This window comes from Centruroides vittatus, unplaced genomic scaffold (genome assembly GCF_030686945.1).
Source record: "Centruroides vittatus isolate TY-2023 unplaced genomic scaffold, ASM3068694v2 scaffold_2569, whole genome shotgun sequence".
NCBI lineage: Eukaryota > Metazoa > Arthropoda > Arachnida > Scorpiones > Buthidae > Centruroides > Centruroides vittatus.
In genome coordinates this window covers 1,090,154-1,297,844 of record NW_027122690.1, presented here as the reverse complement: position 1 = coordinate 1,297,844, position 207,691 = coordinate 1,090,154, and the positions used below count along the sequence as shown (strand labels likewise).

Here is a 207,691-nt window from a genome sequence, read left to right as displayed (position 1 = left end):
CCTCCAGTAATTCAGAAAGGAGATAGTTTTAACATGTGTATTGATGTATATGGATCATCTTTACTTGGTTTAAAGTACAGTAAAATGAAAACTAATAATTACAAAAATATATCTGTATTTTTTAGTAATTATGATTGAATATAAATATAGTTAAGATTTTGTATTTCTCGTTTTAAATGGTTATTGGAGGATTCACTAAAAATTCAGAAAAATGTACAAAATTATTTAACATTTTAAATGAATACAATTTTGCAAAAGCATTCAAACCATTAGCTGTAATTAAATATAAATAGCTTACTTAATAATAGAAAAATCTCTAAAAAAATTGCTAAATTTAATATTCTGTTTCAAATTCTAAAATGTGTGATATGCAAATTAATTACAAAATTTTAGAAGATAATTTTTGATCTATTTTTAATTTTTGTTTTATTTCTGGAGTTAAGTGTAATTTAATTTCTTTCGTTGAAAACTCAAATACTGTTATTTTTTTTCCACTTGATCTATTTTCAATGATATTTTTAGAATAAATAACATAATTTGACATATTAATCAATTTCCTATACCAAGAATGCATAAGTATTATTTTACCACTCATTAAACCATTATATTACCCAATGGCAGCTGTGCTTCATAAATTTTTCAAGTACACCCTTGAAATTTAATATCAATTTAATTTTTTATTCTTCAATGTTAATCAATAAGCTGATCAAATTTAAATCTATTTTTAATTATTTTGATCTGCAGATGCACTTTTTCAAAATGTGTTTTCATTTCTTTTTTTTTTAAATTCAATTAATATTAAATATATTTATTTTTTTGCTTTAAAAATAAAATTTAATTAAATCAATATTTATTTATTTATTTATTTATTTCATTTTATTACAATTTAATATAATTATAAATTTTTAAAATATTTCTATCGTCAGTGTATAATATTTTTCCAAAATTCAAAATATCTTAAATAATTTTCATTCGTATCAATAGTAACAATAACTATATACAAAATTAATTATTATTTATATTAAATATAAACATAATTACATTTAATAATAAATAATACAAAATAATATCTGAAAATATAAGAATTTTTTATATTAGAGAACAATTTTTACTAATTAAAAGTATATTTTATAAACATGAATAGGAGCTTCCTCGGTATATACAAAATGTTGTTCCCTCGGATTTGCTTCTTTAATATAATGAAGACCCGCTTCTTCTGAAATAAAAAAACAAATTAACAAAATTAGAAAACAATACATTAATAAATAAACAAATAATAGTATGTTTTGATATAAATTAATTTATCCTTAATTACCGTATTTTCCGGCGTATAAGACAGCCCTGACTTTTACAGTTAAAATATAGAGTTTGGGATATACTCGCCCTATAAGACGACCCCCGACTTTTGAGAAGATTTTCCTGGGTTAAAAAGTCATCTTATACACCGGAAAATATAGTAATTAAAAGATCAATTTTTAATTTTTTGTAGAATGAAATCTAAAATGTGTTCAAAGAAAACATTAAAAAATTTCCATACATAACACAGAAATCGTACTTACTTGTTTTATGTAGAAATAATGTTAAAGTTGTTTTATTTCTTTCAGTCATAGATAAATACGCTTTTCTATTTTTTGAGCATTTTAAAAATATACATAATACATGAATCAAATCGTCAAATATATCAGGATCGTATGTTATATCTGGAATTAAGTATATTTTTTTTAGATTAAAAATAATTTGATTTAGACATTAAATATTGAAATAATCTACATCATTCTTGTATGTTGATTTTCATTAAAAATTTTAAATTGTATTGAAATTTTAACAATTTTAAAAAATTCAGTTGTTTACATTTTCTCTATAGCATTCAATATCTTCTCGGGAAAACAATTATTTTTGTAAGAAGTAATTGTTAAAGTTTCAACTAACTTTTAAAATCTATTCCTTACGCAGCTAGCAAAAAGATTAATAATCTGAGACAGTATAGAAAATACAAAAACACTTACAGAAATACTTAAGAATATACATGTACAGGATGTCTGAAAAGTTACTGTGTAGTAAGAAATTTATAATAATAGTAACAAGTGCATCTCAAAAAACATAATTATCAATAAAATGTCAAAAAAAGCCATGGTAATATAGTTCTAGATGTAATGTTGCAGATGGAAGGTTCAAATGTGACTTAGGATGAATCAAACATTGTTAAAACGATACACTTTGGAGCCTGCTATGAACATGGAAAAAATAGAAAAATATAAAAGTAAAATCAAAGACCATTGCCTGAATGCCAGGGATGCAAAAGCTTTACCTTCAGCCTGGAAATACATCATTGAAAAAAAATTGGGACATAAAAGCGAGATTGAGGCCGAAGTTTTAAACATGAAAACGTGTATGTCGGACGTTCAGCGCCGCTTTCTTGTAAGCCTAGAAGTTTGACAATGGTGTTTGGAAAGTCAGTGGAATCATGCTCGACATTCCAAACACCATTGTCAAACTTCTAGGCTTACAAGAAAGCGGCGCTGAACGTCTGACGTACATGTTTTCGCGTTTAAAACTTCAGCCTCAACCTTGCTAAAAACCCTTGATTTATGTATCCCCTGGAATCAACATTATTCTTTTTATTTTAATTTATTTTATTTATAATTTTTATTTTTGTTAAATTTTATATCTTGTCCATTATTTATTTATTTACTTCATTCACCTTCAATTCTGTATTTTAAAATATTAAGTTTAAATGTAAAATTCGAAAATTCAAGTGTTCTATTTTTATAATGATTATATTTTAGTTCCAAGCCTGAAGATGGCCTATAAAAATAAATACAATTGTTAATGACATTATACGCACAGCATTGTATATGAGACCTGTAAGTTGTATGTCCCACATTTCATTTTGTGGTAGATGGTGTTACTACTTGCTCACAGATGGACCAGAACAGAAATCTTACAGTTTTTGGAAGACTTCTTTGTTGATTTTATAACATCCCATGGAATCCGACCTGCTAGGTTTCTGGATCTCATCCCTGGATTTTGGGGCTTCCGGGGGACATTTCCAGCATTTGCTGTAGGAGAAAGTGCAATATTGTATGTAAAACTTCACTTTTATTAAAATTAAAACACAGTAACTTTTCACATACCCTGTAGACTTAAAACTTCCTTTATAAGTATATGAATTCATAATATGTTTAAATACAAGAGACTATAACTTTATATTCTTTTGGTTTATCTTATAAAACAAAATCTATAATAGAAGAATTTGTATTTGTACAAGACTGTAGAATAGAGAATATAAATGAACTGAAAACACTCTCGTGACATCCAAAGATAAATAAAGAAAAAACAAAAATAACAAATACAAACACTATATATTTATACGATCAGTTAAAAGAAATAATCATGAAATAAAATTAGTTAATTCATTATATATATAACCTGCCTAAAATAAATACAAGATAATCAGAAAAAAGACACAGAAAACAAAAGAAGAATTCAACTTTGCTGGATTGCATTTAGAAAAATAATCATCATCATCAAAAATAACAATCCAATAAGTTTAAAGAGAAAAAAAATATAAAAATTGCATTCTTCGTGTATTAGTTTATGAAAGAGAGACATGGAGCTTGACTCGCTATAAAATGAAAATCATACATTGATGAATAGAAAAAAGCAAGTTGAGAATAATACTCAAAGACAAAAAACCATTTAATGGGTGAGATTAAAGATAGAAGTCATAAACACGACAGAATTGTTATACTGAATTTTTATATAAAAAATACAAAACTTTCCTTGATTTACTCAGTTTACCATAGAATAAAGGTTTTTATTATTATTATTTTTATTTTTCCATACTAATTTGTCTCTATGCACTTGTTATCATTATACTTATATTAGTTTAAGTTTATTTAACATTATATTCCAAAATATGTTTTCCATTTTAAATATGTAATGTTCCTTTTTTTAAAACTGAATTGTTCTTTACCTGAAAATGACATTAATAAAAGTGTTGAAAGTGCTTGTGTTAATAAAAAGTGTTTTAATGCCAACAGGCAGTAGTTTTTTTTTAGTATTTTAATGGAAATTTCAATACTTTTATATAAAAAAAATATACTTTAGCACTCATAGCTCATACAACAATATATATATACATCTTAATATGAAGCAAAGTGATGTAAACAATGCAAAGCAATCTGCTGTAATAAGTGATACAATATACTGTACTATATCTAATTTATCAGGGATATATTTGATAATGTATAATTACATTCTAGGAACTGGAATTAAATTTTTAAAATTGATATTTATTAAGCATAAAGGATAAAAATACCAAATATCAGTGTCTAGTCAATATCCATTCATCTATCAACCAAATTTCATTTTTGATATAACTTATAATATTGAGTAGTAAATTCTTAATTTTTAATATGCTTTTTAAACAATACTTCTATCTAAAAATATACTTTTTTCCTTACGTGATAACTTCATTTGATTTAAATTAATGGTTATTCATTACAGATCATTTTATTCATTCATTGAATATAAAATTTCATTATTTTAAGTATTACTAGTTTTCTTTTCTTGATGTTTTGATAGATATGAGCTTCTTATAAATGTTAATAAAATATATATCTAAAAGCAATTTTGTTAAATTTTACTGAAAAATAACTTGATATATATTTTTAAAATAGCTGTTAATTTGAAATTTTTATATATCACTCATCTTTAACAGAATGCAATAAAATAATCAAATTTATTTTTCTTACCTGATCCAAGTATAATATCTGGGTTATATTTATTAATCTCTCCACAAGTAGCACTTTTCCATTCCATTGGCAGTACAGTTAGATTACTAACTTCTGGCTTGTTTACATCATTGCCATCATCAAAATTTGCAAAATTATTAAACTTCTCTTTCTGTTTTTGGATGACGTTCAATTTATTATATTCGGAATGATAAAAGTTTAAATCGATATTCTTTTTTAATATTCTTAGAACATCTTGACTGTTATCACTAAAGATGTATTTCGAAAATTTAACTAACTGACAAAGTGCAATGCCTAATAATCCTAGACCAGAACCCAATTCTAGAATTGTTCTGAAATAATAATAATATAAATACTGTAAATAAAACATTATAATTATTATTAAAAAGTAGAAAAATTAATTACAGAAATATTTTACTGAATTAAAATTTAAGTAAAATTTGTCATGTAGATAAATTACTGATTAAGTTCGATTTTCAACACTTTTAATAAGAGTTAACATTCTCATTTAAAAACAACTTCATTGAAAAATTATTAACAAAGTAAAACCTTTTTTATATCCCTGTACAAACAGATTTAGACGAAACTAACATTTTCGACCATTATCGTGGTCTTCATCAGGCTATTGACAAGTATAAATTCAAAACTGGAATTCAAACATGTTTAAAATTATTTTAAACACATTTAAATCTGTTTGTACTGAGATATAAAAAAGGTTTTTACTGTGTTGATTTATCCTTTCCAAGGATTGTGCAAGAAGTTGTTTTAAAAAATTATTTTCATTAACTGAGGTTTTTTATGGAAAAAGATATCTAACTTAAAAGTTTGATGTTTTCAGGAATTCTCAAAAAACTGTGCTTTTTGCATTGTGTTTGTTATGAAATGTGTAAAGTATAAATGGTAAATATGCTTAAGTAAAGTGCTTATTACAGTAATGGGAATATCCGTGTCTATAAAATCCTATTCAACATGCATAACAAAAAGAGATCTAAGTGTACTTAGATGCCTTTTTCTACAGGACTCCTCAATTATAATTAATTCTTCAAGCTTTAAATTACAACAAATTTAAAAATAAAAATTAAAAATCTTTCATTAAAGTAATCTCTGCACACAAAGCTAGAACTAATTTAAAATCATAATCACAAAAAACCTTTCACACGTTTCTAGCAAACAAATTAGTGAGCACAAACGTTTTCGGCCGTTTTAAAAGGCCTTCTTCAGGTGCACTGAGGACGGTTGGAAAGTCGGATAGCAAATGTTTTCGTGACGTCATTGTTTACGAGGGGTTTCCTCTTACAAGTGACGTCTTAGCAGAGAAGGTTTAAACAAAATTGACCATGGAAAATATTTTAAGATTAGCCAAGCTGCGTGAACTATTGTCGAAGATATGCGAATTGTGAAAGGCGGAAAAAAGGAAAAAAGGAAATAGAAAGAAAAAGGGAAAAAGAAACCTGATAAATTTAGAAACTGCACGAGAGAACGAAACGGACAAGGAGAGGGTGGACCGGCCTATTTAATTAAGGGGGTTATCGAGGAGTGACCGCCAGGCAGGGGAGAGCGAATCTGCATCCCTGCTGTTAATGCAGTTTCCTTTGAGGGACTCAGTAAAGATTTCTATAGCTTCGATTGTTCTAAGTTTGCTAGAGTCAAGAATAGGAACAGTAATCCTAGCATCTTCCCATTCGGCCGTTATACTGGGTTCGCTTGCAAACTGGGCTAGGGTGGAATTAAATTTTTTGTTGCGCGCGTCGTACCTATGCTCAGCTATCCTTTTGGTAAGCGATCTGTTGGTTGAGTCTATGTAGGTTAATTTATTGCTTGGCTTAACTCTATTGTCCACCAGCAAAACAGAGTAAACCCCTGGAATCCTGGCTTCGCTGCATTTATCCTTGTTATTTGTTAGAAGCTTATAAATCGTAGGGCTGCGCTTGTACGTAAGACCAACTTTGGCTTTTTTGGATAAGATTTTATACGCTTGGCTCAACCTAGGGTCGAAATCAACAACAAATCGCTTACTTCGCAGGTTACGAGGACTGGAACTAACAGCTTTGTTAACAACGAGATCATGCATTCTCTGGGCCAGCACATCTATAAATTTACCGTTGTAACCATGGGCTACTGCGATGCGTTTGATGTGCTGGATTTCACGAAACGCGTCATTAATGTTAGAGCAATGGGTATAGGCCCTACGGATCAGGGCCCTGTAGGCGGAAATTTTATAGGTAAAGGGGTCGTTCGAGGTTGAGGGGATGATGAAAGGTTGAAGATTAGGCTTATGGAATACACTAGTGGTTATACAACCGCGGTCTAGGAAAATACTGAGGTCAAGGAAATGGGCCAACTTATCTTCCTGCTGATCAAGCTTTAACTTAAGCCCAAACAGATTGTTATTAACAGTCTGCAGCAGCTTACCAACGTCCGGTTCGGATCTCCAAATAATAAGAATATCATCAACATACCGCGTGTAGAGTACAATGTCTGCATTGAAGGTTTGTAGGACATCACTATCTAATTTTCTAACCACTAACTCACAGAGGTCTCCAGACAGGGGGCTACTCATTGGGACCCCTCTTCTTTGTAGGTAGATTCGCTGGTTGAAGGTGAAAAAGGAGTTGTAGCATACTAGGTGGGCCAGCTCCAAAATCTGCTTGTGGTGCTTAGGTCTGGGTAGAACTGCTTGGAAGAGGAAGTCTTTAAGGGCACAGAAGCATGGCTCCAATTTAATGGACGGATACATAGCTTCATAGTCCAACACTGTGATAAATTCTTGCCCGGTTAAAGCAATGCCTTGTAATTTAGAGACGAGTTCACCCGCGTTTGAAACGGTGCGGTTGTATTCTTTCAAATTAGCTCTCACCAACACCAAAATTCAGAAAATAGAAAAATTTTACTGTAAACTAATGTTTTCATTTGACAAACATCTTCAGGTTTAATTCCACAGAATAGTTAAATTAAGCATTTAAAATTCTCAGAATGTTTCAAAATGAGCTAAATGTTTAATTTAATTCTGAATATAATTTAAATTTATTTATTTATTTTAATAAACATTAGGAAATGTCTTTCTGACAAACAATTTCCTCCCTCATTAACAATAAAAAACCCAAAACATAAGAATTTAAGAATAATACAAAACACGTTTAAATTGACATTTAAAACATAAAATCTTGGTATTAAAAGTGTTCAAAACTGTATACATTATTTAGTATAGAATAAAAATAAGAATGGTGAGATAGAGTCTAGAAGAGGGGTGCAAAAATAGATGATGTACAACATTATGACGAGTGGGTACTCTCTCAAATGGAACCAGGAAAGCCAAATATTTCCATTAAATCTGAACATGTCTGTCATATATGGATGAAAATGTTATTTTACAGTAAAAGTTTTCTATTTTGCTGGATTTTGGTGTTAGTGAGTGTTATCTTTGAATATCTATCCAGTGTTTTGAAGATTGTATTCTCTAATTCAAACATATTTCAATTTCAATTATAAATTTAATTTAATTTATTACATAAAGATTCTAATATTTATTATTTTACTTAAAGAATGTTTTTGTTTAATTTTTAAAAATGACAACATTTTATTAAATTTTGTTTTAAAAAATTTGTATGTTTGAATTTATCTTTTTAAAATTAAAAATATTTTCAAAATTAAATAGAATTAAAATCACATCTTTCAATATAATTTATATTTTATATTATACTTTGAGACACCACGAAGTGTTGATACTAGACACTTCATGATATTCATATTGGCATTTGAGACAATTGGTTTATACACTGTAAAGTACAGTACATCAGAAAATAAAGTGGATATGAAAAAGTCCAGTGTCTAGTATAAAAACTGGTGTCTCAAAATATAATTTAAAGAAGGACATAGTTTCAATACAGTGAAAATAATTCATATTCACTTACTTTTCCTTTAATAATGCAGCATTTTCAATTCCCCAATCTACTAAAAATTTTGAAGCCTGTTATAATAAATTATTGGTTATAATAATAAGACATTTGCTCAATAAATAAAATTATTTGTGGAAATAATTTGATTAAATTTAAATAACGGATCTCAAAGTTTCCCAGAGAACAGAGTTTAATCTATGGTCTAGCTTTCAATCAAGATAGTTCTCAAGATCTGCAAGAATGAAGCCAGAGTTTATTCTACACTTTTATGTATTTTTTGCGAATTATAGACCGAAAAGCGGATGTCACGCCAATTATTTTACTGATACAAGAGAAACGTTCACATAAAGAGGCGTTAAAAGAACATTATTTTAATGTTCTTTAACGCCTCTTCATGTGAATGTTTCTCTTGTATCAGAAAAGGAGTATATTTTTATATACTTAAGATGCATTTTATAATAAAACACACAAAAGTATAAGAATAAGTTCTGTTCTGTGTGAAACTTTGGTATTGGAAAAATTTGTCCATAATTTAAATTTATAACATTTGCATTTGAATATTAAGAAAAATATTATATATTCACCTCCCAAACAATTAAACCAGTAGTGGAATGATTCACAATATTTTGTGTTGCTTCTAATGTCACTGTCAGCTGAGGATTCTACTTAAAATGAATACAGAAAATAATATAAACATATCAAAAGTAATTTAATTATTATTATAAATAAATGATTAGTAAGTTATATTATTTTAAATTATAAACATGTAATCATTTATATTTTTACAGTAATTCACAAATTTCTTTACTTATGAGAATTATTAAAATTAAACATTTTTCTAATTTTATAACTTTTTAAATAAAAATGCAATTTTATTAGTTTAATATAGAATTCATCAACATTCTACTTAACTAAAAATACATAATATTTTGTATAAAAAAAATCCAGCGATGAGCCATAAGATTTTTATTTTAAAACATTTTTCCCTAAGGTAAAATTTTTACATTAGAGAAAAATGTTTTATATCAATTTATTTGACTGTGATTTGTAAATAATGCTTTATCGGAAAATAATACTTGTAAAAATACTTGTCATTCTTTTGTATTCATTGTTCTGCCCAATGACAAAAGTTCAAACAATTTTGAAAGACATCGCTGTGGAGTTCTTGGTGCAATAAAACATGGTAAGGATGAAATGTGCGGTTTAAGAACAAAATATGTGCTGTTTCAACTTTTTCTGCAACTGTAAAACATAGACTACCGTTTTCAATTAATTCAGTACTTTAGATAACTTGAAACAGTGTCGTATTTCTATTGTTGTTTTTAACACATGATGCAGTGTAATCCAGCAACCACCTGGCTTCTGTTCATCTTTATTTCAGTTAATACGCATATACATTCTGTGTTTCGGGCCTAATATGCCCCTCTTCATATACAAGAAACCTCATACAGTTTAAAGAATTCAAGATAAAGAAAGGTATGCCTGTAAGATGATCAATTTGTGTATCTTTTTTGTAAAGTATATTAAGTAAAATAATCAATTCGAATACCTTTTTAAAGTATATTATGTGTAATAGTTTAAATGTATTGTATGCAACAATCTATTATTTTTAACAATTTTAGTTGACTGAAGAGGGCATATTAGGCCCAAAACGCAGAATGTATACACGTATCAACTGAAATAAAGATGAAAAGAAGCCAGGTGGTTGCTGGATTACACTGCATCGTGTATTAGAAACAAATAATTCAATACTACTAAAACAACATCTACAAACAGTGCCTAGAAACCAAACTCTTATCTTCAAATGTTTATGACTTGTGACAATTACATTTCTTGAAAAAAATGTTTTAGATAAGAGTTTATTAGTTTTTTTTATAAAGAACTAGCTGACCCGGCCACGCGTTGTTGTGGCTCAAAATATATCTATTATAAATGTGTAACACTTCTCCCGTGGGGGGAATTTCAAAAAATCCCTTTTTAGTGTATATTCTGTTGACGTCACCTATTAAAACGCAATTAAAAACGCAAAAAACCGCATGTAAAACAGTATAAATAGAAGCCGAGTTCTTCACAGTAAGCCTTAATCCTGTCCCTTTCCTCGCTGGGGAATATCGAAAAATCCCTTTTTAGTGTATATTCTGTTGACGTCACCTATTAAAACGCAATTAAAAACGCAAAAAACCGCATGTAAAACAGTATAAATAGAAGCCGAGTTCTTCACAGTAAGCCTTAATCCTGTCCCTTTCCTCGCTGGGGAATATCGAAAAATCCCTTTTTAGTGTATATTCTGTTGACGTCACCTATTAAAACGCAATTAAAAACGCAAAAAACCGCATGTAAAACAGTATAAATAGAAGCCGAGTTCTTCACAGTAAGCCTTAATCCTGTCCCTTTCCTCGCTGGGGAATATCGAAAAATCCCTTTTTAGTGTATATTCTGTTGACGTCACCTATTAAAACGCAATTAAAAACGCAAAAAACCGCATGTAAAATAGTATAAATAGAAGCCGAGTTCTTCACGGTAAGCCTTAATCCCTTCCATCTCCCCCCCGTAGGGAGAATTTCGACATGTATATTATATAAAAACACGTGCATATTCGAATGCAACGTTGTGTCAAAATTTCAAAGGAATCGGTAGGAACAAACAAACGTTGTATTTTATTTATATAGATAGGTAGAAAATGATCTGCTTAGGTCCATTCTCACAGAAAAGCATAATGCCTCACAAAAAAGCAAACTTAGGTCGTCTGAAGTTAGCGCCATCTGTTGGACATAAAAGCCTTAATCCATATATAAATATATTTTTGAAAGGGGGGAAATGGTGATCTTCACATATGCCACAAACCTTCGCGGGAATGTATTAAACAACTTCCCAAAGTTTCATGGCAATCGGATAAATGGTGTGGTAATGCATAAAGGACAAACACACACACACACACACACACACACAGACATACATTCGTTTTTATATATATAGATTAGAATATGCAATAAAAATTAGAGTTCCCATTTAAAAAAATGAAGTTGGCCTCATTTTCACTAACTGGTAGTGCCATCTTGCATCCATCTTGACACCAAACAAATTTGATCTGAAACATTTTTTGTAGAATGCATATTTTTCAGGATATTTCTTGATAACATTATAAATAGACCATCCTCGATATGAATGTGTACAGTATATTTATTCTGATAACATCATAACACAAATATTAAGAAACATTCAAGAAGTCAAGTGGCTCCTTGAACATATATTAACATTTTGGTCTTGTAAATATTATGAATATGTTATTTTGAAATTAATTTTTTAAAATTATAATTAAATAAAAAAATATATATATTATTTCATTAAATTCATTTCTGTAAACAGGTACATACTATTATATAACTTTGATAGAATGTTTGTTTTTCTCCAGTTAATGTATCAGCGTATGCAAGATATAAATTTTCAGAAAATTCAAAACCAGTTTCTTCTATCTAAAAATAAATTATTATTATTATTATTATTATATATTCTATAATAAAAAATTGAAAATTATGATGCTTTATAATAATTACTTAAATAAGGAAAAAACAACGTAAATTGAAAATACACCTTTTGCATTAGACATTTCAAATATTTTCTTGAATACGAACGTGACGGAGGATATTTCACTGCTAACGGATGAAATACAGTTGCAGATAAAAGAGAATCTTGAGTTTTCTCATCTAACTGCCATTTAAATAAAATAAAATTATATTTTATAATAAATATAAAAATATAGTTTGTAAATTCAATTGCTTTTTCTGGAATCAAAAATATACTTATTAAAATAGAAACACTTTTGACCCACTTTAAGTTATCTTCAGTTTTACTTAAACTTCAAAAATGAAAAAACTACATCATCATATTCTAAACTGATAATATAGTATAATCCACTTATTTTAATCAGAGATTAATATTAGTTCTATAGTGTTATCAGCTGTGGCACACCCAGGGGGGTGGTAAAAGGGGCTTGGGACCCCGAAAGAAAAAGGATAAGAAACACTAGTATATTTTCCAAAAATCTTTTCCTAATTAAAATTCATTTTTTTATTTATATTGTGTCAGGTGTTCTATTTCTATATTACTTATAAATTAGTGGTCACATAAGGTGGAAATTTTACTGGGTTTTCATTAAACATTTTTTTATCTGTCCAACTTGGCTCCCACAAGATTAAATCTTGAATGTGACACTGGTTATCAGAATTAACAGATCCTAAAATATATAAGTTAAAATCCTTTCCTTATTGTAATCAGATTCTTAAGTTACAGTTATCATTTTTTTTAGGTAAATTGTAATGGCGCATTTTTTTATGCAGCACTTGAAAAGCGCTTTACAGCTAATCCTCTGAAACCCGTTTCTATATGGCCAACGCTGCTCATGACATCATTTCGCTACACTTTCGCTGCATAAAAAAATGCGCCCAATTTTTAAGCTGTATTTTTGCACTATAAACAACAGGTGGCAGATATTTAACCAGGAATTTAAATATTGTTGCATCCTATAACAGCATTATATATATGGGTTAAAGTCTACCTAGGTAGTCCCAATGGCGCGCTTCCAACTGTTCGTGCTCCCGATGGACTGGGAGCCGCCGAGTGTTTAACGTCACTAATTATTGATTCACCTTAGTTCTTGAACAAAAGAAAAAAGAAAACGGCTGATAAAAATATACTTAATCTAACCTAACCTAACCTAACCTAAGTACCACCATTGGGACTACCTAGGTAGAATTTAACCTAAAATATGAGTATTTTACTAACAAATTACTGCAAAAAAATTACTGCACATTAAAATAGTAATAATTATAAATCTTCCAAATCTTTTTTAATTGTTTAACATCTCTTTATAATGTCAGATTCAATGAAATCAGAATTTCCACTAACTAGTTTTATTGCCTTGCTTCTCTTAATGTTATCAGTTGATTATTGCTATAAATAATTCCAAAAGGGATACATTAGATGGATTATACTGTATTTTCAACAAATAAAACTGTTCTATAAGCAATATTAAAGCATTTAGTGATAATTATTATAAATCTGGTGGACTAAAACTTACCGAAAATGTAAGTAATTTGATTAAATTTTTGAGGGATGACATGCAGAGATAATGCTGAGTAATTCGTGAAAATAAAATTTCGCTAGACATATTATCAAAGGATATTTATTTTGTAAATCAATGCAATGTTGGTTAAGTTTTTTTTTATACCGTATTCTTATGATTACAAGGAAATCATTCTCTGGAAGCAATACCTTCTACACGTGTCGAAACGATAACAATCCGAAACGCCCTCTGCTTCTGCCACTTTCTTAAAAATTTACATTTTGACTTAAATATTTCTATTTTATTATATAAATAGAAATTTACGTACTTTATAAATTAATCGTGTGTATTTTTATTTTATTATTTATATATATTTTTAAAATATATAATATTTCTAAAATTACAGAGGTAGGCCGGATGGCCGAGCGGTCAAGGTAACAGCCTACCGCTCTGGGATACCCGGGATCGAATCCGAACGGGTTGGATAATCCCCAGGAATTTTTCGGGGGTGGTCCGTTCGGATATGTCGAGCCCCGTCCCTCACCACCCGGTCGCCCCATTGTGGGCCTGGCCGAACCCATAATGAACCTTCTAAAAGAGGCCCTCTTAGTGCCCACAGGGCGGAAAAAGTTAAAAAAAAAAAAATTACAGAGGTTGCAGCCAAAGTTTTCATCTCTAAAACGTTAACGCGCCGCCATCTTGTAAGTCTAGAAGTTAGACAATGGCGTTTGGAACGTCGAACATGATTCCACTGACCATTGCCAAACTTCTAGGCTTACCGGAAAGCGGCGCCGAACGCCCGACGTACACGTTTCGCGTTGAAAACGTCGGCCGCAACCTCTTTATTAAATAGATCACAATTGATGCATTATGTACTTTTTTTACGAAGATTAGTTTATCCTAATAGACTTGATGATATTTCTGTTTACTTGGAGAGAACATAAACTTTCACGATTTGTACATGAAATACTAAATATCATTTACAATAGCCATTCCAAAGTGTTATTGAATATCGACGAAATAAAACTAACAAGAGAAAAATTAAAATTATTTAGCCAAGTAATAATAGCAAAAGGTGCTTCTTCGACAAATTGTTGGGGGTTCATACATTAAACGGCACGTCCTATTTGTCGACCAAAAAACATCAAAGGATGGCATTCGCTGGTCGTAAACGTACTGTACATTGTTTGAAATTTCAATCAGTGGTTACATCCGATGGTATGATTGCTAATTTATTTGGACCAATAGAAGGAAGACGTCACGACAGTGGAATGTTAAGAGAATCTAATTTGTTAGAGAATTTGGCTGCAATTCCTTGTTCCGATAACAAGATTCAATTTGTTTTATATGGTGATTCTGGTTATCCTTTGCGTCAACACCTCATTACACCATTTCGAGGATCTAGTTTAACACCCGAGCAACAATTCAATTCGAAGATGAGTTCAGTAAAAGAGTGTGTGGAATGGGTATTTGTAAAAATGATTAAAATATTTGCTTTTCTAGATTCAAAAAAAAAAAAAAAAATTGAAATTGTTTCTTCAGCCTGTTGGTAAACTTTATATATTGAAATGAACTCACTCAGCAATATGTAAATCAGAAACAACCAAACACCTTATGTTGCCGAGAAAAAATTTAATAACGTAGCAAACGTTTTCAGCCAAACCTGTTGGCCATCATCAGGCTAAGCATACTCGAATGCAAACAAAATCGAACAAAAATTTAAATACAAATAAACTAACGGATGAAATATACATATAATAAAAATAAATAACAAAGAAATATAAAAATATGTACAGGTTAAATAAATAAATATTAAGCCATTACATAATAATAAATTATATGAAATTCCAATAAATGCAAGATATGCAATGAAAACAAAATCAAGGCATTAAATTAAGAGCTCTCAAATCTTTTAATTAAATACTTCCAGGCTGAAGGCAATACCTGCATAATACCTGCATTAATGCCAGGGATGCTGAAGGGTTGCCTTCAGCCTGGAAGTATTTAATTAAAAGATTTGAGAGCTCTTAATTTAATGCCTTGATTTTGTTTTCATTGCATATCTTGCATTTATTGGAATTTCATATAATTTATTATTATGTAATGGCTTAATATTTATTTATTTAACCTATACATATTTTTATATTTCTTTGTTATTTATTTTTATTATATGTATATTTCATCCGTTATTTTATTTGTATTTAAATTTTTGTTCGATTTTGTTTGCATTCGAATATGCTTAGCCTGATGATGGCCAACAGGTTTGGCTGAAAACGTTTGCTACGTTATTAAATTTTTTCTCGGCAACATAAGGTGTTTGATTGTTTCTGATTTACATATTGCTGAGTGAGTTCATTTCAATATTAATATGGCGGCACCGGTGGAATATTACAAGAAATATAGGAAGATCGCGTTAAGACTTGTCAAGGCAGAATGCAAGTTTGAATTTTTGAAAGAATGTTTGAAAAGCAGGGTATTTCCGATGCCGATATTTAGGATCAGCATCCCCAAGGAATGTGCTTCATTGAAATTCAAGTTTTGTCTAATGTGCCTTCGTAAATCCATTAGAATGGCAAGGAACAAAAAGTATGGCATCTTGCATGAGCTCATCACTCTAGAGAATATTATATACAATGAAGATCCTGAAATGTTGGTAGAAATTAACCGAGGCATAGTTAAGTTAACGGATACGGTACATATGAATTTAAAGAATAAGTACATTAAGAAAATGAAATGGATCCTTAAAAAACAACCATCAAGAGTAGCTAAGGGTAATCCTTCGACATTCATATTATGGGACCAGGTAGAAGTCCCGGTTAAGATCAGGGAATTTCTAAAATGGGAACAGAACTTTGTCCCTGAAAGTTCAAAATCTTGGGAAACGTCAATTCAAGAAATAGAAAGAGGTATATCTGGGCTAGATTCTTTAGAAAAAGAAGATCTCCGATGGAAAACTGTCATTAAAGACCAGACGGCTTGGAAAAAAGGATGTGATGCCAGTAAATACATCAAACTTACTAAATGTTGGCTTAGAGAAAACGATTTGGTCACTACTAGAGCAGACAAGAGCAAAGCATTAGTCATCATGAAAAGACAAACGTATAATAACGCTTTGGAGGAATATATTCAGAAAACCGAATGCGAGCAGGTTGACGAAAAGATTATCGATAGCGTCGACAGAAGAGTTAAGAAGCTTGAAAAAGCTAAACTCACTAATTTATTACCTTTCCTCAAAAATTGTCGGAATCCTAGGCCAGGTATGCCGAGATTATTTGCGTTTGCCAAAACCCATAAAGAGGGCAAGGAAGTAAGACCCATAGTTGAAAGATGCAGAGGACCAACCTTTTTTCTTGAAAAGAGATTAAATAAGTTTCTCACCTCTCAACTCAAAAATAACATATATGTGGCACAGGATCCTAGGGATGTGGTTAATGAGATACAGGATCTAATTTTAATGGAGGAGGAGGTTGGAACTGTAATGGACTACGAGAGCTTATACCCCTCTATAAAAATTGAGTCATGCAAAGTAGCGCTTTTAGATTTCATGCATAGCAAGAGCCCAGATTTGGCAAATTACAGTAGTGATTTGATAGAGCTAGCTAACCTTGTCTGCTATGAATCTTTTTTCGCCTTTAATGGCCGTCAATACAAACAAAAAAAAAGAGGAGTCCCTATGGGAAGTCCTATGTCAGAATTGTTGTGTGAACTTGTATTGAGAAGGTTGGAAAAAAGTGTTCTTTGTGGCTTCATGAATGACATTGTATATTTTAAAAGGTACGTGGACGATGTCCTGGTAATATGGAAGAATGACCAAAAAGTCGAGGAATTTATTAATAAGATCAACAACAACGATGACGGCCTCAAGCTAAAGATTGAACAGACGTGTTCCTCACGGATACATTTTTTAGACATTGACATTGAATTCAAAGAAGGACATTTCATCACTAAAGTGTATGTAAAACCGACGCATAGCCCTCTTTACATTCCGTCGCGTTCTAATGATCCTTACCAATACAAAATGGCTGCTTTCCGTGCTCTCATTCACAGGGCTTATCTCTATTGCAGTAGTGTGGTTGATAGACAAAAAGAAATCTACAGAATATCACATATCGCTAGAACTCTAGGGTACAGGGCGGATACGATTACAGCACTAATCAAAAACTACAAGATTAACAAAACAAAAGCTCAGAGAGGTGATTTCGGCAAATTCACAAAGTTCACGTATGACAGAAAGAAAGAAGCTATCATGAAGGAAATCTCTGCCCGCAAAAATTCTAAATTGATTTTCAAGAGAGCTCCCAACCTGTACAAGTTATTAAAAAACGACAAAGACAACATTGATAAAGAAAGAATGGCTGGAGTGTACAAAATTCCTTATGAAAACCAAGAACTAGGCATTTATAAAAACTACATTGGGGTCACTAATAGAAACCTAGGGATTAGATTAAAGGAACACAGGTACAACATCAGCAAAAGATCTAACGCCACAGTTCTATCTCAGATGGCGCAGGTTGAAGGCTCGATAGTCAAATGGGGCGAAGCAGGCATTATTAGACCTGTACATTCACCGACTTTAGCATATAGCGCCGAGAAAATTGAAATATTTAAGAGCAGATTGCATAATACCTGCATTAATGCCAGGGATGCTGAAGGGTTGCCTTCAGCCTGGAAGTATTTAATTAAAAGATTTGAGAGCTCTTAATTTAATGCCTTGATTTTGTTTTCATTGCATATCTTGCATTTATTGGAATTTCATATAATTTATTATTATGTAATGGCTTAATATTTATTTATTTAACCTATACATATTTTTATATTTCTTTGTTATTTATTATTATTTTTTATTATATGTATATTTCATCCGTTATTTTATTTGTATTTATATTTTTATATTTCTTTGTTATTTATTTTTATTATATGTATATTTCATCCGTTAGTTTATTTGTATTTAAATTTTTGTTCGATTTTGTTTGCATTCGAATATGCTTAGCCTGATGATGGCCAACAGGTTTGGCTGAAAACGTTTGCTACGTTATTAAATTTTTTCTCGGCAACATAAGGTGTTTGGTTGTTTCTGATAAACTATATAATTGGTGCACTACTTACTAACTGTCACACTTCCTTAAAATAATTTAAAAATAGGGTAGGTCTATATCTGGGAGGCAAGATGACCGTCTACTACCAAAAAGTAGATACTTGTCATAATACTGTAGAAGTAAATTTGTCCTTTCACGGCATCTTCTACCATTGCCAGCGTAATACGTTTGTAAATTTTCAGATATATTTTTCCAAGCAACTTTCGAATTTTCATCCTCATTCACAGCCACTACTTCCCTCAACAAAAGTATGTCGTGACAACAGGAAAAACACATTGGAATCTTCCTATTGTATCTTACTGCAGGAAACACGACGCTAATTAAAGTCAAAAATAATTATTTAGTATTATTAAATATCCTCTATTTTAAAATAGTTTAATTTGTTTATTCACCTTCGATGGTAACATTTGTCGTTCTTAAAAGTTTCCGCCATTTTTGAACAATATTTCATGAAGCGAATTTTCGTTGAAGTTCTGTTACTGATTTAAAAGGCTTTGTTTATATTTAATTACTCCAGTAATTTGAGAATATAATTATAATCCCATGAGTCATTGCTCGACGTGAACGTCTGGCGCAACGTGTTTCGCTCAAGTTGAAACGTCAAACGTGTACTTCTACTTGCCGTACAAGTTTAAAGTTTTGAATTTCGGTCGCAACCTCTCTATTCATTATAATTTTTTAAAACTCCATCCTATAGACACTAAGAGGCCCTTTTTAGCAAGCCTATTATGGGTTAGGTGGCTTCAGCCAGGCCCACAATGGGGTGGCCGACATATCTGGATGGACCACCCCCCCGAAAAATTCTTAGAGATTTTTCGACCCGTCTGGATTCGATCCCGGGTCCCTCAAGCGGTGCACCTTGACCGCTCGGCCATCCGGCCATCAATCATTCAGTCCTGTAAAGCGACAACTGAGAATGTGCGCCATCAAGTGATCAACATAATGATTCGCGTCGAAAAAGGTACATGTAATAGTGGTCACATTAAACCCTTCATTCATGTAAATCAAGTGTTCAATAAGGCTACTATTACGCGTGGCCTTAAGTGCCATGCCATCCGTCCTACTTCAAGATCTATAAACACAAGTTCTAGACACGATACTGTGATGCATCGCGGCAATCGCCATATTGAGTCTTTTGGGGTGTGTACGGTGTTTTTAGAGCGAATCTGGTTGGTTGTTTCTTTCGATCTCAATTAGTTAATTACTTATTTATATATTTTAAAGATGGTTTCGTGTTTAGCACCGAATTGTAAAAATTCGATAGCCAAGTGTATAAAATGGTTTCGTTTTCCCTCTAACAGACCCAGGAGAGTGATGATTTAAGAGTTAATAAATAATAATAATAAATATAGTTTATTATTGTGAAGATTTCTGCTGTGTGAGATTTGTAATATAATAAATGTTTTAACAATTAATTACTTGCTTAGAAGACTACAGAAAATTATTTTCCTCTTCTAGTTGACATTTTCTTTTATCAGGAACAACAGCCATACAAGATTGCTTGAATGTATTCAATAAGAAAAATTCAACTGGAATTTAGTGTATATCTTATACTTATTATTGCTTTTATAAATACATATTTTGATACAAATAATGCTATTTGCTGCATATAAGTTAAATTCAATCTCTTTGTGTTAACAATATCTTCTACTTTTATATAGTATATATCTAGTCAAATATAGTCTATGATCCTCACTGAATGAACTCTCTTAAGAAATGAATGGTTCTGCCTCTTACCAGTGAGGGCACTAAGAACACTTTTCAAGAGTTGGCTATCTGGTCTTTAGTCTGTGGGCTGGATCGGGTTGTGAGGGGAGGAACTAGACATATCTGGACAGACCGTTATCAAAAAATTCCTGGGATTGTTTGCCCAGATTTGATCCCAGTTCCTAAAATTGTAGGCTGATGTCAACTGCTTTGGCCATCCGGTCGGCATTATCACTGATTATTCTTCAGAAAATATTTTAAAATGCAGACAAAGCAGGATTGCTTTTGTGCTGTAAGGATGAGTCATGTTCTGGTATCAAAATAGCAAAAGAACAACTAACAATTCTGTTAAGCACAAGTATGAGTGGAGATTGCAAGAAACTCCTGAATTGAAAAAATTGTCAAACCAAGACATTACAGGAATATATAGACATTACAAAATTTAAAATTGAATGAAAATCAAACAGGAGATGGTGAGAAATAACAGTGACTCGGTCATGTTTTCTGTCACCATTTAGTCCTTTCTGTTTGATTTGAAATGTTGCAACAAAACAAAAAAGCGCTTGTTTCTTAACAATTCTGCATCACATACAGACCTTCGGCCAGTAGAGGATCCGGAAGAACCCAAAGAGATCTAACTCAAAAATTTAAAATATTTGAATAATTATAAGTACTTTTTTATTAACATGTGCAAGATGATTGTATTACAGATGATCAAATAAATGATATTTTTTTTTCCTACTCTCACTCAGACTCTATTTAACTGTAAGACACACACACCTTTATGCTGAGAACTATAAATTTAAATTTAATCATAAAAAAACAAACGTTTTCGGCCACTCCACTGGCCATCATCAGGTTAACTATATTCGAATACTATTTCGAACAACCCGTTCAAAATTGAAATAGATTACAATAGAACTCACGCGCTCAACTACGTAAACCAAATGTAATATAAATAACATAGAAAAATAAATAAAACAAAATAAATAAAATAAAACATGCCAATGGTACATGTAAACATAGCAATATCTATATATCTATAGGCAATCATTTGCGCCTAGTTAATGTGTTCTTGCGACTTTTTTAATTAGAAACTTCCAAGCTGATGGTAAAATGGTCGCATCTTTGTAATTTAAGCACTTTTTGGTTAAGCTGGACTTATAAATTTCACATTTTTCGGTTGTCGCTGCAAGTGTCGGCGAATGGACAGGTGTTATGATTTTGGCTTCTTCCCATTTAACAACGGATCCCTCCGTCTGCGCCATTTTTGCTAACGTTGTTGTGCATTTACTTTTCGTCACATCATATCTGTGCTCCTTAAGTCTTTTAGTTAGGCTTCTCGTCGTAACCCCGATGTATTCTTTCTCTATCCCTAGTTGGTCGTTGCTGTACGGTATCGAGTACACCCCCGGCTGCTCACTCCGTTTAATTTCTTCCTTGTCGTTTCTTAGTAATTTATATATCGAGGGAGCTCTTTTGTACACAATATTGCTGTTCCTGTGGCTCGCAATACACTCCATAACAGAGGATAGACGTTTATTATACGTGAATTTCGTGAGGCCGTTTGTAAGATCTCGTTTTTTCTTGTTTTTCTTAGGATTCTTGTACGCTGCAATCAAACGTTCAACTGTTCTTGGACCATATCCCAGCATTTTGGCCACTTGCCTGATTCTCTCCAGTTCCCGCATCGTATCCATTATGTTAGAGCAATATTGAAACGCTCTTCTAATTAACGCTCTAAATGCTGAGAGTTTATAGGTAATAGGATCATTGGATGTTGACGGTATATATAGCGGGTCGTGTGTAGGCTTTATATAAACTTTCGTGTTTATTGCTCCGTTCTTAAATGTAATACCAATGTCCAAAAAATGTAATTCGTCGCCACTAAGTTGCTCCAAGTTTAGCCGTAGGCCATGATCGTTGGAATTCATGGCATTTAAGAATTGGTGTATCCTTGCGTGGTTCTTCCATATGACAAGCACATCATCCACATATCTTCTGTACAAGATTATGTCTTCCTTGAAGTTGATCAGTGTGATGCGCTCCATTCTTCTTACCACCAATTCACACAGCAGACCAGACATTGGGCTGCCCATCGGGACACCTTTTAACTGCTTATAGATTTTACTCTCGAACACGAACAATAATGGAAACTGGCGAGGCATGATAGCTGAAATTGAAAGGGGACTCCTAGGTATGGATGAGATCGAAAAAGAGTATTTTAGATGGAAAGCGGCGTTCAGAAGTGAGAAATGTGCAGGGAAACGTAATGAAGGGACAGATGTTAAAAGCGCGAAGAAATGGTTGACGGACAATAGTTTGGTAATCACCAGAGCGGATAAAAGCAAGCATTTGGTGGTAATGAAAAAGCAACGCTATGTGGAGGCACTAGAAGAGTATATAAGAAAAACGGAATGCGAAAGGGTAGAACATGACATAGTAAGAAAAATTGAAGGAAAAGTTAAAAGGTTGGAGAGATCTCCTTTAACATCAATCTTCCCTTTCCTGAAAGGTGCACACGTCACGAACCCAGGAGTACCCAGGTTGTTTGGTTTCGCGAAGACCCATAAAACCAACAAAGAAATTAGACCTGTGGTGGAGAAATGTAAGGGCCCCACGTATAAACTGGAGAAACGTATGCATTCGTATTTGTCGGAGTTGATTGGGGATTACCAATTTGTTACAAAGAGCCCGATGAGTGTAGTAAAGGATTTGCAGGAGTTAGCCTTAATGGATAACGAAGTTGGGTCGGTAATGGACTTCGAGAGTATGTATCCGTCAATCAAACCATCCTCATGTTTTGATGCACTAATGGAATTGTTATATGGCTTGCATCCGACGGCGGCAGCGTACCGTAAGGACCTGGAGATGATGGCAGATCTGGTATGCGGGCAATCGTTTTTCGTGTTCGAGAGTAAAATCTATAAGCAGTTAAAAGGTGTCCCGATGGGCAGCCCAATGTCTGGTCTGCTGTGTGAATTGGTGGTAAGAAGAATGGAGCGCATCACACTGATCAACTTCAAGGAAGACATAATCTTGTACAGAAGATATGTGGATGATGTGCTTGTCATATGGAAGAACCACGCAAGGATACACCAATTCTTAAATGCCATGAATTCCAACGATCATGGCCTACGGCTAAACTTGGAGCAACTTAGTGGCGACGAATTACATTTTTTGGACATTGGTATTACATTTAAGAACGGAGCAATAAACACGAAAGTTTATATAAAGCCTACACACGACCCGCTATATATACCGTCAACATCCAATGATCCTATTACCTATAAACTCTCAGCATTTAGAGCGTTAATTAGAAGAGCGTTTCAATATTGCTCTAACATAATGGATACGATGCGGGAACTGGAGAGAATCAGGCAAGTGGCCAAAATGCTGGGATATGGTCCAAGAACAGTTGAACGTTTGATTGCAGCGTACAAGAATCCTAAGAAAAACAAGAAAAAACGAGATCTTACAAACGGCCTCACGAAATTCACGTATAATAAACGTCTATCCTCTGTTATGGAGTGTATTGCGAGCCACAGGAACAGCAATATTGTGTACAAAAGAGCTCCCTCGATATATAAATTACTAAGAAACGACAAGGAAGAAATTAAACGGAGTGAGCAGCCGGGGGTGTACTCGATACCGTACAGCAACGACCAACTAGGGATAGAGAAAGAATACATCGGGGTTACGACGAGAAGCCTAACTAAAAGACTTAAGGAGCACAGATATGATGTGACGAAAAGTAAATGCACAACAACGTTAGCAAAAATGGCGCAGACGGAGGGATCCGTTGTTAAATGGGAAGAAGCCAAAATCATAACACCTGTCCATTCGCCGACACTTGCAGCGACAACCGAAAAATGTGAAATTTATAAGTCCAGCTTAACCAAAAAGTGCTTAAATTACAAAGATGCGACCATTTTACCATCAGCTTGGAAGTTTCTAATTAAAAAAGTCGCAAGAACACATTAACTAGGCGCAAATGATTGCCTATAGATATATAGATATTGCTATGTTTACATGTACCATTGGCATGTTTTATTTTATTTATTTTGTTTTATTTATTTTTCTATGTTATTTATATTACATTTGGTTTACGTAGTTGAGCGCGTGAGTTCTATTGTAATCTATTTCAATTTTGAACGGGTTGTTCGAAATAGTATTCGAATATAGTTAACCTGATGATGGCCAGTGGAGTGGCCGAAAACGTTTGTTTTTTTATGATTAAATTTAAATTTATAGTTCTCAGCATAAAGGTGTGTGTGTCTTACAGTTAAATGATATTTGCCATCAAAAATGTTTTAAAGCAATGTTTTGAATTTCGAGCAAATTAATTTTTTCTTTATTTCAATGGGATGCTTAAATAATTAAATAAAAATTTATTGATGTAATTATTTGTCTTCAAGCTTTGCTCCCCTGGAAAATTTTCTGCAGATGTCCATGTCTGTCCATATTGGTTAGTGGAGTTTCAGAGATAAATAATAGCTTCTAAAAGTTACATGACTCGCAACTTTTTGATGTTTTTGCAGCAAGATCAAAAGCAGGTAGCTTCATCACATGATTTTGCTCAACTGTGCCCACGATGCCTGCACCCTAAAGTGAAATTTTTCCTCTGGATTGTCAAAAGCTATTATTATTTGGATATGCATTGCACCTGCAGTAAAACTAATTAGGGGAACTTGTTTCAATTTTTAGGGGAAATTTCAGGTATGTTTAGAGAGTTTTCACAACAGAAGGCTAGCAAAACTGCTTTTAGCATGTTCATATCAGTTACTGCTACCAAATCTCGCTCAATTAGAACTGTTGAGTTTGCTGAATGCAGCCATTATTTTAGATTACATTATTATACATTACAAATTCTCTGGTAAAACTCATCCAGTAATTGATCCTTCAACAATATGAAATCTGTTCAGTCGTAATTAAATTATTAAAGATTTAATAATAGTAAAATTCAGATTTGCGTGTGAACCATAAAAAAAATTACCACATTCTATTTGTGAAATATAAAAAATTTAATATGAGTAATATGTAATGACGTGAATTAGAGAGTTGTTGATAAAACATATAATCTAGTTTTGATATTTTTATAACTTTGTTAATGTTCTAATTATTTTCATACATAGATCCTGTTACTACATTTTGTATAATTTTTACGTTCTAGATCTAGCATCTTTCAAAATTGACAGTTGCCTTCTACACTGTAATTTTCTGAGTTATTATGTAAAGTATTAAAATTACTGGAAATTTATCAGTTCTTCAGATAAAAATTCGTAATATCAATTAAAACATGGATTAGCATACAGAAAATGGAAGAGAACTACAATGGTGATAGCAGATAAATGTCGTGCATACATTTTTACATTTTTACAGATGCTCTTAGTAGGTTTAGGGTAAAGGAAAAGCTTTTGGATTTCATAATTGCAAGTGAAAATTGTTAGATAACCATCACTTGTTTCTTAACTGAGTTAAACATAAATAACACATGGATTGTTTGCAAAAAATTAGAATAAGAAGTAATTGAAATCATAGCATGTCTCCAAATTGTAATGCATACTTACAACTTGGAAACAATTATCCTTGTTTTTTATAAGAAAAATTTTTAAATGCAAAATTCTTATTTCAAACCTAATGTATTTCTTTCAAAAACAAAACTTTATCAACAGTTATACTTAAAAAATAAAATTAAAAATACCTGAAATAGTATATTAGTCTGTATAATTTTAATGCATTTTTGTTATAAATCCTCTAAAAAAACCAAAATAAAATATCTTACGTACTAGTATTTTTTAAAAATATACCGTATTTTACGGACTATAAGACACATTTTTTTCTTCGAAAAATTGCCTCCAAAATTCAGGTGCGTCTTATAGTCCGTAGCATCTTATATGTATTTTATATGTATTAAAAAAAAAAAAAAATGCTTAAAAATTAAAGTGCGTCTTATAGTCTGTAGCGTCTTATAGTCCGTAAAATACGGTAATTATAAAAGTCAAGTAAATTAGCCAAATTATCAACAACTTCTATATTTTTTGTCTAATTTTCATTATATTAATTAATTAATTTGGATGACAATTTATGTAACACATTATTAATTGTAGTAGAGATGTTAATTATCTTAGTTTTCAAAAATATTTCAATAAAGAGATATTCTAATTGGAGATTTCTATTTGTCAACTTTAATATTTTTTTTTGTTTTGTAATAAATGTTTATTTTTTCATTAAGATGCATTCAAATGAAGTGTAACTAATATTTATTTTTTGCAATAAATTTCTTAACATCAAAAAACGGGATGTATGAAGGTGACTAGACAACATTTTACAAAAATGATGTTAATTTAATAATACATCAATTCATTTTTAAATTGAAAAACAATGGCAAGATATTGGGAAAAGACTTTGTTATTCCTTACACATAAACCCGCAAGAGGTATAATTGCCACTTAAAATTACACTTTTCAAAATGTAAAAAGTTAGCAAGATAAAGAAAGATATAGCCTTAATTAAAGAATCTTTTCTTCCATTGGCCCCGATCCTCAAAAACTATGTCTTTCTTTATATTTAATGATTATATCATGAAAAAAGTCTTATTGCTACCAAATTAAACAACATACATGATTACATTTACCAAATGCTCCCAAATATGATGACAAATGTCAAATTTGATTTATCCCTAATAGCAACTATTTGCATAAAGACACACAAAAATCTATTTAAAAGAGGAACAGAAGTGGAAATTTTTTTCATCACAATAATGAAAGAAAGTCCCACATATGAATAACACAAAATACTGTTCCATTATACACATTATATACAACACACAACAGTATGCATATAGAACACACTGCACATACATTGGCAGAGTGGTATCTTTATCTACAACATCAAATTACTTTTAATAGACGTTTACAACATAATATTACGAAAAAAACTGCCATGTACACTGTATACAATTGTTTTGTTTCAAAGTAACTTTCATTAATAACAATGTTTACAAAATAATAATAATAATAATAATAATAATAAATAACTGAATTAGTTTTAACTAAATTTATTTTTGAACAATGTATCACAAAACTATTGTATATGTATGGAACATTAAGAAATATTTTAAGTAATGGCATCTGTATACAGGTATACTATGTACATTTTTTCTTACAATGCTGTAAGTAAATGATGTTTTAATAAATTGTTGGCAAACTGCAAAATATTAACACATTACTCATAAGGATGGATTGATTGTATTAGGTGATACTTTGAGAATGTCAATGCTTCTATACAGGTACAATCATTTGAAGTGGGCAATATATGATGTGTAGATGAATGCAAAATTATCCTCAGATAAATACTAATTTCAGAAAGTTCTGAATATATATATATATATTTTTTATTATTTATTTTTCATATAAATGCCACTTGAAGTATGGAATCATAATAACAGTATTTTCAGTTTTATAAAACTGATATATTTTATAAATGAGATAGGACTAATTAATAAATCAACTGAAAACATTGGGAATGATTCCATGTTAATAGGAATGTTCTAAAATACTTTTTTCTGCATCAAGATGGGATGATGTACAAAGATGTTCAGATGTTTATGGTTTGAGAAAACAATTTGTGATAAACTAATCTAAACATCACATTTATGCTATATTCAAACAAAACAGTAATAAATTGCAAAAGAAGACATGATGTAAGATTACACATGTGGGTGCTGGACTAGTACTGATGGGTTGCAGTAATTGTTGACTATATTTGTTTGTTTTGGAATTACCCATCAATATCACAGATGCCTGCACAAATTGTAGCAACCTTGTATATTTTAAAATTTTTACATACGAACATTCTTTTGTTGTAAAACCTATAAAACATTAATAAAAAAAAATTTATTAAATAGATTGTCATCAGCAAATCTTATTTTATATACTAAAATTTAAAAAATACACAGTTAATTCTTTCTATCATTACTTTGAATGTAACATATTAATGTATGATAAGAATTATAATTAAATTTTATTATTAATCATTATTTAAATTTCTAAATATTTGGTTACAAGTGTTAAAATCAAAATAATAATAAATTTTAATTCTGCAGCCGCAGAAGACTAGTAGTATACTAATCAAAGAATATTTGCAAAGAATTAATTAAAATAAAATTTCTTAAGTTATCAAGATAAGTTGTATGTTATGGATTATTATTCTTTTACCTGTGTATTAAATAAATGCATTATGCTATAAAAATTAATAAATCAATGCTATACCTTAGCTCGATCGGTCGGTTCAAACTCACGTTCCGATGCAAGTGAACTAGAACCTGAATATTCACGAGAAACTACGCACAAAAATTCTGCATGATTTTCATTTCCATAGTTATATGATGAACCAATATTAATTACCTGAAATAAATTAATTTTATTAATATTTTATTGAGATATGTCACTAAATTTATACTGTACAGAAATTTCAATTAAAATGAACTAGATTTTACTTTACTTATTTTTACATTTATAGAATTCATCAATATAGTAACTTCTAACTTTAATTTGTGTCTAATCAAAATAAATAAATACATTAAAAATAAGGCAGACTTTTTTTCAGTAATTCTGCTAAATACGACTACAACACACTCCTGATACTCCAAACCATTTTTATTCATTTTTCTATTAAATGTTCCATCCAAACACAAAAAAAAATAACAATTATTTTTTAAAACATAATAAATTTGTAAAATTATTATGTAGGATATGATACATTTTAACATAAATATTTTTAAAAACTTATTTTAAATACACGTGTTTGTCTGTAGTCCTTTTCTTTATCCTTTACATGTCATCCTGTTAACTTGAATTTTTCACTAATCCAAAAAACCCTTTACAATAATTCAAATGAGCAATCAATTAATTGAGAAAATTAAAATTATGTTGTTCACTTTCTTTGCAAACCATGAAAATTAATACCAAGAATATAAATTTAGTATATCTTCATTATAGATTAGCAACTTTTCATCAATTTACAAAAATAAATGTTTCAATATTTTCCATTTCAAGTTCTATTTATATAAAATTTCATAAGCTATTTACTTAGAAAAATTTTATGGATATGTTCAACAGTTTTAATCAATAATCAATTTTATACAACAACTAATTTCTGATATTTATTCTCTAAAATCCAAGAAATATCTTATTATTTATTATATTAATTTTAAAATTAAATTATCACTTTTGTTTGAATTCTTTTAAAACACTTGTTTCAGTCTGAAGGCAAATATAAATTGATATATAACCTCTTAATACAGTTAAGTTTCAAGATATAAATCCTAAGTAAAATTTAAATGTTTTTAATTACAATGCAGATTAATTGAAATAATGTTAAAAAGATAATTACTGAAACAAAATTGAAAGTTGATATAATCAAATAATGTAAGCATATAAATCACATCATTTATAAGTATGAATTATTATATCTATAATTCTAAATTTAATTAACATACTTGTTCAAACTTCCAACCATCTGACATGGTGGATACCATTTGAGTAAGTTCATTTTCACGGCATTGTAATACTCTGTATACATGTTTCTTAGAATCCTAAATCAAAATAAATATAAAAACTTTATTTATCAAATTTTCAACTAATACTTATTATAAATTATATTTCACAATTATCATAGTAGAGTTAAAATGCAATAATTAAAACAAAATCTAATAACTAAATATGTATTATCTTAAATATCAAAGGCTTATTACGATTATTATTACACGTTGTTTAATATAACATTAAAAGGTATATGTTTATGCAAAAACCTATAGGCTTTTGCACTAGAATGACTATACAACATTTAATTTGACTGTTAGTAAGTTCCATGTTCATAATTTTTGCAGTGTAAGATATGATCTTAAGCATTTTTCACCATCTTTTTGAATACAGTGCCAATTCATGAATTCATGGATATATACACTCTTACAAAAAAATTAAGTACATAGATTCAACATTAACACCAATAGGCCATTATTGTTTAATTTTACCATTTATTTTTCTGTAATTCTCAGTTGGAAACTGATCATTACTGACAAGCTGTAACATGTTTATTCATAGCAATAGTATGGGTATCTGTCATATTCAGTGCATCTCAGCTATTGATGTCTGTTAAAGCAGGGGTCGCAAACTGGCAGCCCGCGGACCGGATACAGCCTGTTAAGACTTCATAGTCTGGTCCGTGGTCTTAATGATTTATTTTCTAAAAATCAACGTTTCCTAACATCTTGGTGATTAAACCAGAAAAAATTCAAGCGTCTAACTGTTTATATAAGTCGTAAAGACCTGGAAACAAAATGGCCTTTGTTACTGCCTTTTTTAAAATTATAGTATATTTTGGTTTATCAAATAATATTGAATATGGCCCACATCTGATATAATGTATTTGACTGGCCCTTTGCTGCGTATGAGTTTGAAACCCCTAACATCTCCTATAGCCCAATCCATAACAATAGCTTGCTATCCTATTCCCAAGCAATTATTAGAAGAATTTGAAAATATAAAGCAGAAAACTCTGACTGTATTGAAGTAATAAAAAAAAAAATTGTTTTAAGAATTGCACCCAAACATTTAAATACATGAAGATGACTAGAAACTGCCTAAAAACATATACTTCTGTTTGCAGATTTTGGAACAGATCTTTTGAAATAGATTGTGAATAAATGCTCTGATCTGTCTCTCAAAGATGGCCAGCTTCTCATCTAACTTGAGTTTCTATGATCTATTTTATTAAGTTTAGTTTGATTGTTTTTATTTGTATCTTCCAAACAAAAATTAATTTTTGAAAGTATAATTGATTAAGATAATTTTTATCTTAATAAAGAAGGTTCAAATTCCAAAGAGAAGGCGAGAAAAAGAAAAGTATACAGAAAATTAACTTCTTAGGTTAAAACATTTTTTTAAACAATATCCATCACAACTTTCATTATCTTTTGGTTTGAAGTAAATACAATAGAAACTTCTATACATATATATACTGTTGTATATAAAAGACAAGAAAAATAGTTAATTCTGGAAACCAAATTAAATTTTATTCAGAAACATTTTTGTTATTTTATAAGAACATCATCAGCTGTGAAAATTATCAAATGCATTAGAATGTATACAGTCAAATGAGAGAACTTTCCTATATTTTAACTTTTTCAAAATTAAAATTACAGCAAAGTTATAATTATACAAAAAATTAATAAAATGAAATAAAATCAAAATAAATTAAAACAAACTGATTTAAACATAATAGTGCAATGTTAAATGCAGACTGGTGGCCACCCACACTACATGACCTTCAACAAACACACCTCCACTTATTGATGCTGTTTCTAGATATACTGTAGTTGGAAAGTACTTTTTTAACAAAAATTTCATTTTGTTTCCAAAATTAAGCATTTTTCACCATCTTTTTGAATACGGTGCCAAGTTCAAATGTTATTTTTGTTGATAAAAATATAATAATTCTATTTTTTTTTTTTTAATTTTGCTATTGTTTCACAATTTCAATCAAGGGTACTATAAATGCTTACTTTGTTTTAATTGATATATGAATACTTATAAGATGAAATAACAGAAACAGTTTATTCTGTTCTTAAAGTACAAACAAGCTTTTGAAGTAGAATTTTAGACTTTAAAATTATTCATGTAATGATTTTATCTTAAAGTAAACTTATTTATCATTTATATTAAGAAATGAGGGTATCCAAATATTACTTTTGGAATTTTATATTTAACATAGGATTCATCTGAATTTATAAATGTTAATTATTTTCACTTAATTTGTATATATTCAAAAAAATGTAAAACTAAATTTAATTTAATTTAATTTAATAATACTAAATGCAATTTTTAGTTATTCTTTATTTTGATATATTGTTTGAAATTCTTTTACATATACCTTGTATGCTAATAAGTTCTGGTATAAAATTTACTTTAGTTTTTTGTGCCTTTGACACATACATAATTTAAATTTTTATACAAAAATTCCATTTGCTGTTCAAATGTTTTTTGAATTCTATGTAAGGTAAGTTATAGTCTTTGTTCTGTTAGCTTTGAAGGAACCACAAAGAAAATGTGAGACAATTCTGTAGCTTTTTCTTCAAAAGAATAAAGAAATGTGAAATTTGTCATCTGATAAAATGTGGAAATGTCACAAAAAACATAGTGTATCATATCATGAAGAGGTATGAAGAAACAACAGTATTGAGGACTGATCAAAAAATGATCATCTGAGGGATAAAAGAACTCCAGGAATGGTTAATGCTTTGAAGAACGTAATAAGAAATCCTTACCAATTTCAAAGAAAGTTGACCTTATTAATAAACATCTCAAGACAAACTGTTCATCTATCACTGAAAAAGAACCTGTGGTACCTACCAAATGTTGGTACAGCCTCAAAAGAAGAAAAGGCTGATTTGTTGATGTTGTCTTTTGCAAATTTTTTTATCTGTAAAAATTGCTATTTTCACAGATAAAAAAATTTTTATTGTAGAGGAAAATTTAACAAGCAAAATGACTGTGTCTATGCCAAATCAGTGAAAGTCATTCCCAAAATGTCAAGAAGTCTCAAAGAGACTATCATCCTAGATATGTGATGGTCTGTCTAGTTGACAAGGAAAAGCAGAACTTCATTTTTTATCAACAGAGGTTAAAACGACAAGTGTCAGGAACTACAGGAGAGATTCTCTAAGCGGTGATAGAACTGTTCAAAAATCATACTTGGACTTTCAGCAAGACTCAGCTCCAGCTCACAATGTCAAAACCACATAAGATTGATTAAAAGAAAAAGTTCCAGATTTCATTTCAAAGGAAGAATGGCCTACCACATCATCTGACCTGAACCCATTAGATTTCTTACAGGATCAAAGTTTGGGCTGAAAGTCTTTGCTAAATCCTGCACAACTGTAGAAGTTCTCAAAAAATCCTATCTGTGAGAATTAGCTGCTTTTTCTTTGAAAAGCATCTATACTGCCATAAAAGAGTGGAAACCATGGATAAAAACCTGTATTAATGCTTGTGAGGACACTTTGAACATTAGAAATGGAAATTATGTATCTTAAGGACTTTAACAATAGAAATCTGTAAATAAACCAACCAATGCCTAAATAATCGGGCTAATAAATGGCTATAATTAAATAATAAATATAAACAAATTTGGTATAGAATTGTAATAGATTCATTCATTGTTTAAAGCTCCATCAAAGACCAAAAGAAAGACTATGATTTTGTGTTTTGCATCAATCTTGTTTATCAGTCTTACTTGATCAAGAAGACTGATGAATATACCAAATAGAATTTGGTATAGAATTTGAAATCTGTAAAATTTAAAAGAATTAGTTTTTTGTTTATTATTTATAATTCTGTTTGTTGCCATAGCAACTATTTCAAATAATTATTAGAATAAGTATTCCATTATCAATTTTATTAAAATAACTGTTCTATTGCTTTAAACAATGAATGAAATAGACTGTCAAAAAGCAACTGTTGACAAATCCAGAAAGACCAAGACATTTCATAGCAAAGCAGCTACAAATTTCCTGAAGTACCATACATGGAGTGTTAAACCAACATTGTAAGACATTTTCTATTTCTCAAAAGCCAGATTCCAGTGGAAATTATGGTGCTTGTAGCTACAATTCAACCAGAAGAAAATCAAAGTCATTTCCAAAAATTTCAATATGTCAGTGAGAGATGTTGCATAAAAAAAAAAAATATGAAATTAAACAAACAACGGTTCAAAGGACTAAGCACTGTGCAAGTATGAGATCGTATAAAAAACAAAAAATACCTGAAGTAACTGAAAAACAAAAGAGGGTAATTAAAACTAGAGTTCGAAACTTATATTCTTTAATTGGCAAAAAGATTGCTTGTCTGATTTTAAATGACGAAACAAAGATGAAAGATGACTTCTCAACACTTTCAGGCTCTTGCTATTATACAGTGTTAGAAGTTCTTCCAGAATCTCAGACATCTCAATTAATGTTAAAAAGTTTGCATCAAAATATCTGGTATGGCAAGCAATTTCCCCAAACGGATTGAAAAGTTTGTCGTTTGTGACAAAAGGAAATATCAGTGCTGAAATTTATATTAATATATGTTTAATACAAATAAAGAAGTTGTTACCTTTTGAATTTTACAGATTTCTATTGTTACATTCCTTACTACCTACTTATAAAAAATGTTTGTTATAATATTACCTTTTAATAAACTTGAACTTAAAGACATTTATATTTGTACCAAAGCTTAATAGCATACTAAGTACATGTATCATACTTTATGAGATACTATCATAATATTGTAAAGTAAAATTTCTTAAGTAATTAAAAAAAACTTATTTTATTGTAATAGTTCTTGAACTTGCTTCATTTAAAAAAAGTTGTACATTTTACTTTTAAAACAACTACCGATTAGCTAAAAATATCTGAATTTTGAAAATTTGTTTATAAAAAATATTCCAATTTTATATTTGATTGTATTATTATTTAATATGAAATTATTCTTATTTCAATTTGTTGAAAATAAATTAAGCAACAAACTGAAATCAGAATTATTTACTTAACTGAATTTTGTAAATTTTATTTGTAATAAAATATTTTAGTGTTTATCAAAATAATTTAATTTATTATATATTTTACAAATCCTCCAGTGAACTTTAATATTAAACCAAATATCTAATTGGGCAGTGCAGCGAATGTCTCATGGGAAGCAATAGTCCTTCTTATGGGAATGTCTTATATTGTTATTTCTGGAGTTAATAGTATAAATAATTTTCAGTATATAAATTATTCTTGCCCATATATAAATAATAAAGGCAGTCTTGTCTTAATTCACATAAGTTTTTATGAGAGAATCTTCCTCTCTTGGGTAACCATTCTTGAGACCATCTTAAGAATGTGCAACTTCTTTTTTCAATTTCACCAATCACAATGAAATAATTGTCAACAGCAGTTTTCCATCCATGATATCTCTGGAAAAGACCGAAAGAAAGACTATAATCTTGTGTTTTGCATCAATCTTGTTTATCAGTCTTACTTGATCAAGAAGACTGATGATAAAATGTTACATGTAGACCAGTCTTTATGGCTATGCTCCGCCCAATCTTCACTTTCAGATTTAAATTAATTAGTTATATAGCATATATGTTAAATTTTAGAGTAAAGTTCAAGTTGGCTAAGATACATAGAGAGCCTTGGGTGTAAGATATTCTCAATCAACAAGACAATCACTCTTTATGGCTATATGGCTTTAATTAATATAGGCATAGAAGCAAAGATCAAATGGAGTTCCATGCAGTTTAACTAGTAATGCATCTGCACAATGTACAGAAGATGCAAGTTCAAGCCCCAATCTGGTTGGATGTTCCTTTCCAGATTATTCTAAATTGTTTACGCCTAACTGCTCACCTTAAGACAAATTAAATTACATGGGTGTATCAAAAATTAACTTTCTCAATTTTTTATTTATTGACATGAACATTGTGGCAATTAGATGACATGGTAGTTTCAAATGGCTGGTGGTTTCTTTTTCAACGTATTCCATTCTTGCAAAGGCTTTTATCCCAGTGCCCTATCAGTTGTTCCATGCCTGGCAAAAATTACCCAGTCCTGATAATTGGTATAGCTATTCCCAGACTTCAGCTTGCACCTCGTCATCAGATTGGTAACATTTCCCTTAGAAGTGTTTCTTGAGTTATGGGAAAAAATGAAAGTCTGAAAGAGCTAAGTATAAGAAGTTGAGCCAAAACCTACCACTTCCACTTCTGTATTAATACAAATGTCTTTTGCATTATGTGCCAAATATATTATTATGGAGAAGCACAACATGACAAAACAGAAAACCTGACCACTTGTGATAAATGGTCTCCTTGAAATGAGCAAGTGTTTCCCAATAAATTTTGGCATTCACTGTTTTTTGGTGAAACTCTACATGCCAGATACTCACGAATGTCTCAAACAGTTTACATAAGTTTCCAGCTTTATTCTTCATTAACAGGAAGTTCAAGATGTCACGTTGCTGATGTTTTGAACTTTCTGTTAATACTTTCTGGTTAAGATATGGGAATGACCTTTGACCCAGAAATGTAGCCGTAATTTCTTGTAACCTTTGGTTTAAACGTGTCTACTTGCATTTCCTATGGCAATTGTCCTTTTGTAAGTAGTATGCTTCTAGTTTCATTTATTGACAAAATTTTAAGATCAAAATTTGAAATCAATATCATCATTTTGCAACGTTAATCAAATTTTTTTCAGAACAAAAAATTTTCCTGCAATTTCTTTTTTTGTTGAAGTTATTACCATTATTATTAAATAATTTGATGTTTTGTTCTTTTAAAATGTAAATACAGATAAATAAATAAGTATAAACATCAAATTATTGCAGATTAATGCACTTTTTTTACAGTATGCAAATTTGCATATTTACCAAAATGGCTTATAAATGAAACAAAAACTAAAATTTCGTTGTACAAATCATCATAAATCTTTGTCAAAAGACAGAAAACACTAAATAAAATGAAAATAAACAATTATCCGATCAGAATTGAGCGCACATTTTTCAAATGATGCAATTATAAATAAAGACTAAAAAATTTGGTTTTTATGTTTGTATACATTATATTTATATTATGAACAATCAAATCTGTATCAACAAATACTTACTTACTTGTATATGAAATTAAAAGGAAAATAATCGATCTTTAATATAGACTAGTTATAAAAACTGTAAAGTTATTCATTTTCATAATTAATTAATTAATATCCAGTTAGATCAGGGGTCGATATTGACCACTTTAGGGGTCGATATAAGATATAAGATTATTGGGGAGGTTGATGAAAAGACTAAAACTTACAAATTTTGAACCGAATATTGCTAAGGATCATCAAGCTTATCCATCTCATTGATTGCCAGTTATAAAAATTATTATTTACATATATACAATAAATGTAAAAAATGTAAAATTAAAAGAAATGTATTAAAATAGTAAGTGCTTTTTTTATTTGTAATACAAAGTTTTTGGTGGAGTCGATGTGAGATTTTGAAAAGTTGTAGGGGGTCGACGATAAAAAAGTTTGGCGACCCCTGAGCTAGATGTTTCTTAATTATTCATTTTCAAATGCACAAGATTTTAAAAGGTCAACAAAGGTCAGTCTACAGAATCACGACACCTAACAGGTAAGACTTGAAAGTGTTAACAAAGAATGAAAAATGCTTCCATGTCATGGATTCCAAATTCCTTTTGGTTTCAGGTTGGAAATAATAAAACCAAGTTTCACTACCAGTAACAACAGAACTCAAAAATTCTTCCATCTTCTGCATAACAACACAGGTATTGTATTGTTGATCCACAAAAGCTGTCCAATTAGTATTGATTCAAGACTTGTGGAAACCTAATGGTTATGGACAATGTCTTGGTCTCATATGAACAACTGAACATGTCCTTCAGTTTGTCTATCATGACTCACCTGTTTACCCAAACAACTTTGCTGACACAAGGAATGAGCTCATTTGAATTTGATGGATGACTATATCCTTTCTGATCACACAACAAAAACCTTCTAGAATCAAACTGTTGGCAATAAAATTGAATTTTCTGCACAGATAATACAGCATTTCCATACATAGTTGCCAGCTCCTGATGAATCTCACCTTGGTGAAGTCCCTTTTGGCCATAAAAATTGAATCATGCCATACACTTTGTTTTTCAAATATTCATTAAATCATGCATGCTTCTCAAAACATGAATAAATCTGATGTCCAGGCCAAGTGTCAGATTCCATGACTGGCATGTGTAGCGGCCACACAGAGACTTGTATCTGTCAAAACCTTTAAATAATTTCTTTGCGTCACCCCACTTAAAAAATTAGAGAAAGTTAATTTTTGATACATTCACATAGTAGCCCAAACTTAGTCTCATAATTTCAGAAATTAGATATTTGGTTTAATGTACATATTTTATAAAAATTACGTACCCAGAACCTTTTATGGCGTGGTAACTCCTAAATATTGTCACACAAACGTTTTAGAACCCCTTCTGGGCTCTGCTTCAGGTTCCAAATTGTTTCTAGATGGATGTTCAATTGCCGGTAAAAATTCGTTCCTGGAACGAATTTTTACCGGCAATTGAACATCCACCTAGAAACAATTTGGAACCTGAAGCAGAGCCCAGAAGGGGTTCTAAAACGTTTGTGTGACGATATTTACGAGTTACCACACTGTAAAAGGTTCTAGGTACGTACTTTTTTGGAAGTAATTCCAGTGTGGTGAGTAGTGAGTTATACATATTTTATACATTTTTATCAGAAAATTATTAATAAATAATTTTAAATTAGTGAGATATAAAAACTTTATATGAACTAATTTACTTTTGTCATTTTGGCATTTCTCTCTAGGATTCTTTCTTTAACTAGTTTAATCAGATCTGTTATATTGTAAAACTCAGCTTCTTCTAATACTCCTATATAAAAATAACTAAAATTTAATAACTAAAATAATAAAGATAGAATTATTATGATGTTTTATATAAAACCATTACTTACCTTCTTCTGCAAGATCTTTATTAATTATTAATTTACCGTGGCGAAGATAATTTAGTATAGGACCAAAATAAGTTGGATCTCGATCTATTAAATAAGCACCAGTATCATCCTGTACAAAAATATTTAAATTTATAACATGCTATGTGCGACACTTACAAAATAATATACAATTTAAAAACATGTTAATTATGGTATTTACATTTTTTATTTGATTAAAAAAAAAAGTAAACAAATTCAATGCTGAAATAGTTATTGATTTAGCACTAATAATTTTTTACTTAGTCAAATATACTAAAAAATCAACGGTTTGATTCAAATTCTGAACATTACTATATCATTTAACAGCTGCAATCAATTTATTTGTTGTTATTTTTTAATATTGAAAATTTCATTAGCAAAAAAATAAAATATAAGAGCTTCCCTACTTATGAATGTTCAACTTACAAACAATTTGACAAAGTGCCTAAAATTTAAATTTTGTGTGAATTTTGAAGTTCTCTTGCTGGTTGTGGGATGGTATTGCAGTCAGTCTTCAGCCAGTAATAAATAAAAAATTTTTGATAAATAATTAATGTGGGTTTATTTCTAGTCATGTTTCATTTTTGTTTGGATTCTGACATTACATCACCACCGATGATGTGGCATTGAAGTTGGTAACATTGGAGTAACAGCATTTTTCCTTTTGTTTGCAAATTTAAAACTGCATTTGAAGTAGTAATGGACAATTAATTGAAATCGAGAAAGTCTTATCTTAATTTCCAATTCTTAAAACGATTCTTTCACATTTAATAAGAAAATTAATTATTTGTTTTAGTCAAAGATTAAAATTTTCTATAATTAGCATTATTAATAATTAATTACTTGTTTATTGGAAACTTTCATGTCGACAAAGCAGAGACATGCAACATCCCATAAACGAAGTGGTCTGTCATGGCAGATTTTTTTTTCGTGTAGTCAGAGTGACAACAGAATGCACTTAGTCAGTGCTAACTGTCCCCGTTTTAGGCGAGATAGGGTGACAGAGTTTTCATTTGGCTGGCATTGAGCTGACTTGACAGGCAATCTGTATTCAGTATATCTATCTATATAAATATTAAGAGTAAAATGTTCCCTTACCTGAAACTGAAACTAACACTTCACAAAGTGCTATAAATAGAGACTCAACTTTGACTGCCTGGATGAAATATAACCAAATCAATCAAGACCGACAACAAGTATTTTATCCACACTTTCTGAAATATTATGTTTATAATAAAAAACAATGTGGATATCTGTATATATATACATATATACAGGGTGCATAGGAAAGTCCCTTTAATCGAAAAATTCTTGTGAACAAAGAGAGCTACAGCTATGCAAGTGAGGTAACGGTATAGAGGTATAGTAAAGTGACTACGCCTGATCTAATGCAAACAACAGCAGCGTCCCTAGTGGCAAAATTTGGAAGATAGGCAGTGCAAATCGAAAACAAAAACAGATAGAGCAAACTTTCCAATTAGAAAGTTTTAGAACATCAATTAATTAGTACAAAACGACATGTGGTTCACACGGATAAGATAAATTGTCGCCTGTATAAATTGTTGGAGGTTAAATGTCAACAGGATGGGGAAATAAAGGGAGTCATGTCATATCTTGAGTACGATCTGACTTAATGACAATTTTACTCATTGTCAAAATTTACAATTTTTATAAAACCAATCCCTACCCTCAAAATTACATTTTTTGTCATTTTATAATAATTAAAAATATGAAAAATTCTTTTTAATAAAACATCATAACAGACGATGCTACTAAATGTTGCTGGGAAAGTTAAACAACTTATTGCTAGATTTTTTCTTTTGTCATGTAACTATAGAAGTTGCATTAGTGTTGTTTTGCACAAAAGATAATCAAATTTAAATTTATTTTAATTTTTTTTAGAAATTTCATTAATTTTTGTTTTATAAATTTGCCTGTCTTTTAAAAATTTTAAATTGTAAGTGAGTTAACATTGAACTATTAAGCTACCTAGTTCTAAATCAAGGCCAGCAGTTGGAAAAAATATTTAAGTGTCGACAAAACGGTTTAAAATATAAATGAATTGAAATTTAATTGCATGAGCAATTATTTATTGTGACATCGTCACAATGCCAGACTGCACTTTTTAATTGTATTTTTTAAATTAATTTAAAATACATGATCTCCACCTCAAATTAGTAGTGTCTTGCCCGTGTACATCTTACTTTTCCTGTTAGCAACAAGGCTATGCTGGTCATCTATCTAACTTCTTTCAGGGAAACTTTTTTAATTGAAATAACCTGACTTCCAGTTTGCATCAGAAGTCAGAAGTTCGTATATAATTAATTGGGGCCCCCTGTTCATAGTTTTTCTATATCTGGTCTTGACTTTCATCTATCTAACTGTTCTTGAAGTTCAGGAAAGACAGACAGACAGACAACAGTGAGAATTTATAGGTCTGCAATTTTTTCAAATTGCAACCCAAAAAATATATTAAATTTTTAAAATATTTAGTATGTTTACTTATAATGATAAAATTACTTTCAATGTCGGTACGACAATATTCACACCAAAGACTGTATAAACGTTGTGAAAAGTTCACTGAGTTCAGCGTTATATCCACGTTTGCTTGTCGCAAGTACTTTCGACGAACCTTACTGTTGTCGTCTTCAGGCGAGTTCGTAAATTTGCCGAAAAACTTTAAAAAGAAACAAAACCGATGCAGAATGGAACGCATAAAGCTTTACCAAAGCCGTTACGAACGTAAATTAAAAATTCAAAAAACATTCGAAAGCCGATCGAGCATCTAGCTCCACGACTAGCGAGGCCGCGCATGCGCAGACCCGCGCTTACGCTAATCGTATATTAGATAACGCTAAAGCACGTTTAAACACTTGAATAACGTGATCCAGATATTGGGCAGCTCAAGAGTGGGAGTGTTGCATGCTTCTAACGTGGTGGTAAGGAGGGATTCCCAGATGAAAACTGTTTTTCTATCATTGCAGCACTTGAGCATATGCGCTTGCGACCATAGCGGATTGAAACCCTGTTCGAGAGCCTTTTTTGCTAGCTCTGTGGTGTGCCTACCCCTCACCACATCGTCCTGGTGCTCGGCGAGGCGGCTGACAAGCATTCTGGTGGTGGCCCCGATATATCGTGTGCTTATTCCCGTTGCTAGATTTTCCAGTGGAACAGCATAGACCCCCGATTTCTCGAGCGTGGAGAGCTTGTCTCTGTCGTTACACAGAAGCTTGCACAAGTTTGGAAGTGGAGCTAATGGCAGTACCAGGTTGCGCTTCCTAAATATTCTGCAGATACGTATAGAGAGGGGTCCGAGGTATGGCAACGATCATCCCAGCAGAGGCCTTTCAGCCTTCTCGATATGTCAACGCAGCCATCGCCTCCCTCATAAGAAGGGCATTTTTGCTTTCCTCTACACAGGAGCTGGCCAACATCGAGTTAGATAACATCAGTTTGGCAGTACGCACGGCTGGCTTCTCGCGTGCAAAATTTACACATGTGCTCAGTAGGGTAAAGAAATCATTGTTTCCTAGCACCACGCTAAGCAGCAAGAGGGAGGTTTCGATGATGCAAGCATCATTGCCATACCTCGGACCCCTCTCTATACGTATCTGCAGAATATTTAGGAAGCGCAACCTGGTACTGCCATTAGCTCCACTTCCAAACTTGCGCAAGCTTCTGTGTAACGACAGAGACAAGCTCTCCACGCTCGAGAAATCGGGGGTCTATGCTGTTCCACTGGAAAATCTAGCAACGGGAATAAGCACACGATATATCGGGGCCACCACCAGAATGCTTGTCAGCCGCCTCGCCGAGCACCAGGACGATGTGGTGAGGGGTAGGCACACCACAGAGCTAGCAAAAAAGGCTCTCGAACAGGGTTTCAATCCGCTATGGTCGCAAGCGCATATGCTCAAGTGCTGCAATGATAGAAAAACAGTTTTCATCTGGGAATCCCTCCTTACCACCACGTTAGAAGCATGCAACACTCCCACTCTTGAGCTGCCCAATATCTGGATCACGTTATTCAAGTGTTTAAACGTGCTTTAGCGTTATCTAATATACGATTAGCGTAAGCGCGGGTCTGCGCATGCGCGGCCTCGCTAGTCGTGGAGCTAGATGCTCGATCGGCTTTCGAATGTTTTTTGAATTTTTAATTTACGTTCGTAACGGCTTTGGTAAAGCTTTATGCGTTCCATTCTGCATCGGTTTTGTTTCTTTTTAAAGTTTTTCGGCAAATTTACGAACTCGCCTGAAGACGACGACAGTAAGGTTCGTCGAAAGTACTTGCGACAAGCAAACGTGGATATAACGCTGAACTCAGTGAACTTTTCGCAACGTTTAAAATTACCTTCTTGTTATAATTACGAAAATTTTTATTATGCTCTAATTAGGGTTGCCACCTATCCGGGTTTGACCCGGAGACTCCAGGATTCAGCGAGTTATCTCCGGGGTTAATTAATATTTCTCCAGGTTGTGCAAGTTGAAATGAATATGTACAAAATTATATGCAAACCGTCGCGTATATTTCTTTCCCCGTGTACTGAATTACTAGTGTGGTGGTCGTTGGCTTAAATACATAATGTCTATAACTGGCATAGGCGCAATGCTGCCACATGCTATGTAGTTGTACTCTCTCTTGTGACTGTTCTGTCAAGAGATGTCTATTGAAAGTGACATGACATAGGGGACAGTTTGATAATCAGTGTTCGTGTTGGTTGATGATTAATGGTAAGTTATAGAATATAGTTACTCCTATCGTCCCATGCTCTAGTCCAGTGTTTCTCAAACTTTTTGGTCCGCGACCCCCATTTTGCACTTAAAAATTTCAAAGGCCCCCTGAAAAATGCATATGTGTGGAAAAACATCCCGGAGAGGGGATTAATTTAAATTTAGGAGGAGTTAATTTTTTTTTGTTTAATTGCATTGAAACACTCATAATTTTAATAGCAGATTTGTTTTTAGTATTATTAAAAATTAATAACTTACCTCTGGTACATATTTGAACAAAATATTCTATGTACATGTTTCGACATTAGTAAACTGAATTAGTTAAATTAAACATATTTTAAATTTAATGTGATGGGTGAGGCTGCTCATTTTGGCACAATAAATTAAACCTGGGTTTAATATCAGTCAGTGCAGGTCTCATAGCGATTTCCCTCTGGCGATGTCTATGTTGCTAAGATGAGAGCGCTGCTTTGTTTTGATGTTGGTCATTACTGAAAATGCCATTTCGCATAAATAAGTAGTTGCAAATAGTAAGAGAACTACCATTGCTAACTCAGCGAGTAATGGATACTCTGTTTTCACACTAAGTCAAAAAGAATTCAATGTTTGCTTACTAACCTCAGTTCCAAACGTTGTTCTATCATAGTTCAGGCGGGGAGTGGAAGCTCGGGAGATTCCCGAATAGTGCACAAATTTTTGAATGTTATATTCAGTCTCATATTAAAATATTCATATTATTTATATGTGCAATTTATTTAAGTAAAAATTATTTTATACATTTTTTATTTCTACTATTTCTAAACATGAATCCACGGTAAGTTTATAAAATATTTGAAAAAATTTATCTGTCATGAATTTTTCTGCGACCCCCCGAAATATTTTTCACGACCCCAACTTTGAGAATCACTGCTCTAGTCAGTCTCAAGCAGGCTAAATAATGTTATATAACAAACACTTCTGTTGATCCTCAATATATATATACAGTCAAACCTGTTTTTATGCGCTCTTTTTATGTGCGATTTTTATTTGTGCGATTTTTTTAATGCGAATTTTTAATTTGTGCGGTATAGTTGGCGACTAGTCTCGTGCGATTCGTCATGTCTCACGTTGACTTATTATAGCTAAATAAACTTATTATAGCATAAATGCACTTATTATAGTAATATTATTGCATGAATATGCGAAAAATGAAATAATTTACTTTTTAAGTCAACAAAACACCACCTGGACAAAAATATGTAAAACAGACGATATACCAGACGATGCAGTCAAGTGCTGACATCTGTTGTCAATAAATTCTATTTCGTACGGTTTTCAGTTATTTTCTATGTGAGACTTTTTTTATGCGGTCCCTGTTGACCGCATAAAAAAAATATTTTTTAATTGTGTCGCGAAAACTATTATTTACAGCCATTCGTGAAGTTTCGTGAGATTTTTTTTAATGCGTTTTTTTTAATGTGGTCCCTATCCCCCGCATAAAAACAGGTTTGACTGTATTTTTTGATTTTCAGATGTTTTTTGTTTCCAAATTTTTCCAAAAATTTTTACCCGTGTGAAAAAATTTTATCGCGATTTTAATCAACCTTTAATGATGCACGTTATTTAAAGCTACTTTCTGATGTCAAAAATGACATCCAATAGTTTTTTAATTTTTTTTATTAATAAATTTTATTATGTATATGTTTAATTAAGTTGGGGGGTCGAAAATCGCAATAAAAAGTGTAATTTTTGAAAAATATTACAGCTAGCTAGTATTCACCCTACTTTAGACCCTTCACCTGCAGAGACTTATATGGAAACGTCCCCAGGTTTTTTCGGTTTCTTTAATCATCATCTCCGGGCAAGACTACGTTATGAGGTGGCAACCCTAGCTCTAATACATTAAATTTTCAAATGCAATTTGTGCAATTCTGAGTAAAAACACTTGCTCGTGCTAAGTTTACTGCTGGTTTGAGTTTTAAAAATTGAATTTTCAAGATGAGTCAGTCTAGAAATTCATAGTTCAAATGAATGAATTCAAAAATTGTGATGATGATGATATTTGTTCAACTCGTTGCATCATTTATTGAAACTCATTTAGTGTTAAATATGATGGAATTAAAGCATTTATGAAGTATGCCAACCGCAAGAAGCACGAAAAAAGAAGTGAATCTTCTTTGGCCAATGAAGTAATTCCCAAAGATGGCAATCCTAGATGACACGAATTTATTTTGTAGTACACAATAAAAGCATGCATATCCACATATAAATAGAAAATTTTCAGGTTGCTTCAAAAGATTGATTCTGGATTTCCCAATCCTTTTCCATTCTTAAGCTTGACGTTTATTAATTAATGAATGGACTGTGCTTGTAATGTAAATCATTAATTTTTATAAAAAACCTTCTTACTTAAACCAAATAACCGAAGTATATTGTTTCTTAGATGCAAACGTTTTCGACGCCCCTTCAACGCCAAAAATGTTTGCACCTAAGAAACAATTTACTTGTTATTTGGTTCAAGTAAGAAGGTTTTTTATATATACAACCCAGTGTATTCAGTAGTCAAATTTTTCTAAATTAAAATAAACTTTAGAAGTATTCAAAAGAATTGAGAATTGTATTGAAATTGGGAGTTTTCAGCAGAATCAGAATCAAAATTGGAATAGGGAGAAATTTTGGTATCATTCCAATGTTTACAATCATTCTATAATCAAACCAATATTCGTTCAATTATAGAACAATTGTAAACGTTCCAGTAAATTGATGGCCTGTTGATCATGTTGAAAATGTTAGTTTAAAGCAGTAAAATGATTCTCAGCAATAAGGTGTATATGTTATATAATATTCAATGAGTCTCAGTGTATGTTGAAGGATAAGACTTTAATTACATTAATTAATATAACAAGAATTAATATTCAGTAGACCCCCCTATAACACGGGTTCATATAACACGACGAAAAAATTGTGATCGTGTTCGTATAATGTGCTAAAAGAGACTCGTATAACACGGTAAAACATCATTGCCAACTCGTGTCATGACAGGATTGGTTGAATCTAGACCAATAGCGGATATTGTACAAACCATTGAGTTTAAACGAGCACTAGACCTACTAAAAAACATTTATTATTCAACAGCCATAAAAATTATATTTTTATTAATGATGTCTCCAAAGTTCAATGAATTTTTCATAGAAAAATAACTTATCAGGAAACACGCACCCACCGTTCAACGACGAAAACAAGCTTAAGCAATGGCGTCGTCGAACGATGCACTCTCGGTAAGTAATTCTACAATTTTTTGTTTGTAGCATAGTTTATATGGATTATTCCCAAAAAATTATACGTGTTTTGGAAATGTTGAGACAAATTAGACTAGAATTGATTAATTTTATAGAAGAAAACCTTTCAAACAGCCATAGCCCCTAAACTGCACAAGTGCCAGGCTGTGATTGGCTCATGTATTTAAGTGACTCGTACAACACAGATTCATATAACATGGAACGTATCTACTGTGTTGTGGGGGGGTCTACTGTACATCTTAAAATAAAAGATACAAGGGCATCACATTACTATAAATTAGTTCTCAAAAATTTTTAGTCAAAATTTTTGAGAACTAACAGTAATATTTAAATATACTGTATAAATATTCATGAATAGTTTTTATAAGTACGTAAAAATGAGTAAGATTTAATTCAAAATTATATCCATTAGATAAGCTAATATACTGTATATCACAAAAATATTATATTTAAAAATAAAAATATAGAAAACAACAAAATTTCAAAAAATAAAGTTGCCATATTTTGCATTTAAGTAAAATTTGTAATTTCAATAATTATCTTTTATTCAACTCATTATTAACAAATTAAGTGGCATGTGTTGCATTTTTGCAATACATGTCAAATACAGTAGAGAGTCGTTAATCCGAACCTCGGTTATCCGAACGATTTTCAGTCAGACTCTGTCGTGCTGAATCGAACGTTTTTGATACTAGATTTACTTCTAAAGTATAATTTTCATGTTTTTATATTTTTCAATATATTTATTTTGTTTGTACAAAATAAGGAAATGATTTTTAACGATACAATAGCCTCGATTATTATTATAAAAATTTTTGTTAGGCTTAAAACCGACAAAAATTCAACACGAAGCGACATGCAACGGTCAGGTTAATATATTTTTCGTACATGATTGGTTATCCGAACAAATCACTAATCCGAATAACCCCAGTCCCCAATTGATTTGGATTAACAACTCTCTACTGTAGTTACAGCATGGCCTGTGGAAATGAAAATTGCACTTGGCCAAGTAAACTTTTTTATAACTAAATGTTAATAAAAATTTAATTTTCACTCCTATAAAATATGAAAAATATGCAAAATTTGCCTTTCCTAATGTTTTTCTTGCACAAAATAAGTTTTTCGTGCATGTTTTTCTTGAACATAAATAAGTACAACGTTGTGAAAATATAAAACACAAAAAAAAAAATATTCGAGAAATAATCTTTATTTTCTTTTAATGAGCAAAATCAGTAGGTATATCATTTTAGTGACTGTTCTACTTTTGTGGATATGTATCAATCCATTTATACAAACTAGAATTTATGCATTTATGCATAGTAGAAGTTCTGTTGAATTTAAAACCTAATGAGCATACAAGATGGCATAACATGATCAGAAAAAGATCATTCAGACCACGTGTTGCAATTCCACATGTCAAAAAATCAAGAAAAAATGTTTTTCAACAACAAAGACAAAATTATATAAAATGGCCATAATTTTTATGCTATTTTGCCCATAGAAAAAAGCATGGGCCAGTGCGATATTTTATGCACTTAATAATGTGTTTAACCAATTTATCAAAACTGAAAAATTGATAAATATTTATTTTAACATTAAATAAATAAAACTGTCTTTCTGTGTTAAAATTCTTTAACAATGTTGAAATTAAAATAGAACATTATTTTAATTACCGTTATGAGATTGCTTAACCAAATAAACCAATTTAAAGTCGTAAATGCTAAAATTTGAATGTAAATATAAATCAACATTTTCTCCAACCTATTAACCGGAGTAATACTTTTCGATATTTGCTAATGCTTTCGATGCCCCTCCTGGGCTCTTCCTCAGGCATTCGATAAACATTGTAGTGATTTGCTTGACGACCTACACACTTCCCCTTCCGATGGTGTTCGATTACGTAAGACTCCAAAGCGCATGCGTCCCCATGCCTAATAAAACTTCTAATTGTGAACTGCTTATCCTCCCTTCTACTATACACTCAAAATGCAAGAATAAACAAATAAATTTAATTTAAACGCTGTCGTCCATTAGGAATTGCCACGCTGTAGAAAGGGACATTTCTTCCTTAAAATTAATGCTCATGGCTTTGCACTCCACTCTAAAAATTTCAATAGCTTCCAAAATTTTTAGGTGATCATGATGTGAGGTGGTGAGAATGATACGTGCCTTGTTAAATACCGCCGTGATGTCCGGGTCTGTTGCATATGTTGCAAGGGTTGTCGTGTACTTATTTCATATAATGTCAGATTTATGCTCTTTCAGACGCACATGTAACAATCTTTTGGTTGCACTTACATAAACCATTTCTTTATTACACCTGCCATCTATTATAGGGACTCTGTAGATGCCCGGTAACCTATTGGGGTTCAGACGATCTTTTCCATTCCTTAGTAGGCTAAAAATGGTTCGACATCTCCTGTACGCAACCCTAATCTCCCATTTCTTGGCAATGTCAGTATATAATGTTTTTAGAATGGGGTTAAACGTGACAGAGATTACAAACTTGTCATCTTCCTTTACCTTAATATACCTACCTTCTACATCCTCTTTATTTTGATAGCAATGCTTGTATTTTTTAACGAGCGTATGTATAAGGTTGGTGTACCCATACTCCTTCGCCATCGCTTCTATATAATTGATCTCCTGTGTTAATGCCTGTGTTGTGGAAGAATGCGTGTACACTCTCATGACTAATAATCGGAAAGCCACTACTTTATAAGGAAAAGAATTGCAAGATCCTATCAGGATGTATGTTGCGGGATACTCCGCATCCCCTTGTGGATTGGGATATCCCGATCCACTTCTAATACCCCGGGATACATCCCGGGGTATTAGAAGTGGAGAATATTTATTAGTAAATATAAATTGAAGATGTTAAATATAATGACTTTTATAGGGGATAAAAGAATGAAAATATAATAAACTAAATTATGAAAAATTAGGAGTAAGATATAAGAATGATTTTTAAAACTAAAAATAAAATAAAATAAAATAAAATGAAATATAGATTTAAATTTTTGGTGTAAGTTATGATGCTACTCATTTAAAAGTTTAAATAGTGAGATCCACATGTTTGGGATTACTAAAGTAGGTTTGTTTCAGGGTTCTAATATAGATATGTATAATGCTTCCCAAATGTAGATAGATTTGCACTTAACACATTGTTTGATTAATGATGTTTCAGCCCATAAAAGAATAAGATCATGATCCAATAAATTTTTGGATAATTCTGTGATATGTCTGCTGTTCTTGATATCCCTCTGATGTTCTATAAATATAAATAACATCGCTAGACCCAATATACTATAAGCTAAACTCCAACCAAATGCTGAATTCTATCAGGGTAGATGTGGCTAAATACTAAATAAGTGTTAGGTGCCATCTCTTATTAAATTTAATAAGAGATGGCACCTAACGCTTCCCTCTAGTGCCAAATTGGTTACATAATTTATTTAGTATTTAGCCATATCAAGCCCAATAGAATTCAGCATTTGGTTGTAGTTTAGCTGATGTTATATAAGACGACATGAATGTTTTCTGTTTGTAGCACCTATATAATATTGCATTGTATCTGTGCTTGTTTGTTGTAAAGGAATCATATAAATGCCTGATTTCTCTAATGCTGAAAAAATATCCCTGTCATTACAAAATAATCTATATAATGGTGGCTGAGTCTATTATCATCAAAGTGCTAATTTCAATATCATTAAAGGATTTTAATGCCAAAAGACAGTTTTATTAATTTAATAAACAATTATTGGCATAAAGAGTATATTTTTATTTATTTTAACATGTTTTTACATATGGCAGATGAGAGTCTGAAGATAAAAGTTAACTCTGCCATAGACTATTAGGTTCTCGAGGTATAAAGGAAAAATATGAAGACACATTTAATTCATTTTAGTGTTTCTTCTATTTTTTTTGTGAATTTTTAAGTATATTTATCCTTCTGGCTTTTTATTAATCAAATCAAAATATTCACTCTTAATAAACAAGACAACTTCTTGTGAAATCACAGAAAGATATATGCTAGACAATGTTAGAGAGTCCAGTTTTTTAATGTGATTTAAATATTTTTCAGGACAATTGGTCCCATCTTCAGAATCTGAACAGAATGGAACATTAGAATCAATAATGCATTCTATCAGTTCTTTTGTCAATTTGAAATTCCAACTTTTCATTCTATAGTTCTACAGTTTAAATCAGTGATTCCCAAACTTTTTTGATCCACTGCCCCCTTTTTTCCATAAAGTTATATCCAACTCTCCCCAATCATACCCCAATGCCTCCTAACCCATTTTTCCTTGTGTGAGAAAGGCTTGGAAATATTTTTAGGAAAACTTTTCTACAAACATCACACTTTGTGTACTTACCACACATTGTTCTCAACATCTGAAAACCATTAAACGCAATGTTTCTTCCTACCTGTTTAACAGAGGAAAAGGAAAGGCTGTCAGTGACCTCAACCTTTGCCTATGGTCATCGTCCAGTACCCTGCCTCCAGTGCTCCCCACTTGCTTCTTTTCGCCCCCCTAGATTTACACACTGCCCACAGAGGGTTATTAGTGCCCACTTTGGGAGCCAATGGTTTAAATGTTGGAATACATTCTAAAAGAATTTTTGAATAATTAAGTATGGCACAGATGATCAAGTGCATCATTACCTGAGCAATAATTTTTTGAACAAAGCAGTAATAGTGCTGTTAGGAGAGTTTCAACATATGATATATATGATAAAAATATATCAAAATTATACATTAATTTAAAATAAAATAATAAAAATGACATTAAAATAAAATATTTTGAAGTTCAACTGAATGAAGGGATTATAAACCTAATGTAATATTTTGCCAAGTTAATTAACCACACCCATAGGTCTACATTTAATGTTTCTTTCTTTATGTTTATAATCAAGTTCAAGGCTGTTTCTATACAAGGTTCTTCAGCTGTTCTTCTGGGTAGGTTTTTGGCTGTTGGTATTGTGATCTCTGCTTCCCCTCAAAAAGGTGCAGATTTTCTGTTGTGGATCAACTCCTCTGCTAGGGCTGTTGACACCTTGGCTTTCTAAAGATCTTTTTTTGTATTCTGGCAGTCTAACCAACACATATAAGAACCTCTAAGTCTGATAGTTATATTAAAGCCAAACAATTGTCATATTTAAATCGGGCTACATTACCACTATTATTAATGACTGCTTATGACTGTCTACAGTATATAGGAAAGAGGAAGGGTCAAAAATGACAGAAATTATGATTATATAATATTTGAATACATTGTATAAATAAATTCAGCATGTTTGCTATGATTTACTTAAATACTTTTCAAGAATGCATTTTTTTCTTTTATTACACTAATTACACTCTGAAGCCACTCTAAGAATGCTGCAGAACAAATAAACAGTTAAAGCAATAAATTTCAAAATTTGTAAAAAACTAACAAAATATACTTCTAGGTGTTATAAACTATATTTTAGATGTTTGTACTAGTAAATTATCATAATAAAAGTATTAGAGAAAGCAACATGATCAATCTAGCTAGTCTACTAATATTTAATAATAAAGTGTGTGACAATCTCTGCAAGATTGTCTAAGTGGTGTAGGTCCAAAAAAGTTGGGTACTACTAAAATAGATTATAAAAATATAAACTTGTTTGGTATATAGCCTATTATGTTCTACTTCATAATGAACACAAAACTATTTTCCTTTACATATTCCAACTAATGAACATAAGTTTCATTCTTATTCTGGGAAAGATTAGTTCTAATTCATAAAATCAGTTGAAATATAATAATATGAGATAAATACAAATGAAGTTAAATGTTCTTTTAATATCATTCATTCTATAAATTTAAACAAAGTTTAGCTGAATCAGAGTATTCAATGAAAATAAAGTAATGACAATTTTAGTTAATGTTACCCTAGGTATCGAGATGGCGGCTCGTCTCCGATCCCAGCAATCAGAAGAAAGAAAACAGTGGAGATGCACGTTCTAAACCTAACCTAACCTAACCTATTCTAATAAATTACCATAATTATTAGAGTAGGTTAGGTTAGGTTAGAATGTGCGTCCCCACTGTTTTCTTTCTTCTGATTGCTGGGATCGGAGACGAGCTGCCATCTCAATACCTAGGGTAATACAAACCACAATTTTTTTTCCTCCTATATTTATTAAAATAATAACTAAAATTAATGTCAGTCATAATATAAATTAATAAAAATATATGAAAACTCAAAAATGAAATATATTGTTTACTCAATTCAAAAGCAGTACAATAATCTTTCATAAATATAACAGTTAACAGCAATTTGAATTCAATAATGGATGCATTCGTGCATTGCATGCATTGTCCAATTAGCACGTCGAACGTAGTAGCATAAATCTGTCACAATAAATGTGTTGAACGTATCACAAAACATTTTCAATAAACGTCCATCGTTAAAAATTACTTTTTACTTACAAAGAAACGAAAAATTATGAAACATAAAATTTCATTCAATTTTTCTAAATGTTATTTGTGTTAATGAAAAAATTAATTGTATCAACCATATTGGGTCAAACAATTATTATACTAAAAGACAACAGCTTGTATTTGCTACACATATTTCAAGAAATTATTTTGCGGGTAACTTCATTCGGGTCCAAAAAAGACCCCAAAGAAAGTCAAAACATCATGCACGATTACCCAACAATAGTTACCAGTAATATCACAAACGGAAGTCATCGTACATTTCATTCTAGTATATTTCTCGGGCGACTAAATGGTATAAACTTTATTTGACGGTAACATTTGTCACCGAAGGAACGAAGCCAGTGTTATAAACTGTAAATATCGGCCTTATTTGGCAGAGTCGACAGTCGTAACCAAGCAGAAGCGTTTCAATCTGTCGAACGACGTGTGACGTACACGTTGGAACAAAAAACAGCCATTGTCGATCGGTTTCGGGTAGCATAAACAGAAGATGCTACCAAACACTTTCCGAAATGGCACTACCGTAGAGGGTTTTTGGCAGAAAAATACTCAAAGGCAACCGGAACCGTCAAGTCTGCCGAACGCAGCCAACGAATTATTGTTTTAGCTACATACAGAACATTATTATTATTATTATTCAGATTTAGTATATACATACCATTCAACCTGAGTAAACTCATATAAATTAAGCTTATATATTTGGATTTTTAATTATATATTTCTTTTCTTTTATACAATATGAAAAACTGAGTAATTGAAAATGATATAAGACGGTAAAAACATATAAAATGAACTTATATATTTACAGTTTTTAGGAAAAGAGAAAGGCAACTTACCTTATCTGAGTTCAAATCAGGATCTTCTTGACACAAACGACACAAAAAAGACTTTGGATCTCTACCTAATGTCGTCCTAGTAGTTAGAAAATACGTTCCTCCTACATTTAACTTAACCCATTGATTGTTTTTGAAAGATTTGTCATCTCCACTGTTTTGTTTATCATGTTTGTCCGCCATTTTGAATTCGATTCGAGGAAGAAGAACTCTCGAGGCGGTGTACTCACGAGATTAAATTTTTATTACAATACTCGTATCGAGGACAAAATGGCTGCCAGGAGGATCGGTAGAAGTGCCATCGATTGGGCTGCTTTCGTAGAGAGAGTGCCGGAAAACCAAAAGTCCTTTTTTCAGGCTTTTAAAATACGTTCCGATGATTATATTCGTAGGTAAGGAAGGTGGTAAATGTAATAAAATTTTGAAATTGAAAAAATAAATAAATCGAGTCTCGCAGGTTTGCTCTTCGTTAGGTTAACTATTGGAAATATTCATTAAAAAATGAATAAATAAATAAGTTTCCTCATTTAACGGAAGTTTGCTGCTACCTATGTTATCTTTCATCCGGTTGCGCCTCTTGTTTTTTGGAATATTTTAATTAATAAATTGTTTATAATAATACACACTGGCTTAGACAATACATAGGTAAATTAACGGTACGGTGTCCTTTACTGTTCTGTCCTTTAGATTTTCTATGGAATATTGGCGCCCTCACGTGGCACCAATATTCAATTTGCCAAACCGTTGATTATTTAAATAGCTGGGATGGCTCTTTCTTAGAAACGAAAGTGTTTGTGTGTGTCCCATTACGAGAGAGCCCTCTGCGGGCTGGGAAGATCAACGAAACCGTTTTGTTCGTTTAGAGTCCCCGGAACTTAAATATAAATGACGGCAAACTATTTGCCGAAGTTTTGCGTGTTAAAAGTTACGTCTCCAGATCTAAGAATGTCGACGAAACAATAAGTCCTGCCGGCAGGGGCGGATCTATGTAGGGACTAATAGGGCTTAAGCACCAAGCCCACAAAAATTGAATTATCATCATAAATTTTTAATACTTTTTCATTAACAATGAGCACTTATTGTATAGTAAAAAATAGTTAATAAGTTAGGTTGATAAAAATGGGGCCCCATTCGACTTCAATAAACCCTAGGCCCCAAAAAACCTAGATCTGCCCCTGCGCGCTGGTGTAGATGAGTTGAAATTTTAAATATTTCACAGATAAACCTTGTATCTTTTAAAAAATTGTTTTAAAAATCGTCGAATTTTGCTAATGCTTCCACCAAATGAGTTTTTTCGTTAGTGAACGATATGTGGACCGGTGAAAAAACCCAGTTTAAAATCAAAACATTGGAAGCAAGTATTTATACCAATACAACTTTGATATAAATTATATGAATTTTTAAAACACAAACTTGATTTATTAAAAAAGACATTCATTGCTGTGAAGAGTATCAAAATTAAGATTATTTTTAAAAATATGATTGTTTAAAATGCTATGTATATGCTTATATTTTATAATAAATGTTATAAAGCTTTTTAGTTTTAGCGACATGCTTTTTTTTATTACGAAAATTTTTGATTTGTCTTGTATTTTCTCCAAACAAATATGGTCACTGTAATTATCAGTATCTTTTAAATCTAATAATTTGATTTGAAATGTATATGTTGTGTGAACAAATGCCTCAGTTTATCTTGGACAGTCCTGGAACAATGCAAGATTGCATTCTGATTAAAGTCTGCCTGGGATACTAAAAACTTTATTTTCATGAAAGATATTTTGGTTTTTTGTAGGAAAAAAATGTTATTGGGTAAACAATTTTTGAACTAGATCTTGTTGCAAAGACCAGAGTAAAACTAGATTCGCAGTCATACGAACCACTACGAAGGAACTAAATAGACAGTAATCTAAGTGAAGTTGTTTGTGTCATGCTACATGACAAGCTGTGTTAGAATATGCTTGTTTGAAAAAATTTCAAACACTAGTAGTGAGAAATTGGTCAAATGAACTAAAGTTTGGCAAAAGTTAAGGATATTTTCAACTTTTAATGAACTAGTTGAACAGTCACTGAAAGGCAATGAATCTGAAGTTTGTATCTACTTCATAGCAGTTCATATGCAAATGGGAACTTAACTTAGGATCCACAATTCTAAGTCCTGATTTATCAGTTTTTAAAATTGGTCATTAAACATACATGCATATATGTATCTGTTTCCTCTGGAATTTTCTTAATTTTTTCCAATCCTTTTGCCAAATGATTTCATTTGCCACTACATGTGACCTATGTTTGTAATTATTTCTATGTTAAGAATTTAATATTATAGGCTATGATTGCAGTAAGGTGCAATACATTTATCGGTTAATGTTACCTATTGTTCCAAAATGGCGGCTCATCTTTGATTCCAGCAAATAGAAGAAAGGAAATAGTGGGGACACGCATTCTAACCTAACCTTACCTATTCTGATAATTTTGTTGGTAATAATTATGGTCATTTATTAGAATAGGTTAGGTTAGGTTAGAACGTGCATCCCCACTATTTCCTTTCTTCTGTTTGCTGGAATCAGAGATGAGCCACCATTTTGGAACCATAGGTAACATTAACCCATTTATCTTTTTTCTTTATTATAATGTCCCAAGTTATTTGTACGGTAAAGTAAAAAAACAGACTATTTTTTGTGAATACAGTAGACTCCCCTATAACATGGTAGATACATTCTGTGTTATATAAATCTGTGTTGTACGAGTCACTTAAATACATGGGCCAATCAAATCACAGCCCGGCACTTGTGCAGTTTAGGGGCTATGGCTGTTTGAAAGGTTTTCTTCCATAAAATTAATCGATTCTAGACTAATTTGTCTCAACATTTCCAAATCACGTATAATTTTTTGGGAATAATTCAAATAAACTATGCTGTAAACAAAAAATTGTAGGATTACTTACTGAGTGTGCATCATTCGACGACGCCATTGCTTAAGCTTGTTTTTGCCATGGAGCGGCTTGTCGAACGGCAGGCGCGTTTCCTGATAAGTTATTTTTCTGCAAAAAATTTGCTGAACTTTGGAGACATTATTAATAAAAATATAATTTTTATGGCTGTTGAATAATAAATGTTTTTTAGCAGGCCCACTGCTCATTTAAACTCAACAGTTTGTGCAATGTCCGCTATTGGTCCAGATTCGACCAATCCTGTTGTGACATGAATCGGCGATATTTTACCGTGTTATACGAGTCTCTTTTAGTGTGTTATACGAATATGATCGCAATTTTTTCGCCATGTTATACAAATCCATCTTATATGAACCCATGTTATAGGGGGGGTCTACTGTATAATAAATAAGAACAACTTTATTTTATAATAATAGCAAGCATGCCCATAAGAGGCAATTTTGGCATTGTGGTGGCCATTTTTTTCTTAAAGCAGATGAAAGCATATTATAACATTAATTTGGCAATTTTGGAAAGAAGTAGAAATAGAGAACAAGGAATGGAGTCTATCAAATTTAGTTCCCTATTTTATATAAAGTTTTGCTCTAACGTGGTTGGAAAATTGGGGCCATCCCCTGTACGACATGACTTCTAGTTTCACTCTAACATGGTTTTGGAAATCCTCTGTACAAAATTTCACAATTTTCAAATGTAAACTTTGTTATTTGATAATTTTTTTTATTTAAGTAAGCAGGCATGTTGTCTCAGATTTGTCCATGGATTTTAGAAAATGAAATTTACAAATTATTTTGTGCTTTTTGTCAGGTTTACTTTAATGAAAACTGATAGTGCAATTTTTTTTCTTCCTTGTCCTAACTTTCCTTTCCTAACAACCAGGTGTCGTTGTCATTACTTTTAGACTTTAGCCTTTAAGACTGTCACCATGTCTTCTTTTTATAGATTAATCTTTGTATTTGGTAAAGTTTATTTAACCATAGGAACAAAATAAAGCAGTATTTTGGTATTCAAACACAAATTCTGGGAAAAAGTTGCTCAGTACTCAACTGAACAAATGCAACTCACTAGAACAAATTTTTGATTAATAACATATTTTTATTTTGTCATCCATAAAAAATTTGATAAAAATCAAAAAATTAAGATGTTACTGATATTTCTGATCAAGATCAAGAGAAAAGCTCAGATGAGGATACTTTCTATAAAGAAAATACCCTCATTTAATTAAAATTAATATTAATGTGTAATACAGTACTTTTCATTGTGATTGTTAATTAATTATTGATTAGAAATAAATTATTGATATCTTTAATAAACATATTTCTCTTAGTAATGAAAAATAGTATACTTTTGCTAACTTCTGGAATGCCCCTCCATGTTTTGCATTAGTCCTTTGTTTTGTATAACACAGATTTGCGTAACACAATACTTTTTTGAAATGTATCTGCTGTGTTATATGAAGATACCCCTGTATATATAAAATAGGGAACTAAATGTGACGACACTCCATCGATGTGTGTGTGTGTGTGAAAAGCATTGAAAATTTCTGTGAAATGCATTGAAGATGAATCATATGCAAGTTATAAAATAAAACTTTTAATTTACAATTGCGTGGATCAGTTGTAAAAGGAAGCATTGATAGTTTTTGCTGATTATGAGATATATATATATATATATAAAGAGGCTGTTAAAGCAAACAATAGCGAGGTTGCAGTCAAAGTTTTCAACATGCAAAAACTTCGGCCGCAACCCTATTAATGCTACACTCTGAGCCATAATTGTTCATTGTTGCTACATCTTGTAAAAGAGTATTTAGGTAAGTAAAGTGTTAATTGGTGGTTTGTAACACGCAATCAACATCTGTCATTGATAATGTCAGAAAGCTAGAAAATTGACAAACATCAGCTGGAATTGATCATGTAACTCATCTGACATCACGTTGAAACACCCAGCCTAACATCACGTTTTTTACATTTCAGGATCTGGCCACTTTAACTATGTATTTATGTAATTTGATGATTCTCTTTTTGTCAGTTTAAGTTGTTTGGAGCTGAAAGATCAAGTAAAATGGAAAAAAATTGAGAAACTTAATCAATATTATAGATTTAAATATTAATGAAGGTGAATTGTACTGTACAATGAATAGGTTGTCGTGAACTCGATTATAACTAATTGTAATTACTTTGTGAAAAAGTTACATAGAAAAGTTGTTGCAAATATTTATAGTTAATGATTGTTTAAATAAAATATTAAAAGTGTTATCTTACATTATGTCTGGTGTTGAAAATATTTTCTGTGAAAAAATCTTTAGTTTAATGTTATGCTGGACAAAGGAAAAAAATTGTCTTTTCATTGTCACAATTAAAAGCCGAAATTCAAGTAAAAATTAGTCTTAACTTGAAGTGTTTAGAATTTTGTGAAAAATGACAAGAAACTTTTAGAAATGGCAAGGTTCAAAAGAAATATAGATTTAAATAAATTTATGCATTCTTTTTTTTTTCATATTTGTCTAGGTATGTGGATATATTTTATAATAGTTTTTACTTTAAGTATTTTTTCTTATGATTTTGCATAAAATTATTTATTTCTAGGAATCAATTTCAAGTTGGGTGACATCTAGGTTGTGAAAATTATTGGCATTGTCAATACTGATAAATTATCAATAAAAATTCTTGAAATTACTGGTTTTTCACCAGTTTTTCTTCACTGGAAGGCACTGAGAGGGCACCTTTGTAGATACCATTTTTCGTTACAATACTCTTTTTACACAATATAATAGGTAATAATAATAATACATCAACATAAACCAAACAACAAATATAATACGTCAAAAGCTTACACTTAAGCACAAACTACTGCACAGGAACCACATTACAAATACGCACCTCAGATAGCCATAGAAAACAATGCACCACAACAAACCAGGCATCTCGTCTTTTACAAGCATTGCGCTATAATAATTAGTGATGGGATGATACCAAAATTTTTCTTCATTTTGTTTCTGATTCTGCTGTAAGCTTCCGATTCAGATTGTTTTGAATACTTTTTAAAGTTTTAGTTCAGGAAAATGAATGATTTACATTATGAGTATGGTACATTCATTAATTAATGAACATCAAATTTAAGAATGGAAAATGATTAGGAAATCCAGAATCAATCTTTTGAAAGAAGTCTGGAAATTCTCTATTTATATGTGGATATGCATGCTTTTATTGTGTACTACAAAATAAATTCATGTCATCTAGTGTTGCCATATTTGGGAATTGCTTCATTGGCTAAAGCAATGACCAGGGAGAGGGGAAAGTAAATGAGAAGATGCACTTCTTTTTTTTATGCTTCTTGCATTTGGCGTGCTTCGTAAATGCTTTAATTCTATTGTATTTAACATTAAATGAGGTTTGACAAATGATGCAACGAGTCAAACAGATATCATTATCATCTAAAGTTAAGCAAGTTTTGAATTTATTCACTTGAGCCAGTTTTTTTTTAAATGTACAATTGCATGATTTTTTTTGAGGAAAAGAAGAATCAAACAAATGCCCAGAATGACTCATTTTAAAAAATCAATTTCTAAAACTCAAAATGGTGTTAAACTTAGTGAGAACAATTATTTTTACTTTTAGTTGCATGAATCACATTTGAAAATTTAACATACTACAGCAGGATCTGTGAATCATAACAAAAACTTTCATAATTATAATGAGAAAGTTGTTTTATCTTTACAAAACACTTCTACCTGTATATAAACTGAAACTAATTTTGCTTGAACAATACCTTAAATCAGTGGTTTCCAACCTTTTTATACCTGTGCCCCCCTTTAAAAAAAATTGTTGCGCCCCCTTAATTTTTCTAACAATCTAATTTCATAAATACTCAAAGCGCGCTCGGCTCCAAACGCGAAAGCGAGATGTTCTCGTTCCAGCAAGAGTATGGATGGATGTTTTAGCATTTGTACCCGAAAAATTTGCGGCGAGGATTGTGGATTACGTATACCTATTTTGCTGATTCATTTTTTTGACACCTATTCGACTTTTTTGGTTTGTATTCGAAAATGGTATTTTGGAAACAGCTGCATGCCCCCCTTGCAACAGTCTTGTGCCTCCCTAGGGGGGCGCACCCCACAGGTTGGAAACCACTGCCTTAAATAGTTTTTTCCAGCAACACTTTAATTTATTTAACAAAAGTTTTTGACCCCTTTTAATATATCTGCATCAGGTTTAACAAGAAGATTTAAACTGTATTCTTTAACAGTTTGAATCTTAATAAGTACTCACTTTTTGAACCTTTGTATCTGGTACTTTTTTACTCTCCACAAAACAAACGTTTTCGGCCTCACTCGAGGTCTGCTTCAGGTTAAAAGAACAAAAGAAAACCAACTTCCCAATTATTTGAATTTTGTGGAGAGTAAAAAGATACTGAATACAAAGGTTCAAAAAGTTAGTACTTATTACATAAACTGGTATTCAGACTGGAAGATTTGGTAGTTTGAATCTTGTTAAACCTGACTCAGACTTATGAAAAGGGGTCAAAAACTTTTGTTTAAATAAATTAAAGTGTTGCTGGAAAAAAGTATTTAAGGTGTTGTTCAAGCATTTTATTATTATAAGTAAACATACCAAATATTAAAAATAATTTTGTTTATATTTTAAACTGTTTTGCTGACATTTAAATATTTTTATCGATTGCAGGTCTTGATTTGAAATTGCCAGTCAAGCTGACCCAATACCAACCAGGTGGCAACCTCAATGTCACCGTATCTTCCCTAAAATGGGGACAATTAGTACTGAACAAATGCAATCTCTCGTCACTCCGATTGTATGAAAATGAAAGAAACTGTGACACCATGACAGACATTACTTTGTGTATGGGGTCTGATGTACAGCCCGACCAACCCAGGAAGGCATTCCCCTTACATGATGGACTAGTTTACTGACTATTGGCAGGGGTAAAGGTGCATCGTGTGATAGGTCAGCATAGTTTAATTCCTCTACTCCTAAGGTATATCAACCAGATGCCAGCTGGCTCATGTTATACCTCACCCCTGTGAATGATTAGTAAAGTAGTCCAACGCCTAAGAGGAGTGCCTTCCTGGGTTGGTCAGATTGTACCCTCTGCTTTGTGGACAGGAAACTTTCCAATAAACTAATACTTAATTGTTAATATTGTAATTTAAAAACGTTTAATCTTCAACTGAAACCACTAATTAATTTTCTTATTAAATGTGGAAGAATCGGAAATCATGACACATGAATACTGAAAAATACTCAATTTTTTAATTTTAATTAAATGCCCCATCATTAATAATAATGATTATTAATTAATTTGATCTAGAAGTACTTTACATTAACTTGCACATTTCTTTTCCTTGTTTAAACAGATATGGCAATTTTGTATTTGTTGCTTATTTTTGAATATAGTATTCGTGTTAAAACAAAACACATTCTATCTTAGTTTATTTTGATATTGTGTATTTATTTTACTTGGAAGTTATTAATTTTGAACTACAATTCTAATATATTATATGTATGTAATTAAATGGTATATTAGCTATATATAATTAACTGTAGGTATCTGTCATACGAAACAGCATGTCTACGACATAGTTTCACTCTAATATGGTTTGAGAATTGGGAAATCCTCATTCAAAATGTCACAATTTTAAGTGCAAACACCATCATTCAAGTTTTTTTTATTCAAGCAAGTATGCGTGTCATATCATATGTGCCCTTAGTTTTAGAATATTGAACTTTTTCATGTTGTTTCATGCCATTCATCTGGTTTTCTTTAATGACAACTCGATAGTGTAATTTTTCTTCTTCGTCGTCCTGGTTTCTTATTCTAGCTTTCCTATAAACCAGGTGCCACCGACATTGGTGATAGTGTTCTAAATGAACCTGAAATAACGTTGCTGCGTTTTGTTTTTATAGATTAAATTAAAAGTTACTATATAAAAAGAATTAAATGTTTAAAGGTCTCTTAGACAAATGCGAGCAAATGAAAATATCAGATTTGAGGAAAGAAAATTAGAGAAAAATCAAGATATTGCTGATACTTCGAATTAAGCTTAACAGGAAATTTAATCTCATTTTTGAATTTGTATACATTAAAATCAAATATTAGTTAAAAATTATAGTTCAAAAATATATCAAAACATTAAATTTAAGAAAATTTGATATTTTAAATATTGAAAATTTTATATTAATAATTTTTCTATAAATTTTTATATAAATAAATTTTCTATAAATATATTTAAAATTGCATTTTTGCTTTAATCAATTTTATGAGATTATAAAAAAAATGTTTTTTATCTTTTAGAGTTAATTCGTATCCGGAAAATCCTCCGGCTATAGATTGGGAATTTTATCGTAAAAGAATAATAATGCCAGGGATTGTTAATGAGTTTGAAAAAGCGGTAAGCCTGCATTTCCCATATATGTTTAATAAAGGATTTATTAAATATTTTAAGATGATGCAAAAGTTATTGGAAGAATATAATGAAATTTGTATTTAATTATCGATTTAATTATTTTTCCCTAATAACAAACATTACATTATAAAATGTTTGTTATTAGGGAAAAATTTTAATAATAATTTATGACTTAAATTTAAAACATATTTTTAATATTCTATTTTATTGTATGTCTTAAGTCATATTTTTACATTCAAAGGTTATAGTTTAGTTCTGGTATTAAAATATTTGAAAAAATATCAAATAATATAAAATGGATTGACTTGTGTCCAAAAAATAAGCATAACCATTAATTTGGCCCGTGTCCTAGAAACTATTGATTAGAACAACGTAAAACGTAATATTCAAGCAGAACATTGTATTCTTTATATTGAAACAGTTAAAAAGTAAAAATTTAATCTAAGTCAAACTAAAAACAAGAACAAGTAGGAAACGTTGTTGTAAATCTTTTTGTACAGAAAATGATTAATTTGGTATTTGCATGCTAGTTATAAATCATACATGCTGCACAGCAATTGCTTATGCTAGTTGTAATGTTGTTTGTTAGCTCTGTTGGGAGTAAAATCCATTCTTGAACAAGATCATTTTGAAGCTTCTAGATTGCTCTTGGTGGAGCCTGGCAGGATATAATATCTTTCTAGAGCATCCCATGTGTGTTCTATGGGATTTAGGTCTGGAGATCTTGCTGATCTTTCCATGCAATGGATATCTTTACTGTCAAGAAAGCCATTGATGAGTACTGTCCTTTATGCATAGACATTATCATCCATGAAAGTGAAATCTGTGGTCACAGCATCCAGGAAAAGTCTCACATATGTCTATACTTTTTCAGTAATGGCACACTCTTGCAGAAATTAACCCCGACTGACGTGTGCCAAGTAGTAAAGCGCAATACTCAAAATTAAAGGAGAAAATTGAGGTTGAAAATTGCAAATCACTTAAAACCTTTAGAATTTCTTCCATTTGTTTGTGTAGCCAGTAGCTTGTTAGGGGTGCACTGGTTTCATAATCAGTGATATCAATGTATTTTTTTTTTTTTTTTATATATACAAAATTATAATTTTTAATTCTTGATATTTTTAAATTTATAATATTGTCAGAGAGAAAAACTGATTTATTTTTAGAAAACTACAAATGCACAATAAACAGGATAATAAAACAATAAAATCCATCTGTTTCAAGTAACAAGTCAACGTCAAAAGCAATTAACAAATGCTACCTAACAATATTTATTGAATATTTAAAAACAAATCATTTTCTGTATTCACATGTACAGTACAGTACTTAATTACTCTGGCAATGAAGTCATTGTTTAACTGAAACTTGTGTATAATTGCATCTTTCTTTGCTAAAAAATTAAAAAATGGCTTTGATATCTTGAGCTAACATTGATAGCAAAGAAATTTGTTCTGCAGAAGAATCACTGCACGACAATATTACGAAATTTACATATTGTGAAAGCAATTTTCAAAATCAAGACCTAATTGCAGCCAAGGGTTCTTCAACAATTACAGAAGTTGTGAAGGTGATAGAAAAAAAAAAAGTCAAGCGCTTTGATATTTTCCAATGTATGGATGTAAATACAGTATGAATGATTCTCCTCCAAATTAGTTGATGATGGAGGAGTGTTATTAAACATTAATCAAGTTTGTTTTTCCAGCGACATATGTAAATCTTTTTAGTGTAAAAATTACATTTATTCAATGTGCACACTGCAGAAATTGCTTCTATGACAATTATCATCCACAAAATGGTGCTCCCAGAAAGTAAACAGATTGAATAATGTTAATAAAAATGTCTTTTTTGGCCTATTGAAGGCCAAATGATTATGATAATTTTGTTTAAATCTAAACCTTTTCTCAAATAAATGTTAGTACAAGTTCCTTATGTACTGTACTTAATCAAAAATAACTTTTAAATAAATATAATAAATTTTAAAATACCGAGAATAAATAAAAAATTATAGTTTTGTATATATATATATAAAAAAAATACATACCACCAAGATTCAAAACACAAACATCATGATTAAGAAACTGCCATGCCTCAAGCCATTAGCCACTATACAAGTGACAGAAATTCTAAATGTTTTAAGTGATTTGCAATTTTCAAGCACAATTTTCTTCTTTAATTTTGAATATTGTGCCTTACCGCTTGGCACATATCTGTTGTTGGGGATGCACTATAACCTCACCAAGTTTGATCAAAATTGGTGACCTGACATCATGCCGATCCCTCGTGAGCTCAACTGTACCTGGACTTGTCAGTGTACAGAACAATTACCTCATTAAAGTCCAATGTGGATGTTCTTGACGTCATCTTAAATAAGTCATGTGCGTAGGGGTCAATAGAACTGAATATACTGGATGTCTGGTAAAAAGACAGTTTGCCTGAAGCTTTCAGTAAACAGTTTGTCCTGTTGTGAAATTCTAACTACTTTGCAAAGAGTTGCCTGTGGATGTCCATTTCCTGGTTGTTGAAATCTGACTCAAAGCCTAGATGTGATATTCTGCAGCATATGAGTCCTAGACACATCTGTCTATGACTAGCCTTGTTCTTGCCTTCTAATAATTCTTTCTTTCATAAAATTATTTATATGTCATTATCACTGTCAGCATCATACAATAAAACAGCAACAAAGTAATCTTAATGGTTAAACAGCAATAGAAACAATGCCATGTTATTACTGTATTTATGGAGCCAACATATTTTGCATATATTTATGTATAGTGGAAAATTTGATTACATCCTGGGTATTTTTATTGTCTGAAAATGTTTTCATAAATTTTCTACTCTATTTTTTGCTCTGTCTATGGATTGGATGATTATGCTTATTTTTTGGACAAGTTTCTGAAGATGAAGAGTGAAGTATTAGAGAATAGGGATTAAGCTCATCCTAATGCCAAGTATATGAACCATTCTAAAAAATGAATAATATATATATATTTTGTATCTTAGAAAATAACTCTTCATCTTAAAAATAAATGAACTTTATATAAAATAAAAAACAAAGTTAAAAATGAGAAAAACAGCTTATCTTAAATGAAACCATAAAAAACTACTAACTAATTTAATGTATATTTTCACATGTTAAGGGTGGATTTACACACAACAGTGACGTGCCGGCACAGTGACTGTTTGGTGCATAAGCATAAATAAATATCACACATAGCCAATCAGAGTTTCATCTACGACACGTGATCTGTATTCTGTCAATCATACAAGTGTCGCACGTGAAACTCTGATTGGCTATGTGTGATATTTATCGATGCTTACTGCACTGTGCCGGCACGTCACTGTTGCGTGTAAATCGACATTAATACTAATTAATGCCATATTTTTCTAATTGATTTTTGAATTTTAATCCTGTTAAAAAATATCAAAATTTTTACCATTTGATGGTTTTAGTTTTTTCCAATCTATAATAATTTCTTTCTTCATAAATAGCAAATGTCAAATAGGAACAAGTTTATGTTAAACAGTGTTAACAGAATATATAGTAAAAAAGAAATTGATGTAATTTGGAAAGGCTAAAATTATTCAGATAATGTAAGATCTAATCAAATACTTTGGATAGAGAGGAAATTTTGCACCAGAGCCCTTAAAATCAAAAATGTTTATTAAAACTTAGTTATTTGCTTATACTTTGTACACATCATAAAGACAAAAAATTACAATTATTAAATTTACAAAAATAGAAAATTAAAAAAAAGTATTTTAACCTGATTAGGGAGGGAGAAAAAATCTGACAGAAGAAAAAAAACTTAATTGGCATTCAAGATTTCTTAAACCGATTAGCATAGCTAAAAACTGATTAAAACTTCACTGTACCCACACAGTGAAGCATTTTACATATTTTATTTTAGCCAGTTTTTGTTTTATTTGTCAATTTTTCTATATTTTAGCAAGTTCTACATTTTCAGTTTTACAGTTTTATTTGTTCTACCCCTATATTTTTTAAATACTTAGTTATTCCTGTGGTCATCGTTAGACATTATTCCAGTTTTACCATTATTATACATTAAGGACTGATGGGGTGTAAATGGCTCGAAATGCATTTCCTTTCATGGAAAATAGAAAACAAAGCCTTCTTTTTCCATTAAAAAAAGTGTTTCTGTATGATATGTTTTCTATAGCAATTTTGTGCTTAATTCTAAAGAACATAAGATAGAACAAGAAGTAATCGAGTACTAGAAATAAATTAGTTGGACCCATGGATATGAGTTTTAAACCTTTGCACAAATTAAGATATTAATACTAAGGTTTGTATTTAAAGATTTAATAACATTTGTGTAATTTTTTATAAGATTGTCAAAAACTGTGTTACTAAGAAATGGAGGTTTAAAATATTGAATTGGTAACACAGGAATTTCAGTGGGTCAAAATTTAAGTCATTAGAAAAGTATAGTTATAATTAATCTTAGGATTGGAAAATCTTATATACGTTAAATTAATAAGTTGTTTTTTTTTATAGTTGTGTTAATGCTAAGCTATATTTTTTGTTTTTTATTATGTTTTTTAAGCATTTATTTCATAATTTTTTTTTTTTTAGTATAATAGTCTGAAAGTTCCATATCCCACTGAAAAAACAATACCTGAAATTGATGCACAAGAAAAAGCATCTGTAAGTTAAAGATTTTTCATATTCTCAATTTTGAAATATAGTTTGTAATCATGGATATTGTTATCAGTCACCTAATGTTATCAGAGTTAGCATGTTCCAAAACATATAAAATAAAATACACTTATGAAATTTTGCTTAATATTATTAGAATTTCAGTTGTTATTGTCATCATTACCTCTAGATAAAAAGGCATTTTAAAGTTTTTATCCTTCTAGCCTCAGTATAGCTGATTATGCTCAATTAGTCTTAACTAATGTTTTAAATGTTAATTGTTTTAATTGTTAAATATTTGTGTTACAATAGTATAAATTGCTGGCATTTCATAGAGTTAAGAAGTATATAAGAAATACCTTCATTTATGTGTTAGCTGTTGTTGAAGACAATACTGTAAAAAAAGAAAATACACAACAACATTGTGTGAATTACTGCTAATTAATAACAATAATTATGTTTACTAAGGGTACGTTCGTTAAGTCAAACGAGTTAAACGAGAATGACGTCATCGTTATTCTTGTTTCGTTAGACTTTTCGAACGATTCGTTATAACTAAATGGCTGTTTCTAAAATCAAAGATACGAATGTTGCTATTGCAGCCTTATCCAAAATATTTTTCTTAGGTTGCTTCAGACGGACAGTTATTTCAATCATTTCACCTTTTAATTCACAATTTAAACACTCGAATAGATCTAGAAACATCGATATCGTCGGGCGCCATTTTCTTAACGAAGGCCTAACTCTTTCCTTTGTGAGCTTCGTTAGAGTTTCATTCGATACGTCATCACCGCGGAGCATGCGCACTGAGCGACACTACTACTTTTCGAACGATTCGTTACTAACGCGTTTAACTCTAAGTGTACCCTAAGTGTTGAAGTTATACAATTTTTTAATTGTTTTAGTATGTCCTTAATGTCAAGAAAAAATGGAATTTCCATTAATTGCCATCTTATTTACTTACAACTGTTAACATTATGTTAGTTTTTATTGTTAATGTAGGCAAGTCCCAAAGTGATTACAGCAGACAGATTCTATTGTATCACTAAATTCTTTTTTTTTATGAAAATAATTGATGATATATGAACTGTTTATTTTGAAAGTGGCTTAAGTCCCATTTTGAGAGTTGCAAACGGATATGGAGTATATTATGCAGTAAAATTTTACGAGATAAGAGCTTTATATTTTATTATTAATGTAGTATTGCTTGATTAACTCAGATAATGATTTTTTAAATAATAATAATTTCATTGAATATATAATTTTAATATAATATATCAACTCAAACAAGCATCATGTATCCTGGAACATTTAAAAAATCTTAGGAATGAAAAGCACATTATAGCTTACAGCGACAAAACAGGAATATAAAAGTAGCTTTGACATGGTTAAAAATTGTCCAATCTGCCGAACATAATGTAGATGTTATTGACCATAAGTTCCTATTATCAGGGCATTCATTTCTTCCTAATGATAGAGACTTTGGAGTTGTAGAAATGGTGTTAAGAAAAAGCAATTTATTGTCTGTCCCTATGGAATTAAGAAGTCATAAAAAAGTGTCGAAAAAATAAGTTCATTCTAAATGAAATGGAACGAGAGGATTTCATTTCAACTAAGCGTCTAGACCAGGGGTGGCCAACAAGTCGATCGCGATTGACCGGTCGATCGCCAAGCCAATTTTGGTCGATCGCTAGCAATGTCTTGACTTAATGTATTATATTTGTAACCGAACGCAACTGTTTGCATGCAGTTATGACTCGACTCACAAGCAGTGAGTGCACTTCGACTGAAACAGTGTATAAACATAGTACGTATTTCACACTTCCCCCTCCCCACTTAGACTATGCCTATGACAACAAGTCGATCGCGACACATTTTTACAATAAAAAGTAGATCTTATGTGCACAAAAGTTGGCCACCCCTGGTCTAGACCAACGGTTCCCAACTGGGTCGCGACCCACAAGGGGGTTGCCTTAGCTTTTTTGGGAGTCGCCTTAATGTTAATAATTTATTTATGCTTGGCAACACACAAGATATGTGACATAATCAGGGGGCAGCTGGCACCGGCACCTCTCCTTATGCCTAGTGAAATTCGACTGTGGCAAACTAGCTGGGTATAGTTGAGACCTCCGTTAACAAGGCCATTTCGCGCGTCATACTTTTAGTGGTGCTTTGTAGCCCCGATTCTGTTACTTGGCGTCGCCGCTAGAGGTGCCTCAATCTAGTTTCGTTGTTCCTTCCACTAGCTCTATAGTCCGAAGTTAAGCAGATGCAGGCTCAATCATCATATTAATAATTAATATTTAATAAAAAATATCATCACCATTGTTAAGTTCTAAAATATATTTTGTCAAACCTTTTATTTTTTGTTTTATTGATCAAATATGATGGATGCAAAAGGGGGGACGCGAACATTTTTAAAAAACTAAAAAGGGTTGCGATTAAAAAAAGATTGGGGACCACTGCTCTAGACAATGCAATTTTTAGAAGGTTAAAAAATACTAACGGAGAAAGGGTAAATTGGTTAAAAATACATTGGATGCAATTTTTGAGAACTGAACTGTATAAAGTGTTCTATAAAACATCAATGAATAATGATACACTATTCAAAATGCTGTATTTACTACTGCATCGGGGGAGACCAAGAAACTTTAATAATATTGAGTTGACACCAACATAATATGAAAAAACAAGGCCAATTTCAATGCTAAAATACAATGATTTGATGGATCTATTATACTATATATCACCTGCACACCATAATTATTTTAAATCTCTACTGCATATGAAAATTTGAAAAGAATGAATAATTAGTTGCAAAATAATATTAATTTTAATGTAAAATTTTTTTAATAGTGAATAAAAGTTGAATATTTTTTAATTTGATAAAGAGAAATATATACTATTTTATGTTATTTCAAGGAAAATTTATTTTTTCATGGACTTATGCCTTTTTAAGAATTAGAAAAGTTATTTCATAGTGACTTAAGTCAATTTATAGCCATCAAAAACATATTATTTTTTAAACAATGTTAATAATGCTAATTGGGATGATAAATTTTACACCCTTAGAAACACAAAAACATTATACTACCATTTTATTAGTTACCAATATTTTTAAATTTATTAAAATGCAAATCCTTAAATATCTCGATTCTAACATAAATGGACTTAGGCCACTTTCAAAATAAATGGGTCATATGTTATATAAAATTTTATTTTATTTTTCACAATTTTGTTGTTGTGACAAACTCTCTTTAAACATCAAAATGAATGCATTAATAAATAGAAATTTTTTATAGAACATTGCAGTAATTTTTTTTATTACTGTTTTCTCTTTTTGAATAGATTAATAGATTGGTAGATTTTTAGTATTTGATATATTTTATTTTGAATTTATTTCCATTGAAATTAAATTTTTTAATTTAATTAGAATTTCCTCTTCAAATATTTAAAAAAGAATTTAGTCATAACATTTAAAAATGTCCTAAACATTCTTGATAACTGTTTTAGCTTAGAACAGAATACCGTATTTACTCAAGTATAAGATAACCTCAAATATAGGATGAGCTGTGACTTTAAAGATGAAAATAAAGAAAATTAGATTTATTAATGCAATTCTAATTTTATTTCGTTTAATAACAAATAAAATATCAAATGCATGTAAATGCACACATTGTTCCACAAAAATTACTGACATTTTAAACTTCAAGGAAAAATCTTGTAATATTGATAACATAATTTTTTCACGTAAAGCTGGACAATCTGGAACCTTCTTTGCTATTCTTAACAGTTGAATCCACTCTTTGTCGATTACACTTATGAGTTTCTTCGTTACACTTAATTCATTCCTGAAAATTACATTCTGCAAGAAAACATTAACTGGAAACCTAGTTCTCATTAGTTTAATTGTAAAAAATTATGTGTTACAATCTCAACCTGAAGCTCCCAGCTAATTTTCAAAAATATAATTAAAAACAATATAATATAATCATGTATAAGTTGCAAACTATTTAAAGATATAAAATGCTTAATACATTGTTTTCTGATCACCAAACAGTTAATATAGTTGTTAAAATACAGTTTGTTTGTATGCAATAATGTATACAATCTGCTTGCATGTTATATAAATGTATTTATATAACATGGCTAATAGTACACAGCAATAAAGTAGTTGAAAAATGGAGATAAAAATTTACAATAAAAAACAAGGAATAAATCACATCACATTTTTAGTAATGTTTCTGACATTTTAAAAATTGGAGAATTAATTGACTGCTATTAGTAATATCATAAAAGCATGTTTAAGTTTTCTGCTATAGGAGATATTTGTATGATATGACAGTAGGAGTGCCAGCATGAGTGTTCAGAAATTTTCTAGAAAGTGGTTATTATTCATAAACAGAATTACTATATTTATAATTAATTGATGCGAGTGTAAACTTGTTGAGACTTTCTTTATTAGGTATTAAGCTTTCCTGTTCTAATAAGGTTTAATACACTTTCTAATTTACAATGGCCTATCATCATCAGGTATTAGCATCTAGCCCATCTGACTTTTTTTATTTTCTTTTACTTATTTATTTACAGACTTTTTATCAGACAAATTTTAAAAAAAGACATTAAAGGCATTTTTTGCCAATTGATAGATCAAGTGAAATATTTTATAGTGCAGTGACTATAATCAAAGAGCACTGATTTCTACCAGAAGGGCTTAAAAGGTGGTGATGTCACTCCATACAGAAAAATGATTTAACTTAAATGGAATATATGTTGAAAGTAAAACACTAAATTCAATTTGCTGCTTTTATATTTTCTGGGAAATTTTTGAGTGTCCATTGTATTTGAAATGCATATTTCATTTCTTGACACTCACCGTTTTTAAAAACATGTATACTTGATTAATATTCTAACATCTGATTTGTATGTAGTTGGAATATAACTTCAGATTTTTCCTGCAATATTGCATTTCACTAAAAGATGTTGTATTGAAGTTTTGGAATATAAATTTTTTGTGAGCATTAGCCAAAAAATATTATATTGAGAGATGTATGTTCTATGAAGTTTGCAGACCTAAAATAATAATACTAGGGAAACATTAAGTGGAAGTTGTGTGTTTACATAGGATTGTTCCTTTAAACATTCTATATTTGATGGAAGAATCAAGATCAACATCTCTTTATCATAAGCTTGATGGCTTTAACACACAGTAGTTTTTATCAGTTCATTATTTGAAGAAAAAGAATGATTCCACCAAATAATAATAATTTTCTAATGATTTTTAAAAGCATTTTATTTTTCTTTCTTGTTTTATTGAACTTCAAAGATATCCACAGATTTATACAAGCACAGTATGGTGGGTCATGTAAGACTTTAAACACTCATAACTTCTGATCAGTATAACTTTCAAAAAGTTGTTTTAGATAAAAGTTTGTTTTTAATATAGAATCGTAATCAATAAAAAAAAAAGGGGTATTCCCATTTAAGAAAATGAAGTTGATTCCCATTTTCACTGAGTGTAGTGCCATCAGTGATGAAACTGATAGTCCACTCTTGTGCCCTTGAAGTCTAACACTTTTTGTTTAATGTAATTTGAGGTATTTTTGATGTAGAATGCAATGGCAGAAGTAAGCTAGATGAAACAGTTCAAATTTTTAAATTTGCATAATCAAATCATTTTGTTAACTAAAACTTATTTATTTTTTATTAAGTGTAAAACAGAAACAGTTTTACTTTGAGAACATTATAATAGTATTATATACTCAAAATATAAACTAGCACCCTGTTTGATATTAACCACATAGACTGAGTAAAAAGTTGTTTTATAGATTGATATATATTTACCACTTAAACAGTTATTGAAGTTTTGAATGAATAAATGCTAATTAATCACAAATCACACACAGAAAGAAAAATAATTTAGTTCTGTGTTGAACATTTTAACTTCTTAGGTTTTGAAATTAATTATCTAAATATAATGATGTGATACTAATAATGGAATGGATTAATATTATAAAGGGAAGAGTCCAGTATATATTGCAATTCCTTTTTAATTTTGTATGTAACTGTGAATTTAATTATTAATTTCTTAAGCATTGTAATACAGCTAAGATAGAAGTATTAAACTCCTACCTATCCATGTGACACAAAAATTTCATAGAGAGTCATAAACTTATAAACTTTTTTGAATATTTTATATATTCAAATAAAAATAATAATAGTTTTAATGAATGATTTATCATTAATAAATAACATAATTGTAATTTTAGTGCTTCCCCAATGTAATGATGATTCATCAATTTGTATTGGATAGCATAATTTGGATTTACCGAAATTTTAATGAGTTATTTCCATAAAGATGAAAAGGATTTATTTTAAAATAGTTAAGAATATGTATAAAATTGAATAAAATAGAACAATGTGACAATTCCAAACCAAAATACGTATAAAATGGAACATTTCAAAGTAAATGAAATTTCTGATAAATTATGAATTAAAAATTTTGTTTAAATACAATTTTAATTTGAAATGATACAGATTCATGATTACACTTGAGTTGTATGTATTCCAGGAATGTATATCTAAGCAGAGATTTGTAGAAATGTAAATCAATATTAAAATTTTAGAATATGTTCTATGAATATATAAATAATCATAATAAATTTTTGACTTACTTTATGTAGATAAATTAAAGGAAGTTTACAACAAAGATTTACATATATCATATATAAAAAAATTGTATAAATACTTATAATATAAAATAAAATAATAATAAAAACTTTATAGTACAGTATAGTAAAGAGAAAAAGAATAACTTGTAAAAATTGCCACTGTAACTTGATCTCTCTATCTCTCTCTCACTTTTTTCAATTGATTTTATTTATTACAGTAGAGCGTCGAAAATTGGCATCAATTGGGGACTGGGGTTGTTCCAATTAGTCATTTGTTCCAATTTCCGACTTTGTACGAAAAAATATATTAACCTGTCCGATGTTTAAATTTTTCTCCGTTGCGTATCGCTTTGCGTTGGATTTTCGTCGATTTTAAGCCTAACGAAAATTTTTATAATAATAATCGAGGCTATCGTATTGTTAAAAATTATTTCTGAATTTTGTACAAACAAAATAAATATATTGAAGAATATAAAAACATGAAAATTATACTTTAGAAGTAAATTTAGTATCAAAAATGTTCGATTCAGCACGACACAGTCCGACTGAAAATCGTTCCAATTTCTGGCCATTTCAATTACCGACGTTCCAATTTTCGATGCTCTACTGTATTACATAGATAAAAGCTTTAATGCTTTAGTTTATAAACCTAAAAATTTATTGCAAAGTATTTTAAGCTATTAATTTCAATATTGATCCAAATTTCTTTTGTTTATTAAAATGTCTTAAAATTAGAGGTATTTCATTAAGTAGAAGTTAGCGAGGCAAGATTTTTTGGTCCTTTGACTGTGTATTTCGTTTTGTTTAAAGAATTTAAAGCATTTCTCTAATTTTAAGAGATTTAATGGAATAATTGTCAGAACGTAGTGACGACTAATACTTGACTTTGTGCATTCCTTGTCAACAGAATAACTCTGGATTGAGTTGTCTGATCTTGATGAAATTTTCTTGGACGACTCATCATCACTCATGGATGAACTGATTAAAATTTCAACTTTCAAAAATGATCCGTTTTTGTAGAACTGTAGATAGGGGGTTTTTTTTTTAGTATGGATCATTTTTGAGAGTTGAAATTTTAATCAGTTTGTCCTTGAGCGATGGTGAGTCGTCTAGAAAATTTCATTAAGATCGGATAACTCATTCTAGAGTTATAATGTTGACAAGGAATGCATGAAGACAAGTGTTAGTTACTTCCTGCACGCACGTGTAGAAGCGTCATCTAGTGGTCAGAAAATATGACAAGCATTAAAACAGTAATTTTGAAAGGTAAATGTTATCGCTAACTAGATACACAACAATCTTAATATAAAGAATCTTTATAGAATAATAAGTTTTCTTTAACTTATTATTTTATAACATGGAGCAGCAGTGATCAATATTGACGGCTTTATGATCCATTCTCCCCTTTGTCTTCCTATCGTTAGTACGAAATTTCAATCTCTAAATGAAGAAGCTGCACAGAAATTCCAGATTGAGATGAAGTCGCTCAAATTTATCATCATCAATGAAATGTCAATGATTGGTGCAAGAATGCTTTACATGATCGAGAGAAGACTGAGGGAGATAAACCCCGAGAAAGATGAGCCATTTGGTGGATTCTTTATCTATTTGTTTGGTGATTTTCGTCAGCTTCCTCCTGTTAAAGATACTCCTCTCTACTCAAGTGTTTTTTACAATGTAATGTCCCAACAAGGTCCCGACCTTGTTGGGACATTACATTACATTCGCATTTGATTCTTTTGCGAAGTTCATTGAACTTAGTAATTCTCGTAGACAAAATAGCACAGATAGTTCCTTCACAGATGTCTTACAACATCTAGCTTCGGGTGATTTCTCTGATACAGATCTGAACATTCTGATGACAAGAAATCGAGCCTCTTTATCCAGAGATGAACTTGATCAGTTCCAAACGGCAGTAGAACTATATCCAACAAACAAGCAAGTTAAACAAAGCAACTGGATGCCCTCTTGCTTAACTGAAAACACTCCAGATATTGCCCTGCCTTCGTCCAAAGATGACTCAGCTCTTGGTCTCTCCAAGTATTTGTATCTCTCAGTTAATACCAGAATCATGCTGAGAGTCAACTTATGGGTACAAGGAGGTCTCGTCAATGGTTCACTAGGAACTATACGCTACATTATATATGCTCCTAATGCTCGCCCTCCAGCGCTTCCTCTGTTTATTTTAGTGGAATTCGATAGCTATCAGGGACCTTTCATCTATGGTAATCTGTTTCCAATAATCCTCATAATACGCTCTTCGAACGATGGCAGTATATTGCCATCTCGTAGACAGTCTCCCCTTACCTTAGCATACTCGATGACTATACATAAATCACAGGGATTAACTCTTCCAAAAATCAAAATAGATATAGGAAAAAAGAGAAAGGTATCGGTCTTACCTATGTTACATTGAGTCGAGTGAAAAAATAACTGACTCAGTATTTTTAGAGTTACAATAAAGATCGCTACGAGTCAATATGTAAGTCCAAGGCCCGTAGTGATAGACAGAATTTCATGAAACATTGGCATAGCAATTAATTAATGGCTTATTCTGAGCTTATATTTGTACCTTTAAATGATCCATTAGAAATCAAATATAATGTTGAGAACGAATGACTCTGTGTTTTTTTTTCCCCTCATAATTTAGAAAATAAAGGTGGGAGCAGCTTCGTTCCGATTACACGCTGATGCAGCATTACTTAACTAGTAATGAATAAAATTGCTTCAAGTTATGAAGATTAATCTAAATGTTTTTGAATTTTTTTTTGTTTACTTGGATAAGAGATTTTTAATTTTTAAATTATCAGTAGTGCTCTTTTCTTAATCAGCTTTCTTTTCTTAATCAGCTTAATATAAAATTATCTGATGCTCATTATGAAGAATACATTTACATTAAACAAAAATATTGCTGAGCATTTAAAAAATCAAAATCTGTGACAGACTTGAAGTTCGAAAGCATTTTAAATAAATATTAAGAGTCAAAACTTTTATCAATAGCTAAGTAAATTTAAATTTTTTAATTAAAATTATTTTTAACATGGATAATCTATTTATTATTCTAGGAGAAGAAAGTAGAAGAATTTATTAAAGCATCAAATGAAAGAATTGCTAAATATCAGAAAGAGGTAAATTTCTTTCCTGAAAATATATATTATTAAAATAAACAATTTATTTTACATTCTAAATAAAAAATTGTAAGATGAACTGAACTGAAAATTAAACACCCATATTGAACATTAATATTATTGAAATGGTATTAAAAAAAGTTTAGGTTATGAGTATTCAAATTTTGTTACTGTTGCGATTAGAAAAAATTTTATGCAATAACAAAGTTTTTATCATTGCTAAGACTTTTAATAGTAACGATATGTAACCGGTTCAAACACCATTATTCTCTAGGAATTATCACATCCACAACTTCAAAAATACTTGCCAATTAGCTTTCCTCATATGCATTTCGGAAATAATAATATTTCCCTCCTCCGTGGGTTTTCTTTCAAACTTTAATTTTTGGAATCTATGGAAGGGATAATTCATAGAGAATAATGGTGTTTGAACCGGTTACATATCGATATTTGAAAAATATAATATAAGCGGAAAGATAAATTATAGCTAAATTGGATAAACTTTTAATAATTTTGATCTTACCTGTTCTTGTTTGTTTACAAAAATTTTATAATTAACCATCTGATTACTAATTTTTATCAAATGATAAGTTAATTTTCATTAGCCATTTTTCATAGTTTTTGTTAGTTAGTCGAATATTTAATTTGTAAATTGAAACTTTTTGTTTTATTGAAATCTTTTTAATATATTTGCTATATCTTTAATAATTTATTTTTTTGAAATATTAAATTCAATATGCTACTACGTACATAAATTTTTAAAGAAATTATTGTACTTTTTTGGTATAATTATTTACTGAACATAAGTTACATGCTTCTGTAATATGTAATATATCAAAGAGAAAGAATTCCCCCAAAAAGCAGTGCATTAAAATATAGGTTTCAGAAAGTAATTTTATTAGGTTCATAAAATTTATTGAAAAAACATTATGGAAATAGCACAAAAGAGAACTTGTTTTCAATAACAATAGGAAAAAAAGTAATTTCAAAAGCTATCTCACAGCTGAAACAATACTTCACCTGAACATTTACCCGAACAAATTGAAAGGTATCTGATACAATTCCAATTGATGGCCTAGATTTATTGAGCTGTTTTTCCGGTTATTGAAATGTGAAATCAAGCCCTGCTTATTACTGTTTTATCGATATCTTTAAAGTATATTTATTAGGTCTTATACATATTGTATTTAGTTCTGAAATGTTAGCACATTACACTATATTAATGAGATTTTGCTACTTGTTACTGTAATGTTTAAACATGTTATATTTATTTCTGTTGCTGCTTGCTTTTAATGTTTTTTTTTTTTTTTTTGTAAATTCTATCATCTTTTGGAAAGAGAGTGAAATAAAGGATATTGTTTATGAAGAAGCAATTATAAATTCAACTATAAGCATTAATTAAATACAATGCCATTTAACTTATTTATTTTATGTGAGAATTCTAAAAAGTTTTGATTAAGGAGAGTATAAACATGTTATAGCAGTTACTGGGTTATATTTAAATATTTTTTAAATGTAACTTTAAATTTTTTGTCTTATTTGATCATTTAAAGTTGCCAGAGTGAGCAAAAAATGAGACTTTGTCTATTTTTTAATTTAGATTGTGGTTTATCATCAGAGTTAGTAATATGATGTACTTTTATTGTCAAAATAAATACATAATTGTAAGAATTATTTGTTATTGCATAAAGTTTAGAAGTATATACTACAGCTAAGGAGTACATATTTTTGTTTGTACCAGTTTCTTGTAAATACCAGGTCTACCTGTGTGTCAGACACCTTGCTCCACTTGCTTTTGCTTTTCATTTAAATTTAAATTTTCCAATTGAACATTTGTTGGTTTGATTTAGAGTTTGATACCACAATACTCAACAACAGTATTTGAGTATGTCACGGGCAGATTAACAATTGCAATACCAATGGCAAATCAAGTGGTAGGGATTTCAGCTTTGCAGGAAACCCAGTAATTTCTCCAAACAGTTATGCCAATACAAAAACTTTCAACTTAGATTTATTTATTTTTTGCCGCTAGATTCTTTATTTTGAAGTTCTTTCTTGTAATTCCACCTCAAATTCAAGATCTTTGGTATTGGACAGAGGAGCTTCGTGTGCAAGTTTGAATTTCACCAAGCATTCAGTGTAAGCTTGAACATTCTTTTTGTGCACTTCCTTCAAATAAAATGCAGATTTGAATTGTAGACACTTGTTTGCATTTAGCAATTGCTTCATGTCACTTGTCAACTCATTTGCAATTTGTTAAAGAATTGGATGAAGTTTGATAACAGGACAATTATTAAATGCTGTTGATGATGACTTTTTCATAGCCTTTCATCTTTGTTCTAATTCTAATTGCAAATGCTAGTTTAAAAAAAAAAAATCAAAGAAATGAAAATGTAAAGAAAAAGGAAGACTAGAAAACAAACAGATAATAGTAATGTTTTAACTGAAATTGTTAAAAAATGAAAAAAAGTCTTAGCTTAAAATTTAAATTAAATAGCATGTAATTTTGGTAAAAAAAAATTCCTTCTCAAAACCAAGGGATGCTCTGGTACAACCTATCAATTTAAATTTAGCCTAAATATTAATTTAGAAAGTTTATAGGGATGTTTAAATATATTACAAAATATAAATCAGAAAATTTTTAGATAATTTGTTTATTATAAATAAAAAAAGAAAAATCAATGTAATTGAAAAGATTGATTGAAGTTTGATGAGCACATACTTTGGCGTCAACTTCACCTATAAATGTAACACTGTGCACCTTGTATATCTCCAGACACAGGTTGAATTTTTTAAATTCTTGTTTGTGTCGTGACCTAGACTGAGACGAATTCTATTTGTATGCAAAAAAGTTATTTAAATCAGTTAAGCAGTCTCGGATGTCATGCAAATGTCAAAGACATTGTTAATAGAGCTGTACTTTATTCGACTAGGCTATTTTTTGGTGATTTTTCTGAAAAGATTTTCCTATGTTTTTTAAAAATCATCTCTCAATACTTTGAACATCACTTCATTAGGTGCAAAGAGATTTTTAGAGAATGATTTTTGCAGGGAAGAAACATCTTTAAATATAAGAAATATAGTATTTTAAAATTTAATTGAAAAATATTTGAATTATTATAAAAGTGATATTCCAAAAATCATTAAAGTGGATTCTAAAAACAACATTTTAAAATACAAGTAGTTGAAAAGAATACAAAAATTACTTAAAAATTTTAAGAAAAGAAATTATATTTTAGATTAGATAGTTATATGGTTATCTTTTGAGACCTTATTTTAAAATTTTGATAGAAATATTTAGAATTGTTTTAAGTAATAAAACAATTAAATTAAAAAATTAGGGTAACTGTATATCATAAATGGTGAATGTGAATAATCTTTCATAAATCAGGTAAATAGGAGAAAAATCTAGAAAACATTTTGCTGTCAGTTTTAACTGTAAGATAGATATCAGTGATCAATATTTTTAAGCATTGAAATATATCATTTCATTACACTTCTGTGTAATCCTGAAAATTTACATCATGTCTCATTCCTGAAAACATCTAAATCAAAATCTTATAAATAGAGAGAAGCTTATCCATTATTTCTTACAGTTGAATTTTGAACCTTATTTGACGATTCTATATCTGTTCCTTAAATAGCATTGAAGCGTTGCATAAAACTGTATTGTATAAGTATATGCCAGACATGGGCAAATGCGGCTCTTGCTGAAAGTGTTAATTTATGCTTTTTATTATTATTTTTACAATTTTATTTTCACAATTTTGTGAAAATATGTAATTATATATATGTAATATTTAATAATTTATTTCCAAGTTGGTGCAATAAATTAAATTGACATTTTAAATCTATTCTTTTAAAACAAGTTCTCGACCCAGATGGGGGACACCCTATCTTTCCCTGCCTTACCATGCTATCCGCCACGACAGTACAGAACTGCAGCTCCCTTGCATTTTGCAAAACCTACATTTCGGCTCCCGCTGAACTCTTGCTTTCCCACCTCTGGTATATGCTATAAAATGCTAGTAATGGGTTAGTAATTACTAACCCATTACTTAGCAGGTATAAATAAATAAATAAATAAAATGCCTATTTGCATATCAACTAATGATTTTAAATGAAACAAACTAAAATAGGTTAAATAAAATTGTTGATTGCATTACTCATCAATATGCAAGGAGTTCATACTATTTAATAAATAAGAAAAGCAAATACACGAGTTATCAGACACTTCTTAATTTTAATAGTAAGAAAACAAAATTTACTTGAGAGATGGTAAGCAAGTAAAATAGTAAAATAAAATTGGTTTTTAATTAATAAAGTTGTAATCACTGATAAAAAAAAAAAGGATCTGTAATATAGAAGTAGCATACCAATGTGCACAATCATGTTAGAATGAATGAAACTACATCTAACAAACAAATATACGTTGTGAATGAAATGAAGGAAATGAAGACTGGAATCATAAACCATCAAACAGGAGAATATGACAATTTCAATCTTGTTGTACTCTTGATTAGACTTTTCTTCTAAATCAATCTTTATGAAAACAAAATTTCATAAAGATTGATCAGTATTTGCATAGAATATTTCTTCTTGTATATCAGGAAAAGGGATAAAGTAAAGTAGCTTCTTATGCCAAATTATTGTACATATTAAATACTTATAAATCAGAATCATATTATTAGTTTATAAAGATGTAGCATATATATAATTAAAAAATATTTTAAAAAATTTTTTCAGCAAACTAAGATGGTTACATGAACCATCTTATTGGTTTGTAGTAGACAACACAAAACTCTAAACCAGTGGCGTAGCATAGTGGGGGCAGCACTTTAAGGGAGCTGCAAAATTTCACGATAAATAATAATAATACCTAAATAAGGGGGCGGCAAAATTTTCCTCTGCCCCGGGCGGCTGACACCCACGCTACGCCACTGCTCTAAACCAAACTCAAACAGCAAAGGGATTTTTGACTTTTCTTTTTTTTATTTATAATAAACAAATTATCCAAAATTATGTCAAATAGGTGTATATCAGATGGGCTGTATTCAATATTATTTGGTAAACCAAAACGTATTGTAATTATAAAAAAGGCTCTAACAATGGCCCTTTTGTTGCCAGGCCTTTATGACATATGTAAACAGTTGGATGTTTGAAAATTTTGTTTTAATTTCCCCTAAGATGTTAGAAACGTTGATTTCACACACACACACACATATATATATATATATATATATATATATATATATATGATTTAACTACACAGGAATTCTCATTTTTATATTAGATCATGTTCTCAAAAACTGTGACAAAAAGCAGATCATGTTTATTCATAGCTACAATATTTAACTGAGTTGGAGTAATGTCATGAAATGTTTCAAAACTTACTGTATTTACTCAAATGTAACATATACTTTTCAGGTATTAGTATCTTTGAAAATAAGGTGTGTCTTAGATTGAAGTAATATATCATAATTAGTGATCTTTAGTGTCATGTGCATTATTTCTCTGTCAATGGAGGTCACTGATTCCATTTTAATGATTTTATTTATCAATGATTTTAATGATTTACTTTAATGATTTTATTAAATCAATATTTGTAATACCGAGTATTTAAGAAATCAATTTAGCCCACTCTCATTAGTCTATTACAATAATGTTGTAACTTATTTGGATGAAAATCCCAGAAAAAGAAACGTTGCATTTCCAATGCCTTAAATGACACTAAGGGTAATTGCATATGGGAAGATGTGAACATCTTATCGAGTGTTGATTTATAAAGAGCAAACATGGAAGGTAGTTTCCAACTCCACTATCACAGAAGATAATGATATATAGCTTATTTTTCTGTGCAATAAATGCTGATTCTATTGACAAAATTTTTGAGCTGTCTATTTAAAAAAATCCATTAGAAATTAAGGTGTGTTGTAGATTCAGTGTTGTCTTCTATATGAATAAATATGGTATTCCAAAAATTTGTTTATTGATATTATTATTTGCTTAATTGCAACTTACATAATTGAATCTATAATACAGACCTAAGCAAACAAAAACTAATACACAAGAGGGGAAAAAATCGGATTCGTTACAGGACTTGATGGTTGTGTCTTACATCATGTGATTTCAAATACTGAAATCAGTCTTCATGCTTTCACACTCTAGTCTGTTTTTGTTGTTATTCTGAACTGACAAGTCCAAGCTATTAAAAATCCATTAAACAATAGCATAGTATATATTGTAAGTGGATCTCAGGAATGGAAGAATGAAACAATTATTCATTTACCTACAATTGAATTATAACAGAAAACTGGAATGATGTAAAGAATAAGCTGATCATGAAGACAGAAGAAGAAATCAATAGTATAGTATTGTTTCTGATATATAGTTCAAGTTAAGCAATCAAAAATTGGATTGCTTGTATGATAGTTTTTGTTACAGTAAGTTAGAAAATAATTCTACAAGATGACAGCATAAATAATCAGTGTTAAATTATACCAAAATATCAGTAGTTAAATCAAAAAGAATTGAGATACCAAATAAGTATCATGCCAGCTATCAATTAAAGATGGACAGTCAGCATTATTAATTTAATATTACCAATTGCCCTTTACATTGAATAATGCCCTGTTGAAACCACATTATGACTTAATGATTATCTTGAATTTCTGATCTAAAAAAACTGTACTCAAGCATCTAAATGAAAATAGAAATTTTTTGAAGAGCAGAAGTAAGGAGAGAGCAAAAAGCAATTTAGATTATTTGCAATAAAGATAATTTTTTCTTTAAAATTAATGTTTTATAATAAATATTACTTCAATATTAATATATTAAGTATAATTGTGTGTTAACTGTTAAAGTAAACAAAAAAAATGACATTGATTAATAGGTCAAGAACTACCTTGCTTTTAAGATATTTGTTTCTTATATATATATTATTTCTCTGTGAATTAATGTACAAGTAAAATTATTTATGTAATTGATAAAGTCATGGGATAATTTAGTGATAGCTGATTTTGATGTGATATATTTACTTGATCTGAAAGATTTAGACTTGTTCCCACGTGAATCGTAGAAATACGTATACTCAATAAGACAAAGGAAGCCATTATATACTGTATAATAGCAGAAGTTTTATATATTATGAAAATTTATTTGTAAATAAGATTATTGTGTTAGATTTTTAAATAATTTGGGTAAATTCAAGAGAAAAAATTTTTAGACAAATTCCAAATGATTTCGTCTCAAACATTCTTTCACAAATTTTAAGCAATACTTTCAAAAATATAGAAACTGTTTTGCAATTAGTAACATGAAAAAATTTTTGATATTTCAATAATATGGAATTACATAATTTAAATTTGTAAATACACCAAATTCCTGCTTGGAATTAAAACAATATTATGTCATGTTTTGCTTATTATTTTATAAAATATTTAATAATTAATATTTTTGAAAGACAAGTATTTTTAAAACAATAAAAGAAATATTTGTATATCTTATTATATTTCTATTATAATTAAAGATTGATATCAACTGTACTAAAATTTCCTGCAATTCTAGTACTATCTTTTAACTATAATATTACAAGGAAATTGAACAATATAATACTTTATTTTTTAAATAAAAATAGCAAAATTTTAATATGTATGACCGTTTAATTTGAGAAGTATTAGTATAAATTCCTTTCTTTATGACACTTCAAAATCGACATTTTTTCAAATGCATTTAAAGTAATATGCAGTGACGGGAAAAATTTTGTAATCATTTTCAATATTAGTATAATTATTATTAAATTAAAAATAATAATAATTTCAACAAAATTTGAATTAAAAGACATAATTAACTTAATAATTAACTACTTATAAAATGCTATGTACTTCCTTGAAGTAGACAGTTGTTTAGACGCGTATTTTATCACTAGCATTTGTTTAAATACTCGTTCAGAAATATAATCATAAATTTACGGAAATAACAGGTAAAATATGTTTTTTGGAAGAAAATATATGAATTTATTCTTCGGCAAAAGATATGTGCTTTCTTAACAGTAAAAAAAATAAATTAAAAAAAATAATAATGATTTACATCTTAATACTGTAATAACTTATCAAATTTTAAAATTTTATAAATAATAATAGTGATGAAATTTGATTTCTGATATGAGTTATCATTTGATATTAATTAACACATGTCAATGGAAGATCAAAACTTTAATAGCATAAACGTAGTTTTATCTGTACTGTTCTTGGACCGATAGATTTAATAATATAAAGTCTAAAATATAAATGGTATATTTACCGATGACCAAAAAGTCACGTGCACCTACATTGTATTATTTGCAATGTAGATGTGTTTGGCAACTTTTTGATTCCCCTATACCTAAAAACAGAAGAAAACCTGAAATATATTTGAGTCCAAGTGAGAGCGAAAGAGCTTTGCTTGTTAATTGATATTAATATAAAAATATATGATAAATTATATTTTGATTTATAATTATTAAAATATCAATATAAATTTATAATGAATTTTATAATAAACTCCAAGAATATAGGTATAGAGTTACAGTAATATTTCATAAGTTGTTCGTGGCCTTCAGTTCAAATAAACTTGCATAGCTATAGCAGGTGCTTAGCTAGACTCCATACTGTTTGCAAAAAATAGCTGTTTTGACAATGTCTTTAAGGTTTCACTGCCTGTTTTCAAACTTGTTCAGACATTAGCTAACCAGAAACCATTGTTCCTGGTTAGCTAATATCTGAACAAGAAGGGCATAACATTGCTTTTCCAATTTCTACTCTCTTGATTTTTCCCCCATTGACTTTCATTTGTTTTCCTAAAATGAAAAAGAAGTTGAAGAAATGCAGATTCTAATAAGCAACATAGTAAAAGCTGCTGTGATGAAAGCCATTTGATTAAATACATCACAAAAATGGCTTCCAGGATTGCTTTAAAAAGTGGTATAGATGCTGACAGAAGTCTTTAGGTAAAGGAGGAACTAGCTTTAGACATGATACGGTGTAAGAACATCTGTATGCTTTATAATAAGAATTGTGCCTGAAGTTTGGTTTAGTTTGGCTCTACTAAATATGTATCTTCTAACAATATTATTGGTTTATTGAATGATTATTCATTTATTTTTTAATAAAGTTAAAATTTTGAGAAGGATGATATTTGTAATTCATCATTCTTTAATTGTTTTAATTTAACATTATAGAATAGCCCCTTTTTATATTCCCCAATCAGATATATCAGGTCTTTTTGTTTTCTCCCAAATGTAAAGCTGCTTTAGCCAATAATAGATAGATACATCAGTTATATCTGTGCCACCTGATATATCATTTGCTTGGTTTGTCTCCCTATATGCTCCATATAATGGGACTATTGTACTTTCTTACTCTCTTACTCGGTAATTACAATAAAAATATTTGAAAAAGTTTACTTAAAGTATCATCAAATAATTCAAAATTGAGAGTGAAATAAGTAAATAAACTGAAAGTATTCACATTACATATTTTATGCTCATTGAGTATGTGTGTGTTGTAATTTAAAGTTTATAAAGATAGCTAATGATTTGTATTTTGGTTAATTGAAACAAAAATTCACTTATCGTATATTTTCGCAGATAAGACGATAGTCGAATCATAAAAAAAGGCTCCCAAAATCCGGGGTCGTCTTTTAGGACGGATACAAAAAAATTAGATTGAAATTTATATAAATTAAAACCATTATAAAAAACGGACAAACCGTAATTATTTACTAGTAGAGAGTAGGGCATGTCCACAAAATAGAATAACCCATACGACATTTTTGTGAATAGTCAAGGTCATTACCCGAATGCCCGAATCGGTGCGAACGTTTGCAACAATAGCGAGGCAGAAAATAAAATTTGTTCATTCAAAAAAATACGAATAGGACATAATTCCGTATATGCTATACAGTATTATTATCCAAATGATGATCACCGATCTAAACTAAATTCATAGGCCATTGATAGTTTGGGGGTCGTCTCATAGGACAGATATATGCTAAAACTATAAAACTTCGACAAAAATTTATACCTCGTCTTATCTGCAGAAATATACAGTATTTAAATAAGTGAATTTTTATTACTGTTAGTCAGATTCTTTTATCAAAAAAAATCTTCTTAATGACACTTTTTTAATAAAATATCATTGACTTATGAACATTTTATTTCAGCTTGATTCTCTGAAAGCAATAATACCATTTGAAGAGATGACCATGGAAGATTTTTATGATGCTTTCCCACAATACGTCTTAAATCCAAAGAATCCAACATTTTGGCCACATTCATTGGAAGATTTGGAGAAAGCAAATTCTCAAAAAGTGTAGAATAAAAGTAATAAATTGTAACTTGATAGTTATATATAATGGAATAGATTAAATTACATAATCTTATTGTAAATTGTTTAGAGATTAAGTTGTTTGAAATAAAAAGGAAGTTGCAAAATTCTATACATTGATGCTTTAATTCTTAATTGCATACCACAATTATTCTTTTGTATTTTTGTATTCAATTATTCCATAATTAATTTATAGTATAACAGTAAACACAGAAATTTATTTGATTTTGAGTTGTTTATATATATATATATAATTAATTAATGTATTAAAAATACAGAAGTTTGTATTGTAACTATAATTATAGTTTAACATTTGATAAGAGTTTATATGTGTCATCAAATAATCTTAGATGGAGAAAACATCTATATTGTGTTATTTTAACTCTAAGTGTTGAATTTCTTAAGTGTTCTAATTTTTAATAACTTTGGATTAGTTTAGCTATAATAAATTTAATCAATTTTCAGCTTGATTCATCCAAATAATAATAATAATATTAATAATAATAATTGATTTTGGCAGTATTAAGCTTAATATATTTGCATTGATTAATTTTAATACTTTGCTCTTAAAATTTTTAAAAATACAATGATATTTAAACAAAAATACATTACTAAAATGCCTTAAGTCCTTGAAATGTTTGAGGATCAGTTGAGGTAAACTTCAAGACAAACATCTGTTACCTTTTAATTTAATTCAAGGTCACCTTGTTTATAAAAAGATGTTTTTTTGTAAGGTATAAATAAGATTTTCTATGTATTTTTTTTTAATATGTTAAAAGAAATATTGTTTTCAGAGGAAATGTTATTGAGGAATAGCACTTTTAGTTTTCGTAAATCTGTATACCTTGGAGCGATATAAAATGAAAACAAATTAGACAAATTTGGAAGACATAATCATAAAAAATAATCTAAGGAAACAAATATTTTCCATCAGGAAATTTTAATGGAACAGCTGTCATTCTTAATGAACTGCATCCTGTATATAAACAAGTCTTCATAAGTATATTGTTAAGAGCTAGATTACTTTGAATACACTAATTTATGGTCGTTTAGTAGTGATTCATGCTTGCAAATAAAAATGGATTATTTAATTATTAATATAATAATGGAATTCAGTTTCAATAAGAAAATATGATACAGGACAAGAGTATCAAATAAAATTTTTTAACAATGAATTGAAGTCGTGTATCCTTGAAACAGCGATTAAAAATGAATTGGATTGAATATATCTATTCTGTAATTCGAAAATATGCATACAAGAAATACAATTATCATCATATTCTAGTTGAGAATTTTAATGTAAATAAATATATAGTTTAACAATTGATATATACAGTACGATCCAAAAATAATTTCGAAAGACCATTGGATAAAAAAGAAGCTTAGTCATCTTATTGCAAAATCTCTGATCCACCTGTGATTTTGACATCTTCCTTTTTGATGACAATACATAAAATAATAGTATTTTACACGAATTCATATTTTGAATGGGGATTGTTTTTATGCATTAAAAACATTGAAAAACTTTCAAAAAATATTTATACTTTTAATTGATATGAAATTACAAACTGACTTTAAATACATTTACCATTATAAGCAAAGAATTTCTTTTATGATAAGGTCTTATTTTTATAGTAATTAATATGAATTGATATTTGTAAACTAATGATTGTTATTTTTTGGTTATATACACACAAAATAATGACTGTTACAATTCGCTTGAAGCAGATAAAAGCATAAAAGAATATAAATTACGTACTACTACTACTATAAAAATTTAAATTAAGCCTTTAACAGCTATCTCAAATGTGTAATATATCGTATTGTTCCGGATGACAGAGCGGTTAATCTCTGTAAGATCTGAGATCGAATGAGGATCCGGTCTCTGCCCTGGTCAAATCCATAATGGGCTTGCTAAAAAAAGGGCCCTCTTAGTGCCCACAGGGCAGAAAGAGTTTTAAAAAAAGACCGTATTGTTCCGAATATACAACCCCAAGTTTCAAGGTGTGCTTCGTATAAAGGGACAACCGAATATAATGCAGCCTTTATTTTTACATCTGTAGAATCGCCTACAACAGGGATGGCGAACCTATGGCACGCGTGCACAAAGTGGCACGTAATGTATCATATGATTTCTGTCTTTTTCAATCATTCTTTCTGTTTATCACCTGATCATCTTTTTTTTTCAATCAGATTTTTTACATTTATTCGAATTAAAGCGTATTCATTTAATTTCTTTATTATCATTATTCGAAGTCTAAGACATTGGCACTCATTAACATCTTTAAAGCTAAGTATGCTTACAATATGGCACGCGGACTCAAAAAGGTTCGCCATCCCTGGCTTACAAAATAGTGCTGCATGTTTGCCTCCGTCGCCCGTCCCGAATTTTCGCGCTGCCTCACAATTATTGATTCTGGGCATCAGTGGCGTAGCGAGGGGGTGTATCATGCACCGGGCGCCACTCGCAGAGGGGCGCCCAAATGGTCTCCAAGACAAACTATATGTGTTTCTGGAGGGGGGAGAGGGGCGCCAGTTATGTTCGCTACGTCACTGCTGGACATATCGCAGAATCATGCTTTTGAAACTGAGTCGAATGATTTCTTATTCCCTTGTTTAGCTGCCGAGATGTTGAGCTTCGTTTTTCAACACGACCCATGTTTGCCAATTTTTCTTGTGTAAAAACTACGTAAAAGAAATACCGCAGAGTAAAACAGACTTTTAACGACGGTGTTGCAATAACACTACGTATAAGGGTAATTTTATATGCCAATTAGAACTTGCGCATAGTAGGCTACGACTCTTAGAAGTAGATATTTCGAAAAAAGGTGGTACTGTATTCGGAATAATATGGTATTTTTAAAATTATAGTCTATCAAAAATTGATTTGTAACGCATCGAGCTTTGTTTTATGAATTAATTTAACATTCATCAATGAAAGGTTCTTCGCCATCTAATGTAATTCCACGCTGATGTTGTTCAATGTTAGAAAGGCATCTTCTTATCGGTCTAGCCGAACTTGGACTTTGCAAGATTCTAGGAATATCATTAACCATTCTTTGGTATTCATAACACATTTTGGCACTGCAAAGAGGAGTCTCCACTTCTTGAGTACTATTGAATTTACTATAATCAACTAAGTATTCTCCTGTTTCTTTACGAAAACTTACAACCTGTTCGAAACGATGACCCCAGAGAATTTCGTTTGGGAGGTATGAAGATCTGGCTTGAATCGACTGACCGGTGGACTCAATGGTTCCTTCTAAAATGACTACAATTTCGTATCTCTCTCTCAACATGTCTTCCGCAGAGAGAGCGTAAAAAGGGCTGTTGCTGTCGATTTGATGTACAATAGTAGCCGGCCAAATCAGAAAGACACGATCTGCACCCTCGTCAAACTTCAAATCTAAACTTGTCTGATAATACGGTATGATTTCTCCCTCGGCTGTCGTTTTCCTTCGGATTAACTGAGCACTTACAGTTGCACCTATAATGTGTGATTTTCTCATGTCTCCAACTCTGAAAGTCAAGCAGAGTTTGCCATCTCTTAAACATATTGTCGCGTAACGACTGAACATTAATGTCTGGGAGCGTTTTTTAGGTCTGGATAATTTAGCAAACACAATACCTGCCATAAAACATTGGATCATAACACCAGTCACGGACTGTATAGCCATAATAAAGATAGCTTCGGGGCATTCTTCCGTAGTGTATCTGGAACCGTATCCAATAGTATGTTGTGTTTCGACTGAAAATAAGAAAGCGGACGTAAAAGAATTTAAACTTTCTACGCAAGGTTTCCAATTGTCATCCACGGGATCCAGATCACCGTGAGCCATACAGATGAGCCACCAGATGAGGGCAAAACTAAGCCAACTAAGAATAAAGCCCATTGCAAATACCAACAGATTCCATCTCCATTTGATATCTACTAAAGTAGTGAAGATATCTTGCAAGTAGCGTTGACTTCTCTTGGATAAATGAGCTTTAGATAAATTAACCACGCCATTTTTCAGCACCACACGTTTTCGTATTCTTCCCGGTATTATTTTTGTCTGTTGATATCTAACCATGGAGTTTTCATCTTTGCTTCCTAAAGATGGGGGATTGATCGATGTCGGAGATTGATCATCCAGTGGAGTGCAAGACGAGGCATCTACGTCACCAACATTACGAACACCATTTGGAAGAAGTTCTTGCCAAGGAGCTCCATTTTCCCCGCCAAAATACCTGTTTGTCGGTTTGCTGCTCATTTTTACTTCATAGTAAAAATGTGGAACAGTTCTCTGCACGGAAAAAAATACGTTTAAATAAATAAATTTCTGGAGAAAAAAAATTCATTCATTAAAAGTGTTATACAATACAAAGGCAGAATTATTCCGCTTTTATTAGCACGTTACATTCTAATGTACAGTACATCCTCATTTAACTCAATTGCTTTATGCATCATTCAATTTTCACATTAAAAATAAGGGGAGAAAGTGTGCAAAACCCTTTTTTCTTTCAAAATAAATATTAGTTTAACACATTTAAATCTGATAAAATTCATCTACATAAAAAAAAGGGGGTAAAGTAGCCGTAGGTGTTAGAATTTTAAGTAAATAACGTTATTTCGAAGGTTACATAATAATTAAAAACGTAGTTTCGAAACATAACCCCGTTCTTTAGCTGCCAACTTAAGATTTCTATTAACTATAAAATTTCATTAGATTTTTACGTGTAAAATCACAATACATTCTCCGAAGCGCACTTCTATCAAACAGTCTATTGTTTACGGAAAGGTAGGAAAAGAAAGGAAAGGAAGAAAAAAGAAAAAATTTAATGCCTTTTTTTCAAGGTCCCTTCCACGCAAAAAATGATGGGAAACAAGAATAATAGATTAACAATAATTTCGATTGTTGGAATTTGCACTTTTGTTTGAAACCTTGACACCTTTCTATACCAGCGTTTAATTTTGTGCATTGTATAGTGACTAAATGTTAAATCTACTAAATAGTTTTTAAACAGGAAGGCAGATGAGATGATTTATGCACTCATTGTTTAATTTCGTCCACTTCATTGTCCATTCAACTGCGATTTTTTTCAATGGAAGTCTTTTAAATGGGGTAAAAAACTCGACGTCGCGCTCAATTTCCAATTATGCAACTGTATGATTTCCCTCCCCCCTCCTTTTGAAAAATCCACATTTCTCCAGAGAATTTTTTTAAAACCACGAATTAATGTCTGTTGTTTAAATTAAACCAGATAATAATGTTGTTTTACTGCGTGCCTTTTGACCTCCCGAGCTATAATTCTTACTGACGTTTAAATAATTGGACGACAAACATATTAATGTTTCAACACAACTATCAGCTAGAAATTATCTTTAGGCAAGTGCGAATTTAAAGATTTGTTTTTACTGATGCCGTAGAATTAATATTTGTTAAACCCATGATGTAATTTTCCATGTCAAAATGTCTTATAACCTCGATGATAAATCACAAAAACGTTATTTAAAGGATAAATATTCCCGACGTCCAGTCATCATCTGATCTGGAATAAATTTATCATTCAATCACACGGAACCAATCTGTTACACTGACGTCAATTGTATGGAAACAATTTGTTCTGTCGAACCGATACCGATTAAAAATTACGGAAATGTCAACAAAATTCCAAGTTTTCGCGTGTAATCTTAGCCGTTTCGGTAGTGTGAAATTCGAATATTTTGCTTTGTTAATCATAATAGATGCAATTAAATTCTAGAAAAACGGGGGTAACAAAGTTTTAATTATAACGAATGAATCTGCAAATTTTAGTTTATTACATATGCAAATTGCGGGTTAGTTTGCAATATCCATATTTTATTTTACTTTTATTATTGTCGTTCGGGTTACAATATAGTATCTTCGGGCGGTTTTAAAATCACGAGTATTTCTAGAATAAAAGGATTTTATTCTAGAAATTTTCTATTACAAGTTTTATTTCTTCCGTTAAATAATTTAAACAATTCGAAAAATTACGATTTTGCACGCAGTTTAAAGTATTTTAATAGGGTATTAAGTTTAATTCCAGGTAAACTTAACGTTTCTTTTCCTTTAATTTACAATTATAAAACATTAAAAATTATAGTTTTATTATTATTATTATTCTAGAGAACCCTATAAACTAGTTCACGCACAGTAAAAATTTATAAGCAAGTAGTTTTAGATATTATCTTATCGAAAAGACGTTTGCTATAAAACACTAAAATATATATATATATAAAACAATTTAGATTATGTTTGCAGCATTTTGATAGGTTAATATATAGACTACAGGCATTTATATAATTTTTAAGAACATATAGAGAGGCCGGTATGCTAGTTATAGTGTATAGCAACAAGCGAAATTCAATATTTACTTACGGAGATTTCGGTGTTTGTAATGTCGTGAGAAAGGGTGATTGGTATATGAAGATCAGCCGGAGTCTTCCATAGCGATAGACGAGTGCGTAACGCCTCGCGTTCATTCTGCTATCTGATTGGTCATCTGAAAGGAGGGGGACAGAGAAAAATAATCAAAAATTCATTCATCGCTTCTCGAATTAACTTATCAAAGATACAATAAACCCGGTGGACGCGTAAATTGTAATGGAAAGTCCACCTGTTTGTCGAACAATGCGCGTGTTTGTTTTTTGTTTTGTTTTCTAACACCAGAACTGGTTACGTGTGTTGAAATGTATACAAAATACATAAAAATCGAACACGTGTATCTTCTATAGATCGGCTCTAATTGTAATTTTACGCTTTAAATATAAACACGTAACCAGTTTTATTGTTTAATATGAATTAAAGGAGAAGCAACAATACGTTTAAAGGGAAGAATGGGAAGATGGGGAGGAAAAACTAAAAGAGTTAAGTAGATATATTTAATTTCTCCTACCTGATTTTTTCTATAATTAATTCTTTGTTTGTAGTATTCATTATAATAAATTATTAATTTTTTTTTTTTTTTTGCTGTGGTGTTGTACCTCTTCACCCGAAAATTTCGACGCATGCTCGTCATACATCGTGTTTATCCGGTTTTCCACCTGACTCCCACCTCAAGCGCGTGACCTTGACAGACGGTCACGAGCCTTCTAGTAAAAGTATTTTTCATCCGCGTATCTGGCTCGACGTCACACGATGTTTTCGGACAAACTTTCTCGACGTCACGTGACACAATTCGGGATGGAAAACAGATGTTATCGATTCGCTTCGTCTTCCGATGGTGATAATTTTGGCGTCGAGCGCCATCTTTTGCCGTTTTTCGTTGATAGGAGAAAAAGGGAAGAGAGGAGCCACACACACATCCTTTCCAAAATAATAACAGCTCGTATATCATCATTACTACGTCACATCTTGACATCCTGTGCTCCCGTTTCTAATTATGCCCATAATTTAAATCAAAATAATTAAAGATAAATCTTTATTACTCGGTTGTTTTAAACGTCCCCCGCGGATATTAGCGCCATTTCTCCCGTTTAAAATGGCGTCTAACAATACGCAATATATTTTTTTAAAAGTACATAAAATATACACGTGTTATCTAATTATAAAATAAAGATTTTAAGTACGTTTTTTCCGCAAAATAAATCACTTACACGCAACGATGACGTCAAATCTGAGTAATAAATTATCAAAAAAAAAACGTAGCGCCATCTGTCGGTCGCCATATGAATTAAATATGATTATTTGTATAGTATTTATAATTTATAAAAATATTTATCACTTTTTAATCTTGAAATTATTTGTTGCAAATTAATCTAATATAAAATTTACAAATTTTTTTTTCTATATTATTCTATTGTGTTTTCCTTAAAGCAGTGTTAATTATTTTATTGTATGTTAATGATGCTAACATGTATATATATATATATATATATATATATATATACAAATATATTTAATTTAAATAAATAAAAAAGATAATAATCATTAATTTATTAACATCAATTATATTTAACAAGTATTTGAATTGATAATATTATGCAAACAAGTTAATATTAATAATAACAAGAGAAAATATAAATTTATGTCAAGGTTAAGATCAACAAGGTTAACTAAAGATGTAAGATTATCTCTTTATTAGTTTAATTTTTATTTTTAAAAAAATATTTTAAAATTCACTTATAAACATATCCTTATTATCTTTAGCTCAATCTTCCTCTCTAAAAAAAAAATTACAGTATGTATTTCCCTCCCCCCTTGAGTAATCTTGACATTTATCCAATTTAGATAAAGTCTTATCCTTCTTGAGTGATTTACTGGAAATTTATTAGTATACAGATAAGTAAACTGAATATTTGTCTTGTCAGTTGTTAAAGAGAATAATGGAATTTGGTTATTATATGTACAGTACTGTACACATTTTGCTTTTGGATTATCTTTTACATTTATAAGAATTACATAATTTCTAAATTATGTAAACAGTTTTTTTTTAAATATAATTAATGTTATTTTAATAATTGCCATATTAAGTCATTTATAACAATCCAGCAATTTGTAACTATACTCAATTTAGGGCAATAAGTAAAAAGAGAAGTAATTATTTTTGTTGAAATGTTTTGGATAGGATGGTTTTATTTATTTATTTTATTACTACATTTTTAAAATAATTTAAAAAAAAAAAAAACAATATAAAATAATAATAATAATAATAATGATGATTTCAGGACAAAAAATATATTAAAATTTTAAGCAGCTAATTTTTAAAAGTTATTATTTAATATTAAAAAAGAAAAACGACTAATTAAATTCAAAATTTTTCTGGTAATTTACTTTAAAAAATATATTAGATATAAGCTTTAATTATGATTTAATTTCATAATTTATAACAAAAATTCCCTTCCAGAATATTTTCCTTCTCTAATTTTAATCGTTGAATAAACAAAGAAGAATTTATTTTAAGAAATAACTTAAAGAAAATTTTATTATTATTATTTTTTTAAAATATTTTAAACATTTATTAACTGTGGTCATGTTTATTTTAATTAGGGTCATCTTAATTTAGAATTATTGCAAAACACGACCCGTCATAATGTAAATATTTGTAAATAACTCCTTTTACTATTTTTTTTCTAATTTTTTTTTCTTGTTTATTGTCTCGTTTTATATTGTTTATTGTATTTTCTGCATCCTTCTTTGTCTTAAAAAATTCTCTTATGTTTCTTCGGGTGTATCACGGGTATTTTCCCCTAATCTTATCACGGATGTAGTTTTTCGTTCATCTCGAAACCTTACCAGATATCATCTTTCTTTATCTTTTGCGATTATTTTACAGAATTTTCTGTAGGTTTAATCGGCCCACAAGTAAAGAAGCCCACACAGTCCAGTTTGTGGGCGTCCGAGACCTACAGAGAATCCTTACTAAACGTGATTTCTCATTGAATGCATCATACTACCTTTTTTGGGAACTGGTGTCATTTGCTAGAGAAGCCGACCAACTTAACTAATTTTTTTTTTTTTTCCTGTCTTTTTCTCGTTATTTCTTAGTCAGACGGCTTACTAATGTAAAAATTTGCATTTTCATTCGTTTAAATATATTTTTAAATAATTACTACGAGGTTAAATAATTTATTTCGCGTGTTTTATTGTAAAAAATTGACGTTGCGTAATGTCTCCATCTGGTGAGGAAATTTTAAAACTTGGATGATTTGTTTTTTTTTCTTTTTACGATCAGAAAAAAAAATATTTAGATTGAAAGTATTTGGAATTTTTATACATTTATAGCGGTTATAAAAATAAGAGAAAAAACTTTCCATATATTAACGGGTGAATGACTGGAAAAAATTTGCTTTATACGTAAAATTTCCGTATATAAATCGTATGGAGTGTTCCGTCACGTGATTAGTAATGCGTTTAATCACGTGACTATAATAAAAACTGCAAAATAAGCAAATAAATAAAAGAATTCATTCGACGAAACGTATAAAAAACGTTTATTTAAAATAATTTATAAAATTTAAAATCGGTCGAATTGCATAGATCAATTTTTTTATTTTATTTTTTTTTAGTACAAATTATAAAAATAAGTTTACGTAAAATTAGCATTTTGTTAAATATTAATTAATTTTTTAGAGTAATAAAATCATTAAAAAAATTAATTCAGGAAACATTTACGAACAATAGCTCTAATTTTTCTTTGTAGGGTAGCGTGCCATCTATCGTTTAAAATAACGTTATTATTTTCTTCTCAATTAGCAATAATTACTAATGCACATGAAATAAAGTAAAAGGAAAAAAAAATAAATAAAATATAATTAAAAAAAGATACATCGAAATAGGAGAAAATAGTGAAAGTGCTCTTGACACAATTACTAAACAATACTGAAGGAATTTTAACAAGGTGTTATTAGAAAGGAGAGAAAGAGAGAAAGAGAGAGACAGAGAGAGAGAGAGAGAGAGAGAGAGAGACAGAACTGCATCCTTGGGAAAAAGAAGGAATAGTTTTATTCCCATTATCTATACTCGTTTATCCTGAGGCCATTTACGTAACGCTGACCTGTTGTTGGGGTGAATGTCTCGAACGTTGGTTCCTACACTCACTTGTCCCACTTTACTCGAACCTCATTCTGAAAACCAACGGTTTGTTCATTAAAAAAAAAAAAGAAAAAGAAGAAAAAGAAACTCCGCGACTTATATATATATAAAAATAAAAAAATGCCGACACTAATTTAGTTTTATTAAAAAGATTTAAATGTTTTTAAAATTTTTATTAGTTACATAATGGTAATAACATTTTTGTAGGGTGTGGTTTAATAAATCGTAGTTCTGCTTCGCTTCGTAATTTTGATTAAATGACCTCAAAACCTTTCAATGGAAATACATTACGAGAGAGAGAGAGAGAAAAAAAAAACAATATATTGGATATGGTTATTATTAATAAAGCAAAAAACGACAGAAGTTTCGTATAGACTAATGCGTTATCTCCTAAAAGGGAAATCTCGCGCTTTTGCGAAACGTAATAGCCTGGTTTCGCCTTATCACATGTTTGCCCATCTCGAGATTATCTGCAGAGATGTAAATTTTTAAAAAAATAAAACGAAAAACATGTAAAATTTATCATTAAAAAACAATTTATGCCCATTTTTAAGTCTTGCAGCCGCTGTAAAAGAATGGCGGAGGTGTAATAAGTTCGCGTGTTACTCTCTCCGAAGCAGTTTCTCCCCCTAACAATATAGATATTGTTTTTAATAAAATGATGACGATGATGATGATGATTTTATCATCATAAACACGAACGCCATCTGTGGAGTAAATATGAAATTACGGGTGATCTTTTACAACTGTTTACCGGCCTCTTAAAAATATGCAACAAATTACAACTGGGGTTGAGATGTTACCCAGGGCTGTTTGAGAGGAACCACGAATATCTTTAACCACGTCACGTTTTTCACTGCATCTTCTCCATGGCTTATCTTGGTCACAGATCAGTAATTGATGCCTCCTCGTATAGTTAGTTACCTTAGCCATGTTGTAACATTAGGTTATTGAAATCCAATGATTATTTTAAAAGAAGAGAACGTGAGGTTTACATTCCAGACTGTCAAAACAGTTAAGCGATTTATAAAGTGAAAGGAGATAGTTAAGGAAGAGAAGCGGTTAAAATGCAATTCCCGTTGTCTTAACACGCTTGAGTAAGATCGGTTAAGTAAAAACGAAGGAAACGGTTGTAAATTAACCGATAAAAAGGCATTAATTTTATTAAATAAACCGGAAAATTAAATGCAAACCGAATTACACAATTAATGGCGTAGCGTCATACAATACGGTAACCGTAGTCCGAATTTATACCAAATGAAAGTCCGAATTTATACTTTAAATGCTGTATATTTTTTTATCATGACAACAATCAGTTTTTGTTTTAAACGATTATTTAAATAAAGACGTAGGTTAGTAACCCGATAATTTTGTTCGAGTATTGGTCATGATGACAGAGGGATGTTGGGGTGTGACAAAACAGGCAACACGAAAGAGATGACGACAGTGCAGGATGTTCGTGTTCTTCCATGTGGAAAATGATGAACAACAAAAACATTTGTTGCTTCTTAATGACGTTATATCGATGATTAGAATAAAGAACCACCGGTGTTGAAATTTAGATACGTTCGGATTTAGCGTGCAATTCAATAGTTTTGCCTTGATTAAAAACAGCTTTGGTCTATAACTCACGACTTTAAATAATGATCAAATTTTAAAAAATATATATATATAGTCACGTTGCTAAATTATTAAACAATTACACGACTAAACTGACTTTACGTTTCATCACCAATTACGTAATCTTTTTTCGCAAGATGAAGATAGGCCTACATTTTCCATTTAATTAAATTTTCGCCAGACTTCTCGAATTTCCTGAATATTACTTAACGAGATGAATTTTACAAGGAAAATTTTCATTCCCAAATCGTAACATCTTGAACTCCGGTTTTGACCCGCAACATTTTACCATCTGCTCTTTTCTCATCTCCCTTCTTTATGCATGATCTAGTATTTAGGATAAATTATTCCTTCGCTTATTAAGTAACAGTTAATTCTAGACAATAAAATCGTGAAAAATGCATACATGCAATGCTTTAACATTAGAAATGGAGTTGTATAAAATAAAATAAAAAAAAATTCAAAATTTCGTAAAGATTTATCACAGTTTTTCTTGGGAGGAAAGTTTTCCATTTATCACTTTCGGATATTTTTCAGATCGTTTGCCTTTTAAAGTTTAAGACTTCTTTCCTTTCGCTCAAATGTCGTAAATCACAGTCTGTCCTACAATTAGATTCAAAATTTAGGACATAGAAGATGAAAAAGAATAATTCTTCTAGGTCGAAAGCCTAACAAAATTACTTGAATAGATTCGTGGCGCTTTAGGGTCTTTCCTCTTAAGCAGGTGTTCATCACAGATGGTGGTGCATTAATTTTCAGTTTTAAAGATATCTTTGCCTTATATATATATGTATATATATATGTAATATACGTGTTTCCCTTTAATCTCGTACTTCTAATAATAGAAAGTAATAACATGAGTTTTATTTATAGAATAAAATTGAATTAATCACCTTTTATATTCCATTACTGAGACTATGTTTTATTGATTTACTGAATTAGAATCTAGAGCAAAAAGAAGAAAATATATATATAGAAAAGCAAATTAATATTTAACCATAAAAGATTGCTTAGAAGAAGTACAGGAAATATATCATTTAATTTTGTATTTATGATTACCAATCTTAAAGCGTTTTTAAGAAGTAAATATTATTTATTTAAATATTTATACTGTACTTAGAAAAAATTCGTGTTAATTAAAATTTATTATGCTTACTCAGGAAGAACTTTAATATTTTTCTAACCTACTTAACAAAATTTGCGACATTGCTAAAAATTGTTTTAAAGCATTAAAAATAGGGGAGTCTTTGCTTCTATCTATTGCAAAATATTCTAGATAAAACACTAGAGGAGATAATTTTATATATTTTGATATATTTCTCCTTACCAAAATTGCTATTTATTTATCTTTAGTTGGGAAGGGTTAAGATAGAAATGCAAACATCTGCTAGGATTAGCTCCTTACACGTATATATAGGCCTATATATATATACCGAGTCGGTTGTGAAGAATGATTTCCTGTCACTACACGTGTTTTCTGTGTAATTCTACTGAAAATAAACATTATTTTGTTTTCCCAAAATTTTTAAAAAAATCATCGCTTCTAATGATAATTCAGTTGAATTTTACGTTGTTGAACTTTAACACACGAGAAGCACGGGACTATCTGTGATAACTGGAATGAAGCACAATAGTTATCTATTTTTCTATTAAGTACAAAACGTTCTATTTATGTTCTTATCGTATACGATCTTCACTTCTCCATTTACACTTAATCCAATCGGTGTAGTGTATGTTTACACTGGGTACAAAGCTAGCATTATATACTATTTAAAGATAAATATTTTCTATATTATCAAGGACATATTGGAAAGCTACTTAGGTCATTCTTTTTCTCTATGGCCCGACAAATAAAAACTTACAATCAGAAAATGTTAACAGATGGTAATGTAAGTCGTCTCTTTATAGCAATAACATATATTTAGCATTCCTTACAGCAATATTTGATTGGGGGAGAAGTATTTTTCCTGGTTCGTCCGGTTGCCGTGCGTAAAAAGAGTTCAAGTCATCGAAACTTCTGTGTAACGATGAGGAAACGATTAATTTAATGACGAAGTAACGCGTCGGGCATTTTTTGAAAATTTGAATAAAATCACGCGTCATCGATCACGCTAAAGACGCCGGCGTTACGTAATAAAGGTCCCGTGACGTAAGGCCGTGCTCTGTTACGTGTCCGTGATGTCACCCGTAATGTCGCGCCGCGTGGTGACGTTCGGGATGATTTTTCTCATTGTTTTCGGCGGTGTTTTGGATATAAAGTTAAAAGATCGTAAAATTTTTAATTAATATCTTGTACAGATATTTAGTTGAAAGGTCACAGACCTTGTCCAACGTGTTTATGTTTGCCTTCTACGCTACATTTGGTCTAGTTTTTCATATTTGAAACCTGTTGTCACCAACACTGCCGTTGCAACGGAGACATGGTCCATCTTTCTGACCTTTTTTTTTTTTTTTTTTTTTTAAATGCTGAGAGTTTTTCTTCCCTTCTTTTTTCTGAAGATCTCGTTTGTAATGAATGCGGAGAAGGTCGTCTAACACTCCAACACCTTTTTAGTGTCATTGGAGATAATTAAAATGCAAATGCGATGTTCATACACACACACATTTTTATTTATAGGCCTATATTTTATAGGTTTAAATTTAAATTTGAAAAAAAAATCCTTTAAGTTAATTGGTCGAATTTTTACGGAAGTAAACTAAAATTTATTGTTATTTAATTATTTTGCGAGTACGTAAGAAAATATTATTTGAAATACGCTAATATTAAAAAAAAATAAATAAATAAAAAATTACGCAGACGATTTACGAAATTTATACTACGTCATCTTATTTAAGTAAATGTAACGCACGTATCGATTGGTAGATTTAAAATTTAAAAATTCGGAAGTAAGAACGCACGCGAGTCAAATCAAAAGAGAGGAGGAGTGCATTCGCCTTTCGCTAGGGGAAGAACGGAATAGGAACGATTTATTCTCTCCGCGAGTAATTATGAAATATAGAAAATTTTGCATGGCTTTTGTTTGTCTGTCGCACTTACAAATCGCTCCAACAGACCATAAAAACGAGCAAAAGAGAATTTAGAGGACGATGGTATGGCGCATGAGAGCGCATGCGCGGCAGACCTCGAGAGCGGAGTCGAGGCTACGACAGATCGGTAGCTTCAAAGCGGTGAAGGTGCGACTTTGTGCTGCAACTCTCTTCAAAACTGTATGTAAATGTGCTAAATACGATCGACCCCTTCGCTCTACCGTTTCAGGATTATCGCCGTGTGTTGTAAACATCGTTTCCGAATCATTTGGACTATGTAAAGAGCCGGAATACCATGGGGCCCGTCCAAGTTCGTACCTGTAGTTGGCTCGTCCCTCTTCTAGTCTACTAGAGTGCTTGCACGTGCGGGCTAGAAGCCCTCTACCAGGTTTATCCTTCGTCCCTCCTCCACTTTTTAAAGCCATGTACGGGAAAATTTTGCAGGTGGGGTGAGTTTTACGCTCTATCTCTCTCTTTCTTCCTCGCTAATTCTATCCGATAAGAAATGAGCGGATTGAAAACTGATTGCAAGAAGTTCTCGCCGAATATATTCAACAAGACCAAATGTCAGAATTGCTTCAGGACCAAAGATGCCCATTCCGCCGAAGCTTTGGAGTGCAATAGGGTGAGTTACCATCACGTGGTTGAGATTATTATTTTTCTTTTTACTAATAAGTAGGTAAATATAAAGATAAGGGTTGAATCGTAATACACCTGTATCTCCCGACATGCATTGCGACGACCCTCCTCCTCCTACAGCACGTGTGTAGGACAGGAAACTGGTTGACAACTCTGTTTGCGACATTGTCTACGACCTGTGAATATTATTGCTACCTTTTTTATATATATATACTCTACGATCTAAACTTTGCTATTTTTAACAAATAGCACGCTCCATTTTTAAATTTACACCTTAATTACTCGGTCAATCTATACGCAACTGGAGAAAACAGAGTGAATTTCATAGTTGTATCCATAGTGTTATTTAATAAATTTTGGCTATGGAAAAATTATTATTATTATTATTTTTTGAATTTTCTGAAAATATTATTAAACAATAGATGATATTTGATGATGTAAAATTTAAAATGGTTTCCCTTCTGTACTAGCATCCTGTTCGGATGCTAATTTGGTGATGGTGTGATTACACGCGTTGACAGATGGTTTTTAGAAATTTCCTTTCCTGTCCTTAAAAGGTCATGTTCTGTAGTCAGCTAAACTATCTGAATATAAAGTGGACTCCCGAAGGATATTTCTAGCCGTACGTCAAGGGCTTTTTTTAAAAAAAGAAGAAAGAAATGTGCAGATTTAAATAATGCAGAAAATCGATAATAAGCAAAGACGACGACATCCTTCAACTTACTGAACCATGGATCAATCTTGAACAATTTTTAGATATGAATTCTTTATTTTTGTATATCTAACAGCTTTCTATTGGTTGCATCTTTTAGTCAGAAACCTGTTTCATTGCAGGAAAAAATTCTGTTGATATGGCTTACATCTCACTGGTTTTGCTTCCTGTACTGACTTGTCATAAGCTCTAAGGCTTCGAGTTTACATCAATACTTCCTGGATGTGTTAGTGTACGTGTTTTCATATTTTTGAGTTACGGCTTTTAGCTAAATCGATCAGTCTAAAACACATTAATATTTATTACAATACAGAACGCATCTTATAAATCATTGCCGCGCAGAATGGTAAATGTGTGGTCGAATTCAATGGTTTCATTCAGAAAAAGATTCTCCAACATTTCCGCAATGATATTGCAGACATATTCAGAACACCATTAATGATCTTAAACGCCAAGGCGTTTAACTTCCGTAGATTTACAGAATTATCGATTTTATTTTATTTCTTTTCCTGGCGATCGATATTGAGAAACTCAAAAGGATCTAAATTTAGCTCACAAGAGGTGTTCTCCAAACAGGATTTAAGATTTTTGAAAGGAGCATTCATTTAATTTAAAATGAACTAAATATTTTTTTGTTCTGCCACTTAAAAGAAAAGGAAAGTTAAATAACGGGCCACACATTACACATTTTGAAGTACTTTTCAAGCAGTCGGTGTTTATAAAATCGATTCTATATTTATTCTCGTAGATGGCCTCTTATGTTTAGTGACCCGGGCTTACTTTCAATTACGTCAATTAGTTCTGATATGTATCGAGTGGTAAACTTAATTCGTAGTTAAAGAATTTCTGTTGTTCTATTCTGGTACAGACGCGCATCGTCTTTATACCTAGGAAAATGACTTTTCGATATCCGTACTACAGCGGTGTCAGGGATAACAACTTTGTCATCTGATTGACCTGGAGGTCAAACTCTTGGTGAATGATAAAAGGGGAAACTAGCTGTAACGATCCGGTTGGGTGATATGGGTCATTTTCGAACCTCAACATTTCTGAACTCGCTTCCAGTCTTGTAAACATCTTTTTCTCCAGTTTCAGCACAATGGTGCGAATAATTGATTTGTTCTGGAATTTAAAGGATTTTTTTTTAAATCTTAATTAGAAAGTCAATCTTAGTCATCGCTCTTAAAGTGGCTACGATATCATTTAATAATCGATCTATCGGTATGCTATACGTGTCGAAGAGTTCTTTCTTTTTGATGTTTAATTGTAATCTGATACATATCCGAGATGATAATTATGCTTAGTTTAGAAGACATAAAAGGAAAAAGTAGGCGATAAATTTAGATCGTAAGTGAAGGACGCGAAGGAAGGGTATTGAAAATGAAGATGAACTTGGGAACTTCTTGTGTTTACATTCTTTCTTAGCATAGAAGACATTTGTTTAGCGGACGAGTAACGACAGACATGGAACAGATCATGTTTCGGAGCAGTAACTGTTACGTCAGTTTCAGCAGAAAGCTTTCTTGGGTGGAAAGATGCGAAAAATTGTAGTCGTACGGGCGCCTCCATACTGCTTCCGAAAAACACCCTATTTTTGCGTTTAACTACCCACGTTTAAATATTTATACAATGGTATCCAATTAGACTTTACAGAAGAAGGGTGTCGTACGCTTCAATATTGTCTACTAGGCTGGCCTTTTTGTACCTACGGCAATTTTCTGCAATAAATGACGTCATTGTCCATCTATCTGCTTCCGATGCAGATAGCGCAAGGAGACGTCTACTTTCACTTAGTCGTCCTTGGAAATTGCAAAGGGTGAAGGAAATTTTATAACCATTACCTACTACGGCAAGGTATTCTCGAATAAACCTCTCGTTTCTCGAGATCGAACGTGAAGTGACTTCTGCGAAGTAACAAGAAAAAAAAAGTATCCCGAGGGCTTTCCTTTTTCCCTTTTCTTTTCTACCCCCCTCAGGTTCTATGGCCTGCAATTCTCTCCGTATTTGGTGGATGGTATGTAATCTATCCCGAAGCCGTCCTTGCTATGAGACGTTTCTTTTTCTTTTTTCTTGAACGACGTGGTGAAAAACGACGAACTGACTTGTAGCCCCTCTCCAGTCGAGTCAGGACCACTGTCAAGGTCACGTTTAGTAAATGCAATGCGCTCTACTCTCAACTTTTTACTCCCATGGGATTCGGTTCTTCCTGACTTTCAACGTAATTTTCTTAAATTTAACAATAGAATTTTTCCAACTTCCATTCTCTTTATTAAACATCGATATTTCGAAATTTCAATGGAATTCCGTCATCAATGCCACGGCATTATATCTTGTTAATATCAACAACGGATCTTTCTAACTGCATGAATCTATATTTACAGGTCACCTCACACCACTAATTTCATCCACTAAGCGCTTATCCAGTTGGCCTCTAGGTCGAAAGATCACTGACTCGATCATTTTTTTTAATACATAAAATGTTGGAATTGTCGTCGTCGTCGTCGTCATCGATATAATAGTTTATCGAACTGTATGCTTCAGATATATACGCGCGCACACTTTTCCTTTTCAATTCGAAAGCTAACCACGCGTATCGGAACTCTCGATATTGTACTTGGGACCGGGTTACATCTAATCAGATGTCAGACTAGATCTCATTTATGGTTATTGCTCAATTAGGATCGGGTATTTTATATCGAATGTCTTAAATTTGAAAAAAAAAACATATTTGTTTCTTTATGAAATGTCAAAGTTGTAAATTAAATAATGCAATTTTAGCCGTAACGGAACACAGCCATTAAATTCTTATAAAGCAGTTGATACTTTTAACTTTAACCCCTTATAATCTTGGGTAATTAACATTAGATATACTGCAGGTTATAACCCAAATTACTGCATTCAATGCTAATTATTCACGCAAGGAAATCGACAAGTTAAAATCTCAAATTATCAAAGATAATTTTTTTTTGTAAGGACTTTTTCCTATTCATTGAGGATTAAAGCAACCTAAATATTTGAAATGAAAGAGGATAAGCAAGCTGCAAAACAACTGACACCACAGTAAAACCCTAAACTATAATTATTATCAATTAATTCTTTAAGTTTTCTATTCCATATTTCATCAACTCGTCATCCAGGTCCAGAAGACAAGTAATTTATTATGTTTTTTAACTTTTATCGTGTGGTGTGTGTGTGTGGAGGAATAATTTTAATTTTTGAACTTTTTTTTCATTTTCACAAGCAAGACAAAAACAAAACAAAAACAAACAAAAAAAAAACCGGAAAATGTCATATACTTGGCCTTAATAGATAACGTCTGCAAAATTTCAGGAAGACATTTAAAAGATCCAAGTCGTTGAGCCGCCGGCTCTGGTTAAAATTAGTAGTTTAGTTTTGTTGTAGATAGTACGAACATTGGGTTAAATGTCTACCGAGAACACTCGGGTGTCGATTAAGCAGAGTTGGTAAACATGCAATTAATATGCCCCTAATGAATATTAAATTAACGTCATGTAGATGGGAGAATGAGGAACTAGCGTTTTTACGACTTTTGTTTTGTTGCTCTTTTAAGATTGGACCCTATAATACGCATAAGTTTTACATCGTTAGGCGTCCGAGGTATTCTCAGTCGTGATGGGTTGTTACGGGTTGAATCTTCTTCCGCGTATCTACTAAGGCCAAGAGGTCCAACGTGTGGGTGGAAGCTCGGAAGTTCTTATAACGAGTTTCCGTACGGAATTGTCGTCTGTGTGACATCTCGCATTCGGAATGCTGTTAACCTCGACCCATATCCTCACGTGATTCGCAAGGTGACTGTCAAGACTATCTCCATTTACGCTACGGAAGGTGTAAAGTATATAACTACTTATCTATACGAAATTCAGACTGTGCATCCCATTTTCCTCAAGGAAAACATTTTCTGGATCAGTTTTTGCGTTTATCGCGACCCATCTTAATTTTTTTCTCTATGGCACACTAGGAAATGTGTGTAGATTACGCTAGTTAATCAAAGCTGCAATTACTCTAACGTATAGAAATTTACGTAGCCAAAAAGATATAGGTGTAAATTATTAGTGATTTCGAGTAACTAAGAGAATATTTTATATAGTTTCATCAGCTATTGAATCTATGAATCAAAATTTCAGTACTATTTCGAAATTTTCAACACAATAACTTATCTCAAAAAAAGAAAAAATAGGCGGAACGTAGTTGTTTATTGTGATTACAGAGAACTATGACCGTTTAATTGCTGAATAAATACGTTAGATAAGATTATTTTCAGTTATAATTATACGTGTATATGTATATAAAGGAAATACATATTTTCCTCCCCTGTATCCTAACTTTTAACGTTTGAGAATGACGTCATAGCTGAGTGTTGTCTTGAGAACCCGTTAACGTTTCGGTGTAAAAATGGACAAGAATGGAGTCACTTACGTCGAAATTCATTATGCAATAAGTTCTGTGCAGAAAAAACGATCGGTTGGTTTTTAACCTCTTGCAAGGAAAGGCGTACTCGGTATCGGGTTAAAAGAGCGGGTTGTGCTTTGATCTGAGCGATTGTAAACAGGAAGTGGATTCGCCCTAAAGCTGAAATTTAAATACGGTTTTGTTAAATTGTTGATGAGACAAATGCGTTTAACTCTCCTTGAAGTACTTTCTCCTTGACGTTAATCCCGTACTGGCACGGTCGGTAGCCTTCTTTCCGATTGGCTATCGATTTTTGCTGTCCTCTCATCTGATAAGAAAGGAAAAAATAGGGACCGACCTCTTGACAAACTACTATTTTTTTTGCTTCGTCGTAAAATTCTCTTGAGCACTTACGCGCTAACTAATTCGATTTGTACTATTAATAACGCTTAAATAATTTTAATCGTTGTTTAAATTTCTCTAGTGTGACAGACAGACATGCGCGAATTTAAATTTCTATCGCCGGTGAACTAAAATAATCGAATTTTTAAACGTTCTTCAACTATTACTGTTTCGTGTTGTGTCTGTAGATGTCAGCGACCGATTTGGAAAGTTTTTTTTTTCTTTCTTTTAGTTGTCTTCCAAGATTAGTATCTTCTAGCAATTACAGATGGCTGTTGATTCTATCTGTTCACTTACCCTTCTAATGTGGGGTGAACATTATTGGTCTGCAAGGAAAGTCGAGTTTATATCAGCGTGGTTACATATGGCTAAAGAATGCGGCAGTCGAACTGAAATTTTTCTTTCTTCGTGTTTTGCAGTTAACACGATTTCAGCTCGGTACCAGTACGATTATGACAAATGATTCTCGTAATTGACCTTCAATAACAGATAACCTTTACTCGTTTCGAAGGTAGTTTTCCTCCTATAATACTTTCTATTACGGAATAATAAGACTATTCAAGATAATTCAGTAATAACATCTCGTTAAGAATCAATTTTAGAAAGTTCTAGCGAAGTTTCGAATTAAATTTTAAGAGTTAAATTATTTTAAAATTACGACAATGTTAACAAAAAAATCTTAAAATTCCCGTAATGAACTTTAGGACAATGCTGTGTCATTCATCTGTTTTGTAAATTAGGACATTCTGTTAAAAGTTAAAGCTGTGGGCTATGAAAATTTAGAACTATAACCTCTTTATTTGTTTACTTTTTCCATATTACTTTAGATCACTTCTATGTCTGTTAAATGGTATTCTTTTGTTCAGACATATAGCAATATAATTTAATAATAATAATGTAATATGAGAGTCAGTGGCGGATCCAGAAGAAACTAAATGGGGCTAATTCAAAAATTAACAATATTTTGAAGTTCGAAAACATTTTTTGTTTTTTTTTGTACTAATGGGAGGACTCAAGTCCCTGTGGATCCGCCTCTTGAGTTCATGGAATGGAATTAGTGCAGAATACTGTGCATTGTTGCTAGGAATTGCAACGTCATTAAGAGACGTGCGACTAATTTAGGAATCAAAGAATGGCGAACCTCGTGCCCTACGAATAAACAACGCTATTCACAAATCCATTGTTTCTATAGGTGCACGTTTTGTTTTCACAAAGGCGCATTGATCTAAACGAGCTCGTCTGTGAAGCATTATGAATCTGTCTAATGCAGAATGTCTAATTGTTCATGAAATTTGAACTATTAGTTAAATTTAGCCGGTCGAAACAACTGGATGCGGTCACTTAGTATGCCTAGAATGCATAGAAGCAATTATTGCATTCTTACTAATCATGCGCATAGACGAAATACCTAGATATTGAGCAAGGTATCTGTAGTAAGAAAAATATATAAACTTAGGTACGATCACGATTTGATCTGTCTATTATATCTAATGACCGCCATTAAGCGTCATAGTATACATAGACTATTGTCTACAGCCTCAGCTTTTTATTTATATACTGTTCATGTACATAGAAAGAGAGCCATCTGCAAACTTGAAACAATTGAATATTACATTTAAAAAGCATGATTCAAAAATCATTTTGTTTAAGTTGTAATTTAAAAATTTCGTTGACGTGTTTTTCTGTTTTTAAAGAGTACAAGCATCAATAGCTGTTAGATTTTCAGGATAGATAAGTTTTACGTAATTCTCAACAAAATTAAGATCATTTATTTGATAAGAATACCGCGCGTTTTATAAAAAGAGTTAAATGTGTTACTCTTATTTGGTATGACGAAGTTTAGAATAGAAATGCATGGCTTTTAAGGCGTGGCGTGGACCCTACTGAAACTGAATGAAAAGGATGTAAAGAATTCCTGGCAATAGAAAAGCCGACTGATTTCATGTCCTGTGAAAGCCGGAAATGCAACTGGGTTATAAAGCTGCTTTTTTTTTTTTACAAAAAATACACCTGTATGAAATATATGTAGTTTTAAAACTAAAAAATTCTGTGTTACGTGATTCCATAGCAATAAACTGTTCGAGAAAGTATCTGTGACATCTTTCCTCGTCTGCCTTCTGTTAGAATAAACTGTCAGTGACAAATTTAGTCTTTTGGTTTGTCCTGTCCAGTTGGGTTGGACCACAAAAGTAAATATAGAAATGACGTTCTGTTTATTTTTAGAACGTATATAGTGTCTTTCTCAGTAAATATGTTCACAGTATTCTTTATGTTATAAGATATAACGTGCGCGAATGTGTGTATGTATATATAATATATAACACGCACACACACACACACACACACACACATCTTCATTTATTATCAGTGTTACAAATGAAGCTACACAAAGTATTATCGAAAGAATTGTGTTTTCAACACTTAATACCTTATAAGCTTTCAACTAGTTTTTGAAGATCTCGGGCAGCTGCGAACTTTCTATTGTATAGATTTATTTACTGCATTGTATGGTTCATTCTCCTAAATGTTTTTATTGAACAGAATTAACGTAGTGCAAATCTGATTGACGATCCGAGAATGCGTTTATTCGATCTTCAAATTGAAAAGAAGAAAATTTAAGCAACGAAACGAACTTTACAGATCACATAGTTAATAGAAAACTTTCGCTTTGACTAAATATTTTCTTTTATATTCGTAAACTTATTTAAATATACTCGAGTTTAACGAAATTTCGAATACGAATAATTTGAGTATTATCGCGAATCTATCTAATTTCGTTCAGAAATATGGCCGTTACTCATGGATGCGCACATTTCAAACTGTGTTGTTTGTTTGTTTTATACTTATTCCTTGCCGGATTCACAGAGTTTCGAGTCAGTTGAAAGATTTTTCCAACTTATTTTCACAAAATTAATGACGACGGATATTAAAAAGCGAAATTCCTGCAATTATACAATGTTTGCTTTTAGTAATGACTACGATTAGTTCCATACGCTAATTACGGTACGTGCATCCGTTTGATCGACGGTGCGTATCATGCCGAATAGTTTTCCATTAAATATTTACGGAATTATATAATGATAAAGGATGTAGAAATAGGTAATAATTTAGAGTATTCGCACATGACGAAAAGAAATTAATTTGATAAGATATATCTTGCTAGAAGTTTTTTTTTTTTGTTTTTGATTAATGGGATAAATCGAAGTTGCGCAAACTTCAAAATGTAATTTTAAATTCGAAAAAAAAAATTTCTTTCCTTTCAATAAAATTAGCACTTTTGAATTTTTAGTCGTCGTACATTTTGGCATCTTGCCAGTGTCTCACTAGGGGTGCTCTCCCTTTCTGTCTGCAAGAAATTTAATTTTGAATAAAGATTAATAAGAATTAACATTAAAAAAAAATAAGAATAATTTTGACATTTAACAGTTGGAAGTAGGATTTTATAATCTAAGAGGATTAAGGGCAATTCCAAGAAAAGAATCGAAAATTATCCGTAATTATTAAAACATACGGCGTTATGCTAAGTAACAGGTTTGATCTAAAATGCATGGATGTGCTATAAAAATTCAGTTAACACCTGCACACGTTTGTAAATCGACCGGCTCATTTGTAAATTTTTTCCGTTGTAATCTGTAGTAAAATAGATTAGAATGAAAAAAATTAAATTAGGAAAACAAGGGAAAAAAAACTGGTTATGTATGTACCTTTTAGTATAATTAGTGCTTTATCTAGTTTTTGATATTTGTTTATTAAAAGTGTTAAATGCCCAGAAGCCGAGCGATTATTAAATATTTACAGAAAAGAAATATTTTCACAGCTGCAACAAATCCCTTATGCAAGAGTCGAACTTGTTATTGTTTCAAGGGAAATTTGATAGGATAGATGAAGGTGTGGTCCTTCTTGGCTCTCTGCCGATTTCCGAGAAACTTTTTTCTTTTCTTTTCTTTCTTTTTTTTTATGGAAAGGAAGTGGTTATTAAATAGATTCGAAAGAATTTTGTTATTTAACAAGCTTTTCCTCCTCCTCGACTTATTCGATAAAATTATCTTTACGCGATTTTCTAACGAAGTTCTTTTGCTAACTGTTAATATATATAATAGAAGAAACGACACACAAACGGATTTTTTTAAATAGAATAAAATATAGAGTACCGATAGTATCGTTCAAACGAAAGCTATAATTAACCTGAAAGCATTGCGACGGTTATCGATATATCAGAATTCGATATAAAGACAATCGCTTATATGCAAATAATAGTAATAATAATAAAAAAAAAGGAACAAGTTTTAACATATCCGTCAATTTTTATAGTATATTTAAGGAAATATACGAGATAAAAATATCAAATTTTGCAGCGTAAAAAGTGTACGTATCGATCGAATGTATTTTCTTCAGGAGAGATTGATTGATATACGAGAGTTTTCCTGTGTCGTGCGATTATTCTAAATAAGATTAATTTATTGTAATTTATTATTAATGTATAGATATTTAACTATATATGCGTTTTCTTCCGTGTTTTTTATAGTTTAAATTTTGTTTTTTTTTCTTTTAGGCAACAAGAAAGGTTTCAAAATGTGGATATTTATTCGTTGCCCCTGATTGGGACTTCACCGTTTCCATTAACAGAACAAAAGTAAGTTTTTTTCTTTACTTTTATCTAGAGTTCGGTAAGATTACATTGACCTGGAAAGCTAATTTCCCAGTTTAATTCTGGATGTTTAGTTTTGTTAAGTCTTTTCCTCCGATTTCAAGGGCATCGTCTGTGACAGTCGGACAAATGACGTGTTTGTCCACCAATTTTTTTTAACCACCTCGTTACTCGTTTGAAAAGAAGTTTGGTAATTTATCGAGACTTCTAATTATATGACCCAGAAAACTTTTTCAGTGAAAAATAACACTCGATTGATTATCTATAATTAATTCAGTAGTTAAGACACTTTTTTTTTTGTTTATTACACTCGCTTTAATTTTCTTCTGTCTTGGCGGTACCGCTGTCTACTTAAATAGGGCTTAGGGGATGTTTTCCACTTATTTTTTAATTACTTATTAGCTTTTAAATACTATGGACAAACGTTTATTTTAAATACTACCTGTTAATTGATCAGTTTTCTTATATACAGTAGTTTAGTTAGTAAATGAAATATATAATTTTCAAAAGTAAGTTTTTTAGAGAGAAATTCTTGGAAACAATATAAAGTATTGTATATATTGAAAAGTTAGAACACTTTACAGCACTTGAATAGGCATAAATTTACTTCTAATGTCATTCGCTGTAATTACATCTTAGAGATTGTGTATGAAGGATAAGAAGTAAAGTCACATGGTTTTTTGAAGATACAGCTGATCCTGATTAATTTAAATCACTTGACATCTGTCTTGCTTTTGAAAAGTTAAGATAAACAGTATTTAAGTACTTGATCTGCTTTAATTTCAGAAAGGAGGCATTGTGCGGAGAATTTTTGGAATGAAGCAAATAAAGCGAGGTCCGAATAATTAATTAATCGGACTTGGAATGAAATTTGTCTTTGCTACCACCTTGAAAAATGTCTTCAATGGTATTATTCATAAACTGTCATTATATCGAGCGATACATTTTCCTGTTATATAATCCAAAACAAAGATAGACATTCTAAATTTAGTATAAAAGTAACATTTGTTTTTGGAGTTCCATTTGCATTTATTTTTTCACAGTAGTACTTTGTTTTCTGCGGCTTGCTTAATTAAGGCAAATAAAAAAAAAAATATACCGATAAGAAAATATGCATAAGTATGTACATTAATCATTTATTTTTTTTTTGTTTTTAAGTGTAAATTTATACTACCTATTAGTTTGGAGCTAGTTGGATTTCCAAATATGTATTTGAAGTATACTAAGATCCTTCTTTGATAAGAATAATTTTTATAAACATCCTTTAAACTTACATTTTGTTTATTATTATAATAAATAATTTATTATTTCTTAACAGTTTTTATCTTGTGGCGAGTTCATTTTATACCGACGTTAATGTAAAGGGAATATTTGAATATACTAATTGTTTCGGAAATGATTTGTTTTAATCAATTAATTAGAAGAAGAAACGGTAATTAATATTCCAAAAATATATTGGTTACTTAAATTTCAGAAAAGTAAGCAATTTAATGAGTTTAAGAAAGTGTGAAAGAAAGAGAAAATTAAAGAATAATCACGAAATGAAACTCAAATTGTTTTCTGCATCAGAAAAATGTAACAAGGGTAGAAAATTAAATTATCAACTCGAAGGACATCTAAGGTTACGTTTTCTAAATAAATGTATTCTTTGGGAAACTACTTTGAGAATATTTTTACATGTTACACGTAGAAAAGTTAATTTTTTGAAGTTAGTATATTTAAAATATTTTGACAAGTATGAAAAATGTAATGGTTATAAAGTAAAGAAATTTTAATCAAAGTTCAAATTTCAATGTCTATCTCAATGCAGAAATAATGTGCAAATAATGGAATATTCCTTCTATAATTTAAACTCTTATGGAAGCTTTTATGGTTTTTCTCCCCTTGTATGAGTATTTTTCTAAGAAATTTTAATTTTCTGTCAAAAGATTTAATAAATTTCGTAATCTCAAAATCCGATTTATCGTGATTTTGACAAACTAAATAATTAAAATATGTCACAGAAAATATCGTCAAACGATAAGATAAACGTTAATAATACAAAGAAAATGACAAACTAATTTGATAAATTATGAAATTAGGTTTGCAAAAATTTTTCTTGGTTGTAATTTAATAGGTCATTTGATTATAATCAAATTAGTACATTGTATAAATGTAAAAATATTTAACAGTTGTATTTTAATCCATTTTTACATAAAATTTATTTAAATATCGCTTTAAAAAAATTAAGCAATGAATTATTAAAACTATTTTCGTATTATTTTTCTGTAATTATTCATTTATGATATACAATGTGCTTAATGTACATGACACTTTATCTAAGATGCAGGTGCAGGAGGCTGTAACGTTTACCTTGAGTAGGGATGTTTTGCAACATTTGAAAATAATTGAACAGAATGTTTTAAAATTAAAAATATTGGCTAGATAGAAACTTACATTTTTCAAACTGTTAATTAATTCAATTGAGCGTATTTAAAAAATTTTTTTATATTTATAATTTGTTAGATTTATTTCATTAATATAATGAAAATGAAAACCAATTAAATATTCCACTTTAATAATTAAATGCATTTGAATAATTTATTCTATTGAAATTGCTTTATTTGAAATTATAAGTTATTTTGCTGGTTAATAGCGAGGTTGAGGCCAAAGTTTTAAACGCAAAAACGTGTACATCGGACATTCGGCGCTGCTTTCCTGTAAGCCTAGAAGTTTGACAATGGTGTTTGGAAAGTCAGTGGAATCATGCTCAACATTCCAAACACCATTGTCAAACTTCTAGGCTTACAGGAAAGCGGCGCCGAACGTCCGACGTACACGTTTTTGCGTTTAAAACTTCGGCCTCAACCTCGCTATTGATACAGTAATTCCTAAGGATGGTTGTGTGTTTTTTTTTTTTTTTTTTCTTTTTTTAAATTATATATTATTTTACAAGTTATTTATTCTTTACATATTTTATACAGTATTTATTTTGCAGTTTATAAGCCTTAATTAAAAGCAAACTGAAAATTTCAGATTTTAAAGCACGTTTAAAACTTAAGTTTGTAACTTATTAAAACAATTTTAATAAAAAGATAATTTTACATCTTGATAATTTAATCTTGTTTTTTTAATGTTTCTATCACATTTAATAAAACACATTATGTTTTTATTTATTTTTTATGATATACAGGTATTAAGTTTGATTTAACAGACTGACAACATTCAAGGAAAAATTTCTTACCTTAAGGTTTTGATTTTGTATTAATATTTGAAATATTTGTCATTAGGCAATCATAAATTATACATGAATGTTCTGTAACAAATATTTTAAAACTCTGAGAAAAAATTGCTTTATAACTTTAAAATATTTGAAATTTAAAAGTTAAACAATTTTATATATTAAAACGAATAATTTAAATCAATAGATTTAATAGACCAGAATAAAAATTTATTAAAAACATTGGCGAATTATTATGACTATTAGGAAATACTTTTGTTTTTCTATAATAAACTACACCAGTTTTATTATTTCCTAGTAACGATTAGTGTGTGTAGTACGTACGTGTGCACTAACGCTAAAATTTAATATGGTATAATTTTTTTGTTCGTGCATAATCGGAATTAAAAGCAATATTTTAGTTGTTATTTAGTTTTTGGATTTATGTATAAACAATTCTTTGTAATAACTGTTTGCTAATAATTTATATACATTTCAGTTAAATAAAGAAAATTTCTTACATATTTCCTTAGCTTCAGTAATATCTAAAATGTCAGAAATTAGAGAAGTTTGAATTTTGAAACTTAAAAAAAAAAAAAAAAAGAATAGAATTTTCAAAATCATACATATCTATTGATTAGAATTAAATTTGAATCTAATCTTTCAGTATTTATTTTGATTAATCAAGCATAGTATAATGTTAACTTTTATTATAATAAATTAAGTGAAATTTGAGCTGAAAAATTTTTCACTTATTAGAACAATGCATCTTTTGATATAAAAATAAAACTTTAAATTAAAATCTATTTCGGAATATCGAATTTAAAATATACGAAAAAAAAGAAGCGTACTTAAAATTATATATGCCGTGTTGCATAAAAATTGCCCGAGGTTTAAAACCAGCACCATAAAAACATTAAATATTCTACCATATAAAAAAATAAACATTAATATAACTTGTTTAAACTATAAATAAATTGAAGGAAGAAAATATGTAGATTATCTTTAATCTAGTAAAAAATTTTCTATAAAAAGAGTTTATTTATTTATTTATTTTGAATTAGTTTCGTAAGTTGAAGAGTTTAAATATTTTAGCATTGTTTATGGATAAAATGAATTGTTTTTTTTACTTTTAGATTATTTTCATGCTATTTTTATATTAATGCAGTTGCCTATAACACTAAATATATACTAGCAATGCAAGAACAGTCATAGTCCGTATACTTCATTATGTTTATTTTTACGTTTTATTTATTTCTATTCCATAACATAATCTAAGCTGAAGATAGCTAAATGATTAGTTTGAAACATTTTTTATTAAAATACTTTACTAAATGACAAAACCTTTTTTAAGAATCTCTATTATTGCGTAAACTTTTTCTGTTAAACAATAGCTTTAAGACACGTTTTACATTTATCTAAGTATAATAAATACTTAAATTATAAAATATGTTTTTAATCTATGAAAAATAAATTATTAATAACTACTATAATAGTGTAAGTTGAATATTTATTCTTAATATTTAATAATCTTAATCTGAAGTCAGTAGCGTAGCGAGGAGGGTGCAAGGGGGTGTATCATGCACCGGGCACCACTTGCAGAGGAGCGCCCAAATGGTCTCCAGACAAATTGTGTGGGTTTCTGGAGGGGGAGAGAGGGGTGCCAATAAAGTGTCTGGCACCAGTTATGTTTGCTACGCCACTCTCTGAAGTACATAGTAATTTTATATTTAGTTTTATACAGTTCGTGAAACATACACGGGACAATTTATTACAATTACAAAAGTATTTCACTTTATCCAAAATTAATTTTGTATAGGTTATGATGTTGTAAACTTTATCCTAAGGTCTATTTTAAATGAAAACCAGGATTTTAATTTTTATTATGATTTTTTTTTTCACATAATTAAAACAATATGAAAAAGAACAATTGTTTTAATTTAAGTAGAAATACTTGACATTTCCATTTTCTTTTATTGGACTTATATTTTTACTTTACATCAAATCTTAAATTATTAAAATTGTATTTTGAATACATTTCAAAATTGTAGCAAATTGTATGGAACAGTTAAGTAGTTAGTTTTTGAGTAGTATGCTGCAGCAGATAAGAGGCACTTGTATCATAAGAAGAAAAAAGCTGCAAAACCAGGAGTTTTCCTATAGGCTACATGCAAGAACAATGACTCAACTCTTCCTTTTTTAATATTTTGTGCAAATGTTCAGACTTCGAGAATGTTACAAAATCATGGAAAGTGATCTGATCACTTTTAGGCTAGAATTTAGAAAACATAAATATTAGAAAGCATGATATGTTATGTATTAGTTATAATTGATAATGGATACATTCAGCTTTCTTCAGCATATAAAATTCTAATTTAATTATCTGTCCAATTAAGAAACGAACGTGTAAGACTGTAAATAAAATATGACTGTAATAAAAAAACTTCAGTTAGCATTGTAGGAAAGATGGTATGAATTTTAAGAATTAGTTTAAAAATGTAGTAACTATTGATGTCTTACTAAAACAAAACATTAATATTGTGTTATATTTTTGTATTTAGAGATGGGTGAATACTGAAATACTACAGGTATTCAAGATTTTGAATATGACATTGAAAAATATATTTGAATACCACGAATACCTTTAATATCGTGTCACGTGCAGACAGTGCCTCTTCGGCACTTTTGGTTTAATTTGCAACCAGAAAAGAAACGAACTAAATCCTGAAAGTGTTAGTTTCTTTTCATAAATAAGTCTGTAGTAGGCGAGAATTAGAGCAATTATTAATTTATTATAGTTAAGTTGTTAAAAAGGCATTTGTAAAAGTTAAAATAAAAAGATTGACATTTTATTTTTTAGAATTTATTAAATAATTTTTTTTTACTCTGTTTTACTTTATTAATTTATTAATATATAGAAATAAATAAAACGAGTCAAGTAATTATTATTTAACATTTATTTATTAACTAACTAAATTTAATAAATTAAATGAGTTCACTAAGTATTTGAGGTTTTCAAAATATTCAAGATTTGATTAATATTTGAATATCAAATTTGAGAAAAGTGATATTTGCCCATCTTTAATTTAAATTTTAAAATTTAAAATAAATATGAAATTATTTTATTTATCTAATATGTGATATATAATAGATATCAAAGCATTTTTTAACATTTGATTTAACAATTAACTTGATCAAACTGTTGCATTTGAGATTATAGTTAGGAATCAAAACAATCAAATGTGAAAATAAAATATTTATTTAAATGCAAGAATAAGTTTCCAGAAAAATCAAAAATAACATTTTAAACAAAACAAATACATTAACTGTAAAAGTATATTTTTTTGATGATTATTCAGGTTCGTATGCACGTTTAGTACTCCTGAATTGTCGACATTTTTGATTCTCGAGATATGAGAATTCTCTTTATCGCGATACTTTTTTGTTTTTGATAATTTGAGACGTTTTTCTATTGAGATTAAAAAAAATGAAACGTGATCGTTTTTGTACTTTTTCAATTTTTATTTAGGTAAAACAGTTATTAGTATCTATTTGGAATTGAAAGATTTACATTCTGTTGAAATTCAAAGGAATTGTTTTGGTAAATTAAAGTTTTATCATTTAAAGCTATATGTAAATTTACATATAAATTCTTTTCTGCAAATTGTCATTATTGATATACAAGCACGCCCCTCATAATGTCTCTAGTTAACATTTTTTTCTATCTGAACATTTCATTTTTAATATCCAAACTTTAAAGAATGGGCGCACATATTTTTTTGATAAAGCATGTATTTTGGCTGATATTTTTATAGGGAAAACTTTGTATTTAGTTTTCAGGACATAGTTTTGTTTAAAAAGTTATGTTTATGTAGGAAAAGTCTAGAGTTACATACATTTCAAATATAGTTAGTTAAACATAAGAATCGTATGTATTTTCAAAAGTATGCCAAATGTCAAAAAAGTTAATATTTATAATGCAGCATGTAGACTGTGCATGCTTGTGCATATAAAGTAATTGTTAAAAATTATATTAATTACTTGATGTTCAGATAGGGGTGTTTTGAGTTAGTGTAATATGATAGCTTGTTACTTATAGATAGGTATTTTTTTTCTTCTGAGTGTTTGGTTAAATTTTTAGGAAATCAACAGAAGGTTTTGAGTTAATATTGTAATTTATTATAATTGTTTGTTGTATTTTAAACTAATGGGAAATTGACTTCCAATTAATGTTTATGGATTGAGCATTTGATTTTCAAAAATGAAATACTGATATTAAGTGGGAATGCAGATATTATTTATTTGCAATTGGCTTGAAACAATCATTTCAAATATAGAATTATTTTTAACAAAAGTTCTTTTGTTTTTCTTATTGTGAAATAAAAAATTTGTATGTTTAGAAGTGAAAAATTGGTATGTATATTTTTCAAGATTTTGATGTGATCCCATATTATTCTATACACAATAAGCACTTCACTTAAAATTGCTTTTGTATATTTAGCAAGTGTTATGTTTAAACATGTGTTTAAATAATAATAAATATTATTAATTCCTGTAATTCTTGTAAGCAATTTCTTAAGAAGTGAGAATAAAAAAAAAATTAACCTGATTTTTTTTTTCTCTCAAATTTTCAAGACAAATTCTTGATTGTAACCTCTGTATTTAAAAATCACAATATTAAAGTATAGTGAAATTCTGTTAACCTGACATCTGATAAGCTGGCAGGTCAAGCTTGTTGGGTTATTGGTGTGCTGATTAGGTTGGAAGTTAAGATTTTTTGTGTAGAAGTGCTCAAAACATGCAGCTCTTTGATAGGGGTGTGAGTTCTTTTAGAGATGAATGCCAAGACATGATTCTGTGCTAGGTGAAACCAGTTAGCTCATGCATGATTTTTCTAAACTTTCTAAGACATTAGTGTACAAGTTTGATATGAGAAGCAGAAATATTTATCACACTTGAAATCAATGGAATTATCATGGAAACAGCTACATACCCTTCAGTTACTTTGATAATTAGAGTATGTCTGTGTTTATATGCACTTAGTGTACAAAGCACAAAGTAAGAATTGTGTGTTCTTGTTTCAAGCCAAAAAAGAGTAGGAATAGCCTGAAAAAATCGAAATGGTGTGTTAAACAACCATAAAAGCCAGATTTGTATAGTTTACATGTGAAAATATGTAAAATTGTGTCCAGGAGATTGAAAAAAACCAGAAAAACTTTTGCCATCTGAATAAGGCAGCATATTTGATAACCTGGCACCACATTGGTTCCAACGATGTCAGGTTAACGAAATGTCACTGTATTGTACGATAAGAGAAAAAAAATAATAGAAAAATAAAATTTAAGCTTAAGCTATTTTTTCTTTGAGAAATAAATATTGACTAATAGATAATTTTGCCGTTAATAATAAAATCTTCAATCACCTTTTTACGATATATAGGTTTGGTTACGCAATGATACAATATTAAGTTTGTAATAAAAACTGTCTTTTGAATTAAATAATTTTTAAAAACTTTATTTTAACAAACTAGTGTTCAACTTGTATAATTCTTTGTGTAGATATTAGTGAACAGATAACTTCTATATTTAATGAATTATCAAATTAGTTTCATAAAAACATGTATAAAATTGTTTATTACCTGATATCATCATGTAACTTGTCTTCTGTAATTTAATGGCATTAATCATTTAACTGATCTGTTTTGTTTTTAAATTAATTAAAAGCATATTTTATTTTTCTGTATACGAAGAATATTAAATAGGCCTAAATCTTATTATAGCTTGCTATTTGATGAGAACTGTAGAACCTTATTAACAATTCTCAATATATATCTTAGCAATCAATATAATCTTACTAATCAATAAAACCATACTAATACCAATAATATATAATTATCAATTTTATAATAATGGATAGCAATCTGTTCACTATATATATTATCCACTTTAATATGATTCATTTATACGTCATATTTATCATAATACAGGTATTAAAAATGCAAATTCTGATACGATGAATATTGTGTTGGAAAGACAAATGGATAATTGCTTCTCTAATGCCCATAACATTTTAGTCTATTGATATGTCATTGCAAGAGTAATTTACTAATCTGTTCTGAATATGATACTCTAAAGATGGAATTTCATAATAGATGAACTGAGTGCAGCACTACTTTTTTTTTTTTTTTTTTTTTTTGAATCTGAGAATATGGTCTCAGGTTCAAATAGAATTATAATTATCTTTAAAGCTTAAAGTATACTCTCTTCTGATACATCAAATAATTTTCGACATCAGATTTTTGCACAAAGAATAACTATTAATAGAAAATGAAGATTAGTTTTATAAGAACAGAATCATATACTGTATGTATTTAGAAATATTTTTAATATTTAGAAAATGTAATTTTCTAATTGTATTTAAAATAGTATCTTTAAAAGAATTCTAAAATTGAAATGAAAGACATTAAATTATTATTATGCAAAGATATATTAAATTTGTCTCATTAATGAGGAGATAAGATTTATTAAATAAGTCATACCTTACAAACTAAATATAAATATATTGATTTTGTGTTACATAATTTATTTCCACGCATGCACCTAAAACAAAAATATATGTTACTGGGATTTATTGATTTACAATTTCATGATTGTAGTTAATATATCATTTATAATTGAAGAAACTAAATTTAAGCAATGCAGTTCTTATTTCTATGTTAATTATTTCTAATTATATTATATTTAATTTGATTGCTCTTTCATCCATCTTAAATCTGGAATGGTATTTGAACCACACACTTAACACTATCCAGATCACCACTCTAGCTTTTTTTTTTCCTTCTAGACATACTGTACATATAATTCAATCATACAGGTCATTCATTGGATACCTGTCTTACAAGATTTAAAAACAACTTGCAGTTGTTGTTTAAAAATATTTATGGTCTTCAATATAAAAAGGTAATATTAAGTTTAGTTGAAAAATAGTGTTATAATATGATCATAATTGAGGAATTCCTATCTATCATCCAAAACTCAAACTTACTAGAAATACTCTTCAGAACAAGGAAAAAAAGGTTCCAAAAATCACCTCCAGAATTAATTTGGCATTGCGAGTAGAGCAAAAACATTTAAAATTTTCATATAATTAGATGTAATGTGAGTATACACAAAGACATGAAACATTTCAAGCTATACTGTAGTTGTATATGCTGAAATTGTGATAGCTCATGCTTTGCTTATGAAGATTTATTATAAAAACAATATTTGATATATCAATAAATTGGTTGCTTATTTTCAATAGCATGTGTACTTTGCTTAATCCCTGTACTTTAAGAATTTTAATAATGTAAACAGTTGCAAAGAAGTCCACTGATTCAATATATCTTCAGACAAATAATTGCTTGATTTGATGAAATTATGTGACACATGGTTGTCAGTTTGTGGAATGTGACCAGGAAGAGCATATAAACTGATTTAACCACAACAGACTGAAGAAGATTTCATGCTGTTACAAAGTAGATAACATATAAAGTCCATTATGATTATGGATAATTCCTGCAAAGCCCAAGCAGTATGAAGACACTTGGATATGCCTTTTCAAATCACAAGTAAAATTCTCTGCATAAATTGTTGCATTTTGTGCTTAAATGGAGGTGGAATCTTGGTTGTGAAAGATGTGATGGGACTTTATACCTAAAAAGAATCATGAATCTTTAGCAGTCACATTTGGGCTAAGGAAAATCTTCATGTAATCCAGAAAATTTCTTTATACTTACTGAAATTTATCATATTGAGTATATTTACAGAAACCTTTCTCATCAATTTAAAGAAAATTATCAAACTAGACTTTTAACATGTTTTCTCGGCATTTGATGAACAATGTTAATCATACAACAGACAAAATATATTGATTTTAATCATTTTTATATATAGTGGAGTATAAAAATCGCATATCCATTGATCCGTATAGCAACTGTTGCGACAATGTGTTACTGAGGACAGAGAAATCACTCACTGCATGGCTACTTTGTGTGCCTTATCTTTGATTTTTGGGAGAACATTTCAAAAGCATGACTTTCCAAGGTTATATTTCTATCCTTGAAAGATGACTAACAATTTTGCTAGTAAAAAGTTACAGTATAGACAAGTTTTTTCATATTACTAAGTGCACTGATTTTTGAATATAGTTTTCAGAACATGTAAATTTGTAAGTTCACTGACAAGAGCCTGATTACTCAGATATTCAACTTAAAAATGAGTGACAATGATGTTAAGTATGCTTGAGTTAAAAGTGAAGTAGATGAATGTGAATCAAGTGTAATATATACAAATGGAAACCTTTCTTTTATTCAGAAAATATAAGCAGCAAATAACTGATCTGATCATGAACAAAAACATTTTAACTTGATTACTTGCATATAGTTTATTGACTATAGTCTATTAAAGCCTTTCTTGTATGTATGTATATTATATATATATAATATACATACATACAAGAAAGGCTTTGGCCATACACGAGGCCAGCCAGCAGAAAAGGGGAGGGGAAGAAGGAGGGAGAGGAGATAGACAGTAGAGAAAGGTAGGATCCTCTGAACGGCATACATATGTCTACAGTACCCTCTATGTTTGATGCTGTCATGCAGTTTTTAGGCTGCAAGGCTGTAGTCCCCCGAAGGGTCTAAAAGAAAACCTGAGTGTAGCGAATAACAATGATTCGGTGCCGCCACGAATAGCTAAGTGTAGAAGTTAGTGTCAAATGGCTGTTAGTAGGAAGACTTATAAATACCTAATACTAATGAAACTGAATGTGAGTGCGAATCTTATTACTAAACAGCTAGACAGACAGCATGCAAAACAAATGAACACAACAACAAACTAGACAAGATGAACAGACAGACAAAAGACAAACAAGCAAGACCCCAAATTCTTTAATTATTTTTTTAAATTTTTATTTATTTATTTTTTTTAAACATTAACTTACTCACTAACTGAACTAACCTACCATAACCTAGGATGAATCTAATCAAATGACTAAAGCTTACAAACCCTAATCTATTTTAACCTAACCTAGCATAACCTAACCAGAAATCAAGCTAAGAGTCCTTAATTTAACTTGCAACTAGAACCAACTTAAACTAACTGAATTTAGACTGTAAAAGAAGGTGGAAAGTAAGAATTAAATGCAAAGTTGAAAGGCAGCTATACTGACAGTTGAAACAAAGTAAGGGAAAGCTAATCGCCATCTGTGCTCCTGGAGTGAGTGCTCTCGAGAGTCCCACTAAGCGATATGAATGCAAGTAGATGATGGAACATTGTAGGTGTGTGAATGAGTTGGTGTGGGTTGCAAGGCCAGTTGTACCCTTCAAGAATAGCAGCTCTCATTAAACTATCCCTAATGTGATTGTACTGTACCTATTGCAGCAAAAAACTAAGTGAAGTGGTGTTTGGTCCTCCTGAATACCACAGTCGCATTGTGGATTGTCTCCAAGGTTAAATCTATGTAATTGTTGCTTAAAGTTGCCATGCCCTGTAAGTAGCTGAGTGAGGGTGTAACTAGGGTAAAAGGGCAAAGAATAGCAGTAGTGTCAACCTTAGGGATGAAAATGTAGGTAAGCCTACCAGTGGTGTCATGGTCCCAGCTGTCTTGCCAGAGAATGAAGATTTGCTTCTTGACATGATGTACTGTACAAGGTAGGAATGTAACTGAAAGCACTAGTGACTGAAGACTTTGCAGCTTGTTTGGCAAGACGATCAGCGGTCTCATTGCTGAGAACCCCTGCATGACCCAGGACCCATTGGAAATCTATTCTAATGTTATTGTCTAAGTGTCTGAGGATGTATTGACAATATATAAGTTACATGTGGACATTAAATTTAACATGCAATGTTTATCCTGACAATAATAGTTATGTTAGAACAGTTGTATTATAAGAGGGAAACATTTATGGTTTAAATAATTTTTGATTCTTAATTGGAAGTTCAGTCATTTTTTTATTGATCATCACAAAGTTCTTCAGTACAACTTTCTTTGTTGATGTCAATAGATTTTCTGTTGCTACACCATGTCACAAAACACACCCTGACTAAGTCCTTACAATAACTGGTTCCCTCACCTCACAAGAATTGTACATACATGGTGATTTTTATCCAGTAAGTTGAGCGAATACACTATTTTGAAATAAATTTTGTTTCATATGTTTGGTTTTTTATTTCTCTTAAATATAAAATCTTTTATTTATTTCATATATTAAGTATAATGTTCATTATTATTATTAACTGTGTTTTAATGAAAATTGTATTTGTTACAAGCATACAAGATGACCAAATCTATTATTTTGCATGACTTAATTTGAGAAAGAATTGTCCATTATATTCTTCACTTATGGAATTTTATTTTGCATAACTCTGCACAAATAATTGTATTTAGTTGCAAGGACCACCTTCAACATGTTACAAACAAATTGTAATAAAATAATTGATATATCAGTAAGATTTACTTTGTATTAGTGTTTACAATTATGCTCATTATTTTGATATATGAGCAAAGAGAAGAATCTGAAATGGGAAATTCTCTTCGACGAAGAAGAAAAATGGTGAGAATTTTGCTGTAAGAGAAGTTTGCAGATATATTTGTACTTGAGCATTACTAAGCAACAGGTATTTTCTTACAAACTCAAAGAATTTATATAATTAGGCAAATTCTTTTGTACACAAACAGTAAATTCTGTTGTGCTATAACTTTTAATATTAAAGATGGTTTAAAATTAGTGTTTTTAGTTTTTTAAAATTTGCTATAATTTTTAAATACTATGTAAACACAGTTTTAAAAAATTATTTTCATGTTTATCAAAGTTGATAATATTGAAGGAAGATACAGAAAATGCTAATTTTAATTATCTGTAATGATTCTTTATATTAAAGTTATTGTATACCAGTAATACAATTTTACTCTGTAGAAAAACTTTCCTAGAATTTATAATTAGGAATTTGTAGAGAAGTACTGTATATGCTGATAAGTTGATTTTTTTTTTAAGCCTGAAAAAAAAATCTTTCCAAAACTAAGGATCAACTTACGTAATGGATTTAAAATGAAAATTGTTTAACTAGTTGAACAGTGTTCATAATAATCATTGTACACCATTTACCATAGCTTCAGCAGACTCTTACAAACATTTTTGACTAAAACTTGTGTTTGGTGAAATTATTTGACCTGTTTAACATAGAGATTAATGTAATAAGAAAACTTCAGTGTAAATGAACACTATACAATGTACTGCCAATATCTGAATGTAAGCAAAAGGCATACTACATTTCTATCATCATATACTGTATGTAGTGATACTATCACAAATCTGTGCTGTATAAATTAATACTGTGTTTTATTGGAAGTATTGTTTTCGGTTTAAATGTGTTGATTGGTAGACGTGATGCAGGCTGTAATAGTTCTTACTCAAAATATTTACTTGAGATTTTTAGTGGCTGCTTAGTATCCTACTTAGATCAGTTGCCCACATTCCTTTTTTGTATGAGCTATACATTATACAGAATAGTTATATCTAACATAGAAAGGTATCAGTTAGTGTTCTGATGAAAGTGGTGTGGTTTTATTATATGCTGTACACCCTATCAACATTGGATCTCTTCTATTGCCAGCTTACTGCATGTTGGGGATTGACCTTACAAGGCAGGTATAAGTCTATACTGGGGACTGGATTCAAGAATATCTTGTAAGATACGAAATAGTAACTCTCCAATGTCACAATGTTTCTAGAAACTAATAATAATTTATATTTCATATTCAGAAAACATGTAGCATTTATGACAAAACAGAAATAACTGGTAATGACATCACTAGTGACTGCTTTCATTTTAATAGAACCAATTGGAACACGTTTCTTAGTGAAGTTTTTTCAGAATTTTCTCACTTCATGCATTTGCAATGTCTAAAGAAGTAACCCAATTTTGTTAGAATTAAAATGCTTCATAGGTGACACGTGAAGAAGAAAAGCAATAGAAAGAATAAAATATAAAAGAAAACTGTACCCAAAATTGATGATGGCAGTTTTATTAATAGAAATATCGAAGTTTGAAAGAATTTGAGAAAATAATAGCTTTTTGGTTCAAAACAAGGATAATTTTGAATTATAACGAATGAGATCTTTTTGCACAACAGTCCATTATGAGGAATTCTATCAATTTTTTTCCAGCATTCAATAACATCTTGGAAGTCGAGTAAGAAATATTTTAAAACAGACAATCAAGAATAACTATCAATTATATTAATTACTGATGGAGCTAAATAAATACTTGGATACTATCTTTCCTAGTACATTGACTTATGAGAACTATTACATATCATGGTATTTATGAGACTTTTTTCAATATTGTAAGTAATGATGTGCTTTGTGAATAAGAGACATTTTGTATGTGGCAAGCTACAAGGAAATTTGATGTAACTTAAAATATGAGGTGTTTGTGAATCTGGCTCCAGAATTTTAAGATGAGGACAACTTATATACCAGTATGTATATTGTTCATATATTTGAGGATTACAGATATATTTTAAGTTTCTATGACAATGGAATGCTCATTGTTTACTTTTCCAACACCAAAATACAGTATTCCATTTCAGATTCTTGTTTGTTTTAAATATCAAGTGCTAATATTAAACCAGATAATAAATTTTATTGATATATTGGAATTATATTTTATGGTAATTTGTTCTTAACAAGTTGAAGATCAATTCATGTCAATCTAAAATAGAATTTTATGGAGTGAGCAGATCGTTCTGAAGATCTTATCTGAAACATCTGTGTTTTTGATATTTTGCAAATAATTAAAACACTCAAATAATAGTAAATCCTTTATGATAAGATATTAGTTTCTTTGTATAAGAGTTCGAAAACGTTTGTCTCATCATTATATGAAGTTTTCAAACTCTTATACAAAGAAACTAATATCTTATCATAAAGGATTTACCATTATCTGAATGTTTTAATTATTTCCAAAATATCAAAAACACAGATGTTTTTGTTCTCTGAAGATCTGATCTTATCTAAAACATCTGTGTTTTTGATATTTTGGAAATAATTAAAACATTCAGATAATGGTAAATCCTTTATGATAAGATATTAGTTTCTTTGTATAAGAGTTTGAAAACTTCATATAATGATGAGACAAACGTTTTCGAACTCTTATACAAAGAAACTAATATCTTATCATAAAGGATTTACTATTATTTGAGTGTTTTAATTATTTGCAAAATATCAAAAACACAGATGTTTCAGATAAGATCTTCAGAGAACGATCTGCTCACTCCATAAAATTCTATTTTAGATTGACATGCAATTGATTTAGTTACACTGATTACATAGTAATTTTCTGTGCAATTACATAATTCACATCAAATTTCTAAAACAAAATATCATACAACTTGCATTGCTATACTTCCCATTCCTACAAGGTTGCCATTGAAAACATGTTACTTGTATGTGGTTAGAAGATATCATTCTAGCTGTTTGTTTACTCCCTCTCTTCATTTTACTATTTCCACTCATACTTCACTATAGATGTATTCATACTTTTCTATACTGGAAAAGTTTTCAAAGTATTTTATAGTAAAAATTAAAATAATGAAATAATAATTTGTTTTTTTTTTTTCTTGTTATTGGACTTGCTTGTGATCTTCATAGTGTTGAAAACAAATTATCTTAAATGTTTTCTTTTCTAAAGTGTTTTTTTTTTTTTTTTAGGATTCAACTAACATATAAATGGCAGGTCTTTTTATAAATTATATTAGAGAAGAAGAAAACTTAAACTATGATCCAGACAAAAAATTAATTTATTTTTAAATTCATTAATTGTATTTATAATTTAGATACTTATTCAAACAAACTTGCCAGATTCTTATCAGATATCTATACAATGTCGCTAATAAACTATTAATGATTTAAGTAATTTGGCTTTAGGTAGGCAGTTAAGTTGCCATCTCATGTTAAATTCAGTAATTAGAAATAAATAAAATTTAATATAAAATATTCTGGAAGAAAAGATCAGCCCGGAGTAGAATCTAACCTGCTAACTATGCAGATGCATTGCCAGTTACACTACCCAGACCGCTCCGATTTTTGCTTCCAGATTATTCATTTTGAATAATTAAATCAAGTATTGGTTGTTTATACGTTGTTTGATATTTACATAATCTTTTTTTCGGATTCATAATTGAATTACGATATGGATAATTTATTTAATTATTACCAAAGTCTACGAATACAGATATATTTTGTTTTTACAAATATTAGATTCGTGAATTCAAATTATTATTTTTTTACTATGTTCATACACAATATAGAAGTGTATTTAATACATTATTAATTAAAATTTTCTAATTATGTAGCGATGGCAGAGGAGGTGGTTTGTGTTATATGATGATGGTGAACTTACATATTCAGTGGATGAACATGTAAGTATTATAATTTTTTTGTTAAGTAAATATTTTATCTTAACCACTCAGCAGTGAGGGACGTATATATACGTCGAGGGCGATCGTGTGGCAGTGGTGAGGGACGTATATATACGTTAAATTATTTTGGGGGTATCACCAGAATCTAGCCAAAAACTACCGCAAAAAAAAAATTCACATAAAAAATGAATTATGTAACAATAAAAAAAGACTTTTCTTTACTAGACATAACTGTTTACAAATACTTTTTCTAAAACGGAAATGAGAAAAATTGCGTGAAAAAATACTTTAAAAATTTTTCGGGTATATTCTCCACTACTAAGGGATAGAACCATACCTGACTCTCCCACTGCTGAAAGGTTAATCTTATTGAGAAATGTTTTTGACTAGCCATTTTCCATTTTGACACACCATAGTCATATTCACACCTTTTAAGTAAACTATGAATTTACATATACAGAATAAAGGAAAATAATGATAAATTAAATAAATAAATTTTGTTAATTAACAAACTTTACATGCCATATTTTTTCAAATTGATTTATTAGTACTTCAATGTCTGTTTCAGTAACTGTCTTTCTATTAAAAGAATAGTAAGATTATGGTTCAGGAAGGACTGAATTCCAAACTGTCTTAAATAAATTTTATTTTTAATATTGAAAATGATTGTTCTGTTATAGAAAAAGAAACTTGCATACTTTCAGGCTCCTTGCTGTAGCTCCCACATATGTTAACTGTCGGATATGTCGGAGTATATTAAAAATCATACAATATTAATATACTCAGAAATGATAAACAAAAAATTGTTCCACCTTGGAGTATACTCATCTCTGTAGATGATCATTTTCAACAGAATGCATAATACTGGACTTGTTTTCAGAAATGAATGATTCAAATAGTTACTAATATAGTTATGCCTCGGTTAATGAAGTAGATATAATGAATTAAAATCCTAGAAAACAAGAAGTAATATTATTGGAAGTAGAAATATTATAGAAAGTATATACTGTATGGATAGGTTTCTCCTCTTAAAAAAAAAGTGTTTTGAGAAATACATATAAATTTATTTAAAATGAAATCATACATATTATATTATCATCTATTTTTAATATTTATAAAAACTTTCCAAGACAATTAAAACATCGGACATCTCAAATTTACTATTAAAATAATACAGAAGAATACTAGTACTCATTTTAAATTTTTCTTTAAAAATGCATTTAAGGGTGATTGTCTCACTTTTTTTCTTGTGATTTACTGTGAAGCTGATCTCTTCACAATGCAACTTCATTTGAAACCAGGATTGTTTTCAAATAACATTTCTAAGGCATGAGTCACTTCATTTTAACAATTGCGTAAAGTCTCTCCTGCTAATATCATCTCTGGAAGCTTTTCCTCTCCCTTTTTTTTAAACTGTTTGAACAACAGTTAGCATAATATTACATTTGTCAATGTTTCACCATGATTCCTCAAAATCAGGTATGTTAACTTCTATAAAGTCTATTGCCTATGCCATTTCAACAATAATTGTTAATTGCAGGAATTTTATATTCTACTTTATTATGTATAGTACTTTAACATCAACCAGCTACACTCGTTACCAGACATCATCCTCAGACGTCTTTGATATTGATGATTACTTTTCTAATGTTATAATTTTTCCAGAAAACTTTGATAGATATTTGTTGCTTATCATTAATCTCAATTAAGTGAATAAAAGTACACCTAAGGTGATAAGCTTTAAATTTAAGGCTGTTAGTTTGCCTTGATTAAGCTATGCCTAAATGACTGGTAAATAGTGCTGTGCATCAGTTCAAACATATAATATTTTTCCCATGTTTTCTACAGTTCTAATATGGATACATGTTAATTTAGATGTAGTAAGGTCATTACAACTTTTTTACAGTCTGATTAACTTTATCTGCTTGATTTAAAATTGTTTTTAATGTTGTGTTAACCTTAATGATTCTGCTATGTGCCATTTTCTTTTTTTTCTTTTAGCTTATATTTGCTTTTTAATCCCCATTTTAATTTCTAAAGCTACTAATTTATGTTTTTGAGACAGTATATAAATTATATTTTATATGTAATTTTTAATTTAGCAAGTTCCAGAAGAAAAGAATTGGCCTGGACTGGGACTTGAACTCACAATTTCTGCTTACTGGCAGATGTATTGCCTGTTATGCTACTCAGACCTCCATCAGATTTTTACCTCTAGAACTATTAATATAGGTATAATTATACTAGTTGCTCATGGGGCTGAGTGGGAATGATTTAAGTGTCCACTTAAGCCTCAGGAATTATAGGTTCGAGTGCACTGTACATATTTCACCCACAGTTGCGGTGGCAATCTGATGACCACTTCCATCACAGATAGCATCATTATCAGTGTGATAATCACAGTGAAGTAATTTTTGGTACCCAGAATATTTTTACTGCTTTTTCCATTCTTTCTCCTCTCTTAAATTCTATGGTTTTAGCTATTGTTTGAGTCAATTCTAGTTTTTCTTTTTCTTCTTCTATTATCTGTTATTGTTTTCAATTTAAACTTAAAGACCTAATTAATTGAACTCAAAATAATGTTTAAAATGATGGCGATTCTACTTTGGAACACTTAGGAATCCAACTTAGGAAAAGCCACATTATTCTAAAACATTATCATCATTAATTATTGTATATCAGAAATGGTTAACAAAGTACAATAAGACCCTGCTTAAAGCAGGGGATGCGTTCCTAGACACCAAAGTGCCAATTGAAACAGTGTTAAATGAGACCATTTTAACATAGAGTAAATAGGGATAGGGAAACACGCGACCAAAAAAGAAGCAATTTTACTATAATTTTAAGTTATTTTTATATAAATTTTTGCATAATAATATATGTTAAATAACACACAAACATATGCGCACAGAAATGTAAAATTCATTTTTTGTGACGAAGGTCCTGGCTCTTCTGAAATTGTTTTTTGCGATGAAGTCACGTAGTTTCATTGGTTGCTTTCTTTTTCTTTCCTTAAGCAAATGTCTGTAGCAGAAGATCGCATCCAAAATGCCTCGTTTTGCTTTGACACTCCTATGAAAATCTGGATCATTCGGTACAATTTGATCAACAATTTCGGTTATCGTCACCAAACTTTTACTAAGGAAAACTGTAGAAAAAATTTTTTGGGTTCTTTGTCTTCAGAATCTCTATTTTCCAGTTCTACACGAATTCCTTGTTCTGCCAGTTCTTGAAGTCGTCGTTGATAAGGCTCTTACCAGAAACCTGCAGTAACTTCCCAATATCCTGCTTGTCTCCATTTCCTGTATTGATTAAGTTGACAATTTTATCAACCTAACGATACAGCGATAGGCTCTTCTCAATGATACCTCCATCTATAACTTCTTCCACACTCCATTCATGCATTTATCAGTTAATTCTTGCCAAGTGAAGCTGATATTGCCTATGGCATCCATGATGTTATATTTTTTCAAAAATTGTACAAAACAAATATAGATTTAAGGGAAGTACAGCACTATGACGAATTGCCACCTTTTGCTGATTGGTTTGTGTTTGGGAATAATCATATTATATACGAATCAATGAAATACCATGTTAATTTGAATCGGCATAAATTTTGAGCATTTTTTAGGCATCAAGCAGACTGTGTTATATTGAATCAGCGTTAAGAGAGGTCTTACTGTATATAATGTGTTAATTTATTCTACGACTACATGTTTGTAATGAGAAAAAGCACTCTTATCTGTTTAGAAGTTAAGTGATGATGTCACAACAATTTTGTGGGTAGCAAGAATGAAAATCCATACACTTAACAGATGAGAAACCTGTGGAATTGAGTAATTACAATTCTGCAGGTTGAGACAAGATTGTGAAGTATTCACTCCACTTAATGCTAGCCTGCAACATTTCTTTAATGAAATAAACCAGGGATAAAGGTCTCTTTGCTGCTTTTCCTATATAAAATTTGCATTATGCACACTTACAAACACCAATTCACTCTATATTATCAAAACTATTCAGACTTGCTTGCCTAAAATCAGTCTGTCAAATCTGACATATTAATAGTGAATGGTTCCAGTCCTTACTGCTTTAACAGCCTCTACTTTTCTTAGAATACTTTTACTAAAAATTGAAATTTATGTTTCGACTGAAATTATTTTCCATAAGAAATTAGTGAAGTCAATTGCTGAATTTGGATGACTTTGTATCGCTTTCAGCTGACAAACAATTCATTCCAATGACATTCAATGGGATTTGAATCAGAACTGTGAACGACAGTCAAGCTTTATCGTATTCAACTCATTAACCCATTCCTGTACAAACTTCATCTTGTGAGAGGAAGCATTATCATACTGAAATATTAAAGTATCTTTTCCAAACTGTCATCGAGTAGGAAATACAAAATCATCCAAAATGTCAGTGTAAACTATAGTGCTGAATCTGTTTTACTAGAAAAATGTAAAACCATGAAAAACAGGCTAGACAATAAAAGCTTCATTGCCAAACTTCACAGTTAGCCAAACATGCAAGGAAAATAATTTTTGCCTTAGTATTTGTCAAACCCATTTTTTAATTGGGTTGATAATGAACCTTGATTTCTCATTCCTCAGAACATGTTTGTTTTTCAAGAGTCAATAGTAATAAGTTTTACATCATTCTAGTTGATATTTGGCTTTATTTGTGGTGATCTGAAGCTTGGAGAATTAGATAGTTGTGTGTGAATTACACAACTGCTTGACAGTTGAGAAAGGTCTCATCAGATATAGTCTGTAAGCCTTTCTTTTGCTTTCTTTATGGGTCATACAGTCCCTTGCTTCTATTTCTATGGTTGGTGTCTGGCAGAACATCAATAATGTCTTTCTCTTGGCCAAGTCATACAGTTTTGACCTTATTGTTGATTTCTTACTTGTACAGTTGTCTTTACCTTCCACTTTCTCCATCCAGTACCAAGCAGAAATCCCTCTCTCTCCTTGAGTTTTCATATTTATTGCCTCCTCTAATCCTGAGCTTGAATTCCTCTAATTCTCTAATCCTAAGCTTGAAATGCTGTTGGCTCACTGCTTTGTCCTTGTCCCACCTTAGAAGTGCAGATTTCAACACTTTTTTGACTTCATGATGTTGGCTGACTTAGAGGCCCTGCAATCCTGTCTAGTCCAAAATAAAGGATAGTGTTAAGTCAACAGCCAATTACTCTCCAATACTGGAATATATTACTTGAACACAGAATTGCAGAACTAAACAGATTAGTTCTGCAAGTGTGGTGATTTTCTTGCAAACACTTCTTTCAGAATTAATTCTGAAATGCTCTTTATCTTTCAATCAATTCAAAATAAGTTGGAAGTGAAATTTTTACTTTGTTTATAATAAACATGAAATTTGTTAGATTAAAAATAATTTAATAAAATACTAACTAATATTTTCATATTATGGATGTAGTCAATTGAAAGCACATGGACCTTAGTAATTTTTTAATAATGGTGTCTAAAATTACACATTCTCTGAGGAAGAGTAGTGAGTACATGCAGTGTTATACTACATAATTAGCAAGAACAAATTATTATTGGGATTTAGAAATATATTTTTAATAAGTTCAAGCTGAATTTAGTATGAGATCATTGTAAGTTACTGCAATTTACATTTATTTTACAAATATTTTATCTTGCTAAACAATATTTTGGTAAATTTTGAATTTTTGGAGAATACCTGGAATTTTTCACTTCATATTTTTGTAAAACCTGGAAAAAGTCAGGGAAATTAAAATTCTGTTTTTCCATACACTGTTTAATAGCAAGTTTATTGACTTTCATAATGAATGACTATAATTATTTTGAAATGTAATTTATTAATAAAATGTAAATGGTATATACAGTTTTTTTATATATCTTAAAACTATCATCTGGTAATAAATATTAAATTTAAACATATGTTGTTTATTCCCTTTAGTTAATGGAATAATATCTGTCAGAATTTTTATTGTTAATGACTTGCAAAAAATTCTTAATTGTGTGACCCTTTTTTTTACAGCCTGATACAGTACCTCAAGCAGTGATAGATATGAATCATGTCCTTGAAGTTGCTGATGCAGAAGATATAACTGGCAATCAATTTGCTTTGGCGATTACTGCACCAGAAAAAGTTCATTTTATCAAAGGAACCTGTCGAGATGAAAGCAAATGGTAATAACGACAATATTTAATAAAGATCTTTTTTCATAAGAAAGAATATTTGAAAATTTGCATGTTAAATTAAAGTCAAATGTGTAAAAATTATTTAATACTTAAAAAAGTACAGGTATACCTTGCCTTATGTCAGTAATTGATTCCAAGAGAGGCGACATAAGTCGAAAAACGATGTAAGTCGAATTTACTTGTGTAGTTACGACGTAAGTCGAAACTACGGTGGAAAACACCAATAATGAGCACTTAAAGACCGATAAATAAGACGACAACACAGAAACACAGATGTTTTCATGCTTCCTTCTCTACGATTTATGATGATTACATTAACATTTACTGTAAATGTACATATTTTAATATGATTTTATGTGCTTTTAACACTTTTCTAGTGATATTACGACTTCAATATTTGTGGCGGACGGATGTAAAGTCGAATAAAATGACAAACTTGATTTTTATTTTTCCATATACTTTCTTGACAAACGACGTATAATCGAGAACGACGTAACTCAAGGTATACCTGTATTTCCTTTGTATAATTATATAACTTCAACAGAAGTTATTGTATAATTGGTCTTAGTCTCATTTAAAAATTTAATCTGTGATTATATTTTAAATGAAACTTTATGACAATAGTTGAATTAATAATTGTTTATTTTTTTATTTTGAATGTTTGTGCTTGTAAGAAGATTGTGAATATATAGAAATTAATATTTGTGTATAAAATTGAGTTTTTAAATCTTGTTTGAAGTACACTCAAACCTGTTTTTGTGCGGTCTTTTATGTGCGATTTTTTATACGTGCAATGTGTTTTGTGCAATTATTTTTGTGCAGTATACCAATTTGATTGAAATTCATATACCGCACACAAAAAAATCACACAAAACAAATCGCACAAAAATAGACCGCACAAAAACAGGTTTGAGTGTATTGCAATTCTGAACATAATTCATAAACAAGTAAAACAGCGAAGCCATTTTTGGGATGAGACTATGTCTCAGAGAATGTGAGCAATGCATGTAAAAATCTCACACTTGTGCCTGTTTGTAGAAACAGTCTCAGCATTTTGAGAACCAGGTCAAAAGAAAACACAGTCTCCTGACTACCTACAAGTCTGGTTTATTTTATGTGTGCATGATTTGAGCACCAAATGTTCTGTGCCAAATTGCAACTCCTGACATCTAAGTGCATCTAAGTGATTGGCTCAGACTCTTGAAATTTGTTGTACCATTTATAACTGCTATTTGCAGTGGGAAGATCCTTTTTGTACTTTCTTCTAAATGCTTACTCTACAGTAATAAGACTTTGTGGTATGAAGATCCAGAATGCAAAAAGTATGCTTTGGTCCATCTGTCATGTTGCTTAAACTATTGGAACTAAATTCTTGCACATATGCATTCTAAGTTCAATTCTATGCAAATCAAAGTTTGAGTTCCTTTTTCAAATACTGCATGTTACATTTTCCTAGTTGCTAATCATTTCTTTGTAAAAACAATTCAGAAATTGCTCATGTCATTTTGACTCCCTGTATTAGCTATTGTCAAATAATATATGAAAAATTTAGGTACAAAAACTTTGTCACATGAATTATTTTTAAAATTGGAATCTAACAGATCTAATGATATTGAATATTGCAGATAATATATCAGTTTTACTATAGCTAACAATTAATTCAAATTGTAATAATTAGTACAATTAGTTAAGTACCTTAGATTTATAATTAAGTTATATCCTGTTTATTCATTCATTAACTATGATGACTATTGCTCAGTAATTAAAATTGAGTGTGAGAATATTAGATGAATGAGATATTAACATATTTGTAATATTTAAGTGAATGTTAGTAGTGATTTCAGCATTTACAAAATATGATTGCTTTCTTACATTCTATAGAGTAAATGACGTAATGGAAGCAAGTTGAATTTAAAAAGCAGCTTTAAGATGTTATTTTTAAGGTTTTTAGATTTAAAAAATTCTTTTATTGGAATTTATCATATAAAATGAATTTTTTTTAAACATTACTTGAAATCATTCTTATCAATTTTTCAAAAATATTGTATCAATCTATAAGATTGATGTATTCCAAATTAAAATGTTTATTATTCAAATTACATTCAAATTAATTTTAAATAAGCAATAATTTTTTGGATTATTATATGCATATATGCATGCTTGTTCAGTGATCCAAATATCAACTTTCCAAAGATATTTTATCAATTAAAATATTTTTTGTAAAACCTTTTTTGATTAATTTCTACTTATAAATATTTATGTAATTTATACGAAGCTCCTCATTGATTCACTTAGACCTACTGAAATGATATGTTTGAATGGAAGCTTATGACTTACAGGAAAATGAAAGGATGCAATGAAAAGAGAACATTGAATATATCACCAGAAAAATGTTATTGCATCTGATCAATTGATTTTTTAAACACTCTCTTCGTGTTTTTAATAATGCCTATTAATTTTTTGCTTTGCATTATTTTAAATTAAAATGATTTATTTTTATTAAACTATATTGTAGTTTGTGTTTTATAATTTCATAGTTTGTCAAAGTGATATGAAACATATTGTTATTTTGCAACATGTATGTATGTTGTTGGCCATCAAAAGTATCCTATCCTGAATGTGTATAATCTTTAATCATTTCAGAATTATTTATATAGTAGTGTAACTAAATACAGCTGAATTATTGACATTGATGATGCCATCTTTTTCAGATTTAAGTTTATGTGGGTAAAACACAAATTTATACAATTTTTATTATAGAATTAAATATTTATATTATGGGTGTTGTATATATAACCACTTCAAATAAAATTCTGACATCATCCAACTTGTAAGTTTTACTATGATGTGCAATGTAACCTTTGACTTGTCTCCAGGCTAATTCAATTGAGTTAAGTTCTGCATATATGATGTAGATGTAATACATGATGACCTGCTGATTTATTCATGTCATTGACACTATAACTCAAATACTTCAGCTTCTATATTTTCACTATTTCCAACAGTTTGTTTCAATTGTTTTGGCTTCCAATGATATTCCTTTCTCAGTTAACCAGTCATGAATTTTATCTTTTCTCTTGTACAAAAATTCATTACTTTTATATTCACACAGCTGATTTTTCCAAAAAACAAACATTTTTGGTCTACTTCTAAGACCTGCTTCAGGTGAAAAATTTTTAAACCGTTTCATCTGTTTTAAAAAATTTTTTACTATGATACTATGAGCGATTTTTACTATGATACCTTGCATTACGAAAGCAGAATCACATGGAATGAGCGTAATAAATGTTTTGAACCACTTCAAAGCAGGAACCATTCATTTTCTGATGATGCAGAAGGTAGGAGAGCTCCATCAACAAATTCATTTCATTGCTTTCATGGACACAGATTGTGTTTTCCACAACCATTTCGATTATTTAATCTAGATGACAAACCATAAAAAAAATGCATATTGATAAGATTGTGCAGTGCTGTCTTGTTAACAGTTAAGAACCATACGATCAGTATTAATGATTCATTCAGATAATATTATTTTCTTGATGATATCATTACTCAAAACCAATCTAATGATATCTCCATGTAATCAGTTCAGGTGATTGAAATTTAAAACTACATGGACTGCAGGCAGTTTTGAACTTCATTTTTGACAATCAAACACAAATCTAATTTCCTTCAATACACAATGCAAAGTTTACTTACTTTAATTTGATAAATTGGGATTGTTGTTTATATTACAAAGAATGCATTTAATTATGGAGAATTAAGAAAAAGTCAATGAATTGTGCTTCAGACAAACTTATCACATTTTGTGTATCATTTTTTCCCATGTAAAATCTCTTTTTAACTAGTGACCTTACCTTTCCACGCATCTGTTGCCTTTCTTCACAGTGAAAATGCTTGAAATTGATATATCAGTCAGAAACTAAATTTGCAGTGCTGCCTCTTCAACTGACAAAGATAGATTTTTGTTCTCTCAACTGAGTACAGACATTAAGTATTTATTTAACTAGCATTTGTAAATGTTGTTCTCCGTATTAGTTTTGAAATAATATTGAGGTGATTTGTTTGATCCAGCGCATGCCATTCTGAAGAATGTTAAATAGAAACTCTAATAGAATGAAGTTAAGTAAAATAGAACAGAATAAAAACTTCAAATGACATGCTTGAATTTTGATGTTGTAATGTTTTTTTTTTTTTTTTTAATAATTTAATTTTCTAATGGTTTATGTTCTATAAATATAATGTTCTACTTCATAATGAACTCATAACTATTAATTTGAGTATATAGACAAATGAACATTGGCTCCATTCTTATTTTGGGAATTAATATAGGGTCATATTCAGAAAACTAAAGATTGGACTAAGTGAATTTGTCTATATTTAAAACATTACTTATATAATTTTTAAATGGGATTTTATTTAGGCTGTAATATGGTTAAGTAATTTTAAAAGATATGTAATTTGGACTAAAGGTAAATTAAAAATCCCAAATAAAATCTTGTGGTGTCATTTGATTATTTTTACTAAAAGTTGGACTAGGATTTTATGTAATTATTTAAAATTAAAATATTTGAAAAGTTGATCCAGTAAGAATATTTTATTAATTTAATTTGTGTAGGTGGTTTGATATATTGTCTCGTTATCCAAAGAACACAATTCGAGGAAAGCACAAAAGAAATGCGACATTTCCAGGTTTGAAAGCAACTTTAATAACTGAAAATGTAAGTAAACCATCTTAATAAATTTGTATTCTCGAAACACACTAAAAGTATAAAATAGTTTATAGTGTATAGAATTTTCAAATAAGAAAACAGGTATACTAATTAATATTTTATCATTAAAATTACGATTAATAAAAAAATATTTATTAATTGTAATATTTCTAATACTTTGTATTTTCCGTAATGCATTACAGCTATTATAAATTAGTTACATTCTTAAATCTTAAAGAATATTTTTAAAAATCTTTAACAAGAATACATCAGACCAACACACCAACCACGATCAACCAGTAGATAATATTCCATTGCGAGTTGTCCAAGCCTAGTATATATTAACAACATAGTATTTAAAATTAACATAGTTATTAGAGTGTTGTTCCATAAATGTTGATATATTGTTTCCAAGTAACAATTTTAGTTAAGTCACCAAAAACGTACTTATATCTGCAATATCTGCAACCGAACATTTTTTAAATTCTTAGATGTATAGGTATTTACTACGGTAAAATTTTAAAGTACACACTAAAATTTACTGTAGTAAATATCCTGCTTAAAATAGTTTTTCTCTGCACTGTTTTGTTGTTGCACTTTATAGCAACACTCATATCACATGACTCATTTGATGATATTCATGGTAATTTGTTTGGTCCTTTTATTTAGTTAACTTTTGTGTAAACATATCTTTGAAAATATAACTTGAAAAATTAACAAATATAACGAATATTAAGGTAATAATTTCAACGATATTTTACAGGTTTTACAGATAAGAATAAAATTATTTATAAACTACTAATAATTATATCCAGAATAAATTTTTTTAGATATTAAAATTAAATGCAGGTTAATTTGATGAAATTAATTAAAAAATAAACAAACATTTAAATATAACAAAATAATTAAAGTTATTAAAGTTAACTTACTTTAATTCAGAATACAATTTGAATAATCTAATGAATGTTGCCTTTTGAAACATCCAATAAAATGTTTTTATAGTTTTTTTTATCATTATTGACACTACATTGTAAAATAGCTTTTTTTACTTTGACCTCCACTTAATTCTCTATAATGATTTTAGCATGACATACTTCTGTTATAATAAAATTTTTGATTATGGGATATATTCAGATTTTATAGGTGCTTTTATCACTAAGTCATCCTTAGGCAGATGCACTTGTTGGAAAGTAGGTCAATTATCTAAGCTTATGTGATGATTAAATTATTAATTGCAATAAAATGCATGAAGAATTATTTATCTATCAATGCAAATAAAGTTCAATGATAAGAATGATAGTAATTACTACTGTTGTTTATAATTTTAAAATTTTTTGTAAAATAAAATTCTTTGTAGTTGATCTGATACTTTTTTGCAATTCTTACCAATATATTATTTAATAAAGAAAAGTTAATCGTGAAGTCAGTACAGAAATTAATTTTGCCAAACTTACTTTTTTAATTAGTGATTAGATTAGATAATTGAATAATAATTATGCCTTCTTAATGTAATCATGAAATATAATCTTATCATTGAACAAACAAGATTTCTTGAACTAATCATAATTACTTTTTATTCATTTCCCACGATTACAAGTGCTAGCTAGCTAAGTCAGTGAACCAAATTATTCTGTCAATAGATCCTTAAATAGCATGTCTCTTAAAAAAAATATGAAATAATATATTATATGATTTTATATGGAATAATTTTTAATATAATATGTAAACAAAATGTAAACACACACAAACAATTATGTGTACATTTTTTTAAAGTTAATTACAATGTCTAATAAACTCGATCATAAAACGTTTAACATTTTTCCGTAAAAAAATTATCTACATTTTTTGCACATATAGATAATTTGAAAAAAATTTTATTGAAGGAATTTGACAGCAAGTAACTTATTTTATAAAAAGAAAGTTTTGAAATAAAACTAATAATGTATTGATTTATACAGGTGTCTCGTGTAAAATTGGTCTCAGTCATTGAAAGTGATACAAATGAATTTAGGTAAAGGACACTCATTATAGAAGATAAACGAATATAAACTATAAATATTAAGTTTGACAACCTTAGAAAGCAGTATTTTAAAAAAAATTTCTGGTTCAATTTGAGCTGTCTTCAGTTAAGCATAGCTTATATGAAATAGAACCAGCTTTAACCAGAACAAAATTATTTAAATTAAATTTTAGAACATTTGTAGCTTAGAGTAATATCTTTCAAATTCCACCATACTTGTAAAATTCTAAAAATATCTTTAGGATTCCTTAAAGAATAAATAAAGCTTTAACACTTGAAACTAGTACAGTAAGATCCCGCTTAACGCGGGGGATGACAGAGATGACAGAGTGCTAAATGAAACAGCGTTAAACGGGGTCATCTTAACATTTAAATAAGGGGGATATGTGAAACAGAACAGAGAATAAGAAAATTTGTCAGTTTTTTTTTGTTTTGTTTTGTAACATTTATTGTTAAATACTTTTTTATTACACTAATTATAGACTTATTTATTGCTAATATCCAAATTTATTCATAAAACATTCATGAAAATAAAAAAAAAACTTTGAGTAAAGAAGTTATGTTTGTGATGAGGAAGGTTTTTCCTCATTTGACATCTTTTGTTTCTTTGTGAAGAAGTCATCTAACGTCATTTGCCTTTTCCTGTTTCGTTCAGCAAGCAGTTGTCGATAGCAAGACATCGCATCCATGACACTTCGTCTTGCCTTTGAACTTCTATCAAAATTGAAATCATTTTGTATAAACTGATCCATTATTTCCATTATACCAAGGATAAAATTTAAAAAGAGTCTGCTGATAATTTTGTCTAAAATTGGCTTCCAGTTATCCTGCATAACTATATCATCTTTGGCATTAATAATTTTGATACTTCTAGATAGTGCATAAATTTATATTTGCTCCAGAATTCTGGTGGTGTTTCCTGCTCTACATTCCTCGATAAGCAGTTCCATAGCCAGAAGTAAATCACCGAGGAGCTAGAAGGGGCAAACCGAAAAAATCATGACTGTTATTTTTCTTTTTCAGCCAGCATTAATCCTATTAGCTACAGTCAGTGTTAAAAAAAGTAACAATAACCTAAGATGAAAGAGAAAGTGCATGTTATATATACTATATATGGGTGTTGCAAACTAAGCTGAGGGGGGGTTTAGTCATCTCACAACCCCCATAGCTATAGTTGCAATAAGGCTAGTTTGTCTCAGTGCGCAGTAACTTCTGTTTTGCCAAGACCATTGCATTAAAGATATAATAAGAATAATAATATACCTATATGCTACTGAATTAAAATGTTCTTTAGTCCTTTCGACAATAGATCTGGTCATTGAGCTTATGTAAAAATAGAATAAACTGTGCCTAAATTTCCTTAAAGTGTAAGCACCTGATTTAGCTAGCTTGCAAGTCATTTCTTAAAATGCTCATCACAGATGAAACTTTTTAATTCCTAAACTGTAACCTGCCTTTTAGGCATAAGACATTGCCATTGCTGCTACCAATTTCCCTGTTACCACTAGACCTATTTTAACTTTATAATCTTTGATATGTTTTGTTTAATGAAGCTTTAATAATGTATTTACTGTATTTTTTGAGAGACTGTATTTGTTAGCTATTACTCTAATTAGTTTAGTTTTTAAATTACTTATTCAACGACAGTTTCCTTATGTGTCTTTAGTGTCCAAGGCTATTGTGTTTATAAAACGTTAACTCTAGGAAATTAATTTTGTCCAAACTTCCTTGAGCTATATTAACAATAAAATATGTTTATATACGAATTTGACAAATAATAAAGCTTAACTATTATGCCTAAATCTATCCGAAATATGTCGTTCTGTTAAGTAATAATTCTATATAATTTTTTTATTTCTAAAACTCAATTTTATTGATTTTTAATTAATATTTTTTGTTTGTTTTTGTAGGAAACAAAAGAAAATAAAGTATCATATGAAAATAGGATATTTGGAAGTCGTCCACGGTTTTTAAGTTGCAATACAGATAACTATGAAAAAGAAGAATCCAATTGGGCAAAATTAAATGACCAAGATGATGTCTTTCCCACCAAAGAATCACAGTCAGAAAATCTTACCTCTACACCTGTAAATAAAGGAAGGAGTAACTCTGTAATGGAGTATTTACACAACCATTTTGTTCTTACCGAGAACACCAACAATACGCTAAACGATAAAAATTCATTTGAAGAAAAAAATAGCATTATAAATACATCAAATGAAAAAAGTTAATAAATAAATAACTCTTTATAATAATTTAAAAATTTTTTTTCTTCTTGTAAAATAATTAATTTCTAAATTTTATTTAGGTTCTAAAGTTGTTAATAAAACTCACAGTGAAGTTTTACCAAATGAAAAGTAAAGTAAAGTTTTAATTAAAACAAAACCAAAAATTAAAAAGACTATATAAAGTAATTTTTCTTTTATTTTTATTTTTTAAAGAATTACAGAGAATTTAGAAGCAGTGAAAGGTCAGAGTAGGAGATATTTAAAGAGGGAGAGTCGTGGTTTGAAAAGTCAGAGAAGCCGTTCGGATGGGGTATCTAAAATGGTACCACCGTTGCATATTCGAGAAGAAAATTTGGGTTATTGGTCGGGACTTGATTTTCGAATTAAAAAAACCAATTCAAGTTCTCAAGAAAAGAATTATCATCACAATCCTGTTTATTTACTTTTATCTGATGTGCCATCAATGAAAAAATACGAATCATTAGAAAGTATACAGAAAGATTGTCATTCTCCACTTTTGTCGCGCCAGAGGCATATCAGTGAAAAAGGCAAGAAAACAAATTATATATTTAATTTTAGAAATTTTATAAATAATATAACTAAACACTCCTTATTTTAAAATTATATACGTATAATATTCGTTCTTTTTAGTTATTGAAACAAATTTATTATTACTATTATTATTAATAAAATAGTAATAATTTGTGAAATGAGATTGTTTCAATATGCTATATCAATTTTAATAGTTTACATAAGAATAAAATTTCTTTTTTTATAGTGGATGTTATGAAATCTTTGACACTGGATGCTAAATCTGAAACTGAAAATCAGTCAGAAAACAGAGAAAATTTAAAAACAGATTACGTTAGCTCTACTCCATTGAATGACAATAACGATGACTCGACTTCCACATCATGTAAAAATGGTGGTGTAAGTTGGGGAAAAGACAACAAAAGATCTGTAGTTCCTATAAAATTTTATCAAGATAATGACGTAGATTGTCAAGTAAGTACGAAAGTACAATTTAAATTTTATCAGTATGATTTGTATTTATTTATTACAATAATAATAAATTTTGATTTGTAATATTTATCTTTGTTTCGATCAAGCTTTCTTTGCGTCATTTGGTACAGGTAAATATACACAGTATTAACTTCGTGTGTATTTTTTAAAAATTCTGTTGTAAGTTTTTTTATTGATATCTGACAAAACATCTGACAATCTGACAAACAAAATTATAATGATTTCATTGATTAGGAAAATAAAGGAAAATTTTCGTCTGAAAGAATTGCACCTAAGTTTGACATTAACAATTATTAAATATTTCTCTTATGAGACTTCTCTCATAAGAGAAATATTAAGAGAAGTTCTGAAAATAAATTAGATCATAAAAATTAAGAAACTTACTCTTATGATGATAAAGGCATACTTCAAAAAGAATGAATTCAAAGAAATATAGATTTATGAAAATTGCATTTGGTATTCAATTTTTCTTATAACGATTTTTCTGTATTTACGTACTGTATTCTTTTCAGGTTAAATTGCATCATCATAAATTAAAAATAATCCAATATTCAAAGTATTGCATCATTTTTGCCAAAAAAAGAGTCTACTTATAATTAATACTCCTATTAATTATGTTGTTAATAATTTTATTCATCTTAAATATAATTTTCAACATTAAACTTCCTCAACTGCTTAACTTATTTTATGTTTTAAATTTAAGATGATTTAACGTTATAAAATTTAAATAAAATTTTTTCATTCACAAATTTTTATTAAGTTGATATCAATAATTTATTCTTAATGTATAGAATTTTAGGTTAATGTTACCTATGGTTCCAAGATGGTGGCTCATCTCTGATTCAAGAAAATAGAAGGGAAACAGTGGGGACACACGTTCTAACCTAACCTATTCTAATAAATTATTCTAATAATTTTGTTGGTAATAATTAGGTTAGGTTAGAACGTGCATCCCCACTGTTTCCCTGCTGGAATCAGACAAGCCACCATCTTGGAACCGTAGGTAACATTAACCGAATTTTATATTGTAAACCATCATTGGTTATAAATAGACATTTTATAGAATGTGTATTTTATCATGTAATAATTTATTTTTATATTTATTTTCAAATATGATTTTTAATCAGGTACGAGGAGATCCAGACGGATGTGGATTAGATGGAATTTCTGTCTGTTGCTTGTCAAATACAGAAAACAGATTAGAAAGGAATTCTGAAGTATGTGTGGTTTTTTTTTTCTTTTTTTGTTAATTTTGTAAACTCGTTAATTACATAATTTCTAGTAATAGTTTATTTATGAAAAGAATAATTATTTGATACATTAATTTTAATTTTTGCAGGATATTTTTCTAAAGAAAGGATGGTTAATGAGATATAATATTATAAATGGATGGTGCAAACATTGGTTTGTTTTGCAAAATTCATCACTTGCATATTATCAAGACCCAACAGCTGAAGAATCTGGAGTTTTAGATGGAGTTATTGATATTGGATTAGTGAAAAGTGTTGTTGAAACAGATTCTGACAGAAATTATGCATTTACAATAACAGTAAGAATTTATATATATATTTTTTAAATTTTAACTTAAAATGAGTAGTTTAATCTTAAAAAATAATTTCTAGAACCAGTTATTTAAGGTGAAAAAATATGTTTTATATAGATATACAACATAAACTGTAGATACTTTTCAAACGGGTCTAGAGTACAAATGTAGTCAGTTTCAATATTTGTGTTTACAAAGATGATGAAAATAAATTTGCTCTTGAAGAATTATATGAATCTTGATACCATATTCAAAATTCCAAAATAAACTAAGTTAACAAAACCAAAAAATTTGTTGAAAAATAGATTAGTCTCATCAAGGATAAAATTTAAAAAATTCCAGCAGTTAATTTTGTATCCTATTTGAATAAATTGCATTTGAAAAAATAATTATTTTCTCTTTTTGTAATTTCTTCAGTTCAAAAATATTAAACTAAAATTTTTTTGAGAAAATTAGCTTTTTCATATTTTATTAATGTTCATAATTTCCCGTGGAACTGGTCTTTAAAAGTCGAGAGCTGGTGGGCAATGCAATGATGCAAGAAAATTGTATAAATGTTTAAATATTCATTTCAATTAAAGTAAGAAAGATTTTTACAAATTTTAACATTAAATTACATAATGTACAAGTGTAGCATTACATTTTGACAAATATATATCATTCTGTAAATGCAAATATCACTCCAAAAATTTATTATATGATACATAAATGATATAATGTCTCAATATTTTTCAGATGGCAGATGATAAAAAACATCTTTTATCTGCAGTCACAGCTGGGATTAGAAACAATTGGATTCAAGCATTACTTCATATTGCTAGTATTTGGAACAATAAGAAAGAGACTCTTGTTGATCTGAAGAGTAATTCAGAAATAAATGCTGATAATTATCCTAAAGAAAATTCGAATAGAACAGGAACTCCTCCTAGTCCAGCTCCTTCTTTAGATGAACCTGATAAAGCTTTAGATGTTTCATCAAGTGATGATCATTCAGAATATTTTTCTGTTGTGGATGAAGGTGAATTTATAGGTAGGTCTTCATCTCCAAGACAACTTCCTCCTTCTCCACCACTGAATAGGACAGCCATATCTCGTGTAAAGGAAAGAGCACGATCAAGATCCAGCTCCAGATCAAGAGCTAGTCATCAATTTTGGTCATCTGGTAGTGAATCGCATCAAATTGGAATTGATGTGGAACATAGTGATGGTGGAGTTAGTGATAATTCAAATTCAAGTTTCCATGGTGTGCTTTCACTTTCTGATCGGAAAGGAATATATTATGTGAGTAAATTATGAATCTAAAAATAAAATTGTTCAATGCTTTATAAAATAACAACACTAGTTTAATTTTTGTCTAATTTTTAAAAATTTTCCAAAATTAGATAATATAAATACAGTAGACCTTCGTTATAGCACTGTTTGCTATACCGTGCACTCGGTTATAGCGCAGGCGATGTTCGCGACGCAATAAGCTCAAACATGTTTACACAGCTCCGTGTGGTGTTAGTGAGTAGCGCATTTTATTGTTACTGCGTATTGAGTAATTGTGTATGTATTGAGTTCCTGCATGTATTTTGAATAGTGTTTAATTATTGTATGCATGATGAGTAAAAGAAAAGACAAGCTACAGTATATACAGTAACAATTATACATTATGTACTTATTAAGATGTATAAGTATGTTATGTGAATTTCAATAAAACACTTAATAAATTGGGTTTTTTATTAAAATACATAATATGTATATACTGAAATCTCCCATCAACTACATAGTTCAAATTGTTCTGAGTAAATTTACTGTGTTGCCACCTTGCCACTCAGTATAACGCAGGTGTTGTTTCCCGCCCGACATGCGCATTATATCGGGGGTCCACTGTAGTTATATGTTTCTCAAATATTTGTTTTAAATTTGTAGCTTAATTATAATTTATTTTCTAAAACTTATAACTTTAAAATAATTTTTTCCATTCTGAATGTTTATTGAGTTAAAGACCATTGTTTTATCAATTTCCAAAACCTTAAAATGATGTCGTGCGTACATAAATAAAACTCCGAAACCCGATAAATTTGTAAAACCAAACAACCACCGGATTACATTGGGCTAATTTTCCGCAATCATATTTAATTAATTACTAAATAGTTTGTCACTAGAGGGAGGTGTTAGGCACCATCTCTTATTAAAATTATAATTACAATTAAATTAATATTTATTAAATAATTTAGAATATTCTGGAAGAAAATAATTGGCCTGGAGTGGACTCAAACTTGAACTCCCACTTACTGTGCAGATGCGTTGCTAGTTACGCTACTCAAGCCTCTGGTCCAATCTCCCCTTCCAGACATATTTAAAACATGATACAATCATCCTCGGTTTCATATGGTGCTGACTGAGGATGCCTTCAGTGCCCTCATCCTACGATGCCATTAATCATTCATAAATTACATGCTTTATTAACTTGGTTTTATTGATTACTAAATATTGAGAAAAATAAATTTAGAATTTCCCTCTCTTAATTCAACAATTTTCAAATTTTATAATTGTTTTAACAGATTACATTTGAATTTCACATTAAAAAATCTGTTTATTTAGTAGCGAATAATAATTGTAAATTCATAATAGAATAAATTTGAAAAATATTTAATGTGTGTTATTCGATAATTAAATAAGAAATAAATTAGTTTAACTTGTAAGTCCACAATAATAATTTTCAGTTTGTTCCAAATTTAAAATTCATACATTGTTTAATTTTACTTAGAGAATTAAATAGAAAATTAGTATTTTCAATTCATTCTTAATAATTTCTATTAATTGATATTATTTCTATTAAAGAAATGATTTTTGTGTGTATTTTTCTCGACAGGAACATTCCGGCTTGATGGCTAGTGATAATGATGATAATCATCCGACAGATGATATAATAATAAACAATAAAAATGAGAAGAGGAAAACAAACGATTCTAATAGAAAAACGAAATATTTGGAAAGGCACGATGGAAACAAAGAGCAAAAAATGAATTTGCTTGAAGAACATTGCCGCGAACTTGAAATTAAGTTAAAAAAGAAAGAGGAAGAAGTAGGAGAAAAAGCAGCAGAGTTAAATAATTTAAAAAGTTTAAAAGGAAGTTATCACGATCTTGTCGAGAAATACAATAGCTTGAAGAAAAGGTTGGAAGATTGTGAAAAGAAGGTTTCTACAAATAATGAAGGGAAATCATATAGGTTGAAATACGAATCTTTAAGAACAAAATATAAAAAAGAAAAAGCAGAATGGGAAAATAAAGCAATTACTTCAAATAAAGATGTAGACAGCGAAGATATTTTGATAATTTTGGAACAAAACAAGAAACAGTTGAATGAATTGAAAGCAAAGCTCGAGAAATCTCCGTTAAAGAAAGATACCTTATGGTCTACTTGGAAGGAAAGTACTAAATTGTGTGAAGAAGTGGAACTTCTAGCAGAGAACGAAAAGAAATTTAAGAAGGATATTGAACTGATTAAATTGAGAAATAGTGTTGCCGATTTGGAAGTATTGTGTGGTACAAAACAGGAAGAATTAGAAAAGCATAAGCGAGAATTACGAAAAGTTTATGGAAATTTGGAAAAGAAAGAAAATGAAATCGGTTCAATATCTAATGAATTAATGAAGGCAATAGAAGAAAATCGCTCCATTAAAGAAAAGATAAAAAATTTAGATGATTATTCAAAGAAATCAGATTTTGTTGATATACAAAAAGATCAAACTTCACAAGATTCAATTGGCTATGAGGCAAATTCAAAAGAATATGAACTGACAGGCAAATTTGATAGAGCTAAGGAAGAAATAAGAAACCTAAAAAAACAGTTAAGAGAAGCACACAATGCTTATGATGAGCTTGAATTACATTGTTTCAAACTTGAACAGGACATGAAAGGAATGGAAGAGTTACATCATTCTCAAATGGCATTAATGACAGCAAGGGTCGACGATTTAACTATGAAATTTACCACGTCTGAACGTAATTTGAGAGCTCTTCGTCAGAAACTGGCTAAAGTCGAAGCAAAACAAGAAAGAAGACGTAGCTCTCTAAAAGGAAAAGAAGCATTAAATTTAAGCAAAGAATATGAGGTAAAATTAACTGAACTAGAACAAAAAATAACCACTTTGGAAACTGCTCTGCAGACCTCTCCAGAATCAGAAGTCAACTGTAGAAGCAGTAATGAAAACGAAAATGCGGATAGCTTAGAGTCACCTTCCTCTTGTCAGAAAAGCTTACAGAAGAGAAGGTCGTCTCAAGATTGTGGAGAGGCCCACGGAATGCTTTTGAGACTACATAATTTAGACACAAAAGTAAAAAAGGCATCTTCTCTAGTAGACAAACTAAATCAGTCTAATAGTGAATCTGTTTCAGAAAAACCAAAAATATTATTACAAGTAAAAGTTAGCGACGGAACCGACGTAGCCGAAGAAAGTGAAGAATGGAGTTCATTGTCGGTGACGGCAAGCATGACCGATTTAAGCACTATCGATGGAGGAGAGCTGGATCATCCGCAGTCAGGAAGAGAATGTTTAGATCATCTCAGTAAAAAAGTTAAATCTTTGTTATCCTGGTTAAAAAATGTATTAGAAAATTTGAGAAATCAAGAAATATCTTCAAATACAGAAAATTATCCAAAAACCGATACCGAAATGAACAAAATCATCGACGTGTTAGAATATATGTGTTCCGTTGATACCGAAAAATTATTTAATTCAACCAATAAAGAAGAAAAAGAATTTTTTGCCATCATATATAAACTGTTACTTATACAAGAAGTTGCGAGGACTTTATGTAAACTAAATGATTTTGAAAAATATAAATACGAATTAATTAGGCAGTATTTGATAAGAATAAATCATATGCTTATATTCCTAGAACAACATCTAAATCATATTTCAGAAAAAACGATTTCAGGAAATAAAGAAATTCAAAACGATTCAAATAATATAATAAAATTCACCAAAAAACTATTTTCCTGTGATCAAGAATCTGAAAGCTTTTTGTTTAATGAAAATTCCAAAGAACACAGATATAAAGAAATGTGTAATCATTTATGTGAAAATTTTGAAATTGTGGATCAAAAAAGTAAAAGTTTATCGGAACTGACGAAAAAATTTGTAAATACAAGGCAGAAAGAACTCTCTGATTATTTAAATGATGGTTCTACTAAAATAGTCGGTCATTTAAATTTAGAAAATGACCAAGAAATACTACTTTCCGAGATGAATTCTATAGTATCGCAGATCGTAGGACAATTGGAAAATCAGCTTTTAGTAATTGAAAACCAACAAACAAGTTTTCTTAAATACGAATGGGAAGTTTTTTATGCATTAAATTGTTCTATTTGTAAATCGGTTAATCAGCACACGACCAACTTTTTATCCGAGATGAGAGAGATGCTTCTAAAATCACCAGAAAATTATTACGGTGCTTCTCATTTAAAATTTTTTACCGACGTCGTAAATGAAATAGCTTCGATAATAGTGATGAACAGCATGATAATCGGAAGCGTAGCATTTTTAAAAGACAGTATTGATAACATCCAGCATATGTCTTCATTTAGCAGTGTAGATATTAACAGTAATAAAGTAAACGAAACCGTAATATGCGAGAGACTTTCTTCTTCGGCCAAGTGGTGCCTTGGACTTTTTCAACCCGTATCTATTCAAAATATTTTGTGTAGTTGGTGTTGCAATAGAGTTTGTGCCAATTTAAATGTTGAAATGATGTGTAAAGAAAATACTAAAAATCTAACTAGTTTAAAACAAAAGTACAAAGATGATTTGGAAAGAGAAAGAAAAGCGTATAGTGAAAAACTGCAATTATTGGAATATGAGTTAAATAAAAAATATGAATGTGAAAATTGTCAAAAAGCAGAAGTAGAAATTCAAGAACTTAAGAAAAGCCTCGAAAGGAACGTTAAACAAAGCAAATCTTGTGACAATTGTGAGAAATTAACCAGAGACTTGGAAAGTCTTTCTAAATGCTTAGGTGATTTAAACTTAACAGTTGAGCAAGAAAGAGAACTTTCCAGAAGGAACGCAGAGGAAAAATTAAAACAGGTACATATTACTTTAAATCCAGTTTTGTAGGAAATTAGATACATTTTTAATGATAAAAAAAAAAATCTTTTAGGAGAAAGACCATGGCGACGAAATGGAAAGAATGAAGCGAGAATTGCTTTTTGCGCAGAAACATATTCAAAATTTAAAGGTAAAGCCTTAAAATCTAAATAAAAACCAGATAAGTTTTTTATAAATAAACTTTTAAATATTCTGTTCTTAAAATTTATATTTTATAAACATTATTCATATAAATTTATAGATTAATAATCACACAAAACACAAGGAAAATACTTTGTTTTTGATTTAACATTGGCTTTTAAATATGGAAAAAAATTTTAATTTTTCTATCAATATTCATTAAACATTTTTTTCAATCACTTTTATCTTGACAGTTCTGAATTTGATTCTGTTTATGTTTAGCTTATCAAATTCAAATTCTGTTTTTATAAATAGAAATAAATAGAATTGAGTTTTTATATTTTAGCCATAATGAAGTAATCTGAAACTATGTTTAAGTTCAAATATTATTTTAAAAACGTGAAAATATCCCAATTTTTGTATGATAATTAGATGTAATATATGTATATAAAATCTGAGAGATCACAATATGGAGAATTCAGTGTATATAATATAAAGCCCAAATTATATTGACTAAATGCTAGATTATACACCTTACTTTAGTCAAAAATAAATATTAAATGATGCCACCATCTTTTAGACCAAATTTCAAAATTAACTAAAAGTTAATCATATTATATTATGAAATAATCTTATCTGAAGTAAGATTATATTTTATTTTGTTCTGAAACAGTTTAAAGTTCTACAATATATTCTTAATACAGTATTTATTTCAATAGGAAGAATATGATTCGCAAATTTCAAGTCTTCAAAGTGCATACGAACAGAAGCTTTCTCAGAATGTTGACGTAATTAACGAAGAAGCGGTTCGAAAGCGTTATCATTCTGAAATTGAACAGTTAAAAGTAATTATTATTTACTATGCTTCATCATTTTATAATAAATAGTTTTAAAGCTTTAAAACTAAAGCAAAATTTTTATAGTGTCTTTGTTGTAATGGCCTTACTGTCATGGAAAAGTTCCATCAACACACTGTTGCCGAATTGGAAAGAAAGCATAGAGAAGAAATTGCTTCGTTAGAACAGGAAAAAGAAAAAGCTCTTGCTGAAGAAACTCAAGCTACATTGACAGGTAGTTATTTGGATTTTATTCTTATATTCCATAATCTTCAAAGATATTTATAACAGATGTAAATATTGAAACATGTTGTTTTCTTTGTAGGTATGACAATTCCATTTGTTTTAAAATTCAATTTAACAGCAAAATTTAGTTGTGAAGACTCTCATAAAAAGATGGTAATACAGTAAGTCCTCTACTTATGAACTTAATCCGTTCGTAGCAGTCGTTCGCAAGTCGAAAAGACAATGTTTGGCACAAAAACTCAAATACAACGTTGTTTAGGCTACTTGAATAATGTTGAATTAAGATTGTTAAAGGGAAGTATAAATTCAAATCAATCGCATGTACAGTACATTATTTATTAAAATTACTCATTTAAAACAACTACAAATGTACATATGTATGTACTGTAAATGTTTTAACGTAAAACTTCAAAAATAAACTTGACTATACATAAAAAATAACCAACTGCACTTTAACCTGCCATCCGTCGGCTTTGTTCGTAAGTCGAATGTTCGTAAGTAGAGGACTGCCTGTACTTTAATTCTATAAAATAAACCACCTTTTCAAATGTCTGTAATTATTGATATCATTTAAATAATTTTAATATAATTGTCTTCCTTTTGGAAATTATCAAATACGAAACTTAAAATATTTTTTAAAAAATTGCATTTTGAAAAGACATGTTTATTGAACAGACTTATCCGCTGGTAGCAATTTAAATTTTTAATTTTTCATTAATATTTATAAATAATTGAACAAAAATATACTTTTTGTTGTACTAATTTTATTATATACTGTATTATGATTTATCATTTATATTTATTTACTGTTATGCTTTATAATAGCACAATTTTTTAAAAAATTTTTGTTGAGTAAGCAATATAAGATATATACTATGTCATTTGCTTTTTGCCTACTCTAAAATAAGTTGTCATAATAAATTTTTGTTAGAAATATTGAAACAAAGTATTTGGATTAAGTAATGACTTTTTTCCCCTTCATCTTAATGTTTACAACAATTAATGTGATGATTTTTCTAATTTATGTTAGGAAAAACATTATAATAATGACTTCAAGAATTTTTAATAACATAAACAAGTCATTATAAACAGTAATATTATCATAAACATACAATTAATTCTTAGGTAGCTAATTGAAGAGAGTATATAGATATGACAGGAAAATAACTATCTCCTATTGTCTCAAAATTAGTTTAAGTAGTAATGCGATATAATTCACTTTTTCACAAGAAGTGTTTTTTTTTGTTGATAAAGTAAAAAGAAACTACACGATGATTATCTTCAATTCTTTTGTGTACTCATTTCATGTCTTTATAAATAGTCTTGTACGTCCGACTTTCAACTGAAATTTTTTACGGGTAAATTTTAAATAGTAAATGCCGTAAGTATTTATCACGTTCTCGTATCTAATGTTTTGTAAAACATGTAAACTCTATTTTAATGTGTTAATATTGTTATACAAACTCAATCATAATTATTTTGCCTTTATTTGTATTCTTTTCCAGGATAATGAGAATTCCCTAAGTTGATAAATGAACTGAAATTCCAAAGTACAAACTTCACAATGCTTTTAAATATTTATAAGAAAAGTAATATTTTCAAGTTGATTCTATATAAATCAACAGACAGCAAAAGTTAAGATTTTTATTAAACATGTTTTAAATATATGCAAATTTATTCTAATATTTTTAAGTTTAAAGTACGAACTATAAAGTACATTTGTTGACTTGGGAATTTCCCTTATCCTGGAAAAGAGTACAAATAAAGGCCGAATAATTATGATGGAGTTCACAGTATTAACATATTAAAATAGAGTTTACAGGTTTTTACAAAACGTTAGATGTGAGAACATGATAAACTGTTTTAATTAGTAGATGGAGTTAACAAGTACATATTTATTATTGAACATTTAAATACAAACTTATGAAGTTTATTAGAAAAAGAAGTTTCTTGTTTACTTTTCCCACTTTATTTTATTTTTTTGTAGCTTTGATTTCCGGAACTATATGATTAAATTAAGACAGAATTTTTATTAAATAATAGTTGACAGATAATTTTATAATACTCATAATCAAAGCTTTGTTTGAAAGATTATATATTTATTTATAAACTGTTTTTATTTTAAACTATAAAAATTTATACAGAAAATTAATGTTGTTTCATATATAATATTAGATTTCGTAATAACAATAACGTCTGATATTTTGACATTACTTTTTTTTTAGCATTAGAAGCTTTAAAGAAAGCTCATAAGGCTGAACTTCAGAATGAAATTATTAAGTTTAAAGAAAATTATATACAAAAAATGCAATTAAATAACGAAAATAAAAATTCGAGAAAAGAATACGAGTGAGTATTGTTTATATATTGAATGTCTAAGCCAATGAGATTTAGTATAGTAGAAAGCTTAAAACATTTCTTTTTTAATGAAGATATGAATTGGGAGAAATTAGACAAGATATACTTTCCTTATCAGAAAAATATTCTGTGAAATGTCTGGAGAATGCATCATTAGAAGAGAAATTAATTGCTCTCCAGTGCCAACTGCAAGAGTCAAATTTTCAGGTTTGTCGTCATTATTATTAATAAACAATGTTTTCACATTAAATGTACTCTAATTAAATTGTATAAAACTATAATGAAATAATTTTTAAGTAATTTTGTGTTGGGTTTTTTTAGCTCTTTGACTTGATTGCAAGGAATAAGCAGTTGAGAGCCTATTTAGCTTCTGATATTGCACAGAAATTAGACATACTTCAAAATGGTAGTCAACTTGATGAAATGGAAAAACTAAAAGTAAGTGTTTCTTTAATATATTAATAGTTTTTTAATTTGGTAATGAATTAATATAATTAGGTTTTCATTACGTTGAATTTATTTGTAATTGGATTTAGTGTTTTTACTAAAAACTTTGATTAAAGAATGAATGAAATGCTATTTTAGGAAATACACTATGAGTGTAATCAATTTAGTCATTGCTTGTGTACTTACGAATCTTTCATACCGAGTATAGTCGAATAAAATATTTTAATATGAACTTTTGTGCGTTACTTTGCTTCTCTAATTAATAAATGTAGTCGTGCAACTTTATATTTTATCGTGCTAATATAATACGTTTGTTTTGGTATAGTTTGCTTAATTACTGTTAGTAATGATTTTAGTAATTCTTCTCCTCTTCAGCTGTCGTGTGAGTTAGCATTGTTATTTACTTAGATATTTCAATGTTATTTCTTTTAATATTTAATTTTATTGATAATTCTTATGAACTAAAATTCAACATAAATCACGATGAGAAAAAGTGAACAATAAATCATATTGAAGACACTTGAGCTGTCAATTAAAATTGCTGCAGAATAAATATTTGTGTATTGCATTATATCCATTTGATGCATGCATACATATACCTAGTTTATTAATCTTATATTTCACCGAATCTATCAGCATTTAATTTTTATCTACATGCTATTTGTTTACATCTGTTCTAGCAACCGAAACAGAAGTTTTTTTTATTGAAAAATATCAAATTTTATACTATATTTTGTTTATCTAAAATCTATTTCATTGATATCTTCTAGTCGATGAAAGATTTATAATCTCTGAATTATAACTTTATTCAATCTTGCCTTAGTTTATTTTTATTATATATTTGACCGTTTTAAAATATTTAATTTCTTAAATTCGACAGAAAATTTATAATTTTAAGTTTTGACATTTATATGAGTTGCATCTATTTCATTTAGATGTCAGAATTTTGTGGATATTGTTTTCATGTCTAATTTATCTAAAAACAAAATCACGTTTCTAAATAAAATTGTCTTTATTATGAATTATTTTGGAGTAAAAGCCAAACAAATTATACCAGTACGTGTCGTACGAGTCACTTAGATTTTACAAATACACAAGCCATTCACAGCCCGGCAATTGTGCAGTTTAGGGGGTATGGCTGTTTGAAAGGGTTTTTCATAAAAGTAATAGAATCTAGACTAATTTAACTTGAACATTTCCGAGACACGTGTAATTTTTTGGGAATAATCCATATAAACTATGCTATAAACAAAAAATTGTAGGAATACTTAGAGTGCGCGCCGTTCGAAGACACTCTTGCTTAAGCTTGTTTTCGTCGAACGGCGGACGCGTTTCCCGATAAGTTATTCTTTCTGCGAAAAATTCGCTGAACTTTGGAGACATCATTAATAGAAATATAATTTTTATAGCCGTCGAATAATAAATGTTTTTTAGTAGGTCCGCCATTCTTAAACGTTTAAACTCAATGGTTTGTGCAACGTCCACTATTGGTCCAGATTCGACCAATCCTGTCGAGACACGAATCGGCCACGACGATCTGACTCATTGTTTTACCGTGTTATACGAACACAATTGCAATTTTTCTGCTGTGTTATACGAATCCGTGTTATAGGGGGGGTCTACTGTAGCTATGTAAACACAATAGAACTTCTATTTAATGAACTTTTGATTCAGATTCTGCTGTTGAAGTTTTTTTTTCTGTTCTATTCTATGAAACAAAATAAAAGATTTAGTCATACATTTTCATACAAACTCAATCTTTTCACATATTAAATAATATTTCTTGGAAGTTAAATTGTCTATAATAGTAATTAAATCAATAAATGTTTTATTAATTTGGACATTATTGGCTTGATTGCTCTGATTAAACTATATATTAATGTTTTTATATTACAAATATCCTACAACATAGACTGTTAGATTATCTAATTCTAGCAGAAATAATAATAATAGATTTAGATTTTGTCCCAGGAAATTTTTCTAAAAATGGTGAGGCAAATCCTGGGGCAACATAACTTTCGGCAAAAAACTAACAAAAGAGCATGTCGTAAACTTACTTTTCCTAAACCGGAAAAGTTATGCAGTTTGCTACTGGATTTTTTAAATTGGATAAACATTAGCTTGACTCGCAATAACTAGGCAATGGATCCAATTTTTAAAATATCTCTTTAATTACTGCCAATAATTTAAAATTATTACATAATCCAAACAATAATACACAAACACCTAATTACTTGCTGAGCTTGCTGATATCTTTATTTTCAAACGTTTTCAACCTAGTTATTATAGGTCATCAATTAATCTACAATATTTATTTATTTATTTATTTATTTTATGTTTGTTAATTAGTAATGTTTTTAATGTGTTTGTAGTTGGTTTAATTTGTTATTATTTAAACCGTTAAAATTTTTGAAAATTTCGAAACGTTGTAATATCACGAGCATTCGAAGGCTATATATTCGAATGTGAAAATGGAATAAATTTTTTCCTGAGGATGACCTATAATAACTAGGTTGAAAACGTTTGAAAATAAAGATATCAGCAAGCTCAGCAAGTAATTAGGTGTTTGTGTATTATTGTTGGTAAATCTGCTGAGGAAGTAAGGATTATAATCCAAACATTATTTTTGAATATCGCAGAAATGATTAAACAACAAACAATTTTAGATTAATCTATAAATCTAATGATTACAATCTTATAAATTAAATTTAACAATACATTTATCAAAACTTGCTGTGTGTTATGGTATAATTAATGGAACTCAATTAAAAAAACATAATATTCAAAGATATTTTGTATTAACAATTTTTATTTCATATAAGCATGATCATGAATATGACCATTTAATTTGCTTTTTTTCTTCTTGAATTTAGTTAATTTCAAGATATATTACTTGTTAATTTAAGTGAAATGTTTGTAGTCCTAGTCTATTTTCAGTTATAATAATTTTAAACCTAAATATCACATTAACTCAAAATGTAAGATGCATTTTTTTCAGGTTTTGGTATCACTGAAAATAGGGTCTTTTTTTAGACCTCAGTGTAATGTGTCTTAATTAGCAATCTCTGGTATCATGATTCTTGTTTCTGTCGCTAAGTCACTAATTCCATTGTCATTTTAATGATTTTATTTAACCAATATTTATAACAGAAAAGATCTCATTACAGTAGTGTCTTAGGTACTCAACAAAAATCCCATAAAAAGTTGTGCAGTATTTCAAGAAATGTTGCATTTCTGATGCAATTTATCCTCACTGCCATTTAAATCATTTGGTAAAGATGCAAATACTGAATTGTGTTGATTTAGAAGAGTCTAACATGGAAAGTAAAGTTTCTGACTGGTAGTTTGGAAGACAGTGATATATTTACTTTATTTGCAATAATTACCAAATAAATTTTGTCAACATAACTCTAGACAAATAAATAAATTTATTCAGTATCTTTTTTCAAAAAAAAAGTGAGCAGGTAGAAATTAAGGTGCATCTTAGATTTAAAGTAAAATATGGTAATAGGTTTATAATTGTCAACTTCTTGTTTATTAATGGCATCGGGCATATAATTACATATTGTATGAATACACTTACTATACAGTTCGACTATTAGAGCTGCCGCAAACTACGGGAAGCGGGAGCTAGCGTATGCTCGGTCACGCTCCCAAGCCCCGCTTTTTTTTCCCACAAGGCTATGAGCCATTTTTGCTAGGTAACCTATGAGGGCACGAAGCAGCCGCAAGCTACACGTTTGCTTGCGTAATGTAGTCCACGTGATGTGGATTCCATAGATGTTGGACTGGCTATAAAACAAAGATTTTATTATAACCTATACTTGTAATCGGTCAGTTTCGTTCCGAACTTTGAAACAGCATGGGAAAAACATGCCTACTAGTTAGTAAATAGTTAGGCCTAACTAGCCAAAAACTATTTATATATATTTTCAATATTCAATGTAGTAATAGAATTTTATCTATGTATGTAAATTACATGATTATTTCTTTTTCGACATGTGACATGTTCATGTAGTCATCCATCTTCCACATACTCTTGTATCGCTACACTCGCAAAGGAAAAACTGTGCGGGCAAGAAGAAAGGAGTGGAGCCTTTGATGTCATTGGTTGTGCTAGCACACGTTTGCTAGCATTTTGCTCTCGCAAAGCACTAGTTTGCGGCGGCTCTTACGTATAGCTATTACATACACTGTATAATACTGTGAGATTTAATTTACAAGATCTTAAATAATTGCAGAAATTACTTAGTCTTCGAGAGGGGGAATTAACAAAACAACAAGAAGAAATTGCTCAGTTGAAACAAGAACTCCATCTGGCACAAACAGTTAGTATTAATTTCTGCATATTCTTCATTATATAATAATTTAATGATAAAGAAGATCGTCATTTATTGCTGATTATGCTGTTAACTTTACTCCTAAGAAATTTACAGTATATTTGTTTTAATCCTTAGCATGCAGACACTTTAGATAGTCATTGCAAGCAACTTGATAATAGTTTGAAGAGTGAACGAACACAAAGAGAAGAAGAAATAAAATCGTTGCAGTTACAATTAAAAGCTGTGTTGTCTAATTCTTCCTTGGGTAAATATAATCAAATATTTTTCATTTTCATTTGCAATTTTCATTATTTTTTAATGAAAAAATTAATATTTAGTATTCCAAGAAGGTAACGATGCGTGTTCTTCACCGAGCAAACAGTGCAAAATTGCAGTTACCTGTGGAAGAGGTAAATTAAATTCTATGTAGAAAAGCAGATTTGAAATGTAAAAAACTGTAAATGTCCGTTAATGTAGACGTCTATTTTATTTGAAGAGTTGGCGAGGTCGGTGAGCTATCCTTCGCTCCACAGACTGCCGGTGCTGACGGCTCCCCAGACTACGTCCGGCACTCCAACTCAGAACGACGACGACTGGTGAAAGTCCAGCGAACACACACTGCACATTGTAGAAATATAAATTGCCACTCTGTATAGCAAAAGCCAGTAATTTTAACCGTGTACAGAAATATACAAGATTTACACCCAAGCCCCATGGGCTCTACCAAAAAAATCTTGTACAGATCGTCCGACGGGTGTTTCCACGAGAATGCGCGACTCAAAAGATTTGGTTTAGGAACACTGTAGTTTATGTAAATTGTAAGAATATACCAATAACAATTTATAACAAGAACTACTCAAAAGTTTAATTTGCATTCACATGTAACAAACAATATTAATTTTCATTAAACAAATTGTCCATAATAAAAAGAAATTAAACTAACAGTGTAATTTATTTGCTGTTTCTTGTTTTTGTTGAATTAGATTTCTTAGCGTGATTGGTGCCAACTGAAGTGGTGTTTTCTTTTCCTAACCAATGAAAAAATTATATTAATAAATCAAAAAATACAATTGTTAATCTAAGCTTAAAACCTAATGTTTTAGTTACAAGTCAACTTTTTAATCCAAACTTTCCTGTGTAAATATAGTATTAAATTGCAATGCGACATCATTTTTCCAGTTGTTAATTCCAGCAGAAGACTAGTGACACGAATCATGGCATTAATCTACTTTAAATGGGTTGCAGAAAAGATTAAAATAACCCAGTTGTTAGAATATTGATTTCGGCTATGGCTGCTTGCAAAAGTTTAAACAGCATTTACCTTGAGATTAAATGTACAGAACTACAGCTGATGCACTGCTGACTGCTCTGATTCTAATATTAACAAGTCTCTTAAAATTTAATGATTTTCCACAATCGCTACAAACCCTGTTATGGTGTGCATGCATTTTAATGGCAATATTTGTTCAGTTGACAGTCAACTTCAATAGATTAAATTTGTGTATAAATAAATTAATTTATCAGTAGCAGTACAGTTTTAAACTTGTTAAAATTTCATGCCTATACTGATGTGACCCAACAACCAATCTTATCTATAAAAGAAAGTTCAAAATATTTCTAAATTGGTGAACTTTGAAAACAGTTTTAAATAATGTTAAATGGGTTTCAGTAGCAATTTTCTCTAATTTAACCTCTAAAGCAAGTTAATGGGGACAATAAATGATTTAAAGATAAAGTGATGAAAGAACTACATTTTGTTCTGACCCACCTCTTAAAGAATTAGCGATTTGCCAAGATTTATTAATTTATTATTTCACTGACCACTTTAGCCTTTTCTCCAATCTTGAATGTTTGAACTATTTTTCAATTCAATTAATTCCCTTTCATTTCCTAAAATTTATAACATTATATACTTTTGATTAATGAGTGATTCTTTTGTCTTAACAAAATGAGAATTGGTAAACTCGTGGATAAGGAAAATGTTTTTAAATTATAATGGGATGAATTCAATTTTGTACTAAGAAACAACAAAGCATGAGTAGTAAAATCAAAAAACTTTTTTACCCTAAAGGAGTTGCTCATTTGCAGCAAAACTTAATAAGGAATTTCAGAGTTTTCCCTAATGCATGACGAATTCTCATTTGTAAGCAGGGCCAGATAAGGAGGGTCCTGGTGATTTTTCTTAGTGACATTAAATAAACACAGTACACAATTGCTGAACATTAACTAAATCAGTTCTTCATAATCTTGATGTCATGGATTATCATAATCACATAATGAAAGATACATTCTGATCTCAATAAATTTATCCTGAATGGATTCAAACCTGGATCCAGTAACTTTCTGTTTTACTGTGTGTCCATTTGGTTATAATATTCTGTGGGATAACTATTTAACACAAATGTATGGCGTAATTTTCATGTGTACTTTTCATGCATGAACACAGTTGATGTTGATGGACTAATAGGTTTTATTTTTTGAACAAAAGACTCGGTAGGTACTAAGAATAATCTTAAGTTACCAAATTGGGCTTCTTTAGCTTCTGATATTCCAAACATTGAGGACTAGTGAGTGTTATTTACTGTGGTGAAAATCTAATTTGCATGTATTTTTCTGTAGTGTATTAATATGGGATACTTAAAGGTTTTAACACTACTAAAACCTTAAATCATATTTGCTGGTTTAACTTAAAGGTTTTAGTGGTGTTATTTAATAGTCTATAAGCATGAATGTAGGATACCAAATTTAGAAAGGCTTATTTCTGGTATGAAAGAAAGTTACAAAGAATTCTGCAGATGGAAAGTGGCATTTAAAACCAGAAACTTAAAGAGCGATCAACAAGATGCACTTTTCTAGAAGGATCTCTGCAGGAGTAAGAAGTGGCTGGCAGACAACATCACAGTTTTAAAAGCTGATTTGAATAATACTAAAGTTTTATTCTTGACAGCTATGTGCAGGGAATGTTGAACCAATACATTATCGACACGGAATGTGAACTAAACTGTAAAGGGTATATAGACAGGTTACAAGCACAGGTCACCAAATTCACATTTCCCCCTCCCAGAAAATTAAATTTGAATAGGGCAGTGGTATGCACTCCCGATACCCTAGGTCATTTACTTTTGCAAAAATGCATAACCGGGTACCTCGTTAAGGCCAAATCACCCACCAGACATTTAGATGATGAGATACACTATTTACTAACATAGAATATCTGGTGTGTTTTTAAATGTCTAATAGAATTACAGAACATTGGATTAACTAATAATGAACACATCAGTTTTAGATTTTGTATCCTTATATCCATCTATTAAATTAGAGCCTTGCTTCTGTGCCTTACAGTATTTGTTATTCCAGGTAGTTAAAAGCCCTGTACACTACCATCAAATTTTAGAATTAGCTCAAATGCTATGCCACACTTAATTTTGTTATCATATTGAAAACACGAACTTGCAAAAAAAGTACCTATGGGCAGCCCCCTATCAGGTGACCTATGCGAATTAGTGATACGCAACTTAGAACACAATATTCTACCATCATTCCTCCTTCAAATATCGTCAATATATCTCTTACGTGTGATTATCTTGATCACTTGGAGAGCTGAGCCAGATATCAACTACTACATACAATGCATTAATAACAACCCTTATGGCCTTACACTTAACCTAGAACAATTCAGCGACAGACATGCCCACATCCTAAATCTGAATGTCTACCTTAAAAATGGCCAGATCGAAACATATTTACTACGAACCAGGGTAGCAGCCATTATTCATACTGGTGGCCTCAAATGATCTTTATGCATACAAAATAGCAGTGTTTAGAGCCCTTACAAAATGAGCCTTCACACACTGCACAAACATTGTTAGCACAAGGCAGGAATTAAAACATAGAAAAAATAGCGGCAGCACATGGTTATCCTAGAACAGTGGTGCAAGATTTAGCAGAGAACTATATAAAAAGAATGAATGATCACACCACTTCCAATGTTAACAAGGGTGATGATAAGGGTTTGGACCGTACAGGTGTGAGGCCCGGAAATAACCCCCAAAAGCTGACATGACACTGACATCAGCTTGCTGTAGTTTGGCTTCTGTCTCAGACCCATCCTTCACACCAATAAAATCAAAATTTTAGAAGCTCTGGGAATGTATCAATTTTGAGGAGGAGGTGAACATTTTGCATGCATAGTGGTCCTTTTTCGTCGATCCGGACAACATTTATAAAAAAAAAAAAAGAAACTAATTCACTTAAGATTTATAAAAAAATGTTCATTAATTTTTATGTTAACATTAGCATTAAATTTTAAATAAAAATTAACACCTAGAAGTAAATTTTGATATATACTTGTTCTAATGTTTACAGTTCCTATGATTTTTAAAATAATTAAATTTGAACATTTAGTATTCTAATTATATCAAACATTTTTTTGACCTGATGCACATCCTAAGGGGATTGAAAACGTTTGTCATAACGTATTTAAATTAAATAATATTTGCTGGTATAGTTTAAAGGTTTTAGTGGCACACGGTTTAATAGTCTATAACCAGCTTTGGAAAATTCAGAAAAATGGGATACTAAAATTTTATTCTGTTTATTCAAAAACAACACGGTTTAATGAATATTTTAGTCCAAAAAGTGAATGCTTAAAATGTTTTCGGTTAAATTTTTATTATAATGATCAAGTAGTTGCATATCTGGACAGTTAGAGTGGAGAACAAATTTATGCAGCACCTGCTGACATATGACCTTCTTGTACTAAAACATGCTTTACGAGTGATTGAGATATTAGAAATCAGATAACATCAAAAAATTATGATGATTATGGATTATTTCAAAGGTTTTTATAATACTAATTATAAACACCTGAATTTAAGAATGTAATAATTTTAAAATAATTGTTGAATGTCTCATAACCATTTACTTCATAAAGACAGGGTTCCTACTGAAATTTTTGTTTTAAATTCCATAACTCCCTGACCCTCGTGTCCCTTACAGTACAACACATTGACAAAATAGAACAGCATATGACTTACTAAAGAAATAATTTATGAAATTGCTTCTTTGACTTTCTAATTAAGTTACATAATTTTTATAATTGTTGAATAATTAAAATAAAAATAAAATGGTTTATCCTGTTATTAATCTACAACCATAAATAATGGCTTTATTATTTTTTTTCAAAGCCACATAGATTTATTATTCATTAATAAATTCATATACAAAAGTATATATTTATTAAATTTCCTAAACTTTATAAAATACAGTAATACCTCGGTTTTTGTCGATTTTTTTTTCGTGAAAAATTTGTCTCGGTTTTCGTTGGCATGCTCAAGTGACCTTGCTGCTAATTTTGCAAAAACAAAGGGTGACCCACGCGTTTTCCAGCACAGTGTGGTGTTATTTTTCTTTGTGTGAACATTGGCCAATGATTCCGTTCCCCGAACATTGGGAGTTTGGTCGTGGGTTCGCACTTCGCCAGGACAGGCTGGCTGCATGAAGTTTTCTGGGTTTTCTCCATGTCTGTAATGCCTGAATAGGGGCCAGTTACCTTTAAATAGATTTCTCAGAAGGCATTATTCCCCTCGATATGACCATCATAAACGCATATATCTACTATTACATGACAATTACATCACACTTTACCACGGGGCAATAATACCTCGGTTTTCAAACAGATTATCGACGAAAACTGAGGTATCACTGTATTAATAAACTGGAAAAAAATCAAATTGTTTTGTTATACAATCAAAATTATTAAAATAAATTTTTCTCTTTCATTGGTCATTCAGAAACACATAATAATATTTGAAATATGGCAGCTTTCTTGAGACGTGTGTGTGTAACCTTGCTTGCATTGTAATAAGGTAAGAATTGTGACAAGGATTCACATAGCAGCATTTTAAAATAATTATTTATTGATTTTCCTAAGCATTGAGTAAAGAAATAGATTTGTAGATATTTGAAGTATGCTTTTAGTATAAAAATTAATTCTAACCTTTAACGGTGAGTAGATAGGGGGATAGTCACTCACTGGATCTGAAAAGTGATTCTTCTCCAGTGAAGGAACACTTTGGTCATTTAAAGGTGATAAAGTAATATGTGTTATTTTCATTTTTGAGCACAAAATTAAATGTTGTTTCAAACTAATGTATGAGTGAATGACCAAAAAACTAACCTATACCAGTAAATGACCATGGTTCAAAGTTATGTGGCCATTCATTGCTGCACATTAAAATGATTTGAGATGAATAATTAAAAACATTTGAATATATTTTTATTCATATAAATTCAAAATGGCAGATGAAATAAAAAGAAGAAAGCCTACAGACATTTTCAATATAGTGAAGAGAATTTGTATGCAGCTGTAGAAACAGTATGTGAAAATAAAATGAGTGCTAATAAGGCTAGCAAAAAGTTTAACATTCTAAAAGGTAATTTATTTATTAAAGAATTTAATAAATAAATTACATAGAAAGGTATCAATGGAGTGAAAAATGGGTCCTGCAGCTACATTAACTAAAGCTGAGAAAGACAGGTTGGAAAAATGGATGAAGTAAAAGATGCAGTTCAGAAAGTTATGAAAGATATGGAACGAAAGAACCCATTTAATGATTGCCCAGATAAAAATGGCTAAAGCTTCTTCTAAAAAGGCACCCTAATGTAGCAGCAAAGAATACAGAAGTGATATCCAAAGCTCGAGCATCAGTTTCAGAAGAGTTGATAAGGAATTAGTTTCAAGAATTAAATAATTATTTGAGAAAAGAACGTGCAAGTGATATTCTGCAAAATCCTTCCCGTATCTTCAATGCAGATGAAACAGGGATGTTATTTTGTCCAAAAACTGGAAAAGTTCTGGGACGTAAAGCATATAAGAACTTTAATAACAATGTATCACAGTTTTGTGTAATTTTTCTGCAAGTGGCTAGTCAGTGGATCCTATGAATGTTCCCATACGGGAGAATTCCGCGGCATATTGCAGATTCAGTTCCAGATGGCTTTGCCGTAGACAGAAGTGATTCAGGATGGACAATAAGTGCCACATTTTATGAATATGTTGCAAATGTCTTCTACCTCTGGCTTCTGGATAAGAATATCCAGTTTCCTGTATTATTGCTTCTTGATGGACATAAATCCCATACAAATGAAGAACTGTATAATTTTTGTGTTGAGAAAAGAATTCTCCTTTTTTGTTTGTTGCCAAATGCAACTCATATTATCCAGCCTTGTGATGACCACTTAAAAGTCAGTGGAGAAAGGTTGTCAGAAAACACAAGCAACAATCATCAAAATCAGTTTCTGAAACTAACTTTGCAGCTTTATTCTTTGAAGCTTACAAGAAAGCTTTGAAATTGGAAACAATTCAACATGGGTTCGAAACATGTGGCTTGTTTCCTTTTGGTCCAAATAAGATGGATTATGCAAAATGTATTTCTTCTGGGCATAGGTTCATTTTTGGAAAACAATTCCTTGACTTATCAATTAATAATGGAGAACTATATAAATATGCACTGCAAATGATAGAAAATGAGATTCCACTTAATTTGTTATCAGATTTCAAGGAAGCCATTGCATCTGATAACAATCAGATAAAAAATTATTATTACAATATTGCCTAAATTTATCTATGAAACACATTTTTGTATGGATTATCAAACTGATAATTCCTATAACATTGTATATATGATATTTTTGAATTAAAAACTTTTTTAACAATTAATATTTTTATTCAAATTTCTTAATCTGAAATTACATGACTGAATTACATAAAACTGCCAACACATATATGGTATACAATGGTATAAAATTGCATATAGTATCCTAAAACTCTAGTTATTCACTTGCGGTCATTCACTAGCCCTCAGCAGGTCAACTACTAGAGCCATATGGTCATTCACTGGTTATTTTTAAATTTTAAAAACATCATGTCATTAATTTAATCAATATTACAGAAAATTAAAAATTCACTTTTTGAATGAGTAGTGCGAGTTCTTGGTACCAGCAATGACCATTACTTATGTTAAATGTCTGTTTGTTAAGCGATTATATTCAAATCTCCTTATCAAGGTGCTTAATTGGCCATTTACTGGTGCAACTACCCTATTTGCGACTTACTTTGATCCCCTGGCATTTTGCAATGCTCTCCTCCCTATTTGATTTTATATTTCTTCACATAAACAATCAATATTAGTGCAGATTAATTTTAAAAACTATCAGTAATAGTAGTATAAACATTAAACAAAATTTAATGTTCATACAAAAAAATATACAAAGTGATTAAAATTTATAAGGTCTAATTTTGAGTGATTTTAAAATACAATCTTACAATGCAATAGAATAATAAGTCTTGTGTGTAATAAGACTTACTTATTAAATTTAAAATTGTAAAAATTAAAATTAAATTTTGGCTGACTGTATTTACATCAAAATATAAATAAATAAAATATATTAAGGCTACAAAATTGTCTTCATATTCCATTTTATTTATTTATACTTTGATGTAAAAATTAAAATTAACTCATTTGATATGGTTTGCAAAGTTTAAAGAACTGCTTACAAACTTGGTGTTTAGGTATAGTATCAAAAAATAAAAATTGATGAATAGCACTTGTGCATTCTTTACATTTCTATTATACACACCCCACACATTAAATCAATATTTCACCATAATAGTTTTAATATTCTTATTAATAACAGTGTATCTTTATTTAAATTGTAAAAGAATAACTTAATGCAATTTTTGAAAACCTGGAAAAACTACATGTCTAAGTTTAAAATACCCCAATGGCATGCATTAGCCTAGTGTTTCTCAAACTTAACCTTCTGGTAGACCTGTTTAATAATTTTTATAATGTGCCATTTATCTAATTTGCATAGTTTGCTATCAATATATTTGCCTAGACCCATAGGGATCTGTGGACCACACATCATTGAGAAATCTACTATCCAAATTATCTCAACCACCTGGACATGTGAAAATTTCTACTATTCAGCATTACACACTGTGCAAAAATTTTCAGTGTTTTCAGATGATGTCAAATAAAGAAAGCAGTTAAGTATCTCTGAACGGATAAATTTATGGGAAAAGGCAATGCAACATCTGAAAATCTTGCAGGGAGGGATGCCTCCCAAGAAGACTTTCTACAGGAAACAACTCTATTTAGGTGTTAGATTTATGAAGAAAACCTGAAAAATTTCATGCGTCCAGTCCATTGGCGAGATGCTAACCTGCAACCAACTACCAGTGTTTTATCCACTAAGACATTGACGGGGCTAAGCACATAAAGAAGCCACTATTAATTACCACAGACCAAGTCCGAGCTTGTGTTATTTTAAAATTTAAAGTAGTTTCAAAAAAGTATGTTTTAATGAAATTATTTCAATTGTAAATGTGCATAATTTTTCCTTTTAACTTTAAGTTAAATTATTTTAACTAAATAATGTTTTAGAAGTTATACAAAATGACCATAGTGGGAAAATAATTTCAATATGAAAATTTCCTTTTTACAATATTTTTTGTGTTCATTACTTAAAGTTCATCCTTAACTGAAATTTTTGAGCTTTATAAAAATTCATTCTGAGGTCATCGTAATAAATAAATTTAGTATTTTTGGATGTCAAAAACTCATTAATTACTGTCTGTGCTAAAAATAAAAATAACCATATATGGCACTGAATTCAATTTTATTTCTATTAATCAACACATTGCATCAAGTTTATAATTGTATATACTATCCTATGATGAAGAAAACATGTGCTTAAATTAAAGCATTCTTTTAATCTAAAATATTTATTAAAATATTTGAAGACAAAGTCCACCCAAATAAGGACCACCATTTATTAATTTCGTGTTCCAGACTGTACAATCTTGGCGACTGACCTTCCTTTTTACGCTACTAGCCGCCAAAATACTAAAAAGCCCTTTAAAAACACACAAGGTTGGTCGGTTGCCAAGATTGTACAGTCTGGAACATGAAATTAATAAATAGTGGTCCCTATTTGGGTAAACTTTGTCTTCAAATATTTAATCACAATAAAAGCCATAAGACGGAAAAACTACAAACTAAAATATTTATGTTAACTTATCAATTTCGTGTTGCATAGCAAATTGTATAGTAAACTACTTACTTATATGTATGATTTAATTTGAATTTTCCAAACTATGTAATAATAATTATTAATTGGTTCATAAATTGTGGTTTTATTTTGTGTGCACTAATTTTTGGGTCCTGAAAATATTCTGTATGTCTTTTCATAAGTTGCATTGTACCACATTACTTCTTGCTGCCTTGCATAAGGCTACACTTGGTCTACCTTAGTGTGAGAAAAAAAAAAAAATCAACAAGGCAGCCAAGGAAGCAAATTCCCTGACTTTTCCTGATTTTTCCTCACTTTCCAGGTGTGTAGGAACCCTGTATATATTAAATATGAGTGAAAGGAGTTTAAAGTAGAATAATTTGGATTCAAATGATTGGAAATTTTAGACTAAACACTGCATAGGCATCATAAGAATATGATAGGAAAATAAACAAAATTTATTGTTTTTGTAAGGTCTATACAGTCAAACCTGTTTTTATGCGGGGGATAGGGACCGCATTAAAAAAAACGCATTAAAAAAAATCTCACGAAACTTCACGAATGGCTGTAAATAATAGTTTTCGCAACACAATTAAAAAAATAATTTTTTTATGCGGTCAACAGGGACCGCATAAAAAAAGTCTCACATAGAAAATAACTCAAAACCGTACGAAATAGAATTTATTGACAACAGATGTCAGCACTTGACTGCATCGTCTGGTCTATCGTCTGTTTTACATATTTTTGTCCAGGTGGTGTTTTGTTGACTTAAAAAGTAAATTATTTCATTTTTCGCATATTCATGCAATAATATTACTATAATAAGTGCATTTATGCTATAATAAGTTTATTTAGCTATAATAAGTCAACGTAAGACATGACGAATCGCACGAGACTAGTCGCCAACTATACCGCACAAATTAAAAATTCGCATTAAAAAAATCGCACAAATAAAAATCGCACATAAAAGGAGCGCATAAAAACAGGTTTGACTGTATTATCATCATGAAAACAAAGTTAAATTTCTTAAAGTTTATTTATCCAGATTAATTGATTTTGAAAATAATGTAAAAATTTTAAAGAATTATTAATTTAACCTAAAATGGTAATCTTAAATAGAAATGTTGCCAAGTTCCGATTAATCTCAGACCGATTGACATATTTGTGCTTCCTAGTAATATGAGTTAATTATATAACAGTAGAGCAGGAATATATTAATTTGAAAATCATCGCAGTAGAACCTCTATTATCCGAGTTGATGTGGACCAAAATAACTGAAAACTCAGATAAAATGGCCATGGCCATCCAGTTTGGATTAAAAATTATGAAAATAAAACATATATTAAAAATGGTATGATATAAACCTTAGTACATTTAATCATGTACAAAAGCAATAATTTTTACATCATTTATTATATAGCTAATACAATACCATTTAAGAATAAAAATGTGTATTATTGTAATTATATTTTATTGATAATATGAATGATTTATCTCGTATTGAAGTTAAATGATAAAAGAAAGATAACAGAAATCATTCTGTAACACACGTAAACATTTTAAACTTTCTTTTATGAATTACAGTATAAGAAAAGTAGTGTATTCATTTATAGGTTTGCCTGAGATAATAACGGATTCTAATGTACTTCTCTTTCCTAGCAAATAATTTTATAGAGAGAGTGAATATTTCATAAATCAAGAACTTGTAAATAATTAAAACTATTCCAAGTATTTACAAAATTTTTTGCAGATGATCAAATTAAACTTACATAAATGATTATATTTTCATTAAGTTTAATTATTAAATTTCAGAGCAGTAATAATTCTACAGTATATAAAAACCAAAGGTAAATCTACATTTTTGGATGTCTTCTATTGTGACAAACAAAATTCAAATTTTTTCATTTTACTTTCATGCAATGAAAGGGAGAGAAAGATTTTCATTTTTATAAAATAATATATTTGGACTGAATATTAAGGATTCATATTTAAATTATACAGAAAGAAAAAATCAATTATATCTGTAGTATCTATAAGAACATTAAGACTTACCTTATTAATAATGTCTAATGATGCTCCAGCTTCAATTAATAGCAATACACTTTCAACTTGATTATCTTCACAACCCAAATGTCTGAAATTTTAAATTATTATAAAATTTAAAATTTAACTGCTTTGTCATTAGTTTTTGTTTTCAAAAACTTTATAAGCAAAAATATTTAAATAAATTATGGAGACAACTCTCTACTACTCTATCAAAAGAAGTCCAACAACTAGTATTATTTGCACCACGAATTTCATGAAAGTGCCTGATGAACATATTGGATTTACTGTGTTCTTGTTTGTATGAAGAAATAGTGAGAACAGTAGGACTTCCATTTTATAAAGTTTTACATTAGCATTTCTCTTTCCAGTGAATTATTCTGTGAAATGCTGAAAATACATTTTTATATTTAAAAAAATTTCTGTATACTGATAATTTCTTTGTTTTTTAATTAATTCATTTTCATATTGATAACTGTTAAAATGCTAATTCATATCTTTAACAGTTCCATTTCCAGCCAGATATCCCTTAAGGAATGGAGTGAAAACAAAAAAACACCACTTTATCATCATCAAACATTATATTGTGTGAATTTTCCAGTCCAAGTACCTGTCATGAAAATGAAAATGAAAATTTCATATACCTCTAAATGTCCATAAATTAAAGAGTTAAGGTGTAACATGAAACAGTTTTCAAAACTTACATAATTCAGTTTTTAGAATAAATTATAATACAAAAATTTTATTTTGTAATTAAATACTATTAATATAACAACAAAGACAAATGTTCTCATTACTATAGATTATCTACCAGAATTAATTTTCATTAGCATTGCATTCTAAATAACAAAAATCTAAAAAAATTTTGAATCACCTAGCCATAAACTTTAAAACTGAAAAAAATTACAGATTTAAAATTACATTTGGCATCCACTACGAGTAATTTTTTTTGTTTGTCTAGAACTGCTTCATGTAATCAAGCTTGGGCAATTCTGGTGTAATATGAAATGGGTTTACTGAAATTATGTTCATTAGGTCTAAATTTAGTAAATGTTTGTGAACTAAAGATGAACTATAAACAAGAAATTATTTATTGTGATAATGTCACAATACAGGGCTGCAATTTTTAATCATATTTTTAATTTATTTAATTTAAAATATATGCTCCCCACTTCAAATTAGTGTGTCTTGCCCCTGTACATCGTACTTTTCTGTTAGCAATGGAATCGTGCCAGTCATCTATTAACTGCTTTCAAGGGAAAAATTTTGAATTGAAATCATGTGACTTCTGGTTTGTATTAGAAGTTTGTACGGTAATACCTTGGTTTTCATCAATAATCCGTCCGAAAACAATCGGCGAAATCCGAAACTGACGAAAACTGAGGCAATTATTTCCATATGAATCAATGTAAATCCAATTAATTCGTTCTAGACACTCCAAAATACATACCAAAAACACATTTTATAGAGAATTAATATAGCATTAAATACTAAAAGGAAAAAGAAATTAATATAAAAGACTAATCTAAAGGAAAGCAATGGAATTGTTTGGCTAGATGTGTGGGGTAATGTCTTGTCTAGTTGGACATGAGCTTCTAGCCTATATCACCCCGTGGTAAAGTGTGACATAATTGTCATGTAATAGTAGTTGTATGCATTTATGATGGTCATATTGAGGGGAATAATGCCTTCTGGGAGGTCCGTTTAAGGGTAACTGGCCCCTGTTCAGGTGTTACAGATGTGGAGAAAACCCGGAAAACTTGTGGCCAGCCTGCCGTGGCAAAGCGCAAACCCACAACCAAACTCTCAGTGTTTAGGGAACGGAACCATTGGCCAATGGTGGGCAGTCATAGGGTAATGCTCACACAACGAGAAATAACGCCACACTGAGCTGGAAAATGTGTGGGTTGCCCTTTGTTTTCACAAAATTAGCAGCGAGGTCACTTGGGCATGCCGACGAAATCCAAGACAAACTTTTCACCAAAAAAAAAAATCGACAAAAGCCAAGGTATTACTGTATATAGTTAATTGGGGCCTCCTGCCTCTAAGGTTTCCATATCTGGTTTAATCTTTCATCTAACTCTGTTCTTGAGATTAAGGAAAGACAGTGGGAGTTTATAGGTCTACAGTTTTTTCAAATTGCAATCCAAATACTTTGTGCTTTCCTGGAAGCAATTTGTTATACAGAAGTTCAATTGTATATTGTTTACAGAACTTAAATAAATGAAATAAAAAGCACAAGAAGATTGAAAGAATGATAAAATAACCTACAAATAAAAGTGAATACTACTAACTTCAAAAGCTGTTTTTACAATATTGCAAAAAAAAGAAAAAAAAACGAATTCATTTTTAAGTTGTCAGACTTACAATGGTGTGTTTCCTGCACAGTCTTGAGGTTGAAGGTCTAACTTTTTCTGTGAAAGAAATAATCTTACTATTTTAGAATTTCCTTTAGAAGCTGCTCTATGTAATGGTGTACTACCCATGTGATCCCCTATATTAATGTTAGCATTGTATCTTAATAATAATTCTGCAACCTGCCATAAAAATCAAAAATAAAAAAATTAAATAAAAGTGTAAACAAATAAAAAAATTTATGACATTTTAAAAAAAAATTATGATCTTTTTTTCTTTAATTAATTAATTTAAGCATGAATATAGTTTTATAATTTATAGGAATTTAACTGAATAACAACTAAACTTAAAAAAATTTTTACCTCAAATTTATTTTTGGAGGCAGCGTAATGTAAAGCACATTGTCCCATTTGGTTCACAGCATTAACATCGGCACCTTTTTCAATTAGTGCTAAAACAATATCTTCTCTACCAACTGAAGACGCTATTATCAAAGGAGTCCATTTTGACTACAAGAAAATAATTATTAATTTATTTGACATACTTTTTGATAATGTGGCTTAATTATTAGTATAATTATAAATTTTAAAAGCTATTGTTATGTATGTAATACACAGCACTATGGCCAAAGACAAATCAAGTTATGCACTTGTTATCATACCTAATTAGTTTCTTTCATCAATACTATCCAATGGCTAGCATAAAAAAAGTCCTGTAATTTATTACAGAAAAATTTTTAAATCTGATATATCCAACAGCATTTCCAATGTAAGCAAGAAAAATGACCCCAAAATACCCACATCTAGCCACTCTCTTCTCCTTCTGCAGGAAGTCATTTATGAATGATATATAGTAGAATCCCAATTATCTCAGATAACAAAGAATAATACTGTATTCATGACAGTTTTTATGAATTGTAAGAAAAATAGTGTATTCATTTACGGGTTAATTGGATAATGCTAAACCTTGGTTAATTGGGGTTCTACTATATTTTCTCTCTTCTTTAAACTGTTTGATTTTCTCATATAAGTTCTCAAATTACCAGTTTCAGTTATAAACATTACAATATACTCAAGTCCTTAAAGAAATAATTTTTAATTGGATGCACATACGTTGCAACCTTTATAATTACAATATTAAATAAACAGACATCATATTAAATGAAGCTTAAATAAACAGGTTATTATACCAATACTCTTGTTGATGGTGCAAATGACCGAAGACTGCAGGAAATGGATTTAACTTTGTGAAGTATTAAGGCATTAATACTAGTGATGTAACAAATAGTATATTCGGCCTCAACCGAATACCGAATATTTGGCCAAACTATTCGGTTTGATTAATGCATGTACGAAAATTGGCACGCAAACTGCATTATGGCAAAGATCGCGCACCCTGCTCTCTATTGGCACGCTGTCACAACGATTTTTTCTTCCAGTAGGTCTAAATTATTTTAATTAATTAATTAAATTATAATTATTAAAGTTAATATGAGATGGAGCCTAACGTCTACCTCTAGTGCCAAATTGGTTTATAATTTATGTAATAGCCGTAAATAGCCTGATATGATTCGGCAGTTGTTGGTATTTAGATGTAAGTTATAATTTATAAGTTATTTTATTTGCAATCGATCTTTTTAATTCTTTAATTAAGCACTAAAATTTTGTTTTTACTACGTATTTGTAGACTGAATAGTACCCTAAGGATATACTTTAGTGGGGAATACCGGGTAGTAACCAAATATTCGTTACATCACTAATTAATACTTAATGTTAAAATTTCCAAAATTTTGCACCAAATTACCAACCGGGGTCAAAAATACCTGAAAATAGGGTAATTACCAGCACATTGGCAATGTTGATCTCCGAATCAAAAAGATACAGTTGCCAGTAATGTTGCAGATGCGAACGACATTGTCGGGACCTTAACAGAGCTGTAGAGCGTGCCGATGGGAACAAAAAGGTCAAAGAAACCATACCTTTATATGTGACCCTTCATGAGATATAGTCCTCTCAAAATTAGCCTACTTCCAGGACTATGGAGTCACGACATGCATTCTGTCAAGCCTATCACACATTTAATAGGCAGTCCAGTATGGTAGTCAGACATTCTAATAATATTTATTAGTAAACAATGCAAAAAACATGCAACCCTTTGCCAGATATTCACCTCCAAATGAAACCCCACCGGTAGCAGTTCCGGTCACCATCTTTCTTATAGACATTGTGTTTGCAAGCAAGTTATGTAATAGGCATGGCAATAGGCGCTTTAACAAAATGCGTCAACTTCTACCAGCCGAAAACAGTTTTTACCTCGAATCAGTACTAATGCCTATTCTCCACGCTCCTCTGTGTCGGCGAAGGCAAGCGACAGCCAGCCTTAACAGACGCTTGCGTACTTGTGCACTTTGGCACTCGCATCCCCTAAACTGTGAAACACCAAATAGTCAAGCGGGCCATCAAAGCCGGCATCGTCTCTCAGGTTAAACAGTTAAATGCAACAGTCTTAGCGGTGCATGCACCACGACTCCTGATTGCGCCCCAGAAACAGGCAGATTTCAGGGAGCTGTATCTTGCGAAGGGCCACGGGTACAGGTACGGTTCCCTCGACTTTTTGTTCCTACGGACATGCTCTACATCTCCATTAAGATCCTAGCACTCATTCACATCTGCAATTGTGCCAAGAGGGTTAATAACTGTTTTAATTAAATAAGTAATAAATGACGGTGACCGATGACGTAACTCACATCGTCTTTAGCGTCTACTTCAGAACCCATTTGCAAAAGATAATCCACAATATCTTTTCTACCTCCAGAAGAGGCCCAATGAAGAGGAATCCTTCCCGCCTACAAAAGTAAACAAACTTACCATTAATTAACAAAATACCAAAGATAAATACCTTAATACGTTACAAACAAACAATTTACCGAATCCGTAGCTCGAATTAAGTCGTTATTTTCGTCTATTTTAGTCTTTAGCCGACCGGTTTGTCCCTCGTAGGCCAACTTGCAAATTTCCAACTCCGACATTTTGAATTTGATACACGGAAATGACGATGCGACTCACTTCCTCCTCGATTATTTATTTATTTTTATGTATAAAAATTATTGTCGGAAGTGTTAAAAACATTATTAAAACATTATAATTATATTTATTATTATAATGTTTTAATACAAAATTAATATTATATAACTTGTGGTTTACATTATTTATTTTTTGCGTTTATAATTCTTCTTTTTAACTCCGGTCTACGGGCTAAAAAGCCCGTGTGCTACAGGACCTTTTAAGCAAGCCTATTGAGAGTTCAACCAGGCCCACAATAGAAGCCGGATGGTGATGGACAGCACGATCACCCCCGAAAAATTCTTTCGATCTGTCGGGATTCGATCTGGGGATTCGATCAACCTATCGCTCTGGGGGACCCGGGATCGCCCGGGTCCTCCAGAGCGATAGGTTGCCATTCTAATCGCCTTGTGGGCATTAAAAAGCCTTTTTTTTTTTTAAACAAGTTCATTATAGGTTCGGGCGGGCCACAATGGGGTGGCCGGCTGGTGAGGGACCGAACCGGCATACCCGGAGAGACTTCCCTGGAAAAATTCCTGAAATTTTTCGACCCGTCCGGACTCCAGAGTGGTAGGCTGCCATCTTCGCCGCTCGGCTATTCAACTGTCTCAGAATGTATTAATATATGTATCATGTTAACGAGCTTTTTAGCAGAAAATTTTTTCTTTCGTGACGGAAAAACGTTCTTATATAGATTAGATCGGCCGGATGGCCGCGCGATTAAGATGACAACTTCTCGTTCCGGAAGACCCGAATGGATTCCGGCGGGTGGAAAAACCGCAGGAATTTTTGGGAGCGGCATATTTGTACAAATATACTAAGCTCTATTCCATCACCACCCGACCGCCCCATCGTGGGGTTGGCCGAACTCATAACGGGCTTGCTAAAAAAAAGTCCTCTCAGTGTCCTTCGTAGGGCGAAAAGAATTAAAATGGGTGCGTTGCCCGGTAAAGCGGCTTTAACACGAACGAGCCAACGATATAACTGGTTTCATTAAGAACGGAGTACGAGATCGATTTGATTATCCAGTTGTATTAAAGCCGCTTTATCAGGCGACGTGCGATACAGAATAGATACAAGAACAGTATTTTAAAATTTTTCAAATATTATTAACGGATCAAATAATTTATATAATTAAAACTTATTACAGAATCTTATTTTATAAAATAAATAAGATATTATTAAAGCTATTAAAATTCATTTAAAATTATCTTCGAATTTTTATATTTTAGCGGTTAGGTGTCAGGACGGGAGCTTTTAATTTCGGGCAGTGAATCTGCAAAACGATCGAAGTGGTGAGTAGATCCGAAATCAATTTCTTTTCTTCCGGATTTATCAGTTTGATCGCCTTCCGACTAATTCAACTTTCCAATTTCAACCTAGTTTTAATATAACCGAGGTTGTGTTAGAAGTAATTGCAAGTCATATCAATCAAAATGGCGGAGGGTTCGTTTACCGATGCTGGTCGATTGATCAAAATGGAAGTGGATTACAGCTCAACTGTGGACGAAAAACTTCCAATTTGCGAAAAATTAACCGAGGTAAGTCTTTTATTTATATTAAACAATAGTAAGTATATTAGGCCACTTTACAAATATTTACAAAATTTATTTAAAAATAAGCCATTTTAGATACTTAGAATTGGCTATGAAAATTAACTTCTAGAATTTCTCTCTTGTCGTCTTTCTAGGGTGTTGTATACCTGGTTGCCGACTCTCCTGGGAGACTTCCAAAACTTGTTAACAATGGCTGCATTTGGCAGATTCGACAGCTCTGGAACTGTTCTGTATTTTTTTGCAGAATGCCTCTATGGCAGTGCCATTTTGGAACGTGTTTGATATTTTGACGTCACGCTTATTGGCATCTTTTGTTTACTTTTGTTTACCTATTGCTACCCGAAACTGATCGACGATGGCCGCTTTTTGTTCTGACACTTACGTCGGCCAACGTAACTACGTAACGGCTACTGATTGAAACGCCTTTTCTTGGTTACGACAGTCAACTCTGTTGAATGCAGCCAATTTTTCTTGCCCTCCTAAATTGGGGTCTGTTTGTCTTGTATGTATTCGAGGAGATGATCGAATTTTCGGTTATATGTTAAAACAGAGTAAAGAATAGCTTGCTTTTGATATTGATGAAAGTAAATAATGTCAAATCTTCCAAAACTTTTTATTCTTGAAAGGAAATCTCCAAGTTGACTTTTTGGGAACAGTATAGGAGCTTAGTTGTAGATCATTCAGTACTTTACTGGTTAACGGGCCGATATGTACAGCAATGGATAAGATTCGAGCTTTGAATGAGGAATTTTGCACCTCTCCGGAATTGTTGACCGTTTGCGAGATATTCGCCTCCAAAGGTCAGTTTTTAATGTGTGTCGGTATACTGCCTATTCTATGTGCTTTACATGTAGACATGTTTGCCGTTGCTCTCACTTTGGTGCCCGGGTGGGGGCAAGCCCCCACCTAGGCATTGAATAACTATATAACGTCAAGTACTCTATGGACGGTCAAGTGGGCTACTAGAAGCTGGCACAGTCTCGAGGGCTAAATAGTTAAACGCTATAGTCTTTTGGCGTTGTACTCCAAAAAGTACTGATGGGTTCTTATATAAGCAAAACATCAAAAGAAACTATGGGTCTAGGAGTGGTCTATTATATATTTTGCTAGTTTTTCTTGCATCCAATTCAATTTAAAATAAATTTTTTTTTTAAAGGAAAGATAAACTTTTGTCAACTGTTTAATAGGCTACCTGCCTGTAAGTTTTGCACTACTGATAGAGACCTTATGTGGTAAAATAGTGAAATTTGTAGTTACAAACAACAGAGTTATGACTGAGCTAATGTAGCAAATTTGGTGAATTTTTTCTCTGGAATAAAGAAGCAAAATACTTGTAGCATGGTAGAATGAATAATTCTTATAGTAATACCATAGGGGTAGATTTTTTATTCTGAATGAAAAAAAGACCCAGTTAGAAGAAAGGCATGGATTAATGTTGTACAAAGGCTTTGCTTTTATTTGTCCATCCTCATTAATTATAAAAGCATTCCTAACTTTTGATGGATGTTTTATTTCCAATAAACAGTGTCTGTCACTGTCTCTGATAATGCCATCTGGAAAACAGCATAGCCATGGCATTTCTGGGCAATGCAGTCTTCATTGAGCAGATGATATCTGTAGTTTTCTATCAGTATATTATGTTTGGATCAACTGGAGATATTTGGTTTGTTGGTTTGTTTTTGTATATCTTTTTCTTGTTCCAAAAAATCTGGCTGTCTTACTGCTTATTTGTATTTCTTTTTTAAAGTTGCTGGTTTATTCCAAGTTTGTGGTGAACTTGTTTTTGATTTTTTTTTCTTCTTCACTAATGAAAAAGTAAGATGTGCTGTATGCTTGCATCTACCAAGAAGCCCTGCACTGCATGAGCAAAAGGCATTAATCATTTTCCATTAGTCATTAAGCTAAAAAAATAATATACTGCCATTAAGTTAATATGTTTATGTTGATTCTTTCATCAGTTCTCTTATATCCTATGTCGATGACAGCAAATCTTGCTTGTACTTTTTACTTTTGCAAGAAATATTAGATTTATAAAATTTTTTCATTAATATTTTTATTTTTAAAATAAAACATACATTTTTATAAAAATGTATCAGTACAAATACATTTTTATAAAGTTAAATTTTAATTACATTTTTAAAAAAATGATGTAACATAGATGATTAACTTTCCTTTGGGCAATTTACATTAATTGAATTTGTTAGCTAGATTTATATATATATATATATATATGTGCATTTGTAGAATACATTTATCAAAAGCTGTATAGATTTTTCATCCAACAAAACTTTAAATACTCCAGTTAACTAAGTTCTATTTGATTGGACGTTCGTTTGGATGTATATATTTTATTGAACATCTTGTTACCAGATTAAATTGATCTGGTGATGTGTATGGTTGGGTTGTGTTTATATGCTAAACTGGTATTTGATTATTAAGTAGAAAAAGATTCTGTGAATTGTTTAATGTTTTTTAGTTTTTATGTTGTCTGTGAAGAAATAGAATCAAACCAAAAACTATGCGATCGGTACTAAAAACTTGTAATGGTTGTCCTGCCTCTTGAAATCCAGTGTTTTAATGGTGTCTGCTGACAAATCTTGTGATATTAGTCTAGTTTGGTTATTGGGTTTGATGATACGAAATTTGAAACTAGGAATTTAAATGAATTTTAAATGTTTTCATTATTGTTAGTAAAATAGTTGGCGTGACGTATTTAAATGCCATATTTTGGAACATCAACACACATTTCATCTAATGAGTGTCAGTGTGTTTGCTTGATGATATTATTGAGCTCCTGAAAGTTTTAATGTGAAAAACAGAACTCATGTTGCAGCAATCAAATAATAATCTGCTATATGGATGCTTTCTGCTGGAAGCTCTGCACTGTTTGATTTCAAAATAAAATATAGGAGCTGTTTTTTGTTGGAAGAGCTGAGCTGTCAATTTTAATTCTTAAATAAGCTTCATAAAATACTCAAGGCTTACAAAACCACTTTATCTCTCATAAATTAAAGTCCAAGTACTTTTGAGCTTTTAAGCTCATCGGGGGCAATTAAAACAATAGCTTTTACATTCTAATAGTTTGAAAATAATTATACATTCTATCAATTCAAAAATTCAAATGAATTCTAAAACCTTTAATCAGACAAATTTAAATGCAGTGTGTCCAAAAATATAGATCTATATGTTTTTTATTTTTTTTAAATATTAAGTATTTAACAAGCAAGTGGTTAGTATTGTTTATTTATAGCATAATATAATGTTATATAATTGTTTTTACAATATTTGACAGTTACATAAAGTGTTAAACACAAAATACTTGTTTTGTGATGTCCTAAAAATATAGATTAAATTTAAACTTTGAGCAATAGTTCATAATATAAATCGATGAAAATTGTTTTAATATGAAATAGAACTACCATTATGTTTAATGACTTCAAAAATGCAATTAGGAATGGATTTAATTAAATTGTAAGATTTCTAGATCCATTTGAAATCACACTCGGTGATTTTTTTTTTGTTTAGGCTGTGAAACTGTTGTAAAATTCCTATTATTAAAATTTTTTGAACAAGAATACACCCACAAGTTTTCAATCAGATTTATGTCTAGGCTCCTTGCTGGCCACTTAGTTGTCGAGTGTGAACAATGAACACTGGCATTGTCCTGTTAAAAAATCCAATCGGGTTCTCCAGTTTCTTCTCCGATAGGTATTAAATTATTTTTTGGGTTTCTTGATAACTTTTAGATGTCTGTCTACCAGTTAAAATTGCTAAATTTGATAAACCATTAAATCCAAAGCAGCCCCACACCATAACAGAACCACCACCCTTTTTCCTGCTGAAAAACTGCAATCTTCTTTCCTAATTTCATGACTGTAATTAGACTATTGAAATTAAATTTCTTTTCATAACTGAAAAGAACTAAGAGCCATTGGTCATTTTACATCATGCGATCTTTAGCTTACTGCATTCTTGCCAATTTGTGTTGTTTTGTTAGTGGTGGTTTTTTCATCATGGCAGAAATTTTATATGTGAAACTGCTGAACTTCTTCAATGAACAGTATTTTTTGATATTTTTAATTTACTTTCATACAAAATTTGACGAACTGATTTATCCTGTTGTGATAAAAGGTGCACAATTTGATTATCATCCCTTTGAGATGTGATTTTGGGTCGTCCTGATTGATGTTTAGGAGGTATTGGTGATGATTTTTCCAAAATTTTATAAATTTCAGGAGTAGATCTGTTTATTAAAATAGCAGTTTCCATGATACAACAGCCTTCTGCTTTTAATTTCCATATTATTGCAATTTTTTCCATACTAAACTCTCTTCCATGTGGCATTTTGGAAAGTTTTGATTCAATATTCAAATTATTACTTGACAATGAAGTTAGTGTGTTACTTGATGTTATCATCATCATTTTCATAATTTTAAGTTTCTTATGTTTGAAATTTTACAATTGTGTTTTATTATCTATACTTTTGGAACAGTGAAAAAACATATTTTTATTGTTAAATTATTAATATAATGATAGTTAATTTTAAAATTATCAAAAATCAGCGTAAAGTAATTTGAATATACAAATGAAATCATTCTCATTTCTCTTAAATTCCTAACGATTCTGAAAAGTAGTAAAATGTTGATTATCTGTACTTTTGGAACACACTGTAAGTGCATGTTCCAAGGCTTTTTTTTACTATTATAGAAAATGTGTTTGAAAGTATATCAGCATGTATTAGTGATTGCATATTAGTTTTCTCCAATAAAGCAGTTTTGTAAGAGTTCCACCAAGTTTTATTTTATTCTAGAAAACAAGTTTACAAGCATATCTTGTGGTGAGTTTGGGATTGACTTTAATCTCTATTTAGCAGCTTGATTTTAGCTGAAACAAACAAGTGACATTCTTTCATTTTAAAGTCATCCTTATCTTAATAGAAGTTATGCAAAAGTCATGTTTCATAAATTGTTCTTCAAACCGTTTTAGTAAGTGAGGCATGTTGTAAATTGCACCATCAACTTAAAACATTGGATTATAAGGAGTCATAACAATTTTGTTTCAAAGAAATAATAGTTAACCCATGATCATAAATGCAGTTTTTATAGGATTGCATAACTAAGGCAGTGATTTTCTGCTGATTTTTCATGTATAGTTGTGCTGCATATAATTATTGTTCCTTGAATTTGATGATTCTGAAAATTCCTGCAATGTGTCTTTTCTGCACATGCAAGATTTTTACATCATAGAATGTTTAGTTTATGAGATATTGTTTTTTTTACAGAACAGTGTCCTTGATCAAGCTCTCATAGGAAATCCTTTAAACTTTGGGCTACTGTGACTCAGTTGGAAATAAATAATGGTAGGGCTGGAGCATTTCTCAAAAGGGACCAGAAAATTATTTTTCTGTATTTTTTGAACAGAAAATAAGAGTGTACTATAGATTACTATCTATGGAATTTCGGGACTTTGAGTATATATATGAATTGAGGGGACCGAGACAAGTTCAACGGTACCTTACTTTTGGGCCGGAGGCAAAAAATAAGAAAGTTATCATACTTTTTTCGGCGATTGCGCGATGATCTGGAGTCGCGTCGCTCTCTCTGCTAAGCCTATCACGTGTTTAACAGGCAGTCCAGTAAGTTGGCCATATATACCTTCAACAGTGGCAAATGTTGATCCACGAGCACACTGATCGTCTACAGCAGTGTTTCTCAAACTTTTTGGACCGCGACCCTCCTTCTGCACTTAAAAATTTCAAAGGACCCCTGAAGAATAAGTATGTGTGAAAAAACATCCCTGAGGGAGGGGGTTAGGCTCGTATTTAAATATTTATATTATTTTTATTATTTATATGTGCAATTTATTTAAGTAAAAATTATTTTATATATTTTTTATTTCTATTATTTCTAAACATGAATCCATAGTAAATTTATAAAATATTTGAAAAAATTGATCTGGCATCAATTTTTCAGCGACCCCCCCAAATATTTTTCACGACCCCCTTGGGGGTCGCGACCCCCACTTTGAGAATCACTGGTCTACAGTTCGAGTTAAGTCCTTTTCGCACATCCTCACTAGTCGATCTTGGGGCTACGGCCCCTCAGTCTCGCTATCACTCGTGGTCGGCTAGTACTACGAGCCGACCACGCTATTGCGATCGGGAGTCGCGATGCTTGAACAAAAGGAAAAAAAGGAACTGGTGTTCGACTGTTTGTGCAATTTCTTGCCTTTCAGCGTGTTTTTTTTAAAATTTGTTTGCTGACTTTACCACGAGATGGCAGCAGTAGCAACTACGGTGCCGTCTGTATGAAAGCATTAAAAAAAGTATGATAACTTAAAAACTATGATAACTTTCTTATTTTTCGTCTCCGGTCCAAAAGTAGAGTATCGTTGAACTCGTCTTGGTCCCCTCAGTTCAGATATATACTCAAAGTCCCGAAATTCCGTAGATAGTAATCTATAGTATCCCCGAAAATAAAGCTGTGAAAATATTTAAATTGTTCAAGGTCAACACCCCAGGTTGTCTTACGGAGACAAGTATTCAAGGTCGTAGTGATTTGCATACTGCATGTGTCATGATGTCATGCGTAGCTGACATAATGTTTTTGTAAGTTTTGGATTGACTTTAATTTCCATTTTGCAGTTTGATTTTAGATGAAACAAGTGAGTGACATGGATGTCAAAAGGTAGTCGTGACATCACAGATGTCACGACTACCTTTTGTGGCAATTGTGTAAGAACCCCCTTGATGTCATTTTTGATGATGGCGGCAAACTGGTTTCGTTATATAAATTTTTATCCAAAGTGTCTGTCTCAGGCATAGCTAATCAATGCAATTAATTTTAAATTATTCTTTGTTTTAAAAACATAGGAGGTGTCCATAAATTATATAAGCAGATATCAGTGGTTGTATGTGCAGATAATTATTATGATTCCTTATAAGGGTTGGAGTGTTTACAAAAATGTTGTAATGTATGAATATTATGCAGGATCACAACTTTTTAGAAACAAAATGAATCATTCCTAAGAGTTGCATAGCAAACCCTGCTGTTTATGCCACTGTTTTGTATGTAGTTAATAATGTTCAGTACTCCATGCTGTGTATTGTTCCATAGTATAATTAAGGAGGTCAATTGCTGATTGTTCATTTCTCCTCACTCTTGTGTCTTCAGCACTGCAGTTTTCAGATTTAAACATTATTTTTCAAGTTGAACTGAATAAAATGCATAATATTTAGAACTTTTTGTATCATAAGTGACTATTTCCAAGTTCAATGTATATTGTGTTAAGTCATGGTATGAAATAGAAAATTCTTTCTTTTTGAGCATGTAAATTGAAAGTAGTGGCAACATGCATGTAATAATATAATAGTTAGCATAGGCCTAAACATTATTTTTTATATAGTTCTTGATAAAATTAGTGAAGGATATTTTGAGTACTGTATTAAGCTGGTACTCTAACGTGTAAGGTGAAATTCCGCCATATTTTTCTGTTTTAAACTGAAATCTTGCAATTCAAGTACCATGTAAAATCAAGTGTTGTATGTATATACTATTATTATTATTATTGAAATTTAGTAAACGTTTTTTATTACCAGTAGTGAAGGTTCTTTAATATTGTCATTGTCACTGGTAATGAAGGTAAAAGATATCCTTATTATTGAAATACTTTAATTTATTGTTAAGGTAATTAAATTCATTGATGAATTGTTTAGTTGCATTTTATTGGGAAAAATAATTGAGTTAAATTTTATTTACAGGAAGGTAAACTTCATGAAGCTCTGAGTATTCTTGGAGACCTTGAAAAATTGACCCGACCGGTACGAAAAATTTTTAAATATTTTATTTTGAAATATATTTTAATTATGTAAATATTAGAAATTATTATAATTTTTTGAAATATTTCCAGATAAATATCAAAATTTCTGAAATACTTTTACAACAATTCTTACATTAAATTTTTTGAATGACTTATTAATAAAATAATGAATCAAAAGGAAGTTTCTAACAAACATTCTTTATTACAAATAAAATAATATATAAAAGTTAATATTTATTTATTTTATATACTCCATACAGAATATTTCCTCTACTAGGAGGGGTTAATATAGTTAATGACATTTACAATGAAATTATATTTTTTCCGAATTGTTTCAACAGAATCTGTGTTAGAAAACACTCCATATATCTTGTCCTCAGTAGAAATACAAACATCGCTACAATCTTCAGTTGGTTGAAAAAGAACAAATTTTTCGCAATTGTATATATAATGATTCAAAGTAGCATTCCCCTGCATACAATAAGGACATCTATCTGAAGAATTAAAATTAACCTTAAATTTTTTCCCAAGTTAAATGAAATCAGTCTGCTTCACTTGACCAGTGTGTCAAATGTAATAAATCTAGTATATTAATAAAAAGGTAAAGTCAAAGCAAGTCACCAACATCCAACACAACTTGACAGCACTCACCATAATAAAAATTAATATTTTAGGTTTCACTTACTCTGCTGCTTTTTAATTGCTGAATCATTTAACAAATTATCTTTAATTCTAATGTATTTAGTGTTCTGAATATATGGATATGGAAGTCTAATTTATACTTATTAATTTCATTTTCACGTGACACTATAAGGTAGTTGTTGAAATTGAAATTCTCTCATTTTTTTGAACATCAAAGGCATAAAGGTAGTTGCTATCACTAATAAGTATGTCTATTTTTACAAAAGTTAAGTGATAATGGTAAATTATATTTTTTATATTGTATCAGAAAAGCTTTAGATTCATTAACAATTGTTTCATCACTGGCAGTGAGAAGTCAGCTATAGGAACAAATTTATTAAAATGAAAAGTTGAACCAGATAATTTTGTGCAGATAAAGACTAAAAATTAATTACGCTTAATTAATTCAATTAAATAGTGAATTAAGTGTGTTTGAGTATTTTGGCTTATTAATGTAATTACCAGATGGTGCAGTTAGTTGAATGCTAGCATAATGTGAAAGGTGGGTTTACACTATACATAAATTTATTTTATCAAAATTTTCCAAATATAAATTTTTAAGGCAATGAATGAATAAAGTTGTGAACATGGTATGTGATACTTTAATGTTATTTAATTTGTCGGTAAATATTTAATTGGCAAAGGACACCAATTTATTCAGATTTTTAACTATTGGCAAGCTGGAAATGGTTCTTGATTTAAATATTCATTGTCGATGATTATACTTTTATATATATTAGTGATTAATGTATTAAAAATGACCATATTTGATATGTCTATGGCATTGTTATTACAGTAGAGCATCGATTATCCGACTTAATTGGGGACTGGGGTTGGTCGGATAACTGAAAAGTCGGATAACCGAAAAGTATGAAAAAATACATTATTAGTATAGTGTATTAGGCCTAGTTTAAATACTAGCCTTCCTTTCGTGGTCGAGCCAGTGCTGCCAGGTAAAACATGCAAAAATTTAACAAAAATAATACTAAAGTAGCCAAGACATAACTAAATATTGTAGCGCCACATCACTAGCGGACATTTGAATTTGCCGACTAGAACGCGGTCGGTTAACCGATAAGTCGGTTAATCGGGGGTCGGATAATCGATGCTCTACTGTATTTATAAATGTGATCATCTGAATTATTAAATGATAAAGTTAATCAACAATAACTTTTAATTATAAATTTTCAGGGAGCTGATACTCATTCAACAAGTCGAGTATTGGTGGCTATAGTTCAGTTGTGTTACAAAGCAAAAAATTGGAAAACTCTGAATGAATATATTGTCATAATGACTAAGCGTCGAAGCCAAATTAAACAAGCTATTACTAAAATGATTCAAGAGTGTTGCAAATATGTGGACGATATGCCTGATAGAGAAACCCAATTGGAATACATTGATACTTTAAGAACAGTTACAGCAGGAAAAGTTTGTAGTTTTATATAAATGATATGGTTATATAATTAATATAAATGATCTTAAATTTTTTATATGTTCACAATATATTTAGATATATGTTGAAGTAGAAAGAGCACGTTTGACACACAAATTAGCAAAAATAAAGGAAGATGAAAATAAAACTGAAGAAGCGGCTGCTATTTTACAAGAATTACAAGTAGGTTATAATGAAAAGAAATTTTTAAAGAGTATTTGAAAATATTTTTATCACTTTATAAATTGGAATGTGTTTTAATGATTTTTATAATAAAAGTATAAGAATGAATTTGAAATTGATATTCAAATATTAGGTTGAAACTTTTGGATCAATGGAACGCAAGGAAAAAGTAGAACTTATTTTAGAACAAATGCGTCTGTGTTTGGCAAAGAAAGATTACATACGCACCCAAATAATAAGTAAGAAAATCAGCACTAAATTCTTTGATGATCCTTCTACTCAGGTAGATATTTTTGATGTTTTAAATTCAAACTTTTAAATTTTAGTTGTTTAAATAAATGTAATAAAATCTTAAACTAAAGTAAACTAATTTCAATTTATCATTATACTTGGTGTCTTATAGGATTCTATAACTAAAATATAAAAATAGCAATAATATAATGTAGTAATAAGAAACTAAATCTTAATTTACGTTTGTAAATTTTAATACAGTCAAACCTCAGGTTTCGAACACCTTGTTTTTTGAACAGTTTGGTTTACAAACAAAATTTTGAACTCATTTTAGCCCAGGTAGCCAAACAAGCCACTCGGCAGAGCCAGCCACAGATGGTCAACTTCCTATACTTTCTATGTTAAAGAAAGTCAACAGACTGACCAATCAATGACAGGACTACTGATTCAGAAGTTAGTGGTGTTGAGATTGCCTCGTGTCAAAATACAAAATCATTGATGGCATTTCTATTTAAATTAAATTTCAATTCGTTTGCGGATGAAGTATTTGTCTGTCTGTCTTGATTAATTTGGTTAAACTATATTTCATCCAGGCAGAGATGAGTCTGTGTGTTACAGCACTTTGTAAAGTGTTAGTTTCAGTTTTGGTTGGCAGTGATGGAACATTTTGCTTTTAACCTGTGTATCGAATAGATATAGATAATATATTATATTATATTGCTTTTTTTGTATCTTTTTAGCTGTATTTCATGGATATTTATTCATTAAATATTGCTAAAAAGGTAAAATAAAAAGATTTTGTTTTGAGGAATCAAGAATGGATTAATCCATTTTAGATTGTTTCTTATGGGAAAATTAGTTTTGATTTTAGAACAAATTGGTTTCAGGAACTTTTAGGAACTAATTAAGTTGGAAATCTGAGGTTTGACTATATACGATGATCATATTTGGTAAAAGTTCTAATAGAGATCAATATTGTATTATGTAATGATGATAACATTGAATAACAATTTGTTTGAACATGTATGAAAATATTTAGAGATTTCAAAATTTATGCTATAAGTATTGACATGCAATACATATTATTATTTTAGGAATTGAAGCTAAAGTATTATAGATTAATGATTGAACTTGATCAGCATGAAGGATCTTATCTTGCTATATGTAAACATTATCGAGCACTTTATACTACACCCTGTATCCAGGAGGATGATAAAAAGAAACATGAAACATTAAAAAATGTTGTGCTGTATTTAATCTTGTCTCCTTATGATAATGAACAATCTGATCTCATTCATAGAATTAAAGATGATAAAAATTTAGAAGAAGTGCCTCTTTATAAGTAAGAAAACTTTTTTTTAAAGATTGTTTTAAATAAATTATTATAATTTTTTAAAATTTATTTTAGGAGTCTATTACAATTATTCATAACAGCAGAACTAATCAATTGGCAAAATCTTTGTGCCAAGTATGAAAAAGAACTACGCATTGGAAGTACAGATAATCCTGCAACTGAAATTTTTCTTTATAATGAAAGTGGCAATAAACGATGGGATGATCTAAAAAATAGAGTTGTTGAACATGTAAGTAATCTGAAAACTTATCATTATATACATCATTTGAATATATTCTATAAATACCATAACAAATATGTTTAGAGCCTATAATTTAATAAGCTGAAACATAATATATTATAATCACTTGAATAAATAATAATTACAAAATTTCGTTTGTAATTATTCTCAGCAATATAAATAAGTGTAATAAAATGCAAAAATATAGATTATACAAAATGTCTTTAGATATCTGTCTTGACAATCACTACCTGTAATGTACAGTTGTTTTTTTCACATGTTCAAGGTCATTAGTGTGCATATCACTAATAGTTGAGCATTGCCAAAAATACTATAGGCTTACCACATACCGTATTTTACGGACTATAAGACGCACTTTTTTCTTCGAAAAATTGCCTCCAAAATTCAGGTGCGTCTTATAGTCCATAGCGTCTTATAGTCCATAAAATACGGTAGCTATTGCCACAGTTGAGATGTGGATGCCATAGTGGAAGTGAACAAAATGATTGATTCACCATTATTGTGTATAAATGTTTTTTTACTTTCTTCTAACAGGGATAACTTATGATGTGAGAGTTATTCTCATTTGAATTTAAATTGTGTAAGACATCCTGAAACATAACTGCTGCATAAATTAAGATGTTATTTTACAATTATTTTTATTGTGTACTCATTAACAATATCAAGCCAAAATTATAAAAAAAAAATGAAGCATTCATATGACCATAAATGCTTTAATTTTAAAGATGCAGATGTACTTCCTAACAAATAGAAAATCATTATTGATCTGTAGGATTTAAATTGTATTTTATATTTTATGTTAATATAGTAGTTGTATAATATATATTATACAACTACTACATATTTAAATTATATATTAATTTTTATTATTATTGGAATAAGATTCTAAAGTAAAAATATATAATGTTAATATTTATTTTAACAGAATATAAGAATTATGGCTAAATATTACACTCGCACTACTCTGAAAAGAATGTCTCAATTACTGGATCTGAATGAAAAGGTAATATTAATTAAATAAATCTGAATAAGGTAATTTAAAATATATTACATATTTGAATTATATCAGCACATTTGGAAAGTAATGGTTATTAATTAAATAGAAATAAGGTTTGTTGACATTAAATTGTTTGTTATCAGATTTGTCATCCTAAACTACATTTCTATGTTGTTTCCACCATTATTGAGGTATTTGTCATAATTGGATATCAGTTTCTGAATCCCCTTCTCATAGAACATGGAAGCCTACAGGTAGGGATTGCAATTGCTGGATCCTTCATCCAGCAATCTAGCTGGATCCAGCGCATTCTTCGGCCTGCTGGATCCAGCGCTGCGGATCTGCACCTGGATCCAGCGCTGCAGATAACTTTCTAAATGGTGCAAAAGTCTACGTTGTCGTGTTGCCGCTTTACTGCGCGTGCTATTGTTTGGCGGCGAGAGTGACGTTGCCATTCAGTGCAGCATGTGCTACACCCCCTCTCTACACAGCACCGCCTGCCCTTTTACCTCTGTTGATCTAATTGCCATTTGACTTTCCTCTCTTGCTAAGTAAAGTGTCTTCGTGCTAAATAAAATAAGTAACTTCTATACTAGTCCTGGTGCATAATTCTAATTTATGGTCAGTTGTGACATCAATGAATCACGTGACGGAACGATTTATGATTATTTGATGACCCTGAAACCAATTAGCGTAGAGGCAGAAAGGGCCTTTCCCGTAATGGGATATATATGCAATTCATTAAGAAGTAGGTTGGGAGACAACACCATTAATACCATTTGTTTCTTGAGATCCTACTTTCAGAAAAGTCAAAAAAAATAACAGAAGTGATTGATTTAATTTTATTTAATCCTTTAAAATATTTTATTCAAGACAAGACTAATATTTTATAACTTCTACTCTAATTCTATTAAATAAGAGTTTTTAGCTTTTATTTTATAAGTGGTTAGTGGGCTAGGCTAGGCAGTTTTATTGTGAAAATTTGTGAGAAACTCAGACTACCTAGTTAGTTAAATTTTTAATTAAATTAATGAGTATCAGTATCTTAGATACATAATGATATGAACATATGTGATTCATGATTGTGATAATAATAACTAATTACTTACTCACTACTTTACTAACACTAATAATTAAATTACTTATAAATAACTACAGACTGATATGTAGAGCCTATATAAGAAAACTGGTAAAACTGATAGCCACTTAGCCACTGATTATCTGCCCTTACATTATTATAATATATTAATATAAATTAATTAGTAGTATTACCTTTGCTATTATTTAACTTATAGATTGCATTATAATTATAATCTAACTAAACATTTAAAGTTAATTATCTTGTTCTCAAGTGTTAAACCGAACCAAAGTTAAGTTTACTACCTAAATGTGTAAGAAGTTTTACTGATTTATAGTGACCAGTCTAAATAATAAAAGTTTCTTAAGTATTTAAAAAAATGTTTTATTTCTTTAAAAAAAAACCATAAATTGCTGGATAGATAGATATATAACACTTTATTGCACCAAAAATACATGTGCTGGATCCAGCTGGAATGATGTTGGTCCAGCAAAAATCCAGCTGAATTGAAAACACTGCTGGATTGCAGTCCCTACCTACAAGGCTTAAAGTGACTCGCTTCTTTTGCTTTTTTAGCTTTTTTCATACCTCGTCTCTATTTTAGCTTTTTCTGAGGCAACTTGCTTTTTTCACTTCCCATGTGGAATTTTTTTTTTTTTTGTAAATGCACTCAGGTGCAAAACAGTGACCAGCATGCACCCATATGCCTTATCATGGGATTGTGCTTGACATGATAAGGCAGTGTCGTCTACACATGTAGGTACAGTACAGTACATGTATACAGGCTAACATAATGAGGAGCTTCCAGGGCTTGCTAGTCTGTACATGCTGTAGGAATTTGCATGTGAGTTCTCCTTGCTTGTATCCTTGTATTTAAATAAATTTTTGTTCTCATTGGTTATCTATAAATTGTTATATCAAAAAAATTTGTAAGTTGAAAAGTAAGTGTAATTTTTTATTTGAATTATGATTTACACCATTTAAAAAATTTGATTCATAAAAAATTTAAAGAAGTATGTCAAACAATTAAAAATCAATTAAAACAATAAAATCTTTATATTTAAATTTTATTAATTATGTCGGATAGTGATATATTATGCATAAAGCTTATAAATTAATAATTAATTTATAAGCTTGAATACTTTAAATTAATTATTAAATTACAGTAGAGCGTCGATAAGTGGAACCAATTGGGGACTGGGGTCCTTTCAGTTAATGATTTGTTCCAGTTTCCGACTTTGTACGAAAAAATACATTAACCTGTTTGATGTTCAAATTTTTCTCCGTTGCGTATCGCTTCCTGTTGAATTTTTCTCCGTTGCGTGTCGCTTTGTGTTGAATTTTCGTCGATTTTAAGCCTAACGAAAATTTTTATAATAATCATCAAGGCTATCGTATCGTTAAAAATTATTTCTGCATTTTGTACAAACAAAATAAATATATTAAAGAATATAAAAAACATGAAAATTATACTTTAGAAGTAAATTTAGTATCAAAAACATTCGATTCAGCACGACACAGTCCGACTGAAAATCGTTTCACTTACCGACGTTCCACTTATCGACGCTCTACTGTAATTCAAAATATTGATTACTAATGAATGTTATTCTTAAAAATGATATATAACTTAATTTTTTTAACAATTACAACTGGTACTGTTATATTAATAACAAAACATCTTTAATTTTCAAGAATTAAAAATTTATTCAATTACATTTTACATTATGTTAACTGTTGTAACTTATTTTAACAAATTTGTGATTATTATTTGTTGTAGAGAAATGATAGTGGATGAGTTATTGTTGTTATTATTACTATTTTAGATTTACTAAGAAATGATTTCATTGAATAGCATAATTTCTCTCATTTCTCTGAAATTTCTTAAAATTTAAATGCATAACATACACGTATAAAGTTTAAGATATTGCGAAACTCTTACATGTATCTGAAATCAAATAAAAATTATAAAATGGAATAATAAACTATTATTTTAAATTTTAGGACACAGAAGAAGTTTTGTCTAATCTGGTAGTCAACAAAACCGTGTGGGCCAAAGTAGATCGTTTGGCGGGAATTATCTGCTTCTCTCAGCAGAAGGATCCAAATGAAGTTCTGAATGATTGGTTCCATAACATCAATACACTGATGCAATTAGTTAGTAAAACTACACACTTAATTAACAAAGAAGAAATGATACATAGACATTTACATCCAGAAACTTAATTATACTGCAAATTTTCGTATTTTTTATGAAAATTAACATGTAAATATTGCTTAAATATTTCATTGACATTTAAACTACATAATTAATATTAAACATTATTGTTTTATTCCAAGTGTTGTGATTTCCTTTTGTCTAGTTTAATTTACAAATTAAGTTTGCCTTATATATAACACCAAAATTAACTGGAATATTTATTACAACTATAGGGTCAATTTTAATGGGTTTTTTTTTCTTTGCCTTATACGACAAATTGTATTGGATGCATCACATTTTTTACAGATTTTTGGGTGAAAATATTCTTTGTAGTATAAGATGCATTTGGCTCATAGGGCAAATCCTAGTTTACAGGTGCACTTATTAGTAACTAAAATTTGTCTTATAAGAAGAAAAATATAGTATGTAGGATTTTATATATTTTTAATTGTGTTTATAATTATGTTTAAACAAATATTTTTATCTATAGTTATTTTTGTTAGTAGTAACAAATAGTTAATTAGAATAAGAAAAGACATCATATTTTTTTCATAAAGAATTAAAGACAAAAATATAGAGACTAATCTAAAATTTGTCTGTTTTATATAAAATCTATTTTTTTTTTTTTTTTAGAATTGGATTACTTATTTAATTTTTAGTTAGAAAATAATGTACAAATTAAAGCGATTTTCACGAATGCAATAATTAACAGATAAGAATGGATAACAATCTAACTTAATCAGATTTACTGGTTATGTAATATTAAAAAATAAAGACTTATGTAATAATAATATAAGTGCAATCCAAAACTACACAAACTTCGCTGTAATTTTGAAAGCACTTGGGTAAGGTTTTCATTATCTCTTCTTTGGAAAGCCACACAATTGCAACTCCTAATACTTTGCTCAGATAAGCAATAGTATCGAAAAATATTCTTCTACATATTTGTCATGGAAATTTGAAATAAAACCGAAACAAGCAAAAGACAAGACCAGTTTTAGCTCTGTGACAACAAGAACAATTTTGTAGTAAGTTTACAAGCAATATTGTTTGACTGCAACTGACTAACACAGGCAGAGATGGTATTAAGCACTTTAAAACTGTTTAAATCTGTGAGAATATTCAATTCATTATCGATTTTATTAAGTCAAATATTGTAAATTTTAAGGCTGAATCTAAAAGTGTATTCACTTGAATTTTTTTTCCATCAAAATATCCAGGAAAGTCTTATCCAAAAGGTGCCATATTTAAGTTTGTTCCTGGTGCCAAATGCTCTAGCTACAATTAGGTACAGGGATACATTTTAGGTGGCAAGTGAAAGTTTGCCTGTCTGTCAAATATAAGGATGGCCTCTTCTGTGCCAACAAGTGCAAGGATTGCTTCTTTCTTTTCGGACTCTGCCTCAATTGTATCGTGATACGACAAAGTCGCACGTTGCCCTAGTTCAGGGGTTGGCAATCTTTTTTTTCGTAAAGAGCCTTTTAGGAATTATATTTACCAAAATAATACTTAAAGAGCCGCAAGACAGCATCGTAAATTATGAAATATACATTTATGAAAATTGAGCGTAAAATGGGTTTATTTGTGCTTTGCTTAAAGGCGATGTAATAAAATACACTGCAATTCAATTATTTATCAATGTTACAATAGTTGTAATTATAAAATATAATTATTAATATAAAGTAAAAAATAATTTATATGTAAGGATGTTCTCAAAATTACTTAACATTTTTCTTTGGTCAAACAGTATGCTGAGATTTCAAATATTTTATAATATATTTAACTTGTATGAATAAAAAAGTTAAAATAGAGAACTTCATAAAAAAAATAACAAAATATGGTTTCTAATGAGATTTTTGTTGCTGAATTTCTCGAGAAAGTTTGTCAAAATTCGGTAAATATACATTACTTTTATTTTCAAACAAGATGTCAGACTTCTACCGATCAATTCTACCGATTTGAATATTTTATATCTGTAGAATTTATTTGGAGTGGTCTCGATAAAAACGATAAGGTTGCCTTTTCCTTTCTAAACTCTTTAAATCCCGATTTAATATTTATCACTATTTGTGCAACCTATGTTAAATCTATTGAAATAGGAAAATGTAGCAATGTGCCTTTCTCTAAGTCTGCTATAAACAAACATAATTTTTATTCAAAAGCGAGTACTTCTTCCAAAAAGCAAAATAGCTGTATTTCCCTTCCTTTGCAGTTTCTTGTTTAGTGTGTTTAAATGTGAGGTCGCGTCCACCATAAAATAAAATTTTTGTAGTCAATCGTGATTATTGAGCTCAACGTATTCAAGATATTTTTGCTTTAAAAATAATTTTATTTCTTCAATGAAAACAGAAAATTGCAGTAACACCGCTCCTCTGGAAAGCTACCTTACTTTGTGTAAAAAAAGATCAGAATATTGGCTATTGACTTAGTTAAGAAGTTCACAAAATTGCCAATGATATAGTTGTCTTGCCATTATTTTGTTCACAATTTGTTCAACCGGGTCCATAACTAATGTTATTTCCTTCGGAAAAGTTTGCGAACAAAGTACCTCTTGATGAATTATGCTGTACAAAACCTTTCTTTTCGCCTTTCATACTTGGTGTTTCATCGGTTGCAATTGATACTATTTTATTAATATCAATATTTTTACTTTTCAAACAATTGGTAACAGCAGATTCTATATCATCACCTCGAGTTTGTCCTGTAAGTGGCAATAGAAAATCCTGATGTTGAACTTAAATCTGTAACCTGCTGACTAGTTGCATCTTCTGCCGTACGAACAGTTTTTAGCGGACAATGGCATGCCTTTTAGTAATTATTTCTGTTTTATTTTTTTAAAATCACAAAATATATTCAGACATTTTAATAAAACAATCACAAAATCGCTATCCGTAAACGACTTTCCCGTTTCACTATTTCTAGAGAGGCAACAAAATTAGTAGTAGTTGTATTGTTACTTGATTTTATCCAATTTGAAAATTACCTTTACTTAAGTTCATTTTACGTTGAAGTTGTTCCACTGCTTTTCTTCTTTCTTTTCCCTCTCGATAAGTGTTTGCAAATGCTTTGTTTATTTAAAACAGTGGTTCTTAACCTTTTAGTGATAAGGGACCATTTATCAAAATTTTTCTCTTGCCATGGACCACGAGCTGTTTGGCAGTAATATAAGTGCTTATAAGGTTGTTCTATAAATTAAACACGTATAAAATTATTCGGAACCAAGAGTATTATATTATTTGCAAAAATGTTACAAAAATTGCACTAAAATAATATAATTAATGTAACTGCATAGTGTTTACCAACTGCTGGATTCTTTGTTCAGTGCTACTCAAAGCCAAACACATGTCGGCACTGGCATCCAACTGATTTCGATGTTTATTTTTAATTTTCAAAAGCACTGAAAATCCTTGCTCGCATAAATATGTGGTTGAAAATAAAGTTAGGTACCGTAAAGCGATTTCTCGAATTTTAGAGGAAGCAATAGCTTTTTGGCTCCAAAAACTTCAAGATTAATTCCTGTCTCAAAAGTATCCTTGCAGTTACTATCGTGTTGCATTTCAATTAACTCTTCTTGTGTTTCATCTGGCACCTCAGAAATATTGACTATGAAAGGATTGCGGATCAGTTTCCGAATACCTTTGCCCTTGCAGTCAGGAAAATAGCGATTGAATTCATTTTTCAAGGTTTGCAAATGGAATGTAATGTTCTTTTGTATTTGTCCTTTAATCTCAGCACACTTATTCTCTGTGCCTTCTATATCCGTTACCGGACTACGGCGACACCTGGAGCAGGTTAGTAAGGTTAATAACGCACCAAGGTATTTACTAGGGAAAGTTAAACCCAGAGAGGTTTCCTGTTGCCGTCTCTGGACGCGATGTTACGCGTGGGAATAATGCCTTCCGGGAGGTCTTTTAAAGGAAACTGGCCCCTATTCAGGTGTTACAAACGTGGAGAAAACCTGGAAAACTCCACATGGCCACCCTGTCCGAATGTGACGGGAACCCGCGACCAAACTCCCAGCGTTTAGCAACAGAATCGCTTGGCCACTGGTGGGCATCTCAGCACACTGTCTATCAATAATAGGGTTTAATGTATCAAACGCAGAAAAATTCTCTCTTTCAACTTTGCTGATCAATAGGTCGATTTTAGCAATAAACACGCTGATTTTATCTTCAAATGCAAATATATTGCTAATGCCTTCCAATTTCATATTTCCCGAACCTTGCAGTTAAAGGTTCAATTTATTTAGTTGTGCAAAAAAATCCACTAAATAAGCAAAATGTATTTGAAATTTGAACTGACAGAACTTGTCATTTATTTAATAATTTTAGAATGGCTTCACGGACCACTTCGGGTGCTTTCAGGGATCACCAGTGGTCCACGGACCACCGGTTAAGAACCACTGATTTAAAAAATGCCTTTGTACATTTGATTTTCTGTTATTAAAAACATATATCTTGACATATTAAACACACTGGGAATCCTGTTAAATTTGAAACAACTACACAGGATTCAGTCCGTTCACTTCTAAATTCTCGATTTAATTCTACTTTTCTCTTTTTTTCAGCCATATTAATTAAAAAAAGTAGAATAGCGATTTTCTTCCAATCTAACAAATAAAAAAATGATCTAAAAACCTGTTTTTTATACCTTACGTTCAAGAAAACAAATAGATAATAATTCTCCGGAAATAATATAAAAAACTTACTTGATAAAACAGTAGAATAACTTCTATGTAAAAGATATCCAATAGAGTACAAAACTTACAGACACAAGAGCAACACTGTAAGTAAGAAATTCTAGAATCATTTGAAATAAAAAGTGTCATAAATTCTAGGGACAAACATCTGTTTTTTTTTCAGTCATAAAAGTAAGGAAACCTTTGTGTTTACAGTACAGTAAACATTTCTCACCAGCATAGTGTAATTTTTACACTTTGTGCCGTCTAAGACTTGATAATTGCAACCAGATGTTCCGTTCTTTAGAAATGCATTTATATGTATAATATTTTTACTCTGACAGTGAAATGATAAGTGATTAGTGAAATTAGAGTCTTTTTAAAAAATAGTGGCGTTTACAAGTTATCTTTTCCTTTTACTTAACAAAAGAAATAAAATTTTTAATATGTGTGTATATTATTTACTAGTTTAAAAAGAGCCTCAATTATGCATTAAAAGAGCCGCAGGTTGCCGACCTATTCCTATTTAAAAACTAATTTCTAATCTTTAGAGTATCAATAATTAGGTCTACAAATAGAACGCTTCTTTGAAAGATGTTTTTTTTTTTTTTTCTAAAATACTGTACATTTGATCATCTTATTCTGAAGTGTAATATTTCACCAATCATCTGATAGATAACTGATATATCAAAATTTAATTTAAAAAAAGCCTCGTGTAAGGATTATTCCAAAGAGGAGCCAGTGTGTTTTTAATACACCATCTGTTGTTAGACGATTGAAACTGAATAGTTTTCATAACTAGCATATTTTTAAGTGGCGATAACGGGCACAGTGTCAATTATTCTACATACTCTAAAACCCTTCTAAAATTTTCTGAGATAAATTTCTGAATTATTCATAAAATGATTGCTTGACGAAAAGAAATTGTCACACATTCTTTTGCTTATTCACTGCTTTAAACGCCTGGAAGAAAGCGATACCGAATCACGCTAAGCTGTAAGAAAAGAAAGCTAGCAATGTTGTTGCTGGACTTTCTCGGCATTCTTTGTTTTCATCTCTAAAAATTGTTAAAAACACTTTAGGTCTTCAGATGTACAAAAAATTACTAATACTAGTGATTACTCTTATTTAAGATGGGGATCATATTATTAAGGTCATATATTAAAGTGTAGGGGCATATCTCCCGAACTAATGGTTCAATTTTCTTGAAAATTTCTAGAAACAAATTTTTTTAATACTCAAACCTCCATGCAAAATTTCAGAAATTTTCGACAAAAGAAACGGGAGTTATTAAACTTGGGATTGGTTGAACATAATCGTGCCCCTCACACACACGAACGTCTGTATATTTTTGTGAATTTTAATCCCTTCTAACCACAATCTGCATGAGCTGGTAAAGCCCGATCTCGGAGTCGTCGGATGGATAGGAGTGCAAAACGAGTGGGGAGTGCGTCAGTAAGTCGACAGATGTCCTTGGCTAGACAGGAGACAGTGTTTAACATAACAAAATAACCGTTGTAAATTTCTTCGTCCGATGGAGATTATTATTAATAAAATCGAAGACAAAGTCTGCCCAAAAGGGACTACCATTTATTTTTTGTGTTCCAGACTATACATATTCATGGCGACTGACCCTTCTTTATAGGCTACATGCCGCCAGAAGTTAAAAAAGTCCTTTAAAAAAACAAATATATCGAATTAAAATTATAGGCCTAAAATTTCTAAAAAAGGAACTGGTGATATACAGACGTCTTGCTTTTTCATCCATCCATCCTATGGGGGTTTCTGCTTTTATTCACTGAAACAAGCGCTGGAAAATGTAGATTTGGAAGCTGCCCCCTGGTGACGATACATTTAAAGCAGAAACCCCCATAGGATGGATGGATGAAAAAGCAAGACCTCTGTATATCACCAGTTCCTTTTTTAGAAATTTTATAATTTTAACAGATACTTCGTCCAGGGCAACTCTACCCGTTTCAAAACAAAACTCAAACAAATGTTGCTAACACGCTCTTCTCCCAAGCTTAATGCTCTAAACGCCCAATTAACGTATTTGTTCAGGATCATACTAGGCAATGGAATCGATGAGCATTTCATACTCAATATCCAGAAGTACATCTTGGAAGCCCACACAATCTCTTAACAAAAGTAGGTAATACTATGTCCAAAATCTCTGCCTGAAACCCCATACTTCGGAGGCATAGAGAAGAAAGGAGCATACAACTGCATTAAATAATGTTAACTAGTCCTGAAATTAAGCAATTTTGAAAACTTACACATTTGTATAACTTTACCCAACTTTATGTTAGCATTAACTCTACCAGCCATCACATGAAAATTAAAATTACCGTTGCTTTTAAAGGTCACAATACCGAATACTTATATTATGAAACAACATAAATTGGGATACCCTAAACCACCATTTATCAAACTTAGAACCCTCACCATCATTTCGAAAGACAGCAATTTTAGATTTTATAAAATTCAATTGTATCAACTGAATTGATTCAATTAGACAGTTATCCATTAATTATTTATCGAAAAGGTCGACCGACACCTGTAACGACATGGCAGAAATAAGCCACATTCCTGCATGTAAACAAAACAAACATTACGTTCCCCGGTAATAAACCATTAAGAAACCCAATATAACTAGCTCTGTAAATAATTTTAAATTTTGATGAAAACTTAATACATAGCAACCAGCCGGCCATTAACCTACCCCTACTGTGATCTCTCAAAGAATCACCAACAATATAATGACGATCCCTAAATTCCTGCCAATCACGTTTACCACTACCCTTGAACTACGTTTCTGATAAGAAAAATACATCATAAGTATAATAAAGAAATCTTTTAAGTATCATACAATAAAACAATTTTTTGCAAATAGCCTCTAATTTAGTGAATTCAATATGAAGTTTATCTTTGATTTCTAAGGCAGCTTTCTGATAGCGATGGAAAAAAAAAAATAATAATAGTAACGTTAAGACGACAATATGGAGGGTGTAAACCATTGGCGTAGCTAGGATTTTGTTATGGGAGGGGCCTAGTAGAGGCTGTAATTTTCTGGGAGAGGCACCAGGTTAACCGGGGGGACCGCTGTAATTTTCTGGAGAGGGACACCAGGTTAACTGGGGGGCGTGCCCACCCATGCCCCTTTCTGGCTACGCCCATGGTGTAAACAAGTAGTATTTCTAGTATTGGCGGAGGGATACGAAGATAAATATATTGGGATGGGAGTAGATCGTTAAAACATTTATAAGTATACATGAAAGACATCGGCCGTACACGA

The 207,691-nt window shown here is 30.2% G+C and overlaps 9 protein-coding genes across 11 annotated transcripts; 5 read left to right on the top strand and 4 right to left on the bottom strand.

The window, feature by feature from the left end:
- Nucleotides 1-1,071: 1,071 nt before the first annotated feature.
- On the bottom strand, nt 1,072-13,973 carry LOC136987637 (protein-lysine N-methyltransferase EEF2KMT). Of its 3 annotated transcripts, none has more exons than XM_067285385.1 (8): nt 13,925-13,973; nt 12,245-12,361; nt 12,028-12,126; nt 9,238-9,315; nt 8,669-8,724; nt 4,758-5,089; nt 1,560-1,700; nt 1,072-1,216 (listed from the first exon to the last, which is right to left on the bottom strand). In XM_067285385.1, exons 2-8 carry the CDS (start codon nt 12,251-12,253, stop codon nt 1,116-1,118), a joined length of 816 nt encoding a protein of 271 aa, XP_067141486.1. In that variant the 5' UTR covers nt 12,254-12,361; nt 13,925-13,973; the 3' UTR covers nt 1,072-1,115. The 3 variants fall into 3 exon arrangements, with proteins under 3 accessions (XP_067141486.1, XP_067141487.1, XP_067141485.1); XM_067285386.1 differs by lacking the exon at nt 13,925-13,973 and adding an exon at nt 12,483-12,594; XM_067285384.1 differs by lacking the exon at nt 13,925-13,973 and adding an exon at nt 13,731-13,908 and having other exon boundaries at nt 1,075-1,216.
- Nucleotides 13,974-16,083: 2,110 nt separating this feature from the next.
- Nucleotides 16,084-20,911, top strand: LOC136987677 (uncharacterized). The gene is made up of 2 exons (XM_067285428.1): nt 16,084-18,259; nt 20,787-20,911. The coding sequence occupies exons 1-2, from the start codon at nt 16,084-16,086 to the stop codon at nt 20,909-20,911; spliced, it is 2,301 nt and encodes a 766-aa protein (XP_067141529.1).
- A 1,773-nt stretch (nt 20,912-22,684) lies between these two features.
- Nucleotides 22,685-24,502, top strand: LOC136987676 (uncharacterized). The gene has a single exon (XM_067285426.1). It carries the CDS (start codon nt 22,685-22,687, stop codon nt 24,500-24,502), a length of 1,818 nt encoding a protein of 605 aa, XP_067141527.1.
- Nucleotides 24,503-26,844: 2,342 nt separating this feature from the next.
- On the bottom strand, nt 26,845-54,604 carry LOC136987720 (BTB/POZ domain-containing protein KCTD5-like). Its single transcript, XM_067285488.1, has 6 exons — nt 54,425-54,604; nt 39,090-39,198; nt 38,916-39,007; nt 30,021-30,116; nt 28,792-28,926; nt 26,845-28,391 (listed from the first exon to the last, which is right to left on the bottom strand). Exons 1-6 carry the CDS (start codon nt 54,602-54,604, stop codon nt 28,362-28,364), a joined length of 642 nt encoding a protein of 213 aa, XP_067141589.1. The 3' UTR covers nt 26,845-28,361.
- Nucleotides 54,605-54,657: 53 nt separating this feature from the next.
- On the top strand, nt 54,658-88,721 carry LOC136987722 (ATP synthase subunit d, mitochondrial-like). Its single transcript, XM_067285489.1, has 5 exons — nt 54,658-54,813; nt 63,678-63,774; nt 68,384-68,455; nt 78,183-78,245; nt 88,446-88,721. The coding sequence occupies exons 1-5, from the start codon at nt 54,692-54,694 to the stop codon at nt 88,596-88,598; spliced, it is 507 nt and encodes a 168-aa protein (XP_067141590.1). The 5' UTR covers nt 54,658-54,691; the 3' UTR covers nt 88,599-88,721.
- Nucleotides 88,722-91,209: 2,488 nt separating this feature from the next.
- Nucleotides 91,210-95,253, bottom strand: LOC136987708 (ATP-sensitive inward rectifier potassium channel 12-like). Its single transcript, XM_067285477.1, has 3 exons — nt 95,234-95,253; nt 94,996-95,119; nt 91,210-92,895 (listed from the first exon to the last, which is right to left on the bottom strand). Exon 3 carries the CDS (start codon nt 92,860-92,862, stop codon nt 91,531-91,533), a length of 1,332 nt encoding a protein of 443 aa, XP_067141578.1. The 5' UTR covers nt 92,863-92,895; nt 94,996-95,119; nt 95,234-95,253; the 3' UTR covers nt 91,210-91,530.
- An 8,428-nt stretch (nt 95,254-103,681) lies between these two features.
- On the top strand, nt 103,682-165,367 carry LOC136987696 (putative leucine-rich repeat-containing protein DDB_G0290503). The gene is made up of 23 exons (XM_067285454.1): nt 103,682-104,422; nt 114,513-114,593; nt 132,205-132,270; nt 138,295-138,446; nt 143,077-143,179; nt 147,101-147,416; nt 147,499-147,547; nt 147,632-147,966; nt 148,197-148,423; nt 149,569-149,658; nt 149,781-149,990; nt 150,720-151,265; nt 152,845-156,063; nt 156,137-156,214; nt 156,924-157,049; nt 157,128-157,275; nt 159,512-159,635; nt 159,719-159,851; nt 159,966-160,082; nt 164,333-164,419; nt 164,549-164,678; nt 164,752-164,823; nt 164,910-165,367. Exons 1-23 carry the CDS (start codon nt 104,303-104,305, stop codon nt 165,011-165,013), a joined length of 6,633 nt encoding a protein of 2,210 aa, XP_067141555.1. The 5' UTR covers nt 103,682-104,302; the 3' UTR covers nt 165,014-165,367.
- On the bottom strand, nt 165,253-181,954 carry LOC136987718 (26S proteasome non-ATPase regulatory subunit 10-like). The gene is made up of 6 exons (XM_067285486.1): nt 181,815-181,954; nt 181,635-181,733; nt 179,251-179,397; nt 178,901-179,070; nt 176,543-176,624; nt 165,253-165,441 (listed from the first exon to the last, which is right to left on the bottom strand). The coding sequence occupies exons 1-6, from the start codon at nt 181,914-181,916 to the stop codon at nt 165,352-165,354; spliced, it is 690 nt and encodes a 229-aa protein (XP_067141587.1). The 5' UTR covers nt 181,917-181,954; the 3' UTR covers nt 165,253-165,351.
- A 1,215-nt stretch (nt 181,955-183,169) lies between these two features.
- Rpn5 (regulatory particle non-ATPase 5) lies at nt 183,170-199,857 on the top strand. The gene is made up of 10 exons (XM_067285476.1): nt 183,170-183,245; nt 183,334-183,491; nt 191,266-191,325; nt 193,197-193,433; nt 193,516-193,620; nt 193,754-193,903; nt 194,946-195,193; nt 195,260-195,434; nt 196,372-196,449; nt 199,523-199,857. Exons 2-10 carry the CDS (start codon nt 183,387-183,389, stop codon nt 199,742-199,744), a joined length of 1,380 nt encoding a protein of 459 aa, XP_067141577.1. The 5' UTR covers nt 183,170-183,245; nt 183,334-183,386; the 3' UTR covers nt 199,745-199,857.
- The last annotated feature ends 7,834 nt before the right edge of the window (nt 199,858-207,691 follow it).

What these genes read in the sequence shown, in the direction of transcription:
- LOC136987637 (XM_067285384.1), bottom strand. Translation starts at nt 13,820, where the DNA reads ATGTCTAGCGAAATTTTATTTTCACGAATTACTCAGCATTATCTCTGC. An exon ending in TCAAATTACTTACATTTTCG is followed by an intron (nt 12,362 to 13,730) that starts GTAAGTTTTAGT and finishes TTTAAATGGCAG; the next exon opens with TTAGATGAGAAAACTCAAGA. An exon ending in GCTGCATTATTAAAGGAAAA is followed by an intron (nt 5,090 to 8,668) that starts GTAAGTGAATAT and finishes TTATTATTTCAG; the next exon opens with AACAATTCTAGAATTGGGTT.
- LOC136987677 (XM_067285428.1), top strand. Translation starts at nt 16,084, where the DNA reads ATGGCGGCACCGGTGGAATATTACAAGAAATATAGGAAGATCGCGTTA. An exon ending in AGTCAAATGGGGCGAAGCAG is followed by an intron (nt 18,260 to 20,786) that starts GCATTATTAGAC and finishes TTTAAAATGCAG; the next exon opens with ACAAAGCAGGATTGCTTTTG.
- LOC136987676 (XM_067285426.1), top strand. Translation starts at nt 22,685, where the DNA reads ATGATAGCTGAAATTGAAAGGGGACTCCTAGGTATGGATGAGATCGAA.
- LOC136987720 (XM_067285488.1), bottom strand. Translation starts at nt 54,604, where the DNA reads ATGGCGGACAAACATGATAAACAAAACAGTGGAGATGACAAATCTTTC. An exon ending in CTGATTTGAACTCAGATAAG is followed by an intron (nt 39,199 to 54,424) that starts GTAAGTTGCCTT and finishes ATTTTTGTACAG; the next exon opens with GATGATACTGGTGCTTATTT. An exon ending in GAAATGCCAAAATGACAAAA is followed by an intron (nt 30,117 to 38,915) that starts GTAAATTAGTTC and finishes ATTTTGATTTAG; the next exon opens with GATTCTAAGAAACATGTATA.
- LOC136987722 (XM_067285489.1), top strand. Translation starts at nt 54,692, where the DNA reads ATGGCTGCCAGGAGGATCGGTAGAAGTGCCATCGATTGGGCTGCTTTC. An exon ending in TCCGATGATTATATTCGTAG is followed by an intron (nt 54,814 to 63,677) that starts GTAAGGAAGGTG and finishes TTTATCTTTTAG; the next exon opens with AGTTAATTCGTATCCGGAAA. An exon ending in TTGCTAAATATCAGAAAGAG is followed by an intron (nt 78,246 to 88,445) that starts GTAAATTTCTTT and finishes ATTTTATTTCAG; the next exon opens with CTTGATTCTCTGAAAGCAAT.
- LOC136987708 (XM_067285477.1), bottom strand. Translation starts at nt 92,862, where the DNA reads ATGAGCAGCAAACCGACAAACAGGTATTTTGGCGGGGAAAATGGAGCT.
- LOC136987696 (XM_067285454.1), top strand. Translation starts at nt 104,303, where the DNA reads ATGAGCGGATTGAAAACTGATTGCAAGAAGTTCTCGCCGAATATATTC. An exon ending in GATTAGAAAGGAATTCTGAA is followed by an intron (nt 149,659 to 149,780) that starts GTATGTGTGGTT and finishes TAATTTTTGCAG; the next exon opens with GATATTTTTCTAAAGAAAGG. An exon ending in AACTCAAGCTACATTGACAG is followed by an intron (nt 157,276 to 159,511) that starts GTAGTTATTTGG and finishes CTTTTTTTTTAG; the next exon opens with CATTAGAAGCTTTAAAGAAA.
- LOC136987718 (XM_067285486.1), bottom strand. Translation starts at nt 181,916, where the DNA reads ATGTCGGAGTTGGAAATTTGCAAGTTGGCCTACGAGGGACAAACCGGT. An exon ending in TGTGCAGGAAACACACCATT is followed by an intron (nt 176,625 to 178,900) that starts GTAAGTCTGACA and finishes TTAAAATTTCAG; the next exon opens with ACATTTGGGTTGTGAAGATA. An exon ending in CATTAGACATTATTAATAAG is followed by an intron (nt 165,442 to 176,542) that starts GTAAGTCTTAAT and finishes TTCATTGGTTAG; the next exon opens with GAAAAGAAAACACCACTTCA.
- Rpn5 (XM_067285476.1), top strand. Translation starts at nt 183,387, where the DNA reads ATGGCGGAGGGTTCGTTTACCGATGCTGGTCGATTGATCAAAATGGAA. An exon ending in TTGAAAAATTGACCCGACCG is followed by an intron (nt 191,326 to 193,196) that starts GTACGAAAAATT and finishes ATAAATTTTCAG; the next exon opens with GGAGCTGATACTCATTCAAC. An exon ending in CTATTTTACAAGAATTACAA is followed by an intron (nt 193,621 to 193,753) that starts GTAGGTTATAAT and finishes TTCAAATATTAG; the next exon opens with GTTGAAACTTTTGGATCAAT.